General features: G+C 42.9%; 7 protein-coding genes across 17 annotated transcripts; 2 read left to right on the plus strand and 5 right to left on the minus strand.

Moving 5' to 3' along the window:
- Positions 1 to 25,506: 25,506 nt before the first annotated feature.
- Positions 25,507 to 51,676, minus strand: ZFX (zinc finger protein X-linked). Its single transcript, XM_053309025.1, is given in 9 exon segments — positions 25,507 to 28,127; positions 28,129 to 29,300; positions 37,840 to 37,980; positions 40,303 to 40,437; positions 40,521 to 40,664; positions 42,144 to 42,293; positions 45,570 to 46,139; positions 48,783 to 48,871; positions 50,487 to 51,676. Coding segments are annotated over 8 exon segments (2,535 nt in total). The 5' UTR covers positions 48,844 to 48,871; positions 50,487 to 51,676; the 3' UTR covers positions 25,507 to 27,965.
- An 8,664-nt stretch (positions 51,677 to 60,340) lies between these two features.
- EIF2S3 (eukaryotic translation initiation factor 2 subunit gamma) lies at positions 60,341 to 85,640 on the minus strand. Its single transcript, XM_053311289.1, has 12 exons — positions 85,331 to 85,640; positions 82,422 to 82,485; positions 78,513 to 78,640; positions 78,266 to 78,387; positions 76,711 to 76,805; positions 72,672 to 72,830; positions 69,150 to 69,284; positions 66,227 to 66,321; positions 64,899 to 65,043; positions 63,670 to 63,839; positions 63,367 to 63,539; positions 60,341 to 60,827 (listed from the first exon to the last, which is right to left on the minus strand). Exons 1-12 carry the CDS (start codon positions 85,397 to 85,399, stop codon positions 60,764 to 60,766), a joined length of 1,419 nt encoding a protein of 472 aa, XP_053167264.1. The 5' UTR covers positions 85,400 to 85,640; the 3' UTR covers positions 60,341 to 60,763.
- Positions 85,641 to 90,903: 5,263 nt separating this feature from the next.
- Positions 90,904 to 148,028, plus strand: KLHL15 (kelch like family member 15). 9 transcript variants are annotated; one of them, XR_008319306.1, is made up of 5 exons: positions 90,904 to 91,380; positions 118,346 to 119,057; positions 140,553 to 141,173; positions 141,846 to 142,000; positions 143,042 to 148,028. XR_008319306.1 is itself a non-coding variant. In XM_053308645.1 (4 exons), the coding sequence occupies exons 2-4, from the start codon at positions 118,353 to 118,355 to the stop codon at positions 141,894 to 141,896; spliced, it is 1,377 nt and encodes a 458-aa protein (XP_053164620.1). In that variant the 5' UTR covers positions 90,904 to 91,380; positions 118,346 to 118,352; the 3' UTR covers positions 141,897 to 148,028. The 9 variants fall into 9 exon arrangements, 5 of the variants coding, with proteins under 5 accessions (XP_053164620.1, XP_053164617.1, XP_053164616.1 ...); XR_008319304.1 differs by having other exon boundaries at positions 90,909 to 91,380; positions 140,553 to 142,000; positions 143,042 to 143,078; positions 145,652 to 148,028; XM_053308645.1 differs by having other exon boundaries at positions 141,846 to 148,028.
- Positions 110,721 to 112,827, minus strand: LOC128350389 (uncharacterized). Its single transcript, XM_053308647.1, has 2 exons — positions 112,741 to 112,827; positions 110,721 to 112,527 (listed from the first exon to the last, which is right to left on the minus strand). The coding sequence occupies exons 1-2, from the start codon at positions 112,811 to 112,813 to the stop codon at positions 111,284 to 111,286; spliced, it is 1,317 nt and encodes a 438-aa protein (XP_053164622.1). The 5' UTR covers positions 112,814 to 112,827; the 3' UTR covers positions 110,721 to 111,283.
- C3HXorf58 (chromosome 3 CXorf58 homolog) lies at positions 147,384 to 174,197 on the minus strand. Its single transcript, XM_053308648.1, has 8 exons — positions 173,955 to 174,197; positions 170,801 to 170,900; positions 167,348 to 167,442; positions 166,384 to 166,492; positions 160,732 to 160,863; positions 159,664 to 159,893; positions 149,686 to 149,830; positions 147,384 to 148,733 (listed from the first exon to the last, which is right to left on the minus strand). Exons 1-8 carry the CDS (start codon positions 174,017 to 174,019, stop codon positions 148,569 to 148,571), a joined length of 1,041 nt encoding a protein of 346 aa, XP_053164623.1. The 5' UTR covers positions 174,020 to 174,197; the 3' UTR covers positions 147,384 to 148,568.
- Positions 174,137 to 212,619, plus strand: APOO (apolipoprotein O). Its single transcript, XM_053308649.1, has 9 exons — positions 174,137 to 174,292; positions 184,999 to 185,109; positions 185,348 to 185,467; positions 194,518 to 194,572; positions 197,359 to 197,454; positions 199,005 to 199,096; positions 203,266 to 203,373; positions 207,459 to 207,554; positions 212,215 to 212,619. Exons 1-8 carry the CDS (start codon positions 174,221 to 174,223, stop codon positions 207,525 to 207,527), a joined length of 723 nt encoding a protein of 240 aa, XP_053164624.1. The 5' UTR covers positions 174,137 to 174,220; the 3' UTR covers positions 207,528 to 207,554; positions 212,215 to 212,619.
- Positions 212,620 to 225,818: 13,199 nt separating this feature from the next.
- On the minus strand, positions 225,819 to 239,373 carry SAT1 (spermidine/spermine N1-acetyltransferase 1). Of its 3 annotated transcripts, none has more exons than XM_053308652.1 (6): positions 239,294 to 239,373; positions 229,210 to 229,261; positions 229,027 to 229,110; positions 227,371 to 227,472; positions 227,248 to 227,288; positions 225,819 to 226,345 (listed from the first exon to the last, which is right to left on the minus strand). In XM_053308652.1, exons 1-6 carry the CDS (start codon positions 239,303 to 239,305, stop codon positions 226,175 to 226,177), a joined length of 462 nt encoding a protein of 153 aa, XP_053164627.1. In that variant the 5' UTR covers positions 239,306 to 239,373; the 3' UTR covers positions 225,819 to 226,174. The 3 variants fall into 3 exon arrangements, with proteins under 3 accessions (XP_053164627.1, XP_053164625.1, XP_053164626.1); XM_053308650.1 differs by lacking the exon at positions 239,294 to 239,373 and adding an exon at positions 230,986 to 231,263; XM_053308651.1 differs by lacking the exon at positions 239,294 to 239,373 and adding an exon at positions 229,359 to 229,415.
- Positions 239,374 to 239,611: the final 238 nt, after the last annotated feature.

Below are 239,611 nucleotides of genomic sequence, written 5' to 3' on the forward strand. Positions count from 1 at the left end.
TGGTGGAAGGAAGCCCCCCAAAATGCAGGGGGCCTCACAGTGTGTGTGCGGGGGGGGGGTTGCGGCAGGGTCAATCCAGGCACCAAAATTACCTAGGTGCACCACTGTGGTTAGGAATATTAGGAATTGTTTGCTTGTAGCCTATGTGCTTATCTATGTATATTTCTCCTGGCAGCTCTTAGCCTCACTATTATGTTTGTACTCTTAGATTCACTGTTATATTTTTATTAGGTAAATAGAAATCCTCTTTTATTCTATCTATCTATCTATCTATCTATCTATCTATCTATCTATCTATCTATTACACATTTGTATACCACCCAAAATGCAAGTCTCTGGGTGGCTATAAAAATACAAATGAAAAGGTTAAAACATTACAAAAATTTAAAATTTAAAATGTTAAAACTATTAAAAAAACAATTAAAACAGTATCTAATTAAAAGCCCGGGTGAACAAATGTGTCTTGACTGCCTTTTATTTATATTTGTTTGTTTGTTTGTTTGTTTGTTTGTTTGTTTGTTTGTTTGTTTGTTTAAAAACTTGTAAGAGATGGGGAGTCTCTTATTTAAGCAGGAAGTGTGTTCCAAAGCCTCAGGGCAACAACGGAGAAGGCCCGTTCCTGAGTAGCCACCAGACAAGCCGGTGGCAACTGCAGAAAGACCTCCCCTGATGATCTCAATGGGTGGTGGGGTTCATACAAAGAAGACATTCTCTTAAATACCCATGCCCCAAGCTGTTTAGGGCTTTATAGGTTATAACCAATACCTTGTATTTTGCCCGGAAACTTATCGGCAACCAGTGTAGATCTTTTAAGATAGGAGTGATATGGTCTCTCCGAGATGACCCAGAGACCAACCTGGCTGCCGCATTCTGGACTAACTGCAGTTTCCGGACTACATACAAAGGCAGCCCCACATAGAGAACATTGCAGCAATCAAGTCTGGAGGTGACTGTCATAACTCTGTCAGGCTAGCCAGACGAAGTGTAACAGAGGCAGAAGCAAAACAGCAAAATCTAACAGGAATAAATTCTCCAAACCAGATCCAGTCTGAGTCAATCCTATAAATCCAACAGAGTCCAAAGCGAAATCCACATCAAGGTCAACACAGTCCAGGGTCCAAACATTGTCAAGGTAATACATGAACACAGCCGATTAGCTAAACAGGAAACTGTTGTTGCTATCAGCAGGGTAGCTATGTTACAGGCGTCTTAAATAGGCTGACCACTGGTGCTGTTAATTAAGAGTTGCTGAGTCAGCAGCTTTGTCTGTTGTTCTACGCATGCGGCTCCTTAACTCTTGCTGTCTCTTGGAGCGGCACCTCTCCACAGCTGAGACCGGTCACGCCTCCTCCACAAGAGCTGCTTCACCCGCCTCTAACTCATCTTCGACTCCCTGTGTGTCAGACTCACTCTCTTTTACAACTTCTGGTCCTTACCCACCCTCCTCTGCTGTCAGCTCTGTCTCCACCTCCATCTCCTCCTCAGAGTCTTCCAGCATGCCCATGACAGTGACCAGCAGATGTACAACTGTTCTGATTTATCTCAAGAAATGGACACAGCTGGAGTATCAGCTTTTATCTCAAGAAATGGACACAGCTGGAGTATCAGCTGAAGCTGATAAAAGGCACCTCTGGCCACTGCCTCAACCTGGGACAGCAGGGAGAGGTTTGTGTCCAGAAGCACCCCCAGACTGTGTTCCTGTTCCTTCTGGGGAAGTGTGACCCCATCCAGAACTGGCAGATCAAAACCATCTCCCGAGTTCTTACCCCGCACAACAAGTACTTCTGTCTTATCTGGATTCAGCCTCAGCTTGATATGTAACATCCAGCCCATCACTGCCTCCAGGCAGGCATTTAGGGAGGTTATGCCTTCTGATGATGATGTTGATATGAATAAAAATATTTGGGTGTCATCAGCATACTGATAACACCCTGTACCAAATCTCCCATTGATCTCTCCCAGTGGTTTCATGTAGATGTTAAATAACATCTGAGACAATACGGAGCCCTGAGGAACACCATACCGAAATTCAGATTTTGAACAACAGTCCCCAAGGGACACCATCTGTAATCTGCCAGAGAGGAAAGAACAGAACCACAGCAAAGCAGTGCCTCCTATCCCTAGTCCCCTCATACACTCCAGAAGGATATTATGGTCCATAATATCGAAAGCAACTGAGAGGTCCAAAAGGACCAGCAGAGTCACACTTCCTTTGTCAATTCCCAATTGGAGATCATCCATCAGGCTGACCAAGGCAGTGTCCAGTCCACCCCATAGCCAACCTGAAAGCTGGTCTGAAACACATCTAGATAATCAGTTTCCTCCAAGACTATCTGGAGCTGGGAGGCCACCACCCTCTCAATTACCTTACCCAACCACAGAAGGTTGGAGACAGGGCTATAGTTGCTTAACTCTGAGGGATCCAATGCAGGCTTCTTCAAAAGCGATCTAATAATTGCCTCCTTAAGGCAAGGAGGCATCCTGCCCTCCCCCAGAGAAGCATTTATGATCTCTACTAGGCCTTCTACAACAATTTCCCTGCCAGATAGTATAAGCCGTGTCGGGCAAGGGTCAAGAGAACAGGTGGTAGGCCGCACCACTCCAAGCAGCTTGTCCACCTCCTCATGAGTCACAAACTGAAACTGATCCAGCCTGATCACATAAGAGGACACCTCTGATTCAGATACTGCAGTAATTGTGGGTTCTAAATCCAAGTTGGTCTGAATACGAGAGATTTTATCCACAAAAATCTAATTAATTATTACCTGCCATGTCATAGCAGGTAATAGATGGTTCCAAGTTCTGATTCAAGGGAGGAGGGGCACTTACAAACCCTCTCACAACCCTGAACAATTCCCCTGGACGTGAACTTGCAGACGCAATACGGGCTGAAAAGAATCGCTTCTTTGTCTCCCGTATTGCCAGAGCATAGATCTTCAAAAGTGCTCTATGTTGTAATCTGTTGGATTCAAGTAGAGTCTTCCTCCATTTGTGCTCCAGTCGTCTACCTCATCACTTCAGCCCCTGTAGTTCTTCCGTATACCAAGGGGCCGATTTTGAAGCGGGTTGGCGAGGACGCTTAGGAGTGATCATGTCTACTGCCCTGGTGAGTTTGCTGTTCCAATTCTCTACCAGGGCATCAACAGGATCACCAGCAGAGTCAACACTTCTTTTATAAAGTCGTTGTCTGTCTTTCTTTCTTTCCTGCCAAAAACGAAACCATTGACTCACATAAGAACAAGAGAGTCCTCCTGACGGCAGTGTTACCAAACTCCTCTTTGCTCCGGTGTATTTATCTGAGCACACACAGATTGCAAAAGTGATTTGGTACACAACACTATGTTAATTGTGAGTGTCCCCTAAAATGCACTCAAACTTTATTGTGGCTGTCTAGTGCAGGGGAAAACTGGTAATGATGGACAAGCTGCACTGATGGGCCAAACTAAGCTTCTTGAAGGGCCAAACTACACATTATGTTGTTTGAAGAGAATATCTTAAAATAGGAAGTAATCAGAAACTGCCTCTTTTTACAGCAAAAAGCAGCTGTGGAGGGTGGAATAATGATAGGATAGACACCTGGGAAAATGTGGATTGGGACCATGATGGTCCCCTGCACAATTTCCCACCAAAAATTACTTTGCAAGTGGTATGCCCTGAAAGTGGCTATTTACTATGAATAACCACTTTGGGGGCATATAGTTAGGGGTGTGCAATTCGGATTTTCGGGTGATTCGGCTCGGACCCGAGCCGAATCACCCCCGTTCTGTTTTGTGCCCGAATCTGGGTCACCCGAATCACCCTTGATTCGGTTCGGATTCGGATTTAATCCGAATCTGAATCCGAATTGATTCGGGGGGGTAAAAAGGGGCCCAGGGGCAAAATTTTGGGGTGGGGTGGTAGTGCCCAATGGGTAGAGTCTACCACCCCAATTTCAGGGGATTGGGCAAAGTCCTGATTTTTTGTGAATTTTTAAAGTTTTAGTGACTTTGGGGCAGTTTGGGGGCATAGCATGGGATTTGGGCAAAAGGAGTGGGGTGGGGTGGTAGTGCCTAATGGGTGCAGGCTACCACCCCAATTTCAGGGGGATTGGGCAAAGGGCTGATTTTTGGTAAATTTCTGAAAATTTCATGTCTTTGGGGCAGATTGGGGCATATTGGGGCAGAAAGTGGGGGCTGGGGCAGAATAGTGGGGTGGGGTGGTAGTGCCTCATGGGTGCAGGCTACCACCCCAATTTCAGGGGGTTTGGACAAAGGGGTGATTTTTTTGAGAATTTTTGAAGTTTTGGTGACTTTGGGGCAGTTTGGGGGCAGAAAGTGGATCTGCCCCAAAATAGTGGGGTGGGGTGGTAGTGCCTCATGGGTGGAGGCTACCACACCAATTTCAGGGGGATTGGGCAGAGGGCTGATTTTTTGAGAATTTTTGAAGTTTGGGTGTCTTTGGGGCAGATTGGGGGCAGAAAGTGGATCTGCCCCAAAGGAGTGGGGTGGGCTGGTAGATAGTGCCTGATGGCTGGAGGCTACCACCCATCCCCAATTTAAGAGTGATTGGGCAGAGGGGTGAATTATGGTGAATTTATTTGTATGAGGTTTGTCTTCATAAGGTGAAGTGTGCTAAATTGATTACTTCCTCATATTATTCATAGTAAAGGAAAGTGTGAAAAAGTGAAAGTGGGGTCATGAGAGTTGTTTAATTGAAAAAAATCTCATTTGCTATGATAGAATGAGAATTCACACCTCAGAAAAAACTTCTGAGGTGTGAATTCTCATTCTATCATAGCAAATGAGATTTTTTTCAATTAAACAACTCTCATGACCCCACTTTCACTTTTTCACACTTTCCTTTACTATGAATAATATGAGGAAGTAATCAATTTAGCACACTTCACCTTATGAAGACAAACCTCATACAAATAAATTCACCATAATTCACCCCTCTGCCCAATCACTCTTAAATTGGGGATGGGTGGTAGCCTCCAGCCATCAGGCACTATCTACCAGCCCACCCCACTCCTTTGGGGCAGATCCACTTTCTGCCCCCAATCTGCCCCAAAGACACCCAAACTTCAAAAATTCTCAAAAAATCAGCCCTCTGCCCAATCCCCCTGAAATTGGTGTGGTAGCCTCCACCCATGAGGCACTACCACCCCACCCCACTATTTTGGGGCAGATCCACTTTCTGCCCCCAAACTGCCCCAAAGTCACCAAAACTTCAAAAATTCTCAAAAAATCACCCCTTTGTCCAAACCCCCTGAAATTGGGGTGGTAGCCTGCACCCATGAGGCACTACCACCCCACCCCACTATTCTGCCCCAGCCCCCACTTTCTGCCCCAATATGCCCCAATCTGCCCCAAAGACATGAAATTTTCAGAAATTTACCAAAAATCAGCCCTTTGCCCAAACCCCCTGAAATTGGGGTGGTAGCCTGCACCCATTAGGCACTACCACCCCACCCCACTCCTTTTGCCCAAATCCCATGCTATGCCCCCAAACTGCCCCAAAGTCACTAAAACTTTAAAAAATCGCCAAAAATCAACCATGAACCGAATCACCCGAATTTTTTGTGCCCGAAATTCGGGTGATTCGGCTCGTGCCCGAAAAAATTCGGGGGGCATCGGGGGTGATTCGGTTCGGCCCCGAATCACCCGAAATTGTTCATTTCGGGCACAGATCGTTCTGTGCCCGAAATTTTTTGCACATCCCTACATATAGTCACTCCCAGAGGGATATTTTTCATGGAAAAATGACACATGTTAAAAAAAATTAACTCCTCTTCCTCATGTACCATGGTCCCAATCTGAACCAAGTCCCCACAGTTGCTTTTTGGCAAAAAAGAGGCACTCCCAGCATACTCCCTCTGTACTTCCTGCATACTCCCTGTTTTAAGCCCAACTCTTAATGATGGATTTAATATAATGAGAATCTTTAGCCTTAGTTAAATTCTTCTCATTAGACCAGTTTGGCTGATACTCTCAGATGTGAGAATGCATGGGAATACACGCAAGGAAATACATCAAGATACCAGCGCATGGTATACAAAATATCAAAATTATTGTAAAGAATACCAGTATTGGAAACTGAAATAGATGAGGAGAGATGTTGTTACTTATTAAGATGTGCAAGGGTATATAGATTAGATAGACAGCTAGATAATTATGTTCTTATCAACCTTTTTATCCGATGAGATAATAAAATGTATTATTGCATGTGTGCAGAAAGAGTATAGTCAAGATCTCAGTGATCAATACAAGGGTCAAGGAGAAAAGTTCCCTGTTGCATATAGAGTAATACATATGTTCACTTTTTGTGGGGAAGTGGGTTTTTTTGTTTCATCTTGAACAATCAAGTACTGAATCATTCGTTGTTGGAGGAAGCACACCACACTGAAAGCTCAATAGTCCAAAGCAATAACACAGAAACTTAACAGAAAACAATGTGCTTTGTTTAGTATAGTGTGATTTTAAAGTATGTTTAAAATGAACCAGCAATAAGTTATTTAAATTGTATAGGAGATGCCACATATCGGTAAATAGCAACTTCAACAACAACAACAACACAGTCCCATTCAGTGAGTACTGTATTTCAGAACAATATAGCTCTGTTCTGTATTAAGTATGGAATCCCTCAATTTAAGTTTCAGTCTAGCGGGAATCAAACCTCTTTATCTTTAAATGCTGGATAGGCATGCATAAGTAATAGAAGAAAATGAAACTATAACTGTAGGGCAAGAATTAGTCTAAGTTAAAGCACTCTACACATTTATTCCTATGCAAGAATTAAGCATGTTTTTAAATCCCTCCCACTGGAATCAACGGGGCTTCTTTCTATTTGCGATGTGTTATTGTAATTGCCTGAAATATAAATGTTAGCAGATTAGCTATTCTGGTGTAGCTAGCGACCTTTTCAAGTATGCAGCTTTTCCTGATTCTGTCTAGGTGATCAGCAGTGTTCGGTATATACCGTGTATGGTTGTAATTTCTACAGTAACAAATTACAGCACAACCTGGATAACATTTCAAACTTTTCGTGGACAGAAGACCACTTCAGACTGCAGGTGAGGAGTTACAGGTTTGAATGCTTCTTCAAAGGTTGGGGAGGTGGTCTTGCTTGTAGGAAATCAGTGTGTTGAAAACAAAGCCTAGCATTCTCCTGTTTGTCAGTGTGCAGGGCGTTTCCCCACACGCCACACCACTGGGATGCATTCCAACATGTAAATCCCCACCTCTAGCCTGAAACAGTACAGTTCTGGAGAAGCTTTATTATTTGATTCCGCAGCATCTTCCTGATTAGGGAAGTGCATGTGGAACAAAAAGTGAATCACCGTGGTCAAAACAAACCATTCTTTCCCTGGAATTAAACTTTTTAAACTGCTACTGTGAAGTATGTATTATGCTATTACATTAGGATACACACAGGAAGAAGAAATCCAGACCTTGCCATAGTGTTAATTGTTTTAGAAAGTGTAATTTTATTTTTGTACTTGTTATGTAGAAATCAGTTGGTGAAGCTTTGAGTTGGATGGAAATAACACACTAATTCTTGCAGATTAAACTGCTGTTAAAGGTCTAGCTTTAAGGGTCAGTTTGAAAGCCGGCAACAACCCTACCATGATCTGGAGAAAATTGATGCCAAAATCCATGTGGACTCAGACCAAACATAGCAAGCATGATAGTGAACTAAGCATATCCATGTAACTCACTATACTTGCAACCTTAATAGTATTTCTTTTAGAGTACAGGGTTAGAAAAATGTATTAAGTGATTCATCCTTTTAATGCTGCAAGACATTCACAATACATGTAACTAGGAGCTTAGAAGTAGAATTATATGAAATATTTTTTTCATTTATTTCAGCATTTTGGCTTCCAGGTGTAGATGGTGTAAATTTCTTGGATACACTTCCATGACCTTGATATGCGCTCCTGTTTCAATTTTATTTTCATTTTATACAACACAACAAAGCAATACTCCATTTCAAACAAAATTAGGTACCACCGGGGCACAAGCTATGCTCTCATGGACATTGTCAGCCCTGGGACATGTGCCCCAAATGTTTTGCTGGGTGCCCCAGTACTCCCCAGCTCTCCAGCACGCACATGCACACACAGTTCCCTGAGTTTGTACAAGGTGAAACTGTAGTTTATTCATACTAAAAGTAAAAGCTTTCCCTCTCCCTGTCCTCATTTTGAGTACTGAGATGGTGGTGGCTAGGAGTGTGTGTTGGGTGGAATTTTTAATTCCAGTTCAGTGGGCACTCCCTGTCACTGCCTGCTCTGTTTGGGTACTGTCCTCCTTTTTCGAAGTCCACACTGTAATGAAAAATTCAAGAGTTGAATGTAGTGCCTTCTCCCAATTTTCTCTTCAGCTCCAGGTGGCTTGGCAGGCAAGGTATGTTGTCCAGAGGTTATGTTAACATATTTAACATAATTAAATATGCAAATTGTATGCACATTTGTGCCTTCTTTTTAACTTATTTTTTTGGTGATGAACGGCCTCCTGGTCCTCTTTTTTGGTGATGATTGTCCTCTTTGTTTGGCAATGTATACTGGCCGATGGGAGTTAATGGGAATTGTAGTCCAACAACATCTGGGGACCCAAGGTTGGGAGCCTCTGGTCTATGATAGTGCGAACTGAGCAAAGAGGCACCTTCGCTCAGTGCCTCTTTAGTGGATATTTTCTTTATTTAGCAGGGGGAGAGCAACTGGCCCTATCAGTCTCCAGCACAGCATCCCTCCAGTGGCTGTTGCTGGTGTTTGTCTTATGTCTCTTTTTTAGACTGTGAGCCTTTTGGGGACAGGGAGCCCTTTTATTTATTTATTTTTATATCTATGCAAACCACTTTGGGAACTCTTGTTGAAAACCGGTATATAAATATTTGCCATATTAATTAGCCAAACCTAAAGAAGAGGCTCACACACGAGTGACACTGCTGTGAGCAGCAGAGCAGGGAGCTGGAGGAGGAAGTCCTCCTCTGGCATCCTTCAAGGCCCTGCACCAGGCGTGCAGTGCACGGAGGGATTCCCCTTCAGCTAGGCACTCTAGCTGCACAGCTCTGTGTGGGCCAGGCAGACAGAGCAGGCAGGCAGAGCACACATAGCCAGGGAGCCAGGGAGAAGGGTGCACTTGCACCCTTATGCCTCGGGAAAAGCCCGGGGGGGGGGACCCTTGGGCTACCCAGTGGGGTAGCGCCAAGATCAGCCCCAGCCCTGGCACTTCACCTCAGTAGGGCTGCACAAGCCCAGGTAGGGCTGCTTGTGTGGACAGCCTTCTAGTTCCCCACTACATGAATAAGCCTCTCCAAGCTATGGGTTCACATGTTCCCCCTTCCCTGCTCCTCTTTTGCAAACAAGAGTCGGAGAGGGAAAGCTTTTACTTGTAGTTTGAATAAACGACAGTTCCACGTCTTCTACAAACTCAGGGAACTGTAATTTTGTTAGGCAACAAACCAGAATCTGAAATCACAGTTTGACCCTGGTTTGTTTTTCCTCCGACTTTAAACCAGAGTTCCAAGTTTGTGTATAATGTGGAATTGTGGTTTACTTCAAACTGAAAGCAAAATCTACCTCTTCTCCTTTCACCTGTGAAGAGGGGAAAGCCAAGTCCAGAGCTTGCAGAGACTCATCCACATAACAGGAAACCATGTTCTCTTACATCTGCACTAAGTCAGAGTCTCGTGATTTAGCCAAACTGTGGTCTTGTGTTCTGTCTTAACCTAGTCATTGAGGACATTCATGAAAACAGCCCTATCCAGGCTTGAGTGCTTGGTAGTGCTTGCCCACCCTCCCCAGCTTCACACCATCAGGTCATGTGAACAACCTCAGTGTGTGTGTGTGTGTGTGTGTGTGTGCGCGCGCGCGCCCTGAACATCTACCAAGCTTGTTGGATGCATTTCATATGCATGTGTAGAAGTCTGGCCACAAACACTGAAGCCAGTCTGCCTGGTTGTCCTGTGTCAAACTTCCTTCCTAAATGACTTGTTGCTTCTTCATGCAGAAAACCATAGGGATGGCAGTAGTGTAGTTCCTGGAGCAGGAATCAGAGTATTTGCTATTGGCTCTGCTAGACTGGCAGAATATCTGAAATCCGAAGCTGGCAACTCTAGCAACATGGCATTATCACCTAATAATGTTTCACATAGTGTGAATGCCCTATGCTGTCTTCATGCCATAAAGCCCTATTGTGGGGACAAGATCACAATGATTTAAATGCCTCCCAGTTTCCCAGTTACTCTTGGCCTGTGTATATGTGCTTGCTCTCATTCACATAACATTGCTGGATTAAAGCCCATCTTCTATTACCTTTTCTTCTCAATTGAACCTAAAATAACCTCTTTGCTTCATCTATACCCTCTCAGTCATAAAGTTGTCCTTCTCCTACTTACTTGTTCTCCCATTACCACTGAATTTATATGCTATTTGATAAGTGCGGGTCTTTTCTTTTCTTTTTCTTTTTCTTTTTTTTAAGTTGGAAGCAGAAAGTGTTCCTAATTCTGTCAAGAAAATGACTTTCGATCCCCATCCCTTGCATATTATTCTTGCGAGGGTCATATGTGAATCGATTTCTGATGCTGCTTCCTTCATGGCTGCAAAGTGGTAAAATGTGGAGTGCTTTGAAGTTAGAAATGTAATTGTGGAGACATAACAATTGTATCCATAACCGTCACAGAGATATTTATCTCGAGATGACTGCCTCAGTGTCCTTCAGAGCAATAACTGCAACAACTGAGAACATAACAGAGGGAGCTGAAATGTTATGACTCATTTACTCCTAACAAGTCTAATACACTTCAGGGAGAGCCTATTGCACACGACATAAGGGACTCTCTGATATACTGAGAAAAGCTTCAAAGGCTATTAAAATAAAATACCAGCCATTACGACAGCTCAAACATTCTTCAGCGTCTAAATTAAGCCTCCAATATCAAAGATTGTAATTGCGTTCTTCTCTCTGTTGCTCAGAGAAATGTCTGTGTTTCACACACTCTTTGTCCTACAGGTGTGAGGAGGGAGATAAACCAGGCTGATAAAACTTGTTATTTTTATTGCAATGTATAACATTAGTGTTGCAATATCATTCAAGATGTTAAAATGCACACACTTGAATGCATAAAAGTCTCTGAAAGGGCTCTAAGTAGAGTAAAGGAATTCAGAAGCAGCTGTTCAGGACACAGTGCAGAAGACTGTGCAGCTAAGTCACCTGAAATTGGGGGATCCTTCATGGCACAATATATATGCAATAGATCCTACACTCACAGGTGCTCCCTAAACCACCATTCTGAAGGGGCCCAAACAGCAATACGGAACTCTGCCAGGAGGCTTTATACACAGGACTTCGACCCGAATCTCCTTCAGGAGAAAGTAGATGCATTCACACACCAGCCAAACTTACCCTGAGGTCCCTTCGAGATCCTTGGACCCACTCCACACATGTTGGGCTTTGTCTTGCGAATTCTAGATTATCTCGAGGTATTTCCGGGTTTTTAAAATGCTGATTTTAAGCTACTTTTCCTGAAAATGCCAGAGTAAATATTTATTTATTGTTTGTTTGTTTGTTTATACCCCCCAAACTTTATACCACCCTAAATAGGGAGAGGCACTGACATAGAATCATTAGCATGATAAGAAGGATACTCTCTTTACAAATGCAAATGTAGCTGAGAGTGAACAAGGACAAGCCAAGTTGCTGGAAAAACTGAGGTGATTGCAAAGGACACTGAGTTAGGGCCCAGTGTTAGACAGGTCAGTTTGGATGCGTTTTGATCACATTTCATTTACCTTATGCGCATTTGATTGCTGTTTTTGTACTAAGCTTTTCAAAGAAACTATTGGTTTAAACTCAACTATTATTAAAGTAAAATCTCTTGTTATATTTTAAAAAGTAATAGCTTCCATCTGTTTTCTCCACCCCACGCCTAAAGCCTTTTACCACTCTACCAAAACCCTTTTTGTTGTTGATACAACAAAGGTTTGGAAGTAGAGACGTACTAGCCATGGACCTTGAAGATCAGGTCCATGGCTTCCTGCCTCTGGGAGGGACTCCAAATGATCTGGGGGGCCTCCCCAGAGCTCCGCTGCTGCACCCCTCCCACCTCCCACCTCTTACCCCGCGCCCACCACTGCCCCACCGTGCCAATATTTGCCATCTTCACCGCTGGAGGGGGTGGGGGTATGAGTCGAGTGGAGTAGATCTCCACCTGAGGCAGCAGCGGCCACAGCGGCTGGTGGGCCGGTGTGGCAGGTGCACCTGCGCAGTGTGAATATGGAGCATCTCATGCCCATGGGCTTGCGATGCCATCGCTCCATATTCACACTGTGCAGGTGCACCCACCACACAGGCCCACCAGTTGCTGCAGCCGCTGCCACCACTCCCAGCGCCACCATGAGGGGAGGCCTACTCCACTCGGCTCACCCCCACCCCCGGCAGTGAAGATGGCAAATATTGGCACAGTTTGGCAGTGGTGGGGTGGGTGCAGGGCAGTAGCACAGTGGCGGGGCTCTGGGGAGGGGCCCCAGATCATTTGGATCCCACCACTCATTTGGAGAGTGGCCCCCCCTCCCCTGGAGAGTGATAGCTATTGTGCAGACAAAAGTGTCACCGAATGGTCTGGGCTTGTTAAAGAATCTGAGGGGCTGGGGAAAGGGGCTGGAAAAAATGAGAGCTTAGCTTTTAATTTTGGGGTACCTTTAAAAAAAGGTTTATCCCCCCAGCTCCCACCTTGGTGAGCTCCAGGGCTCCAGCAGACTGCACTCTCATGGGGTAGGGCACCTCAAAGAAGGGGCCCCCTCTTGTGTGAGGCCCCCATTCTCTCTGGTAAATAATAGAAATTGCACACCATGACCTCCTCCTCTCCAGGCAACTCTTTTATACTCCTAAGGAGTAGTGGCTGCTCCATGTGTCTGGGCAGTCCTGGGTGAGCAGACTAGGGGGCATAAACAAAATAGATACAGTACAACCCCATGTGCTTTAGCGTTCACATCCAGACTCAGCTCTGAGCAATCTGTGCTTGTTTGTTGAACTTCTACGACATATTTATGGCTTTAAATTCACTTCACTGCCACGGTCTGTCTCAAATAGCTCTTAGAATTACCTGGTAATGAGCTGTAGCATCCCCAAAGAACTACAGTTTCTAAAGTTGAAGCCCATATAGCTATTCGATTTTAAATCTGTAGTACTAACAAACCCTAAAATTAGATTGCCCTAGGTTTTGTCAGCTGTTCGTTAGTTTTGAATCCTCATTCTTGATTGACAGAAGTCCTCTTTAGATGTAATATTAAAAATGGATGCTGTACTCAGAAGCCACACTCTCATGGAGAGCCAGCGTGGTGTAGTGGTTAGAGTGCTGGACTAGGACTGGGGAGACTCGAGTTCAAATCCCCATTCAGCCATAGGACTTGCTGGGTGACTCTGGGCCAGTCACTTCTCTCTCAGCCTAGCCTACTTCACAGGGTTGTTGTGAGGAGAAACTTAAGTATGTAGTACACCGCTCTGGGCTCCTTGGAGGAAGAACAGGATATAAAATGTAAAAATAAAGAAAGAAAGAAAGAAAGAAAGTTGAACATGCTTACATTCAGAAAGATTATCTGGCCTCCTGAACTATTAGCCAGTGACCAGCCTAAGAACAGAGCTGGCCAGTTAGCATTCAGTGTCATACACTCACTACAACAGGAATCTTCCACATTCTGCCATGCAAAGTGACCAGAGCACGAAGTACCTCCCAATGCTTGCAGACCTTTTTCATCCCATTGAACATGTATTGATGTAGAAGAAAAAATAGCTCCCAATGGTAAGGTGATGGCTTTCTAAGACAGAGACAATATTAGCAAATATGGATGTTGCAGTATAACTGTGTTGAAAGATGAACAGGAAGTCACATTGATATGTAGAAAACTAATTTTTAAAAAGTGCAAAAAAAAAAAAAAGACAATGTTAAGGTTGTTGAGGTCCATTTATATGGTACTAGTAAAAGGCTTTGCATTTTGCAAACGTTCCTTGCATTCCATGAAATGACCATGCACTCTCCCTTCACTACTTGCTAGCTGATGACTGGAGAGCTGCTTTGTTTTGAGGATGTAATAGTGTTGCTACCAAGAACCTTGAAAAAGTACAAATTCTGTGAAACTGAATGAGAGAGACAATGCAATGTGAATTTTTTTGTGATTTTCCATTTCTGGAGTGAGTTTCATTGAAGTCCAACATGGATTGAAATACAGTGAAGGGAAACAATATAGCTTGTTTGTTTCTTCATCACTCTGTGAAAGTCCAGACTTCCTGTCTCTAAAAATACTCAAGAGAACTGCCGACGTTTGCTGGAATGCATCATTTCTTTGTTTTTCCAATGGGAGAGTTTCTCCACAATTTCCAGGAAGGTAATGCATTTTTCTGTAGGTTTTGATTTTCCTGGTAGTGTGGGCGAGGTCTCAAACTTACCTGTGAGAATGACATGTTTCTATATTTCGTGGTTTGGTCAGGGACACACACACACACACACACACACACACACACACACACACACACTCTCTATATATAATATCTTCCATGTAGTTTTTAGTATATAAATACTACCATTTGACTTAATTCAGTTTAATCATAGTAGGCTTTTACAGGAGTTGATTTGTTTGGTCACTTTTGGGCCCAGTATAACAGGACCAAAATGGATATATAAATGGAAGGATTGTACTTTATATTAACTGCAGAAATAATCAATTATGATTTTATACTGGGTTTGTATAAGTGATTATCCTTGGGTTTGAGGTGGTTTTCCCCTCTCCTTTTTAGTTCTTGTGTTGACAATTGTACCATTAAAATAAATTGTATTCCTCTATGAATAAAACAAATAAAAGAGAATGTATTTTGATGGATGAGAGGAAAATAAGACCACAGTCAATAAAAATAATTATGAATAAATAACATTTGTATTGTGTAAAGTGTAAAAATGTGTAAAGGAATTCATATATTTTTAATCATAATGCTCTTTTACAATTTGGTTGAAAAGAGGGAGCTTTCAGAAAGTCCTAGATGTTACAGCATGCACACACGCACACGCACACACATAAGTTTTAATCTGTTATAGTCATCATGGAAACTGTCACAGAGCTTAAAATGGGAAAGAACCCAATCAAGGTTCTATTCTTTGGCAGAAAGCTATACTGTAGTTTAAATTAGTGTGGTGAAGCTGAACCCTTATTTAAAATGTGTTCACATTGACATCAAAAGAAGAGAGTTTCTTTGTTTAATGGCCCTGTCAGAGCAGCACACTTTCTGCTGAAACCCATTGGAGTTAGACCTTTTAATAGAAGGTGACAATTTAAATTGCCATGACGGTGGCCTAAATGGTGCTATTACGAGCTGACGCTGCAGTTGGCTCCAGACCAGTTTGTTAAAGCTCAAGAAAAAGGTAGATGGGATAGGAAAATTAAGTGATGAATAATTAGTCATTCCTTTGTTCTTCACTATGATAGCATTAGCCGGGTACAATCATTTGACTGTACTGTTAATTCCATTGTGGTTCTGCACTAGTTAACTGTCAGTGCTAAATCATTGATCGGCACTCTGCACCCACCCACCCCTAATATAGTCTGCAGGGTTGATTTGTTTGTTTGTTGCACTTTCTTGACATATGAAATAGTAACCATTTGTGCAGTTTATCCCCTTGAGATCTGGTCTAAGCTGCTCTTAAAGGGCTTGTCTGCACTCCTGCTATTGTCCATTTGGTACAACGGGAAGTGGGGGAAATGGCCTCAAGGTGGTTCTATAACATGGAAAAGCAATGGTGCACCCTGGCATTGTTCGGTCCCCTTGCAGAGGGCAGTAAATGCAAACACACCAAAATGGTGCTGGCTGCCATTTGGCTCCTGGGCGACTGCACCAGCTCTAAGGTGGGATGTCTCATGGATCCCTGGAGCAGTTGCCAATATAATGTACACATATTCCAAGAAAATGGTGACATATGGGAAGTGCCCTAAACATTTTCCCCATGGAACATTCATCATGACTCTGATAACCTCTTTGACTACTTCATGAGGAGTGTCTTACCTGGTCAGACAAAGCACTGATTGCCATATTTGGCAATGTTCTCTCCTACTTCCTATATACCTATAATATAAGGCTGCACAGACTGATTGATTCACTGACGGACTGACATGAAACTCCCAGACCAAACAACAAAAGACAGAAACATGCAATTTTCCCAGGGAGGTTCCAGACCTTTCCCAGACTATCAAAAAAAATCCGAAACCCCAGGAAGATTACCTGGAAAATCCAGAATAACTCTCCCACTGGAAAGCATGGGGAATGATACGTCATAGAGATAGAAAAAGACTAGAGTCACAGAGAGATGCAATATTTATATGCTTGCAAACTGCAAGCCCTCACAGACTCACTCACTGAATAACAAGGAACTCCAGACCAACCACCAAAATACAGAAACATGCCATTTTTGCTGGTAGGTTCCAGACCTCACCCAAACTACAATCAATCAATCAAAAACCCCAGAAAAGTTCATTCATGTCCCAGAAAATGCAGAACAACTCTTCCATTGGTAAGAGTTCTTCCATTGGAAAGCCTGGGGAATGATACCTCATAGACAAAGAAAAAGATTAGGGGCACAGAGTGATAAGATATGCTTGTAGACAGCAGCCCTTTTACTGATATTGTTATAAAAAGCCAGGGATACCCTGGAAGCAGAATACAGGGACCAATTTCTTCACAGTTGTCAAGGTTCCTTACCATGTTGCCTTCATAATATCTATCAGCAAAAGTCCCCTTTGATAGGGTCATTTAGTTCAGTATCAGGTTTGCATTTATTTCATTGTTCTGAGGCTTCTCTAGACCAGAGATCTACAGGTACCCTTGCATACCATTAAGACTAATGGTGGGAAGGGGAGGAATGGAGCTTATTATTAGATCACCAGAAGGGTCAATAAGTGACTGTTTCATTCATTGAAGCCCTGCCCAACTCCATCTCAGATCATTTCAAACAATGCCTATCCAACTCCATCTCAGATCATTTCAAACAATGCCTGTATTTCCATGTCTTCCTATGTAACCATGAGTACTTAATACTTGCTTTTTGTAAAATAAGATGCTTAGTTCTGCAACAGATATCTAGGGATGTGAACAAAACTGGCTTTGTCATTTTGGTTCAAATCCGAACCTAGCCCAGATTTAAACCGGCCCAGGCCAGCTCAGTTTTGGTTCCAGTCGAACTAGACCTGGACCCGGTTTTGGTTCCAACCACCGAACTGGTTTGATTTGAACCAGTTCAGCACTCTGATGATAAAGGGAAATCCGGTGAAGATTCCCATGTACCAGTAAAGGGGCATGGGGTCTTTCCTAAGGGTATAGCGGGTGGGAGGGGAGTCATTTAGTACTTACAAGCTCCATTGGTGGTGGGGGTGGCTGCAGGGGGTGGTGGCAGGGGACCCCCCCCCCGCTGGCCTCCCCCAGAGCAGCCAGGGCTGGTGGTGGCTTGGTTCAGGCCTCCTCCAGCCCTGTTTGGGCCTCTGCACATGCGTGGAGGCCATTCTAGTGACCTCAACACATGTGCAGAGGCCATGTATATGACCATGCAACATGTGGTCAATGAAAGGGCCTCTGTGCATGCTCTGAGGTCACTAAAATAGCCTCCATGAATGTGCAGAGGCCCGAACCAGGCAGCTACTGGCCCTGTCTACTCTGGGGGAGGCTGGAGGGGTTGGGGTGGGGAGCCACTGCTGCCATGGGCCCCTGTGGCCCCACCAATGGGGCCTGTAAGTTCTAATGACTCCCCTCCTGCCCACTCTACCCTTAGGGAAGCCCCCCTTCCCCTCTACTGGTACTGGGCGTGAAAGGGATTATTAAGGAGGATAAGGAGATTGCAGAGAAGCTGAATGTGTTATTTGCCTCTGTCTTCACAGAAGAGAATATTGACCATATACACTCTCGGGAACTGAGCTTCTCAGGCTCTGAGGCTGAGGAACTGAGCCAATTTTAGGTGACAATGGAAGATGTTCTAAACTGTCTTGAAAAATACAGAAGTTAACAAATTGCCAGGGCCAATGGAATCCACTCGAGAGTTCTAAAGGAACTCAAATATAAAATTGCTGATTTCCTAGCAAAAATATGTCACCTGTCCCTACAATCAGGCTCTGTACCAAAGGACTGGAAAGTAGCTAATGTAACTCTGATTTTCAAGAAGGGATCCAGGCAGGATCTGGGAAATTACAAGCCGGTTAACTTCTGTGCTGGACAAATTGATGGAAAACATAATTAAGGACAAAATTGTTAAACACATAGAAGAACAGGCCTTACTGAAGGAGTACTAGCAAGGCTTCTGCAAGGGCAAGTCTTGCCTCTCTAACCTTTTGGAGTTCTTTATGTCAACAGGTATGTGGACAAAGGTAATCCAGTTGACATACCTGTAGTATACTTGGACTTCCAAAAAGCTTTTGACAAAGTTCCCCACCAAAGGCTCTTGTGTAAAATTAGCAGTCATGGGATAAGGGGACAGGTTCATGTGTGGACTGGGAACTGGTTGAAGGACAGGAAACAGAGGGACAGTTTTCACAATGGAGGGAAGTAATAAGTGGGGTCCCCCAATGATCTGTACTGGGACCAGTGCTCTTTAACTTCTTCATAAATGATTTAGAAGTTGGAGTAAGCAGCAAAATGGCCAAATTTGCAGATGACACTAAACGTCTTAGGGTAGTGAAATCCAAAGCAGATTGTGAGGTGCTCCAAAAACATCTCTCCAAACTGGGGGAGTGGGCAAAAAAAGGCAAATGCAGTTCAATGTAAGGAAGTGTAAAGTGATGCATATGGTGGGGGGTGGGACCCCAACTTCACAGATACACAGATGGGATCTGAGCTGTCGATGACTGACCAGGAGAGAGATCTTGGGGTCATGGTGGAAAGCTTGAAAGTGCCAAAGCAAAGCATGGCAGCTGTGAAAAAGGCAAATTCCATGCTAGGGATCATTAGGAAGGGGGTTGAAAATAAAAATGCTAGTGTTATAATGCCTTTACACAAATCTGTGGTATGGCCACATTTGGAGTACTGTGTTCAGTTCTGTTCACCATATCTTAAGAAGGACACTGTAGAACTGGAAACGGTGCAGAGGAGGGCAACCAAGATCAGGGACACGGAGCACCTTCTTTATGAGGCAAAGCTATGGCATCTGGGGCTTAGTTTAGAAAAGAGGCGACTACAGGGAGACGCTGTATAGAATTATGCATGGAGTAGAGAGAGAATTTTTTCTTCTTCTCTCACAACACTAGAACTAGGCGTCATCCCATTAAACTGAAAGTTAATAAATTTAGGACCAACAAAAAGAAGTACTTCTTCACACAGCACATAATTAATCTATGGAATTCTCTGCCACAGGATTTGGTGATGGCACTAGCTTGGATGGTTTTAAAAGGGGCTTAGACAAAGTCAAGGAGAACAGGTCTATCAATGGCTACTAGTCTGTTGGCTATAGGGCCACCTCCAGTCTCAGAGGCAAGATGCTGTTAACTACCATTTGCAGGAGAGCAACAGCAGGACAGAGGGCAAGTCTCCACGCCCTGCCTGTAGGCTTCTTGGAGGCATCTGATGGGCCACTATATAAAACAGGATGCTGGTCTAGATGGGCCTTGAGCCTGATCCAGAAGGGCTGTTCTTGTGTTCTTAAAGAGTGCTGTAAAGAGAGATGAGTGACACATAAGACAATACACGGAATGAATATTGATAAACTACCTATGGAACTCCCTTCCCAGAAAGGTTGGCTGACTTCCTCTTTTCTTGCCTTTTGGCAAATGATCAAGACCTTCTTGTTTTAGACAGAGTTCTACCCCACTGATTTACCATGTTGACTGTTGCTTCTGCTGTGGCTTTGTTATGTTTTATTGTTGTGGTGAATTTTGTAATCCATGTCATTATCTATAATAAAAAGCAGCAGGTAAATCTACATATAACAAGAACAGCTTAATCATACATTGCAAAATATGTTATTCATTCTCCCTATTTTGAACAATTCAAGCGCAATCTAGAAAGTATCCTAATGTATATTCTCCATGCAGTTTCCCATCCTATCTTCCTGAGATGTTGAACAGAAGAAAAGGTATAGAGCAGTTTGTGGACTGTGTGTGGAGGACTGTAGAAAGACGCCTTTTGCTTCATGTCTATATTGAAAGAGAAAAAAGAGACTGGGCTATGCAGTGAAGCAAGAGCAACCAGCTGACCGGAGGCTTGCAGTCAGCTCATCTTCCCATTACTCAAATTTCAAGCTACTTTCAGAAATGGCTGAAGTGACCTCTTACTGTGTGTCAAGAGCAATACCATGATCAGAAGCAGGTACAAAAGACATTGAGGGTTCTCAGTGCACAGTACTGTAAGTAAATTTATGGCACTCTGTCCACTAACATTAAAGGAAGATCATTTATTTTGAAAATAATTTGTTAGGAAGTAGAGCGAGCTCTTTAAAAAACGTCATAACATTTATGACGTTTTTTAAAGAGCTCTCTCTACTATATAGATAACTTTCCAGAAAAGACATTATAAAAGCTGGTGTCCTAGAGTGAACCTAGTGTTGAACACCAATTCTGAGATATTCCTAAAATACAGGAATATTAAATTATCTGTATTTTATGGCTAAGACTGTTGCCAAACTTCTTCTATCTGTAGTTATTGCCTAAGAAATAAGCAGTTAAGGTAAATTATAGTCTTATACATTATTGCCACCTATTGGTAATGGCTTCAGACCACAATGACCTAATGTAATGTACTTAAGGATTTGGACAAATATCTATATTATTAATTCTCCAAGACGGCCATGCGTGGGGATGCGGTAGAAAGGAGGCAATTGGCTGACAAGTTTGCAAGCAGAAGCACCTGATTGGGCAGTGGGGATTCCATATGAGATAGGGAGAAGGAGCCTGTGAGAGCAGCAGCACCATGGTGATTGGGCAGTGGGGATTCCTGATGCAGATAAGGAGGAGGAGCCTGTGATAGCTAAGGTCAGGTTGGAAGATGTTCTTGATTGTGGAGGAGAGAAATATATATACACACACACACACACACACACACACACACACAAGGATAGCAGGCAGGGGTCTACAAAAAGACGGGTCCTCAGGGAGGAAAGAGCCCCTTCAGGAGAAGGAGGATGCTGTTGTGTGAATTAAATGAGGAAACAAGATGAACAAAATCTGTTAACTCAGGGAGGGAGGGAGAGAAAAAACATGAAGCGAGGGGGAAGAAAGAGTGGGGAAGAGCGAGTGGAGGAGAGAGAAAGAGAAGACCAAGCCACAACCAAGAAGGGGTGAGGGGGATGGAAGCAAAGGGATGGAAGAGGAGCAGGAGTGCAGCTCAGGTGACAGTGAAGAGATCTCTGAGATTAGAGGAGCCCCGCTGGCCAGGAAGAGGAGGCGGTGGCTGGGAGAAATAATGGCGGTGGCGAGGAGGTGGGCAGACGGTGGGCAAAGCCCTACCAGCCGGGAGGAGGAGATGGGAGGCGGCAGTGGGATAGCCTGGCCCTGGCCGGCCCAATGGGGAGAGCTGTGGGGGGAGAGCGCGAGCGAGCGAGCTGCGGAGGGAGAGCGAGCTGCGATAGCGAGTGAGCTGCGGGGGGAGAGCGAGTGAGCTGCGGGGGGAGAGCGGGCGAGCTGCGGGGGGGAGAGAGGGCGAGCTGCGGGGGGAGAGCGGGCGAGCTGCGGGGGGAGAGCAAGTGAGCGGGAGCGCTGCGGGGGGAGAGCGAGCTGCGATAGCGAGTGAGCTGCGGGGGAGAGCGGGCGAGCTGCGGGAGGGAGAGCGGGCGAGCTGCGGGGGGAGAGAGGGCGAGCTGTGGGGGGAGAGAGGGCGAGCTGCGGGGGGGAGAGAGGGCGAGCTGCAGGGGGAGAGCGGGCGAGCTGCGGGGGGAGAGCAAGCGAGCGGGAGCGCTGCGGGGGGGAGAGCGAGCGAGCGGGAGCGCTGCGGGGTGGAGAGCGAGCGAGCGGGAGCGCTGCGGGGTGGAGAGCGAGCGAGAGCGCTGCAGGGGGAAGCAAGAGAGAGCGCTGCAGGGGGAAGCGAGTGAGAACGCTGTGGGGGGAAGCGAGTGAGAGTGCTGCGGGGGGAAGCGAGTGAGAGCGCGGCGGGGGGAAGCCACAGGCTCAGTGCACAACTGCACAGATGCTCTGTGCAGAGTCAGCTAGTCTATATACTTATTGTTTGTAGACGGGCCATGCGAGGCGACATGGTAGGAAGGAGGAGATTGGCTGAGTTTGCAAGCAGAAGCACCTGATTGGGCAGTGGGGATTCCATATGCAGAGTTTGCAAGCAGAAGCACCTGATTGGGCAGTGGGGATTCCCTATGCAGATAAAGAGGAGAGGCCTGTGATGGTTAAGGTCAGTTGGAATGCAGCTGTTACTGGTCGGAAGATGTTCTTGATATAAAAGGATAGCAGGCAGGGGTCTGCAAAAAGACAGGTGAGGGAGAAAAGAGCCCCTTCAGGAGAAGGAGGATGCAGTTGTGTAAATGAACAAGATCTGTTAACTCAGAAGGAGGAAGAAAAAACATGAAGAGAGTGGGAAGGAAGAGTGGAGAAGAGCGAGTGGAGGAGAGAGAAAGAGAAAAAGAAGGGGCGGAGGAAGAGAGACAGAAGGAAGGGCAAGGGACAGGCCTGAGCCTGTCAGCAGCCTGAGGGGAATGAGTGGCCATGGCGGCACTGGCAGCAAGGAAGGGCCCAGTCAACCACTGCTGCTGTTTGGGGCTACTGAGGCCATTGTAAGGAGGAGGCAGTCAGGCAAGGGATGGGCCTGGGTCTGTCAATGGCCTGAGGGGAACGAACGGCCATGGTGGTGGCAGCGGCAAGGAAGGGCCCGGTCAACCACTGCTGCTGCTCCTGGGGGGAGGGTGGGGAGGTCTCTGGGGATAGGGGGCTACAGCTTGGCCAATAGGCAGCAGCAATGCTGCAGCCATGACCAAGAAGGGTGAGGGGGATGGAAGCAACGGGTTGGAGGAGGATCAGGAGTGCAGACCAGGTGAGGGTGGGATGATCTCTGAGGTGTGGGGAGCAATCAAGTACTAACGCGCAGATGCTCTAGAGCATGCAAGAGTTCCAGCATTGAAGTGGAGAGAAATAATGGCGGCGGTCAGGATGCAGAGGTGGAGGACCTGCAGGTGAAGCCCCTCTGGCCAGAAGAGGTGGGTGGATGGCGGGTGAAGCCCCACTGGCCAGGAAGAGGAGGCGGTGGCGGGGAGAAATGATGGCAGTGGTGAGGAGGTGGACAGAGGGCAGGTAAAGCCCTACCAGCTGGGAGAAGAAGGTGGGAGGCGGTGGTGGGATGCGGTGGTGGGATGGCCTGGCCCTGGCCCGCCCAATGGGGAGAGCTGTGGGGGGTGAGCAAGCTGCAGGGGGAGAGCGAGCAAGCGAGCGAGCTGCGGGGGGAGAGCGAGCAAGCGAGCGAGCTGCGGGGGGAGAGCGAGCAAGCGAGCGAGCTGCGGGGGGAGAGCCAGCGAGTGAGCGAGCTGCGGGGGGAGAGCAAGCGAGCAAGCTGCGGGGGGGAGAGCAAGCGAGCGAGCTGTGGGGGGAGAGTGAGCAAGCGATCGAGCTGTGGGGGGAGAGTGAGCAAGCGAGCGAGCTGCGGGGGGAGAGTGAGCAAGCGAGCTGCGTGGGACGTCACTGACTCAGTGCACAACTGCACAGATGATCTGTGCGGGTTCAGCTAGTATTTTATTATTATCTTTTACTTGACAATAACTTATAGTTAACTTATAGTTACAGGATATAGTTCTATATCCTGTATCACATTAAAAAACATAGCTCAAAAGCATGCACTCAGTTTTATTAGCATTTGATGATCTAGTTTTGATTGATTATAAGTAAAGCATCAAAATGCCAATAAAACTGCGTGCCAAAGACAAAAGGTTTAGGGTTGGAACTGCCAGTGCAGACTTGTAAAGCAAACTAAAAACCAAACACAAATTTCCTTTGTTAGGAAAAAAAGGGCTACTAGAATTGTACATACAAATATTCAATTTGTTTTTAAAATGTTTGTGTATCTTTCCTTCCTCTATGAAGATGATTGTACACTTGAAAAAACTATTTTTTAATTCCCTCAACCTGAACAACTTGGGTTGGAAGCATCACACTGCAGTGATTCTACTTCTACAGGCAGATCCCAGATAGTGCTAGGGAACTGGTGCACTGCCCCAAGAGTTATTCTATGGATTCTGCAAGGTATGATCTTGTCCGCCATGCTTTTAGTTTTATAGGAAACCACTGGGACAGGTTATTAATATTCTGACAACACTCTGATTGACTTCTCTTCTTCACTGAGCCAGGTTATACAATGAATGCTCTGAATGGAAGTCTGAGGTCAGTGATAGAATTAAAGGTCAGTAGGCTACTGACTCAGTACAGACAAGACAAGACAAAGTGGAAGGCAAGTTATAGAGTTTTCTCAAAGGTAGTACCCTTTCTCTGGACCACCCTTCCAGGGCAGCTGGCTAGGCTAACTTCTTTTGGAAAGCAATTAAGATCTTATTCCAGCAGGCATCTGGAAGGTAAGGCAGATTATTATTTTGGCCAACCTGTTTCCCCCCAATACACTATTGTTGTATTTTGGTTCTGTAACCTTGAAAGTGCTTTGTGGGTTATTGTGGTGGAATATAAATTTAAATAAATAAAACCAACTCCCAGCCCATGCCTAACTAATGGGCTCTGCTCCAGGTGCTGACTATGAGGGAGGCTAGGTTGTCGTGCACTCAGGACTGGGCCTTCTCTGTTGCTGCCCCCAGACTCTGGAATGCTCTCCCGGTGGGTATCCGCTCCTCAGTCTCCATCAGTTTTTAGAAAGCATGGCAAATCATGGCTTTTTACGCAGGCTTTTATAGGATTGTCTCCACGGCTGCTTCTTGTATTTTGTATTGTTTTTATGCTTATGTTTTAATTTTTTTTAAATCAAGATTTGTTTTTATACTTTTTAGCTCAATATTTTAATGTGTCTTTTTTATATTCTTGTTTTTAAATGTTATTGTGAGCCACCTTGGGATTTTCTTAATGAAAGGCGGGGTATAAATTTAACAATAATAATAATAATAATAATAATTGATATTTTGTTCTGACACTCCTGAGACATTTGTGGTTTCACTGGGCATTACTCATATACTTTTAAGCATACCTTCACCTTGACAGATTAGAAACCTTTTAAAGAAATGGTAGACTGTTTCTTGGTAGACTGAATTTTGTACCCAGTAGCACATTTTGAGTCCTTTGCACTTGTGCAAAATAATGAAATACAATCTATTTAATACAGGGGAAGGAACTGGAGGAATCATATCAGGGTTTGTTTTCAGGGAAGGTGAATGAATTTCAACTTCATCACTAAGTCATTATTCACTTTAGAATATCCCAGTTTGTGTCTGGCATCTCCGCATGCCCTAGAGAAAGAAGATGCCAATAAGCACAAATAATTGTGCAGATACATTTAGCTTAACTGAGAATGTGAATTAGTAGTGACAATATGTTGGCAATATGTAAAACAGTAGCTAGTATCAAATAAATATTCATTTCCATTAACAGGAAAATAGTCTGATTTTTATTTTTTCACATTATCAAGTACACATTACAACGTCACACATCCCTATAAATGAGTACTGTAATTTGTTCTTTTTTCATTTTTACAAAGTGTACAGAGGGAGGGACATAGAGTATTTAATAAGCATCTTTACAGAACAATTATTTATATTATGTCCATGTTTTTAAAAAATGTACCTTTTGAAGCATGGAAATGAAATATCAATGTTATAGCATTTGCTAATCAAATAAAAGTAGCCTGTAACTAATACCAGTACATTAACAATAACTAGTTTTTATTTGCTCTTTATACAAACACATTGTACAAAAATTGACTTCACTAAACTCGTAATTGCTTTCTTTTTTAAAGGTTCCAAAATTATGCTTGTATTTTGATTTTAGATATTCAAGAAATAGTAAGTTGGTCAAGGATTATTATTATTATTTAATTATTATTCTTGGTGATTTTCAAGGAAGTAATTTTCCAATAGGATTAATACTTTTCAGGAATAGCCTGGGAAATTGAGGAGGTTTAACATTTTAATGGGCTTGAAAATCACTTGAGCATAAAGTTTATTTGGAAATTTGAGCAAGACTGCTGTGAAAAGAGGAGCACCTGCTGGATCCTGAAAATACTTGCATCAATGAGTGCATGTGCTTTTAGAAGCAGGTTTTAGGATCCTGATCTAGCAATAGAGTCACCAATCTCTACAGGATTCTGCATAACATCACAATCAGAGCTCATGAGTATGCCAATTCATGTCACACATTTCCCAGAAGACTGGTAAACATGCAACAGTATGGACATGTTGAAAGGTCAGAAAAACAGCTCCACATAAATCAGATCTAACAGAGAAAGCCTTAGGTTTGCTTACAACTAGATGTTCAAGTTAATTTCTTTGTTTACATATGGCTATCTGATACAATAATTCTAGTTTTCTATTAGCAAACCAGTTAACTAGAAATATTGGGATATCCAAAGGAACATATGAACATAATATTCTCCAGGGACATACCACAAAGTGAAACACAACTGATTCCTTTGGGTATCATGTGTATGATGAAAGGGAAAAGGAGGTGAGAAGTGGGAGAGGCATGGTGCAAAAACTGCTTATTTGGAACTTGCATCTCATTTTTATTATATTCGACCACTCCAGTTCGGGGACCAAAAGTAGTGGTAGGGACCAAGCAAGCAAACACACACGCACCAAGGTGTCCTAACACTTTCTTCTTTTTGGGCAACAAACATAGTATCTATACACCACCTGAAAGATGAAATTCTTTACAGCATGCTTTGAAATTCATACTTTAAAAACAACAACTGATCTTTGTACATTCATAGAGTACTTGTTTGCTACAAAGTAGACTACTGCAGCTTTGCCTCAACAATAGTTTTCAGGTAATAGGAGAACAGGTGGTAACTGCAACATCCAGAAGTTTATAAACTGCTAAGAAGAACTAGATACATTCTAGAAAATTACTGCTTAATAAACCACAGGTTTGAAGAACTACTCAATTCTTACTGAAATTATTCTGTTAAGAAAAATTCTGTGATCCTAAAAAAGTAATAAAGAAAACATAAGAGAAACTGCAGGAAAATAAATGCTTTATATTAAAAAAAATCCACATCTGATTCTATTCTTCACTCTCTCATGTTCTTCTAAATAGCATATAATCTTTGAAAATTCTTCAAAGCTGTTGGAGTGTAATTAAAATGTAATTGTACTAAATATTTCATATAGTTTCATGGAATCTTGTAATAAAATTGCATTTAATTTGGGGTAAACTTAACAATAGTCAATTGGGAAATCTATCCTGTCAACAACTGAAACAAACATATCTGTACTTACTATGAATCAGTAATACATTTCAAAACACAAATACACTTGCAATACAGAACCAAAAAGGTAGAGAAGCAGATAATTAATACTTATGAACAAGTGCCTCAAGTTTTCCTTTAAAATTCACACCTATTGAAAAGCAATGCTCCCAGCAACCAAAGTATTCCCTACTTCTTATGGAAGAATTAAGTGCTATGTAAAAAGAACCCCAAATAATAGAAAATAGTACTGATTTGGCGCCTAACTACTCAAATGAATATTCATGTGTCACAGGTTCCTTAATACCAAATGAGACAGTTAAGTGGGTCCTATGGTACAATTCTATCTTTTGACATTAATATTTCTTCCAAGTTATTTTATACAGATCTCTGTGTGACTTCTTTATAAGAGCAAATTAAAAAACTCTCTTTGAACCTATAACAAAACTGAGTTAGTACAGTCACTGAATATGAACCATGTTGGTAAGGTAAATATTTCAAAAGAACTATTGTGGTTGAAAAATTCAGTATGAGACAGGGTTTACTTTATTAAATGCAACTTTATTGTTGCCATCCTTACTCATGTATTAAACAAACGGAAGAGAATTCAGAACACACTAATGAACAAATGTATAAAAGTCAACTAGAAGCAATAATCTTATCTGTATACAGCACTAAATCAAATGCACAATATTTCGCTTGTGTGATCTGCTTTAAAATACAACTGCCTAGAAAGCAGTATCTTTTACATACTCCGTCCCCAAATTCATAAAATCTAGTAAAGTCCTCATGGTAACCCAATGTCCTTATGGTGCCGCATAATGTGTTGGTTCTTCTCTGAAGGCCTTCGGAAGCCTTTCTTGCAGAACTCACAACGGTGGGGGTAGTCTTTTGTATGAATAGATATAACATGCCGTTTGAAACCTGAGGCATCTGTAGTGCTATACTCACAGTATTCACACTGATAAACCTTTCTACCACTGTGCGTTTTCATGTGTTTTTTGAGTTCCATTTGCAGCTTGAACCCCTTCTTACATCTCTTACACCTGAACGGAAGATCTTTTGTGTGAACTGAGAGAATATGGCGACTTAGAACAAATGGGTCTGCAATCTTAAAGTCACAATGTCTGCACTGGTGCAGTTTTTTACCTTTGTGCACTGCAACATGTTTTTTCAGTTCCGATGGCCTATGAAAGCCTTTGTCGCACATGTCACACTTGTGGGGGTAGTCCTTTGTGTGAACGGAAATTATGTGTCGCTTTAAATCACTTGAATTGGAGCTTTTGTGGTCACAATGGAGACACTGATGTGTTTTGCTTTCTTGATGCATAAGGATGTGCTGTTGCAGCTCTTTGGTATCTGAAAATATCTGAAAACAAATGTCACACTTGAAGGGCATTTCCTTACTGTGTCTAGTTTTTACGTGAGTTTTCAGGTTGGAGGAGTCAGCAGACCTGTACTCACAGTATTGGCACTGATAGGGCTTTTCACCAGTGTGGATTCGCATGTGTTTTTTGAGCTCTGATGGGTGTCGAAATCCCTTACCACATTCCACACAAATATGAGGAAAGTTCTTGCTGTGTACAGCCAAAAGGTGACGATTCAGTAATCCCTGCTCTGCTGTCTCATACTCGCAGAATTTGCATTTGTGCATTTTATTTGCTGCCTTGTCCCTGTGCACCATCTTGTGTGTAAACAAAGCTCCTGCATGAGAGAAGCTTTTCCCACATTCATCACATTCAATTAGCTTCTCAGTCTTGGTGGTAAGCTTGTGGCTCTCTAGATGGTTATGCAAACTTAACTTTTTATTTGTAGTGTAATCGCAGTCAGTGCATCGGTATTTTTTCTTAGCAAGAAGGTGCTCTGGGTGATTTTTCATATGCCTTTTCAAGAAGCCTCTGGATTTAAATTTCTTCCCACAAATCATACAAGGGTAGACTGTCAAAGGATGGCCATCAGGCCCGATTATTATTGCTGCAGAATAAAAGTAAAACACAAAATAATGAGAATGGTACCAAATAAACTCAAAGGTAATCCACTACACACATGCAAAAAACAATGGACACAATTCAATTATGCACTTTGAAATGCCATTAATAACAATGGGAGGATTAAGCATGTGCTTAAATCACTCACACTGACATCCATAGGATTTAAATAATCTCAACACTGAGTAGATATACCCATTGCTAATTAAGACCCAAACAATCATTTATGATATTAACCACAATGATGTGTCTGGCTTGTCCCCAGAGAACTGAATCAAAATCATCCACCAGAAACAGAAAAAGACTTGCAGTGTTTCAGAATTTGGGAGCAATGCCAAGTGCTAACACTTCCTTTAATAAGACAAATTAAACCTGCAGAAAAGAATACCTTGATGTGCCAGTAATTGCAGAACCTACATTCTCTCCAAGGTCTTGTAATAACAATATTTCCAAGGGATGACTCATTTGTGGGTAAGCATTTCGAAGACAATATACAAAGAATTAATGCAATATATCCACCACTACAGGGATTTCTAATATATGGATTTTTAAATCAAAAGATAACTATAGCAAGATGATGTTTTGCACACTCCCAAAGTATATAATTAAACTACTAGAAAGGTGGCAAAATAGAGATGATCTGAAGTAATGGTTTCAAGCAAAGACTTTAAGGCAGGAATCATATTATTGTGCAATAAAAACAACTATAGAAAGCAAGCCAGTACAAGCACAGACTATCCAGAGGTTGATGAAATGTTCCAACTATCCAGGCTATGCCAGCAGAGAACAGAACTGCAAGAGCAACTTTACCTCCTACTCATGAAGCATGCACCATGCATTGCACAACTGCTGGAGTTGCCAGGAAGAAAGCGCTCACTGCTCTGGTACAAACCACACCTACAACAAGTCTGTGCTGGCAATAGGAACATAGGAAGCTGCCATATACTGAGTCAGACCATAGGTCCATCTAGCTCAGTATCGTCTACACAGACTGGCAGCAGCTTCTCTGATGTGAGCTCAACGACTACGTATATGTTCTCACACCATGTACATGGCCAGTAGTTGTGAGAGAATAAAAGTTGTTCAAGAACTTTCTTCCCTTCCAACCTTTTCCTTTGCTATCTCTTGGTCTTCTATCTTGTCCACAAATATTGACACTGGAATGCTAATTACTGCACTTTTTAATTTTGGCCCCTGGGAGGCAGTCTTGGATGGAAGCACTGGCTAGACCACCTGTGCATTTCTGAAAATGTACAGTGGCTTCTACATATCCTTACTTCCACTGTATATTATGTTGCATAACATGGCTTCTTGAGTATAAAAATGCTGTGAAGTATGTTTCTTCCCAACATGGTTGGGAAGGCTTCATAGCTTGCATAGAGATGTGCATACTTTTCAAGTCTTCAAATCCTCATTCTCATTTCTCTTCTATATCCCTAAGTCCACACACATCTTGAAATTCAGCTGAATTCTGCAAATGCACAAAGAATGTGTAGGGGTGCTGTGTCACCCCGTTGCCCATGTGGCCACATGGAATCTGGTGGGGCGCACGATGTCCCTTCTTTGGGGCTTGCTCTCTCCCTCGACAAGGATGCCAGAGAAGCAGACACGGGTCTTCCAAGTCTAGGCATAGATGAACAGGTGAGGCAAAGGGAGCTGTCCAGCACAACACTGGCTGGGCCACATTGGTGGGGGAAACAGGAAGTGAGACCTGCGAGGGGGCAGGGCTTTGAGTCCTGTCAGCGCTGCCCAGAAACATTTAAAGCTGAGGCAACCAATGATGAAGGCTGCTCTCGGGAAAGGGGGTCTAGAGTTCTCTCAGTGAGGGGCACAGCCAGGAGAAGCAAGCCAGGAGGACGACCAGAGTGACTGAGTAACCCCCTCCCCTGGACTACTCTGAGGCCGACTCTTGCTGTTGATACCCAAGACCTGAGCCTGGAAAAGGGACTAGACTGTGTACCCCCTCTCCTTATAATGCAATTTGAATGGATTAGTCTTATCATTTATACAAATTACCAAACTGGGTGCGGTGGGACACTGGGTGCATTTCTGGTGTATGCAAATTAGCAACAGAGAGAACACATGCACACTTGCTACTACTTCCCCAAGAGCATAATGCTGGCTGCATTTTATATATTATTTTTCTTACCAGGCACCTGACTCTCTAAATTATTTGTTTATTTTATTTAAAACATTTCTATTACGCCCCAAAATTACATCTCTGGGTGGTTTACAATTAAAATAATTTAAAACATTACATCAATTAACAATTAAAATCATTTAAAAGATTAAAAACATTTAAAACCCAATTAAATTTAAAAGCCTGGGTGAATAAATGTGTCTTCAGTGCCTTTTAAAAAGTTGCCAGAGATGGGGAGGCTCTTATTTCAACAGGGAGTGCATTCCAAAGTCCAGGGGCTGCAACGGAGAAGGCTCATTCCCGAGTAGCCGCCAGATGAGTTGGCGGGAGCCCCAGGTGAACCTCCCCAGATGATCTCAGCAGGCGGTGGGGCTCATGGCAAAGAAGATGTTCTCTTAAATACCCAGGGCCTAAGCTGTTTAGAGCTTTACCAGCACCTTGTATTTTGCCCAGAAACGTATCGGCAGCTAGTACAATTCCTTCAACACAGGAGTAATCTGGTCTCCCCTAGATGACCTGGAGACCAACCTGGTTGCCACATTCTGAAACAACTGCAGTTTCTGGGACTATGTACAAAGGCAGCCCCACATAGAGTAATCCAGCCTAGACATTGCCAGATGTACCACTGTTTTGAGGTCCTTCATCTCAAGAAACAGATGCAGCTGGGGTATCAGCCGAAGCTTACAGAAAGCACCTCTGGCCACTGCTGCAATCTGGGACATCAGGGAGAGGTTCGGATGTAGAAGCACCCCAGACTGTGTACCTGTTCTTTCCGGGGGAGCATGACCACATCCAGAACCGGCAGATCAAAATCTTCTCCCAAGTTCCGACCCCACACAATAAGTACCTTCGTCGTATCTGGATTCAGCCTCAGTTTTTTATCCCTTATCCAGCTCATTACTGCCTCCAGGCAGGCATTTAGGGAGCTTATGCCTTCTCCTGATGATGTTGACATGGAGAAATAGATTTGGGTGTCATCAGCATACTGATAACACCTTGCACCAAATCCCCTGATGATCTTTCCCAGCGGTTTCATGTAGATGTTAAACAACATCGGAGACAAAATGGAACCCTGAAGGAGCCCTTACGAAAGTTTAGATTTTGAAGAACTACAGTCTCTAAGAGACACCATCTGGAACCTGTCCATGATGTAGGAGTGGAACCACTGCAAAGCAGTGCCTCCCACCCCCTATCCTCTCAGACATTCCAGAAGGATACCATGGTCAATAGTATTGAAAGCCATCGAGAAGTCCAAAAGGACTAACAGAGTCACACTCCCTCTGTCAATTCTTAACTGGAGATCATCCATCAGGCCGACCAAGGCAGTCTCCACCCCATAGCCCACCAGGAAGCCAGTTTGAAAAGGGTCTAGATAATCAGTGTCCTCCAAGACTGTCTGGAGCTGGGAGGCCACCACCTTCTCAATAACCTTGCACAAATATGGAAGGTTGGAAACAGGCCTGTCCTTGCTCAACCCTGAGGGATCCTAGGTAGGCTTCTTCAGAAGTGGTCAAAGAATTGCCTCCTTAAGACAAGGAGGCATCCTGCCCTCCCTCAGAGAAGCATTTATAATCTCTACCAGGCCCTCTACCACAGCCTCTCTGCCAGACAGTATAAGCCATATCAGGCAAGGATCAAGAGGACAGGTGGCAGACCACACCATTCCAAGCAACTTGTCCACATACTCAGGAGTCATGAACTGAAAGTGACCCAGAGTCATCACATAAGAGGAGCTGCTGGACACCTCGGCATCAGACTCTGTAACAACTGTGGAGTTTGAATCCAAGTCAGCCCGTATATGAGAGATTTTGTCCACAAACAACTCATTTAAAATGTCACAGCGAGTAATTGTTGGTTCTAAGTACTAATTCAAGGGGGAAGGGGCACACATTAGCCCCTTCATGACTCTGAACAACTCCACTGAACGTGAACTTGCAGATGCGATATGGGAGGAAAAGAATCACTTCTTTGCCGCACGTATCGCCTGAACATAGATCTTCAAATGCTCTCTATGTAATAGTCTGTCGGATTCGAGTTGAGTCTTCCTCCACTTGCTCTCTAGTCGTCTACCTCACCACATCAGCCCCCGTAATTCTTCTGTATATCAAGGGGCCAGTTTCAAAGCAGGTCAGAGAGGACGCTTAGGAGCGATCGTGTCCACTGCCCTGGTGAGTTGATTATTCCAATTCTCCACCAGATTGTCGACAGGGTCACCAGCAGAATCAACACTAAATCCCTCCAAGGCTTCTTGGAATGCTACTGGATCCAGTAACCTTCTCAGGCGGACCATCCTAATGGGCCCTCTACCCCTATGAAGGTGGGACGTTGTTGTGAGTCCAACCTTAATCAGATGGTGGTCCGTCCATGACAATGGGTCAATCACAGGATTTCCCACCCACGGAACACCACTCTGTTCAAAGTGAAAGACCAGATCAAGCATATGAATAGCAATATCTGTAGGTCCCAGGACCACCTGGGATAGGCCCATAGTCGTCATGGCCGTTATGAACTCCTGAGCTGCCCCAGACAAACTGGTTCCAAAGTGAACATTGTACCACATGCCTGGGAGACTCCAGCGACAAGCCCAAGACCAAGTCCGTCAGCTCAATTAGGGACTCCGTTGGGTAGTGGAGCAAATGGTACACCAACAGAAGTCCCAGTCTATCCCTGTAGTGGTTAGAGTGCTGGACTAGGACCGGGGAGACCCGAGTTCAAATCCTCATTCAGCCATAATACTAGCTGGGTGACTCTGGGCCAGTCACTTCTCTCTCAGCCTAACCTACTTCACAGGGTTGTTGTGAAAGAGAAACTCAAGTATGTAGTACTCTGGGCTCCTTGGAGGAAGAGCGGGATATAAATGTAAAAATAAATAATAAAATAAATACATAAATAAATAAATAATAAATATGGTGGGCTAGAAGCACACCTAATTAATGAACGGGGAATGCATGTGCACACTTTTGCGTGTATATTTCTAAAGTGATGACAGCTGGTTTTCACCAGAATTGAAGATGTCCCCACACCTTGTTCCTAAAAATGTTGGCCAACGTCCAGATCAGCATTACGTCTCCATAATGCTGTACTGAGGGGCTGCTGTGCCCTTCAGAGGTAGTGCTGGAGCTGTGTAAATTGGGCAACTGCTGCTGCAGGTTTCTCCACTAGGGAAAAAAAGGAACATTTGCAGAAGCGCTGCTTATGCAACACCCCATTTGCACAACCCTGGTGTCATGAACCCCAAGTCTGACACGGAGGAGTCCCAGGATGAAGGGGTCATGACCTCTGAGCTGAACACCAGGGGCTCTCGAAGTGAAGTGGTCGTGACCCCTGAGCCTGACCGAAAGGACTCATAGGATGGGGCAAGCTTCAAAGGGCCTTCACCTCCACCAATGGAAATGCCAGCACCTGCAGACCCCCTCAACACAACTTTGCCGTGTCTAATCTTGGCTTTGTGCCCAGGCATTTATTTGATTCTCTGCTGCTGCTCTTTATAATCTTTATTGCTTTTATGATTTTTGTTTTAAATTTTTTAATCAGATTTGTTTAATATTTTCCCCCCACTTAATATTCTAATTGTGTCTTTTTTACCATCTTGTGTTAAATTTTTTTTTGCTGTAAACCGCCTTGAGATTGCTTTAATGAAAGGCGGTATATAAATTTAAAAACAAACAAACAAACAAACAAACAAACAGGAGGATGAACCAGAATCACCCCAATCCCCACTAGCAGCCAACCAGTTGCACTACAGCCAGCGCTGAAGACTTCACCTTGCCTGCTCCCACAGTGTACTTCCTGCCACACTTGACCTGCCCAGGTATGATACCTGATGCAGCCTCTGAAGGTGCATCAGCCCTGCAGTACAGCATTACAGAGAAGTGATGCTGTGCTGGATGTCAGCCACTGAATATGTTGCTTCAGTCTGACCATGCAGGCCATTCTGATAGGGTTTTCCTTTTGTTCCTGCCTTTCTTAACCAAGTCTATGTGCACTCCCCCGCCCAGCGCTTCCCCTTCTGGTGCTTTGTGCATAAATAGTCTGGTGGGGTGGAAGCATACCTCCTTGCTGTCCCATTGTTTCAGTGACCCGAAGTGCTATGCACACGTTGTGGGCACACTGCACGCATGCACCATTTGTGCGTGCCTGTGACGCATGCATGGCATTCCAGTCACTGTAACAACGGGGCGGCAAAGAGGTACACTGCCGCCCCTATGGACTATTTATACACAGAGCGCCAGAGGGGGAAGCGCCGGGGGTGGGTGGGGATGGAGTGCACCCTCCCCTGTCCTTAAAGCCACCCCCACCCCACCAGTGGCTTGAAGGGAGCCAGTTCCATGCACATCCCTATTCTGGATTTATAATACGGGGTGCAAAAAACGGGGGTACTACTCCTTTTATATGAAAGTAAGGAACAGTTGCCTCTAAACTCAGGCTTAAATGGTAGTCTTTGATTACAGCACTTTAAAAAAAACGTTCTGCCATGAGACAAAGCCGTTATGACAACTGTTCTTTCTTAAGGTGCGCGTGTGCACCCACCAACCCCCAGGCCCCCACACAGCAGTTTCTAACGGCATGCAGTCTCTGCTGTGCCTGGCACCCTGTTTCTCCTTTCCCCGGCTGGATTGCTGACGCTCTGAGACCTCCCTCCCTCCCTCCCCCTCTGGCTGGGCTGCCTCCTCTTCCTCCAGTTCTCATGAGACTTCTGGCAGACAGAGCCAGAGGAGGACAGGAGGTGGTGGCGGCGACAGCAGCTCCCTCTGGCAGCCCAAAGAGACCGGATCTGGGGGGAGAAGGATGGGACTGAGACTGGGGGTGGGAGGAATGTAAAAAAAAAATTTGCTGGCTGGGTAACACTTCTGAAGAAAGCAATGAGGAAGCAAGGGCCCATCTCAACATTTTTCCAGGGGGCACTCCAACCTTGCTACTCCCCTGGCTAGAACATTCCTTTATTTTCACTGTAAACAAAAGCTGAAGTTTTCCAGGTCCCTCACAGCCCATAGCTGGGGGGAATTTTTCCACACCATGCAATCTATGCTTTTCTGCAGACATATTTGTGTTCCATTCCCACCCTGTCCCCCATGTCCATACAGATTCTGCTTATGCTCAGAGGCACTGTGTCCTTAGGTGTGTTTTAGAAAACTGAAGCAGGTTCCCTTCACAAAGGAAAAATCCTTTATATATGCTCAGAGATGCACCCAGTCAGCAGTGTTACCAGGGATGCAGAGGAAGGGGGAAACTGCCCCAGAGCCCCACAAGACTAAAAGTTTTGTTGTGGGGTGTATGTGTGTGTATGTATGTATGTGCAGGAAGTGGGTCCCAAGACTGTTTTGCCTGAGGCCCTAGGTTACCTCTCTGTGGCCCTGGCCGTGCTAGCCAAAGCCAGTATGTGTGTTGCACTCTTGTGTGCCATAAGAAAACACTGGCATTGGCTATGCAGTGCCTTGGATATGCTGACTTGTAGGGGTTTCTGAAAACTTTCCCCAGATCCTGACTACTACAAAGATGGGCCAAGAATTCCCAAACACCTCTCTCCTTCTCAGAAATTTCTCAGACCAAAATAACTGAGTCACTCTTCTGCCCACAGAACCAGGATGTTGTCTTCCTTATGCCCACTGGTAGAGCTTGCTGTAGCCAACTCCTGTTTCATGTTACAGTATATATTAGGGACTGGAGCTGGGGGCCTGGGTGTTGGGAAGGTAAAAAAATAAATAATAAAAACAGAGTGTGTGTGTGTGAGAGAGAGAGAGAGTGTGTGAGTGAGTGTTAGTTATGTGTGCACACTGCCTTGATACTGCCACCTAGATCAAAACTCTTTCCATTCACTGATTATAAAAATTAGAGGGAAACACTGGTTATGACACTTTAAAAAACTATTTTAAAATTCATTAAAAATCAGCAAGTGAACTGACCCCCTCTTGAAAGGCAGTACACTTAATAGTGTCATCACGTAGGAACACTGTGTAAAGTTTCAGAGCTTCTTGCCCAGCCATCTGGGAATTATTAATCTTTCTGAGTTTTCCATTTCCTATGGGGAAATGATCTGATGGGGCTCATGTTCAGTTATTGCACATGGGCTCCTTCAGAACTTGCTATGCCTCTGCTTTAAAGCTCCTATATTCCCCCGACTGTTAACAGATTCTGCTCAATTTGGAACTTTTATTTTCAAATTCTTGTAAGCAGTATTTCAAAACCTCGTAGAAAATATAGACCAGAATTTACAAGCTAATAATACAGCTCAGATAAAGCAGCACTATAGAATGAATATATCTACACAGATGTGCTTTTCCTTTTTAAAATCCTTATGGAAAATGTTCATTCTCAAATGTTCTCATCCCATTCTCTCTTTCTTTAGAAGCAATTATCACATTCACTTGAGCAGCTGGATATTTACCTGTTTGGTATTGTCTGGATTCCAGCCTCCTCCTCTTCTTTGGTTTCTGTTTTGCTAGTCTTCCAAGTGCAGTAGACTCATCTATGTGCAAGAGGGCACTCGCAGTTCCATTCCGATTTTCAACTGCATCAGTGTTATTACCTAATGAAAATTCAAAGTTACATAGCATCAGCACTCTAAGGAATATTCAAAACATATAATCGGTTAAGTGGTTAAAAAAAGAAAGAGACAATCCATACTTTTTATATTCAGCTTGAACACTGAATGAAGTCCAGTTTATACAAAAAGACATTAGAGTCACTTCTACATTGTGTGATCCAGTGCCATTGGAGAACAAATTAACTCACACAACCACATGGATGGCTGATCCTTGACTATTTTCTTCCAAGAAAATAGGGTTTTCCCCAGAAAAACAGGAAAGTAACCCTTCCTGTATTCTACCAAAAGAAAACCACAGGGCTCTGTGGGTGCCAGGAGTCGAAATCGACATGACGCCACACTTTATCTTTACCACCAGCTATGAGGGAGGACAATCTTCTGAGTAGGAAAGATCTGTGTATTCACTCCTGACGTGTGTGTGTGTGTGTGTGCGTGCACACACACACGAGAGAAGGGGGAGGGAATCTGAGACAAAGGTCCCCCAACAATAAAAACTCCCCCAACAATAAAAAGGTGTCATAATTGTATTGTGTATATTTACTTATTTGTTAAATTTGTATACCACTTTTCATTAAAACAATCTCAAGGCGGTTCACACAGACAAATTAAAACACAATTAAAATATTAAGCAAGAACATAAAAACATAGATCTGACTGAAACTATTTAAAATACAAGCACAATATAGCCATACAAAACACAAAGTAGCAGTAGTAGAGACAATAATATAAAAGCCTGAGTAAAAAGCCAAGATTGCATACACTTTCTAAAAACTGATGAAGACTGAGGAGTGAATAACCACCAGGAGAGCATTCCAGAATCTGGGGGCAGCAACAGAGAAGGCCCTGTCCCGTGTATGTGTGTATATCTATACCTATATCTCTGTATATGCAAACTTATTGGAAAAGTTGTTCTTGTTTTCTCATTGTACTGACTCAATGTTTTGAGTAAAATTCTGCACCATCTTAATGCCAGAATTTACCTCTTTGTACATGGCTCTGTGGTCGCCAGGAGTCGACACTGACCTGACGGCACAATCTTTCCATTTTCCTACTCAGCTCTACTTCTTGTTTTGCTGCTTCTTTTTAAGGCAAGTAACTATCTCTGTCACTGTTTACCTGCCTTTTTTTGAGAAACAGTTTTGCAGGCAGAAGCTAGGACACACAACTGCTGTCTGTGGAAAGCAGATTCCTTATAAGGCTGGCTCTAAGGTTTTTGGTGCCATAGGTGAAGTTTGACTTTGGTGCACCCTTCCCAGCCGAGAAATGCAGAGCCCTGGCTTTAATGAGCAGTGCAGGCTACTCATTCACCAAGTCAAATGACCAGCAATACTGGTTTTGGGATACAGTGGGAGAGGCAAGAGTTGAAGAGCTGGAGCCTGCCCAATGCCCACTCTTCCTCTACTGGTGCCGCCTCCCTACTGTCCTCAGTGCAGGCCCTGCTATCCTCAGGGCCAACCACAGTCTTCCTGAGAAGAGGCTTTTAATGGCACTGCAAAGAGATTTCCTCCAAAACCAACCAGGCCTGACCACAGCCAAGCCAACCATTGTGTGCACCATTTACTCCCTGTTTTGAGTCTTGCACTTGAGAAATCAGGACGGAGGCTCCCACCTGAGCAGCCGCAGCAGTAACAGAGCAGAGCAAGACAGGGAGGGCCCGGGGACAGGGATAGAGACAGGGAGGGCCCGGGGACAGGGATAGAGTGGAAGAAAGCAAACCAGAGCCCAGCTAGGAGGCACAATTGACTTCTGCCCAGGAAGCTGAAGCACTCCCCAAGAATTGGTGCTCTAGGCGCCTCCTAGGTCTGCCAAGTGGACAGGTTGGTCCTGATGATCCCTTGTTTCCTGTTCTATAACTACAAATTGACAGCTGAGTCTTAGTGTGACCACTGTAATTTCCTTTTTATTTTTGTTCAATTTCAGAGTAAGTACGACAACTCATACTTACTCGGAGACATAATTTCTTTTGAACAGCATAAAGATGACCTATATGTATTCTTGTAGATACATTCTGACACAAAATACTGAAAACACCCTGTCAAATGAAGACTGCATTAGTCTTCCTAAAACAGATCTGGTATCAACATCCTCAATAAGCAGTTTTCAGATGGAAGCACATAATCTTACAAAACTTCCTTCAATAGATTTTAAAATGTTTAATACAATTCTATTCCTTATAATCGTATTAAACATTTTTAAATCTATTGTTCCAAAGGATGTTAGTTTCCATTGTCAGACCCATAATAGCAGGAATAGATTGCTTTTCATAATTAATTTTGTATTACTAGCTCTAATAATATAACCTACCATAAGCTGCTGCCCAAGCTATTGGCATAAAGCTTTTAATGTCATTGTCATCAAGTTGCTGCTCATGAGCGGCTGCTGCATCCTCCTCTCCAACAATCACTTCCATATAGACCTCATCAGCAATTTCTGCAACATCTGAGAAAGAATAAACCATATCTAACACATTTGTACAGCATTTTGATCAAATCCCTACCCCTAAGTAAAGGCCACATACTTACTTAAATCTTCATCTTCATGTTGAGAATCATTTACTGTCATATAAACCATTTTTTCTCTTGGAATACGAACACTGCTATTTTGATTAATCAATGTCTCCCCATGGTCATTCTCAGATTCACTTTCCACAATGTCTACAGTGCCTCCTAAATGAAAAAAAGAGTTAGCCAAAGTGTTTTGTAAGAACGCATTTCTACTCAATTATGCATTAAATGCAAAGGGAGGCGGCGGGGGGAATGGAAGGACAAACTATACAAACATTTAGAATCCATAACGTTTCCCCACAAAAAATTTGAACAAAGCCTGAATCAGAAAAATAAGGATACAGGTGGACCTTGTTATCCGCAAATTCGTGTATCTGTGGTCAAGAAAAAGACACCTGACCTCGGCTTACGCAGAAACCTCCGCTCAAAAAACCCCCCCCAAAACCCCATGCAGACCTCGTGTATCCACGGGTCGGAGGTGGCTGGAAATGACTACGGAGGTCATTTCCGGCTGCCATTTTCTTCCACAGAGTCACAAAATAGCTCCCATCTTTGTTAAAAAATTGAAAAGGGGTAAAAAAATCTGGGGCCACAGCACGACTCGGGGGAACAGCAGAGCAAGGTAAGAAGCTCCTTACTGTGAAATTCATCCAATTTTTGGCCATTTTCAGCCGACCAGGAACTTAACCCCTGCGATCCCATAGGTTCCCTTAACTCGATATTCACAGTTTTCATATCCGCAGCTGCAGCCCAGAACAGAATCCCCACAAATATCAAGGTTCACCTGTACTATGAAAGACTGAGACCTTGGTCAGCAACTAATTTGAAAATTGGGCCAGCACCTTAATCTCCACTTTTTTTGCCTGCCAGCAAGTTCTGTTGTCACATATGCTACTTTCTACATGTCCTTTTTGCTTCTAGTTTGGAAATGTGGGGGGCAGGGGCAGATTTGGTCTTGAGTTCTCCAATTGCTAGCCCATAGGTTACATTTTAAACAAGATGTTCTACTAAGAACTAATCTACCAACTTTCCTTTCACTATCCCTACAAATGTATCAAATTTGGTTCAAATAGGTTAGATGGTCCATAAGTTATCCCGATTGTGCTTCAAATATTTGTGTGTCTGCCATCTTGAATGGGGCAGATAAAATCATCACAGACTATGCCACTGAGGTGTCCCTATGTGTCCTCACAGCTGTAGAAAATTTGATTCAAATCAGTTAGGTGGTTCACAAGTTAGCCCACTTGTGCTTCAAATGTTTATGCATCTGCCATCTTGAATCAGGATGGATGACATCATCACAAACTACATCACTGAGGTGACCCTGTGTGTCATTTTACTACAACTGTACTTCATCATCAATTTGGTTGAAATCGTTTAGACAGTCCACAAGTTAGCCCACTTGCGCCTCAAAAGTTTATGTGTCCGCCATCTTGAACTGCAGTGGATGACATCATTACAAACTACGCCATTGAGGTGTCCGTGTGTCCCTACAACTGTACCTGATTTGGCTCATATTGGTCAGGCATTGCAAAGTTGATGTGGGGTGGGGGTGGACACACACAGACACACAAAATGTCGGGTGATCTCATAAGCCTACTGGAAAGTAGGCTAAAAATCAAAAGGTAAAGTATGCCTTACCTAAATCATCTTCTCCAGGATCAGCTTTGAAAATATAAACCTTGATGACTTCTGGGCATAGGCCATCCATTTTACAAGGATCACTTCCTGACTCAGCTTTTATAGTAATTTCATCAGAAATGTCACTTTCCGTCTTGACAGCATCATCCACTACAGTGTAAAACATTAATTTAACAATCAGTCCATCATAAACATTTAGCTGAAGTTTATCAGTTGAATTTTAAAAGAACGGGCACTTACAGTAAAACTAACTAGACATGGCAGTGAAAGAAACTTCCATATAATGAATTTTGCTAGTTATATGACCCCTAGCAAGAGACAGAAAAAGAAAAATCAAGGTACATTTTTAAAAAACTAAAACCAAAATACTCTAGGACAGGGGTTCCCAACTTGTGGTACTCCAGAAACTGATGAACTACAACTTCCATCATCGGATGGATGATGGAGTTGTAGTATGGGAGTTGTAGTTCAGTTGTAGTTCAGCAACATCTGGAGTACCACAGGTTGGGTTTTTGTTGTTGTTGCCGAAACCAAGATGCACATGTACTGGAGACAAGATAGAGTCACTCTCATTTTGCCTTAGCTTTAGTCCTCTGCACCCCGCCGTAGTTTGTCACATATTTCAATATATATTTCTCTAAGGCGTATCCGTCACTAATCCCATGTGTGGCAGCTCTCATGAGAGTTCACGAGCGAGCTGCCAACAGGGGGAGAGGAAAATGGCAGACAGGCTTGCGGGCGAGGGGGGAAAGAAAACGGTTGCGGAGAATGGGCAGGTGGGGAATGAAAACAGAGGGGCTAAGAACAGAGGGAAAACCGAGAGGGGGGAGAACTAGAGGCATGCTCTGTGCCCAGCCCAGCTAGTTTATTTTTAATCAGCAAAAAAAACAACAAAGAGCCAAATACATATATTTATAAAATATATGAATCATATAAGAGTAGAATCATGTAAGAGCGGAATATAAATGTAAAATAATAATAAATATAAAATGTGGAAATTTGAATTCAACACCATGGTTTCATTTCCCCCTGTATAGTAATTACAGCCTAGACTAGACTACATCAAATTAGGCACCAACCTTGTGAATTAATACTGGTAGAACTTGTTTTGGAAGCTTAAAGCAAAGTATGAAGTAATAGTGAAAGTTTAAGTTGGCATAAATTATAATGTGATGCTAAAGCATATACTAGAAAGGGTGTGGATTTATATTTTGTTACAATATTTTTTAAAAGTGTATGTTTAGACTGGAGTTATGGATTTAAAACAGATATATGGACAGTGCATCCAGCTCTGGAAGGATCTGCCTGTTACTTATGGGAATTAATCTGAGCAGCATCAGACTCCATCCTACAGCTAATTACTGCTGTGCTAACACACCAAGTTCCTCATGCTAAAACAGCTAAAGCTATTTGTACATCTTATGCCTGGGACACAAGCAAGCTTTTTTGTCCTATGTTGCCTGTCAGCCTAATTGTTTTTAAATGACTGCTCCTAAACATGCAGGTAATAGTAGCCCTGTTCAGGTATTGTACAAAGTGAGGACTCTGTACCCAGCTACAGAGCCCATTGGAGATAATTAACAGGCCCTGCCCTACATGCCAGATTGTTCCCATAGCCCCATCCCCACACTGTCCACTCAGAGACATGAGTTTTGAGAGATATAAAAATATGTTAAATAAATGAATGAATAAATAAATAAAATACAGCTTTTGTCTGAGAATATTAGTAGGAACCCAGCATACCTAATAATGTAGAGGATCTCTCCTAGTACAAACACTGCGGGGGTGGGGGGGGCTATAGAGCAAGTCAGAGTTGGGGGCAGAACATGCCAACATGCTCCTGTGAATGTTGTACTTGGGTACTGCATCTATGCTGTGCACAATGCCTGGACAGGGCTTCTTTTGTACTGACTGGTGGTTTGTGGTGGACAAAACCCAAGCATACCTCAATAATTCCCATTACATGTCTTCTCTGCCCAGTTCTATGATTCTTCATGGCTTTGAGGTGTGTTGTTATGCTGTTGCCAGCATAATAGTGCTAAGGATGCTGTGTTTTGTACTAACATGATGTACTGAATCAGCTCATGTTATACCATAGTACTCACTGAGTCCCATCATAAACTCTTCTGTGATAGTATAGGAAGTAATAGGCTTGGGGAGATTAGAAATGGATCACTTATTTGTTAATCAGAGTGTTGATAATTTTAGAAATTTATTTTTCAAAATTTATTTGTAACGTAGGCATACAAAAGTATTAGACCCATATGTTATATCATAAGCACTTAAAATATTAGTTCAGCTTTCAGGAAACAGCCGCTCTTCCCCTGCTCCACTAACCCTCCCGCCCCAACTTCCTTTGCTTGCTAACTGCTATCCATTGTTAGCTCTGCTATTGAGTGTGGTTGCTCTCTTACTCTGAGAGAAGAAGAAAAAAATCAAGACTTGCTTTGGCTGAGTTTCCCCAGCATTATGATGGCTGCCATCCTGGCTCTCCTCTCCTCTTTCTGCCAGCAATTACTTAAAACTGCATAAACATAACTGCATTTAGATTAAATCAGGACTGTAAAGTCAAATCAGGCCTCACCCTGGTATCTCAGGTGGAGGCTATAGCCAGGAGCGCTTTCCATCAGCTGATCCGACGGCTGTGTCCATTCCTTGAAGAGAACAATCTCAAAACAGTGGTGAATCTGCTGGTAATCACCAGGCTTGACTATTGTAATGCACTCTACGTGGGTCTGCCTTTGTACATAGTTCGGAAACTTCAGTTAGTTCAAAATGTGGCAGCCAGACTGGTCTCTGGGGCAACCCGGAGAGACCATATTATGCCTGTTTTAAAACGGTTGCATTGGCTACAGGTATGTTTCTGGGCAAAATACAAAGTGCTGGTTATTACCTTTAAAGCCCTGAATGGCTTGGGTCCAGGCTACCTTAGAGAGCACCTTCTTTCTGTATGATCCCCATTGCATGTTGAGGTCATCTGGAGAGGTCCATCTCCAGTTACCACTGGTATGTCTGGTAGTGACTCAGAGCTGGGCCTCCTCTGTAGCTGTTCCTGGCCTATGGAATGGACTCCCAGCAGATATCCGTAATTTAGGCTTGTTGCTGGCCCTTAAGAGATCCCTAAAGACTTACTTGTTTGGCCTGGCCTTCCAAGGTTTTTAAGTTGCTTTAAAGTATTTTAATTGGTTTTAAGTGGTTCTTAACTGTTTTAAAATTGTTTTTATATTATTTTAAGCAGTGTGTTTTAAATGGTGTTTGTTTTTATGTTTTTTAAACTTGTTGTGCACCACCCAGAGCTTTTGGATGGGGCGGTCTAGAAATGTAATAAATAAATAGATAAATGAATAGGATGTGTGGAAGTTCTCTGGATAGTGTCATTTGCAGATAAAAAAGTTGTTTAAAAAAATACTTTACCCAGACACTTACAGGAAATCATAAGGTAATCTTCACAGTTGCCCTTGTCATCATCTTGTTCCACAGGTATTCCACTGGCATCAATTACAGCTTCAGAGCCACAGTCTGCTACCAACACTTCTGAAACTACATCCTCTCCCAGAGAATCTGTGACAATTTCTGCTTCTACAACGTTATTATGATCATGAACGACATGTTCCATATGTCCAACATCAGGTACATGTATTGACTCACTTGTGAGTACATGCTCTGGTATTGACATTGCTGTCGCTGTGATCTCGGAGGATAAAACATCATCTGGAACAGTACAGTGTGCCAAAGACACTTCTTCCGTGACATTAGTGTCCAGCACTGGTTCAGATATAACAACAGTTTGAGATACATCTGTATCTTCTATGATATCTGGACACTGAACATCTTCTATAACAACGTCCTCAATGACATCTTGGATTACTACAGAATCTGGATCATCAGGGACAAAGTTATGAACAGTTATGTCAGAATCTTCCACATCTGATACATATACCGTTTCCTGTATTTCTACCACAAATTCATTTCCATTCAAATGTGTTCCATCAGTTCCTGAAATACATAAAATAAAATAAAATAAAAAATAATAATAGCAGCCAAAATCAATGTAACAATATAACCCCAGCTTTCATAAAAATCAGTGACAAGTACTTAAGACTACATAGATGGCCCTAATTTGTTTAACACACTGGGCACAATTAAAACCTGGGTGCTTCTGCCTTTTTCTGCCTACCACAGATGCAGATCCTTGGATCTCATGCAACACATTCCAAATACAGTGGGTATAGGAAAGAATCACCCCCTTTGATAGACCTTAAATTCTGGTTCCCTTACATCCTGAAATGAAAACACAAAGAAAATTCCCTTCACCAGCTGTACTTATCCAATGCAACCTATAACATCCAACTGAAAAACATCACAATTACAGTCCAGAAAAAGTGTCAGAAATAAAAAAACAAGAATGACTGAGATTGAAAAAGGATCAGCCCCCAATGTCAATATTTTGTTGAACCACCTTTTGCTTTAATAACAGCCTTGAGTCTGTTGGGATACTTCTCTATCAACCTTGCACATCTAGACGGAGCAATATTTGCCCACTCCTCCATATAGAACTGTTCAAGTTCGGTCACATTGGATGGTAGGTGTTGGTGGACTGCTATCCTCCCTGGATCCAGTCGGCCCTCCAAACTGGATGGAAGAGCAAGGTGGAAACTGGTAAGAGAGGTTACCAAGAGGCCAATGGCCACTCTGAAGGAGTTAAAGGACTTCATGGCAAAGAGTGGTTGTTCTGTGCATGTGACAACAATTTCACGAGCGCTCCACAGATGTGGCTTGTTCGGGAGGGTCGCAAGGAGAAAGCCACTTCTCAAGAAAGGCCACATTAAAGCTCGTTTGAGCTTTGCCAGAAGGCACCTTGAAGATTCTGATGCCAAATGGAAAAAGGTCTTATGGTCAGATGAGACCAAGATTGAACTATTTGGCCTCAACACCAAACAGTACACCTGGCGTAAATCCAACGCAGCTCACCATCCACAACACACCATACCTACAGTGAAGCATGGAGGTGGCAGCATCCTGTTGTGGGGGTGTTTCTCTGCCTCAGGGACTGGGGCTCTCGTTAGGGTAGAAGGAAAAATGGATGGGGCAAAATACCATCAGATTCTGGAAGAAAACCTGCTACCCTCTGCCAGACAGTTGAGGATGGGCAGAAGATTCACCTTTCAACATGACAACGATCCGAAGCACACAGCAAAATTGACCACACAGTGGCTGAAGGAGAAAAAAGTGAATGTCCTCATGTGGCCCAGTCAGAGCCCAGACCTAAATCCCATAGAAAATCTGTAGAGAGATTTGAAGATAGCAGTCCACCAACACCTACCATCCAATGTGACCGAACTTGAACAATTCTGTATGGAGGAGTGGGCAAATATTGCTCCGTCTAGATGTGCAAGGTTGATAGAGAAGTATCCCAACAGACTCAAGGCTGTTATTAAAGCAAAAGGTGGTTCAACAAAATATTGACATTGCGGGGGTGATCCTTTTTCAATCTCAGTCATTCTTGTTTTTTATTTCTGACACTTTCTCTGGACTGTAATTGTGATGTTTTTCAGTTGGATGTTATAGGTTGCATTGGATAAGTACAGCTGGTGAAGGGAATTTTCTTTGTGTTTTCATTTCAGGATGTAAGGGAACCAGAATTTAAGGTCTATCAAAGGGGGTGATTCTTTCCTATACCCACTGTATCTATCTATCTATCTGAGTTCTATACTGCCCTTCCAAAAATGGCTCAGGGCGGTTTATACAGAGAAATAATGAATAAGATGGATCCCTGTCCACAAAGGGCTCACAATCTAAAGGAAACATAAGATAGACACCAGCAACAGTCACTGGAGGTACTGTGCTGGGGGTGGATAGGGTCAGTTACTCTCCCCCTGCTACCAGTGTCTTATATTAATTTTAGCCCCCAAAAATGCACTAGGGCAATTAGCGGTACATCAGAAATTACTGCTAGGTCTTACTTTTGGGGTAGGTCTTACTTTCGGGGAAACAGGGTAAAGAGAATCACCACGTTAAAAGGTGCCTCTTTGCCAAGTTAGCAGGGGTTATAAGGTTTATATCCATCTTGCTAGCTTCTGCAGCCATTATTGTTCTTCTACAACCAACGACTTTGGGTGGGAGCAGATAAGACTTGAAGGCACTAGAATTGACTGAGGCAAGTGTCAGATGGCAATAGGGGAGGTGAAAAGGAAAGAAAAGGAATGGGAACCTAAGGTGGGCTAAGCTTTGTAAGGGGAACTGCTATCTCTAGGATTTCACTAGATTGCTCTTCCCTGGCATTCCATAACTTGCCTTCTTACACAAACTGTATAAACATCTAGGATGGCAACCATATAGGTATCTCAAGAAAATAAATTATCTTTTTTTTTAATATTAGCTTAACTCAAAGAAACAGTAAGCAGCCATATTGATACAGAAATATTTAGACTATTATACTGTGCTTAACAGATGGTACAATCTATTTTATGTTTTTATTCTCAAAACATTTCTCAAGTAACAACATAAATTGTAATTTGATATTCATATTTTATAGGGGGAATCACTGAATAATGTGATGTCATCCAGTAAAGGCTCAATAGACTCTCACCTGCCAACTGCATGTAAAGAAAGCAAATTATATGATGTTCCTTGGCATACCTGTAGGAGCAAAAAATGCATGTGGATCATGTGGCTGTAGTTCAAGTCCATCTTCATCCATGGCCTTTAACTCTCATCAGTCACAATGTCTATAAAATTAAAATAAACATACTACATTCATGTTCTACACATGCTGCACACACATTAAATTCATTGTGTTATCCTAGTTCAAAATCTTAAAAAGATTTTAAAGATTTACACAGAGCTGAGAAAAGAGACACTTTCTTGGGGCTTGAAATATTGCCATCTACTGCTGTTTGCTACAGCCAGTGGGTGAAGGAGAATACAGCTGTACTAAAGGAAGAGACTCCTGCCCCAGAGCAACAGCACTTCCCTCTTTGAGTACTGAAGAGCTTCATATCCTAGCGATGGTAAACATTTTCCACTCCAACATACATTTAAACAACCTGTAGGTAAAACTTGTGACTTACTCCAGGGCTGTTGTTAAGTCTAGAATATATTTTTATCATATTGTCCAAGGTATATTTCTTTGAACATCTCCCTCTGCTTCCAACTCACAAGCAGAGGTAAAAATAAGGACTAACTGTAAGATTTGTTCCTAACTGTGCATCTGAGAATGTGTGTGCAGAGATATTTATTCCAAGAGATCACATTTATAGTCCCAGCTCCGTAACATTGCGAGAAGAATGAATGTGTCACGTATACTTTATGGGAGTCTTTAATAACATTCTTTTTAGAAAGTTGCAGAATGCTAGTACTCCTTTTCCATTGGTCCTGAAACAGAAAGCTCTTATTTTTGTCGTTTACTTGGCTTTTCAGATGTCTGAGAACTGCATTTTATTCTTTTAGGCAAAAAACGATGTACTGATTTTTCAGTATTGGCATTCTGATGTACAGTAACCCAACCTGTTTACTTCACACGGTACAGTAAGAAATACAAGGAGCACAGGGCAGCCTATAACCAGGCATGTTGTCTGATATCCTAACAAGTGAATGTTAACAGTGGATTATCTAACCGTAGCTTTTCCCTAGAAGTACATATGCTCAGTGTCAAAACTTGAACATTTAATTATGGATTAATCCTGAATTCAATTCTAGTGGTCTGTCACCTCTGCCGTCTGAAAATGTCAAGCAATATCCAGTCCTTCTTAATGAAGGCAAGTGGTCCAGACCAATATCTTCCCGAACATCCCGAGTCACTGACAGAAATGTGTTCACTGATATGAAGTATGCTTTATCCTTGCCAAAAAAGAGAAGCCGTTTGAATAAACTCTGGCCCCAACATGGGGTCGCAAGCTGGCACCCTGTGGGTATAAACATCTGGGGATGGTTATGTGTATTGCTCGTGCCCTGCGGAGACGGGACATCGTTGAACCGCTCGGGACCGGAAGGCAGGAAAATAACAGGGCCAGAAAGCGCCTCTCAGTCCGCCGCCCGCCACAGCGATGGGGAAGAAGGCTGCGCGACTGCGGTGTAGCGAGCCCAGGAGGAGCCAAGCAGGACAACTGGCCTGGGCACAACACAGGAAAGGAGGGGAGGGGCGAGCCTCCCCCACCGGCGCCGTCTCCGCCCTGCCCTGTCCGTAATGGGGACTGTCTGGGGCTAGAAGCGATTAATTCAAGATGGCGGCTAACACCCTCCCTTGCCGCCGCCATCTTGTCGCCTCCTCAGACGCTTCCCCTCCGACTCGGGCCTTGTCCCGCGGCCCCCGAATCCCGTGCTCGATCCCTACTTCTCGTGCACCTGACAAGAGTCCGCTGCCTCATCCTGTTCTCGAAGCTGAGCGGCATCTCCCCAGCCCCCCCGAGCACGGCCTACGGCCCAGTCCTGCAGGACGGAGCCCTGGCGCGGCCTAGCTGCGGCCTTCTCGGGGCCTGTATCGCTGCGGGCGCCGAGGCCTGGTTCCGCGCGGGGGTGAAGGCCTAGCTCGGGCCTGTCCCGCGCTGCTTACCGGGCGGGGCGGCGATGGGCTCTGGGAGGCCTTTCTTCGTGTAGCAGGGCCGAGCTCGGTGGTAGTGTCGCTGCGGCGGGGCGGGCGGGAGCGGAGGGGAGGGAGGGGCCGAGCTCGGAGCTGAGTGGAAGCGGCCAAGCTCCCCGGGCCGGGCCGCCGTCAGCACGTCACGTCACTGCCCGAGAGAGACCCAGGGAAATGCGGAAGGGAGACGCCGGCGCTGCTGTTGCTTGAGCCGCCTGCTCCTCAGGCCACAAGCCGGTCTGGTCGGCGAGAGCGAACCGGGCCGAGGACGGGAGGCTGAAGAGGAAGGGCGGTGGGTCCCTGCCAGCCCCTCCCGCTGCAGCTGCCGCTTCTGCCGCCGCCTCCGTTCCAGCTCGGCCGTAAAATTCCGCTCCAGGCTCAGACTCGATCAACTCGGCGCCGGGGAGCGGAGAATTGTTTAGGCCTGGAAAATACCCAACATTTTGGGGTGGCTTCGCCACAGGCACTGCCGGGGGCACCCCCGCCTCCAAAATTCCAATGCAACCCTTGATTGCTGGAAAATCTTTCCGCTGCTTTGTTGAAAGTGTAAAGAGGTACCCTATGAAGTCAATTTTAAATTAAAATATTACAACACCCCCCCCCGGGGGGGGCACCTAACGACATTTTTTTTGGTGTAAAGCGGACTTTTATTCTTGGATTGATATCTACATAATGTATATAATGAACATCAGCCAAGAAGACGGAAGTATAAGCTGTAAAAGGGGGTGTTCTAAATATGGAAAACGTGCATAAAATCAATTTGCTAAAGAAATTTTTCTGGTTACAGTACCGCACACTGATTTTCCTAAAACCTCAGTATGCTGTTGTGGTGGTGGGCGGATCCTATGTTCAAAGAGCCGATATTGATAGAATATGAGATTGATTTGACTATAAGCCTTATAACATTAATATCGGACCCACCTCCCCACCCCCCATTCAAGTAAATGCAAGTTCAACCAGCAAATATAATCTGTGAGATAATTGTGCATTTTAGGCTTTGCTGTGGTTTTTGTGCAATTTTATTTATTGGGAATTTAATGTAGCAAAATTAAATATATACAGCGTTTTGTTGTTGTTTTTAGCTTGTGTATTCAAGCTTCCTGTCAAGCAGCTCTGCAATTCTGTTAAGTGGCATACTGTTTTAACATTAAAAATAAGTTACACATCTTGGGAAGCTTCTATGTGTTTTCAAACAAAGTTAACAAAATAATATGGGAGATTGCATGTTGGCACTGTAACAATACAGTAGAAACTTAGGTTAGCTTTCCTGCCACAATAGCAGTGGGTAGTGAGTTATGATAATACCATGTGTATAATTTTTCATATAAATTAGATTTGTTGCTTTAGCTTTCATTCTCTTTTGGAAAACATTTGGAAAATAATGTATAGAAATATGAGGTTGTAAAGTACCATAGTGTTTGTGGGTATTTGGTCTGCGCTTCTCCACATCAAACAGCTTTTATTTTCATTGCAGAAGCACACCATTCCTCTTCCATTCCAACGTCAATGCTATATTCAGCATTCATAAGGTTGTCAGAATTAATGGATTTACTTATTACTTTTTAAAACAATCATAACATTGCAAGTAATAAAGTACAAACTAACAATGGAAGGCATACAAGTAAGTGGTAAAATACTAAAAGACAGCTACTCAAAACCCATAGTATTTACACATAGCAAACAAAAGAGCCTCAGACTTTTAGAGGCATTATGACTAGGTGAATCTAGTTTTTAAAAAAATATTATTATTGTTATTATTATTTGCATTTTATATCCTGCTCTTCCTCCAAGGAGCCCAGAGCAGTGTACTACATACTTGCATTTCTCCTCACAACAACCCTGTGAAGTGGGTTAGGCTGAGAGAGAAGTGACTGGCCCAGAGTCACCCAGCATGCATCATGGCTGAATGGGGATTTGAACTCGGGTCTCCCTGGTCCTAGTCCAGCACTCTAACCACTACACCACAGTTCTCATGTCCCTTTAATAACCAGATCATCTGAAGAGCTGGATGATAATTAATGAGCCAAATGGTTATTCTTGATCTTCATTCATTCATTCATTCATTCATTCATTCATTCATTCAATTTCTATACTGCCCTTCCAAAAATGTCTCAGGGTGGTTTTTCACAGAGAATGAATGAATGAATGAATGAATGAATGAATGAATGAATAAGATAGATCCCTGTCCCCAAAGGGCTCACAATCTTAAAAGAAACATAAGATAGATTCCAGCAACAGTCACTGAAGGTACTGTGTTGGGGGTGGATAGGGCCAGTTACTCTCCCTCTGCTAAATAAAGAGAATCACCATGTTAAAAGGTGCCTCTTTGCCAAGTTAGCAGGGGTTCCCTATATGTTCCCTCTAGTTTACAGTAATGAAGGGCAACTTCTGTATTCTCAGAGTACAGGTACTACTCTGTTCTCCAGATCTCAGAGCTGGAAATGTGTTTTGCTGCACAAATGGTCAGGCTCCATAATCAAGTTGTTGTTATCTAACGGTTATAGAGGCTTCTCAGTTATGGAGCACATGCACTTAGGCAATACTAAATTCAAATATATTTCTGCTTTTTCCAGACTGAAAACGTTTCTCATTTCCTTGTGTGTGAAGTTGCGAGCAGACTTCTCATATAACCTGACTAAACGTTGGTAGAGCCGGACAGAATTATCTCAGGGAAAGAATTTGTTCTTTTGGTTGGCCATGGTTAGTTTAGAACACATGCCTTGTCAAAAAAGTACACATGTATATCTCTACCCTGTTTCTGAACTTGATAGGCTGTGTGTAGACATGATGTTAAGGTAATGACCAGCATCATTCAAACTGCTTTCTGCTGATAAGAAAACCGGAGGGAGGAGCAAATTAAAGTGTAATTGTAAGGAGGGGGCACTCTACTTGCTTGGGAAAGTGCAGGTGTGAAGGAGGCTGCTGTTAGGCTATACCAGGGCTCTTTCTTGGAACAATCCAAAGAGTGGTGTTTGAAGTGGGTGGAAAGGGAAGCCTGTATGATTGTAGACTAGTTTCAAAAATGGGAAACACAGCAGTCTGTTGTTCAGTGCATGGTGAGTGGGGGCATCCTGGGCTTTAGGCGTCAACAAGGTGAGCAGTAGTTTAGAATGTGACCTGCATAAAATAGAGAGATGTACATAGGCTTATTATCTTTACTCAACTGATGCAATCTTTGGGAATCCGTACGGCTTTTAGTAGAGAAGAAGGTGTGTTGTGTTGACAACACACCTTGAGTTTGGGACAGAGTTGTTAAGTTCCCAAAGGTATTTTGAAAGTTACAAGAGCTGTCATAAGGTGGTGAACCCTTTAAGGCATAGGAAGAGCAAGGCTCCTGTGCCTTTCTAGGGTGCATGGCAGGTGAAAGCTTTTCTTGGCATAGAAACAAAGTAATGGGAAAAGATTTCCTTGCTACATCTCTGCCTATCAGACACCTATTTAAAAAAGAGAGCCTCCCCCTCACCAGTGGAAATATTAGATTTATTCAGGACCTGTTAAAATACCCAATCCATTGTAGGTGCTAGATAAACAATAAATCAGGCAAGTTCCTGGCTCTCTAGATTGCAAATTGTAGCTAGAAAATGGCAAGAGCAAGTGAAGGTATCTTATATTAAGTTACAAATGTAAACTGTAAAAAAAACATTTTGAAAGGCAAAAGTATTAATAGATCCTCCCATTTGGCTGCTATGGCTAGTTCTGCTGCACTTGGGAGAGAACATCAGATTGTGTTAGTTAAAAGGCCTTTGCTGGATGGAAGGAGTGGATGGGGTTGTATTCAAAGGAATTACTCATAATTAGGTTCCACTTAAAGTAACAGGACTTAAATTAGTCATAAGTAACCTTTCCTGTTGATTTCAGTGGTGCTTAGTTGTAACAAATTTCTTTGGATACAATTTAAGACTGTTTTGTTTTTCATGCTATACAGAAATTCATTTAGCAGTGAAAGAACACCCAGAGATAAATGCAAACTTTTTCACAGGAAACAAAAGCAATATACATCTGACCCCACACATGTATTTCATACATGTATATGACACTTTTGAGTTAACATTTATTGATTTATTTAAAATATTTCTATACCAGATCTCTCTCTCTCGGGCAGATCACAGTATGAAAAAGTAAAAACAGTACAACATTTTTAAAAACTAAAACTGCAGATAAAACTAGCAGCACTACAGCAATCTCAACAGTTGTAGGAGGAGAAGATAAAACAAAATACATCAAAGTAGATGCCAGGTACCTCTGCCTGTAGAGGGAGTTCCATAAGTAGGGTGCTACCACTGAGAAGGCCATATCCTTAGTCAACACCCATCTCACTTGAAATGGCAGCGTCAATCAGAGGAGGATCTCCAAAGATAGCCACAGTGTTTGGGCAGGTTGATGGAGTGCATTCTTTCAGGTACTTGGATCTCAAACCCTGTAGGGATTTGAAGGTAGACACCAGCATTTTGTAATGTGCTTGGAAACAGACAAGGAACCAGTGGAAGTGTTCAAGCACTGATGAAGTATATTCTGAACAGCTAGTCCCAGATAAGTGTTATAGTCGTGTTTCTTATTGTGGATTCCAAGTTATCTTCAAAGACAGTTACATGTACCGTCATTGCAATAGTTTACACTGGAGGTTACTTGGGCATGGATAACTATGGCCAGGTGATTTTTCCAGGAGAGGCTGCAGTAGCCTGAGCTAGTGGGAGACAGACACTCTACCAATGGCATCCACAGTGGATCCAAGCTCAGACTACAAACTTGGGAGGAATTGCTGATGCATTCAGAATAGGTTGAGCATCACCTCTCTGAGCTGATGAACCACCTGCCAACAGTACTTTTCTTGTCAGGATGAAGTTTAGGGGTATTAAAGTAAAGGTAAAGGGTGCTATCAAATCGGTTTTGATTCCTGGCGACCAGAGCCCTGTGGTTGTCTTTGGTAGAATACAAGAGGGGTCTACCATTGCCATCTCCCATACAGAATGAGATGATGCTTTCCAGCATCTTGCTCTATCGCTGCTGCCCAATATAGGTGTTTCCCATAGTCTGGGAAACATACCAGTGGGGATTCAAACCAGCAACCTCTGGCTTGATAATCAAGTCATTTTCCTGCTGCACCATTAAGTGGCTTTAGGAGTATTAGCCCTAATTAATATTAGACTTTACTGATTCCAGACATTGATTTAGTGCTTCTACTATCTTGCCTGAATCAGGCAGTGAAAAGAAATAAGCCCTATGAAGACATTATACAAAGCTGTACTTGTGTAAAGATACAGGTGAAACTTGGAAAAATTAGAATATCGTGCAAAAGTCCATTAATTTCAGTAATGCAAATTAAAAGGTGAAACTGATATATGAGACAGACGCATTACATGCAAAGCGAGATAAGTTAAGCCTTAATTTGTTATAATTGTGATGATCATGGCGTACAGCTCATGAAAACCCCAAATCCACAATCTCAGAAAATTAGAATATTACATGGAACCAAGAAGACAAGGATTGAAGAATAGAACAATATCGGACCTCTGAAAAGTATAAGCATGCATATGTTTTCAGTACTTGGTTTGGGCCCCTTTTGCAGCAATTACTGCCTCAATGCGGCGTGGCATGGATGCTATCAGCCTGTGGCACTGATGAGGTATTATGGAAGACCAGGATGCTTCATTAGCGGCCTTCAGCAGTTCTGCATTGTTTGGTCTCATGTCTCTCATCCTTCTCTTGGCAATGCCCCATAGATTCTCTATGGGGTCAGGTCAGGCGAGCTTGCTGGCCAATCAAGCACAGTACACTGTATACTTTTCAGAGGTCCGATATTGTTCTATTCTACAATCCTTGTCTTCTTGGTTTCATGTAATATTCTAATTTTCTGAGATTGTGGATTTGGGGTTTTCATGAGCTGTACGCCATGATCATCACAATTATAACAAATTAAGGCTTGACTTATCTCGCTTTGCATGTAATGCATCTGTCTCATATATCAGTTTCACCTTTTGATTTGCATTACTGAAATTAATGGACTTTTGCACGATATTCTAATTTTCCGAGTTTCACCTGTAATGTGTACCAGCTGTGGTTGTCTTTGGTAGAATACAGGAGGGGTTTACCAGTGCCATCTCTTGCGCTGTATGAGATGATGTCTTTCAGCATCTTTCCTATATCGCTGCTGCCTGATAGAGGTGTTTCCCATAGTCTGGCAAACATACCATCGGGGATTCGAACTGGCAATCTCTGGCTTGCTAATCAAGTCTTTTCCCTGCTGCGCCATTAGATAATGTCCCTGAAAGTGTGGCAGAAGCCCTGCCCCTGCTGTGACATGGACTAAACCTCTTCCCGTTTACAATGTCTGAAGAGACAAATGTACTTGTGGAGATATCTTCCTCATGGTATGGATCACATGGCTGTGCAAAGATTCAGCTGTACATTGTCAGTGATCCTGGGGGGGAGGCAGTGGTTCCCAGCACGTAACTTCCTGCAGAGTGGTCCTGTCCACAGCACCATGGGGAGCTACTAAAGGGATTTGGAGCCCTGGGAAGCTTCACTGACATATTTGAAAGCGTGTAGAGATTGCTTCAAAAGCACTTTCCCCATAAAGCTCCACAGGGATAGAGCTAGGAAGGACTGCATTTCCCAGCACATGTGGCACACCTTCCAAGACATCGTGGGCTTCCTGCAGTTCGAGATGCCTTTAATAGTCTTCCCTGATGCCACTGCACATAGAAACATACTGCATGAACACTGGGAGCCATTGCCTCCCCAAGGTGCAAACGACAATCAATGTTCCTGCTAAGATGTGCATGTGCACACAAATTCTTTGATGTCCGCTGAGTTAATTTTAGATCATGCTCAGATTGAATCAGGAAGGTCCCAATCTGAATATGCGTGCGCGCACACTGCCTTGATACTGCTGCCCAGAATAAAACTCATTCCACATATAGATGAAAAAAATTAGAGAACAGTGCTGGCAATGTGTAGATTATTTGGCTTTGATGCTTCAAAGCCAAATATTTGCACAGCCCTCCTAATCATGGGGGGGATCTCTCCAGAAGTGCAGTGGTGGTCTTTTCAGATGCTGAGGGGGATGGGTTTCCAAGCATGCTCTTGGGGACACTGGGTGGGGTCCCTATGGAGTATAATGTTTGCACAGGGGTTATATCTGGAAGTGATCTTGTGCTGCTCATCCTGTTCATTTAAATACTTTATAGTACGAAAACGTGAGGCAAAAGTTTAGTTTTTCTGCCCTGAACTATTACTCTCCATCCACCAGGGCACTGTCTCCACAACATCAAGGCACATTCTGAATGAAATGAGGCTGTGACAAAGTTAGTACTAGTTAATAACTAATGAATGCCATGAACAGGCAAATCAGGGAAACTCTAGCAGCTATTTAATAAAATATTGAATGTTAAAACACCCATGTGTTAGATACTGAACAAACATAGTTTTTTGGACACATGGGAACTGGACACAGGAATCTAGTGACAGTGAGCTGATGTTCACTCCTAACTCAGTATCAGATATTTGTTTTGTCAGATAAAATGTTTTTGTAAGTTGGCCCTGAAACGGCATTGTCACTACACCAAAATAATTCCCGTTAAAAACTCTTACAGCGGCTCACATAGTTTGCAAGTCAATAATCTACTCATTACTGATGTCGAGATAACACACTGGAAGTTCAGTACTAGGCCCCAAGCACCTCCTTGAATAAACATGGTGCTGCAGAACTTCAAGAACCCTCCCAAGAGGTTACTCCTGCTATTCCTTCTGATTGAAGTACAGATGGATGCAAGTTAGCTGTGCAAATCGCTGATAGGCTTGACTATGCTTTTGATGGAATATGTAAATTATTTGTATCCTCAACTATTGCCACCAGAAAATCAATTAGATAAATTGAGTATGGGATAGAGTGGAGCTTTTTATTAGTTCTCTATACTATTATTTTGAATGTAGTCTGAAGGATATTGAGCGGTACTTCAATATCCATCAACTACATTTGTTTGAAAGTCCACAGGTTTCCTAAAATGGTGATCTTTGTTCAAGCAAATCTATTAGCCAGAGATGCAACTATGGTCCTAGCATGTTCTTGCAAGGATCTTGTGCTATACAGAGAATAATTTCATTATTTCTGGTTTAATTTCTGGATCTGCTTCATACAGAGTTGGGCCATTGGTCCATCTAACCCAGTATTGCCTAACAGAATAGCAGCAGGTCTCAGGCAGGCGTCTTTCCCATTACCTTATACCTGAGAGCATGGGAGTTCATGTGTGTAGTAAGATGCCAGCAATTAAACCTCGGACCTTGTGCATGCAAAGCTTGTGTTCTACCACTGAACTGTGATCCTCTCGATTGGCAGTTATATTTCAAATTACACAAACACTGCATCTAGTATAGCCTTTTTTGCTGCTGAGCACAGGAAGATAGATCAGGAGCTGCTGGTAATTTTCAGTAAAAAAGCAAGGGTTTAGCTCCCAGTTTGACAACAGCAATATCAAAAAGTCCTCCTGCCACACACCCCAAAGTAGGCTGCTGAAGTATATGAAAGGAAAGTGAGCTCACCTGCAATACTAAAATTATATATTCCTGAGCTGAGCTCAGGAGGCACCTTGTTTTAAGTGTATGACTGAGCCACTTTTGAGTCCAGTAGGTGGATCTTGGTGTTCTAGAAGAAAACAAAGTTGATCCTACAAGCCTGTAGTCTGTCCATTGCTGCTGTACAGGAGACGTACGTACGTGTGCATGTGTGTGAGAGAGACATTAAGTGCTGCATGATTAAGTGAATCAATTTCTAGGTCTCTAATTGATGGTGTGCTCAATATTCATGTTTCTCAACTTGTCGCATAAAATTGTCTTTTCTGATGTAGAAATGGCCTGATTACAGCTTTTAGAGTAAGAGTAGAGAAAGGTATCGGATGCCTTTGTGTACAGGTCAGTTTGTTCTTATTTCCCGTAATAAAACTTCCCAGACCTTGGAGGCATTTGTGCCTGCAAAACCAGGTCAGTCAGAATACATTTCCCTCCTTTGCTCTATGCACTGCCCACTTTGGCACTCCGTTCAGGAAACCAGAGTATTGTCAACATGCAACAGCACAGGCAGCCAATCCAGCCAGTTTTCAAGGGATTGTACCTGCTAGCTCTGCTCTACAATGTAGACTCAGACTGAAAAGGATGATTATGCTACTGATAGGTACATCCAATTCTAGCCACACCAATCTTTCCTAGTTGTACCACAAAACTCTTGTGCACTCCCAGTTTGGGATGAACCATGGAAGAGGGTAACTTATTTGCATGACCACACTGAACACTGATTTCAATAGGACATGAAGCATGGAAGGATGATACTAGCAACCACTTATCTTATCCAATAAGCCGGTAAAAACAGCAATTTGTTTCTGCTTTTTAAAGAATTCGTTTTTAAAAAATTTGACCACTACTCATAGCAAATAAGTTTTATGTAGTGTATACACTGTCCAGAGTTGCATTATAAAATACTTTATGTGCCTTTCAGGTTTTAATTGCATCTTACATGTCAAGTCAGTAACTTAGTAGCCTAATGTGTGTGTATGAAGAAAATTAGTGATTTGTAGAAAGAAATGTTTGCTTGAAGCCTAAACAAAACAAGGTATAGGGCAAGAAAGGGGACTGATCTTCCAAGGAGAGTTTATTTTCTTTTTAAATTCTTTCACTGGTTCAACAATATTTTTACTTCTCAAGGACTTGTAAGAATTAAATGAAAAAATAAGCAATTTTTTTTATTTCAAAACAGATTGTGGGGTATTGTTACATTGTTTAAAATTAGAAACGCCAGCCCCAAATAGAGTCTCAGACATAAACTGACATAAATTAAACATGAGACAAGTTTCATTTTCCTAAAAATGTGGATAATTAAACCCATCTTTGCCAATTTGTTTATACTGTTATTGCAGATCCTGACTAGAATTTTAATAAGAGGTTGGATTTTCAGCATAATGCAAGTAACTTCCACACCAAAAATGCATCTCCCTCCCACCCCCAATGTATGGAAATGTGCACTTCTTTTACAAAGTGAAGCACTACTTTCTGCTTTTCAGTCATCATCCACTGTGGGCTTGATTGTCACGCCTCTTCTAATCTGTCCCCAGCCAATTAAACTGTAAAACAGAAGGAAAAAATATCTGGAATCATTTGAAGTTGCACTTAAAATCAAAATAATCCAAAACACCATGGATACAATACATAATAAAAATTGTTTGGTTTGTGAAGGTGACAACATGAGGACAGCTGCTTGTGACAGACTATGTGAAGTGATATCAGTTGGCAGTGGGGTCAGTCCTATCTTATGTTTTGCCACTTTTTGCAACTCTTACATTAGCATATGACAGGATTTGGCGGCTTGTACTTTGCAAGTCTTCCATTGGTGATGGCAGTTTGGTGGTGGTGGGAAAGCGGCAAGGAAAAATACTTGTGGAAAATGTCGCTGCAGCTGGCACCCACCACCCTGGAGCAAGCCTAGGAGGCCACCCTGCCTCCACTGCCCAGTTGGCCTCCATGCATGTGCTGCGGCCATTTGAGTGGTTAGCATGGCAGTCAAGTGGTGTGCTACTCAAATGGCTGCGGCACATCCACAGAAGGCAGTTGAGCTGCAGGAGTGGGGTGGCCTCCCAGTGGGATATCGTCAGCCTCCTGGCCTTCTCCCAGGATCTTGGGTGCCAGTGGTGAACATTCACCCTTCTTAACAGATATTCCTACCCCACACACCCCAATCTTTCTTAGACATTAAACTCTGCCTTATTCAATAAGAAGTACTTCTAAGGGTATTCGTCTCCAGTAAGATCTCGATCACTGAGAACAACAACTTCCAACACACGTTTGCAATATCGTCACCCGGGGCAAATCAGATCCACCTACTACTGCACTGTAAAATAATTTGCTCTTTGTGGAGAGAAATAACTTTATACTTCAGCACCCCAAATTACCAGACGCTTTGATAGTTTTTGCTTTGTTACCCCTTCATTTTGATCTCAGGGAGTCAGAAACAATGGGATTATTAGAGCTTTATTAATAGCAAAAAGGCTTATTCTTCCATCGTGAGAAGGCACTATAGCCTCAAATATAGAAGAATGAACGATATGACAGCTCTGGTGGCTGTAGAAAGCAACAAGTTTAGGAAAACGGACAAACTAAGCAAGTCCAATAACATTTGGAAAGCTTTTGTTTAACTCTTCTCCAACTTAAATATGGAACAGTGATATCAGTAACTTGTGGTTGGTCCAGGCTTCAATGATAGTGGGTCCGTCCCCCCATTTTTTAGTTTCCCTTTCCTTCATCTGTATGAAGGGTCTGGAGTGGATTTACGAGGTTTCGTTATGTTGATTGTATAATCTCATTTAAACTTTAATAAAATGCTAATAAAAAGACACATTTTCTCCTACCATCGCCACATCCTGGAACCACCATGACCATGTGACTAGTCATTTCATAGCTTTATGAGTTCTCATTCACCATGCTTTCCAATGGGAGAGTTTCCCCACATTTTCTGGGAAAGTAATTGCCCGGTGAAGTTGGCTGTCATGCACGCAGGACAGGACCTTCTCGGTGATCTCCCCTTGATTATGGAATGCTCTCTCCGAGGAAGTTTACTCCCTCCCAGCCTTTTGTAAGCATCTGAAAACTGTTCTCTTTACTAACACAGTTAGATAATAGGATAAGGTCTTTTGGCCTGAATTATGGTATTTTTAGTTACTACTGGATATTATTAGTTGATTTCATTGTCTTGCTGGACTATTACTTTCATTTGGGTTTTTGTTCTGGTTGCTTTATTGTTATTTTATTATCTAATGTTGTATACCACCTTGGAACAGATTAGGAAAAAGTCATTTTATAAATAGGAATGAATGAATGAACTGGACTTGGGACTTTTGGAATGCACTCCCTGTTGAAATAAGACCCTCCCCATCTCTGGCAACTTTTAAAAAGGCACTGAAGACACACTTATTCACCCAGACTTTAAATTGGATTTATAGTTTCACACAATTTCAATATTGGGTTTTAAATGTTTTTAATTTTTAAAATGATTTTAAATGTTAATTGATTTAATGTTTTAAATGATTTCAATGGTAAACTGTCCAGAGACACAAGCTTTGGGCGGTATAGGAATATTTTAAATAAATAAATAAATTACAAGCCGGCCTACTACAATGCCTCTTGAAGTTTCTTTCTTTTTGGCTACCCAACACTCTTCTTCGAAACCGAATAACCATCATTTGAAAGAATGGGTGTGTGTGACAAAAGTGAAAAGCATGCCAAAGACCTTCTTCTGAATACAACTTAGGAATGGTAAGATGCTATGTGACTTAGCTTTAGGATACTCTCACAGAATAGGAAGAATTAGAAACTTGGCATTTTCTTTTACATTTAAACTGTCATTCTAAAAATAAAAAAGACCACTTGTCCACTTGCTCAGTTTTCTTAAGAGTTATACCTCCTATTTAGGTTGCTATCATCTGCAGGCAAATACCATGATCTACCAGCCATAAATAACGCCCACCTTGTCAAACCCTTCATGTATTTTATGGTATCGACTATTATTTGGGTTTTATCAAACCAGAGGCTCACATCTAAAAGAACTGAAAGCACAGTATGTCAAGAACTGCCAGTAAAATATCATCTTGTTATTTCACACCAACTTACCGCCAGTGCTTCTCAACTCTTCGACTAAGGGCAATTTTTTCTCCTACTTCTGTGCAAACAGGATTTGTTAGCACTATTTTCCCCAGATCAGCTTTCACTGCACTGACCCGTCCCCCAGTAGATAAGGATCCTATGTTTACCATCAGAACTTCATTCTTGGATAGCTTTTGCACCTGAAATAGATGGTAAAATTCTCAAAATCAGATACAGGTTTTACCACTTAGAAGCATACAAGCATCACTTTCTAATCCCAAGGATGAAAATAAAATGAAAACTGTAGTTAATGTGTAAAAGTTCACCAACCTTTGCAGCTTTCTTGTCTCCTTCAGTGCGGACACCTAAAAGTCGCCTTAGCAAGAAGTAGGAAATTTCAAGTTCTGTGAATATTTCAGGGAGTGCTCCAACTGCACCAAGAACTTGCCCCACCATTCGATCAGCTCTACACAAAGTTGGATCAATCTTGGTACCAACACCTAACAACAAGATGTTTCTGAGTATATCTGAACAATTCCACACATTTTCATACATTAGGATACATTTAAGTTATTGGCAATTAAGACTGCTTTAAGAATGGAGATCATTGTTATTCTGGAGTTTGCAGAACCCATAGACTCTTCTAATTTCTGGCATACCGGCAAGACTATGTATGATTATAGTCTTCTAGATGTTTCTTTAGAAAGTTGTTGTTTTATGCTTTTTGTAATGTTTCTAAGTTTTTGATATTTTATACATGATGTAAAATCCCCGGAATTCAAGATGACTCTGACGGACACCCAATTTGTCATACTTTAAACATGCTGCCCTCTGGGCCAAAAGAAGAGAGTGGCTAGCGACACAGCTGACAGTAAAACAGTGGTGTGTTTTACTGTCAGTTGTGTCCCTACAGACAGTCTCTGTAATCACCCACAAAGCAAACAAAGTGCTGTCACCGTGGTTTCTCACTATTACATGGAGCAGCACCATTTTTCTTTTCCATCGGCCAAGAAGCAGCACAATTTGTGGGTGGGCTGGAATGAAGCCAACCATCACCATCAATTTTCCTTTCCTGTCCAAAATTCTCCATTCTACCCGCCATATTGGACTTCACACTAACAGCACCTTTAAGTGCACATGACAGAAAAATTGAGAAGTCTGAATGTTGATGCTTATTGTATGCTATGAATGTATACAATTAACATAAGCAGTGGCCAACATCCAGGTTAAGAGCTGCATGAGAAGAATGATTCCACTCATGTCTGAAGGCATAGTGTCATTTTTCCCATATGTACAGGCGACTGCAGGGGGAAGGGGGGATTGCTGAAAATCGCCCTCCTGAACCACTCTCTAAGCACAACTCAATACTGCTGGCCAGTATTTGTTTTTTCAAAAACTGCTGTCACCTAACGAACACCCACTACTACACAAAGTGTAGTATTAAGAAATTCTTTTATTATTAAAGAAGTTAGGCAACTTCTTTGTTAGGCAATGTTCTCTTATTTCTGCAAACATCCTAGAGCTTTCTTTCAGATAGGCAGGGTATAAGGCTAACATACCAATAAGGCCTCCTGGAACAGCATATTGCAGATCATTATGTTCCGCAAAGAGGGAAACAATTTTGGAAAAGATAGGCTTGCACATTAGTTTTCCTTCACTGTCCTTTGAGACGATGCCAGGTCTCACCTCAAGCTCTTGGCCTACCTATCAACAGAAGATAAAAGAAAAGAAGGGCGGGGGGGAGGGAAGAGATGGTTAATTTCTAAAGAATATGCCGCTGATGATACAAATGATGAGATAGTACTGTGTAATGTACAGTGCAGAATTACAATACATTCTGTAATAGAAAGTAAAAATGCTGCAGATTGATAACATGATAGTTATATATTCAGAAACAATAAAATAAAAGTAAGTTACTTTATAAGCGCTACCAAAGTTTAGGCTTTATATCAATATCATCAGAAGTTCATCTTCGTTCTACTTTATATTTTAAAATGTATTAATGAAGAGAAATACTTGCAGGGTCAAATTCCTCATTAAAAAACCAGTCATGAATGTTTGCATTGTATAACCACAGGCAATAACTAAATGCCAACCTTGTCTTTATTTGTATTTAGTAGTACTTAGAAATAAGATTTAATCATACATTGGTAAATATTTAAGTAATTCCCACTTAAATGCAAGAGTGTGGTTCCTGCAAAAAACCCCGCTGGTTTATTTTCATTTTTCTATTTTATTTTGAACTGTGCCTACCCAAAGTAGATCAGAATTTGGAAATGTAAAATCATAGGTCTCAATTCAAAGAATCACACAATGAATTAAACCAGCCCTACATGCAACATGGCAAACAAAAGCATCTCATAAGCAGGCACGGATATAGCCAAGAGGTCTGCTGTCCAAAGTGGGGGAAAGGCAAACATGCCAGTGGGTGTGTCCAAGGTCTCCGACATCTACAGAAGCTCTCTGGATCCTGATCACAGGAGACCATTTTACAAATTTATGTTTTCCCCTTGCTTTGCCAGGGGTACACAGACACTACTGGGGATCCCATTGCCAGTTGGGGATGTACCTGTAGCAGAGATCTCACCAATGAACTAGTTTGCACAGTGCCATGGAGCCCTGCCTGAGCCACATCCCCTACCACAACAGGATCCCTGGCAGTGTGTGTGTTTTGAGCGATGTAATCCTTTTACCCCATTATCTTTCTCTGATTAAAATGACATCTATTCACCTTCCATGTACACACAGATATATGTGTGTGTGTGTGTGTGTCCTTCTCAGACCCAGGAAAAGAACCGTGCCCCTGGCACAACAACCCCTATCCTGTGCTTTTCTTTGCAGTATTCAAAAACTTCTTGGGAGGCAGCAATGAAAAGAGAGACATTACCTTTAATACACCTTTTAGAATACTACCACCAGCTACACCCCCCTTCAGGTCATCAACTTCACATCCGGGCTTGTTGACATCAAAAGATCTAATAACTGAGAAGAATATGCTTGATCAGATACACACACACTGCTCACACACACGGTAAGTTGTGCTTTGACACAACACATGCATGTTAAAACCAGCTTTACTCCAAAAATAAGTTTTTCTAGTTGAACTATAATTATTGCTGTGCCAAGTGTGATAAGCACACACAAAATGGCTATGTTTTACTTTTACAAGCCACAAAACTTCATAAATATCTTCAAAAACAAAAATGTTTATGAAGAAGTTACTCTATGCCAAATATCCTTGAATACCAGCCTATAATTATAACACTGTTCAAGTGCAAGTATAATGGACTGGAGCAAAAGAACTGTGAATGAATACATTTTAATACTGTTCTGTGCAAAAGCTAGCAGAAGATTTATTACACTGCTGTGTCACGGTGAGGGGATTACAATACAGTCCCAAGAAAACATGATGTATAAAGTAGATACGGGCCATGATATATAAAACATTAGCAGGCCATAAAGAGGTCTGGAAAACAGCTTGCACAAACAGATTAGCTTCTCAGGACTTGGGGTCATTTTTCTGACTCATTCTCTCGTTACACTGGAAACACCCTGTAAGTGGAAAAGTCTTTCTGCTAGCAGAAGGAAACCTAGATTCAAGCCATTTCCTTTCGGCTTATATAACTATCTCTATCTCTGCATACACAGATATCAAAAAGATGAAACTAATGAAAGCATCAGAGTTCTTCAAACAAAGCAAGACTTTTACACCAAATTTAGATATTTCAATTCCTAAACAATTATTAGAAAAGCCAAGTTGTATTTTCTGAACTAGGGAGAGAAAACAGTCTGAATTGAGAAGCTCAACCTTTACAAATCAAGAGTGAGATTGAAAACAATGATTAACCTATGGATACTGAAAGTACAGCTAGGTGGAAGTTCTTTACCAGGGATATGCACGGACCTGTTTGGAGGCCCTTTTGGGGCCTCTGAACTGGTTTGAATGACTGGCTGTTTGGCTGGTTAAAAGGCGGGGGGGGCATAGCTTTAAGGGCGGGGGAGAGTGCCCTTACCCCTCCCGCCACATTTCCTCCACCGGCGCTCCATTTTAAAATTATCTGTTGGGGCGGCAATGTACCTTCCTGCTACCCCATGTCCTTTTTGGCTGGAAATAACAGGAAGTATCCGGTGTGCACGTCACACTCCCAAGTTGGGCACACAAGGACAATGTGTACATGCATGGTGTGCCGGGTACTTCCTGTTACTTCTGGCCAAAGAAGACACAGGGGCTGCCCCGATGGACACTTTAAAAAATGGAGCGCCGGCAGGGGAAATGCTGGGGGAGGGATAAGGGCACCCTCCCCTGCCCTCAAAGGTATGCCCCCCCCACCTTCGAGCCACCACCACCCTGCCGGCAGTGCCATTCCGTGCACATCTCTAGTCTTTACTTGTTCTCACAATAGTATGTCAAATTTTGAGAAAGGAGTAACTACTTTTTATCACTATGGTTACTTTTTTATATAGTCATTGCATGATGCAGCAGGCAGAGCACCCCTCTTATAAATGTACACTTGATGCATGAAATTATGTGACTGAGGCAGAGATCCAAAGAACAGAGTAATTTCAGGAGTCCAAGGAGACCTCAGACTTTTGACTCTGAACAAAAGCCCCTATGCTGCATGACAAGCTTTTGCTTGAAACTGAGAGGAAGTTTCAAAAGAAGATTGTAAAATGGTATGGGGACAGCTGTCTAAAGAAAGAAAAGCAAGAATTAACAGGTTCCCCATGTCATCTTAAATAGCTATCTGGAACATGGCATGCGAATGTAATAATGTATTTTTAAAAAAATTCTACCCCAGTGCTCCTGTAAATGTAACTTAAACCTGCTACTGTGCAAACACTTTTAAAGTTGTACTTCTCTTGAATCTAGCAAAGCGAGAGCAAGAGTCCCTATTCAACCCAGCATCTACCTGTTGCCAGCGTCTCCTTAGTGTAACTTTCTTTTAGATTCGGAGCCCCTTTCGGACAGGTAACATTTTTCTCCTTTCCTTCACTATGTAAACTACTCTGCGAATTTGTTATTGTTGTAGAAAAGTTGTTTATAAATATTCTCAGCAGAAGCTAGTCATGACAAACCTGTATCATAGACGTAAATAGTACAGTACTTATGACAGTACTATTATGTTATTGGGTCTGGATGTTGCCCAATAACATTAGCAAAAACTTAACTACAAACAACTAAACCAATAAATGATATCCTCTACAGGTAACAGATGTACTTAACCCTCCTTGCAACCTACAATTAAGTTGCAATCTAAAACTCACTTATTAAGGATTGTCCTATTAAAATAAGTGGGACAATTCTCAGTAGATACACTCAGGATCCAAAATGCACTAGCAGGCAGAAGCCCCAACTGTGAGCAGAGCTCTGTTTGGAGAAGATGTTTCTGCCCGGTTTCAGGGGATTCTCCCCCTTTCCTGTAGCCACTTGTACTGCATCCCACTCTGTTTCTTAGAGTCCCTGGAAAGCCACAAGTGACTCAGGGAGCTGCACAAAGGAAGGGGGTGGGGCAAATGGCTTGTACTCATATCACTCTGGATCTTATCCTCTAAATTTAGTGTGAAGGCTAAATCATCTAGATATATAGCCTACTGGATTCCAATTATACTGAGGATCATGCTACAGAAAGACAACTTCATTTCTGAAGTCATAGAATAAAACAATAGTTTGAGGATGATCTTTAGTCAGCCAAATTAGTAATTTGGATTCATGTAAAATTGTACCATTCATTCAACTACCAATAGTACTTGAATACAACAGTGGTGCCAAGGGATGTAGATACAAGTAAACAAGACTCAGACTAACATACCAATAAGCCTTGGTTCTGATGTGAAGTCTCTTATGGGCACTGGAATTTTCTTTACTATGTACTCACAAACAACTTCGATGTTGTATTTCAGCTGTGCTGAGATTGGAATAATTGGAGCTCCTTCTGCAACAGTACCTATAATACATAATTATCTGTCAAAATATGTCAGTACAAGCACTAATTATTGTTTCTGACATGACATGTCTAACAAAAAGCAAGTGGTATCACAAAGACAATCTCTACTAATTTTAATTAACAACCTACTAAACAATGCACAACTTTTGGAAGCATGTAATCTCCCATTGCAAAAAGCAGAGATAACCCCCCCCCCCTCAGTATTTATATGCTTTAACTACATATTCAATAGCTATATGCATTAACCAACATACAGGTTTGAGTTTGTAGAGGCAGAGTGGTCCATCAAAGGGGGGCGGGGGGAAGGTTCAGGATAAACTAATAGTAATTGGCAATAAACTGCTTCTCTTCCAATCTTTGGAATCCAAATGTAGAAAAATAATGGCTAGAATTGTTATTTTTATAGCACCACTTATGTACATGGCACTTTACAAGGCATGAGAAGTTAGGCCCTTGTCCCAATGGGTTCACAGTACACATAAAAAAAAGAGACAAGAGAGATGTCAGAAGAAAGAGAAAAAGGTAGATGCAAAGATAAACTGGGGAAGAATAAATGGTTATTTCGTGTTCACCTACCTAATCTTAGCTACAGTAAATTCATTACAGTTACTCAAGCTTAGGATCCAAAGAAACTAGTGTCCAAGGAGGCTTTGCACTTGTGTTTCTTGAATAGACCCCTTACTCCAAACTACTTCTAAAATAAAAAATTGTTTCAGAAGCAGCTTGTGATATGCATGGGAGTCCAGCTGCTTCTTAGCAAAAACTGCATTAGGAGGGCCAAAGACAGCTCTCTGGATCCAGCTAACATATTTGCTGAGCATTGTTACACTACAATCTGGTGTGTGTGTGTGTGTGTGTGTGTGTGTGTGTGTGTATTAAACACCCTTGTAATTTGGTTTGTGCCAAAATACAATTTGAAGTGCAGTTTGTGATGGAGCCAAAGTAATCCTCACCCTATTTCAAGTTGGGCTGAGACAGTTTGAATTCAATCCAGTTCAAAATGGCGTTTGCCCCTGCTATTAGCCAGACCTCCCTGTCAACTCCCCCCCCCATACACACACCCCGCAGCACCCCACCCCCCACCAAGTCAACTTTGAGAAACGGGAGACAATTAGCAGTGGGAAGGACTTAACTGGAAGTGATGCTATTGAACACATTTATGAGAATAGTTTCCTCACAGGAAGCATGGGATGATAATTTCTCTGTTTCCTGAATTAAATCAGGATGCAGACAAACTATCATCCTATTTTCCCCTAGCAGAAAATGATGATTATCTAACAAGTCTTCCTTACTGCTGGTTACTTTTAAGAAGGGGCAGTGCAAGGTTTTTATTCGGCAAGGAAAAGGGAAATGCTTCAGCCACTTTTTAAACTTCTTCTCAAGAATATTCAGAAAGACCCTGGAATGTTTGAGTATTATAAAGCAAAGCTAAAAAACAAGTAGCCTTTCAAAATGAGCTGAGGTGACTTCACCCATTACTAGCTGGAATTAAACTATAAAAGCTTTACGGTCAACACGGTACAATGGAAGTTCAACTCTGCTTGAAAAGGTGTGAGCCTCATTAGATCTGTGCAGGTTGGTAAAATCGGAATTCCGACACTGGAATTCCCTGCCCCCAGGAGGCTTTAGATGAGTGGCCCAGATAGGGTCCTGGTGGTGGCCCTTTAATTCGCAGCCCAGAACTGGGGCAGGGTGGCTGGGCAGCACACAGTTACTCAGAAGTTCAGGGAGGGGCAGGAAGGGAGCATGGAATTGCTCCATGGGAAGGCTGCATGCTGCTGGGGAAATGCGCAGGCTTCCCAAGGAACAGTTCCATGCTCCCTGTCTGCCCCCACGCTGAACTCCCGAGTAATTCTGGGCCATCCAGCCACTCCCATGCCAGTGCTGGATAGTGAATTAAAGGGACGCTACCCGGGGCACTTGTCCCACAGTCTAAGGCCTCCGGGGCGGGGGGAGGGAATTCTGATGTTGGAATTCCAGTTTGAATGACACGCACAGGCCTAATGAGCAGGGCATATTTGCAGACAGAAACCCAAAATCTGGTTGACTCTTCCACAAATTGGAAAGTCTGAGAACTCAAAGAAAAATCTTTGTCTTGAAAATAGGTTCTTAATACAAATGAACGTTCAATTTTGGCACAATACAAGCATTTTTTAGACTTCCTGAAATAAACTGACCGAGTCAGATTATATATGAGAGTAGAAATTTTATGGCACAGTCAGAGAATTTAAGAAATAAGTGAGATGCAACTGTTTATGAGATTCTAGGAAATAAGCATAAACGAAAACACTGACCAGGACACAAAACCCCATGGTTGTAAAGGTATCTTCCACCTTCTGCACCAATACCACTTCATGTGTACAGACAGCAGTGCTACAATCAAGCTGGCCTGTTGTGTAGTTGCACAAAAGATGGAATTTGCAACAAGGCTCAATCACAGATGGGGTGACTGCATACTGGTACAATGGTGGACCAAAGACCCTTAGAAGTGCTCTCTGTTAGGGCTGTGCACTTTGGTAAAATTGGAGCTCCAACAAAAGAGCTCCCTTCCCCCACCACAAGGTGGCATCAGATTGCAGGGCAAGGGCCCTGAGGTAATGTGCTGCTGGTGGCGGCCCTTTAACTGGTGGGACAGCTGGGCAGCACAGCTATCATTGGGAGCTTGGGGGGGGGGGGACAAGCAGAGAGTGATGCGTGGCAGCCTGTGAAGCACGCGCAGCTTCTGGGAGGATGTGCGGGTTTCTGGGGATTGTAGTCCCACCCGGAACTTCTCCTGAGCAGAACTACAATCCCCAGAAGCTTGTGCATCCCCCAGCAGCCATGCAGACTTCCTAGGCTGCTGTGCATCACTCTCTGCCTGCTCCCCGCCAAGCTCCCAACGATCGCTGCACCTCCTAGCCACCCCAGTGCTGGGCAACCAGTTAAAGGGCTCCCACCACAAGCATGCTACCCAAGGGCACTTGCCGACGGTGCCTAGTGGTGGGGGAAGGAAGCTCTGATTTTACCCAAGTGCACAGTCCTACCGTCTGCACCTGTACAGCAACATAAGGCACTAAAAGCCCACGCATTTGAGTAGTTAGAGGTAAAGTCTATACCAAACTCTTTACTGTACCCATTACTTTGCACTAGAAGAATATCCTTTGCATCCCATCAGCTCAAGCCTGGGTCAAAGATCTTTCAGTGTTAATTCTCAAAAATCTATCACAGTTATAGTTAGAAATTAGCAATTTATCTAACAGGCATTTGAAAGATACATTTATTGCAGCAAACCATCATTTAAAACATGATTAACAGCTGAACTGAGGATTTTTTTTAATAAAGGAAAGCTTGTTTGCAAGGTACGAATAGACCTCTCAGCAATAACTGGTTTCTGTTCTGGAAACTCACCTTGCACAAATGCTAGAATTTGCTCATACTGCTCCTTGGCTTGACTCTCTTTTACCAAGTCAATCTTATTCTGTAGAATTAGAATGTGTTTCAGTTTCATAATTTCTATAGCAGCTAAATGTTCTGAGGTCTGGGGCTGAGGACATGACTCATTGCCAGCTGGAAAAACAGAAAAATAACTGATTACATACTGAGAATATGAGAACACTTGGATTCCCAAGGAAGGCCAAAAATGGAACATAGGAAGCTGCCATATACTGACAGACCTTGGTCTATGTAGCTCAGTATTGTCTTCACAGACAGGCAACAGCTTCTCTAAGATTACAGGCAGGAAGCTCTCTCACCCCTACCTTGGAGATGCTGCCAGGGAGGGAACTTGGAACCTTCTGCTCTTCCCAGAGCAGCTCCATCCCCTGAGGGGAATATCTAGCAGTGCTCACACATCAAGTCTCCCATTCATATGCAACCAGGGCGGACCCTGATGAACTAAGAAGGCAAGTCATGCTTGCTACCACAAGACCAGCTCTCCTCTCGCTATATATAAATGCACTATATATAAAAATGCACTATATTTATGGTACCATCATTCCAAGAGAAGAAAAACAACAACATTTGATTGATACTGAAACGTTACCAGTCTCTGAACTACTAGAGAGTAATCCTTGCTACTATTGAAGTTCAAATCAATTTGTGTTCTGATGCAATACTACTCACATAAACTCTGTGCACAAAGTAGGAATGTGCATGGAACTGGGTGGGGGAGGCTCAAAGGCAGGAGGGTTCCACTTTAAGAGCAGGAGAGGGTGCACTTACCCCTCCCTCCGCTTCCCCCCCCCCCCGGCACTCCTTGTTTTCAAAGTTCACTGGGGCAGCAACATACCTCCCTGCCACCCGTTGCCCCCTTTACTGGAAGTAGGTGGAAGTATCCGACACGTGTGCACACGCTGTGCCTATGCACAAGGTGTGTGCAGGCACGTCAGATACTTCTGCCTATTTCTGGTAAAGGGGGCAATGAGGTGGCAGGGAGGTACGCTGCCGCCCGGGTGAACTTTGAAAACACGGAGCGTTGGCAGGGAGAAAGCTGAGGGAGGGATGTGCACCCTCCCCTGCCCTTAAAGCAGAACTCCCCTGCTTGCGAAGCGGCAGAACCACCCGCCATTTGAACTGGTTCAGAAGCCAATAAAGGGCCTCCAAATCAGTTCTGTGCACATTCCTAGCACAAAGTATGTGTAAGCACAAGAAAACAAACTATGCTGATGCTTACAGCTGAAATGCCGTTTGAGCTGAATGTTGGTTTTTTTGCATTGAGCCACTTAGATATGCAACTGGTTTAAAATAAAAATGAGCCAATTATGTGTGTCACTGGCCTACTTTTTCACCCCGGCTAAGTAATCTTTTAGGGGCAGGAATGTTAACCTCCCAAGTTTCACCAGTAGCATCTACTGCTATTCTGTCAAATGTCTACAAAAGTGTCTAAGTGTTGGCTCAAATATGCTCCTAGATTTTTGTACGTTTTAACCAGGGTTGATCATTATTTATTTAACATATGTATATACCACCTAAAACTCACTTCCTGGGTGGCTTACAGTAAAACAGCATAAATGAAAACATTCAAACAATTAAAAATGTAAAACAATGTTAAAATCTATGAGTCTGATTAAAAGCCTGGGTGAACAAATGTGTCTTAACTGTCTTTTAAATAGTTATCAGAGATGGGGAGGCTCTTATTTCAACAGGAAGTGCATTCCAAAGTCCTGGGGCAGCAATGGAGAAGGCCTGTCCCTGAGTAGCCACCGGACAAGCTGGTGGCAACTGCAGATGGACTTCCCCAGATGATCTCAATAGGCTGCAGAGCTCATAACAAAGAAGGTGTTCTCTTATTAAACAGACCTAAGCTGTTTAGTGCTTTATAGGTTATAACCAGCACTTTGTATTTTCACCGGAAACACACTGGTAGCCAGTGCAGTTCTTTTAATATAGGTGTAACATGGTCTCTTCGAGATGACCCAGAGACCAACCTGGCTGCTGTATTTTTTGCCAATTGTCGTTTCCAGACTATGAACAGAAGCAGCCCCACATATAGGGCATTACAATAATCAAGTAAGGAAGTAGCTAGCATATGCACTACTGTTCTGAGGTCATTTCTCTCAAGAAATGGACACAGCTGGCATATCAGCCAAAGCTGATAGAAAACACCTCTGGCTAAATATAAAGTGTTCTTCACTTTTGCTCTTCTACACAGCTACAAGTGTGCATACACTTGCAGAACCCAACGTGTGCACCTGATAATCTTCAGAAAAATGTACTACTTGCTATCCCAGAAGAAGGGCAAACTTGAGATTCTAAGTGTGCTCTTCATCACAAACACAAATGCTGTGTTTATATAATGTCCATTATTGCTTCAGTCACTATTCTATACATTCTACGTATTAGGGCCATTCGGTCTTTCGTGGCAGAAAACCTCTGTCCAGGGAACAGAGAGGGGAGCATCCCAGTGTTTCAACTACTGGAGAATAAAAAAGGAAAACTGGTTTTTCACCACCTGGGCTGCAGCTCCCTGGCAAATGTACAATTTTGACTCCCTGATGTATGATACATTCTTTACAGATGTATGTTGGCAACATTCATACTTTTAGAACTGTGTGTGCAAAATATATTCAGTGGGGTTAGTTGTGTTCATCTGTTGCAGCAAAACCCACAACAAATCTTCTGGTACTTCAAAGACTAACAAGTATATTCTCGTATATGCTTTCACGGTCTACAGTCCACTTCATCAAATGCATGACAATGTTGTCGGTTGATAGGTGTATATATGGTCCAGGATAACAACATGCATTTGATGAAATGGCTTGTAGCAGACAAGGGCTTATGCTACAATGCATTTGTTAGTCTTTAAGGTGCCACAAGTTTCTTTGATGTTAAATACAGGCAAACCTTGTCAGCATTCCCAGTTTTGCACATCCACAGTCGAGGAGTAGGCACCAAACCTCGGCATATGTGCGTGCCGGAGGGACCTCACATATCTGTGGGTCGGCCACGGCCATACTCGTGAAGGGGAATCCGGCAAGGATTCCCTTTACAAGTAAAGGCCTTGGGTTATTGGGGGTCAAGGGGAAAGGAGGACCTTTAAAATCGCTACATCCCCAAAATGACGGAGGCAGCAATGGGGACTCCCCCCCCCTCCAAGCCTCTCAACCAACTGACCGCATGGGCCGGTCTGCATCCCACTTCTAAGCATGCACACATGTTCAGAGAGGCCAAAAATGGGCTCCAGACTGGCCCGTGTGGTCAGTTGGAAGAGAGGCTTGGAGGGAGGAGGAGTCCCCAATGCTGGCTGCACTGCAACTGCTGCTTCTCCATGTCAATTTGAAAAGGCACAATGCACCGCTGCCTCGTATGCAATCCCCGCTGTTGCAGCCGCCTCTGCTGTCATCTCCGGTGATTTTAGAAGGTAAAATGTGCCACCGCCTCCGCAGCAATTTTAAAGGGTACAATAAAATTTAATAGCCAATTTTGCTCGATTTTTGGCCGTTTCCCAACCAATTCCTAAAAAAAAAAAAAAATTACGATTTTTAGGCCATTCCCCTACCTTTAGGAACCTAACCCTCTTGGTCCCATAATACCCAGTATTCACGGTTTCAGTATTTGCAGCAGTTGCCGCGAACGGAACACCCGTGAATACCTTTATGTATATTTTAGTGTATATTTCCTTTATGTATATAAACCAGCCATTAAGATGCTACTGCGCTATACCAACACCAAACTGTGCCGTTGAGTCAGTGTCAACTCCTAGCAATCACATTCCATGTGGTCTTCTTGGTAGAATACAGGAATAGTTTACCAGTGCCTCCTCCCACGTAGTATGAGATGATGCCTTTCAGCACCTCCCTATATCGCTGCTGCCCAATACAAGTGACTACAAATGTATTTACTAGGTGCAGTCTGGGAAGCAGACCACCGGGGATTTGAACTAACAGCCTCTTGCACTCTAGGCAAGCTGCTTCCCCACTTACCTATTAATCCCACACCACATTATTACCTATTAACAGTAGAGCAGCATCCATGACCGCTGCTCCGTTCAACATAGTAGCCATCAAGATATCATGACCAGGACAATCCACAAAGGAGACATGCCTGTAATGAAAGGAAGCAAAAAATAAGAAGCTTACAGATAGGCAAAAACACACAATCCTCGTTAATACCATCTAATAATTCTACGAGCACTGCACGCTCTAAACGCATGCAATGAATTACACAGGGCATATGTGAAATAAGGTAGTTTTGATAATGTCTTATAACATGAGTTTCTGCCACTTCTTGCAAAGACTACAGAATTTAGAGTAGGCTTTGTAGAGAAAGATTGTCGTTTTTCAGCACAATCCTGTGCTTGGTTGCTTACTTTGAAATGAGTCCCATTATGTTCAGTGGGGCTTATTTGCACTCCCTAAGGAGTGTGCTAAGGAGTGCAGCTTATCAATGTTGATACCTGCAACATATTCCCAAATAAATCAAGCTTAGAAGTATTTACAAGCATGCTTTCTTGCGACTATAAGCAGCAGTCTCAATCTCTGCTGCATCCATTCTCTGTAAACAAGCATTTCTGGATGAATCATTGGAAGCATGACAAATACAGGTAAGCTATCAAGTAGATCCCCAAATTTTACTTACTTATTCACTTCTAGCTTTCAGCACTCATACTTGAAGCCAAGCTACATGTTGAATTGCTCACATTGCAAATAGTTCATCTCTGCGGAAGCTATCCCTACACACAGGGAATACTGGAGAGGTATGGTGTGCTTGCTTACTTTTTTTGCCATCCCTGCACTTTCAGGAAAGAAACAGCTGATATCAGACGCACCTCTGGCAGAGCAGCCCTTTGCTAGGAGGAGAAGGCTGCCTGCTGCCATTATGCTGTGTAGCTAATCTGCCCTACTCTCACCCTTCTGAAACTGCTAAAGCAAATAAGTCACACAGCTGTAACAACAGAAGGAGCAAACTCAGCAAGCCAACAGTTTCTTCTTTCTAGCAAAAAGCTGCTTTGTTAAGGCTCCCTCTCCCGAGAGTGAAGGGATGAGGAGGAGCAAGCAAGATGTCTGTGTCTCTCCAGCCTTCCTTGCCTGTTGGGAACATTTCAGGAATAAGGTTTCTGTGGAGTAGTGCTCCATCAGCAGAAGCTCCTTCTGTGAACTGAAGGAAAGTTCCATTTGTGCAAGAACCTCTTCTGCTCATGTAAATGCCCCTTGTGTGAATGCAACTCTCCTGCCATTCAAGAAAAGAGACTGTATTGACAAAGTGTCACTCTGCTAAAGGTGTGGATGCTGCTCAATGTTCCAAACTAGCTGAGCAGATTGCCACCTGAGCAGCAGGACATGTTTAGCTCCCAAGGATGCATACATACATACATACATACATACATACATACATACAAACAAAGAAATTCCATCTTCATTCAAGGCTGTAGACACAATCTTCCAAAACATAACATACATTATTTCTGTATATAAGTAACTGTGAACAATATTTAATAAGGACTGCACACAACTACCCACTGTACATAACTGCAGACAATACCCCTTAAAGTAATTCAAGGTCACCTGACTAGTTTAAAATTCCCTTTGGTCCCAGAAATATCTGTAGGGAATTCATCAGGAGTACTGCTTCCACAGGACCGATAACATTCTGGCCGAGAGCAGCTTGGATCATCAAGTTTGTAAATCTGCAGAGAAAGTTAAAATGGAAGTTCAGTATGCTGCTAAACTTTAAGTTCGAGAGTTTGCAGTAAAGTAAAAAGTTGACTCAAATCAAAATAGGAAATTTGCTAGATGTATGGCAGTGACAAACCTTAGCATTGGCATAGCCCAGCTTGATAGTAATATTTCTTTCCAGTTCATTTTTGAATCTGACAGTATGAACTCCAGAAATAGCTTTTACTACTGTTGACTTTCCATGAGCTACATGGCCAATTGTACCTAGATTTTAAAAAACAAAATGCTTGTCAAAGCAGAGTTTGATTTCAAAGAAATTATTTACAGTGTAAATACATGGTTTTCATCAAGCCTTCTGCATCCATCTTAATAGTTCATCAAACTCATACATGCAAACCAAGAGCTTCCTATATTTAAAAAGTAAACATTTAATAGATCACAGACTGTAACCAAGTTCCAGCCCCAAAGAGTTTCTGCACCAAGACTCTCCTTGCTACTCTAGACAAGGAATCAACAGCCAATCTAACCTGAGCAAATGTTCCTCTCCAAACTCAAATATGCTGATGAGTTAGATATTCGGTGTCAAAGAAAAGCCGTGATTCAGAAAATGTTCTTGGCACCACAGTATCAATGTACTCAAAATCTAGTTGTAGCAATATCTATAGAAACTCAAAATCTTACAAAGAACCACTCTGACTGATATTTTACATAAATAAATATTTATAGCCCACCCCTCCAGTGCACTACTGCTCAGGGCAGCTCACAACAATAAGATAGACACAGATACAATAAAAGTAATAAAATTAACCAATTTTTTAAAAAGTCAAATTAAAAACCACAATCATTATTAGGTTCAAATTAAAACTGAAAATTATAAAAAGCTAAAGAAGCTACCAGATATAACAAAATAATAATGGAGCATTTTATGATTTATGAGTGGGCACATACTCCTTGCACACTTATCCTATAGCTTCGGAGCTGGCTTTGCTCCTAAACATATTCTGATACCAGGTACTAGAAACCAGTGTCTCATATCTAGCACAAGTGCATTAAATGACCTAGTTTAAACCTACAAATTATTGCAACAACAGATGTCTTCCAGTGGGTAAATTGTTCTTGAAATAGTTCCATCTGGATGAGTTGTGTTTTCACAGAACACAACAATATCCACTGTTACAGCCACTTCTATTTTCAGTAAGGTTCTATGAAGTAATGAGTCTCGCCCCTACCATCCATGAACTTATCTTGCAGCAGACCTTTTAATATATAGACAGAAGGAGGAACTCCTGTGGATTAATCACTTTTTATATGCCCAGTAATACACTGAATAAAACTCTGCATTGTACTCATTACATGTTTAAAAAAGAAGATAATTTGCAATGGCAGGCATGAGGGCCGAAAATATTTTAGGTGACCTCCTGCCTACCTCATAGTGAGCTTCTTGACCACCTTGAAAGGGTCTACAGTACTCTGGGCTATCTCACAGATATGAACACTGAAAGTTAAGCTGGGATGCAATGACACAACTAGTCCAAATGAGGCTCTGGACCTGCACATTTCAAACATCATCATCACAAGCCACATAAACACACATCCAAAACCGATGAAACTTAAATTCATTTGTGATATAGTGGCAGAAGGTGGGGGCAATGTTTACTGCCCAAAGACTGGGGTGGGTGGGGGATCAAACATCCCAGTAGGCATGCTCTAATTCTTGGACATTCCTAAACTAGGTTATTGAATCACAGCCTATAAGAATCTCATTGCTATCTTCTCATCACTGTTCATAGCAGTCCTATTCTCAGTAATGCTCTCCAACACAGTGCACCAAACTCCTGGAAATGGGGACATGGAACGGAAATGGGTGCACAGGCCAACAAGAAACGCAAGCGAATTAGTCTAGGAAGCAAAATATACTTAAGTCTACATAATAAACTTGAACTAAAGACAAGAAGTTGCATCCAAATTAAGTTAGTAATGGCAAGTCCTATTGAAATTAATAGGACTTCAATAGGTCACAATTAACTTTTCTTGCTGATTTTAATGGTGCTTAGCTGTGACTTTCTTTGGATACAACCTAACCACTCCACCAAGAGTGGTAAAATAAGAACTAAGGTGATGCAAACAGGATGAGCACCAAACAAAGACTGCCTCCTGTGAACATGCAACTTAGAAAAGCTGTTCTCTATTTGTGCTATTCTGAAATGCCAGTTGGGAAAGATCTGAATCAGGTGACAGGGCTGTTAACTCAGTGGTAGTGCATCTGTGTTGTAGGGATGTGCACGGAACTGCGGAGGCGCAGTCCGGCAGTCTCTCTTTAAGGGTTGGAGGGGTTTGCACTTACCCCTCCCGCCGCTTTCCCCCCGCCGGTGCTCCGTTTTTTGGAAATAATTTTGGGGCGGGAGCATTCCACCCTGCCGCCCCTGCTTGCCAGAAATACCAGAAGTATCAATCGCGCGTGTGCTGAGCACTGCACATGCTCCCACCGCGCACTTTGTGTGCGTGACATTTCGACATTTCCGGTTCGAGCGTGTTGTGGTCCAGCGCTGGTGGGGGGTGGTTCTTTAAGGGCACGCAATCGAACCGGTCCGGAGGCGTCTATCATGGCCTCTGGACCGGTTCATGCACATCCCTACTGCTTTGCATGCAGAAAGATCCCAGGTTCAGTTCCTGGCATCAACAACTACAGTGGCACAATAGATTAGTGCAGTACTTTTACTCATCACAATCCCTGGCATCTCAAAGTAGGGCCAGGAAAGACTCCTGCTTGAAACCCTAGAGAGCAAGTCTCAGTCAGCACAGACAACGCTGAGTTAGATGGTCTGACTTCATATAAGGCACCTTCCAATGTAACTATTTTGGATGCCCCAAAGTCAAGCTGGCTAGCTGGCAAATTCAAAGAAATGAGACAAAACTGAATCCCAGCAGGGGCGTAACAAGGCTGGAGTGCGCCCAGAGACAAAATTTTAAAACAGGCCCCTCACTGATACACACACACGCTTCACATGTGACTTGCCTCTGAGGGGCCCCTCGAGGCGTGGGGGCCCCCAGAAAACCGCCTCCCCTTGCCTAATAGTAGTCATGCCCCTGAATCCCAGTCACTGTTCCCTCTAAGGCGTGTGCACGTGCGTGTGCTCACAAGTTTTCTGATGTCCACTCAGTTAATTTTAGATCCCACTCAGGTTGAATTAGGAAGGCCCATTCTGAATGCAGGTGTGCACACAGTGCCTTGATACTGCCGCCCAGAACAAAACTCATTCTGCACAGAGATAAAAAAAAATTAGAGTGACCACTGGGCCCGGTGTCTGTACATCCCAGAAGGATGGATTTCAGGAAAGCCTAACAGTAAAATTCCTAGTGAGAGACATGAGAATGCAGATCTATTTCCATTGTGCAAATTACAATGGGATAAAAGGTTAGTACTAGCCTGTGCAAAGATTTGGCTTCAAAGCCAACTCATTTACATATTGCCCCTGGTCTGGTGTGGCAGTGGCTGCTCACAGTGCTTACTTCCACACAGAGCAGTTCTTGGCCCAGCACCGGGAAAGACCCTTAAAGGGATGCAGAGCCAAGGAAAGCACCAGTGACATCATGGAAGCCCCATAGGAACAGCACACAAGGAACTTCCTAGAGTTCCTTGCACGCCATCCTGTGCGGCTTCCATTACATCACTAGGGTTTCCCTTTAAGGGCCATCCTGGATACTGCACAGAGGTCTGCTCTGCATGGAAGCAAGCAGTATGAGTGCTGCCGTCCCACAGGGCCAGATGCAAATGATTCAGTTTTGATGCCAAATTTTTGTACAGGCCCAGTTGGTATTTGTGACTTGGAAAAAAAGAATTAGGCCACAATCTAGTAGAACAAGCATAAACTTGTTCTACTAAAATCATTGAGTCTTAAGCACATCTAACTCTGTAGTCTGGAAGGACACCACACTTCTCATGGCCCTTTCTAAGAGAGCCTCAGTTCACACAGAAAGCCGTGGGCTCAAGTAGGTATGCAATTCATATACTTCAGCCTCTTCACGTTTAACTTTTGTAACTTACCTATATTAATTGTAGCTTGTCTGCTGATGACTTCTGGTGATAGAGGTGTCAACTTAGTAACATCCTGTAAGAAACACATCCTCAGTGACTTCCAAAGACCTAGCAAAGGACCATCTTACATATTAACCAAGTGCTGCAATTGTTTAGCCTCCCCCTCCCACACCCTCGCCCCATACTGAGGAGGGGAACCAGAGTGTGAAAGCAAACAGAAGAAGAATAAAATCTCAATTCACGGATGCTAAGTAACTCTTTTGATTAGTCTATATTTATTTCCTCTATTTATTAAAGAAGGTTGCTAGTTTCTTGAAGGCAGTTGAAGCTCTACTCTTACTGGGTGGAAGTGCAATCATAATACTGATTCTACATGGTATTTAATGCTTTATCCTTTTTAATACCCTGCAATTCCTGTCTTTGAAGCAGACATAAAAGTGAGTGGTACCAGTGACCTAAGATTGCAGATGTACAGTGAGAGCCTAAGAATGTTTATACAGAAGTAACTCTTATTGCACTGAATGAAATTTACTCTCTAGAAAACAGGTTTAGGATTGCAGCCATCTCCAAAGTGCTGGTTTGTTTAATTATTGCACTGCTTATAGTGAATTATAGGTTTTAAAGTAATGATGTGCATGCATGCAATGTGCTCCAATCCCAAATACTGACTCAGAAGCAAATTCCATTCTGTTCATCAAAATTTACTCCCAATAAAGTGTGCTTAGAATTGCCAACTGTGGTGCATCAATGGCAAAGAAATACACTATGATTAGTGAAAAGTAACTGTGTGTTGTGCCCCCTTTTTCTTCAAGGATGCAAATCAAAGATCCTTTAAGAAAGCAAAGTGCTGTGCTGAGCAGCCCAGCCCCAGTGTATCAAGTGTGTGTTTCCACTGCTGCATCCAGAATTTCCACCTCTTACAGGTTTTAGCAAAAGCTCAACAGTCCCTTTCTCAGCTAGGGCAAAGCATGTTTTCCCACCACTACACCCCAACTCATCCTACCTGCCTTCCCTCTCTTCAGCACTAATAGAGGTACTAGTGGTCAGGATCTGATAGTAAACAAGGAAAGCAGAGAGGAGAGTACTGGCAGCAACAGGATGGATAGCTGTAATATGAGTTAGTGGAAGCATCCTAGGCTGGAAGTGGGGAGAGAAGGGCTGTTGCCTGATCTTCTCCCTTCATTTTGTTCCCCAGCTCTCTCTTGCCTCTGTCATAGGAGGAAAGTAGGAAGGAGATTCCCCTCCCCTCTTTTTTTGTTTTAATTTTATTTATTGTTGAAAGAGCTGTAATTTTTACCCCCCAAAACCTGAAAAGATCTTTTCTGAGAGTATGCCAGCACTTTTGCAAAAAACAAAACCAAACCCCTTTTAATTTTTAAAAAGGCAGTTTCAATTTCAGGGAGGCAGCAGAGAAAACTGAGGTTTTAAAGACCTTTAGTGTAGGGGATTCCTTCCATTACATCACTAGCAAGTTGACCACACGGGACAGTCTAGCACTTCAATTCCATTCACAAATCAAACTATCACAAATCAGGTATGAAAAAGATGAGAGAATAATTCAGAAAAAAACAAGCTGGCAATGATGGCTGGATTCTCCATAAAAAGCGAATGAATGTAGTATGGCATTTTTGGACTCAACCGCTAGTATGGAATTAACTGAAGTCACATCTTGTCACACCAGACACCCTATTACATTTCATTTCTAACAAACAATTCTGCAGAAGATTATGACCTGGGATGTAGTATACACCTCACTTTAGCCCAAAGCACAACTCACAGTGATATAAACGGGTCTGGACTACATCCTGGAAGTAAATGAATCAATCTGGATTCTGAATGTTGCTGACAGTGAGATTTTTAAACATGACATTTTGTTCTACAATGCTTAAACATTTATGAACTATTAACAACTTGAATATCTCTTCCCTTTCTGTTTCATAAAACATATCATCATCTATATACAGCTTGTCTAGAGTACAAAGTGCTTTCAGGCTTTTTAATATTGCTTTAATGAGAACTTCATGGAGATTATTCCTATTTCATTAATGAGCAGTTAGTTGGAAAATGGTGATTTCCCAATTCTACTTAATAAGCCTACTTACATTACATAAGCTGAATGATACACTGTTCTGACAAGCCTCACAGTAGTCAAGTAGCACAATCTAAACCAGTGAATTGTCTAAACAATTCACAGCCAGACTTCTGACATGTCAGAGTACACAATATATCAAAACACATTCCTGCATATGCTTCTTGCCAGAGAAGACTACTGCCATCTTGCTTGCTTGCAACAGAAGCCCCTAAGCGTCAGATATCATGCACATGGCTACATGTCCAGTGGCAACACCTCCTCCTGCATAATAAAGTCTCTGTATCCCCTAACTTTATTTCTGCCACCTCCCCTTGTAGTCATGTTATGGCAAATGGGTTGCGGAGATGAGGGAAGAGGAGAAAGAAATATCTTAAAGCAGCAAGCTCTCGATACTGGCATGTCTAGGAGGCCACAACGACCTGGCCGTTGCAAGCTTGTGAACAGAGAGCATTTCAAAGCTTTATGGGTGAGCTTCCCATTCAGACCACACAGTGAAACGAAGTGATTTCTCAGGGAGAAAGAGAAAGCGTTTGGACCCATGACAGATTCCCCACCAGAAAAAGGATTAGACTGCCTCGACACCAAAGCATTTGGTACCCATTTTATTTTTTAAAAAAACCCAAAACCAAAAAACACACACCACCTCCCCGACCGGGCAATAGAGGAGAAGCAGCAGCCCATGAGCTTCCTTCTTCGAGACTCGCCGGATCCCACGAGCTTCCTTCAGGTCCCAAGCCGAGTCCACCACCCGAAGCTTGCCCTTGGCTAGCAAGCGAGCCCCCACGGCTTTCCCACCTTGCACCCCCTTCCCCGTGTCCCTCCTCACCAAGCTACTCAGGTCCTGTCGAGAGAGGTGCGGCTGCCCCAGAGTTACTCCCGCCTCATCACCCGCCATCTTGCCTGAAAGGAAGTAAGGAGGCCGCCGACCCTGCCTGACCCCTCGTTACACGGCACGGCTTTTTCGCAGGCACGAATTTCAGTCCCAGGCGGTGCACGAAAACGCCTATGATCGGAATGTCACCCTCCAGGCTCTTTCCACCTGAACACTGACTTCAGAGGAACTCAAGAGTTGGCTCAGGCAAGGAAAGGGCAACCCTCGAAGGACCCCGGGCCTGGCTGATGCAACCGGCGCTTGCAAGGAAAGGCGTGCCTGTGACAGGGCTTTCCTTCCGCCGCGTGCCCAAGCAGCAGGGGGGAAGGGGGTGGTGCTGAGCTCTGGGAAAGGGGCAGTCGTGCTGGGTGCGCCGCTGTGAGGTGGGGCTTAATTCAAGAATAAGAAACGAGGTTTGCTGCTTAGTTTTTCGGGCGGGGCTGTGTATATTTCGAGAGTGTCAGCATCTCTTCCTACACCATTGCAAATTATACTGCAATGAAGTCAAAGACACATGACAATATATGTTTGAGATGTTGAGATAACCTTTCAAGACTACTTTTAAAGTTATATAGTAATTATATTTTGCAGTTTAAGCATGTGAGATTACTATGAAAGTTGTGTCGAATAATACTGTGTGTTCATCAGTGCATTATCTGGTAGTGCTTAATAAATGTGTAATCAAACATCCAATCTCTTTTAAGTAATGCTGAGTTACACAATCCAGCCAACTGTGATATTGAACACTGTTTGGAAATAAATCCTATTTAACTCTTGCTGGAGATAAAACCTAGTTAACTCTTGCCAGACTTCTGAGTAAACTTGCATAGAATTGAACTGCATAAGTGCTAGATGTTTTATTTTATTTATTTATTTTATTTTACATTTTATATCCCGCTCTTCCTCCAAGGAGCCCAGAGCTACATACTTAGGTTCCTTCTCACAATAACCCTGTGAAGTAGGTTAGGCTGAGAGAGAAGTGACTGACCCAGAGTCACCCAGCTAGTTTTATTGCTGAATGGGGATTTGAACTTGGGTCTCCCCGGTCCTAGTCCAGCACTCTAGCCACCACACCACACTGGCTGTTGAGTGGCTAAATGCTTAATTTAAGCCTTGGGTCTCTTACATCTTTAGCTAGTTCTTAAAGATAGTTTGTCAGTGCAGTTCCATCAGGGGACTAGTTGTACCTGAGCAAATAGACACAAATGTCTCTGGGTCCCTGAGGGAGGGGAGCCTGCTCACTGGGCAACAATCTGCACTTTTCTTTCTCTTTCCAATCCAACACGGAAGCTAACACAGGAAGCTCACACAGAAATAGATATAGTGGGCATAAAAGAAACATGGTGGAACAGTGAGAACCAGTAGGACACTGTTATCCCTGGGTATAAACTCTATAGAAAGGACAGGGAGGCGCGCCTTGGAGGAGGGATAGCACTGTATGTTAAAGAAGGGATAGAATCTAACTAAGTAGAAAACCTAGGTGGACTCGAGTCCTCCACAGAAACCCTGTGGGTGACAATTCACAGCCTGAAAGGAAAAGTGCTACTGGGGACGTGCTATTTCCCTCCGGATCAAAACAGTGACTGGGAGTTGCAGGAGGAAATCAGGGAGGCTTCAAAAAGAAAAAGAGCAGTAATAATGGGTGACTTCAATTACCCACACATAGACTGAGTAAGTTCACAGTCAGGTAATGACAAAGAGGTCAAATTTCTAGATACGCTGAATGACTGTGCCCTAGAACAGTTGGTCTTGGAACCAACCAGAGAAAAGGCGACCTTGGACTTAATCCTGAGTGGCACCCAGGACCTGGTGCGTGATGTCAGTGTCATCGATCCTTTAGGGAACAGTGACCTTAGTGTGATCAAATTCAGCATACATGAGGGGAGAGAATCATCAAAGAAGTCTAACACAGACACTTTGAATTTCAGAAGAGGAAACCTCTCCAAAATGAGGAGTATGATGAAAAGAAAGCCGAAAGGGAAAATCAGGAGAGTCACTTTGCTCCAGAATGCATGGAGTTTACTCAAAACCACAATACTAGAAGCCCAGTTAGATTGTATACCTATAAGGAGGAAAGGTACCACTAAGTCCAGAAGGATGCCAGCATGGCTAACAGGTAACATCAAGGAAGCCATAAAAGGGAAGAAGACTTCCTTCTGCAATTGGAAGGCCTGTCCAAATGAAGAGAACAGAAAGGAACACAAACTCTGGCAAAAGAAATGCAAGGTGACAATAAGGGAGGCAAAAAGAGAGTTTGAGGAACATTTAGCTAAAAGCATCAAGGGAAATAACAAAAACTTCTTTAAATACATCAGATGCAGGAAACCTGCTAGGGAGGCGGTTGGACCTTTGGATAATGAGGGAGTGAAAGGGATTATTAAGGAGGATATAGAGGTTGCAGAGAAGCTGAATGAGTTCTTTGTGTCTGTCCTCACGACAGAGGATACTGAGCATATACCTGTTCCTGAACCAGGCTTTTAAGGGATGGAGGCTAAAGAACTGAGTCAGATAGAAGTGACAAGAGATGATGTTCTAAACTGTCTGGAAAAACGGAAAACTAACAAATCACCAGGGCCGGATGGCATCCACCCAAGAGTCCTCAAAGAACTCAAATATGAAATTGCCGACCTCCTTTCTAAAATATGTAACTTATCCCTGAAATTGGGCTCTGTACCAGAGGACTGGAGAGTAGCAAATGTAACACCGATTTTCAAAAAGGGATCCAGGGGTGTTCCAGGAAATTACAGGCCGGTTAGCTTAATGTCCGTTCCAGGCAAATTGATGGAAAGCATCCTCAAGGATAAAATTGTAAAGCACACAGAAGAACAGGCACTACTGGGAGTGAACCGGCATGGCTTCCGCAAAGGTAAATCTTGCCTCACCAACCTTTTGGAGTTCTTTAAGAGTGTCAACAAGTGTGTGGATCAAGGTGATCCAGTTGACATAGTATACCTGGACTTCCAAAAAGCTTTTGACAAAGCTCCTCATCAAAGACTCCTGAGGAAACTTAGCAGTCATGGGATAAGGGGACAAGTACGTGTGTGGACTGCTAACTGGCTGAAAGACAGGAAACAGGGTAGGGATAAATGGAAAGTTTTCACAATGGAGGGAAGTAAGAAGTGGGGTCCCCCAGGGATCTGTACTGGGACCGGTGCTTTTTAATTTATTCATAAATGATCTAGAAGCAGGAGTAAGCAGCGAGGTGGCCAAATTTGCAGATGATACCAAACTCTTTCGGGTAGTGAAATCCAAAATGGATTGTGAGGAGCTCCAAAAGGATCTCTCCAAACTGGAGGAGTGGGCGACAAAGTGGCAAATGTGGTTCAATGTTGGCAAGTGTAAAGTGATGCACATTGGGATGAAAAACCCCAACTTCAAGTATATGTTGATGGGATCTGAGGTGTCGGTGACTGTCCAGGAGAGGGATCTTGGGGTCGTGGTGGACAGCTCGTTGAAAGTGTCGATTCAATGTGCGGCAGCTGTGAAAAAGGCCAATTCCATGCTAGGGATCATTAGGCAGGGGATTGAAAGTAGAATGGCTAATATTATAATGCCCTTATACAAAACTGTGTTGTGACCACACTTGGAGTACTGCATAAAGTTCTGGTCACCACATCTAAAAAAGGACATTGTAGAACTGGAAAAGGTGCAGAAGAGGGCAACCAAGATGATCAGGGGCCTAGAGCACCTTTCTTATGAGGCAAGACTACAACACCTGGGGCTTTTTAGTTTAGAAAAAAGACGACTGCGGGGAGACATGTTAGAGGTCTATAAAATCATGCATGGTGTGGAGAAAGTGGATAGAGAGAAATTCTCTAAAGGAAGTACTTTTTCACACAACACATGATCCACTTGTGGAATTCTCTGCCATAAGATGCGGTGACAGCCAACAACCTGGATGGCTTTAAGAAGGGTTTGGATAACTTCATGGAGGAGAGGTCTATCAACAGCTACTAGCTGGAGGGCTGTGGGCCATCTTCAGCCTCAAAGACAGGATGCCTCTGAGTCCCAGTAGCAGGGGAGTTACAACAGGAGAGAGGGCATGCCCTCAACTACTGCCTGTAAGCTTCCAGCAGCATCTGGGGGGCCATTGTGCAAAACAGGATGCTGGACTAGATGGGCCTTGGGCCTGATCCAGCAGGGCTGTTCTTATGTTCTTAATGTACATAAGTCAGTGCAGCACTGGTTTTACTGGGCAAGACAGCAACTAAGAACTGATAAGTTTAAAAATAAGAAAAAACTAACCATAGGGAAATATTTTAGGAAACAAATGGCTCAAACATATTTACAAATCTGTAATGGATACTGAAGTCCATGAAACTATTACAAATATATTTGAAATATATTTACAGAAACTGAACCCAGATAAGGGTCATGCTGTGGGTATGTAGGCATATATGTGGAAGCCTTCCTCTGTGCTTCCCCATACATCTTTACTAGTGCAGGGCCATTTGGAGGCCAACTATATAATTAAGTCAAACTGAGACTGTATACAGTCCCAATCATGGTGAATGGGAAAATATAATACAGTGCAATAGACGAAGAGTGCCAGATGCATTTCTATTTCACATCTAAATACTAGCACAACCAAATGCTAGTGGTGTATATGACATCTGCTATGACCCTCTTAACGGCAAGTGCCTCTGAATATGATCTCTGGCCAACACCACATATACAATGTCCAATTATTTGACCTCACATTAACTATTCCGGAAGAACTAAATTGTGCTTACAATTGGGAATGTGGACTAGAATCCCTACTTTGCCCATCAATGTGCTTTGTAAGTCAGAAATTTTTCTGAAAATAGAAAATTTGCAGTTGTTTTGTTACTTTGATTGCGAACATCACAGGCAACCCCATGCATGTCTGCTCGTAAGTCCCACCGACTTACTGCCAGGTAAATGAGTGTAGCTTAAGGGACAACACATGTGATCTTAAGGGCACATCCACACAGCCTTACCGTTCTTAAGAGTTATTTCTTATACCCAGGATGGAAAGTGTCAATCTGTTACGAAAAGGGGTGATGGTGGTGGTGTAAGTGCTGGGCTCACATCGGGGATACTGAAGCTTAAATCGCCGTTTAGCCACCAAGCTCATCACATAACCCTGGACGCTTGACTCTCTCTTACCTCCCTGATGAGTGTTGAGAAGCTAAAATGGGAGGGGCGCGCGTATATGACACCCTTAATTTTTTGGAAGACGTGTGAGATAAAAATGCAGTAATAAAATAAATGTACAGCACTCTCCCCCATGCTCCCCAAACTACAGTTCCCAGAATTCTTTGAAGGGAGGAAGCCATGACAATTAAAACAGAAATAAAACTGTTCTTAAGTTTGAACTAGATCTCTCTAAAGAGGCACCTTTGAAAGAACCGTGAAGCCTCTCCTTTTCAAACATATACACGCTCCGTGAAGCAAAAAGGGCAGCTTCTTACGTGTTTTAATAATAGAAAATGGTTAAGAGATAGGGATGAAACCGAGGCCACGCAGTTCCGAAACCTGGAAGGCGGAGAGCGGGGAAGCCTCGCCGAAAGGCGACGGGAGGGAGGTTTTATCAGCCCAACCATACGTGGGCCGGTCGGCGAGAGACAGTGAGGGGAGCTGACATTATACCCATGATACCGGGCGTTGATTGAATGAGCAGAAGAGTCAGTGGCGGGCGGTGAATGAAACCGAGGTGGGTGGGAGGAGCAGGAGATGGTTCATTCATTGTACCGTGTGCCAGGCGAGAGGCGGGGCTAACGTTGCGTGCTGGGTTGGCGGCTTTTGTGAGGCAGCGGCAGCAGCAGCGAATGAGGCGGCCGGTGCGTGTGAAGTGGGCAGGTGGTGGCGACGGCGACTGTAACGACGGCTGAGACGGGGACGGCCTCGGTTTTTGAAGCGGCAGCAACTTCGTATTCATGGAGGTTCCTTCTCCCGCTTCTTCTCTATGTGTCCCTCTGCCTTCCTCACAGGTGGCGGCGGCGGCGGCGGCGGCGGCGACGACAGCGGCGGCGGAAGTGACGGTCAGTGTGGGGTGCTTGTCGTTGGGGGAAGATGGCGACTGTGGCTGTGCTAGGCAGTGAAGGAGGTAAACAACCGTGAGAGGGAAGGGAGAGGCAGGGAGCTCGGGGAGCGGGCGGCGAGGCGAGCCAGGGGCCAGGGAAGGCCGGTGCCCGGACAATGCCGCCAATAGAGGCCTCGCACACACGCAAGGTGAGGAGATGGGGGCCCAGGCGCGACACCTCCGTCACCGTATGCCCCCCTTCAGCCCCACTGTGAGGCTCTTCTCCTTCTCTGCCTTCATGTTACCCAGAGACACCCCCCCCTCCGCAGGGTCAGCGGGAAGAGCTGTTTCTTCAGTGCTACTGAGAGGTAGGTAAAGAGGAGACCAGCCCGCCTTCGTTCCCTCCTCTTCAATCTGTGTGCCCACTGCTCCTCTTCCATGCCTACCTAGATAGGCTCACCTTTCTCACTCCAAAGGTGTATCTTCCTTTTCTCCTTGTCTTCTCTTCTACCATGTATGGGGCTAAAACATGCACAAGAACCGAGCCTCTTCTCTTAAAACATGCACATGAACGGATCCTTTCCCAGTTTTTGAAGGAAGGCTGCTTTATTTTAAGAGAACATCTTAAGTGAGCCTTCTGGGAGAGTAAAAGCTGATGTGGCTATAGATTTGAAAATTTTGTGGTTCTGTAACTATATAATCTCCAATTTGGTGTGCTTGAGCTGTTTCTACAGTACATTGCTAACTAGGGAAGTTGTGTAATGTCTCTGATTTAAGCATCTTGTCCTTTCAGATATCATAGTTCTCAGAAGAGGGCAGTATGGTAAAGCTGTCCCTTCCCTCTTCCTAACTTTTCAGAAAAATTGCCTGTTATGACTAAAGTCAGGAAATAGTTAGGCTTTTAGTAAGGCATATGTATCCTAGCTCTCTCTGTATGAACATTCTTATGTCTTTTGTTCTTTTTATGTATTAGCTTTTATCATTTTTTTTAACCTAATACAAAACATAAAAGTACAGAGAAGCCAAACCCCAAGATTCACATTCTCAGGGCAGTTGTTACAGTGTGCACCATCTTTCTATATTCTAACTGAACCATTGTGTTCATTTGCAGTTCACTTTAGTTTATTACGATCATTAATCAAATACACAGTCCAAATCCAGATGATAAGGATCCTTAAAAGTGAATATCGATACAAATGTGTATATATAGGAACTATTACATAAAGTTGAAATAAAATAGAGTAGGTAGAAACAAACGAAAAACCTGAATTAACAATTTCTAACACTCCATGTTAATTGCAGCCAAACAGAATTTGGCCACCAGATGCGAAACATCGGTGTATTTATCAGAAAGAAATAAGTTCATATAAAACTGATCAGAGTTATTTGGGTATCTAAGAATAAGAGGAACAATGTATCTAAAACGCAAATCACGATAGAAGGAACAATATAAAAGCACATGGCCAACTGTCTCAACATCATCATTCCCACTAGGACACAGTCTCTCAGAATAGGAGACTCTCCTAAACCTACCCTCTAATACCACAGAGGGCAGCACATCGAGCCAAGCTAATGTAAGAGCTCTTCTGTATGTTGAATATGTCAGATTATACAGGTATTTAGCTGGTTTTTGCAAGAGATTAACAGCTCCAAGACACATGTAGTTTGAAGCCCGGCTTAGATCTCTCTTGTGTTCCATATCAATAATGCACTGCTTAAGGATCACCTTGACATGATCATAGCCCAGAGGGAGTAGATATTCCATTAACAGCCAATATAATTTTAACTTTTCACTGATTAAATGTGTCTAATCAGAGGGATATTCATTCTTAAAAATTAAGGGAGCTAAGCCAGAAAGAAAATAGATTAATTTCAACCACGAGTTTAAAATATAGATTCAGGCACAAGTTTCCAAGTTTAACAAGTCTGTTTCCAATCGCAGCTTAATATTTGACACACAGCAGGGGGTTGAGAATATAGCCCTGAGAAATTTAGACTGGACCCTTTCAAGTGGATGAAAATCACTATATATACAGATCTGTGAGCCATAAAGAAGCTGTGAAATTACTTTAGTTTGAAAGACCTTAATGGCAGCTGGAACATATCTGCTCCCCGTGGGGGAAAAGGAATCTCAGAATTGTAGCAGTTGACCTCTGAGCATTTGTTATGATGGAATTAGTTTGCTCTTTCCAGCTATCTGTCTCCTGAAAGATGACCCCCAAATATTTATATTGTAATGTCTGCACTACACTAACCCCATTAATTTGTCATTTATGCATAATGGGTTTCTTAGCCAACATTACGACCTTTGTCTTCTGATAATTGATAGAAAACAAGTTTTCATGACAGTAATCAGCCAGAGCTCTCAGCATTTTTCTCATCCCCACCAGAGACCATTACAGAAGCACAGCATCTGCATAAAGGAAGATGGCTAGATGTCTGCTGCTCAATTTTGGTGGGTGAAATTCCAGTTTAGATAGTCCATATCATTAATTTAGCAGTTAAACAGTAGTGGGGCTAATATGCAGCCCTGCCGGACCTCCCTCTCTGCTCTAATGGGGTTTAAGTGTCCCTACAGGTTGCAGCGCACTCTTAAGTGAGAGCCCCATAAAGATTTTTTATTAGCAGAAGTAACCGGTTGGTTGAAGAGTTTGATAATTTCCTCCATAATCTATCATGAGGGATGTGACCAAAGGCTGCCTTAAAGTCAACAAAGGTGGTATACATTGCACCCTTTGGTTTGTTATTTATTAGATGCCTGAGGACCAGGCCCTGGTCTAAGGTAGATTGTCCAGCTCTGAAACCTGACTGCTCATCTGCCAATACACTTCCTTGGTCAAACCATTCAAGGAGCTTCCGATATAAGTGTCTGGCATATGTTTACCAATTATGGAGAGGAGGCTAATTGGCCTATAATTAGCTGGATCAGTTTTGTTTCCTTAAAGATTTGGATAATTACAGATAGGTCCCAATTGCAAGGTATGCACTCAGTCTGATTAATAAATGTGAAGAGTGATGCTAATACTGGAACCCACCATGCCAAATTAGACTTTAGCAGTTCAGTGGAGACAAAATCACCACTGGATGCCTTCCCAGATATTTGTTGTCCAACCAATTTATTAATCTCCCCAGAAGTAACGGGGCCATTCTGGAATGGAAAAATAGAGACAAACTGGGGCAGCTGTAAAGTGAGCACAGAAATGGGGTTCCCATATTCCAGGTGGGATTAGGTAATAGTTTTGAACTGTTTGGGGGCTTATTCTTCTGACTAGCAACCAAAATCTAGAGGAATTCTTTAACCTAGAGGCTGATCAGCACCTGCCAGGACTCTTCCATGGCTAGTTTTTTTTCTTATGGTTAATGAGTCTTTTATACTGTTTTTTCAGGGCTGTCGCTGATTGAGAAGATGTCGATTGGGCCCCTGCTCTAAATAGATTAAATTCTTTAACCAGCTGTTTCTTAGCTAGTACACATTCATGGTCAAACCATGATCTAAATCTGTTATTGGATAAGAAACCTGGTTGCCTCTCAGTAGTGAGAGGGCCCTGCAGCTGCTGGATCAACATTTGGTAATGATCCAAAATTTCATTTATCGAACTGGCCATTAAAATGTTAGATCAAAGGTGCAACAATTCCTCCGACTCAAGTAGATTGCTCAGACCTTTGGCGATCTCACTGGTCCATCTGATACGAGAATGGGAGATAGTGTCAGCATTGACAGGAGTAGGTTCCTCCAAAGTAAAGATGTTACAATCTGGGGATCTCCTACACAGCATCAAGGGCATATTGTCACTTTCTACTCTAAAGTCAACATTCAGGAGTAAGATACAATCAAGCAAAATTCTAGAGGCTACAAAATAATTGTACTAGCTCCTTCCCGTATGTGAACTCCCCTACTAAATCTCCTTCCAATGACCCATTTAGTATAAACAAATCAAGCCTGCTAACAAGTTGCATCAGGCATGAGCCTGCATAGTTACTAATCAGATCCCTGGAGGAATGCTGCTCTAAAGGGGTATCTTCAATTTCCTATTGTATACAAGTAGGATATTCGGCCTATAAAGCCTCATTGTTGGAACCAATATGGGCATTCAAATCATCACCCAAGATTACTAAGGCTTCAAGAAAATAAAAGTTATCTCAACTACTCCTCAAATGCAGCTCAAAAAAGCTAAGTTCTTGTTTTCGCATCTGAGGGGGAGCATACACATTAATAACCAGCAATGAATAAGATCTTCATTCTATAAGACAAACCATAAAGGAGTAGGATGAGATGTCTAACTTAATACATTTATCTTGAAGTTTCATAGTAATAGTAGATAACCCCGCTTTCCACATCCGTCTCCCTCTTCCTTGGCCAGCTGTAGCATAAGTTGAAAAAGAGACATAACCATCTTATTCAATTTCTCCAAAGGCAAAGGTCTCCTGCAGAAGGATAATGTCAAATTTTTCTTAAGTATTCCATAATAGAATGATCATTTTCTTTGGCATGCCAACCTGCATATTCCGCATTGTTATTTGGATGTTTCAAAGTCTGTTACTCATTCTTGAGGCGGTTTGCCAAAGCCCCCCAAAGATGTTATATCCATACTGTGATGGCCAGCATCTGAAATGGGTACAAAGCCAGATGAAGCTGCAGGTGCTTAGGGATGTGCACAGATCGGTCCAGAGCCCATTCTAAAGGCCTCTGGACTGGTCCAGACCTGGGGCCGGTTTGGTAGTTCGACACCAGGGGGGGTAGATTTTGGGGGGTGGGGGAAGGTGTACTTACCCCTCTCGCTGCTTTCCCCCCTCCAGTGCTCCCTGCTTTGTAAGCATTTGGGGTGGCAAGGGTACCTTCCTGCTGCCCCACCCCCGTTCCTCGTCAAAAGGCTTCAAAAGCCTTACTGCACATGCGCACGTTATGCACGCCACCTCTGTGCGTCGCGTGCACAGTGCAGGATGTGATGTGCAAATTCACAGTGGGGCTTTTGAAGCTTTTTGATGACGAACGGGAGTAGGGGCGGCAGGAAGGTACCCTGCTGCCCCAAATGTTTACAAAGCGGGGAGCGCTGGAGGGGGGAAAGCAGCGGGAAGGGTAAGTACACCCTTCCCTGTGCCCTTAAAGAGCCCCCTTCCCCAGTGCTGGACCGCTTCCATGCACACCACTACAGGTGCTTTGTTTGATTCTGCTGTTTCAATTGTACTTGATTAAACTTGAAGAATTTCAGGTAAATTCCACACTGATATAGACTCTTTTTCACTCTGTGCAGTGGAAGAGTATGTTCTGGTTGTCACAGTATCCGTAATTAAATTTTGGCATAACTTGCTATAATTGGTTGAATACCCAGACACTGGTGTTGATTCAGACCTCAGGGTAGGACTTGGCAGCTGTTCCAGAGTTAGGAGGCCTTTTAACCCTTTAGTTAGAGTTATCCTGAAAAGTTCTAGTGATAAAAATGTGATAAGTTGCTAAATGACTGTGTATATGTAAAAGTTTAGATGGAACATGTCTAGTCTTTTATAAAAGTTAACATTCGACAGTCAGTAAAGAGATTGAATGCCAATTTGTGCTGGATTACAGCAAAGTAATTGGCTCAAAGACCTGCCTTTTTGCTGCACCAGCAGTTATAATTAATCTGAGAATGACCTAAAAATAGAGCAATTTGTTTTCTTTGTAGGCAATGAAAATTTCTTAAGTTTTTTAGAGTTTTTTCCAGCTAATAAACATTTTGAGTCACAAAATAAGGTGCTGGCTTTTGTCACTGCTACTGGAATACTTTGCTTACAGCCTGTACCCAGCTAGTATTTATGTAGATCTAAGATGTCTATTACTGTTTTCATCCCCCCATCTTCAAATGCAGTTGATGCAATTTTTCATAGAAATTTAGCAGCATTTCTGAAATGAGAAAAGTCTGCTGCGTAAGAATCTCTAAGTACCTGCTTTTTAAGGTTCCTCCAGATACCAAGGCAGCTCTTGGGGTATTCTCTGTTGTTAAGGAAGGAATGGTTGCTGTAGTTATGTTGTCTTAGTTCACCATCCTATTTGGCATGCTCTTGTTCCAAAACAGAATATCTGTTACTAACAGGGAAAGTCACCTTAATACTTTCGAGGTCCTTGCCCATTGAAAACTGATTCAGTCTTAGTTGTTTTCCTGTCTTTCCCGTTTGTTCTGGCGATGTAAGTGGGTGTTTTTTCAAACCCATCTTCCCCTTGTTTATAAACAGTTTCAGCTACCAGACAAATGGCAAAGCAAAACGTAAGATAAAATATAATTGAATTCTGGAGCTTCAGAAAATGCAGGGAAGGTTGGGGAGAGAAAATGATCAGACTGAAGAGCTCAGCACAGAGACTGCTGTTGCATCGCCATCTTGGCGGCAGTGCCATGTTCAGTTGCATAGAAGAGTACTATGTTTCACAACAGAGTCTGATGATGTTTGCCCAGTCTTGCTTAATGAGCCATATATTCTGTGGTGGTGGTCTCTCCTTATATGTTTCAGTAGCTCAGAAGCAGACTGACTTTATCTCTCATTTGGTTTTCCTTGCATTTCTCTTGTTGAAAATGAATCAGATATGCACACATTTGGACACTGAGTGAAAGTAGTTGCACAGCTGATGTCTTCACTATTGTTCAGACTCTCTTTAAGGTTCATTTTTTATTTATAAATACAAAAACAAATATTACACACACCAAATCCCAATACCTAATAACAAACTTTACAATTATATAAATGTAAGCAAAACAATTAAGGCAGACTTGAGAGGATAATATATGTTTCTTAATATACAAAGCCTTTTTACCTGTGTTGTGTTTGATGACTTTTTGGCTTATCTGTAACCTTAGTCCACATCAGTGTTCTCACTATTTTTTTCATCTCTGTGTGGAATGAGTTTTGTTCTGGGCAGCAGTATCAAGGCAGTGTGTGCGCATGTATGTTCAGAGTGGGACCTTACTAATTTAACCTTAGCAGGATCTAAAATTGACTGAGCGGACATCAAAAAACATGTGAGCACATGCACACTTTAGAGAAAAGACGTGTGTTCAGTATGGGACCTTCCTGATAAAATCTGAGCGGGATCAAAAATTAACTGAGTGGACATTAAAAAAAAAAGTGTGAGGCGTGTCTTTTTAAAAGTCAAGTTAGTGATGATTTCAGGAATGCAGCATACCAATGCAGTTCTTGATATAAAAATGTATGTGGCAGGCATAGAAATGTTATAGGCTACCCTTCCATGTATTTTTGCCCCAGTTTTGCTGCCAATTTGCGTGAAGCTCTTCCTTTCTAGTTTAGTTTCACTGTTGCTTCACTCTTTAAAAGGGACTATTGCACCACTGAGAGACCTTAAAGGCCAAGTTGAAGACAGATTATCCTGGAGAGAATCTACCTATGTGGTCGCTAAGAGTCGACACTGATTTGACAGCACTTAAACAATCAAAGCAGATCTTTGAATCAATAGCACAAAAGGGATTTTATTTAGTGAGTATTGTATTGTAGTAATTCTGTCTACTACTAAGTGCACTGGAGTTTTTAGTGTACAGGTCTTGTGCACAGAACATCTCTGCTTTGCTATAGAGACTTGATACATTTGAGGCCTGATATGTAGATTTCAATGACATTGTGTCACCTCCAGAACATTAGCTTTATCTTTGATCTCCGTAGTTTTGTAAAACAGGCCTTGACAAACTTTCTTTGGCTTTGGGAGCCAGCCCAAAAACTTAGGAGCCAGACTGCTCTCAACTTCATGAGAGGTGAGTGGTGGTGGACTCACTATTTGTGCCCAACAAGCTGCTTACTCCATGATGAGGTGGTGATCCTCATCTTGCTTGCTTCCTCTTCTTGGTTGTGTCCATCTGACTCAGGCAGGTGATAGACAAATGTGATCTGAATGGAGCAACGTATCCCGTCTTGCGTGTTCACTCCTTCTCCTGGTCACAGACATCCATTGCCTGGCCTAAGTGCCACATTTAAATTTCCAGGTGCCATGGTGAGCTGGTGTCTGAGAATTGTTGAGCCCTGATGTAAAATAGAATTAGGGCTGTCAGTCTGTGTGGTGCTGTGTGTTCTGCTCACCAGAGGGTTAGGGGCACTCGCCACTGGCAAATGGTTTTGCAGGTGCCCAGTTGCAGCTCTAATATAAATGCAGCCAGGAAGGCTATTTAGTAGCAATACAAGAAAAGTGCATGTATTTGTAGAATGTGGCTTGTAAGAATAGTAATAATTAGGAATGTGCATGGAACCGGTTCGGAGGCCCTTTATGGCTTTAAGGGAAGAGGAGGATGTATTTCCCCCTTCAGCGCTCGGTTTTTTAAATGTCCATTGGGGCAGCAGCATGCCTCCCTGCTGCCCCGTTCACTACGTTTTCCGGATGTACCCGGAAACATCAGGAAAACATAGCGAACGGGGCATCAGGGAGGTACACTGCCACCCCGATGGACGTTGAGAAAGCTGAGCGCTGGCGCAGGAAACGCGGCGGGGTGTGTGTGTAAGTACATCCTCCCCTGCCCTTAAAGCTGCACCCACTCCCCTGCCGTTAAGCTGGCCCCCACCGGTTCCGTTCACATCCCTAGTAATAATTTCTAGAGCTTGGTCCTCTGCTGAAAGCTGTGTAGGGATTTAAGTCTGGTTCTTTGGCCAAATCTAGTGCTCTGTTTGCTGTACTGTGTTTCTGGTCACTTAATACAAATACTAAAATCTATATTATTAATTCTCCTGGATGTGCTTTAGAATGTGAGTCCCGGCACCCAGCTGATTGGCTGGGTGGCGGAGGCGCCTGATTGGCTGAGGCGCACCCAGGAGGCAAGCGAGCGGCAGGCCCGGCAGCGGAGTTGGGCGGGGGGAGGAGGGAGGAAAAGAGAGAGGAGGGAGGGATGGAGGGCAAGAGAGTGAGGCAGGAGGGAGGGAAGAATAGCCGGCCCCAAAGAGCGCACAGGTGCTCTGTGCGGGTCAGCTAATAGATTATTATTGCTCAAAGGAAGCCTTTGAAGTTATTGCATTAAGTAGGTATAACTATGGAAGAAACAATTTAATTATGAAACAAATTAAATGTTTGTGATGAATAATTTATGTATAGCAGCTTGTAGAGCTGTTCAGAATGGTACTGCCTTCTGTCAGTATGCTTACTTAATGTAAATTGCAGGATTATCTTATACGATTCTTATTGTTGGATCAATTTGTATTCTTATATATTGTCATGATTAATGTCTTAATTGTAATAGCTGTCTTTACTAATAAATTGGCAATGTAAATACTAACACATTCATTTCATAGGAGAAGCATGAAGGCTGGCTCAAATGTGTGGTTTTTCAAACTAATCATTATGGGGTATACATCTAGCATCAATATTGGTACTGACTGGCAGTGGCACATTTTCCAAAATGGCTGGTTTTTAATAATTTGGAAGGGAATTTTCAAGAATGTGAATAAAATGAACAGTCCTAATATACTGTCGACTGCATAGGGATGTTCATGTATTTAGTATGTTGAGTTCTTCTTTGTATGAGTGCACTATTGTTGAATTCATGTGTAACTTCATCTGTAAGATTGACATGTACATGAACACAGATGTATACATTGCATTTTTTGTGACAAGAACAGTTTTTAGAATAGGTGATCTTGCATTAATAGTGAATCAATTCTAGGCAACAACCCTGAACTTGTAGAAGAGTAATCCAGTGTAGTTTTCATGTCCATGTCTACTTTGATGTCTAACCCGTGCTGATAGAGTTAGAAGTATCAGTGCTTTGTTTTTCAGTGATTGTTCCCAGACATGAGCAGTCTGCTAGATGATATGCTCTTGCGAGCCATCTCTGTGAAAGCACAACTTTCCTCTCTTCGTTCACTACACATGCAGTTATATGTAAATTGAGTGTACCATTCAGTTCCTAAATGAGCTGCTTGTCTTTGACACTGAAAGTGAGTTTCCAGCAAGTGATGATGTGATAAATAGTGACTGCATGAAAGAGAGCAGCAGTGCTTTGGTCACCTTCTTGCTAAGTTTTCTAGCACTATTATGAGCAAGTATATCTTTCTCTTCTCCTTGGTGTTTCATGTTCTGAGAAGCAAGTTCACCTCCAAAACAAACCTGAACTTTCTCCTCCTTGGTGCAAAAATGGGAGGTGGAAGAGGGAATTGGGGGAACTAGAAGATATGAGGAAGATAAGGAGCTTGAGTGGCAGCGTGGACATCCTTGCAGTCTCTGCCTCCTGAGTTGACTGCCTCAGTGAGGCTTGTGGAAGGGCCAGCCCTTTTTGGGGCCTTGTCTGTTTGGCAAATGATGAATAGTCCTGAGAACAGATTTTCGTGTCTCTTCACAACAGCACTTTGAGCTAACCATTGCCATGGAGGTGCTTCATGGCCATAAGCCATGTCTAATTTGATATTGTTTTAATTGTGTCTTAATAGTTTTAACATTTTAAATTTTAATTGTTGAAATGTGTTAATCTTTTTATTGGTTGTTTTTATTGTCTTGTAAACAGCCCAGAGGACTTGCATTTTGGGCGTTAAATAAATAAAAATAAAATAAATAATGGCCAGAAGCTTTCCATTTATGGATTGTGTTTGTGGCCCTGGAGCATCACTGTGGCAACAGTTAGGATATAATCCTATTTTTCTTTTTCAAATTGGCACACTCTTCCACTTTTCCAGATAGTGGGCCACACTTCTAGATCTAGATGGCAACTTCCTCTGACCAGTCAAGCAACCTTATTTGGTTGCCAAAGATTCCTCAACTGTCTGTCAAATCATAAGCATTGGTTGGTGGTGTTATAACATTGTGGTGTGTTATGATATCCTCTTCAAGAAACAGTTCTTCAGTGACTTCTAGGTTGTCCAACTCTGAAGGAAATAATTACTATTTTCACATGCAGATTCAGTTGTAAGAACAGGGACCTGCATATTTTGACTGCCTAGGTAGCCAAGTTAAACTTGTACAGTCAGCTCTTGCCAACTACAGTTTTACCCACCACAGTTTTGAGTATATGCAGATAGGAAATTGTGACAGGTCTTGCCAACCACGACCTGGGTATCTGCGGTTGGCAAGGTTTTTTAGTGATGGGGGGGGGGGCTTCAGTGATTTTGCGGAGTTCAGAGGTTCGATCTGCTCAATCATCTTGGTGATCCTTGCTGACCTTGATGTCCCTTGCCAATTTAAAATGCCTTTGAGTGATTTTTTTGGGGGGGCTCATTCTTCTTGGTGACTATTTTAAGGTCTTTTTGTGGTTGTGGTTCCCCTAACCCCCTGTTTCTCGTAGACTTCAATGCCTCACCAACCGTGAATTTGAAAATGGCGAGGTTTTGCCAGAATGGTACCCTAGTGGTTGGCGAGGGATGACTGTAGTTGCCGTGCCTCTTCTCTTTAGCATGCTTTTATACATGTTTATTTGGAAATGTCCCACTTTTTTCAGTGGCGCTTACTCCCTGTTTATCATGCATAAGATTGCAGTTATGTTCCTTTCAGTGCCAGAGGATGATGGGACACTTGCCATGACAATGGTAACGTGGAATTGTAGAACACTTATGTTGACTGGTGTCTCCCACTGTGGTTGGTCAACATCCCAGGTATCAATCAGATCCATTATTAGTAGTGAATAGTGAACATACTTGGGATCATGAGAGATTTTCACCCTGTTTTCTTTTAATTTCCTTTTTATTAGGTGTTTGATGTACATATAGGTAAATAGCTGGTTAAGTGACAACTCATAATTATCCTTTTAATGCTAAAAACTTACATCTGCCTACCTGGAAACAGAATGCAAGTCAATATTGCTTCAAGTGCTTCAGCACTGTCACTAGAAGCTCAAGTGGCCTCTGTGATTCAGAGCACCTTTTATCAGCTTCAGAGATAGCTTGGCCACAGTTAGTCATGCTGTGGTAACCTTCCACTTAGATTACTGCAATGCATTATATATATATGGGGCTGCCTTTGAAAATGTTTGGAAACTGCAGCTGGTACAAAACAGGGCTGCAAGATTATTAACTGGAACTGGACATATAAAGTATATTATGCCAGTGCTTTGTCAGCTGCACTGGCTCCCAGTCCATTTTCAGGCCCAATTGAAGGTGCTGGTTTTAAACTTTTAAAGCCCTAAATGGCTTGGGACCAGGTTATCTGAGAGAGCACCTTGCCCCATATGTCCCATCCCAGATCTTAAGCACTCCACTGGGTGGTGGGTGGCTACTAGGGAGAGGTTGGTGGTTGCACCCTGTTCATGGAATAGCCTCCCCAGTGAGGTTTGTTTGGCTTCATCACTTTTTTCTTCTAGACTCCAGGTAAAGACTTTTGTTCACGCAGGCCTTTTAAATTCTGGTTTTCAAATCTGATTTGATTTTTAATTAATTTTAAAATGAGTTTTTAAAGTGCTTTATATTGTATGTTGTGTTTTCTTTTCTCCCTTTATGTCTGTTATGATTTAATATGTTTTTCTTGTTTTGATCATGTGTTCTGAGCCACCCAGAGAACAATTTGTTATGGGGCAGCTAACAAAGTTTATTATTATTGTTTATTATTATTCAAGGTGATTCATATGTCCTCTTGACAAGAATATAGCTTTCAGTTTTTCCACCGTAATCGGAGCCCATCCTTTAGATAGGGTATTTTCTTCATGCTATCAGAATCAACAGGAAGTTATCACAGCAGAGTTTTCCTGGAGGCTAGGTTGATCGCTAATCCCCAGTTCCTTTCCTGTCAGCTTCAGGATCAGCAGCAGAGCGAGAGCTCTCCAAACTTTGCTTCTTTAGTTTCTTTGTTCTCTTTGTTTCTTTCTTTGGTCGATACCTGCTGGGTCGTTTTCAGTCTGTCGCTTTCAGTCTAAGCTCCCCCAGCCATTCTTTCTTCAGCTACTAAGCTTCTTTCCCTCTCAACTTTGAATCTTCTGCTCCTCCCCAATCTTATCTTCCTAAACTCAGCAATGGAGCACGCTCATGCCGCTGCCGCCATCATGACTTCAATATCGGAAGGGGAGACAAGAACCTCAAGCGCCACCCTTACAACGGGGGCGGTTTGGAGTGCGGGGCAACAGAGCATAGTTCAAAGTGCCACCCTTTTTATGGGGGCCGCCGCCATCATGACTTCAATGTTGGAAGGGGAGACAACGACCACAAGCGCCACCCTTACAACGGGGGTGGTTTGGAGTGCGGGGCAGCAGAGCATAGCTCAAAGTGCCACCCTTTCTACAGGGGCCGAGGCCGTGCAGAGGAAGAAGTCCCAAAAAGCCCTAAAGGCAAAGAAACGAGAGTGGGGGGAGGCAGAGCAGCTGAAGGCTGCTGGAAGCTGCCGGAAAACTACAAAGCCCCCGATTGTGAGGTGAGCGAACGCCTGCCTTTGTGGGCCGTCTGCAAGCAGCGGCAGCCCCAGTGGATTACTTCCCCAAGGCTACTGGACCACCAGGGAGTGGACCAGCTGGGGAAGGCGGCGGAAGCAGCGACGGGCACCACGATACTGCCCACGATCGCGCCTGTGGGAAACCAGGGCAAGGGAGCCCTGGAAGGAACCACAATGGCTGCTGCCACAGAAGCCTCACCTGCGGATGCCCAGGGGCCCAACTCGCCGTTACTTGTGAGTAATCCCCCGTTCGGGCAGAGCGATGTGGAACCACCCATATCAGAGGAGGTGGCCGCATGGCCGAGGGGTTCGATAGCCAGGGAGTTTTAAAACACCTTTCCCTGCCCTGGCTTTGGAAGCGGGGACGTCCCCACCCCCAGTTGGAGTGGGGCATAGGTATGATCCCTCGAGGCCGTTTTGAAAATCAGAAAGAGGAGGCAATACCGTTCTCCCTCAACCCCCTCCTCAGAGACTGAGGGTGCCTCTCCAAAGAAACCATCTAGAAAGCTCCCACCTATAGCGCCTACAATCCCAATCCCGCAGGGGCCAGGGGACAAACCATCCCCAACCCTGCAGGGACCAAGGGGCCACTCTGAGGTATCCCCCACCTCCCGGGAGGCCAGACACCCCGGACCACTCCTCTTCTGGGACTGAAGAAGGAGAGATATCCAAGGAGGGAGAGCCTACTCTCTCAGGCAGGCAGCAAGTTCAACCTGCTCTGATAGAGAACCCCTCTTTTCATTATAGAAGAGTGCACAGAGGCACAACACAGCAGACTTAGTTGGGCATGCGTGTATGCTGAGAGTAAAGTAACTTGGAGCCAGTTCATAGTTTCAAATCAATATTTAAGGCATTTATTAGAGAACTTCATTCTAGATAGGAAAGTGAGGAGTTGGGATTTCCCATCTGGCTGGCTGGCTGGATGCAGATGGATCCTGCATCTCTGCACACATGGTGCAGGGAAAAGAGCTTACTTCCATGTTGCAAGGTAGAGGAACAGGAAGAGAAGAGAGAGAGGAAGGAGGAAGTGTCCCTGAGATCAGCAACCTACATTCCCAAGGGATTGTGTCAGAGCAGTAGAGAAGGGATCACCAATGTCTTGACCCTCTAGCCCTCTGACTCACTAGTCTGTCCTCCTATGTTACGGAGACAAGAGACAGTGCAAAGCCCTTCACTTCCAACACCCCCTCTCAATGTCTAGATTCATTTTCTCTCTCAGCTTTTCGAAGCAGGGTCTTGGTAGTGGCTTAGTGAGTAGATCTGCAAGCATTTAATCTGTTGGGCAGTAGATCAGCCTGATTAGTCCATCCTTTTGCAGTTTTCTCACTAAATGATACTTCACTTCAATATGCTTGATACGCCTCCTTATGTCTGCTTGTCTGGAGAGTTAAATGCAGCTTTGGTTGGCTTCATACACTGGTATGGGCTATGGTACATCCATAACTAGATTTCTCAGTAGTTGACACAGCCATTGTCTCTTGTGACAGCCCTGTGCAGCTGATACATTTTCTGCTTCACTTTTTGATGAGGCTGTTATGTCTTGCTTGGTGCTTGACCAGCTTATGGCTCCATCTCCATAGAAAGTTATGTGACCGCTGGTGGATTTCCTTTCTGTTAGGTCTCCACCCCTGTCTGCATCTACATACCCTTCTAGTTTTTTGGTGAACTGTTAGCTGGTAGTTTGAGCTCAAAGTGTGCAGTACCCTTTAGGTGCCTAGCAAGTCTCTTAATTGCATTCCAGTCCTTGACTGTTGGTGATGCAGTTTTTTCTGAAAAGTAAGCCAACTGCTGTACTAAGATCTGGCCTAGTGAGCATACTAATGTATAAAAGCTTACCCAATGCTTTCACGATATCTGTGGTGGTCAGATAGTGGCTCAGTTTGAGCTTCTTGCCTTATGTAGTTCACTTTCATTGGAGTTGGTGGGATTCGCGTCTTCCAGTCTGAGCAGGTTTATTAAGTCTTTATGTTTTCTGTTCTTGGGTGATGAGGAAACTTCCATCTTTCTCTCTTTGTACTTGAATGCCCATGTACTGTGCAATGTTGCCAGGTTGCTTGACTTCCACATCTCTGTTCAGATGATGCTTTATTCCCTTGATATCATCTGGATTCTCATAGGCAAGAATCAAATCATCAACATACACCAAAAATGTAACTCCATTGCCATTTATGAATGTCGTGTACAGGCAGGGATCCACCTCACTTCTTTTGAAGTTTGCTTGAAGCAGCATATCATTTAGTTTTATGTTCCATGCTCTGGCAGCCTGTCATAAACCGTAAATACTCCTTTGCAGTTTGCATACATAGTCCTCTTTGCCTTTCTCCAAGACACCTGGTGGTTGTGGGATGTAAATGTCCTCTTCTTGTTTGCCAGGCAAGAAGGCAGTTTTACGGCTAGGTGTTACGGCTAGGTGTTCAACAACATGCATTCCTTTGCTAGCAGCAATACTTAACAGAGTCCTTACTGTGGTATGTTTAACCACTGGTGCAAAGGTTTCATCTTAAGCTTCTCCATTTTTCCGCAAATATCTTTTTGCTACTGATCTGACTTTGTAGCGCTGAATCTTGCCATCAGCATCATGTTTGAGTTTGAGGACCCATTTATGGTCCTCATAACTTTTCTCTCTTGAGGTAACTTAGTAAGAGTCCAGGTTTTTGTTTGTTCTCTGTAGAGCCTCAAGTTCTTCAGTTACAGCTTGTTTCTACTTCTGGGCTTCTGGTTGTGGTAGCCGGAATACTTTCTCCCATGATGAGGGTTCTGGTTGTTCCGCTGTTCTTGTGAAGTAAGACAATCTCGGGGCTGGAACATCTCTGGTCGCCTCACCTCACCCTCTGTGAGGGTTGGTCGCCTCACCTCACCCTCTGTGGTCTCTCCCATTACCTCAGGTGCATGGTTGGATCTGGATCTGCTGTCTCCTCCTCCTCAATTCTACTGAGATCAGGAAGCATAATCCAGTCATCAGGGTGTTTGGTCTGGTTGCTGGCTTCGCTGAAGAAGGAGCTCTTTCATTCTCATCAGAATACACCAATCTGCTTATGGCTATCTGGTTGGTGTCAGGAGCCAGAATTCTATAGCCTCTGGATTGCGTGGAGAGCCTACAAAAATCCCTTTTGTGGCCCTTTCTCCTTTGGGGTGTATGAGTGAGCCGTGCTTCCAAAGACACACAAATGTATCATGGACGGCTTATGACATAGATGGCTTATGACCATGCCAAAGTTCATATGGTGTTGTGCCTATAGGCTTTGTGTGCATTCTGTTTTGTATGTATGTAGCAGTCATGATGCCTTCCCCCAGAGTTTCCTGTGGGAGGTGCACGTCAGCAAGCATGCATTTTATCAGGTCCAGGAGGCTTCTGTTTTTTCTTCTGAGACTCCATTTTGGGACAGATTGTAAGCTACCGTGGTTTGATGCACGATTCCATGTTCTCTCAGGAACCGTGGGGTAGTGCTGGACATATACTCTTCTTCATTGTCTGTGCGCAGGATCTTTGGCTTCCATCCAGATTTATTGCTTGCCATGGCCACGTAGTCCTGGAGGTACTTGAGCATCTGTGATGTCTCCTTTTCCTGCATGTTCTGGATTGACTCATAGCTCCTGTGTCCCAGACGTCTATGCCACAGTTGTAAGCAGTTTTCATGCAGGCACGACTTAGCAAGGTTCACTTCATTGGACTGGTATGCCTCAGTGTTGAACCAGGCTGGTCTTTCTTTGGCTGTCTTTGATACAGGTTGCTTTCTGCACACTGTACAGGCCTTTGCATTCAGAGCCTACAAGGCAAACTTATCAATTCACAGGTTGCTTCTGCACACTGTACAGGCCTTTGCATTCAGAGCCTACAAGGCAAACTTATCCATTCTGGGTAACAACACATTGTCCATTTCTAATGTACAGCTCAAAGCCTTGTTTTCTCCAGCTTGGATGTTGAAAGCAAGGAGCCTGAGAAGTCAGGGATATACAAGACATCTCTCACAAAAAACTCATTAATTGATCCATCCTATGAATTGCAATACAAAATTCATTTGTCTCTCTTCCTTGCTTTAATTGTAGTATCATTGCCCAAATGAACAATCTCTTTGGGAATATCAAGCAATTCAGTATAGAAATCCACATTTTTTGAGAGATGAACTGAGGACCCACTGTCTAATATGAATCTTCCATTTCCTTGAAACAGTGAGGCACTAAGATTCTTATTGGAATTTGCACGCTTAAAGTTCTTAGTTAAATTCCTCTTAGTAAAATCGACTCTGCTTATCTGATTCTTGGGACAGCTCGCCACTTTGTGACCAAATTGGCTACACAGAAAACATCTAAAGGGCATTAGTCCCAGTTGCCCTCATTCCAGGAGCAGTCTCCCTGGTCATGTGACCTCTCTATCTGGATTGAGTATCCTTGGCATAAAACTCTACAAGATCTCAGCCTTCCATGGGGAGCAGGCGGCCTTCGAACGAACTGTCCTTCAGCAACTTGTCTAGCACACTTCTGCGACCCACCCAGGCATTGCTTACTGTTCATCCGGCTTGGGTATGTCCCTATCTAAAGGATGGGCTCAGATTACGGTGGAAAAAGGAACATTGGGTCTTACCTATGAAGGGTCCTTTTTCACCGTAATCGGAGCCCATCCGCCCTGACCCGCGGAAGCAGATTTAATATTGGATGATAATAAGCATAGTTGGGGCCAACACTGAAGCTGTGATCAGGTGACCGGGGCTAGTTCGTGCGTATATATGTGTACTATATAGAGGCATTGGTGTTACAATGGTTAGTAAATATTAGTAGATATTACCACTCACGTGGATGGGCAAGGCTAAACCTAATCCATTTCCAACCTTAGAAAAGATCATTCCTCTTTTGGCTAACCTCAAAACAGAGCTCTCTCTCCAGTAGTTGTTCACAGCATCCTTCAGCACGACAGTTGGAACTGGGGATTAGCGATCAACCTAGCCTCCAGGAAAACTCTGCTGTGATAACTTCCTGTCGATTCTGATAGCATGAAGGAAATACCCTATCTAAAGGATGGGCTCCGATTATGGTGAAAAAGGACCCTTCACAGGTAAGACCAATGTTCCTTTCTCATTCCCATTATGTGGAATGAATTCCTTAAGAAGGAATTGCTTAAATCAGTCTTGGCTTTCTTTGCATTAATTTTCTTTGCACTCAATTATTTCCCCATATTCAGTAACCTAGAATGCTATAATTGGCCACTGAATTGGCTTTGCAAAGGCACAAGCACTTGCCCAGTGCAATAATGAATTCTGGGCCTTAGCTATTACTTTTACAAAACAAGTTTCAAATTCTGACACTGAATGAATAGTATCTTCAAACATGGTTAGGAGACCAAGTTTGGATAAACAGGCTAATTCTGATAGTTATGAAATTTTGACCATGTTACCAGATAATCATCTTCAGATTTGTTCTTAGGCAGCAATGTTTCTATATTTTGGAAAAAGGAATCTGACCCATTGTCTGAAAAGTTCATTCCAGTGTATAATTCAGTGATCCTGCTATTTTTCAAGTGGCTGCCACTTTGGTAAACCTTCTTCAGAGCAAGCGAGCCAGTCTTCCCTCTAATTTTTTTCATCTTTACACAGAATGTGTTTTGTTCTGGCCGGCAGTATCATGGCAGTGTGTATTCAGAATGGGGCCTTCCTAGTGGTTAGAGTGTTGGACTAGGACCAGTAAGACCTGAGTTCAAATCCCCATTCAACCATGAAACTTACTGGGTGACTCTGGGCCAGTCGTGTATCTCTCAGCCTAATCTACCTCACAGGGTTGTTGTGAGGATAAAAAAATAACTATGTACACTGTTCTGAGCAGGGTGGATTTGATTTAAATCAAACTGATTTAATTCACGATTTAAATCACAATTTAAATCACTAGTCAGTAAGGCTTGATTTAAATCATAGTTTTCTACATAAAGACTAATTCTTGCTGGTATAACTTTAATATGCAAGTAGATGAAGATTTTTAGAATAACAACTTTTCATATTAGTTTTTTTTATCCCCAGTTTAATAGGTTAATCATTCATATTTGGACAACTTTTCTGTTGTACTTAGGAAGGAGAAAAATAATCATTACCTTAATAACAATTTAAATAGATTTATTCAACTGAAACAATAACATTACAGCATATGTTATTTGCTTAAACAAACATCCATGTTTGTTAACTAATTTGGCTAAACAAAATATATATATTTTAAGAAACTTAAACTGTCAGCCCAGCCTAGACATGAAAAACTTAAATACTGTCCTCTGTAGCTCACTCGTCATCTTCATCTTCTTCTTTGTTCATAATCTGGAAAAGAAAAACAAGCTTTCCTGCTTTATCGGGTCCCAAACGATTTCTCAATTTAGAATGAATGAGTCCAAAGGAAGAGAATATTCTTTCAACGCCTGCAGAAGAAGCTACTGCTGTTAAAAGTGAAATCATTACTTGAACAGTCTCTAAATCCAAATGCTTAAGTGACTTCCACCAGTTCACTGGTGTGACTTTCTTTAAAATATCTTCAGCAAACATATATTTCTTGAATGGTTCCCCCTTAGCTTTGAAGTTTATTATAGTTGGCATTACAGATGGATGATTGCTGGATACCCATGTCATAGCTAACTCCTCTTCCTCAGCACTTAAATTTTGACCCTGGTACTGGATATTGACAATATTTGCCAAAAAATGAGCTGGAGACAGTACTTGTCCCATTCTTTTTTTAATGCTTGTAATTTAATTCTGTCCATGTGTAGTTCTGTTTTTAAGTGTTCACTCAGTTCCTTCCAAATTTCAACAGCATCAGCAATAAAACAGCTATTTTTCTGTATTTTGTTTAAAGATTCAGAGATGGGTTTCAGGATGCTCAGCATATGTTCAACATTTCTCTTAAGCCCAATGTTGAGGATTTTGGCCGTGACAGTGCCATCTATTTTATCTCGATTTTGTTCACAAACTGTCATCAGAATAGGCCAGTTCTTGATATACTGCTCAAAACAGTCCACCACAGAGTTCCATCTAACATCTTGTGGGAGCGTTAGCTTGGTTCCACCCATCCTTTTCAGAGCTGCTGCAGCAAAGTGATTGTTACGGAAGTATTTAGCAATTTCAACAACATTAGTCTTTATTTCTGGAACACTTAAGTCTTTGGCTAAGAGGTGCAGCAAATGAGCACTGCAACCATATGTTATTAGCTTTGTATTCCCTTCCTGCTCTTCTAAATTTCTTCTCATCTTGGATACATTTGCAGCATTGTCTGTGACCAAACTGCATACTAGACATTTGAATTTTTGTTCACATGTTATTATAGCTTTTACTGCCACTTCTTGTAAGTATTCTGCTGTGTGTGCATTTCCTGACGTATCAATTGTTTGTGCAAGGAAGACTTTCCCTTCTTCTGTTGTTATACAAGCACGTACAATAGGATCATTGTGGACATTACTCCACCCATCAATACTTAGGTTAACAATTCTACCCTCCAGAGCTGTTGCACATTGCTCCATTTCTCTGTCATACACTTTATCCAGCAGTTTCCCTGCAACATCTGCTCTGCTGGGTGGACTGTATCCTGGTCTCAGTGACTGAACCATATTAATGAAATGTGGGTTCTCAGTCAGACGGAAAGAAGAGTTCGTTGCATAAACAAACTGGGCAATTTTTTCATCAATTAACTCTTTTTCTAATCTGCTAGTTTTTATCACAAACTTATCTATGGTGGTTCCAGGAGGGAAGGATTTTTTCTTTCTTTTAGGTGATAGTGATATGTGGCTGTGGGTGTCTGATGCTGCTGCTAATGAAGCACTATCCTGGATGGATAACTCTGAAACTGTAGAACAGGAGGATGGTGATCTTGAAGGTGGATAGTTTCCAGAATCCATGAATTCCCCTAAACAAAAAAGTCAATGCTGTTATTTTATTGTTTATACAATTTCTGCTTATTGTACACAGCACTGCCCCAAAAGGAATATTTGCTTTTTTTCATAACTGTACCAAATGACAGTAACATGCAGTAATAATAAGAAATATAATTTTGCTCAAACATGACAGTTCAAGGCAGTCTTTAGAAATATTATATGATTCAATAAAAATGTTTACCAACCTGAAGATCCTGCCTGTTCAAATGTGTTTCTTTGGTCATCTTCATCACAGCACTTCTCATGATGTTGCCTCATTCGGGCCACCAGGCCTTGCATTTCTTTGTTGCAGTGTTTGCATTTTGCACGCGTGCCTGCCTTACCGATAGGTAAAGGAACTTCATTAAAATATTGCCAAACTGGGTCTCTTTTACGGCCTGCTGCCATTATAGGTTTTTTCCTCCAAGGAAAGAATGTGATAAACCTCAGGTCATACACACAAAAAGTTCCAAAGACTTGTCTGTCTGTGGCTATGCAGTACAGTGGTCCCTCTACTTATGAAATTAATCCATTCCGAATGCACATTTGTAAGTCGAAAAGTTCATAAGTCGAAAAGCGGTTTCCCATAGGAATGCATTGGGAACGGATTAATGCGTTCCGGAGCCTAGAAAAAAGACCCAGACCCCCAGTAAGGCTTGCAAACTGCACAGGAACATTTCTTTTCAAGAATAAACAGGCAGTAAACAGGCAGGCAAGTCAAGGAAACCGCATGTAAAATTCGTAAGTCAAGGAAACCGCATGTAAAATTCGTAAGTCGAAAAAACCGCATCTAAAACCGGATCTAAAACTGCCGTTTGTAACTCGAAAAATACTTATGTCAAGTAGTTTGTAAGTCGAGGGACCACTGTATTGTGCTCAGAAAGTTTCACTTTCATTTTGTACTGCTTGTCTGCTTGCCCCTCCCTCCTCACACTTAGTTTCACTTTCTTCTTGTGCAGATCTATTCCACTCCAAACAATCAGAAAAATATTGTTTCTATTCTATTTCACTGAACTTCTTGAAACTTAGCACTGAAGGGGTTGATTCTGTATTCATAGGTTTGTAGAACAATAGGATTAAGGTCTTTTTCTCAGCTCTGTTCATGTCATAACATTTTTGCTGTGAAGAAGAGGCATGTGATCTCTGCTGAGTCAAATTCAGTTTTGAGAACTGCAAAAGTAAACCAAGCATCTGTGATAATATCTTGTAGGCAGAGAAACTGCCCAATAATCTTACAAAAACCTCTGGAAGAGCATGACATTGTGAATGGATTAATGGAATTTATTTACCAAAAAAATTAAACATATACAGCCTTATTCTACATAATTAAAAAACTAATCTTTATTTCATGATGGAATAACCTTTGGATGGTAATATATTTTCCTCAAAAAGCATTTTATTTAAAAAAATCTGATTTAAATTTAAAAAAATCTGATTTTTTTTATTTTTTAAAAAAAATCATTGATTTTTATCCGCCCTGGTTCTGAGCTCCTTGGAGGAAGAGCAGGCTATAAATATAAAATAAATAAATAAAATTAACTGAGCAGGCATCAAAAAATTGTGTGTGAACATGCCTTAGAGGCAACACTGAGAGCCATTTCCCACTGTGTAGACCTCCTCACAATGCTGTGCTTTTCTTAGTGCTAGGAAGGCCCTTTAAGAGAGACTGAGCCCTCTCAAGAGCTCTAGGAGGAAAGAACTGGGAAGGGTTACACTTCCCAGCACTCTGTACATGCCTTCCAAGGTGGTACAGTGGTGTCAGATCAGCTGGGCTGTGTTCAGTGGTACCTGGAGGCAAGTCCAGAATCCAGGACTGAGTGTGTCAGGAACACAGGGCTGGCCAAGTAGACGAATAAGGACCCTAAGTGTGGAGGCAGAAATCAGGAGCCAAGTACATGCCAGGTGTCTAGCCAGGTACTGTGCCAGAAACCAGAGCAGAGGACTGAGACAGGAGCCAAGGATCAGGAACATGCAGAAGATCAAAATTAGATAGCCACCAAACTGGAAGGTCAAGATAGAAACCAAGAGTCAGAGAAAAAATAAGTTATATGCTTTGGTTTTTGATAATTGTCACTTACATTTTTAGACTTAACTGTTGTTTGAGACTATTCTGATTCATCCAGATTCAGTGTCTTATTACAAGAATGAGTACTTGTATATTTTGTGATGTGCACTCTAATTCTGGATATATTTTGTGCTAGAATGTATTTAATTGGGAGGTGTTGTCACCTTTTGATTTCAACCGCTCTCTGCCTTTGCAAATGGAAATTATAGAAGAAATACAATAGTTTAAGCCCTGCAGATGTAATGTGGCCCATACTACTGAATAGTTTCAAGTTTGATAGTATAGATATTGTAGGAAGTCTTGGAGTCTGTGCCACATTGTGTTTTGTACAGTGTGCAACTACTGCTTTTCTGGAAGCCTGGTAATTTTGAAAGCTGATTTGCATTTCTTCTGTTGCTCTAAACCTTCTTTTCGTTTTACTGAGGGGTGCCTTTTCTGTATTGTAGGCTCCAGGGCATTCTATATGCAGTTTCACTGTCTTCTGCAGTCTGCTAGGTGCTTTTCCTCAAGCCATTCCCCCTAGAATAAGCGATGGAGGATTGGCAGACCAATCCCCCTCTTCTTGTTGGCAGCTGAATTTTTTTTAGGTCTCATCTGTGCCCTTTGGAAAACCCGAAGGTATTTGGACATTAATTATTTGCAGGACTTAAAAAACACCACGATTCTGGGACTTGTTTTCTGTTCTTGTTTTGGCATTAACTTAATCTCTAGTGCCTTCTTGTTCAATATCACCTACCACCTTTTAAGACATAACCAAATTTTTGAATGGCTTCTGTAGAGACATGGGCTTGGATGCTAAGTGGCTCTTGTGAATGGACGGCACTTCTGTTCCCAGAAGAAGGGATTTTTGCAGATCTTCTATTCTCCTTGCAGCCCTCTGTGCCCTTCCAGCTCTGTACTGCAGGGTCTCCCAACCTTCCAGAGTAGATTTTCTGGAGGCAGAAAAGTTCACTTGATGAGCTTTCGCTCATGCGGTTAGGATCCAACCTACAGTTTTTAGGAATGGCAGAGGCAAAGGTACAAGACCTTCATGTTGTGATAGGTAAACAGTTTCTTATCCTTTTTCCAGGTGTCTGGTTTTGCTATCTTGAAAAACTTAGGATCTAGTTCACCTTTAATTCAGCTGAAACACTTCTCTGATAAAATGTTGTCTCCTTGAAATCAGGCTAGGTGGGTGAGAGAAAGATCTAGTGATTCCAGAATAGGACTAATGTGATTTGTCAAAGAAGTAAATAACCCCACTAATCAGTTTAATAATGTAGGCTGAAAAGGGTGGCTGCATTCTTTCCTTCTGTATTCTAACTAGTTTAAATTTAGATGTACTGTGTATGAAATTGAGCTAGTTAGTGAAGAGGATACCTTTTGGCTTGTGGCAGTATGAAAACTCTCTGAGATAAAGTTCTTTGAATTTTTAAAATGTCTCCATTAAAAGCTCTCTAAGTGCAGTTGTAAGTCATTTGCATGGAAACCCATTAAAATGAAAGGGACGTGTTAACCCATCCTTGCAGATAAATCTACAACATATTTTACCAAGTCATCTGCCCATGTATGTCTATATTAGTCATTTTTATACTTTCATCTGGCTCTATTTGTTCCTAATAAATATATGCTGACTACTAGTAGTCTGCTTAATTTCCCTCTGTGGGTTAACAAATCTGTTGCCTTATTTGCTCTATCTTTCTACAGGTATAGGTAATCTCATGTGTCTTCCTTCTGTAAATGAAAAGTGCATGCCAACTTTCCTCCCACAAGTCCTCAAAATGCTATAGCCATTGGTACATACTTTGGAATGCCATCATAGCCCACTGACCATAATTATTTAGGTTGCTCAAGAATTCTTGTATATCTTTATATTTCTGTTCCCAAGATCTATGTTGTTTCACTTCTCTCTCTTTGAAAAAACTAAAGTACATTTCCTTCACAATAACACTGAAACAGTTGGAACCTGTTCTTCTATTCTAATATAGAAACATTATTATAAGAAATGTGAGGAACTTCAGAGACATATTTTGGTGATGTACAGTGAGCTTCAGAGGAAAGGGAAGATCAGTGAAAAATGCCCCTTCCTCCCCGCTCAAAAGATAGCATAGGAGTAGTCTGGAGCTCACACTGCTGCATTTGTGTAATTGTTTCATGAAATTTATTAGTAACAATGAATGGATAACGATGCAATATTAGGCAAGTTGAGCTATTTCAAAGTTATAGGTATGTATGTATTTAAAACATTTATATATTGCCCATAATGCAAGTCTCTGGGCGGTACACAATAAATCACTGTTTTTCCAGGTGATTTTTCCCTAGGAAGTGTGAGAGAGGGTACATATGATTTATTGATTTGTTGCGTGTCCCAATTTGAGAAAATATTTTTCACATGTAACAATGAAAGCACATGAAGTGTCTGCATTGACCCTCTATCAAATATTTAAGTTCAGCTACTTGAAAAAGATTTGAGATTCAATGTGGGAAATTAATATGATAGAGGTGTAATTGTTTTGAGGAAAAATATTGATGCAGATTGTATGCAAATAAGGGGCAAATTTTGCATGGGGAAAATGCCAGACAATTTTTCAATACAAAATTTTCTATAAAACCCAAATCTCTAGCAATTATATGTGATGGCGTCTCAAAGAGAATTAACCTTCATTATTTGAAATGTGAAATAGAACATTTTCTAGGATTGTCAGAATTGTCTTCAAAAATGGCTACTAGAGCCTCAACATTATCTTCATATTTTAATATTCAAAATTGACTCACCATTTTGTCAGTTGACCTAATAGACAAAGAATTGTGCTTATAAATACACCATAACCATTTAACAGAGGAAGAAGTGAAGAGGTATGGTATTGCTACTGAATTTTGGATTGTCCGCTACCCTTTCAAAATGTGATTCCTTGGTTACCTTCTTTAACTGATATAAATGATTTGCAAGGAAATCGTGCAAAAGAGAGGGCTGCTGAGAAGTAGGCTGTACTATGGTATACTGCCTATGACCTAGGGTGAACCAGTGTTGTTGGGTAGTGCTCTAGCTTTACCAGCTTATAGATGACTCCATTTAGTTCATCCACTTCTGGATCCTTTTGCTTGCAAAAACCTACACTTGTATGGCTGGTCTCCTCCACCAGGGTTCCCTACTAGGGGTGTGCATGGGCCATGTGTGGCAATTCAGACTGAACCACCACTCTGCGAACTGGTTCGTCAGACCAATCAGCTAGGCTGTTCAAACCAATTAACCAGCTTGAACTGGTTCAGAGCAGTTCACGATAGAATCGCCTGGTTCATGGTGGACCAGTCTGACCACGAACCAGTCTGTGTACATTCAGACTGAACCACTGCTCCACGAACTAGTTCGTCAGACCTACTGGCTAGGCTGACCGAGCTGACAAACTAGTGCAAACTGGTCTGTGTGCACCCCTGAAGCTGAACACTTAATCTGCTGTGCTGGTTCTCAGTTAATGTCTTACTTGAGAGCTTGAAGATTAAAAGAACTTAAAAGTTTTCTTTAAACTTGATAATATTTGGTTCAAGTTAAAGAAACTTGGTGTAAAAACAAAAATATTGGTGCAGCATGTGGTCCTAGGTGTCAAGGACTACCTGCTTGCCACACTCCCCTCCCCACAAAGCAAAACTTAAGCTACTGTTTTGCAAAATGTCACAGGATGTTACAGACAAAAAATGTACATGTTAAGCTATTTCTACATGATTCTAAAAAAGAAACTAACATTTTCTTTATTTACATTCTTTTTCAGGTGATTCATGGCAGGGGACGTGGAAGGATTTAGTTCCCCCATCCATGATACCAGCGTGTCTGCTGGATTCAGAACACTGTACGAGGAGGGATTGCTTCTTGACGTCACTCTTGTTATTGAAGATCACCAATTTCAGGCTCATAAAGCACTGCTTGCTACTCAGAGTGATTACTTCAGGATTATGTTCACTGCTGATATGAGGGAGCGAGATCAGGACAAAATCCACTTGAAAGGTCTGACTGCTACAGGTTTCAGCCATGTTCTCCAGTTCATGTACTATGGAACCATTGAACTGAGTATGAGCACTGTTCATGAGATCCTGCAAGCTGCCATGTATGTACAGCTTATTGAGGTGGTGAAGTTCTGCTGCTCCTTTCTCTTAGCAAAAATTTGCTTGGAAAACTGTGCAGAAATTATGAGACTCTTAGATGACTTTGGTGTCAACATCGAGGGAGTCAGAGAAAAGCTAGACTCCTTCTTGTTAGAGAACTTTGTGCCACTCATGGCTAGACCTGACTTCTTGTCCTATCTGAGCTTTGAAAAGCTTATGAATTACTTGGATAATGATCATCTGAGCAGGTTTCCTGAGATAGAGCTCTACGAAGCCGTTCAGGCTTGGCTGCGGCATGATAGAAGACGCTGGAGGCATACCGACACAATCATTCAGAACATCAGGTTTTGTTTGATGACACCATCCAGTGTTTTTGAAAAGGTTGGTTCTTTTGAAAGCAATAGATAGAATTCATCATTGCATTTAGGGCAGCATGCTGTTCATAAGTAAAATTCCCACAATTAGGAGGAGGGAAAAATAAGAAGCTACTTTTAGAAAATGGAACATTGAAGTCGTCAGTGTTTGAAACAAGTGCAACCTAGCTTTAAATCAAAAAATCCCCCAAATGCAAACTAGCAGGATGTACAGCCAGGAAACAGGTAGGTTTGCAGCTTTTTCTATTTGTCAGTGACAGGGAAAATTTCATAAACAAGTGCAGGAAAAGTAATTGACAAGCTGTGTGGCAGTCAGTGGCCCACATTTTCTGCTGCCTTAGGAGGAGCAAGAACATGCCTTTTCAGGGAGCCAGGACAGTAGGTGTGCTGAAGGTTTCATGTGCAGCTGAAGGTTTCATGTGCAGCCCCACACATGAGGAGAGCGATGTGGAAGCAATTTTTACTTTTCTTCCATCCCTGCAAAAGCCCTTTTTGCTGCCAGAAATATGTGTCTGAGGGTTGTCCAGTTCTCTAGAGTGCTAGAGGACCGGGGAGGACTGGGTTCAGATAGATAGATAGATAGATAAATCTTTATTGTCATTGTCCTGTGCAGAACAACGAGATTGAAAAGAATCTACAACCACTACTACGGGACCTAACAAAAACAATCTAAACATATACCCATACGCCCCCCTCCCATCAATCCACTAAAAACCCACTAAAAAACTCTAAAAACTAAATACAAAAAACCCCTCAGAAGCTGTGTTTTGCTGTGTTCAAAGCTGAGACCGCTTTTGGGTAGAAGCTACTCCTCAAGCGGCTGGTCCTGGTCTTTAAAGACCCTATACCTCCTTCTCGAAGGCAGAAGCTGAAAAAGATCATTTCCAGGGTGCGTGGGATCCTGCGCTATCTCTACAGCTTTATTATAACACCTGGTGGCATAAATTTGATCTAAGGTAGGAAGAGTACACCCAATTATTTTTTCCGCAGTCTTAACAACCTTGGATAGCAGTGTTCTTTCTCTGGCTGCACAACTCCCAAACCACACACAGATCACATAAGTCAACACACTCTCTATAGCACAGCGATAAAACACCAACAATAGATTACCTGAGAGATTAGTCCTCCGGAGAACTCTCAAGAAGTATAATCTCTGCTGTGCTCTCTTCACCAGATCTTCAGTGTTTGCTCCCCATGTCAGGTCATCTCTCAGCTCTATTCCCAGAAATCTAAACACCGAAACCCGTTCCACACAAATCCCTTCAATAATGAGTGGCTGGAAATCCAATTTGCATTTCCTGAAATCCACAATGATCTCCTTTGTTTTCTTTAAATTGAGGAATAAGTTATTCTCCCTACACCACTCTGTCAGCCTCTCCACCTCCTTCCTATAGGCCGACTCCCCTTCTCCAGCAGTAATCAGGCCAACCACAGTTGTGTCGTCTGCAAACTTAATAATCCTATTGCTGAGGTAATTGGGAACACAATCGTATGTGTAAAGCGTGTACAAAAGTGGACTCAAGACGCACCCCTGCAGCGTCCCTGTATTTATACTGAGATCCGTCGAGACATGAGAGCCCATCCTGACCCGTTGAGAACGATCTGATAGAAAATTCAGTATCCACCTGCATAATCCCCGTTCGGCCATGATACTTGCTGGGTGACTCGGGGCCAGTCACGTCTCTCTTAGCCTAACCTACTGGCAGTGGAAAGAGGCTTTTGTAGGGAGGGGAGAGAAGCAAACATTGCTTCCCCATGCCCTAGACTTCATGGCAGACCTTTTAATATAGCTAGTGCCCTGACTCCCTGTGAGGGTGGAGCAAGAACTCTTCTCTCATAACACTGTGGGGAATGTAGACCAGTGACTTTAAAAATGAGTTGTCTTTTGTGTTAATACAGCATAGCTGTGAAAATCTTACATTTAAAAGTAAAAGACAACATTACTTAGTCTAAAGGTTTGTAGATGCAAACATGTACTGAGAAATAATTGTCATATTTGGTTCCAGATTTTTTAGTTTGCCCTTGACCTTTTTATTTCACTAGAACTGCCTTCTTCCATCAATGGATGATCTAGGCTATAATATCTAAAAATATATATTTCTCAAATTTAGAATAATGTAAGATCTGGTACGGGATCCGTTGATATGCATTAGAATGGGTTCTGAGCCTGCACGGAAGCCTCTCGGTGTCGAATTTATACAGCTCCTTTTATGCGCCTGCGCCCCGCCCCACGTGACTACGTGGCTATTTAAGGCGGGAGAGAGCGCAGGCTGCTCAGTTCTTTTGCGACCGCCGTGGAAATCACTTGGTTTCTGCGGCTCCTTCGCGCTTGTTTCCTTGGCTACTTTCATTTTTGGCTTCATTGGATTTGACTACGGACTGTTTTTGGACTACTCTTACGGTTTCCTTGATTACTTCGTTTGACTCGGACTGTATTTGGCTTGTCTAATCCCTCTAACTTGGTGAAAGATCGGACTGTTTCTCTGGCTACTGACCTCGGATAGTGAGTAACATGGATGCCCCAGTGGGAAAACAGAACTTTAAACATTGCACTGAGTGCAAGGCTAAATTACCTTCCCAAGATCATCACAACTTATGTTTGTTGTGCCTGGGGGAAGCCCATAAGACTTCTGCTTGTAAAATTTGTCAGTCCTTTTCAAAGCAGACCAGATGGAATCGTGAGCTCCGTTTGCGTTCTGCCTTGTATGATGATGTTCTGGCGGGGCCGTCCTCGAAATCTCCTCAAGAGCATGGCTCAAAGGACCTGGGTCATGCCCAGTCTAAAACTTCGAGCCCCCCGGGAAGTCCCCTAAGTCCTCCAAAAGGCCAGGCGAGAAAATGGCCGCCGCGGGTGTTCCCGCCAAAAAGGCACGGCATTGAACTCAGTCGGAGTCAACGCCCTCTCCGGGCACTGCCCAAGACGTGGTCTTCGTTTTGGCATCAAGAGCGCCAGTTCCAGAAGACTCGACTGCGTCCTCAATACCGACGCACCCTCCGGAATCGAGGGCTCCGCCTCGATCTTTATCGACACCGAAGCCTCCTTCTAACTCGGCATCGACGACCTCCGTGACGACAGTCTTGATGCCGACCGAAGTTGTAGAGACTCGTTCGACGCCGGAAGCCTCGACACCAACACAGGTCGTTGCAGCATCGATGCCGACGGACACTTTGGACGAACCTTGGCATGCACCGGTCTCGGCATCGACGGTGCTGCCAGCTGCTTTTTCGATATCGGCCACCAGGGATCTGGTGCCGGCTCCAACTCCGATCCGCTCACCGTCCACCTCGAGAGATGGGGACCGTATGTCCACACTGAATACACCAACGAATGTTACGGCTGTGACCCCACGCTTTCGAGCTCCAATGACTTTCGCTATGGATGCAGAAGAAGCGGGGGACGACCCACCTCATCTAGATCCTCTACTGAGACTGCTAGACTCCAATACCAATACGCCATCTACTTTCAGAGGTTTTCCGCGTTCTGAAGAGGATACTTCCACCTCTAACCTGCGTATGCTCACTGCTGGACAACTGGCAACTCCGACACCTTGGCACACTTGTGGTTTTAGCCATCGAGCATCGCCTTCTGCGGAGACTGCCTTACCGGGAACCGCATCCCCTGGTGCGGGATATGACTTTCAAGAGCACCGTGCTTGGCAGGGTGGCTTAGCCTCGAGACGGACTCCTGCTTTAGCAACGGGTACTGCTCTACCTTCCCGAGACAGGCTGTTCACTAGTGTGAGCACCCAAACAAAGACTCAATACATTTCGGCTCAGACGATTGCGAGACGTTACGCTAACACCAGCTCACAGACTGACCCTTTACCGTCTCCATTAGAGCGGAGGGAGAGGTCTCCTAGGCTTCCAACGCACCAATCCATTTTGGATCCGGATTCGGAAGAAAGTCACCATGGGTCGTCAGATTTCGAATCAGAGACAGAGACTGTGGAATTGGACCTGTCTCCAGATGTGGCAACGCCTTCCCATGTGTCGCCGACAGAGGAATTAAAGGCTTACCATTCCCATGTGAAACGCATGGCCAATGTGTTAGGTCTGGATCTTACGTCACAACTTAAGACTATAGACGATCCTGTCTATAATTTTATGCAAAGGTCACAATCGGCACAGCCTGTGGCACTTCCTCTCTTACCGATCATTTCCAATGCTGCTCAGTGCGCTTGGGAGGTTCCCCATACTTCGACACCAACATCTAAAAGACTGGAAGGTCTGTAACGGGTTCAAGAACAGGATAATACCTACCTGTTTAAACACACTGTCCCGAATTCTTTAGTTATCGATTGTGTCATCTCCTCCAAGTCTAGTCGACGCCACATGATGCCTGCTGACAAAGAAGGAAGAAAATTGGATGTTATGGGGAGAAAGTTGTATTCTACCTCCTGTCTATCGGTGAAAGTTGCGAATTACTTGGCCTGTATGGCTAAGTATAGTTACTGTATTTGGGAGGAACTGGAAAAAGTCATGGATATGTTGTCCCCTGAAGAAATTAAACTGCGATTTCGAAAGACTTTGCAACAGGCTGGTGACCTTACGTGTCAACAATTGAGCACAGCAAAGCATTTGGCGGAGTCTGAGTCCCGCTCCATCACGACGGCAGTCACTCTACGTCGTCATGCCTGGCTACGTTCAGCCAACCTGCAGCAGGACATGAAAGACAAGATTGAGGGCCTACCGTTTGATGGTAAGGATCTCTTCTCAGAAGAGACTGATGCCACAATGGAAAAATTGAAGAAATCTAAGTTTACCGCTAAGACTTTCACTTCAGCGGCCTCCCCTGCTACATCTTATGGGGGAAGACAACGTACCTCTTATCGTCCCAGGTCTATGTACCAACAGCAAGAACGGAGATACTTCTGTAAACCTTACTACCCGTTCACAAAACGAGGAAACCAACAGAAGGGGAAATTCTCCTTGGGTCAGCGCACCAAACAGGCTGACGGAAATAAACAGCGTCTTTGAAGTGCGGAGCAGCCCATCGCTCCCACATGGTACTTCCCACTTCTACTCCCAAAACACCAGGGAGCTTTTGGGGCCGGTCAACAACATCACACAACCGGACCCACTAGCCACCACCACCATCAGGTTGGCGAGTCATGCGGACGCATGGTGCAACATAACATCAGATCAGTGGGTTTTGAAAATTGTGCAGTTGGGTTACGCGATAGAGTTCAAGACCCGACTGAAATTCAGGGGCCTACGCTTCACAAAGGCTACACCAACCCTTCTCCAAAAAGTTCGGGAGCTCCTGCTCAAGAAAGCGATAGTACCAGTGCGATGGGCAAATCGACGGGAAGGTTTCTACTCCTGTTATTTCCAAATTCCAAAGAAGGATGGCGGAATTCGACCTATCATGGACTTGAGACATCTAAACAAGTTCATCCGTGTGAAAAGGTATCATATGACGACGTTACAGGACATCCTGCCTCTTCTCCATCAAGAGAGGTGGCTTGTGACGTTAGATTTAAAGGATGCCTATTTTCATATAGGAATCCGACCCTCCTCTCAGAAGTATTTACGGTTCACGGTCAGGACCACTCTATACCAGTATCAGGTGCTTCCCTTTGGCCTATGCACAGCTCCCCGAGTATTTACCAAGTGCATGGCGGTGGTAGTCGCCCACCTGAGGACGAAGGGACTGAAGCTGTATCCGTATCTAGACGATTGGCTTCTGTCCTCAACAAACAGAGAAGAGTTACTTTCGCAGATAAAGTATATGTTGCAACTTCTCTAGGACTTAAGCATACAAGTGAATTGGAAAAAGTCAAACCTAACGCCGGTTACGACCATATCATACATTGGAGCTCAACTCAATGCTACTCTGGGGAGGGTGTTCTTACCAGAGGACCGTTTTCAGGCCATAACTTCGCTGGTTCGAACGTTTCAGGCTGCACCATCGCAAACAGCGTGGCATGTCCAACGTCTATTGGGTCTGATGGCCTCTTGCAGGACGACCATACGATATACACGCCTGAAGATGAGGAAACTGCAGTTGTGGTTCCTGTCCTCTTTCAATCTACTCAGGGACAGCCCCAAGAAATTGCTGACGGTACCACTTCTAATTCTGTGGTCGCTCTCCTGGTGGACACAACGCTCCAATCTGCTCAGGGGAGTTCCTTTCCAAGCCCAACTTCCGTTGGTTTGGGTCACGACGGATGCCTCTCTTCGGGGCTGGGGTGGACACTGCAATGCCGCCACAACTCAGGGCCTCTGGACTCGCAAGCAAAGTCTCCTACACATAAACTTCCTGGAGCTGTTAGCTGTTTTTCAGGCCATGAAAGCCTTCCTACCCATGCTACGTGGAAGGGTGGTCCACTTGCAGTTGGACAACACCATTGCCATAGCCTACCTCAACAGGCAGGGGGGAACAGTCTCCAGATCGCTCTGTGCACTCAGTATTCAGATTTGGCACTGGTGCATCAAGAACAGCATAACGCCTATAGCAATACACATAAAGGGATCGGACAACGTGTTGGCAGATGGCCTCAGCCGATCGTTCTCCGGAAACCATCACGAGTGGGAGCTGAACGACCTCTACCTTCGGAGGATCTTCGACCTGTGGGGTCATCTGGAAATAGATCTGTTCGCCACGACACACAATGCAAAATGCATACAGTTCTGCTCCAGGGCAGGCCACGACCCGCATTCTGTGGGCGATGCGTTCCAGATCGACTGGTCGTTTCACCGCTCTTATATGTTCCCTCCCTTGCCGCTTGTGGGGAGGGTGGTAGCTCGTCTCCTGCAAATACCGACAAGATGCATCCTGATTGCCCCGTGGTGGCCACGACAACCGTGGTTTCCACATTTACTCAAACTGACCTCACGGACTTACCAGAAACTTCCAAACCGTCCAGACCTGCTAATTCAGGACGAAGGAAGAGTGTTACACCCGGAGGTTCTCACGTTACAGCTGACAGCATGGCTAATAGACAAATAAAATCCTGCTCAATGAACGTAAACCATCTACTAGGCGAAACTATGCAAGCAAATGGAAGAGATTTGCATCCTACGCGGTTGCGCATGGGTTCCGTCCGAAGCGTGCTACCATATGGGAAGTCCTGCTTTATTTGACAAATCTTAAGACATCCGGCCTTTCTAATGTGTCCATAAGAGTGCATCTGGCGGCCCTGACGTCTAAGCACCCGGGATGGGATGGCAAGACTCTGTTTTCTCACCCAGCCTGTAAAAGTTTCCTAAGAGGACTCATGAATCTCTGTTCTCCTGTACGCAAACCAGTTGTACTGTGGAGCATCTCTCTGGTTCTTTCCACGCTATCAGAACCGCCATTTGAACCCATGAGTACGGCTTCTCTTCGGCATGTTTCCTTGAAAACAGCCTTTTTAGTGGCTATCACCACTGCCCGCCGGGTGAGTGAACTGACGGCTCTCCGTATGAACATACCTTACACCCGCTTTTATGCTGATAAAGTTCTCCTGCGTCCAGACATCAGGTTCACACCGAAGGTGGTCTCAGACTTCCATGTCAATCAAGACATAGTCTTACCAACCTTTTTCAGTGCTCCGTCCACTCCCTTAGAGAAAGCTCTCCACTCTTTAGACGTCTGCAGAGCACTTCTCTATTACCTGTCCAGGACCAAACTGTTCTGGAAATCCAAGAAGTTACTAATATCGTACAAAGGATCTTCTCGGGGCCAGGCTCTGTCTAGACAACGCTTGTCACATTGGCTAGTCGAAGCAATTCGCCTTACCTACTCAATCCAGGGAGTGCCGGCGCCGAAGACTATTAAGGCGCACTCCACCAGAGCATATGGAACTTTTGCAGTGTTTTTGTCAGGGGTGTCCTTTCCAGACATCTGCAAGGCTGCTACTTGGTCCTCTGAGGAACCTTTTATAAAGCACTATGCTATTGACCTACGGTCCGCTGCGGAGGCAAACTTTGGGAGAGGCGTTCTTAAAAGGGTGTTGCAATAGCACTGCTCCCTCCTCCTTCTGGAGCTAACTAAACACCCATTCTAATGCATATCAACGGATCCCGTACCAGATAAATAGGTTGCTCACCTGTAACTGATGATCTGGTAGAGATCCATTGATATCCATTAGACCCTCCCAACCTCCCCTCTGCAGTGCACCGTGGGTTTTTAAGGTACTATAAGCCATGTCTTCGACTGTCTCGGCGGTCTCCAAGGAACTGAGCAGCCTGCGCTCTCTCCCGCCTTAAATAGCCACGTAGTCACATGGGGCGGGGCGCAGGCGCCTAAAAGGAGCTGTATAAACTCGACACCGAGAGGCTTCCGCGCAGGCGCAGAACCCATTCTAATGGATATCAACGGATCTCTACCATATCATCAGTTACAGGTGAGCAACCTGTTTATACTTCCGTATGAAGCTTAAATTTATGAGGTCTTTTGAGAAGTGCAAGTCAGCTTTGTTATCGTTTTGAAACTTTAAAAAGCTGTTTGCTTTTGTGTGGACAGAACTTGGAGCAAATGAAAGGGGCCTGATCTTGCCAGGGACTTTGGTAGCACTCTGCTTCCTCTCTACTTATCCTTTCTTCGTGCAGAAGGAGGTGGGGAAGGGTGCTGAACACTGGCCATAAGTGGACTTTTTATCTCACAGCAACAGACGGGAGCAAGGTGGCCAAGTTAACATCCTGCTTGGGAGGTAACAGTATAATGCCCCCCCCCCATTTCAATCTTCTCCAAAAGAACAGAAATTGGGGAAAGTAGTCATTATGTGCTGGGTTAAGATTGATGTTTGTAATAGAAGGGTTGCCAGAGGGAATATAAGATCTGGATTGTGTTCCATTGTACCCATAAGGAATGGGTTCTGCGCCTGCGCAGGGACCTCACAGGCTGATAGATTAGCTGCTCTCGACGCCCCTTCCGCCTGCACGTGCTGTGCAGAGTTCGTTAAGATTGGCGGTTGGGACGTTCCCTTCTCAGTTTCTCTTTGACTGCCTTAACGATCATACCTCATAGCTGTTGCTCCTCGTTAGAGAAATACCTTATATCTGTTAAATTACTTGGCTTTGAATTTGGAATTGGACACGGATTACTCTTTATTCTCAACGGACGAATTTGTTAAAAAGATCGGTAGCCCCTTTCCTTTGACCTTGGAATGGGCTTTGGACTGAGTTTGCTTAACGGGCTTTCTAATTTGGTGAAGAGATGGTTTACTGTGTTTACAATCGAAATGGAGGCGAAAAAAACCTTTAAAAGATGTATGAAATGCCGAGCTAAACTGCCGTCGACTGATTATCATGACTCGTGCTTGATGTGTCTGGGGGAAGAGCACAATACGGCAGCTTGTAAAATTTGTTGCTCGTTTTCAAAGCAAATAAGGCAGAATAGAGTGTTGCGCCTTCGGGCGGCTTTGTATGATGAGGCCCTTCGCCCACCAACACCACAGCCAAGCACCTCAAACGGCTCCCCTTCATTGTTGAGTGCTCGGAAGAGTGCCTCTACGGGCTCCCCTTCGATGTCAGGCAAACGGTGAGCATCGAGCTCCCCGGAGTCGAGCAGCAGCGGAACTTCACGAAAGCAGTCTAAAACTGCGCTGTCAGCTGCTAGCAAGAACGCAAATGCTGTTTTCAAAAAGCCCAAGGATGTGTCAGAAAAGGAGAGAGACAGAGATCGGGACCACCATCAGAAAGGAGCTACTAAGGGCTTGGAAGCGCTGAAGTTAAAGGCACATCGTACCCCTTCCCCTGCTTCAGTGCAGGCTTTTGAGGGCGACTCGGATGAGTCTGCCTCTACCTCGACATTGAATGCTGCATCGAGAGCTTGTTTTCCGGCGACAGCATCGACCTCGGTGTTGACAGTGGCATCGGCTTCAACAGTGACCACAGCATCGACAGATCAGATGCAGGATTCAGCTACTACCTCGACATTGATGGTACACCGCCCTCATTCAACATCGACGACGGTGTTGAGCTCAATGTCGACATTAACATCACAACATGCTTTTCCAGTGCCAGCGGCGACGTTGGCAGTATCTGCTCAAGCTAATGGCGGATCTATTTCGGCAGTAGTGCCTGCAGGGGTAAGACTGTCTCATCTGTTGTCTCCAGTGCAAACCCCCTTTCAATCCCCTTCTACACCTAGGACACCAGGCTTTGGTGGGCAAGATGGGGTACATTGTGCAGGACTCCATGATTTACTTGATTCAGCATCAAGTACCCCTTCAGGATCTACCTTTCGAGGGTTCCTGAGTACTGGGCTAGAAGATGAACGTGAGGAGGAAGGGCCAGTTAGGCTGCTGAAGACTCCATCCTACACTCCACTGCAGATTCAGGACTCAGGGATGTGTGCACCGGCACCAACCTTGTGTCAAGGAGTACCCGCTATTTCAGTGCACCAAAGTGTGCCTGCAAGTCAACCTACCCACAGCTGTGGATTCCAACATAATTTACCAGGGGACTATGCAGATTACCTGCGCTGGAAATCCCTGCAAGGATCTCCTGCTCCACAGCTGGTGTTGCCATCTCAAGGACCTGCTGTCCAGATACTACCAGAAGCTGTGCCGCAGCTACCGGTACTGCAACTTCAACCTTCAGTCATGTAGCCCCAGCCTCCAGCTGCACAACCGCCACAGATTCAACCACAGGGAATGCAAATTCCAGAGAAACCTAGTGGCAAGAGGAAGCAAAAGTCTACACCTCCGCCCTCAGAACCACCGTCTTCCCCGGGTGATGCTAGCACGGGGGATGACTCTGGGACTAGCTTAGAGTCTGACAATGTTAGTCTGAGATCGGATCCCCCCTTGGATGTTCCGCTAAGACTCTCTACTTTGCCAATTGAGGAATTGAAGGCGTATCACGCCCTGATAAGAGATATAGCGGAAGCACTGGGAATGGATCTAAAATCTCCTGATGCAGATATTGTAGACCCAATGTACAACATGATGGGGAAATCTAGAACTTCCCACCCAGTTGCACTCACTATGATTCCGGTGATCAACAAAGCAGCCAAGACGGCATGGGAGGTCATGCAGGTCACATCCCCGACTTCTAAACGTTTGGAAAAATCTGTACAGAATCAGTGAGGAAAATAATTCTTAACTGCTGCACCATCCACTACCCAACTCGTTGGTTGTAGACTGTGCGTCAACGTCTAAGGGTGGGCGCCGCCAAACTACACCTGTGGATAAGGAAGGAAGGAAGATAGATGTCATGGGGAGAAAAGTATATAGTACAGCTAGTCTAGCAATTTGAATTGCCAATTATGCGGCCTGCATGGCCCGGTATAACCATCTCTTGTGGGATGCCTTATTGCAGGACTCCACATCAATGACACCGGAAGAGTTCCAGTGGAAGTTTAATGAGACCTATGAAAGGACCACCGCAGTGACAAGGCAGCAATTGAGTGCCTTCAAGCATCTCGCGGAAACAGAGTCGTACAATGGTCACCGCAGTAACCATGCGCAGGCATGCGTGGCTCCGTTCCACTACTCTCCAACCGGAAATGAAAGACAGGGTAGAGTCCCTGTCATTTGATGGACAGGGTCTTTTCCATGAGGAAACGGACACATCTATGGAGACTTTCAAGAAATGGAAATTTACAGCTCGTACTTTTATGGCATCCTCGGGGGTGGGGGGGCAGTTCTACATCTAAGGGCCGATTGTATTCTTGGCCAAAACACAATAGATTTCAGGACAGAAAGGATTACAGGAGACAATACCGGCCCTATCAGCAGAATAGGGGGTATAACCAGAAGGCAAAGGGGAAGGCGACACGACTGCAGGATAAGGACGTCTCCAAACAGAGCTTTTGATGGGACTGTTCGTTCACTGCACCACCTTGCAAAACCTTGCAACCAAATCATTGGCCCAATTCCACCTCCACCGGCCAATCTATCCGGGACCCACACCATCGGTCCTGTAGTTGCCAAAAATACCATCAAACTGGCAAGCCATGCCCAAGCATGGCACAATATAACATCAGATCGGTGGGTCTTGTGTATAGTGCAGACAGGATATGCGTTGGAATTTGTGACCAAGCCTCCATTTTTGGGACTGACATACACGCCGGCCACGGAAATACTTCAGGAGGAGGTCAGGGTGTTGCTAGAGAAGCAAGCAATTACACCTGTGCAGTGGGTGAACAGACTGACGGGTTATTGTTCCCGTTATTTCCAGATCCCGAAAAGAGATGGTGGGATCCGAGCTATAATGGATTTGAGGGGTCTCAACTGCTACATTCAGACCAAAAAATTCAGAATGATCACTCTACAGTCTATCCTGCCCCTTTTGGTTCGCAGGGCATGGGCAGTGACATTAGATTTGAAGGATGCCAACTTCCATGTCGGCATCTAGGAGGACCACCGCAAGTTTCTCAGGTTTATGGTGGGGAACCAGGTATATCAATATATGGTACTTCCATTCGGCCTATCAACAGCTCCAAGAGTTTTTACGAAGGTGATGGCAGTCGTGGTAGCCTACTTGACAACGCAGGGGTTGATGGTCTATCCGTATTTAGACGATTGGCTCTTGGTCAGCCACAGCAGGGATTGATCTCTTGACACAGCAAATACAACAAGTGGAGCACCTGTTGAGAGACCTCGGAATCAACATCAACTGGAAGAAGTCGCATCTCGACCCGATGACTCGAGTGAGCTTCATCGGAGCAATACTAGATATGAAATTGGAAAGAGCGTTCTTACCACTGGAGTGCGTTTGCCAGATACAGGCACTCATCCAGCAATTCATAGAAACCCCTCAGCAACCAGTGGTGTGGATTCAGAAGCTGCTAGGTCTAATGGCGTCGTGTACCACAACTGTGCTATATACACGGTTACACATGCGCACACTGCAGCTGTGGTACCTCCGCAACTTTCGCCCCAATGTGGACAATCAGAACATGCGCTTGACAATGCCAATGGTTGTTTTACAGAGTTTACGTTGGTGGATGGAGAAGCGCAATTTGATTCAAGGTGTCGGATTCACGGCGCGCATTCCCACGTGTCAGGTGACGACAGAGGTGTCCTTGATGGGATGGGGGGCGCATTGCTTAGGCCACTGCATCCAGGGGACTTGTACGTAACCGCAGACCTGAAAACACATCAACTACTTGGAGTTGATGGCAGTATTTCTAGCTCTCAAAGCATTCAAACCATTGCTTGCAGGGAAGACGGTGCAACTGCAACTAGACAATACGACGGCAATTGCCTATATCAATCACCAAGGAGGAACAGTCTCCTTGACTTTGTGCCTGCTTGCTCAAAGGATATGGGAGTGGTGCATACTACACTCAGTCTACCCAATGGCAGTCCACATAAGAGGGGTGGGCAACTGCTTGGCCGACAACCTCAGCAGGATCACCGACTATGGCCAGAGGTACGAGTGGGAGATAAAGACCATATATCTCAAACAGGTGTTCGAGGACTGGGGGGTTCCCTCAATAGACTTGTTTGCAACTCTTGCCAACAAAAAGTGTGTCAACTACTGCTCTCGTGCGTGCATAGGACAGGGCTCCATAGGGGACGCGTTTCAACACACCTGGAATGTGGGTCTACTATATCTATTTCCACCGCTACCTCTGATAGGGCGGACGGTGGCACGAGTGATAAGAGACAAGGCGAACTGCATTTCGCTGACCCCCTGGTGGCCGCGCCAGTCATGGTTTGCCCCACTCCTACAGTTGTCGAAGGGGAGTTTCCGCAAGTTACCACACAGAGCGGACCTGTTGCAAAGAGAGCAAGGGAGAGTGCTACATCCCGAGGTTCAGGCGTTAAAGATGACTGCCTGGAGAATCGAGTTTTGAAGGATATCCTGCTGAATAGCAGATGTGAGACTACAAGGCGCAATTACGCATGCAAGTGGAAGCGCTATTGAACCTATATGAGAGAAAGGGGGGTCAAACCCTTGCGCACAACACCACATGAGGTTTTGAGGTACCTGACTTCGCTTAAGCTAAAGGGCTTATCCAATGTCTCTGTTAAGCTTCATTTGGCTGCCATTTCTGCAAAGCATAAGGGCTGGGATGGTTCATCTGTGTTTTCCCACCCAGAGTGTAAGCGTTTCCTGAAAGGCCTAAACAACGTGTATCTACCTGTACATCGCCCAATGGAGCAGTGGAGCTTGTCTTTGGTGTTGTCAGCTCTTACGGAGAAGCCTTTTGAGCCTTTGGCAACGGTGCCCATTAAGCTTCTGTCGTTGAAGACTGCTTTCCTGATAGCTATTACGTCAGAGAAACGTGTAAGCGAATTGACAGCTCTACGTATGGATAAGCCTTACATGCAGTTCTATCTGCACAAAGTTGTGATGCGGTTCGATCCACGCTTCTGTACAAAGGTGGTGACTGAATTTCATTTGAATCAGGAAATAATCCTGCCTACCTTCTTCCAAAATGCGGAGACGGACTTGGAAAGGGCACTCCACACACTAGGTGTACGAAGGGCTCTCCTATATTATTTGGATCGGACCCATGACTTCCAAAGGAGTAAAAAACTTTTCATCTCATACAAGGGACGTTGTAAGGGCCGTCCGATATCTCGTCAACGCCTTGCGCATTGGCTAGTAGAGCTTATCTTCCAAGCCTATAAGTGTCAAAAGGTGACACCGCCCAAGACGGTGCGTGCCCACTCTGCGAGAGCATATGCAACGTCAGCAGCCCATCTATTAGGCATCAAAATGTCGGATATCTGTATGGCAGCCACGTGGTCTTTTCAGCTACCATTCGTCAAGCATTATGCAATAGATTTGAGGATGGCACGAGAAGCGACTTTTGGAAGAACTGTTCTTGAGGGTATTAGCATAGGCTACGGGTCTTCTGCACCCACCTCCATATGGGGGTAAGCTTGCTAATCACCCATTCCCTATGGGTACAATGGAACACAATCCAGATAAACAGGTTGCTTACCTGTAACATATGATCTGGATGTGATCCATTGTATCCATAAGTCCCGCCCAAGCCATCCCCGCTGCAGGATCAGTTGGTGGAAAGGAATTAATTGTCTTGTGGATCGTCCCTATGGGCGGTCTGCAAGAAACTGAGAAGGGAACGCCCCAACCACCAATCTTAACGAACTCTGCACAGCACGTGCAGGCGGAAGGGGCGTCGAGAGGAGCTAATCAATCAGCCCGTGAGGTCCCTGCACAGGCGCAGAACCCATTTCTTATGGATACAATGGATCACATCCAGATCATATGTTACAGGTAAGCAACCTGTTTTTTGTTTTTGTTTTGTTTTTTTGGAAGAGCAGGTTCTTAGAGTAGAGTAGTGTTTGGGGGCCAGTTAAGAACAAAGGTCCTGATCCAGGCAGACCAGCCAAGCAGAGGCAACTCACTTTTGGGTCTAGATAAAATATTTAAAAAGTTAGGCAAAACTTGATTCTGACAAATCAGACTAAATGGAAAGAATTGGACCAGGCATAAAGCAGCAATGTTACTGAAGCAGAACGAAGCAAACGTTTTGGTTGGAAAGGAGCAAGGAGTTATGCAAGGTCCAAGAGTAATGTGCATGGTGTGCTTGTGTGGCACAAACAGACTGAAGGTTAGAAAGAGGAAATTATATGAGGGCAAAGGTGAACTTCATCTTCTCATGCTGAAGGATGGATAGACAAGGGAAGTGGCTATTGTGGTTTATTGTATCCAGCAATCATACAGCATATAAGCGGGGTAGTAACTGAATGAACAGGGATCTTGTCTTCTCCCCTCCCACATGCCCACCAAACCTTCTCACAAGTAAGAGTTCTTGTAATGAAACAAGTGCATTTAGGGTCTAGATGTAAAACTGGAAAATAGAAATTCAGACTTATTCTAGCAAGTTTAACTCAGTGTTACACAGACATGTCTTTTTGAAAACCTTTTGTAAATAGGGGAAACTTTTGTGTGTCTGTCTTGCAACTAGAACTAAATAAAGGTCAATTATGTTACAAAGCTGAGTTTTTAAAAAAAATCTCCCTCACAAGAAAGCAAATACCTTCTCAATTATATTTTCCTCTGGTGGCTTCACACAATCTATTCTATCTTGTACACAGAGCTCTCTATTAATCAGATGTTAATTTAAAGCATCTGTACCTTTGTGTAATCAAACATAATTCTACACTTACTATTTAACTGCCAAAATTAGGAAGCTAGGATTGTATAAGATTCTGTAACAGTACTGTGGTAAAGCTGACATTCACAATTAGTGTCTCTAGGATCCAGCTGTTGAAAAGAATATACAAGCATTTAAGTCCATGTTCTTATTGATAAAAGATGTGCATTGGAAAAAACGTCAATTATGTCATTGATTTTAAAATTAGATCTCCAAAGGCAAATGTATATTTTTGTGCTAATCTGCTTTAAAAAATAGTTTCTGTGTTGTGATCTACTAGAACTTTTAAAAGGCCTCTCAGAGACCAAGCTAGGGTAACAAATATATTTTCTACCACATATTTCTAATGCCACATTTCTTGAAATTATCAAATAAATGTGTTGTATTCTTACTGTTGTGTACTGTAGTCATTGGTTGCAAACATTTGATTTTATGTATCTTTTAAATTTCTTCTGCTTTACATACATGATACTGTTTTTGTGTGGTTGTCCTCACTTTTTGTGTGATCAATATGTTTTACATCTCTCATCTTTATTTTCTGTTTCCATTTATATCATTTTTGGGGTCTTATATATAATCTGTGTCAAAACAGAAATGTTTTGGCATTGATCCACGCATTAAAAGCTTAACAAGGACCACATGTACAGATCCTTCTGTGCCTGTACAGGCTTCCAGAAGAAGAAGGGGCTCAACTGGCAACCTTTGTTTGCTTTAAAGCAGGGGTGTCAAACAGTGGCCCTCCAGCTGTTGGCCTACAACTCCCATCATTCTTAGTCACAGTGGCCAGTAGCCGGGGATGATGGGAATTGTAGGCCAGACACAGCTGGATGGCCACAGTTTGACACCCTTGCTTTAAAGTGCTGCTAGAGCGTTGCTGCTCCTCACTTAGTGACCTGCTGCTTTCGCACATCATCTTAGTTTCTAGTAGCTTTTAGCCACATATCTAGCCCTTGTCATCTTCCCCAAAATACTTTGGTTGCCCTGGCATAATCTGTTTTCTCTTGATAATTCTTAGGAATGTAGATATTGCTTGAGGGTGGTGGGGTTAGATACTACTGCTAGAAGCTGGGTTGCACTGAGGCATAGTGGGTTCCTAAGTGAGGAATGGCAGAGATGCAAGAAGGTCTATGATTCTCAAATCTGCATTGGTGTCTAGGAAAAAGGAGACACCCCTCCCTTTTGAAGGGTGGGATTTGTACATGGCTATGCAAGACTTTATTAAAAGGCTATCATGTGAACTGACCCCTAGCTTACGACTTCGTTCTAATTCTATCTTTTATATTTAGCACTGGTACACTGATCCAGAAAGAGCAGCATGTGCATAGAATGCATTTTTGTGCTCCTACTGCCTTCTGGATCATGTCAAGCATGCAAAGTCAGGTGTTGTCTGAGATGAAAAACCTGCATCCATCATCAAATGTTTGCGCAGTGATCCAAGCTGGGTTGGGTCCATGCATGTAAACCCTAATAGATGGTCGGCACAATCAGGTTTGAAAATACTGATCATTTGTGGGGAACTGAATTCCCCACTACACTGGGCCTGCACAGATTGTGTCCAGGAGATGTGTATGTATAGATCTCCCACTCAGCCTGTTGCTATGCTTTGGGGGTCTGTGAATCAAAATTCTAGGTTTAGTGAATACCTGCCGGCTGTAGGACTAAACCAACTAGTCAAACTCCCAATGCATGGGTAGCTGGCAGGGAAGAAGTCTGGAATGGTATTAATTGGTGGTTGCCTTATTGAAAAGTTCCTTTCATCTTATTGGTGGTTATTAAAGGATACTTCCATATCTCATATATCCCAAAATATTTTAATTTGGAAGTATTGTTTTTTAAAATGGTGATGTAGAAGGCTTAGCTATAGAGGTGGTTATATCTACTATCAGGTTTTCAGTTGCGAAGGATGAAGACTTGAGGATCTATATTTGCAGTTGAACCAGTCCTATTAGGGTTGTGTGAAGATTTCAACTCTGAAGAGTTAAAGCTGAATTATCTGCACATTGTCCCTGGGCTGGCCCTGTGAGGAGACAATGCTGACTCGCAGCACTTGCCTCTGCAGAGTAGTACAAAGCACAGCACCAGACTTAAAGTGATTTGGAGCTGTGGGAATCCGCAGTGATGTCTTGGAAGGCATGTGGCAAGGTGCATGGGGAGTGCTGGGAAATGTAGTTCTTCCCAGTGCTTTCCCCATACAACTGGGAAGGACTATATTTTCCAGCACTCCCTATCGCTTTACAAAATGTCAGTAGAGCTTCCTGTGGCCCTTTATCAGCCCTCCACAGTGCCATGCACAGAAACATGCTCTGTGCATAAATAAGCACTAGAAATCACCACCTCCCTGTGGGGCCAGGAATGAGGTACAGATGACTGGGCTTCAGCAGCTTGAAGCTGGAGCTTTGTACAGCCCTAGCTTCTGTCCTAAGCACTTGTGCTGTCACATATGGGTGCAATGCCTTCTCTTTTGTTGCTATGATTCCACAGCAGTTGGTATGCTTCATCTCAATGACTTATTTGCTAGGGTTTTCATCTGTTTGACTCAAGTTAAGCTTAAAATTGGGTACATTAATAGCTGTTATGAAATTAAGATAATGTACTGAATCAGCAGTAGTTTTAGAGTGGAAGGTGTGTTGTTCAGAATTCAGTACCAAATCATTCTAGGTACAAAATGCTTTGTGAAATTATTGTCAAATGAAATCAAAGAAGCTGCCTTGATGCTGTCTTTCAGACGATTCAGTTTTCTGTTTTTTTGCATCAAGCTGTAGATGCATACAGGTTGTAGCTGTGTCTGTTTCATTTTGATGTGTTTTAATTAAAATTATGGTTGTTTGTGTCTAATTTGTTCACTGCCTTGGTGGTCTTAGGATGAAGGACAGTATAAAGATGTTTTTTAAAAGATAATAGGGTACAATATTCTAACATGTTGGGTAAGTTCAGATGTAACTAAACCATTGGTTTAGCATTGCTAGCATGAATCTTGGGCTTGCACTCTTCCCCTTTGTGCACGAGGGAAAGACTTCATGGCTTAAAACAAACTGCAATTTGTACCCAACTCTATCAAATTGGGGTTCTAATCACAATTTTGAACAAGCTGGAGTTTGATTCTTGTTTGCAAACTGCAGTTAGAACAAACCTCAATTGGTTATCGGTTGGTCTGTTGGTGGTCATGGCTTGGTATATGGTCAGTTAGTAGAATTATGGGACTGAGATACTTTTTTTTTGCCTGTGCAGGGTTTTTTGATCTTCTACACACCATTCTGAGGGCTGGCAGCTTCTTGAGTAGCATTGTTAAGTGGCAGTAAATAAGAGAACTAGAGAAACACAATAGAGAGCCAAAGATTTGAAATAGGTCCTTCCTCTGTTCTGTGTATATGTACTTTGATTTTGGGGGGAAATTGCAAGTTTACCTGCCAAAGTGTCACCAAATAGATATTTAATGCTTTGAGAACTCCTAAAAGAATACAACAGAAGTGCATACTTGATGTTAAGGCTATTCTTTCCCCCCCTGTTCTTTGTCATTCATTTGCATAAAGTCCATTTGAATGCCATGTGGTCATACTTCTGCACCACGATTTTTGGTCCAACCATAATATGTCTGATTTGATAATATACTATTTAGTTTCCAAATTACTTTGTTTGGTGGGAGGAACAGATTCTACTTGCTCAATATTTTAACTAGAAACAAATATGCTTTATTGGACTAGAAAGCACAATGAAGTCGTTCAGTTGTTTAGTAGTGTAATTTCCGTGTGTGTGTGTGTGTGTGTGTGTGTGTGTGTGTGTGTGTTAATGTGCAGATAAGTAATACTGAAATTTCTAAATGTGGATTTTCAACTTGAAAATAGATCAGCAAACAGTTGGATAATAAACGAACACCCCACCCCAAACTACAGTCCCTTTTTATTTTTGGTTTGGTCTAAGTACTGGAAGCAATTCTAATTTGTCTGTATGAATGCCAAATTCCACTGGCAAATCCATTCATTCTAATCTGGTAACTAGAATTCTCAACACTGAGAGAAGGAAAAACGCAACACAGATGTTAAATATTTCTGTAATCATGGATATATATGGAGACTGATCCAAACATATTTAAGCCAAAAAAGGAGAAAATAACGGTATCACTTCATTCTTTTTCCCCTAATGAAGAGCTTTGATTTTATTGGAAATTTTTATTGGAAATATTTTTGCACCAGCAGACCTGCTCTTAAGTGTGGCTAAAATGCATGGTTGACTTTTATATAACTCTATCACAGCAGTATACAGGGCAAACCTCGTTACTCATGGGGTTCCTTTCCTTGCCTCCTACCATGAGTAACAAGGCATTATGCCTATGGGAAAAGGGGAGTTAGGTTCCAGAATGGACCAAAAAGGTGGAAAAAAGTGGAAAAGGTGGAAATAATATACTGTTACTATACCATGATTCCATGTGCTCAGAATGCTCCCCAATCTGCAGAATGCCCCCCAAACTCTGAAAAATCTTGGGGAAATGTGCTTTAAAAAAAAAATAATAATAAGCTACAAAATGGTGGCCAGAAGTGATCTCCACGGTCACTTCTAGTCCTCTAGGAACCACAGGTACATGGGTTAATATTAACCCTTTCATGTCCGCAGATAATGAAACCAGGTGTCAATTAGTCACCTGCGAATACGTGGATCTAGAGTCCACATATAATGAGATTTGCCTGCACTCTGTGTGGCTGTACTATGTACCTTCCTTTTGAAAATGGAAGCCTGGTTGCAATAGTGAAAGGTGGTAACTAGCAGCTTTGTACTAGCGCAGGGCCACTTAGGAGCAATCCTATATCACATTTATATTTTCTGGTCAGAGAGTGGGATCAGGGCCATCTTACCTTGTAAAGGTAGGAAAGGAAATCTGTCCTTTTCTGCTAAGATTTTGATCTGTACTAGGAAGGCATTGTTTGAAAGCCTTCAGTGTAAATATACTGGCTGACATCCAGATTAATGCTGTGCAAACCAAAAAATGTTCAACGTGTGCAATATGGGAGGGCTGGTGCTTGGTGCTCTCCCCTTCCCTTTGCAGTGACAAAAATATGCCTTCCAAAAATATGTCCCAAAGTGAGCTGCAGAGAGAAGGGGAATGGCCTTCTCTGGTTCACGCAGAACATTTCAGATCATGCAAGTTAAAGTTAGTTGTTGAAAAGTGCTGTTGGAGCAGCCAGTTAGATGCAATCCCATGATAGTGACCAAAGGTTCATGGATTTCCAATTTCAGTCATTAAGTTCTGTTGAAGATAAACAGAGCAAATAGATAGAATGGAGAGACTGAGAGAAGGCTGGATTGTGTAGAAGACTTGCAAAATGGAACCTGACTACTGAATTTATCGAATTTGGGCTACTAAGTTGTCTTTTATGTAACACGATCATGACTTTTCTCAGGTTTTGATAGAGTAAAACTAGGCATATTGTTTGAGAGAGATTTCTCCTCCATACAGTTTTCCTTGGTCAACACACACTTTTTTTACTCTATCCATAGGTGAAAACATCGGAATTTTATCGTTACTCTCGGCAGCTGCGACATGAGGTGGAGCAAGCTATGAATTACTTCCATAGTGTTCACCAGCAGCCCTTGATGGAAATGAAATCCAATCGCATTCGTTCTGCCAAACCCCAGACTGCTGTATTTAGAGGAATGATAGGACACAGCATGGTAAATAGTAAAATTCTCCTCCTGCACAAGCCAAGGGTCTGGTGGGAGCTAGAAGGCCCACAAGTACCTTTACGACCAGACTGCCTTGCTATTGTTAATAACTTTGTGTTCTTATTGGGTGGAGAAGAGCTGGGGCCAGATGGCGAATTTCATGCTTCTTCTAAAGTGTTCCGATATGATCCAAGACAGAACTCTTGGTTGCGAATGGCAGACATGTCTGTACCACGCTCAGAATTTGCTGTTGGTGTTATTGGAAGATACATCTACGCGGTGGCTGGGAGGACAAGGGATGAGACATTTTATTCCACGGAGCGATATGATATCACAGAAGATAAGTGGGAATTTGTGGATCCCTATCCAGTCAATAAATATGGGCATGAAGGAACTGTTCTTGGTAACAAATTGTACATCACTGGTGGAATAACCTCCTCATCCACGTCTAAGCAGGTGTGTGTGTTTGACCCCAGTAAAGAGGGGACTGTTGAACAGCGAACAAGGAGGACTCAAGTGGTCACTAATTGTTGGGAAAACAAATGTAAAATGAATTATGCAAGATGCTTTCACAAAATGATTTCTTATAATGGCAAGCTTTATGTTTTTGGAGGTGTCTGTGTAATCCTGAGGGCCTCTTTTGAATCTCAAGGATGTCCTTCCACAGAGGTTTATGACCCAGATACTGACCAATGGACTATTTTGGCTTCTATGCCAATTGGCAGAAGTGGCCATGGTGTAGCTGTATTGGACAAACAAATAATGGTTCTTGGAGGCCTTTGTTATAATGGTCACTACAGTGATTCAATCCTCACTTTTGATCCTGAAGATAATAAATGGAAAGAAGACGAATACCCAAGAATGCCCTGCAAGCTAGATGGCTTACAAGTTTGTAGCCTACACTTTCCTGAATATGTGCTGGAGCACGTTAGACGTTGCAGCTAAAAGATAAGAAACTATAATTTGGCAGAGTGGGGGTGAGGAAGAGGAAATAAATATTTAAGCCCACTGAAGACATTGTCCTGTGTAATTCACTTCTTAAATTAATAGAGAGAGAGAGTGTACAGGGAATGCATCTACCAAGTTTATTAGGAATGCCAATAACTGTGGTTTTGTATTGTACTTCAGGTTTTATTTTTACATGCTATTACTGCATGTTTTGAGAGAGGAGAAAAATAGAATCTGTTCTTCCACTCCATGCGTGTTAACGCTTAATATGTTCTTGCTGTGTGAGTTATGACAACACATGCTTCAGGAACATTGGAATATCCTTTTTTTGCAAGGTGGGTCGAAAGCATATGTATTGTGTATTTTAACTTTTTTTGTGTCAGAATAAAATTCAGCAGCCTTACTAGGAGAGAGCCTAACTTTAATGTAGCAGTGAAAGAGGCCTTTGTTTTTCTGTACATTGCTTGTTAGTTCTTTAAATATATATTTAAAAATGTTTTTCCACTTTTAAGTCTCCTGATCAGGTTTGACATTTCTCATTTTAATAACACTGACAACAAAATTGTGTTCTGTTTTTTTGCATGACCTTTCCCTTAATTTTGTATAGTAGTTCCAGTAAGTCTGCTGAAATTTTTTTAAATTGAGTTTTCTACTAAAATAAATTCTAGGCTGCTTTGTCTGCATTGTGGTTTGTGAATAAAATATATCTCCATGTACATACATGCATACACTGTATGATCAAGATAAAATGCATCTTTTTATGTGCAGCTATAAAAGTCTTAATTTTAATTAGCACACAGATATTGGGCATATCTGAATTTTAACCATAATAATACCCTCTCATGTATTTAAACTTATTGGGTAACTGGAAGTCTCATATCTATCCATATAGCCATCTTTGGTATATACTGATTGATTCAGTACCATTTGAATTTTTCTTGCTAATGGTAGCATCTTTCTTTCTAAGCCAGGGAACCTAGTCCGTCATCTCTGTACTTGATTCTTGAAATATAAATCAGAACTCACCAATTCCACCCCATGTTAAGGTTGGTTGCTGTGGGTCATCTCCTGCCTCAGAGGTACGATGCCTTTCAATACCAGTTGCAGGGGAGCAACAGCAGGAGAGATGGCATGCACCTGTGGGCTCCTCAGAGGCATTTGGTGGGCCACTGTGTGAAACAGGATGCTGGACTAGATGAGCCTTGTGTCTGATCCAGCATGGATCAACTGCTTCTTAAGAGCACTCTTGTAGACATTGTTTGGTCTGTAGATGTGTAATATCACTAAAAATCTGAACAGAATTCTGAGTTGAAATAATAACATTGTGGTGTCTTTCTTTTTAAAATGGTGTGGAAATTGACAAAATCCTGCTTTAGCAATTTAAGGCATGCTGATGCTGGGCAAACTACTGAGGTAAGACTTCACAAGAGATACAATTGCTCCTGTAAAATATGGAGGCATAAACTGTGTACAAGTTGACCTCATTATTCGCGGGGGTTCCGTTCCTGCAGATTACCACGGGTAACGAAATCGCAGGTAATGAGTCACTGAAGTCTATGGGATAGCGGGGGTTATGTTCCCAGGCTTCAAAAATTTGCTGGAAAATCACCTTTAAAATGTGAAAATGGGCCAAATAAAGTGCCCTACCATGTTCTGCAGATCTCTTAGCATCCAGCAATACCTCACAAAAGTCCTATGGGTGGGAGGTAGATCTTCATCCTTTTTTCAATTTTTCTTATGAAATGAGCCACGAAATGGCTCTTGCAGACAACGTAATGGCCAGAAATGACCTCCATGGTCAAACTGATCTTTATTACTGTCATAGACAATTGTCATTTCCAGCCTTCCAGGAACTGTGGACACGTGGGTTTTAACCCTTTCATATCTGTGGATAATGAAATAGGGTGACATTTTGTGGACCATGAAACTGCAATTAGCAGAACTGTGTACAGAGAGGTCCACCTGTACAACTTTCAGCATTTTCCAGCTTGAAATCACTGTAGAACAAATGTAGCCTGGGAGTTCAAAATTGTCCATGCCAGAAGGACCAAAAACTCCAAATTGTGCTGTTAAATGTTTACAAGTTGACTAAAGTAAATAAATGAGCAACTGAAACATTATAATTGTGCCCTTTACAGTCCATTTTCATTGGATATCAGTTCTGCCCTTTCAACTTGTGGATATACAGAATTGTATGTAGTAATACAGAAAAGATGAAGACTACCATGCAAAATGAGTACAATTGTGATTAGTGATGGAAATGTGCACTATGTTAAGTGAGGTAATATTGTATTATCATTAATTGCTAGACCAAACTTGCACACTATCTTCCAAAATAAAACAACATTTGCCAATCAGATATTGACGATTATTACCCAGTATTTGTGTGCTCAGAAATATAGGGTGACATACAGTTTCCCTTACTCAAGCGGTCTTACCAGTGCTTCGTGAGAAGTGCTGGTGCTGCATGGGTGCTGGTGCTGACTTCCAAAATAATGCAGTGTTGGTGCTCATGGGAAAGGAGATTTTTGCCCTTCCCCCCGAAGCACTATGCAACCTTGAAGCCATCCATAGGGACCTACTTCTGGGTTGCAAAGAGCACTTCTGGGTATAAGGGAGGTCTGCAAAAATCACCCCAATGCATGAACAGTGAATCTGTGTTATCTGCAGAGAATAGCACCAGCATTTCTTATGAAGCACTGGGGCTTCATTAGTCTGCATGACAGCCACTCTGTTCCCCAAACAGCAGCATCTAGAACCTTTGTGGCAGAAACCCAAAAGTGCACACTGGCCCTGAAGTGGTGGTAATATAAAACAATGTTTTCATCCGGATTTGCTTTGTTACTTTGCCACCTTAGGGCAAATGATTGAGAGCCAAGCTACTTGATATCATGTGATGTAACTCCCTGTTAACAGAAGATCAGCTTGTTGAGGGAAAAGTTACAGCTTAGTCCTCTTCTCCAATCCTGTAGATCAGGGACATGTAGGATTGGGCCCGTACTAATTGGCATATGCCATCATGATTGAATAAAAGGGTTCTAAATAGCAAAACCTGGGCAGAACTGAATTTAAAATTACCATGGTATTTGTGCCTATCCATCAATATTAGTTCTAAAAAGTAATAGTTTGGGCACAGGAATGACCAAGAGCAGCTATTATCAGACAATGTGAAACCCTTACAACAATCTACACAATGTAAAAACCCATTCATTTCAGTAGTTTTTATATGTGGTAGTTCTTGGTAGAGCAAGATTAAATTCCTCAGCCTCGCTAGCTCATGTTGACAGATATGCGTGATCTCCACAGACCATCATGTTTTGTGATGACATTCTGGCATACCTGTTAATGTACTTACTAAAAACCGATGTTCTAGCAAAGCAAACCTTAACTCTGATACACTCCATGACTGCTTGAAATTTTGCTCACCATGAGTATCTGCCCATTTTGAGCTACTTTGTAATCATTTGCAGTGGCATGCTGAAATTGGCAGGTTGTTGTAGTTAGCATGCAGGAGGGGCTCACTGTATGGAGCAGCCTCCATGTATTTAGTTATTCAAGCAACCATGATGCAGCTCTTTGTTTTCTGTGAATGGAACCTGTGGCATAGTACTTGGGAATGTATTGCTCCTAATGTACCAGTTGGGATTGAGTCTGAATGTGTTATAATGTTCCTGGAAAAGCAAAGCTAGTATGTTGGTGAGAAGACTTCTAGCCTAGTCTTTTCCTGAATGTGCTAACTGTACACATGCAGGGAGTCTTTATTGTAGGTGTGCTTTCAAACATGAAACTTCCATGTACATATATGAAATAGAACAGACCTGTACATGTGTTCTTCCCAACATCTCATTTGGCTCAGGAGTCAGATTTGGTTTGTATTTTGTTAAGGATTTAGCACCTAAACTATCAAATGGTTAGAAGTCAGTGATTTAAATGCGTATGACACTTCTGACGTTAACAAAGTATTTGGTTTTTTATGTTGCTTTCAGCATTTTAGAAGACTTATCTGAAATGATGCACTAGATTGGAGCATTAAGGATGACAACCTGAGAGAGGAATTCTAGGAAATGTAAAACTATTTTAACCTGTTATGTAGAATTCTACAGGGCTTGTTATTACTTAACCCTGTTCTCCACTCCATTGTAATGCAATTATTGAAAGACTTGTAGCTCAATCAGATTCATGTCTAATTGAAGTAAGTCCCAAAGAATTAAGTGGGGCTTACTCTCAATGTCTGCATGGGACTGCAAGCCTGTTTTATTAAAGTCCCCTTTGATGTACACTGGATTTTTGTTTGTTTTAAACTGTGTGTGTGCTGCTATTATCTCTGTCCCAGGTAGCGGGGGTGGGGTGGGGGGAAATCAAATGTCTAAAGAAACATATTACTGCTCCTTTATGTTGGATGTGGTTAAGAAACTATTAATTTTTTATGGCGTTTATCATTATTTTCCGTCCTTTACCCTGTTTTTGTTCATGATAACAGAAACACTAGCTTCAATTGTATGTTCTCAACATCTATGCATTGCCTGAATATGTTTGCTTAATGTAAAAGAGAAAAGGGTGGAGAGGAGATCTGATGGTAGCAAGTTCATCATTTCCCCCCCACCTCCCTTAAAATTGTAGTGTTCTGGCATTAGATCCTTTTTTCCCTATTTTTTATTATTATCTGCAGCTGCATTACCTCTATCATGAACAAGATTGTCAAGTACTAGGTTCTCTACAAAAGGCTCTACACTTGATTCAAGCTCTATGGTTTCCATTTGCACTGATGCGTTAGCTGCAATTTTAAGTAGTGCCAAAATAAAGCATCAGGAGACTATGAAAGCTCAGTACCGATAGTGCCCACAATCCTGAGCACATTATAAAGCCAACTTATTTGAACTGGCTTCAGAACATTACATGGGCTTATGGCCCGTGTAGGAAGGGTTTCAACTGGAGTATATCAGTTATAATTAAATGGTGGTTGACAGTGCAGGAAGATGGCTACTATTTAATGCTGTTCTAAGGGACCAAGTGTCTTGTCACTAGCCAAGTTGCAAGACACTACTTTATACATACATGCTTTATACCAGTGGAAAAGCTGACACCTGTATTTTAGTGGCACAAACCAGTCATTTACTAACAAAGAGGTTTTGCTGTCATCAGCAGCCTAGATAAAGCCCATTCTTAGAATGTTACTCTAGACTTGTTTATGTTGACACGGATCATATATAGAGTTTTTCCTGGGTGCTAGGAGAGGAAAATATAAAGCTAGAATGGGAGGGATACAGCATGCCAAAAAAACCCAAAAACAAAATCAAGACACCAAATAAAAACATAGCATGTTTAGTATGACATTTCTTATGTCAAGTTAGTCACTGCTAGAAATAATGTTTTTATACTTTAGGGGTGATTTAGGAACCACTTCAATGGAATCACACTATTAAAAAACATTGGGATACCACAGAGTTTCATTATCACTTGTCTTTATGCTTGTTTCGTTGACAAAAATTAAGTGGGGAAATGCTATTTTAATTGTTTACAGAAATTAACTTTAGAGGTTTACAAAATCAGAAGGATTTTATTCTGAATAGTAGTTAATTATAATCTGAATTCCAAAATGCACAAGTGCTTGTGTAGCTTCAACAAGATTACCCATAAACTTTAAAAGCCAGTACAGAGTGAGCTTATGCTTGTGTAAAACTGAATTTTTGCACCAAAAAAAGTCAAGGCTGAAAAAGATTAGTTTTCTGATGTATGGTGTTTTATTAATGGCAGTTTTTGTTCAAATAATGTAAGGAGGGCAAGAGAAGCGAATTAATAATCTTTCATAGTTTGGGCAGGCTCCTTAAAAATCAATAGCTTAGCTTAGTTAGGATCAAATTCCAGTAATAACTTTAACTGAGATTTCCAGTAATGTTGAAAATCAGTAGTAGAAACTGAATAAATTGTAGTGAGCAAAAAGTTATCAGGAACACCAATGACAGGGACAATTATCAAGGCATAATCAAATGTTGCTTTCCAGCATACACTGAACAAAATGACAAGTTGCTCAAATGTTATTAGCAAGTTAACTTTTTCCAGTTATCCTTATCTTCATTCTGTGCTGTAGCAAATCAAAATTTGAATACATAGATTCATATGTGCATATTGGGATATTATTTCTAACTTTCCCAGAGCTGCTATGAAATTCTAAGATCTAAGGTTTGTCTCTTTTTAACTTTTTTAAAGGAAATTTTCTTCCCACTTTGTTTTGCAGAAGTTAATTTCTCCCATGCTGTGAATGTATTATGTTCAGATGTGCATATGTGTTCTATTTTGTTTTTAAACAAAGGTGTACAAATTGTATAATAAAGAAAAGTGTAAATAAAATATTTTTAATCTTTATGTTTGCCCTATATATATTTTGTTTCAAGTTCTTTCCTGTGGACAAGCATGTTGGTTTAATTTGAAAAGTATTGTTAAAATATTCATTTGACATGCTACCATATAGTTTGTGTACACTGTGTTTTGGGACAATCTATCATGTTCAAGTCCCATTGGTTTTAATGGGAGCAGTTTAAATATGTGCTCTATTTACCTCCCTTGGCTCTATATTTTATTTCCAGTTGCTTTTGAAGTCATGGCTGCCACTAAAAGATTCCTGGATGACCCTTCCTCCTTCCTTATAGCTTTATTTTCCTATGTTCTAGTGCTACATATTCTCTCTCTTTAAAAATCCTATTGTCACATACTTTAGCTCACAATGGTTTGCTTAATTATGATTCTCCTAAACAATTGTTCATATGGGATTTATATTCTGCCAGGGCTTGTTTTTGTGTTAAATGCACAGCAGAACTGGAGAGACGTATACATGGAGAACAACTTTATCTGCTTTTAAAATGTGCGATTCAACTGGACAAGTACTGAGATGACATGTATCATAGGTTAGTCTTTCCCAATATCTTCAGCTTTTAGTGATCTGCTCCAGTCATATAGCTTTACTGCCTCTTGCTCCCAGTCTTCATCTGAAAATAGAGAGAGGTTGCTGGGTCCTTCATGCAATGAAAGTGCAGCTTGTGAATGATTACTTGCAATATCCTTTTTCTGCTCCTGAATAACAAAGTACAAAATATGTCAGGAAGAAATTACAATTTTGGAGTTTGTTTAGCCTTGTACCTATTCTCCGTTATCTTATCAAAATCCCTGTGTTTTCTCTTGCATTGTTAGTGAGTGAGCCCCAAGAATACATTTAACTGAATCAGTTTGATGAAGCTATGTGCTTTTTCAAGCTGTGTGAACACCTCCCTAAACCACCAGAAAACAAACTTTATTTTGAGGCAGTGTGGTACACTAGGTGTACTCTTGAATCCAGGGAGACCTGACTTGATTTGCCAGCTTGCCCATGGAATATGAGCAATCTGCCTCAAGTTCAATCTTAGATCCTCAATCTCACAATACTAAAGGAGACAGAAGACTGGTCCTGTACCACTGCTCGATTCATTGAGATCATGCACATGACCAAGTCTGCTGTGGTGGGGAGGCAGGCTCCACACACAATCCTGCCCTGTACTACCCACTGCATGAATGGCTACAATTGCAAACATGCAGGAGCAATACAGAATGTACCAAGGTAAGATAGGACAGTTGTCTCCCTCTTGGTCCAGGAAAAAACAATGCTATTCTTATGAGCAGCCTAACCCGGGGTGGGTGGGAATGCCAGAGGTATCTGTTATAACAATTCCTATACCACCTTTATTAGGAACAAACCAGGCTTCATGCTGCAGCCCAATTCTTTCTTGGGGGGAAAATGCATAGTGCTAACCTATTGCATGAGTTGTGCATGATGGTCACCTATTGTCTTCAATCTTTCTGAGGAGGCTGTCTTTATAGAACAAGTATACTATCCCTACTTAATAGTTGAAAGTGTTCCAACAGAATTTTCAATTTAAGAAATGTCTATTTGAACACAACTCTTTAAAATATGTTGGTAGAACTAAAACTGATGAAATCTCAGGCTTGATCTGAAAACTTAGAACATTTCTCATGTTGTATACATTCTTACCACTTTTTCTTTCTCATCTTTATAAGCCTTCTTCATTTTTGCAATCTTCTGTCTAGCTTGGTAAGAGCGACGTTCAGTAGGTCTGTGCACTTGTTTTTGGACTAATCTTGAGAAGGAGGCTGTTGTGAGACATGGAGTAGGAGCTCTGGAAGAGAGCCAAAATTTTGAAAGCTTGCCCATAAAACCCTCCCAAATTCAAAGGCTAATGATTTTAGTAGGAAAATGAGGGGTCTCCTGCTTTGTTTGTCTTGCTGCTGCAACTTCATTTTGTATCCAAAGGAAGTTTGGAAAGGGAGTTCTTTTTTACAAGAAATGTTCATCATTCTTACAGCTTGCCCTTTCATGAGATTCCCAGTTTTCTCATACAACTTATTTCTTCCCCACATCAATTTCAGCATTAGGTTCTCCCAGATTATACACGAGGACAGAATGAAGTATAACATGAAGCCTAAAATTTCAAGTTGTATTATGTATGAGCTGTAGGAGGGAAGCTGCTCCTGTGCTTTAGGGCTCAGTCTCTCTCTTCTCTCTAGATTTTTATGTCAGGAAGCATAATAGACACATTGGTATTGAATTTTCTTTTACTTATTCATTTGGCTGAAAAGATGCTGAGTAAACTTTTAGAGCATCTTTTCACTACTTTCTTATTAATTATAGGCAGCACCTGTCACTTGAGGGCAAGCTAAATAGTATGATTAAAGTGTATGCTGATAGTGGTTAAAATTATGTTCTGTTGTGATGTGTTTGGCCTGCTTATGGCAGTATCATATCGGTTTCTAATAACGCACTAGGTAGTTAAGCAATGCTAATATTACCAGTACCACCCAAAGCAAACAAACAAATAGGGCTGGGTAATGGTTTTGTGGCACTCTTTCAGAAAATTTCCATCCATTAAAAGCTTAGAAAGCTTCAGAGATGGACACTACTATCCTATGGTCCAGTTAAGATGGATGCTGCAACCAGCTGGAATCACCACCCCAGCAGCACTGTGGATAGCACAGTAGTATAAAGAAAAAAGCCAGTATCAGAATGGTAGTCACTCATGCACAGGCCCTAGAAACTACATTGTCACCTGCGATTCAGGCAAAGAAGACAGCAGTCAGCATGCCATGATAGTATGAATGCTGAACCCACTCTATTGCCCCTTTGCCCATGTAATGTACAGACACACTGCCAGGGAAAACCAAGAGTGCCTCCTTTTAACAGGACCTTCCATAGCTCAGTATCTAGAGAAGGTCTGTACATGGAACTCCTACTCCACAGGCTTTCCCAGAAAATGTATCAAGAGTTACTGTAATGCTAATTATTGCACACAGTGATCGACAGCCAGTGCAGTGTTACGTGTCTATAACTTGAAGCTGCGCAAAATGAAAGCAGCAACGAGGTAGTGCAGATTTCCCAGAAGTGTTGCTTATGCAACCACCCACTTTGTGTAGCCCTGATGCTGCTTTTGAAGGGTGCAGCAGTCTCGTGGCACAGAGTTAAAGACACATAATGCTGCACTGGATGTCAGCCAGTGTTTATATACTCTGTACACACTGGTGTCAGAGATTATAATCTTTGCAAAAGATAGGAGAGTTATCCACTTCGACAAGAGAGAATGGACACATGAACAACATATTCTCAAGACACCACAACATGAGCTGACGGCTGAGTTGGCAAGAGCAGTAACATGGATAACATTAAATGTGTGTGTGAGCTGAGATGGCAACAGTAATTTTGGAAGGAGAAGGGGCAGGGACTACAATTCAGGACTGCTATTCTGAAGACCAGCACTTCAACCACCCATCCAGAGACAGATGTATAATTTATAATGGCGAGTTACATAATGGCTTGAGCCCTAGGATGAAACATCAGAGAGAGATATCAATGGTGGAGTGAGTTCTGACAGCAGCATACATAGATAGGGTTGCCAGGTCTCTTTTTGTTCTTGCACAGTTCCTGTACCTTTTTGAAAGAAGTATAGGTACAGCCTGCCTCATTGCTTCATTTTCAGGCTGGATTTAACAGCTGTAATACGTCCTGTGACAGGATGTTTCTGGGGGGGTTGGCAAGTGCACATTTGAGAGAGTGTATTGAATGAATACACTTAAGTATTCATTCTGCATGCCCAGTTTCACCACCTCGATTGGCAGCCACCCAGATGTCTATATTTGGGGATTCATTTGTTGGGGAAGACAATGCAGTAACTAACAAACAATATCCATCCATTAACTGAAAGGAGGTACTTTGGAACACAGTCAGCAGGTTGCTTGTTCCATTGCCATGTGCCTTGTCTTGTGCATAGAGGAAAACATTATGAGTCTTTGGCCTGCAGTGGAGTAGGTAAAATGCCTAGTGAGAAAGGTGGCTGTACTTTGCATTGCCTTCACTGCTGCATAGTGGAGGCCTACCTGCATTGGGGATTCTCGTCACCCTTTCTACAACCAGCATTCTAGCTCAATTTTCCCTGTATGGAAAAAAGGTTGCTTACCAGTAACTGATGATCTGGTAGTGATCAGTTGCCATCCATAAGTAATGAATTCTGCGCCTGCGCAGACACTTCCTAGCCCAATGCTAAAGCTCCTCGTGGTACCCATGCTCTGCCCCATGCCATTGGCATGGTTGATATTTAAGGCGAGCAGGACGCCATCTCCTTCAGATCCTGGATGACCGCTGGAATTGACAATCATCCCTCAAGGTACAACTATGGTGAGTTCTTTTCCTGTATACATAGCTTGCAGACTACTGCAGCGGGGAGGTTATTTGGGAGGGTCTTATGGATGCCAACAGATCACCACCAGATCATAAATTATAGGTAAGCAACCTGTTTATCTGGATCATTATCTGTTGCCAGCCATAAGTAATGGGTGTTTAGCTGGCTCCTCCAGGAGAAGGGCACAGTAGTCATTGCAACACCCTTTTAAGTACACTTTCCCGAAGTGGCCCTCTGCCGTGAAAGCATAGGTTGATGGCATAGTGCTTGATGAAAAGAAGCTGTCAACCAAGTAGCATTTTGCAGATGTCTTTGAATGTGATCCCTGACAAAAGTGCTGTGGGGGAAGCATAACCATATGTGGAGTATGTTTTTATTATTCTTGGAGGATGAACCTTTTGTACTTTATAAGCTAGAGGAATAAGCTCTACTAGCCAGTGAGAGAAGTGTTGTCTAGATATTCACTGTCATTTTGAAGACCCTTTGTAAGTGATGAAGAGACACTTTATTAATCTGAAATCTTGTGCGTGGTCCAGGTAATGTAGGAGGGACCCACAAACATCTAAGGAGTGCATGGCCTTCTCCAGAGTGCAGCTTGGCTTTCTGAAGAATGTTGGAAAAACAATGTCCTGATTTAGGTGAAAATTATGATCCGTGCATCAGCACCTTATCTGTGTAGAATCTCATAAACGGTGCATCTTATGTGCAGTGCCGTTAGCTCACTTACCCTACTTTGTACTGGTATACTGCATTGCCCACAGTGAATCACAGGTACTTCCTTTGATCCTTTCTGATGCCTATGTGAAAATCAACATCCTTTAAATCCAGAGCTGCAAGCCACTGTTTCTGGTTCAGAAGTAGTAGTATGTCTTGCAAAGCCATCATTTAAAATTTTTCTGCATAGACAAACTTGTTGAGGTGACACAGGTCCATAATGGTACAAATCCCTCCATCTCTCTTCGGGATTTTGAAATAATAGGAATAGAAACCTTCCTGTCTCTTCATCCACCAAACGGGAAATGACTCCCTTTTCCCAACAGTTCTCTTATTTCTTCCATCAGCGCTGGAGATGCCTGAGTAACATGTATACTCAAGAAAACTGGCAGAATCTTGAATTCAATGGCATACCCCACAGGCACAATTTTGAGGACCCAGCGGCTCGATGTTATGTGGTGCCATTCAGGAGCATGACTTGCCAGTCTGATGGTATTGGCAATTGATGGTATTAACTGTGGTGCAGCCGTTGGAAGTTGCAGCAACATGGCTTGCCATTAAGATGGTTTTGGCATTGGGTTGGCTGTGCACAGACAATGGACAACAATGTGCAATAGACATTTAAAAAATCAAAATTCGTGACTAATCCAAAACCAATGTCAAGACTGCAGGGATTTTAGAAAATGTTATCAGCCATATAGAAAATGCCCCTATGCAAATAAGAACAAGGGGAACCAGGACCAACAAACCAAGCTAGCTAGGAAGAAGGGCCTCCTGGTGGTTTTGGGGGTTTAAAAGCCTGTGGATCTCTTGTGGGTGCTGAGGATTTTGACTGCTCATGGTGTGCAGTTCTCGGCATCTGTACTGACTCCGATGTTGAGGGTGTAAGCCCATCTGGAGTCAAAAGACTCAGTATGTCATCACAGAGACTGGCGCACAACTTGAAGGAGCAATTCCTCATGGTTTGTTTAGAGAAGGATAAACATATCTTAAAGTTTGTGGTGTTGTGCCGTTTCTTCAGGCAAATTAAACAGAAGTCGTGGCGGTCCTGGGAAGGCAATTTAGCTCCACAGTCAGAGCACTGCTTGAAAGATTTCTTTCCTTATTTCAAAATCATAAGAACAGCCCTGCTGAATCAGGCCCAAGGCCTATCTAGTCCAGCATCCTGTTTCACACAGTGGCTCACCAGATGCCTCCGGGGAGCCCACAGGCAAGAGGAGAGGGCATGCCCTCTCTCCTACTGTTGCTCCTCTGCAACTGGTATTTAAATTTAAATGTTACAGTTAAGGTAACTCGCCCCATTCCACCCAAAGAACAGCACACAGCCACAATCAATATATTATTATTGTTGTTGTTGTTTACACTGTCAGACAGGTGTTATTGACTGGCTTGTTTTATCCAGACATCGAGTCCTTCCCAAGGACCTGGGATGCCAGAATTTTATTATCAGTAGTGTTGCTGTTATTATAATAGATATTGTCGCAGAATATAGGCTGTTCCCAGTAAAGCTTTTTGTAATTGGCTGATGGTGATTTCTGTGGCCCCTATGGTGTTGAGGTGCTCTTCAAGGTCTTTTGGAATTGCACCTAGGGCGCCAATTACCACTGGGATTATTTTGGTCTTCTTCTGTCACAGCCTTTCAATTTCAATTTGTAGATCTTTGTATTTTGTTGTTTTTTCTATTTCTTTTTCTTCTATTCTGCTATCCCCTGGTATTGCTATGTTGATTATTTTAACTTGTTCTTCTTTCATCTCGACTACAGTGATATCTGGTGTATTGTGTGGCAGATGTTTGTCTGTTTGTAGTCGGAAGTCCCATAATATTTTATATCTTCATGTTCTTCAACTTTTTCAATTGTATGGTCCCACCAATTTTTGGCTACAGGTAGCTTGTATTTTTTGCAGATGTTCCAGTGTATCATCCCTGCTATCTTATCATGCCTTTGTTTGTAGTCAGTCTGTGCAATATTTTTACAACGGCTGATTAGGTGGTCCACTGTTTCATCCGCTTCTTGATAAAGGCGGCACTTGCTGTTTGTTGCTGATTTTTCAACTTTTGCTCTTATTGCATTTGTTCTTAGTGCCTGTTCTTGTGCAGCCAGTATTAAACACTCTGTTTCTTTCTTCAAGTTGCCATTCTTAAGCCATTGCCAGGTCTTGGTGATGTTTGACCTTCCAGTTATATTGTGCAAATATTGACTATGCAGTGACTTATTTTTCCATTTTTCTGCTCGGTTCTTGACTTGTTCTTTCTTGTAGGCCTGCTTTGTTTCATTGGTGTTGAATAGTTTCGCATTATTGACCATTTGAAGTGCATCTTCTTCACTGTCCTTGATATATTCTTCAAGGCCTCTTTTCTCCTCCTCTACTGTTTGATGGACTTGCAGCATTCCTCTTCCACCTGAGCTGCGAGGGAGGTAGAGCCTATCGACATCACTGCGGGGGTGCAGAGCATGATTGATGGTCATGATTTTCCTGGTCTTACGATCTAGCGTCTCTAGCTCTGCCTAGGTCCAGTCTATTATTCCTGCAGTGTATCTGATAATAGGTATAGCCCAGGTGTTTATGGCTTGTATGGTGTTCCCGCCATTGAGTTTGGACTTGAGGGTCTTTCTAACTCTCCTGATGTATTCACTTCCCATTTTTCTTTTAACTTCAGCGTGTGCGATATTATCAGCCTGGAGAATGCCCAAGTATTTGCAATGTTCTTTCTCTTCCAAGTTCTTGATGTTGCTTCCATTGGGCAGTTCTATTCTTTCTGTTTTTGTTATTTTTCCTCTGTTCATTATTAATGCAGCACACTTGTCTAGTTCAAACTCCATTGCTATATCGCTACTGAATATACGGATAGTGTTTAGCAGTGATTCGATTTCTGATTGGGACTTTCCATACAACTTTAGATCATCCATGTACAGCAGATAGTTTATTTTACTTGATGATTTAGATGTTAGGTATCCAAGGCCTGTTTTGTTTAGAATTTGTGAAAGTAGAGTCATGGCGATTACAAAGAACAGAGGGAATAGTGAGTCCCCTTGGAAAATACCTCTTCTAATGCTAACCTGTCCAAGTGTCTCACCATTGATTGTTAACTGTGTACTCCACATGCTCATTGCTTTTTAAAATAAATATCTGAATGTTTTTGCTGACACCAGTTGTTTCTAAACATTTTAGTATCCATGTGTGAGGCAATGAATCGAAGGCCTTCTTGTAGTCAATCCATGCAACACTTAGATTTGTTTTCCTTCTCTTGCAATTTTCTAAAATCATTTTGTCAATCAACAGCTGGTCTTCTGTGCCTCTGGTGTTCGGGCAATTTCCTTTCTGTTCAACTGGAAGCTGCTTATTAGTTAATAAGTGTTGCATCACTTCATCTGCTATTATTCCAGTTAATAATTTCAACATGGTTGGCAGGCAGGTTATCGGTCATAATTACTTGGAAGTGCACCTTTTGCTGGGTCTTTCATTATGAGATGAGTTTTCCCAGTTGTTAGCCATTGTTCAATATCACCTCCTTGCAAAATGTGATTGAACTGTTTTGATAGTTGTTTATGAAGGCTTGTTAGGTGTTTAAGCCCAAAGCCATGCAGCTCATCGTCGCCTGGTGCAGTCCAATGTTTAATTTTCTTTGCTCTTTCACTTATTAATTCTGGTGTTATTATTAGATCTTGCATTTGTTGGTTACATTTTTCGACCTCTTTTACTCAGCCTGCTTTTTTATTATAATCTATTGGATTGTCCCATAATTTCCCCCAGAATTGCACTCTTTCTTCCTTATTTAGTGTTTCTGTGTTTCTTGCAGTTTCTCCTTTTGGTATGCTTTGGTAGAAACGTCTCTGATTCGACTGGAATTGGAGATTCTGCCTGTGTTGTGTAATTCTGGCTTCGTATCTGCTAATCTTCTTTGACATTGCTGTTATTTGCTGCTTTATTATTTCCAGGACTTCTCTAATTTTCCTTGAATCTAGATGATATTTTTGGATCAGATACTGTTTGGTGTTTTCATTTGTCAGCTTCTTGTCTTTCATATCTTTCAATTTACTAGCATCTGATCTAAGCCTGGCGATTTTATTTTCTAATCTAATCTTCCATTTAGGTGATGTACTACTTATTTTTTTTACAGGTCCAGTGATCTTATATCCCAGCTCTTGTGTTGTTGTTGTTGCTGCACTGTACATTAGTTGGTTTGTTTCTTGCAAATTATTGGTTGTTATTTCTGCAAGTGCAGCATTGACATCTTTTAATGCCTGAGCAAGTTGTTTTTTTGTAACTGTTTTTAGAGCTGGAAGTCGAACACTGGTGGTTGTTTGGTTCATGTGCTCAGTTGTTTTTTGCTTTGGTTCTTGTTGCTTTTCTGTTAAATGGCATTGGGGTTTTTGAGGTGAAGGCAAAGGGGAGGTTGCCTGGTTTTGATTTTGAAATAGTTCAGCAATAGTGGCATCCTCTATTTCCAACACCTCCTCTACCTGCGCCTGAGCAACTTCTTCAGTTGGTGGTAATTCTTCTTCCATATCTTGAGCCTGTGTTGCTCTTTGCAGTTCTTCCAGCTCAACTCCTGTGAATACTTTAATTCTTATTATGAATCTTCTCTGGTCTGCTAGCCTTTGTTCTGTTATTTCTGTATCTGGATGCTTCTCTTTCCAAATTTGGTACATTCTTTTTAAATAACCTCTTCTAGTTGGACTAGACTTGTAATGGCAGATCATTATTTCCTTGTTGGCATTTTTTGTATATTTTTTCCGGTTAAGTGACTTTTCTTCCAGTAATCCTGCAGTCTCTAGCCCTGGCTGCTCATTTGAAGATCTTGAGTCCTGTAGCCCACTTGCCACCAGATGTCCAGGGACTCCAGCACCTGGCATGGTCCTTGTTGACCTGGGCAATGACTGATCCGGTATCGATTTAGTAAAGATGTCTCACCATATTGGACACCATATGGGAGAGGCACTCTTCGTCTATCTCCTCTGGTGAGACCTGTCCAGTATGGTTGGACCTCTGGAATAGCTCTCACCTTCCTCAGAGCCTCACAACCATGCCAAGGTAGTGCTGGGGGATGATGATGATGATGATATTAATTTATTTATTTATTAACAACAAGGGAGTTACTAAAGGCTCCCCTAACCAAGATTACCCTACGCCCACCCACAACCAAACACTACTAATTTTATTAATATTTACATACGGTTTTTGAACAAAAACAGAGGGAGAGGAGAAAAGGAGGAAGCTGGTAGAGGAGGGTACAGAGAGGACTCTGGAGTGGATGAGGGTGCAATGGAGGATTCTGGAGGAGACACAGGAGCAATGGACAGGAGCAGAGAGCTCAATCCAGCATATAGCTGAGTCTCTGCTAAGTACCATCTGGGATTCTTCGAAGTACTGACAGTGGTACATGTACCACTGGTTGGGAACCCCTACTGTAGACCAATGCTGTGTGTCATGATATGCAAGATCTGTTTTCCCTGATTGGGCTTTATATATTCCTAGCAGTATGCTACAAATTGGCTGCTATCAACATCCTAAGTAACACTGAAGTTGTGGGGGCAGAGAGGAAGGTATGGAGGAACAGTCTTCAGTATGGAGGGGCTCTTCACTGACTTCAATGGGAGTATTTTAACATAAGTCATCTGTTCTGCAGGTGTGATGATATATCACTACTACTATCACTACGATTATTTATATATCACTTTTCAACCAACGTTTTCAGAACAATTTACAAATAAAAATAATAATACATAAATAAGATGGTCCCCTGTCCCCAAAAGTCTCACAATCTAAAAAGAAAGATAAGGCAGATATCAGCAACAACCACTGGAGGGGATGGATTGGGCCAGAATGAGCCTTCAGTGACTACATAATTCCTCCTAAGCTTGTTGTTCCCTTACTGCATTCCCAAATCTGCCCCATTTTCTTTGCCTGGTGATGCTCTGCCAGGATAATAGTTCTAAAGGCAGTAGCATCCTGTCAGTGCAAGGCTTACCATTACAGCTTAAATGTTTTCTGCCTATGTCAGTTACAAAACTGGGGTCTGTAGATCTATGAGGTTCACTTCCCCTGTGGCTTTGGCTGAGACTGTCTTGCTACTTACTCCACCACTGTGTTCTCTCATGTGTGGCAACACAGGCTTGCTGAAAATGGGTTACTGTAAAAAGTAAGTAGGTCATAGGCTTGGAAGAAAACAAAAAATAATTATGAAAACCCCACATTTCCCAAATAGATAGTCATATAATGACACAACTTGTCCCTTTGAAAATGTGCAAATAAAGGAGGAGGCTGACATACCATGCAGCCTCCCAGACGCGTGTATTTCCAATGCTGTGCGATCATGCAACTCTCTTGCATGATGTCAGTGTTTCTGCAAGTATGCATTTTTGAAACTGCCATTAGGAAGACACAACAGTGCCCCACATGTAGGAAGCTGCACAGGATGTCAGCCAGCATTCTCTGCCTTATATTCAATTGGCTGGCCTAGGGCTGATTTTTTTTCTATATCAGTGATTCTCATCACATCAGAATGCATTTTCTTTTGGAGAAACTGTGAAGTAAGCAAATGAATGGGACAACTGATATGCTTTTACCTGATTTCACAAACAGCCATGAGTTGAGCATGACATGTTTCTTCATTCTGTGGCCTCAGCAGCAGAAATGGCAGTTCCTCCCTTAGTCTGGAGGACAGCTTTCCAGACTGTGCATAATCCATAATATCATAAATTATCATTGTCCTGGGAAAGTTTTCCAAAGACAGCTTTCTCCAGTAGTTATGCTTGCCACCAAAGTATGCTGGAGTCTCATCCAAGTGACTTGTATACTAGAGTCATAAAACACTTATGAGAATCTAAGTTAATCATATTACAATTCTGATATCTTTTGCAAACCTCTTCCGTTCCTGCAAATGAGCAATTTAATTAACCTCAGGAAGTGAATCTAAGACTGCAATCCTATGCATACTTACCAAGAGTAATCCCCATTGAACATGTTGTGATTCACTTTCAAGTAAACATGCACAGGATTGAGCTGTAAATGGCTGAACTAAAAAAATTACCTTTCCTGGAGAATCTCTTGTCTGGATTCACACATTTAATTGAATTCTAAAATACACATTGATTTGCCATGTAATCACAAACTTTGTGCTAATATCTAGTCCTGCCCTTGGAATCATGAATGTTGTATTTGAGCTGGCTTTGGGGTTGTTCACATGCTACATCTTCCTCTGAATCTCTTCTCACTGTGTAATGGAGAGCAGGTCTTGCACTTATACATCCACTTCTCCAACCCTTAGGAACATAAGAAGGTGCCATATACTGAGTCAGACCATTGGTCGGTCTAGCTCAGTATTGTCTACACAGACTAGCAACAGCTTCTCCAAGGTTGTAGGCAGGAATCTCTCTCAGCCCTATCTTGGAGAAGCCAGGGAGGGAACTTGAAACCTTCTGCTCTTCCCAGAGCAGCTCCATCCCCTGAGGGGAATATCTTACAGTGCTCACATGTGGTCTCCCATTTACATGCAACCACGGTGGACATGATTAGCTAAGGGGGCAAGCCATGCTTGCTGCCACAAGACCAGCTCTCCTTCTTCACATTGATTGAATTTTTAATTATGCTATCTAATCCCACGGTGGGGGGACCCACATTTAAGCATTGCTTACTTGCACATAGTCTTTTATTGTAGCAACATCCATCTCATCTGTTATTCTATATTTCTTATAATTAAGTTCATCTATCAGCATCTGATTATAATACTTCCGATATCCCATTAACTTGCAAGCATCAACAGCTGCCTATCAAAAAACAGAAAAATATACAATGAAATAGCCTGAACCTCACTGCATCTACATCCCAAACCACCACCTCTGAAATCATAATGCTTGACACATTTACAAGAAAATCCAATTGGGTTAAATCACTATAATGGAGAAAAGTGCAGCTACTATATATGAAAAGCTAAAGACTCTGTAGATTCTCTAAGGCCCAGAAGGAAGCCAGCCAAAGGCTCTTTTTTTGCTAGTACAGCCAGTGATGTGTTTAAAGCAGGCATCCATGCCAGATCTACTGGACACAGGGTGACAAAGATGATGTGGGTGGATGTTGCCCTCAAAACCCTATCTGAAGGTCACTTTCAGGGTTGCAAATAATTGCCCAATATGAGTTAGACTTATTTTGGAAAAACTGTCACATTTTGGCTGCTGTCCATCCTGAACATATCATTGCCTGGAAGGAGGAGCAAGGTATCTTATCAGTTGTCTGAGAACAAGGTTGCCTTCTGGGTCCATTGCGTTTCTGAAATTAACAACATGTGGATGCAAAAACAGAGCAAAATGCACCTATCAAAAATGGTTGAAATGTACTGCTGCCTCTTACTGAGGTGCATCAACTATTCCAGTCTTGTTGCTTACACAGATTTCCATATGTGCTTCAAGAAAATGACAATCAGATGCTGAATTATTGTGTAAACTTTGTACCTTCACATAACTGAACATGACTGTATACAGTTCATATTTCTGTGTGTCCATTTGTATCTACATGCTACATATAAACAAGTGTTTTATCCTGCATTTGCTTTAGGAGACATGGCTGTCTCTCTAATTTATGGTACTGACTTGGCAATAAGAAACTTAGCCACATGGCATGAGTTATCTCTGACCCTAAAAACCACCAAATTAATGTTTGAGGGAAGCATACACTCATCTTATTTTTGTTATCCTATGTACAATAGATCTGGCATGGGTGCCTGCTTTTAAGCCACCAACACCAGTAACTACTTTTCTTAGGCACTTTTTGGATGCTGACTGGTCTCTTACAGGGAAGCAATCCTATTCCCCTTCTATCCATCAAAACCCTAATGTAATATGGACAGTTCATGCACAGGACCATACTCCGTAAGCCTGATTCATGCAATCTCTTCCTTCCACCACTTTTTGAGGGGAAAGAAGTCTATATAGATTAGCCCCCACCCCATGAAGCACCTTAATTACATGTTACAGTTGATGAGTGGTAGACAGAGGTAGACACCCCTGACCCTTCATCACTTCCCAGTATGCATATGGCCCAAGTCTAACACCTGGACTGAAAAACATAAATTACTATTTTCTCCATGAGTTCCCCTTTCAGCAGTTCCTACATAAAAATCTGTATGCTGTTTTTAGTTCTCAGGAGAGTTTTAACTTCAAGAGTTTAAAACGCAATTTGTCAGTTCTGTGGGGAAAGTGCCAAGAGGGAAACTTTCAGAAAACTCTGGTAAATATGTGGATACAAATATGTGGATACGATGCACGTATGCTACTTGATTGCAACCATGATAACTAACCCTTATTTTTAAAATGCCTTATTTGCTAGGCAATTTCTTGCTATTTTACAGACCAGGCCTGCACAACCTGTAGCCCACAAACTCCAATGCATGGCTCAACAAACATGAATTATGACCGTCCGGGCCCTTGGCCACAACTTTTTTACAGTCCCAGGTGTAGTATAAAAGGTTAATACCTTATCTAGGGGATGGGCTTGACGATGTCATCAGAAAGGCTCCAGGTTTTTTGTTTTAGTTGAAATAAAGCTCTTGGAAAATACAAGCTTGCCTCAGCTCTTTCAATATAATACATGGTGCCAGAAGTGGCTGAATCAAGTGCTCACAAAAATACTCAGTGCTCACAAAAAAATACTAGATTCTATTAGTTAACAGCTCTAAAAGCACCAGCAAACATTCCTGGACTCTCAAGACAGACTGAGAAGCTTAGATCGCTCGGCTGTAAACCCTGAGACCTACTGCCTGTGGAACTGTCAGGGCCCAGCACGGTCATGAATGACTCAGGAGCAGAAGATCCTGCTTCAGCTGCACAAGGCCCTCCAGCCTTATCCATGATGGAATTTTTCAGGATTGCACCCCAGAACAGTTTTGATTCCCACTCTCCTGATCTATGGCCAAAGTGGATCAGGCACTTCAAGAGATTCAGAGATGTTGCTGGCAAAGCCTGAACCCTACCAAGTGAGTTCTATGATCTATTCTATGGGGGGGAATCAAGCTGGTGAAATACTGATGTCTCTGCCAATCCCTGAAGGCCAAAAAACTGAGTACAGTGCAGTAGTCCAAGCTTTAACAGACCATTTTATAGGGAGGAAAAAATGTGATATGAGAGCAAGATTTAACCTCTGCAGTCAAGGGCCCTGAGAACACGTGGGCAGTTTTATCCTGGCTTTGCATACATTAGCAGAAATTTGTGATTATGGTACACTGAAAGAGGAACTTATCAGGGACTTCCTTGTTGTAGCCACTGTGTTTCCTTTGGGCTTGGAGGAGTCTTACACCAATGTCAAGATTAAAGGCAATGGGTTCTTATTGCCTTCATCTCAAGAGCACTCACACCAGCAGAAATAAGATATCTAGAGAGCTTTGGCTCTAACCTGGACATGTGAATGCCTCAGAACGTACCTTGTTGGTTTGACATGCAAACAGATCATAAGCTTCCTATATCACTATTAGGGGATAAACCTCACAATGAACACTCCTCCCCGCCCCCCGCTCCAAAGTTTTCATCTCCAGATGACACTTATAAGATCAAACATGTCCCGAGATAAGGAATTACTGATGGCAGACACTGTCTCCCGGACGCCATTACAAACATCACTGTCTCCAGAGGAACTCCATCAAGAACAGGAAGTAGCTAGTTATATGGATTTTATTGCAGATGGAATACCCATCTCAGGATCCTTATAGGCATGGATTCCGGAAGCACAGAAAGCTGACACTCTGTGTACAAAAATAAAAAATATTGCCCAGATGTCTGGACACAAACTAAATTTTGCAACTCAGAACTGGCTAAATATCAATGTGAGCAATTCAACATTCTTGTAGTCAATGATCCACTCATGTAGCAAACCAGTGGTGATCCCGCCAGCCTTACAGCAGGAACTTTTGGGGAAGATATGTCAGGCTTATCAAGGCACCATCAAATGTCGAGCCTGATAGTCTAGTGGTCCTCTATTAATAAGGACATTCAGTCCTGAGCCAATAGCTGCCAGGTTTGCAGTCATCACCACCCAGTACCTATTGAATCCCTTCTCTTCACAGAATTGCCAAATTGTTCATGGCAGCTGATTTGTTCAGCTAGAAAGAATATGTTTATCTTGTTGGCGTTGACTATCATTCCTGCTATGTAGAATTAGCAAAGCTACAGGCTACTACAGCTGATAGAGCGGTTACTGTACTTGAGTATTTTTGCTCATCATGGCATATCTTCCGTTCTCAGAATAGGCAATGAACCGCAGTTTACTGGGGCAGCATTTGAATGTTTTGCAGCTGACTTTGATTTCCAGCATGTCACCAGTAGACCACATTTCTCTCAGTGAGGCGGAACATGCAGTTTACTCTGTGAAAGGTCCATTCAAGAAAAATGAAGACATACAAACGGCCCTCTTGATGTATTGCTCAATTCCCTTGGAACATGGATGGAGTTCAGCAGAACTACTTATGAGTTGATGGCTCCATACAGCTCTGCCAATGTCAGAAGCAGACCGGGCTTCTAAATTTGTAGACAGACAAGGGTTTCACCAGATAGACAAACTAATATAAAATATTGCCAGAGGTGCAAAACCCAGCATGCCAGCAGAACTGTTCCACCCCTTACCCATTAGCAGGATGTGTGGGTTCCAGATGTGGGTGTGCAAGGCAAAGTTCAGGCTCTTATGAGATAAAGACACAAAAAGGACTCTCTCCGTGAAATCGGGAACATCTTTGAGTTATTCCTCCAGTCTACCATACCAGATCTGGGCATGCTTCATTTCAACCAGAGAGATTATATCTGTAATGTTTCCAGTCCTTGGAGAAACATATCCATGACAGAAGTATGGGATCTTTTAAATAATTGTTCTGTAAAGTTTCCAGTTCTTGAAGAAACATGGTAATGTTAGAAGTGTTGATTACCATCATTTTAAGTCTGGATCTTTTCTAGAGAAAGGGGGATGTAGTATAAAGTGTTAATCCCCTATTTAGGGGAAGGGCTTAATAATGTCATCAGACTCCAGGCCTGTTGCAGTTGAAATGAAGCTCTTGAAAAAAACACAAGCTTATCTCGGCTCTCTCAGTATAATAAACCAGGCAGGAAGCAAAAATCAAGTGGTTTATGAAGTTCCTAGTAGATGACCATAGAGATGGGCTGCATTAAGCTTTTGGAGTCACAAGTTGTGCAGGCCTGAACAACTCTAGCCCCTACGACAGTTAGTCATTGTTATTCTATTGAAAGCAATGAGATTTAAGTTACTGCAATTAACCTGTCCTATTGGTTTCAGTGGGGCTTAGTCATGATGACTAGACTGGAGCTTCTTAATACACAAATTGTTTTAGAGAAGTATAATAATTAATAGACTTGGGTTTGATTACTGTGAAATGGACCGGACACTAAGTTTTTACCCTGAGCTTATGCCTGGTCAGAATCTAGAATTTGACAAAAAGCTAATGTCCCTATACTGTATAGTCCATTGGTATTTCCTTAATGGAACATGTATATGGAAACTGGAGAAGCAATCAAAGGGGCTCATCCTCCCTCTTCCAGCTGAGAATATCCATCCATCTGTATGTGTACACGGACACATGTGTGCTTCAGTGGCAGCGGGAGTGGAAAACAAGTCGTTGCTTCCACACTTCTTGCTCTGCCTGAGCTGCCTCTCTCTCCCTCACCTAACCCTGCCATTGTTTTAACTCCATGTGTGTGTGCTGGTCATTCATTAGTTTGAGGAACCAGGTGAATGACCAGCCTGCATACCTGGGGTTAACAGAGCAGCAGGGAAGAGGAGAATGAGGTAGCTGGCATAGAGCAAGAAGAGCTTTTGTGGGGGCCCTGCCCCACCCAGATGGGCTACCACTGGTACACGTTTGTAAGACAGACTCAGACTGGAGTGGGAAAGAGAGTTGACAGCTCTGTGGCTTTATTGGCTGCAATCTGATATGATTCATTGCTAAGTTGTAGGTGTGCACGGCTGTTTGCTTCCAGCTGATGCTCAACTTGTACATGTGTAAATAAACCAAATATTATAACGACACCATAAGCTTCTAGTGATTTCCTTCAAAGGAAGTCAAAGTAATATTTGCCCTGGAACTTCTTACTGCTCAGGGAAGTGGGCATGTAACAATAGTATGAGAAGAGAAATGGCATCCTGGTTTCAAAGTAATGAATGGTTTAATATGAAGAAGCAACATACTACAGTAAACTGTGAGATCACTCCAACTGAAGTAACAGACGATAAAGATATTACGGATTGTCAAATAAACTTAAATTGAAAAGGATGGAGACAAACACTTAGTAGATCACCTCACTTGATGTTATAACCCTTTTCCCACTGATGTACTGGTTGCCTTGGCCTCTCGAGTTGCAAAATATCTTAAACACAATGAAAGGGGGGAAATCGGATCCAGCAAATCTGGAGGGGAAAAAATTCCAACAGTTTATTATGCACTATTATGAAGAGCTAATGTTTATATTATGCAATGAAAGCAACCTCTTAAACTTCAGTTCTAATCTGAATAACATGATTAGTAACTGTTTCAAATGTTCTCCTGCAGTCTTAAATCCAGAATGAAAACCAAAAGGATTATACCTGATCCCAAACAAGATATACAAGTATGTTCCATTTAAATAAATGGGATTGAGTTTCACATCATAGCCCAATGCAGCACAGGTAATCAATGTGCAGAACCCTTTCTGTAATTAGGTCCTGTGCATATAAAAATTTATCTGCAATGTATACAGCTTCCTCTGCTGCATCTCTATATTCAGCTCCTGCATACTGAGCACACATTTCTCCTTGCTGGACTGGAAATGTATGTATATGCTGAACATACAGCGGACTGTAAACCGTTAAAGTGACAATCAACTATTTATTGAGGGGAGTTGATTCTAGACCTCTTAGTTTACTCTTACTAATAGCAGGTGGTCAATACTGACAGGCCAACCTTCTTTTTGTGCACTGAGATCCTGCAGACTATTGAATGTACCTAAGGCAGCAATCTTCAGAATATTTATCACTTGGTCCTGGAATGTACAACCACTGTAGCATCTGTCCTGGACTGTACTACTTCAACATGGTAAAACAAAGTAAATAACTGTTAATCACTACACCTTCTCAAGTATTCTTCTGTGGAGGAAATATTCTTTGTTAGAATCAGCCCATGAGTTAATATAGCAGAAATCAAGTTAATACAGAAACAGTTAATCGTTGAGAGTGGAGGAAGTGTTGAACAAAAGAAATCTTATACACTGAACACATTAATTTTACCTGAATCTGACTTTGCCCTGTATAGTAGGTTCTTTAAGAAGTTCAGCCTCCAAAGGACTCACTCTTTTCAAAATATCATAGCTAATGCAATACTCCTGAAAGAAATGTTTTTAATGCAATTAACTTGCAAAATGTTTTTTTATAATCAGAATCACCAAAGAATCCAAACCAACAATTGTCTAATGAATAATAAATAAGAACATATTATCAATTTCAAAGGAATGCACAAAAACAAATAAAATATACAGTAATTGTTAAAACGTATCTAAACTCAGTTCAAAAATTGCTTGAAAACTCATAGTTCAATCCACAGGAATAAGTGTCCCAAATCACAAGATGGATAGGATGAAACAAGCCCCAAAAGTGCTATGGATGTTCTTGGAGATCAAAATCAAGCAAATGTAAGTTTCCAAAAAGAAGACAATCAAGGAATCAAATGAAGCCAGATGCATTTCCACCCAAAGAGGGTCTTCTTCAGTGGCATCAATGAGACTGTTTATCTCCTTCTAATAAGGCATATAAATATTGATATCTATTTAAAAATTCAAAGGACAAGATTAAGTAAACAGAATAAACCCATCATTCTTACACTCATAAATACATATAGTTTTCACCCACTATATAACAGCCGCATCCAATCAAAAATATTTTTGCCATACCATAAATTCTTTCAAACCAGAACAATGCTAGCCAAATTATGAAATAAAAAATCATTCCAAGATGTAAAGATTACTTTGTAAATTGCTAGCAAAGCTGAACAAAAGTATATTGGACTTACTCTGTCCTAGAGACTACAATTGAATCCAAAGTATATAAATAAATAAATAAATAAATAAATAAATAAATAAATATATATATATATATATATATATTTATTTATTTATTTATTTATTTATTTATATATTATATAAATAAGATCCTCGCTTATTATAACAAGCTAGTATAACTGAGTTCAGTTGTTAGTACTTTTTAAAGGCTGTATGCACCCTTCAACACATGGAGTCACGAATCTTACAATGCAAGATAGTTACAAACTATATTCAAATGTCAACACTAGTTTTAAAAGAGCAACAATGGCTAGAAAAATGTAAATCAAGTGCCAGGCAACCAGTTTACTTTTTCTTTCATACCCCAAGGTGTCATTGCTTTAAGGGTGAAAATCCAAAACAGTTCCCTTTTGAAGGGAATGTATGTTAGTTTTTACCATCTCAGTACACGAGCACAGATGTTAGTTTTGACCATCTCAATCCACCAGCACTGAAGTTCTTTGGCTTTATTTATTTATTTTTTTAAGTGCTTGACCAAGAGTGCCTGTATCCTTCCTTTTTGAATACAGCTTTTATTTTTAATGGGCCTGGTTATTTTTTTTAATAATTACCATAATATGAACTTTTGCTTGAGGGTAGGGTAATATTATATCAATAAATAAAACGATCTCCACACTATTCACTCTGATAAAGAACAACCCCCCTTCAGCAACTAAGGGCACAATCCTAATGTTCAGATACATAAACTGGCTTTAGGATTTGGCCGCTGGTGGAAGCCCCCTATGCTGGCAACTTGAAATAAACTTCTAGCAGAGGCCTTACATCAGTGGAATGCTATGGATATGTGGATAGACTATTTACACTGGTGGCATATCCAATCTACCAGTACTACTCCACTGGCAAAGGGCCCCAGAAGGCAATGATTGGGCATATGAGGTGAGATGCAGGTGGTGTGTACTGATGCTGAATCCTATACCCCTCCAACCCTGCTTCTGGTCCATTCACTGGCATATCATTATGTTGACTCATTCAAAGAATGCATTTCTTTGCCAGCGTGGTGTAGTGGTTAGAGTGCTGGACTAGGACCGGGGAGACCTGAGTTCAAATCCCCATTCAGCCATGATACTAGCTGGGTGACTCTGGGCCAGTCACTTCTCTCTCAGCCTAACCTACTTCACAGGGTTGTTGTGAAAGAGAAACTCAAGTATGTAGTACACTGCTCTGGGCTCCTTGGAGGAAGAGCAGGATATAAATGTAAAAAAAATTAAAATTAAAAAAAATAATAATAATATCGTCCTTCAGAAAGAGCCAATGCACTTCAACAGCCATTCTCTGCCATTTGTTTTATGTTCCCTGATGTAGCTTGTTTAGACTTGTAGAAGCTGTTAGACGTAATAATCCTTGGATCTGTCCCTTTATCTCTGGGTGCTGGGATATCATTTGTGATTAAATGATGCAACTTCTGTGCACTGTTAACACTTAAGAGTGTTAAGTACAATATTTCTGTATGCTGATCACAATATCCTAAAGTCAGTGGCATTTGCATTAGAAAGCTCTAAGCCCTTTTCATATGCATTGTTGGGAAAGGCTGGGGACAGCAGAGCATATTGCACTCTGGTGTCTCTTGTCAGTGAAAGATAAAATTAAAATTCAAGAAAATAAAGGGCACACTGTATTTGATTATGAATTATGTTTTGGGGTAGCTGCCTTTTAATTATATATTTAATTTCCCACAGATCACTGGAACCTATCCCATGGACCTTGAGGGGGCCTACTAACTCCAGTTTAAGAACCCTGCTTTTCTAAATAAATAAATGTTCTAAATAAAAAAAGATGAAAATAAAACAATCAAGTTAGAGAGCCAGTCTTGCAGTAGCAAGCATGAACTGTCCTCTTTACTAAGCAAGGTTCACCCTGGTATGTATTTGGGTAGGTGGCTACATGTGAGCACTGTCTGTCTTAGGGGATGAAGCCATAACTGTGTGGTAAAGCATCTGAAGGCCCCAGGTTCAATCCCTGGCATCTCCAGGTAGGGCTCGGAAAGTCTCCTGCCTGAAACCTTGGAGAGCCACTGCCAGTCAGTGTAGACAAATGGACCAATGGTTTGACTCACTATAAGGCAGCTTACTCTGTTCCTATGATAATAAACATATGGCATAAGAAAAAAGAAGCAATCGGCAGAAATATTTCATGATTAGGGCTAAAGTTACATTGAGGAGGCAATAGTAAGTCAATGCAAAACAGCTCAGTATTGTCTATATCAGGCCTGCTCAACTTTGCCCCCACAAGCTGTTTCTGGACAACTCCCATTATCCCCAGCCACAGTTGGCCAATAGACAGGGATTATTGTAGTTGTAGGCCACATCTGCAACAGGGCTGAAGTTGAGCAGCCTTGGTCTACATTGACTGGAAGCAGCTCTCCAGGGTTCCAGACAGAGATCTCTGCCATTCCTATCTGGAGGTGCCAGAGACTGAACCTGGGACTCACAATTTCCTTGCATACTTTAAGGGGTCTCCATGGTATACTAGAAATTCTCACTAGCCTGTTCCTTCTAATTTTCTCACATATGTCTCTGCATATGGGAGATCCATTTTGAAAACAAGAAGAGTTATATGAACAAGTGTAAGAGAAAAATTAAACTACAGGACTGAATCTGACCAGATATCATTAATTACAAGAACATACCGCTGCACGAATGGTATGTTTCAGAAGTTTAAACAGTCTTTTCCTTAGGTGAGTCCACCACATCCTCTGAATAAGTTTAACTGCTTTTTCTTTTCGTGCCCTGGTGGAAGAAAGTACAAGTCATTAGCTGTGTGGTCACTGGGAAAATTCTGAATTTAAATGAAATGAAAAATTATTTGAGAAAAAGTGTGAACAGAAATATAAAGCACCAGAAGCTAGCAGACTGTAGTAGACATCAAAGGGTTGACAACATTTTAGCAAATGGCTGGGGATGTCTATATGTGCACTGAAAGCAAATAAAAATCAGCATAGCAAATTCCAACCCTAATTCTGTGAGAGCCAGTTGCATAATGCTGTGAGAGCCAGTTGCACTAAAGATTTCAATCTTACACTCGCATAATAGGAAGTAAGTCCGATTAAACTTAGCAAAGAAACCTAGGATAACATTTAATATCCCATTTTAAATGAGCAGTTTAGTACCATGAATTTCAGTAGAACTTAGGTGCACGAGTTGGAGATAGGAAAATATATCCCAACTCCCATTTTCTTTTCAGTGAAGAGTCAATCATGTGTTGTACTAGACTCAGAGAATGAAAGAATCAATCCAAAACCATCCCCTTGAAAATCAGAATCTGAGATAAGAAGTATCTCATCTTACCAGATAACAAAGGTAAATCATTGGTTGCATTTGACAGTGTCATATTCAGAATGTTGTCAAAGAAATGCAGAATTCAAAAAGAGAACTTTCAGAATTGAAAATAAAGTAACATCAGCAAGATCACTCATCTGATAATAATAATCCTTAGGAGCAAGAAGATAAATGAAAACATCACCATAGCCATATCATCCATTTGATGTCGATTTAAAATGTTGATTGTCCCACATTATCTTCAACAGTTCCTACTGGGTATTTAGAGTAGTTGATCTAAAGCACAATAAGTCCTTCCAAAAGATCAATGTGCTGATGCAATCCTTCAGTCAGGATATTATATATGCACTAGTCTTTGCCTAACAGAAACACTTGTTACTCCCCTATTTATTTATTTAACATATTTGTATACCGCTCAAAACGCAAGTCTCTGGCCTATGCGGTAGTGATATTGACCGGCAATGTTGAAATAATCCAAACTAGCTGGACTGGGTGCAGAGCATCTGTGATCACTGAAACTGAGGAGCTAGCAGATGGTGGTGGTGATGAGCTGACAAAAACTACTGAAACCATGAGCCTTGGGCCTGATCCAGCAAGATGGGCCTTGGGCCTGATCCAGCAGGGCCGTTCTTATGTTCATACCAGAATGCATAGAAGAAGCAAGGGTTGATTGGGAAAAAAGTGGTCTGGCTAGTTGCAAGGCAGGCAGACATAGTGAAACAGAAAATACCAGTTAGACAGGGTTTAACATCAGTCCTAAGGACTCGGTGTCAACGGCTAGCTACTTACTACCACCAGTGGACTGGCTGGTGAGTTAATAACAGTGTCTGAAATGCTGAACCAGTCAGAACTCAGAATACACTATAAATATAGAGCATAGTTATGATCATGGATCAAGCTTTGCTTGCCAAAGCAGCAGAAATTGACTGGAAGCATAAAGAAATGTACACCAACATAATCTTTTGATTGGTCACATTTCACACCCTGTCAATCCTTGGAAAACAGTTTCAGGAGGCTAGCCTTCATGACCTTTGCATTGAAGGAAGAATCATTGCAGAAAGCTCAGCAACTGGAGTTACTGAAGGCAAAATGTACAATTAAGTAGCTAAAATGCTTATGCGCATTTAGTTTAGTTAAGACTGGTCTGGATGGAGTTTATGTTCTGGGTATGGTCAGCATTTTGGATGTTATATGCAGACATGAATGAAGGTATCTTGCTGACCTTGCTGCATGCTGCTCAAGAAGACAACTAGCAGTTGTTCCTTTTCGCTAGCTCATGATTCCCTGATGTTTTACTTATGACAATGTGAACTATGATAAGTACTTGCCAGCCTACTATGTGCCCTGATAACACTTGCAGTGCACTAGAGCTTCATGTACCAGTGCTTTTCATTTCAACTATCTGGAACTATTGGATGCTTTTAGATATTCCTATTGACCAAACCATTGAGGAGACAGTAAACACAGATAGCAGGAGGTGCATCAAGATTCATCCTAAAAGCAGGTACTGTGAAGATATATTGCATCAGAGCAGAACAAAGAGTTCAGGATCCAAATTTGAAAAGTTGCAAAGCCATTTCAGAGCCAGGACACCAGTGTTCACTCTAAGATGTGTACACATGCCTGTGCTCACAATTTTTTTTAAATGTCTGCTCTGTTAATTTTAGAGCCCACTCAGGTTTAATCAGGAAGGCCCCATTCTGAATGCATGCACACACTGCTTTGATATTCCTGCCCAGAACAAAACTGGTTCTGCACACAGATGAGGAAAACATAGAGAGAACTCTGCAGGACACATGACCTCACATTATTATTTCCACAGGGCAAGCAGTTCCTCAGCAAATAGCCTATGATGTAATGAAGGCATAAGAAACAGGAGAGCAAATTATGCCAAGTTCAGAACTGAGAAATTTTCAAGCAACCCACCAGAGATTATTTTCCATGATGCCATGAAATTGAATAAACTGAAAACCTTATATGCAAGGAGGAGGTGAAAAACAACAGGAGGCCAATCAAAGCAAACACCACACCCTTTGGTCACATCATTGTGATATCCCTGCTGGAACCTCCACAGGGCAGATATTGCCAAAGGCTATGACATGTTCTATGAGTTTTCTCTCAACAGTCTAACATGTGGGACAACAGCTCCCTCCCATACATTTTGCTCCCTTCTGCACTCAACCAATTTTGGTTTTCCTGGTCCTACCACTGGGCTTGCCACTTTTTTCCTTTCTTTCTGCAAGGGTTCTAGTTCCATTAACAGGTAAACGAGGCAGAGATCCAACAGGTGACTCTTTCCTCGTTGCAGCATCTTCACGCTGTGGAAAGCTGCAGTTGTTGAAGTTCTGCCTCACACGCAGATGTTAAGTCTAAGAAAGAAGGTGGCAACTCGCTGGAGCATTTTATTTCTTCTGTCCCCATAAGCCCGCAAGGGAATTAGAAAGGAGAAGCGCAGATACTCTCCCCAAGCTCAGCTCCGGGCACAATGGCAAGCAACACTTTTACCTCCGCTTTGTTTTTTCAGAGCCGTGCCTATCAGACAACGTCGAATGAAAACTCGGCAGCATCATGGCGAGCCCCGAGGTCCCCCCCTGCCCGCAGGCTCCTCAGGAGCGCCTTTCTGCCGTTGCCTAGAAACCAGGACGCATTACTTTGCAGGAAATGGCGTCAGGCCCCGCCCATTCTCTCATGCATCTCCTCTCTATGGTCTTTGACGTGTTTCATGCACGGCTCACCAAGGCTACGACAGTTTGAACTGCCTCGGCACCTGTATGCGGCGCAGAAAGTGTGTCATCACTACCGCGCCATCCCTCAAGAGCGGTGTTGTCCCCGCTATGTTCAAGGTGAGAAAGTTTCATTGGCAGTTCTGGGAAGGGAGCTCCAATTGTGGCAGTTTAGTGGTCCCCACTCGCCGTTTGCTGGTGGCGCGTGAGTTTCCAAGCATACACTGTGCGCCCCCTCACCCCCCCCATGTGTTGTTTGGACAAGTTGCATACTTGGGTCTCCTGCTGTTCCCATGGAGACACGTGGGTGGCTGCATCACCACATCTCTGATCGAAGCTCTTCCTCCTGGAGCTTCCTCCCCGCCCCAGTATCTTTCATAATGTTGTCAAGGCATTAAAATATTCAAGGTTGCTTTCATGGTCTTCAGGGGATTGATGCCCATTCCTGGAGCTTCGGCAGCCCTCACCACAGCCAGAAGGAAGACGAGCGCCAGCACTTCTAGCCTCGCTCACTTAGAAGACCGCTAGGCTTGTCGTGGGTCGTACGTCGTAGTCGGGGATGAGAAAGCGAAAAGGGGGCGAGATCAGGGTCTCCTGCTGCAGGAGGTCTCCTCCTTGTCGTGGAGGTGGCCTCAAGGATTGCGGCTGCATAGAAGTCCCGCGGCCAGGATATAGTGGGCCTCTGCCCCCTACCACCTTCTTCAAAGAGGCATGGGGTGGGAGAGCATTGAGCAAACTAACACCCAGCTGGTGGGCTCCCCTCCTTCGGAGGCCCAGGGACATTTGTCCCTCGTTGAATTGGAGGTATACCTGCCTGTGGTTTCTGGCTTGGCTGAGAACAGAAACATCAACGGCCGCGTTGCTTGTGTGGAGCTCTTGTTGCCACCTCCCGCCATGGGCTGGTCAATAGGTTCACCATGGGCCTCGATACCAGAGGTGCACCTAGGTAATGTTAGAGCCTGGACCTAAACACCTTTGTAATACCCCCTCCCCCCCCCCACACACCGTGAGACACGCAGTATTTTAAACACGTGTGTTCTTGAGGACACAAACAGCAACTTAACTCACAAGAATGTAAGAATATAAAACAGGTATATTTATGCAATATGCATTAGCAGAAACATTTTAACACACAACCTAATATATTCCCATCCCACATATTTCTTTCCTCCCTCTGTCTGTAAAGCATAGGTCATGCTCAGTAGCCCATTAAAAGGAGAACTTTGAGGTCCCTGGGGTGTGGAAGCCCTGGACTTTGGCCTGGAAGTCCAGGGGTATTATTTATTACATTTCTAGTCCACCCCATCCAAAGGCTCTGGGAGGCACACAAGTTTAAAAACATAAAAACAAACACCGTCTAAAACACTTTGCTTAAAACAATATTAAAAACAATTTAAAAACAATCCAGAAGCATTTAAAAACAATTTTAAAACCTTGGAAGGTTAGGCCAAACAAATAAGTTTCCAGGGCTCTCTTAAAGGCCAACAACGAGTCTAAATTATGGATATCTGCTGGGAGTGCATTCCATAGGCCTGGAGCAGCTACAGAGAAGGCCCAGTTCTGAGTCACCACCAGATGTACTGGTGATAACTGGGGATGGACCTCTCCAGATGACCTCAACATGTGATGAGGATCATGCAGAAGAAAGCTCTCTCTAAGGTAGTCCCAAGCCATTCAGGGCTTTAAAGGTAATAACCAGCACTTTGTATTTTGCCCCGAAACATATTGGTAAGAGCGCCTCTGCTCAAAACCAGAAGTCTTGGCTTCATATCGCATTTCAGTGGTAATGTCAGTGGATCCTCCTTCCTTTCAAACCCATCTTATTTTTTCTCCCTGTAGAAAGGAGATTGAGACCTATTCTGACAGAACACTTGCCTATTCATGGTGCAATAATGTCCGTAAATCCCACAATTTAGGTCACATGCATACTTTTGCTGCTTTGCAAGAGGGATTGGTAAAGCACCAGCTTTGCATGTAGAAGGTTCTAAGTTCAATACTTGGCATCTTTAGGCAGGGCTGGGAAAGACCCCTGAGCCGGAAATTCTGTTGAGTTGCTGCACAGAGTAGATAGTGCTGACGTAGATGGGCTAGTGGTCGTATAATACAGCTTATACTAAGTTTAGTATAAGGCAGTGTTATACATAGACAAATGGTTGTTTTAAAAGTGCAAAAACATGTCTCCATCTGAGGCTGATCAGGTTACAGTAAAAGTGCTAAATCAATGTAGAATTGTTTTGGAATTCATGGTGTGTACACACTTCACTGAGTTTGCCTCTGTTATGTAGAATCATAAGTGAAATTGTTGCAATCAGTTGTGGAAACTACTTCCTCTTATTGCTTCATAAGAGTGCCAAGTATTGGTTTGCGTGTTTTGCTAAAAGCATTTCTAATCTGCATTTTTGTGTGCTTGATACAGATGAGCACATTTGGTACTCTTCTGCTGCTGTTATACCTTCTGTGTTTCTACAGAGGGAGCTATAGGATAAAGCTTTATGAAACAGAAAAGTGCTTTGTATCCTAACTAGCAATATAAATCCTGAAAGGAATTTCCTAATAGCAATTGATGCAATTCAGATTTCTAGCCGGTTAACTTGTGAAAGAATATGCATGTACTTCTGATAGTTGGATTGGCAGATATATAAAGAGACTAGCTTAGAGATTCCATGTTGGATGTTTACTGGATAGCCTCAGGTACATTAATTGTACCATCCATTCCTGTAAAATGGGGGATATTAAGTAATTCATAATGTCTACTATAGAAGTACATGGTAAAGCTTTATGCTCAAAAAAATACAATAAATTTAGCCCATTTTCAATACTGATAATTTACAGCTTACAGAAATCTTTAGAACACTCTAAAATTGTTTGTTTACTCTTTTTAGGGGAAATGATGGTTTGGTTCACAAACATGTTTTGGTTTAACATGTTATCTCTCTGATGTTTCTGGAAGTTAGCTTATCAGTGAGTTCCACCGTTATGCTTGCAGTTAATCAATTTAATTTCTAGTGGCAGCATATCAAGTGGTCTTGGGACCAACACATGATGCTGGACACATACTTGATTTGGACTTTTGCTCTGATCATGGTGTTGTTACATGGGTGGGGACTCCTTTTATTTTCTCGTTGTCATGAACGGACTACTGTGTGGTTAAGGTAGGATTTGCAGTCACAACCCACTTCTGCAGGGGTGAAGAAGCTATTACACTGGTCTGCCCGAGAAGGTTATAAGATCCAGTAGTATTCCAAGAAGCCTTGAGACGATTTCAAGTTGGCTCTGCAGTTGATTCTGTCGATGCTCTGGTGCAAACATGGAATATTGAACTCACTAGAGTAGTTGACACAATCACCCCTTAAATATCCTCTCCGACCTGCTTCAAAATCAGCACCATGGTTTTCGGAAGAATTACGGGAGCTGAAGCAGCAAGCTAGACAACTAGAGTGCGAGAGGAGAAAGGCTATGTGTATCAGATAGATTAAACAGGGATCTTCAACGTTGGGCCCCCAGATGTTATTGGACTTCAGCTCCCATAATCCCCAACCAAAGGCCACTGGGGCTTGGGATTATGGGAATTGAAGTCCACTAACATCTGGGGGCCCAACATTGAGGATCCCTGGATTACAAGATCTCTACTCTGGCAATGCAGGTAGCAAATATGTGATTCTTTTCTGCTCGCATTGCTTTCGCAAGTTCACATCTAGCAGAATTGTCTAGGGTTGTGAGAGGGATAGTATGTGCCCCCTCACCCTTAAACTCAAATTTGGAACTTTTGATCACCCACTGTGATGTTTTTAATGACTACTTTGTGGCTAATATCTCTTGTATTTGGGCCAAACTGGATCCCACATTTATTGCAGAGTCTCCTAGACAGGTGTCCAGCAACAATCTGATCTCTTATGGGATCAGATTGTATCACTTTCAGTTTGTGACTCCTGAGGAGGTAGACAACTGCTTCGGACTGTGTGTCCTACCACCTTTTCTCTTGACCCTTGCCCAACTTGACTCATTTCATCTGCAAATTGTATTATTGGAGAGGGTCTGGTATATATTATAAATGCTTCTGAGGGAGGGCAGGATGCCTCCTTGCCTTAACAAGGCTATTATTAGACCTTACTTGAATAAACCTGCACAGAATCCCTCAGGTTGCCACTTATAGACCTTCCATGGTTGGGCAAGGTGATTGAGAGGGAGGTGACCTCTCAGCTCCATGCAGTCTTGGAGGAAACGGATTATGTAGACCCATTTCTTTTGGGTGGGCTGTGGGGTTGAGACTGCCTTGGTCGGCCTGATGGATGATCTTCAAATGGATATTGGCAGAGGGAGTGTGACTCTGTTGATCCTTTTGAATCTATCTGTGGCTTTCGATACTTTGGTATCCTTCTGGGTCGCCTGAGGGAGTTGGGATTGGTGGCACTATTTTACAGTGGTTCTGTTCCTGTCTCTCTGGCGGATTCCACATGGTGCTGCTTGTTTCTCTGTAAACGAGAGAGAGAGCCTAGTGTTAGGTCAATCGCTCAAACAGTTGGTGACCCCAAAGTACAGAGACCAACTGAAGCACACTGCTTCAAGAAACCAGGGTCATTTATAGCCCTAAATGTGCCCTGGGGCAAAATACTGGTCACTCCTTCCTCCTGAGGAGGGAAATTCTTTATTGGGAGTGCTAGAGTATAACACAATGGCATGAATGGTTAAGAACAACCTGTATGTAAATGGACAGAACAGACGTGCAAGCACAGTAAATGTCAGGTCGGAAGGATCCATTAAACCAATCAGTATTTTTAATGAATGCATCTCCTGAGTTCTTATTTCCCATTAGCTCTTTTGTGATGGGGAAAGGAGTAGGGTTCACAGTGCCTTATCTGCTTTCCTGCTGAGGTGATTAGTTTTAGCTTGTTTGAGGCAACTGCAGAGGAGGGAGAAGTAAAAGGGTCAATCTTTGGACAGAGAGACCTTTGGAACACCCTCCCTGAAGAGCTTCGCCATGCTCCCTCCCTCAGTGTTTTTAAAAAACATCTCAAAATGCACTTTTTAAAGGAGGCTCTTTAATGCTCCATTATTGTTTTGTTATATCTGGTAGGTTCTTTAGCTTTTTATAATTTTCAGTTTTAATTTGAACCTAATAATTGTGCTTTTAATCTGACTTTTAAAAAACAATTTAGTTAATTTTATTACTTTTATTGTATCTGTGTCTGTCTTATTGTTGTGAGCCGCCCTGAGCAGTAGTGCACTGGAGGGGTTGGGTATACATATTTTAAACCAGGGATTCTCAAACTTGGGTCCTCAGGTGTTATTGGACTTCCACTCCCATAATCCCCAGCCTCAGTGGCCTTTGGTTGGGGATTATGGGAGTTGAAGTCCAATAACACTTGAGGACCCAAGTTTGAGAATCACTGTTTTAAACAAACAAACATACATAAGGAAAGGCATGAGGTTAATGCCCTTTCAATTTGCTTGGTAGCTGGTGAACCTGGGGGTGATGGCCACACTGCCTGCTAAGTGACCTGTTGCCATATGCCAACAGACGAAACCATGAGGCTCCTGAGCATGTTAAGAGTGGGAACTAAAGCCTGTAGTCCTAGACATAAGTACAGTGGCTTCTGGGAGCCCGAACAGCAGTGCTGGCAACACTGCATCCAGGAGGGCATTTAGGTAGGTTATGCCTTCTGGTGATGTTGACATGGAAAAGGATTTGGGTGTCATCAGCACACTGATAACATCCTGCACCAAATCTCCTGATGATCTCCCAGTGGTTTCATGTAGATGTTAGAGCGTTGGAGAGAGTATGTTGTCCTAGGGGACACCATGTAAAAGTTCATGTCTTAAACCCTGGTGGTGCAGTGGTAAAACTGCCGCCCTGTAACCAGAAGGTTACAAGTTCGATCCTGACCAGGGGCTCAAGGTTGACTCAGCCTTCCATCCTTCTGAGGTCGGTAAAATGAGTACCCAGAATGTTGGGGGCAATATGCTAAATCATTGTAAACCACTTAGAGAGCTCTGGCTATAGAGCGGTATATAAATGTAAGTGCTATTGCTATTGCTATTAAACAACAGAAACACCATCTGTAATCTGCCCGAGAAGCAGGAGTGGAATCAGTGTTACCTCTAAGAGAGATTCCCAGATGTTGTTGACAACTCCCAGAATCCCCAAGCAAAAGCTGTTGCAGCTGGGGATTCTGGGAGTTGTAGTCAACAACATCTGGGAATCCCTCTTAGAGGGAACACTTAGTGGAACCACTGCAAAGCAGTGCCTTCCACTCCCAACCCCCTCAGACGGTCCAGAAGGATACAATGGTTGATAAATTCAAAAGCCTCCGAGAGATCCAAAGGACTAACAGAGTCAAATCTGTCTTTTTTTATGGTGTCTGACCAGCATAGACCAACAGTCGCACTCCCTCTGTAAATTCTCTGTTGGAGATCATCCATCAGACTGACCAAAGCAGAGTCTACCCCATAGCCACCTGAAAACCCATTTTAAATGGGTAGATAATCAGTTTCCTCCAAGACTTCCTGGAGCTGGGAGGCCACCACACTTGTCCAACCATGGAAGGCTGGAGATAGGCCTATAGTTGCTTAACTCTGAGGGATCCGATGCAGGTTTCTTCAGAAGAGGTCTAATCATTGCCTCCTTAAGGCAGGAAGGCATCATGCCCTCTCTCAGATAACAACCCCCTCACCTGACATATAGTATAAGCCATGTTGGACAAGGGCCAGGAAAACAGGTGGTAGGCTGCACCATTCCAATCAGCTTATCCACATCATTGGGAGTCACAAACTGAAACTGCCCCAGCCTAACCACATAAGGAGTTGTTGGTCACTTCCACATTAGACTCTGCAATAATTATGGGATCTGAGTATAAGTCGGCCCTAATACGAGAGATTTTATCCACAAAGAACTCATTAAAAGCATCACAACAGGTAATTGATGGTTCCAAATTATGATTCAAGGTAGGAGGGGCATGTACTAGCCCTTACAACCCTAAACAATCACCGGCAGAGCCAACACTAAATCCTTCCAAGGCTTCTTGGAATCCTATTGGATCCAATAGCCTTCTCGGGCAGACCATCCTAATAGGGCTCCACCCCTGCGGAGGTGGGACGTGATTTTGAGTCCAACCTTAACCAGATGGTGGTCTATCCATGACAATGGGGAAATCACAGGAGTCCCCACCCATGGAACACCACCCTGATCAGAGTAAAAGAACAGTTCAAGTGTGTGTCCAACAACATGCATCAGTCCCGAGACCACTTGGGATACACCCATAGTTGTCAGGGCCGCTATAAACTCCTGAACTGCCTGGAGGGAGAAGCTGGGACCAGACTGGCCCCACAGCCTCCCCCAGCCAAGTCTCTGTGATACATACCAGATCAGATCATGGATGATTTCTTAATTATTTTGGACCGACCTGGCAAGGAGCAGGGTAAGACTCTGTGAGTAGTTGGCACTGCTTCCCAAGGTCAAAGAACTGGCAGGGCAGCCAGAAGAGGAAACAGTTATTAAATTTCTGATTTTCCTTCCCCTGAAATGGCCTGCTGATTTGTCAGCATTATTTCTTCTATTCCTCACTGGAATAGCTGCCCCATAATCAAATGGACTCACCTCCTGTCTCCTCATCTCCAGACAAGCCTAGACGCCTTGTAGACTTATCTCACTCAAGATGTGAACAGAAGCTATTTAAACAACAGCTGCAGCTTCTAAAACAGCCATTAAAGGACATACTTTGCCCCAGCCCTCAGTCCCACGCCAAAGGTCAGCCCCCTTTGGCAGCTTCGTACAGGCTGGCCACATGCTGCCAGCTGCACCTCTGGCATGCTTCCTTCCTTATAAGCCCAGAAACCCAGAGCCTCCTCTCTCACGAGAGACTGCAACACTTGGCTGCTGGTAATTAATGCCTGCAGGTGCATTATAATGATAATCAGGCAATCTGGAAAGGAAGGCCACAACTCCAACAAAGACAGCTGAACAAGAGCAGAGCAAATTTTCATCACATTTACAGTGAGGGAAATAAGTATTTGATCCCCTGCTGATTTTGTCCGTTTGCCCTCTGACACAGAAATGACCAGGCTATAATTGGAATGGTAGGTTTATTGTAGCTGTGAGAGATAGAACAACAACAAACAAACCCTCAAAAGCCCAGTGCCCAAAAGTCAGCGATGGATTTGCATCGTAGTGAGGGAAATAAGTATTCGATCCCTTCACAAAAGGGATTTTCTATGGGATTAAGGTCTGGAGACTGGCTGGGCCACTCCAGGACCTTCATGTGCTTCTTCTTGAGGCACTCCTTTGTTGCCTTGGCTGTGTGTTTTGGGTCATTGTCATGCTGGAATACCCATCCACGACCCATTCTCAATGCCCTGGCTGAGGGAAGGAGGTGCTCACCCAAGGTCTGACGGTACATGGTCCTGTCCATCGTCCCTTCGATGCGGTGAAGGTGTCCTGTCCCCTTAGCAGAAAAACACCCCCAAAGCATAATGTGTCCACCTCCATGTTTGACGGTGGGGATGGTGTTCTTGGGCTCATAGGCAGCATTCCTCCTCCTCCTCCACACACGGCGAGTTGAGTTGATGCCAAAGAGCTCGATTTTGGTCTCATCTGACCACAACACTTTCGCCCAGTTCTCCTCTGGATCATTCAGATGTGCATTGGCAAACTGCAGACGGGCCTGTACATGTGCTGCCTTGAGCAGGGGGACCTTGCGGGCACTGCAAGATTTCAGTCCTTCACGGTGTAGTGTGTTACCAATTGTTTTCTTGGTGACTATGGTTCCAGCTGCCCTGAGATCATTGACAAGTTCCCCCCGTGTAGTTCTGGGCTGCTTTGTCACCATTCTCATGATCATTGCAACTCCACGAGGTGAGATCTTGCATGGAGCCCCAGACCGAGGGAGATTGACAGTTGTTTTGTGTTTCTTCCATTTGCGAGTTATCGTGCCAACTGTAGTCACCTTCTCACCAAGCTGCTTGGCGATAGTCTTGTAGCCCAGTCCAGCCTTGTGCAGGTCTACAACCTTGTCCCTGACATCCTTCGACAGCTCTTTGGTCTTGGGCATGGTGGTGAGTTTGGAAGCTGAGTGATTGCTTGCTTCTATGGACAGGTGTCTTTTATACAGGTACTGTAACAAGCTGGGATTAGGAGCACTCCCTTACAGAGGGTGTTCCTCATCTCAGCTCGTTACCTGCATATAGTGAAAAGACACCTGGGAGCCTGAAATCTTGCTGGTTGATAGGGGATCGAATACTTATTTCCCTCACTACAATGCAAATCCATCGCTGACTTGTGGGCACTGGGCTTTTGAGGGTTTGTTTGTTGTTATTCTGTCTCTCCCAGCTACAATAAACCTACCATTCCAATTATAGCCTGGTCATTTCTGTGTCAGAGGGCAAACGGACAAAATCAGCAGGGGATCATATACTTATTTCCCTCACTGTATATCCGCTTTTCTTCTGTGGAACTCAAGACAGTAGACAGAGTTCCTAAGCGGTTTCCATTTAGGCACTGACTAGACAAGATCTTTGTTTCAGCAAGATTAATTGACTAGACAAGATCTTTGTTTCAGCAAGATTGCTGCATCATATGCTTTCAGACCATCATTCTGGTCTTCACAACTATTTCATTTATAGGTAGTAAGGATGGTTTAATCTGACAGTTCTCCCACCCCCTTGTGACTCTCTGCAGTAATTCTATGTTGGATAACCACATGGAGCCCAGTCTTTTAAAGGTGTCAAAATGCAGTGTTGGTTTTTAGTCAAGCTTCCACCAAACCACATTGAACCATTCACAGATTTGGCTTCCGCTTTACTATAGTTATCCTAATAAGTGATACATGATCCATATATAATCATTTGTGCTAATAAGGAAGGGTCAGTCTTGTTGGTATTCATGCATATGGTTTTGGAAGCAAATTGCTAAGCAAAGTGCTTTATGTGGTGTTTAAAAACTGTGTGAAATATGTGCAATTATTTCTTTTTTTTTCAGATTATTAAGCATCTTTATATTCAGGGGAGACAGGGCTTCTACTCCAGATCATGCTGCCTTATCTGGGTACCACACACACCAGTGCTGGAGGTTGTTAGTGAAATGTAATCCTTCACTTTCATTAGTGCTGCTTTTGCTACTCAGCTCTAATATGTAACATAGTGAAGAGTGCCTACTGGATAGTGCCTGTGACATCACTCATGGCAAAAGACATAGCCACTAACTAAATTTTGACTTTTGTTTTGAACCTCTAACTTTGTTTTGTTTTGTTAGTATTTTCTAGGATGAGAGTTTTGTATTAGGCTTCCAAAAGAGCATTGCTCTCATTTATACTCCTGAATGAAAGTGAACTCTTGATATGAAAGAAACAGTGTTCCATTTGTTCATTTTTGGCATTTGGGTTATCTTGTTTAAGAGCAAGTGATGCTTTTTTGGAACACTGAAAAGATTTATATTGGTCAAATTCCATTTGAGGAAGGAAGGAAATGCACTGTCTAAATCCACCCCGGATATTGTTGACAGTGTTTCCATATTCAGCACTCCATTTTGACTTGTGTTCTAAGTTCCTGTGAAATGATTTCTTTCCACTAATGCAGGTTTAAAAGTATAACTTAAAAGAGGAATTTGAATTTTTGCAGTAATGTAGATCAACAGTGAAAGAATACAAAGAGCTTTCATATAGAGACTCAAAGATGTGCATTTCTGGGTTTGGGGCACATTTTCACTTTCTTTCCATGTATTAACTTTGAATATTTCCAGTGGACAACCTCCCTTTGTGACTTCAGTGTATGTTTGGTGAACAGAACATGATTATTTATCTGAGAATATAAAATATACATGTTTTCATTATTTTTAGGTAGTTCAGTTGGTGGCTGCTCCTGCTAGCTTGAGCTTGCTCACTGTTCGGGTATATGCTGCTGTTCCTGAGAATGAAACTGTCAAAAAGAACTTACTCAAAGTTGATCAAGTAAGATCTTCTTTTCTCTCTAACTGTTGTATTGGATTAGCCATCACCCAGTTTCAATATGCAGATTAACAATTAGAAGGTGTCTATTCCTGGCATGTAATTATTCTGTTTACACAGAGTTCTCTTGTGGTAGTACTGTATGACTTATACTTCATTTTATAAAGGGACATGATATGCAGATTACCAAAATACTTGTTTGATGATAAAACTGTAAGTAACCTTGTGTTGTTGTTCACAGCTGTCACTCTATACCAGTCCAGCACCAAAATCAAAGTATGTAGAAGATCCGCAAACACAGTTGGAGGAAGGAATCTGTCATCTGCGACAGACTTTGAAGCCATATACAACCTGGTTTCAGGTACCAGCAATTTTGTATTATTAAGAGAATGAGAGTCCCAATAACTGCAGAATACATATCATGATGAAGATAATAAAATTCCTATTATGAGTAGTAGTATTATGTTTATTGCTGTCACAGACCAAATTAACATTCCTATGAGCAGATCCAGCTCTTCTTGCATATCGAACTGTTAAAGTATTCAATCCTAGTGTTATTTCCTAAAACAATCTTGAAAAAAATATTCTGTTTTATTCTAAAAACAGATGTGGTTTATTTAGCTGGCCACCTAACACAGTTTTTGTTTGGTTCAGACAAAAATTATGTGCCTTCATGTTGCTCGGAGAGTGGCAATTTTGTGATTGGAAATGGTGGTTCTTTGTAGGAGGTTGTTTTATTAATGTAGTTTTCTGATTGTAAACTGATGTGTGCAGACAAAAATAACCTTCCAATATAAATATATAGTGGGACATAACTGGCCATTGTATAGGCTGTGAAAAGCAAGTACAGGAATTCCAGACAGGCCACAATCCAGATGAGCCAGTGGCATATACGTTTAGCCCCCAGTGTTGTTACCAAAGCTCCTAGTTCTAACCAGAAGACCTTCTTAAGAACTAGGGATGTGTCTGAATCATAGGAACATAGGAAACTGCCATATACTGAGTCAGACCATTAGTCTATCTAGCTCAGTATTGTCTTCACAGACTGGCAGAGGCTTCTCCAAGGTTGCAGGCAGGAATCTCTCTCAGCCCTATCTTGGAGAAGCCAGGGAGGAAACTTGAAACCTTCTGCTCTTCCCAGAGTGGCTTCATCCCCTGAGGGGAAGATCTTGCAGTGCTCACAGATCAAGTCTCTCATACATATGCAACTAGGGCAGACCCTGCTTAGCTATGGGGACAAGTCATGCTTGCTACCACAAGACCAGCTCTCCTCTCATGTTGGCGCCTTGATAGAGAGGCATCAAAATGTGGGGGCAGCGGCAAACGGTAGTTTTAAAAGGAGGCACGCAGGTCTCTACCTGCTCCTCTGCTACTCCCCACCACGGCACTGTCCATTCCATCCTTTCTAAAAAGCCCCATGCTATGCAGCTGCTCCCCTGTTCTCAGCAGCATGTGTGGGGGTGTTGGCATGCACATGTTACCTACGCATGTACAGAGACCATGTGGTGCCGATGCCCATGTGTGCTGCTGGGAACAGGGAAGCAGCTGTGCAGCAGGGGCTTTTTAGAAAGGGTTAAAAGGACAGCGCCGCAGCAGGGGGCAGTAGAGGAGCAGGTAGGGAGTCCCTGCGTGGGACCTCCGTGCCTCGTTTTAAAGCTACCACTCTCCACCACTCTATGAAACGCTTCAGACACATCCCTAATAAGAAATGCCTTTGTAGTCCCATACTAGGAGCTGCTGCCATGAAACTAGATCTAAGAATCTGAGTGATTCACACATATGGGTGTGTCTTGAGATTCTAGCCTTTTTATTTTTTATTTTTTGGAATGAGAGTGTTTCAAACTTAAGGTGTCTCCGAATTTGGTGCAGAAGGAAAATCTTCGTACTCCTTCCAACATTACTTTGGTTAAGTGGGAACTGCTGCAGCATGCCTCCGACATGCTGGTAACAACATTAAACATCTGAGATAACATAAAAACAACTGTGAATGTAGCTATGTCCCATATTGCTGTTGCGCATCTCAGGGTGCTTGAGCAATGATGGTATAGGAAGGGCTGCATTAGGGACTCCTGTGTGAGCCCAGAGCTTTCAACGCAGTTTGAAAGGTCACCAGAGGGACTAATTTATTTATTTATTTATTTAACATATTTTCATATTGCCAAAAACTCACGTCTCTGGGCATTTTACAACACAGCAAACAAACAAACAGAAAAAGTTAAAACATTCGTTAAAATAAAGGACAACAAAAATTAAAATAAAAACAAATTAGTTAAAACAAAATAAATGAAACAATAAAAGTTAAAACATTACAACAATTTAAATTTTCAAACAACATTTAAAACAATGTTAAAACTATCAACACAGTAATTAATTAAAAGCCTGGGTGAATAGGTGAAAAGTCTTTAAAGACTATTAAAAAGTTGTCAGAGATGGGGAGGCTCTTATTTCAGCAGGTAGCATGTTCCAAAGCTTTGGGGCTGCAGTGGAGAAGGCTAGTTGCCGAGTAGCCACCAAACGAGCCGGTGGCAACTGCAGACAGACCTCTCCTAATGATCTCAATGGGCGGTGGGGTTCATAACGAAGATGATACCCTTAAATATCTAGGGCCCAAGCCATTTAGGGCTTTATAGGTTATAACCGGCACCTTGCATTTTGTCCAGAAATTTATTGGCAGCCAGTGTAGATCTTTCAATACAGGAGTAATATGGCCACTCCAAGATGACCCAGAGACCAGCTTGGCTGCCGCATTCTGTACCAATTGTAATTTACGGACTACACACAAGGGCAGCCCCACATAAAGCACATTGCAGTAATCCAGTCTGGAGGTTACCAGCATATGTACCACTGTTCTGAGGTCGTTTATCTCAAACGGCTATGGCAGCTGCACGAGCCATTTGTGCACATACCTACCTCATGTAGTTCTGACGTATCGGCTTAAGCTGATAGAAGGCACTTCTGGCCACTGCCTCAACCTGGGACACCAGGGAGAGGCTTGGATCCAGAAGCACCCCCAGACTGCATACCTGTTACTTCCAGGAAGTGTGAACCTATCCAGAACAGGCAGATCAAACTCATCTCCAAAGTTTCGACCCCACACAATGAGGATTCAGTCTCAGTTTGTTATCTGGATTCAGTCTCAGTTTGTTATCCCTCATCCAGGCCATTACCTCCTCCAGACAGGCATTTAGGGAGGTTATGCCCCCTCCCGATGATGTTGACATGGAGAAGTAGATTTGGGTGTCATCAGGATACTGATAGCACCCTGTACCAAATCTCCTGATGATCTCTCCCAGCAGTTTCATGTAGATGTTAAACAACATTGGAGACAATACGCAGCCCTGAGAGACACCCTACAAAAGTTCAGATTTCGAAGAACAACAGTCTCTAAGGGACACCATCTGGAACCTGCCCATGAGGTAGGAGCAGAACCACCGCAAAGCAGTGCCTCCCACTCCCAACCCCCTCAGACACTCCAGAAGGATACTATGGTCGATAGTATCAAAAGCCACCAAGAGAGTCTCAGTTTCTCTCAGTTCCCAATTGGAGATCATCTGTGAGGCCGACCAAGGCAGTCTCCACCCCATAGCCCGCCTGGAAGCCAGTTTGAAACGGGTCAAGATAATCAGTTTCATCCAAGACTGTCTGGAGCTGGGAGGCCACCACCCTCTCAATTACCTTGCCTAGACATGGAAGGTTGGAAACAGGCCTGTAGTTGATCAACTCTGAGAGATCCAAGGTAGGCTTCTTCAGAAACGGTCTAATAATTGCCTCCTTAAGACAAGGAGGCATCCTGGCTTTCCTCAGAGAAGCATTTATAATCTCTACCAGGCCTTCCACAACAACCCCCTGCCAGATAGTATAAGCCATGTCGGGCAAGGGTTAGGAGAACAGATGGTAGGCCGCACCATTCCAGTCAGCTCGTCCACATCCTCAGGAGTCACAAACTGTAACTGATCCAGCCTAACCACACAAGAGGAGTCGCTGGATACCTCCACATCAGACATTGAAGTAATTGTGGACACTGAGTCTAAGCCAACCCGAATATGAGATATTTTCCCCATGAAAAATTCATTAAACATGTCACAGCAGGTAGTCAATGGTTCTAGATTCTGATTCAAGGGACAAGGGGCACATTCGAGCCTTCTCACAACCGTGAAGAACTCCACCAGACGTGAACTTGTAGATGCAATACGGGCAGAAAAGAATCGCTTCTTTGCCACGCGTATCGCCTGAGCATAGATTTTCAAATGCACTCTATGTTGCAATCTGTTGGATTCGAGCCGAGTCTTTCTCCACTTGCGCTCCAGTCGTCTACCTCACTGCTTCAGCCCCCATAGTTCTTCCATCTACCAAGGGGCCAATTTTGAAGCGGGTCAGAGAGGATGCTTAGGAGCTAACATGTCTACTGCCCTGGTGAGTTTGCTATTCCAGTTCTACACCAGGGCATCAACAGGATCGCTGACAGAGCCAACACTAAATCCCTCCAAGGCTTTTTGAAATCCTATTGGATCCAATAACCTTCTCGGGCAGACCATCCTAATAGGTCCCTCACCCCTGCAAAGGTGGGAAGTGATTGTGAGTCCAACCTTAACCAGATGGTGGTCTGTCCATGACAATGGGGAAATTACAGGAGTCCCCTTCCATGGAACACTACCCTGATCAGAGTGAAAGATCAGATCAAGCATGTGACCAGCAATGTGTGTCGGTCCCGGGACCACTTGGGATAGACCTATAGTAGTCATGGCCGCTATGAGCTCCTGAGCCGCCCCGGACAAATGGGTCCAGAAATTAATATTGAAGTCCCCCCACACCACAAGCGGACAAATGGGTCCAGAAATTAACATTGAAGTCCCCCACCACCACAAGCTTGGTGGCTCCCACCACCAAGCCCGAGACCAAGTCTGTCAGCTCAGTTAGTGACTCCGTTGAGCAGTGAGGCGATCGGTACACCAACAGATGTTCCAGTCTATCCCTGGTCCCCAAACTTAAGTACACACATGGTCTGACACTTCCAACAGGGATCCTGGTAAGGGAGATGTTATTCTTATAGACCACAGCTACTCCATCTCCCCACCCACGGTCCCTCACCCGCTCCTCAACAGAGTACTCTGGAGGGAGAAGCTGGGAACAGACTGCACTACCAACCTCCCCCAACCAGGTCTCTGTAATATGTACCAGTTCGGTGCCTTGATCCAGAATCAGATCATGGATGGCTTTAACTTATGCTCTGTTACTTTGGCCTGAGTGGGAGGTCTCTCCAGATATCTTCCATGCATGTTCATCTTCGCAAGTGGCATTTGATACCTGATCTAAGTAAGATTCCCTATACCTTCTTGATGGATATTGGTAAAAACCTAAGAGACAATTAGAAATTAAACAAAATATGGTATTTCAAATGGCTGTTGAACTGACTGAATTTCCCTATACCTATTTTATGCCTTAGATAAATTATGTAAAGAGAATTTACAACTAATTCAAAGACATTTCAACTACTATTTGAAAGCTGTAAAATATGCTGTATGTTGGACTCATGCTTTTGTTGAATCTATAATTACAACTTTAGACCTTGTTCCTTTGTACTAGCTGAGTATATACGAGTACACAAGCTGTTTTGATAAGCCTGTTTTATGGTCCCACGCTGTGGCTTAGTTTCCTCCAGAATGGAGTTAATGATTCAAGGAGGGGCTTTGGATGGCAGGAGCAAGGCAGTACTGCTTTTGTTAGTTTCTTTTTTTCCCCTAAACTGCAAAGATAATCTCTCATATTGTGAAATCTAGAGGGTCTGAGCATTGTTTGAACATACAGCAAAACTTACATTTTCTTTAAGGTAATTCTGGAACACACACCCTGACATGTTGCTTGGTTCTCTTCCAGTTGTCCACCTGAAAACAAAAGTATAGAGGGATTGGGTGCTGTAAATCAGACTTTCTAGCAGGATCTTTTGAGGGTAGAAGTTGGGGCCTTAGCCAGTCATCTCATACCACCTTCTCAAATTGGCAAACCTAGTTGCTGACTCAGGGGCCTCTGTGTACCTCAGATGTTTGTTATATTTAGGGAATTGGCCATATGCCAGCTTGGGGCTGATCTGTAGATCAGGTGTTTGTATTATAAGTAATTACTTAGTAATTACCTTTGCCCAGTCTTTGAAACTGCTGTGCTGGTGTGAACCCTACTGAAATTAAAGGGGTTTGTACTGTTGAAGGACAGCAACCAGTCTGTGTTGGACTACATGCATTTCTTCCATTCATTTAGGTTATTTTGGTTGCCTTTTTGTGACATACTAGAATACCTTACTGGGTTGGTATGACAGGAGCCAGACTGTGGAACATAGTGTAGGTGCATAGGAATGAGAAGTGGATTGGCTCATGCAGTCCTGGCCACATTATGGTGCAAGCAGACTACAATGATAGAGGCTCATCTTGCTTGCAGAGTTGGTTGTTCTTCAGTGTCTCCTCTGTGGAGCTCCACACATAAGATTATGACTATGGACACAACAGTTGGGATCATTTAGACTGCTTTAGATGGTTCGAAATGCTGCCCCCCAACACAGACAGTTCTTTTCATGGTGGGCAGGATCTAGGCACAGCTAATAGTATTCTACTCACACTGTAGAAACCTCATGTATACATTTCTATCAGAACTCTGGCCCATATACAGTGCAGCGTAATATGGGGAGTTCAGCACTGCCTGTGCCACTGCATGTGTCTTAACTATCACTCATGGTGTTGGAGAACAGGACTGTTACATTCCGACTCAAAATTGTACAACTCCATCATTTCCAGTGGAGGCAGCATCATGCAACTGTGGTTGAGCAATTCGGTGTGGGGCAGCTCTCTTCCATTGTGGTGGTTTAGACATATGCAGCACGCAGGTGGTGCTGAACTGCCCATGTTACGCTGCACTGTATCAATTAATGAATCATCTTTATTACGGTCCAAGACCAGCATAAGATAGAGCAGTAGAGCATGTTTTAAACAAATTATGAAACCATAAAACTATGTTTTAAATTTCTACACTAATGCTATAAAGCTAAAATATAATACTAAAAGGCTACTACCCTAAAAAGAGGGGATAGCTATCAAATTATTAAAAACTCTAAGCATATAAAAAGTAGAATATATAGAATGCCCCAAACAGTGGCTAAAACAGAGTATCTAAAATAAAACATCTAACTAAAAACATTAAAGATATAGTATAAACAGCAGTTAGAAACTATGCAGAGCTGATGCAGGGAAATGGTCTGGCAGTCGCAACCCAGCAGATCCTACACACTGCCATGCAGAACTTGGCAGTGTTACTTGAAGACCAGATCTTCATCTGAGAGCAGCAACCAGATATCGTCATGATTTGAGTGGCAAGGGTACTTGTGAAATAGCGGAAATATAAACTTTGTCTGAATGTCTCTGTAAAAGGGGCAAAAAAGGAGTACATGTTCTGTAGTTTTTACCTCCCTAGTGTCACAGAGACAGTCTCTCTGCAATTGGGATCTTTCTGTATTTGCCTTCCAGTACTGCAGAGACAAGTGCATGACAATAGGCAAGGGTATAAGCCTTTCTGTGGCTTGGGATTTCTAGTTGTGACGGGTGCGTGACGGGGGAGGCAGAATATCTGAGCTTTTCCGAGGACAGGAAGTATGGCACCCTGCCCAGGTCACCCTAGCACTCAGTGTGCATTCGCCTCTGTTTGATGACTGTTTTTGACTGGTCATGGCCCATAGCAAGTGGGAGGTGAGTAAGGCCCAGGAGCGACCACTTAGTCCACATGGCCCTTTTCCAGGAAGATTGAAAATTGTCCAGTAGGGTCAGAGGGCCAAACCCCAAGGGTTGAGGGATAGTTTAAGTGAAAGGTTAAGAAAGGACAGCCATACTCTGGCCTCAGCATTTATCATGCCTGTTTCCAAGCATAGATCGGCATTTGTCATGGCCCAGACCTCTGAGTCAGAAGAGTCAGAGGAGGAGCGGGAGGTTTTGGTTGGGAGAGCAGGCTCAGAAGCACATCAGGAAGATTTGGCTGTGAGAACAGACTCTGAAGCTGAGGTGGAACGGCAGTAGACAGGGGAATCTGAACAGCTGACAGAGATGAGGGCTGAGGAGACTGATCAGGAGGAAGCTGGAATTTCACCTGTGTTAAGAATACGTCTCGAGAGAAAGGTTCAGTGGGAGACACGCAGGCGTAAGATCTTGCGGGAGAGGGAATAGAAATGCTGCTGGTTATCTTGAGCCCTATATCAAGCAAACGCTGTTCCTGAGACAATACTATCAGCAACATTGCCTACCGCAGACAGTGTTCCTCGTGCTTATAATTGTTAAACCTTTTCTTGTTTCAGCCTGTCCTTGTTCTGTTCCTTCCTTGCTCCTTTATTTCAGTTATTGCTCAGATATTGTAGAGGGGGCTATCTAGTTTAGTTTCAAGTGGACTTTATTTTGTTTCTATTACTTTATCTTTGAGAGTCATCCTTCGCTTTTGTCTGTGCAGCTAAGCTGCTACTTTCTTATCTACAGAATTTCTATCTTGACTCACAGAAGTGGAGCTGGAGTGACCATAAATCCTGTCGGGTCAGCCGGGCCAACATATTTACAACAGCATTTGAGACACAGTGAGGCACTTGGAGGGCTGCGCTTAGGAATTTGGACTTCATCAGCTCCGAGGGAGCAAGATTGGAGGGGGCCCCCGATTGGGCACCATAGAGGAGTTGCGCCAACTTTTTGGCCTCAAATAGTTTGAGCTCTGTGGGAATGTTCTGGCCCCCTCTAGTCCATAGAAATTTTAGAATGGTGGCGGAGCTCCTTTGAGCAGTGAGGGCAACGAGATAGCGCAGGATCCCACGCACCCTGGAAATTATCTCTTTCAGCTTCTGCCTTCGAGAAGGAGGTATAGGGTCTTAAAGACGAGGACCAGCCGCTTGAGAAGTAGCTTCTATCCAAAAGTGGTCTCAGCTTTGAACGCAGCAAAACACAGCTTCTGAGGGGTTTTTTTGTATTTAGTTTTTAGAGTTTTTTAGTGGGTTTTTAGTGGGTTGATGGGAGGGGGGCGTATGGGTATATGTTTAGATTATTCTTGTTAGGTCCTGTGGTAGTGGTTGTAGATTCTTTTCAATCTCGTTGTTCTGCACAGGACAATGACAATAAAGATGTATCTATCTATCTATCTATGAATGCAGTGGGCCTTTCCTTACCCTGGGGGGAGGCAACCCCCTGGAAGGCATGCCCAGTAGGGTATGGGAAGCCCAGGATAGGGAAGGAGCTTGAGAGCTGAGTTGTTAACTGGTCGCCATCTTTGCTACGCTTCCTCCACTTCACTGTATGTAGGCCCCTGGCTTTAAATGTATTGGAATGCATGTAATTCTGTTAGATGCTTTCAACATAGTTAACTGTTTCTCCATTATTTCTCCCCTCTTTCCCCCCGCTCCAGGGCTTTTATGACAAAGCCATGCCAAAGGCAGAAAAAGCCGTTGAATATGGTGGAGGTAAGATCAGCTGATGGTTCTTAAATGACTCTTGTGGTAAACTACACTATCATAATACAATTTTTCTGTGTTTTGTTAAATTGCAACTACATTGAACTTGTTCTGCAAACTTATCCATGGTTTATGAATCTTTGTTTTATATTTTGGAACCTAGTCATATGTTTTCTTTCAAATATTTGGCAAAAGCACAAGGATCACATGGACTCTTCATATAATTGTATTCTTCAGACAATTGGGTTCTATCTTATTGTAGGCATTTCAGCTGGAACTAATCAGAATGTGTTGTATCAATCTGTGGGTGTTTTCATAATGTTTAATCTTGAGTTTTGAAATGTTTAACTCTCCTAATGACATACAGAGGTTAATTCTCAAGATTCAAAACTAGTTTTGTTCTGTTATTTGATATGGCAATCCTGTTTTTAAAAGAATTGGTTTTTCAGTACTGTATCTTTTTGATTTGGATTACTTGGAGTGCTCTAGCCACATCTTAATTTTGGTGTGACAGTTCTAGCAAATCTGATCCTGAATGAATAGCGAGTATTCTGTCAGAGAGAGAGAGAGAGAGAGAGAGTGTTAGAGCCATGCTATTTCTGCCCCCACACTGAGGCTGGATGAGCACTCTGCCATTAGCACTGCACTGCAGATGGGTCAGTGCTTTCTTTGCACAACCACCAGGAAAACAAATCCCCACCCCCCACCTCACCCAGTAAACTTTATGAAAAGCCCGGCAGTGCAGGGACAATGGCTGCCTTGCTGCTCTTTATAGCTTTTAAAAATGGGAGGAAGTAAGGCTCCAGCACTGGATGGGTATTCTGGCAACAGCAGGATGAAACATATTCCCTCAAAGAATTTTTTTTAAATTAAAGATTTTACAAAATAATGTGAATATGTTTATGATGTATTTGATGTAAAGAGTACATGAGACATGCACAATCACAGTAGCAATGAAGGGAGAGTAACCAAATACAAATTATGATACATCAGTGTTCTGGGAAAAGTGCTTTCTTGATGACAACTGGCTAAAGTGCAGATATATGTCCCATATTCACCAAAGCACACTTGTTGCACTATAAATTGATGTTGTGGGAATACCATGAGTTGTTTAAGCAATTTTATCTCTGTGTGTTATGCATGTTGTGATCTGCATGATATAAATGTTACCATACTCTATGTCCTATACATTTGTGTCTGTGGCTCAGGACACCAGCTAGCTTTGGAAACTAATTTCAGTGACTCGATGTTCCACAGATTTGTCTACTAATACATCTTTACTGTTGTTATGTACACCATCTAGAGATATCTATATCGAGTGGTATATAAATATGATAAATAAATCAGCCAGTCAGTTTGGTCACTTGTCCATATTCACCTCTCTCACAACAGTAAGATCAATACCTGTGACTATTTCCCTGTGGCAGCAATACGTCCCAGCTGCCAAAAACATTACTGATTTCCAGTCATCTTACAACACCACCTTTTCAGATAGCTTAGCTATGTTACTTTGGGAGTACAGGTAACATCATAATCAAATAATATCCCTTATTTTCCCAAAAGATTTCATTAAGATTTTCCCTTAATGATTAGGCATTGCTAAAATATATTAAGCAGATCTTTACGGAGCACCTGAATTCACACTGGCAGAACTGAGGGCTATTCTAGAAGCTTAGGAAAATAATGTAGTAGAGACCTTATGGACAGTATCACTTCAGAATGCAAATGGAAGACTTAAGCTTTTTAAAGTGTGTTCCTGGAGAACAAAAACAACACAGCATATAGGAAACAAACATATTAGACAGAAGCTTTAGCTTAGCCTTCTTGCTCATATTAGTTCTCTTTATGCAGATAACTTTTTTTTTTTAAGAGAGGGGAATTTTTTTTTTTAAATGTAGTCTTGTTCCCACCCGTGCCACAGTTTGAAATGGTACAGTCCATAAAGAATTTTGCTTCTTGACTTTATTAACAAAATTACAGCCTATGTGTAATCCTTTCAGTGCTGTTTTAACAGAGGTGATCTAAATAGCATTGATTAATGTTACAACTTTTAAGAGTGATAACCTTTCCTCCCTTTAGTGACCTCCTCCTCCTCCTCCAAATATTTATATACTGCCTTTAAACAAAAGTTTCCAAAGCGGTTTACATAGAGAAATAATAAATAAATATGATTGCTCCCTGTCCCCAAATGGCTCACAATCTAAAAAGAAACATAAGACAGACACCAGCAACAGTCACTGGAAGTAATGTGCTGGGGGTGGATAGGGTCAGTTACTCTCCCCCTGCTAAATAAAGAGAATCACCACGTTAAAAAGGTGCCTCTTTGCCCAGTTAGCAGGGGAGCTAACATACTAGTATATGTGTTAGTATTGCACTAGTATGATACAAGATACATGCCTCTGATTGCATGATGTTGCACAAACACAAGCAGAAGACCTTCTCCAGAACTCACATAATTTTGTCCAACATGTCAGCGACTTCAGCGAGCGCAAGACCAATTCTGGAACAGAGCTTCCTTCTTTTGTACAATGTCATTACACTCTGTCCTTGTGCTAGTGCAACTCTGTATGCAGACCAGTGGTTTTGTGGCCTGCTACAAGAGTAAACGAAAGCATCTGCATTATGGAGGAGAATAAGGAGATCACCAAAAGGAGAATTGTAATTGCTTTTTGTAATTGTTTTGGTAACGGTCAGTTGTTTGGAATAGGAAAGTGAAATTATTATACATATTGCTTCTAACTTAATTGAAATAGTGCAAAATGTATATGCAGTGATATTTTTGTTTAACCTTTTAGAATGCTATGAATTTCTCAAATGTCCACCTCCAGGATTTTACCCAAGGCTTGGTGTCATCAGCTTTGCTGGTGTTGTTGGATTGTTCCTGGCTAAAGGTACATGATGATTTATACCAAATGACAGATATTGAAAACTAACTTTTTCAATTTACATTATTCTTAAACTATAGAGTAGACCCAGTTGTTCTTCTAAATGCCTCTTCTAGGGAGGCATAAATTTGTAAATTAGTGTTCATTGTTACTGACTTTGAAATGTATTAAAAGAAAAGTTCATTTAAAAAGTCAGTGTTATGGATCTTAGAGTACTATGGTTCACCTCGATATAGAAAAATTACTAAATTATTCATAAGCTAGGTTCACTTACCAAAGCAAACAATACTTACTTGAGATACATCACATTGACTTACGTATATGTGAGCATCATGACTTGGTGGATGCAAGGGCAGATTAGCAATTCTTGGGGAGGACCCGCCCCTGAAGAATTCTCTTTACCCACTACTTAACATCTAAGGTGGGTGCGGGGGGGGGTGTAGCCATAAGACTGCATGTATTATGTTTCTATTAAGATTGATATTTTAGTTTGGCAAAAAAATCTAGAGGCTCACACTCACTGGAATCCATTAAATAAAACAATCCCCTTATTTAGGAAGGATCAGTCTTTCCAAATAAAATTGGAAGACTGATCTCATCTTGAAGCCTGACTCTGATTGCCATATTTATGTAGAAAATCAAGACATCTGAAGAACAATATTTCATTTTGATACAAAATTTGATGACTTTTTTTGACTCCTAGAATTCTTTGCTTTCGCTTTGAAAAGTGTCTAGCCTTTTGAATAGGGATGTGCATGGAACCAGTTCAGAGGTCCTTTATGGGCCTTCAAACTGGTTTGATTGGCTGCCGGTTCCACCAGTTCGAAGGTGGGGGGTGGCATAGCTTTAAGGGCGGAGGAGGGTGCACTTACCCCTCCCTCCACTTTCCCCCTGCTGGCGCTCCATTTGTAAAGTCTCTGTCAGGGCAGCAGCGTACCTTCCTGCTGCCCCGTGCCCTCTTTGGCCAGAAGTGCTGGGTGCACATGCGCATGCCGAGCATGTGCACATGCACACGCCTGGCATGCGCATGCGCACCCAGCACTTCCAGCCAAAGGGGGCATGGGGAGTCAGGGAGGCATGCTGCCGCCCTGATGGGGACTTTACAAATGGAGCGCTGGTGGGGGGAAAGTGGAGGGAGGGGTAAGTGCACCCTCCTCTGCCCTTAAAGCTATGCCCCTCCCCTCCGCCTTCAAACTGACCCCTGCCGGTTCCATGCACATCCCTGCCTTTGAATGCAGAAAATAATCTGGGAACAAGTGGGCAGCATCTGCCAGTGGCTCAGAAACTAGACTAGAATGTGTTTGGTGATATGGGCAGGTACTTCTTAATTCAATATAGCTTTGTTTTTGTCCTCTTGTCTTCAAATGCCACACCAATGCCATTTTGATACACTCTCATCCCATCCTGTTCCCTGTCAAAACAACTCTCTAACAAAATTGTGTATATTTGCTTTATTTAATCTGGCTAAAGCATATGTGTATACACATTAGTGCATATTGCTTTATTCAGTACATTTAGTGAATACTGTGTAAATTAATTTTTCTTTTATGGAGTAGGCTCCAAAATAAAGAAGCTCGTCTACCCAGTAAGTTTCATGGGAATTGGTGCCTCCCTGTACTATCCACAGCAAGCCATTGCCATTGCCAAGGTCAGTAGCTTGTGGGAAATAACATTTTATTCCTATTTCTGTAGATTTTAATATGGCTTTCAGTGTGGCAGATGCTGTTAACTGCCATTGTGCTTGGTTTTCAAAAATAAAACTGCACAACCTTTCTTCCAAATAGTTTGTGCTACAATAACATGCAGCTTAAAATGTTAGAATTATACAATGTTTAGTAGAGTGCTCTGTTTCTTGTAGTGTATCCTATTGTCACACCAGTGTACCAGCTAGGCAGCCTGTAAGGTTTTGTGGCTCTGATATGATAGGAACATAGAAAGCTGCCTTCTACCAAGTCAAACCATTGGTCCATCTAGCTCAGTATTGTCTACACAGACTGTCAGTGGCTTCTCCAAGGTTACATAATGACTCTCAGCCCTATCTGGAGATGCCAAGAGCAAAGAGGCGCCTTTTTAAAATGGTGATTCTTTTTATTTAGCAGCGGGAGAGCAACTGGCCCTATCCATCCCCAGCACAGAATCCCTCCAGTGGTTATTGCTGGTGTCTGTCTTATGTTCCTTTTTTAGATTGTGAGCCATTTGGGGACAAGGAGCCATTTTTATTTGTTTATTTATATCTATGTAAACAGCTTTGAATATTTTAAAATATTAATCGTATTCATCGTATGCCAGGGAGGAAACTTGGAACCTTGTGCATGCAAGCATGCAGATGCTCAGGAAAAGCAGCCCCATCCTATAGGGGATATCTTACAGTGCTCACATGTAGACTCCCATTCAAATGCAAACCAGGATGGACCCTGCTTAGCAAAGGGGACAATTCCTGCTTGCTACCACAAGATCAGCTCTCCTCCCATACAAAGGTATGTGTATATGATGAAAAGCCCATGTAGGATTGTTTCAGGCGCGTAACAACGATCGGGCAAGGGGAGACAGTTGTCTGGGGGCCCCACTGCCTGGAGGGGCCCCCCAGAGGCACCTCACGTGACTCCCCATTGACCCCTGCCCAGCCCCAAGGCCCTCAGCCACTTGCCCTGTTTGCTGTCTCTCCAGCTTCTTCTCCTGGCCGGCAATCCAGGCAGCAGGCAAGCTGCAAAGAGCTCCTTTTCTCCCGCCTCTCAGCTGATCAGCAGGTGGGCGGGGCTTCCACGGAGGCCTCGTGTAGGCCTCTGTGAAGCCTGAACTCGAGTAGGGCACAAGCCAGCCAGGAAGGAGGAGGCAGCCAGAGTGGCCACCACTGTTCTCTGCAGCAGAAGACCCCTTGCTGCCAGGTAGAGTGTGAACTCCTTTTTGTGGTTACCTTTCCCCCCCTCCCCCCAGATATATAGGCATCTGCTTGCCATAGGGCTTTGATATGGGGGGGAGGGACTGAGAAGTCTCTGAATATTTATTTTTAAACAGCTTGGAAAATTTGCTGGCTTAAAAAAAACTGTCTAAAAAGTCCTATAAGTGGCTTGTTTCATGGCAGAAAATTACAAAAACTTCTGGAAGAAACAGTATTATATTTCATTCATTCATTCATTCATTCATTCATTTATAAATGCACTTATGTTCAAGTTGTTTTGCAGCCCAGAAGGTCTGAGTGAGAACTGTGAAGCATGTCTTGTGCTTTTATTTTATTTTATTTTATTCTTGTGTGTGAACTGCTCTCCAATAACTTGCAGGGACTTCAGGGTAAATCTGGCCAACATGTGAATGCAGCACCTCTGTTCCAGAGGAGATGTGTGTTAAAGGGCTTTAAAAGCCTGGTGTGAAAAGACTCCTGGAATCGAACTTGACTGAATTTGTTCAGAATTCTGAGAAAACAAACATAGGCTCACCCTGCATGGTTGAAAGTCTCCTTTGCTAATCTGCAGCAAGCGGTCCATTTTAATCATTCATCTTTCTAGTGTGTTCTAGGCATTAAAAGTAAAACAAATGTATAGTACTCAATGTATATCACTATATATTGTGACGTGTGCGTGTGTGTATTCAGTGAAATGTATTTCCAGGCAGCATACTTATTTTGGAATATCAGACTTAAATCCTTGGGGGCCTGGGGTGTGCGGAGGCCCTGGACTTTGCGGGGGGGGGCATTTTAAAATCTTGTCTCTGGGCCCATTCCAACCTTGCTACGCCCCTGGATTGTTTTCCCTTTTTGTATCCAACCTAGGTTTTTGTTAGATTTCATGTGTGGGGAGATTTCTTGTGACACAGTTTTATATAGTCCTCTTTCTGAAGAATCTTCTTGTGTGATTGATATTTCTCTGTTTCCCTGTGGCTTCTTGTCTGAATAATGATGATCTCTCTGGTCCTACTTGAAATGGAAAGATTTGTCATGTCTTATCACAGTTAATGCTGAAGAAGCAGCTATTTTAGAGAGACTTTTCCTTAACTGATATTTACTCTAGAACATCTGAAGCAGCAGCCTTATAGTAGCATCTGTATCAGAATACAAATGTTAGATTGCTAAGTTAGGGTAGGAAGGGGCTATATAGGATCTTTTTTTGAGACAGTGCCTATTTAAACTAGATGTCAGCAACCTAAACCAGGTAACCAGTCACAGAAAAACCAGCATGCATATTGATTGTATAAACCCATCCTTAGAGTATAACTTGAAATATTATCCATTATATGCTCAACATGTTAATGTGTTGGAACAACAAGCATCATACTGAATTGCTCTTAAAAGTAATATTCATTTGCATTGCATTGCAAAGATGATGAGTACAGATACAGCACCATCTGTTTGTAAGATGGTGGCTCTCATTCTAAGTTAATGATTAATCAGGGCTCCTGTTTTGCAATTGAAGTTTTGAACTTCTGTAACTGAATTCTTTGAACTGCTCCTGTAAAAGGATAGGCCAAAGAATGGAAAAAAAGCAGCTCAAAATGAGCTTTAATTTTCCTTTCTCAACCCATCTTATGCTCTGTTAAGCATCTTTTCAACCAACTTCTGTTTCTCTGTTTTTACTTTTTATCAGGCTGGATTTCTTATACACGTTTGCATGGGTTGTATTAAACAGCTTTTTTGTTTGAAATAATGCAGGACAGTTAAGAACACCACTGTTACTGATGCAGCAGTTTTGCTAAGCTCAAGAGGTGCTGAAGTGAATCAGTACTGCCCATATGACTTTCTTCCTACATTACATGGGGCAAAGCAGATATGTAGAACGGCCAAAGACTGGCAAAAGGGTAATGGGGTCGGGAGGGGGGGTGTCTTCAAAAGCATAGAGAGTAACCAATTCGGAAGGGTGGCATGATTGGCAGTGAGGGAAGAGATTTGCATAGCAGAGGCATTACAAATGAAGGCAGGAAATATGACAGAGGAATGACTAGCAAGGAGAAGCTACAGTAACCTACTGGATGCTTGTCCAGATCAGGAGTGAAAGAGGAAGGGGTTTGGGAGTGTCTTGTAGATGATTGGAAGGAATGTGCCAGGGTTTGGCAATGCCTTGAATGTTGAAGATGGTTTCTTCTCTGACAAAGACAGAAATGTGGGAGGATTTGATCCCATGTGTGGGGAAAGTGGCTTTGTCCACTGGCACTCATTTTGAGGCATCTAGGAAAGCAGGATTACAGTTTGTGAAGCATTTAGGATACAGAAAAGTGCTGCATAAATAGTATATAATTAAAAACAAGTTTCCTTGAAATTTCAAAACATTGTATGAAGGCCAACTCTGTTTGTTTGCTCAGTGTTGGCCTAGTCTTATTTCTGCATGTCCTGTTACGGCCATTATTATTGAGATTTTTAAATATTTGCTAGATCAGCTCTGTTGATCTAGTAGTTAATAGTGGCACTGGCTAAGATGATGATGTGTTGTGGTGTCCATTGTATGATTTTGTGAAATTTCTCTCTCCTTGTGCATAAGCTGGTCTATGACTGCTATTAGCAGCTTCACACACACACACACACACACACACACCCATGTATAGAGTAACCGTTTTTGAGGTGGCAACAATTGTATAGATGATTCTATGGTCTAAAGTTTTACTCTGTAATGTATTAAATAATCCTCATCAGCATCATTAGACAGGATACATATTTTGTTATAAGGATTGATGGGTAAATACAATAAAAATGACCAGACTAGTGACTCTGGTAAAACTTCTTGATGGATATTGATAAAAACCTAAGAGACAATTAGAAATTTTTAAAAATATGGTTTTTCAAATGGCTGTTGAACTGACGACTGAATTTGTTATATCTCTGATTTTTAAAAGGTAACTGGTTCTCAGTTGTATGAATGGAGTCTGCAAGCATACATAAATATAGAATCTCTCTGGAAGGATAGTCCAAAAAAGAAAAAATCTGCAAAAGCAAGTGACAAGGTATAAAACTGCAGAGGTTGTTTTTTCAAAATATATAGTTATGTCTCCATTAGATGTTTCTGCTGAAGTTCTTGGCATTCTGTCTATCATATTTCTCTACTGCCTGACATGAGCATCCCTAGGTCATGTACATAAATTAAAATTCAAATAAAAACAGAATAAAATGATTAAAACAATTGACATAAATCCAAATAAAATTAATTAAAAGCCTAAGAAAACATGTGTGTCTTAAAGGTATTTTAAAAAAACAGCCAAGGATGGAGAACTTCTGGTTTTAACAGGGAGTGCATTCCAGAGTACTGGGGCAGCCACAGAGAAGGCCGAGTCCCGAATCTTCATTTGCTTGTGATTTGGTATCCTTCATGGTTTCTGTGCAAAGAGCTGAGTCAGGATAAACCAAATCAGTCATATGCAATCAAAAGCCATACTTCTCCTTACTTTAAAGTAAGTTTTCTCATAATTAGGAAAGGAAATATACTTTTAGAAATGGCATGTTGCTATAGCTTTGGGATGAAAGCAGTGTGCTACTGCTGCTCTTATACTGTAAGTTTTTCTTGACTAAATGCAGTGTAAGATGCCATTTCGATCCTTACTGCTACTAATTAGCCAATGTGCAGTGCTTGCTGTGCTTTATATTAATTTTTCATACAAACTGATTATAATTGTTTTAATTCTTGTTTTCTGGTTTTATAACTGCCATTTTAAGATGCTGTTTTCTTGGAAGTGCTTAGTTGCCTTGCAGACTTCATTGTGGAGTTGAAAGGCAGGATAGAAATATCTTTATAAACGGATAAAATTCCATTGTCATTATCAAAATTATATCTGAATTTTATTTTACTTGGAAGAACAATGTGAAGACTCAGTGGCACACTGCCATCTAATCCGTAGCTTCGTACTTGTCTTTATTGAATGTATCTAGACATAGGGCATTCTATTGTAAATGGTGATTGATATGTTCTTGTGTGGGAAAGGCAGACATTGTGCTTTCTGTCAAGAGATAGAAAAATAGTGTCTGTATAAAGGGTGACATCTCAGTCTTCCTATCAACATAACAACTACTGTCTCTGTACATGACTTCTAAGATGTAGAGGTGACAGAAGGACAACCTGCTTTAGGAAGGTGAGCGATTACACATGAGGGTAAAGTCTCCACAGCAAACATGGATTGCCTGCTCTAAACCAGTTAGTATTTGCTCTCTTAAAAGCAGTGGTAATGAAAAATAACTGTTTGTCAAGTGAAATGGGCCATATTACAGTAATTACTGCAAGGTTGGGGAAACAATGTCTGAAATAATTAGAACTCCAAATATTTTGTGTTTTCCATTACACTTCACTTTTCCATAGTTGATTACTCAGAAACATTTATGCCAAAGCATAACTTGTTTATTGTATGAAACATTGAGCCTAGGTATTGGACCAGGGATTGCGGCCACTGAAGTCCCTCAAGTTTGCTATTAGCCTAGGACAGGGTTTCTCAACATGTGGGTCCCCAGATGTTATTGGACTTCAACTCCCATAATCCCCAGCCTCAGTGGCCTTTGGTTGAGAATTATGGGAGTTGAAGTCTAATTACATCTGGGGACCCACACGTTGAGAATCCCTGGCCTAGGACATATCCTGGTTTTGATTAGGAACCCCTTCTAGCTAGCTGGCTGGCTGGCTAACTCAAATAGTTTGGCATGTTAGCCATTCAGATCAGTTCAGCACATGAACCACCCAGCACCACAAATGCAGTTTAGCGCCTTAAATCAGAAATTACTTAAGGAAAATGAATCCATCTGAATCAATGTACAGGTGAAACTCGAAAAATTAGAATATCGTGCAAAAGTTCATTAATTTCAGTAATGCAAATTAAAAGGTGAAACTGATATATGAGATAGACGCATTACATGCAAAGCAAGATAAGTCAAGCCTTAATTTGTTATAATTGTGATGATCATGGCCTACAGCTCATGAGAACCCCAAATCCACAATCCCAGAAAATTAGAATACTATGAAAAGGTTCAACAGTCTAGGCTCCAGGTGTCCCACTCCAATCAGCTAATCAATCCATAACACCTGCAAAGGGTTCCTGAGCCTTTAAATGGTCTCTCAGTCTGGTTCATTAGGAATCACAATCATGGGAAAGACTGCTGACTTGACAGTTGTGCAGAAAACCATCATTGACACCCTCCATAAGGAGGGAAAGCCTCAAAGGGTAATTGCAAAAGAAGTTGGATGTTCCCAAAGTGCTGTATCAAAGCACATCAATAGAAAGTTATGTGGAAGGGAAAAGTGTGGAAGAAAAAGGTGCACAAGCAGCAGGGATGACTGCAGCCTGGAGAGGATTGTCAGGAAAAGACCATTCAAAAGTGTTGGGGACTTTCACAAGGAGTGGACTGAGGCTGGAGTTAGTGCATCAAGAGCCACCACACACAGATGGATCCTGGACATGGGCTTCAAATGTCGTATTCCTCTTGTCAAGCCGCTCCTGAACAACAAACAACGTCAGAAGTGTCTTACCTGGGCTCAAGAAAAAAAGAACTGGTCTGTTGCTCAGTGGTCCAAAGTCCTCTTTTCTGATGAGAGCAACTTTTGCATCTCATTTGGAAACCAAGGACCCAGAGTCTGGAGGAAGAATGGAGAGGCACACAATGCAAGATGCTTGAAGTCCAGTGTGAAGTTTCCACAGTCTGTGTTGATTTGGGGAGCCATGTCATCTGCTGGTGTTGGTCCGCTGTGCTTCATTAAGTCCAGGGTCAACGGAGCCGTCTATCAGGAGATTTTGGAGCACTTCATGCTTCCTTCCGCAGACGAGCTCTATGGGGATGCTGACTTCATTTTCCAGCAGGACTTGGCACCTGCCCACACTGCCAAAAGTACCAAAACCTGGTTCAATGACCATGGGATTACTGTGCTTGATTGGCCAGCAAACTCGCCTGACCTGAACCCCATAGAGAATCTATGGGGCATTGCCAAGAGAAGGATGAAAGACATGAGACCAAACAATGCAGAAGAGCTGAAGGCCGCTATTGAAGCATCCTGGTCTTCCATAACACCTCACCAGTGCCACAGGCTGATAGCATCCATGCCACGCTGCATTGAGGCAGTAATTGCTGCAAAAGGGGCCCAAACCAAGTACTGAATACATATGCATGCTTATACTTTTCAGAGGTCCGATATTGTTCTATTTACAATCCTTGTTTTATTGGTTTCATGTAATATTCTAATTTTCTGGGATGGTGGATTTGGGGTTCTCATGATCTGTACGCCATGATCATCACAATTATAACAAATTAAGGCTTGACTTATCTCCCTTTGCATGTAATGCGTCTATCTCATATATCAGTTTCACCTTTTAATTTGCATTACTGAAATTAATGAACTTTTGCACGATATTCTAATTTTTTGAGTTTCACCTGTAAGTGATCGTAAAAATTTTAGATATTCATTCTCTCTCAACAGAACAGTACACCCTAGATACAAAAAAGCCTAGGTACAATAACAAGCTTAGTTCACTTTCTGCTCCTAGTATCTGAATCACTCTAAACTTGTATCATTAGATCACTTAAGAGTGAGCTCTTTTGTCCAAAGGATCGGCTAAGAAATAGCAATAGCAATAGCACTTACATTTATATACCGCTCTATAGCCGGAGCTCTCTAAGCGGTTTACAATGATTTTTAGCATATTGCCCCCAACATTCTGGGTACTCATTTTACCGACCTCGGAAGGATGGAAGGCTGAGTCAACCTTGAGCCCCTGGTCAGGATCGAACTTGTAACCTTCTGGTTACAGGGTGGCAGTTTTACCACTGCACCACCAGGGGCTCCCATACATTCTGTTTGATCTGTAAAATAGTGTTTCTCTGAAAATCCAGAATTATGTATTATGCAATTAGGCTGTAGTCCTAACTCTGAAGAGAAGTGAAAATTCACTTTGGAATGATGTAAGCTTGTAATTTAGGATTATGGAAAGTGATGCACCACATACTTTTATTTCACAGAAACTTAAAATGTTAGGTTTTTTAAATAATCTCTCTGCTTGTTGAGATATCTGCCGGTCGGATTTCTGCTTCAGTGTAACTTCACTCTGTGTTGTTTTTCAAGGGTGATGCAGAAAGTTACAAGTCAGTAAAAGTGCAAGAAGGTTCTGGTGAAGTAAGAACAATAAAATAAAAGTCTTCACAGCTTCTCATCGAACAGGTAGGGCACAGTACTTGCCCATGATTCTTATGAAAAAGAATGCATTATTATCCAAAGCAGTATTTATTTAAAATTGTCCTTGTCTTAAGGAGTATAGATGGCAAAGAAAGGTCAAAGAAGATCCATTCCATTCCATCGGGATTTCTGGATCAGTGGCTTGATTTGGTTGTGGAATATAAAGTCTTCCTTATAGTAAATACTGCTGAATTTTGCATCAAGTCTAATAGTGTAAATACTATAATTACGTTTGAAAAACAAAATTAACTTGTTTTCCCATGTAGCTGTGTTTTCTACTATTTCTAAATCAAATGTGCACATTTAACAAAATCATAGGTGTCTTCTGGAGCCAAGTTTACAAAATCCAAGTTTAGCACTCTAAGTTAGCACTCTAACTTATCAACAAACCTAGGCTTTGTTGTTGTTGTTCCTGCAGCTCTGCACAGTTACTCAGTTAGAACAGAACATTTCTGAAGTGCCACACTTAAAACCATTAGCTGCATTTTATTAGTCTTGTTATCTCCCTTGATTATTCCAAAGGTATAGTGATGTGCACCATACTTTAACTACAGCAATAAAATGCTTTATAAAGCTTAAAGCTTTAGAAAAGTTTAACTTCTTAAACAGGAACATAAAGCCACCAGCAGAACTTGTATTCTTTCCAGAGCACTATTTTCTACTGCCTGCAATTGTGATATAGCTCAGTGGGAAGAGCATATGCTTTGCAATCCCCAAACAAAAGCATATTAAGCAGAAAGGCTGGGAAACACCTGCCTAGGACCTGAAAAAGCTGCTGGCCATCCAAGAAGCTTGTACTGTGTAAGACTGACAAATGGCCTGATTCAATATACATGGATTTCACACATGCCCTTCTACCCCTCCAAAGCTCTTGCTGTACCAAGGATTTGGAAAGAACCACAACTACCCACTGTGGTCTCGGGTTATGAGATGTCACTTCCCAGGCTATTGAATATGGCAACATGTGCCTCTGTTCAAGCGTGGGTTGGGGCTGAGATAATTAGTACTTGCACCACTCTACAGCTATGACTCCTGCTCTCTTTTTCTCCCATAATGAGAAGAACCTCAGTAGCTCCTCCTAGGTACTTTTCTCCTAGAAGGCTGGAGAAGCTTTTCAAAGGCCTCAATTTTTTTAAATTTTTGGACAAGAAGTCTTTTCCCTAACCCACAAAAAGATGCAATGTGGAAGTGAAGATGATCTAATATTATTTGCATTTTTCTTCTTCTAGAAGAAGAACAAAAATAAACGTTGGGACCAGTAGAGAGCTGTCCTTCCTGCAGCAATGAGAACAAATCTCATTCTGTTCCCCACCACCACTTATAAAATAAACCTTGCTTTGGAAGGGATATATTAAAGATATCCCATTTGTCCTGAAAAGCTTAGGTCACCAACTAAATATCATCTTTCCTTTTTCCTGTGAATACAAGGAGCAAAAATAAAAATCTCTTCCATCCTGCCCCAGTCAAAGTTTTCCTTGTGAATTCCTGCATGCAAGATAAATCATGTTTTGATCTATGCAAAGTATTTTTCAGTTAGTATTTGGATATATTAGATAACAAAAACTTCTGTACACTGTTTCTCAACAAAGTTGAATGAGTTCTTTGCATCTGTCTTCATGGAGGATACTGACCATATACCCTCTCTGTAACTGAGCTTCTCAGGTTTAGAGGCGACAAGGGAAGATGTTCAAAACATCTTTGAAAAACTAAAAATTAACAAATTGACAGGGCCAGAAGGCATATCCACCCAAGGATTCTGAAGGAACTTAGATGTGAAATTGTTGATCTCCTAGCAAAAAATGTAACTAGTCCCTACAATAAGACCAGAGGACTAGAAAGTAGTGAATGTAATTCTGATTTTCAAAAAGGGGTCCAGGGGGAGATCTGGGAAATTACAGGTCAGTTAGTTTGACTTCAGTGCTGGGTAAATTGTCGGAAAGCATACTTAAAGACAAAATGGTTAAACATATAGAAGAAAAGGCCTTGCTGAAGAAGAACCAGCATGGCTTCTGCAAGGGAAAGTCTTGCCTCACTAACCTTTTGGAGTTCTTGAGTGTCAATAGGCATGTGGATAAAGGTGATCCAATTGACATAGTATACTTCGACTCCAAAAAGCTTTTGACAAAGTTCCCCACCAAAGGCTCTTGAGTAGATTTAGCAGTCATGGGATAAGGGGACAGGCTCATGTGGATAGGTAACTGGTTGAAGGACAGGAAATGGAGGGTAGGAATAAATGGACAGTTTTCACAATGGAGAGAAGTAAGAAGTGAGGTCCCCCAGGAATCTGAACTGGAACCAGTGCTCTTTAATTTGTTTATAAATGATCTAGAAGTTGGGGTAAGTAGCAAAGTGGCCAAATTTGCAGGTGGCACTAAGCTGTTTAGGGTAGTGAAATCCACAAAAGATTGTGAGGAGCTCCAAAAAGATCTCCAAACTGGGAGAAGTGGATGACAAAATGGCAAATGTGATTCAGTGTAAGCAAGTGCAAAGTGATGCATATTGGGTTAAAATACCCCAACTTCACATATATGCTGATGGGATCTGAGCTGTTGGTGACTGACCCAGGAGAGAGATCTTGGGGTTGTGATGGACAGCTCATTGAAAATGTTGACAGTGCGCTGCAGCTGTGGAAAAAGGCCAATTTCATGCTAGCGATCATTAGGAAAAGGATTGAAAATAAAAATGCTGATATTATAATCCCTTATACAAATCTATGGTGCAGCCACATCTGGAATACTGCATACAGTTTTGGTCACTGTATCTTAAGAAGGATATTGTAGAACTGGAAAAGGTGCAGAAGAGGGCAACCGAGATGACCAGGGGCCTGGAGCACCTTCCTTATGAGGCTAGGCTACAACATCTGGGGCTCTTTACCTTGGGAAAGAGGTGACTAAGGGGAGACATAATTGAGATGTATACAGTTATGCAAGTAGTGGAGAGAGTGGACAGAGAGAAATGTTTATCCCTCTCTCACAACACTAGAACCAGGGGTCATCCCATGAAACTGAAGGTTGGAAAATTTAAGACTAACAATAGGAAGTACTTTTTCACACAGTGCATAATTAATTTGTGGAATTCTTTGCCATGGCATGTAGAGATGGCCAACAGCTTGGATGGCTTTAAAAGGGGCTTAGACAAATTCATGGAAGGACACTAGTGGCTACTAGTCTGGTAGCTGTGGGCCACCTCCAGCCTCAGAGGCACGATGCATCTAAATACCAGTCATAGGAGAGCAACAGCAGGAGAGAGAGCATGCATATACCTCTTGCCTGTGGGCTTCCCAGAGGCATCTGGTGGGCCACTGTGTGAAACAGGATGCTGGACTAGATAGGCCTTGGGCTTATGTTCTAACATGCCCGCCCTGATGTTGCTAGCAAATGTCCTGATGCTCCCTTTGATCATATGAGAGGAGCATTCATCTGAATCGCCCCTCTGCGTGTACTCCAAAACCATGTTTAAACAGGGTTTTGAAGCATGTGTAGAGGGACGATTCAGATGTAACACCCACACACAGACACAAAATTAATGGATACCCTGAGATTGCTTTGGGATGTCTGTTAGAAACATCTGGACATCCTCAAAGTTCCTGACATGTCCTCAACATTATTGTGTGTTGCAACAGCTGTGTTACCTGAACCGGCCTAGTCACATTCTGATAAGAGAATACTTTTAACTTGTGTAAAAAAATAAAAATAAAAATGAAGGAATGGCAGCCTTTTAGGGCTATTGTTTTATAGCAGAGGTTCTCAACCCAGATGATGATGGACTACAACTCTCATCATTCCTAGCCATAATAGTTGAAGGCTGTTTTATAAGCTAGGTCTTAAAGAATTGATCCAATTTCTCACTGGAATCTTCTCTTTGCCCTCCTGTGTGCATTGCTCTCTGTGTGTCTTCTGTCTCCCTTTTTTGGGAGTTAGCACTGTGTGTGTATGCAGAGGATGGTCTAGATCTATACCATCATTTTAACCTGCTACATTCCCTATGACATGTAAATACCAGATGGAAGAAAGCCTAGAAAGTTTTTTGAGGAGCTCTTCAAGCCAAGGAGCTTGCTTGAAGATCAGGAGATCTTTCTAAATTTAACAGCCATTATGTGAGTGTATTATCTGGCTATTTTTTTCTAGCCAGATAACCAATCATCTGGTTGGAATTTGTAGGTAAGAAACTACAATTCACCATCTTCTTCTTCTTTTTTTTAGATGCTTCCAGTGGTATCCATAAAGCTATTCATTTAGTATAATTTAAGCCTCATTTAAGCCTGAACCATATTGATTTCTAGATTTATCTGTGGCATGGATATTTCAGGTTGCTGACACATGAGGACATGTCCTGCACTTTCTCCCAGATAGTACTGCCAATAGCTTTTTTTAAAAAATGAAGGCTGCAGAATCAAGCAACCTTTAGCCCTGAAATTAACCAGAAAGAGTGGGTTGGAGTACCACAAGATTGCTGTGGTTAGCTTGGATGTAATATTTTGGCCAATATCTTAAAATTTACTATTGAGTTGTATTGAGGTAAAGCTTAAACTCTGTCAAACTAGTTTAAAAATTGGTGAGCTGGCTACAAATCAGTGGTAATTTTGAATGTACTTGATTGCAAATTAGTAGTAAAAACCTAACTTAAATCCTCATTTTGAATATAGATGGATGGAAAGCGTACAGAAGATCAATGCTTTTCTAGAAGAGAAGATAACCACAGAATCTGTGTTGAAAACGAGTACAGTTTGCCTGTTTGACCTCAGAAAAAGCCTGGCCTTGCAATTTGTCTTTAAAAACACCATGTTTGGATGTGAAGGAACACAGCCTTTGTCTTCTGCCAGCTTTGGGCTTTAGGTCGGAGTTTGGTATGAAGATTCATGGGCTGCTTCAGGACCTGGGTCTGTGTCTGCAATCCTGAATGCTGCTTACAAGGAAGTATGTCCTATTTACCTCAACAGGACTTAATTCTAAGTAAACGTTTAGGATTGGGCTGCAAATTAGTGAGTCTCAAAACTCCTCAATATCTCGTTAGTATTTATAGGCTTAATTAAAAGGAAGATTAAAAAATGGCTTGTCTGTTTCCTTTCGTATGTTTAGACTTTCTAACCGGGTGCATAAATATGTGTTGACAAAGGAGAATGAATTGCATTTTTAGTACAAACTAACAAAGCTTATTTGTGTTATGAGGGGAAGCTAAGCTTAACAAATCAGCTCTATAGCTGTGTATAGCAGTAGGCTAGCAAATTTGACAACAGGGACACAAATACAATGACCTTGTCTCTTGTCTGAGGCTTTCCCCCTCCCTCCACGAAGGTCAGTGGGAAGGGTATAATGGAGCGTCTGTGAGCTCGCCTCTATAGATGGATGGGAACAGAATTGTTTGTTTTTTCTTTAGGGTTTTTTTTTGTTGTTGTTCCCCCCACCTCCCGCCTGAGTGCACAGCTCAGTAAAGGTCAGAATGCTGTGGTGGTGGGAACTAACTATAGCATAGCTAACGATTTATTCTCAGCCAGCCAGAAAGGAGAACTATAGAACAAGCGAATGCAAACATTTTGCGTGGGGCTGGACAAAACAGATAAAGCTTTCATTACTTAGAACATTTGCATCCATAATTTCTAAAGTGAAAATTGCCTTGCATAATGATAAAATACTGGCAGATTGCCTGTTTAATCTCAAACGTAAAAGTTTGCAATTGAATTTCAACTGTGCAGGCAAAATGTCACAAAGTATGGAGCATCCTAAAGATATTGGACAATCAAAATAGACAGCTTTGGTTTGGACATCTTTTTTCCTCACCTCAATAAAGTTCAGAGTTTATTTCATGATATTTTTATTTTTGATTATTAGTATAGCATGTCCTTACCATTTAGGAAGAGGTTAGGAAATCCTGTAGTAATATAAGCTCTGTGTTCCATTAATAAGAGTGATTGCATGCTGGCCATATGAAGGACACCTATCTCTCTCTCTTGTTTTAATATTTTATTAAATATTAAAATATTTATATTTTACTACATAGTACAATAAAGTATTTTACTAAATAACTAGTAAATGAATAACTAAGTATTATTAATATAAATATATTATTATTTTACTCCACAATAAAACTTTAGTCTTACCAAACTGAGTAATGTAGTGGTGCTTTGAATGCAGGTCTTAAAGTACGCATGACCATGTACCTGCTGCTCTCATTTATTATTATTATTTTAATTTTTTTTACATTTTATATCCCGCTCTTCCAACAAGGAGCCCAGAGTGGTGTACTACATACTGACGTTTCTGCTCACAACAACCCTGTGAAGTAGGTTAGGCTGAGAGAGAAGTGATTGGCCCAGAGTCACCCAGCAAGTATCACAGCTGAATGGGGATTTGAACTCAGGTCTCCCTGTTTCTTCATGCATGCCACTTCTCTGCTAATATACATTCCTCTTCGTTAGTTTAGCTGTTTACAAAACAAACATTTGCTGTGAAATATAGTTCTTTTAGCTTTATTAAGCCACCCACAACTCTGAATTAAATCCTATGAGTTAAATAGGCTTATTCCCTAGTAAATCCCTGCTAACTTGGCAAAGAGGTACCTTTTAACTTAGTGATTCTCTTTATTTAGCAGGGGGAGAGAAACTGGCCCTATCCACCCCCAGCACAGAACCTCCAGTGACTATTGCTGGTGTCTATCTTGTGTTTCTTTTAGATTGTGAGCCCTTTGGGGACAGGGATCCATCTTATTCATTTATTACTTTTCTGTGTAAACCGCCCTGAGCCGTTTTTGGAAGGGTGGTATAGAAATCAAATTATTATTATTTCTTGTTTACACAGTCAGACAGGTGTTATTGACTGATTTGTTTTATCCAGACATCGAGTCCTTCCCAAGGACCTGGGATGCCAGAATTTTATTGTCAATGCTTATAGATATCGTCGCAGAATATAGGCTGTTCCCAGTAAAGCTGCTTTTTGTAATTGGCTGATGGTGATTTCTGTGGCCCCTATGGTGTTGAGGTGCTCTTCAAGGTCTTTTGGAACTGCACCCAGGGCGCCAATTACCACTGGGATGATTTTGGTCTTTTTCTGCCACAGCCTTTCCATTTCAATTTGTAGATCTTTGTATTTGGTGATTTTTTTCTATTTCTTTTTCTTCTATTCTGCTATCCCCTGGTATTGCTGTGTCGATTATTTTGACTTGTTTTTCTTTCTTCTCGACGACAGTGATATCTGGTGTATTGTGTGGCAGATGTTTGTCTGTTTGTAGTCGGAAGTCCCATAATATTTTTATATCTTCATTTTCTTCAACTTTTTCAATTTTATGGTCCCACCAATTTTTGGCTACAGGTAGCTTGTATTTTTTGCAGATGTTCCAGTGTATCATCCCTGCTACCTTGTCATGCCTTTGTTTGTAGTCAGTCTGTGCGATCTTCTTACAACAGCTGATTAGGTGGTCCACTGTTTCATCTGCTTCTTTACAAAGGCAGCACTTGCTATTTGTTGTGGATTTTTCGACTTTTGCTCTTATTGCATTTGTTCTTAGTGCCTGTTCTTGTGCAGCCAGTATTAAACCCTCTGTTTCTTTCTTCAAGTTGCCATTCTTAAGCCATTGCCAGGTCTTGGTGATGTCTGATTTTCCACTTATATTCTGTAAATATTGACCATGCAGGGACTTATTCCTCCATTTTTCTGCTCGGTTCTTGACTTGTTCTTTCTTGTAGGCCTGTTTTGTTTCATTGGTGTTGAATAGTTTCTCGTTCTTGACCATTTGAAGTGCATCTTCTTCACTGTCCCTTATATATTCTTCAAGGCCTCTTTTCTCCTCCTCTACTGTTTGATGGACTTGCAGCATTCCGCTTCCACCTGAGCTGCGAGGGAGGTAGAGCCTATCTACATCACTGCGGGGGTGCAGAGCATGATGGATGGTCATGATTTTCCTGGTCTTACGATCTAGTGTCTCTAGCTCTGCCTGGGTCCAGTCTATTATTCCTGCAGTGTATCTAATAACAGGTATAGCCCAGGTGTTTATGGCTTGTATGATGTTCCCGCCATTGAGTTTGGACTTGAGGATTTTTCTGACTCTCCTGATGTATTCACTTCCAATTTTTCTTTTAACTTCACTGTGTGCGATGTTATCAGCCTGGAGAATGCCCAAGTATTTGTAACATTCTTTCTCTTCCAGGTTCTTGATCTTGCTTCCATTGGGCAGTTCTATTCCTTCTGTTTTTCTTATTTTCCCTCTGTTCATTATTAATGCAGCACACTTGTCTAGTCCAAACTCCATTGCTATATCGCTACTGAATATACGGACAGTGTTTAGCAGTGATTCAATTTCTGACTGGGACTTTCCATACAACTTCAGATCGTCCATGTACAGCAGATGGTTGATTTTACTGGATGTTTTAGATGTTTGGTATCCGAGGCTTGTTTTGTTTATTATTATTATTATTATTATTATTATTATTATTATTATTAACAACAACAACAACAACAACAACAACAACATTGATAATAAAATTCAGCCATCCCAGGTCTTTGGGAAGGACTCGATGTCTGTATAAAACAAACCAGTCAATAACACCTGTCTGTGTAAATAAATAATAATAAATGTGTTTAGGATTGCAGCACAAAATATGTTAGCTCTGGCATTAAGTGACAACCAGACAAAACATTTACAACACTCATGAGAGCCAGCGTGGTGTAGTGGTTAGAGTGCTGGACTAGGACCGGGGAGACCCGAGTTCAAATCCCCATTCAGACATGATACTAGCTGGGTGACTCTGGGCCAGTCACTTCTCTCTCAGCCTAACCTACTTCACAGGGTTGTTGTGAGAAGAAACTCAAGTATGTAGTACACCGCTCTGGGCTCCTTAGAGGAAGAGCGGGATATAAATGTAATAAATAAATAATGAATAATAAACAAACACTTTTACAAAAGTCTCTGGTTCTGACTTACAGTACATAGGTGTCCAGTGGAAGAGAGTTCCACACTTTCATGGCAGTCACTGAGAATGCATGCCTACATGCTCTTGCTATTTGGATTGATGGTATGGATAGCTTAGTCATGAGGGTGCTCTGCTGGAGTAACAGTGGCCATGCACAGTCTAAAATGTAAATATGGAAGGCAAGCCTGAAAAGATTTGCCTGAACCAGACCAATTCAGGCTGCAGGTGGACTGCATGCTATTTAGGGTGCCGCCAGTGGCTTCAGCCCCCAAGAACCCGGCAGGAGAGGAGGAGGAACATCTGCCCCCAGGCAGACCCCAGGGTGAGGGACTGGGTGCCTGCCTGCCTGCTTCTGCCCCTCCTGCTTACTATCTGCCTCCCAGGACATGCTGCTGGACTGTTGTGAGGCTTTGCAGGACTGGGGTCCACAGGAGCTGACTTGGCAGTTTCCTGGTTTTCATCTGGCTCCCACGGAGGCGAGCCCCATCAGCGGCCAGGTGAATAGCGGAAGCGATTCCCCGCCGCGGGGGCTGGGCAGCACGGAGCACTGGCTCCGTTTACACTTAAAGAAGCCGCCCGCTGCCCCCGCAGAGGTGCGTTCACGGCCCGCGCTTGGGTGCCTGCCTGTCTTCTTCTGCCCCCCAGCAGCTTACTATCTGCCCCCTAGGACAGGCTGCTGGACTGAAATGAGGCTTTGCAGGACTGGGGCCCACAGGGGGTGACTTGGCAGGTTCCTGGCTTCCATCTGCCTAGAGCAGTGATTCTCAAACTTGGGTCCTCAGGTGTTATTGGACTTCAACTCCCACAATCCCCAACCAAAGGCCACTGAGGCTGGGGATTATGGGAGTTGAAGTCCAATAACACCTGAGGACCCATGTTTGAGAATCCCTGGCCTTGAGCATGCATTCTCAACCTTGGGTCCCCAGATGTTGTTGGCCTTCAACTCCCATAATCCCCAACCAAAGGCCATTGGGGCTGGGAATTATGGGAGCTGAAGTCCAGTAACAGCTGGGGACCCAAGGTTGACAATCCTTGGCCTAGAGCTTGCTTCTCAGGGTTATTTAGGGTGCTGCCAGTGGCAGTGGGGCCACCACCAGCAGGGTCACTGCTGAAGGGGTGACACCAAAGGGGGTTGCTCCTTTGGGGGACAGCAAGGGCAATGGCCTATTTGTATGGGGGAGCATCTAATAGTGGGGCTTCTGTTTTAATTAGTCCTGGGTGTGGTTGTTTTAGAATGTGTCTGGACTTATCTGGAGATGGGGAGACGGGGCATGTCCACTGACTGTGGAGCAGCAATTCTGGTGGTGGTGGGGAACAGAAGAAGTAATGTTGGCAGGTCATCGGGCCATTACAGGGGAAGGGGACTTGGAAATCTAATAGCTGTTTCCCCTTCCGGCTGTCCTGCCAGCTCTTTGACCTTGGAGAGCAGTGCCGACCACCCTTGGAACCTCACCTTGCTCCTCTGTAATGCCAGGTCGGTCCAGAACAAATTGGAAACCATCCATGATTTGATTCTGGATGAAGGTGCAGACCTGGTATGTATTACAGAGACCTGGTTGGGGGAGGCTGGGTTCAGTGTGGTCCCAGCTTCTCCTTCCAGGGTACTCTGTTGAGGAATGGGTGAGGGACCGTGGGCGGGGAGGTGGAGTGGCTGTGGTCTATAAGAATAATATCTCCCATACCAGGATCCCTGTTGAGGTGTCGGAACATATCGAATGTGTGTACTTAAGTTTGGGAACCAGGGATAGACTGGGATTTCTGTTGGTGTACCGATTGCCCCGCTGCTCAACAGAGTCCCTAACTGAGCTGACGGACTTGGTCTCGGACTTGGTGTTGGAGTCCCCCAGGCTTGTGGTGGTGGAGGACTTCAGTGTTCATTTCGGGACCAAATTGTTAGGGGCGGCTCAGGAGTTCGTAGCAGCCATGACGACTATGGGCCTATCCCAAGTGGTCTCAGAACCGACGCACATTGCTGGTCATATGATTGATTTGGTCTTTCACTCTGTGGTGTTCTGTGGGTGGGGAATCCTGTGATTTCCACATTGTCATGGGCGGACCACCATCTGGTGAAGATTGGACTAACAGTCACTTCCCACCTTTGCAGGGGTGAGGGACTTATTAGGATGGTCTGCCCGAGAAGGTTATTGGATCCAATAGGATTTCAAAAAGCCTTGGAGGGATTTAGTATTGGCTCTAGCGGTGATCCTGTTGATGCCCTGGTGGAAAACTGGAACAGCAAACTCACCGGGACAGTAGACATGATCACTCCTAGGCATCCTCTCCGACTCGCTTCAAAATTGGCCCCTTGGTATACAGAAGAACTACAGGGGCTGAAGTGGCGAGGTAGACAACTGGAGCGCAAGTGGAGAAAGACTCGACTCAAATCCAACAGATTACAACATAGAGTGCATTTGAAGATGTATGCTCAGGTGATATGTGTGGCAAAGAAGTTATTCTTTTCTGCCCGTATTGCGTCCACAAGTTTATGTCCAGCCGAGCTGTTTAGGGTTGTGAGAGGGCTCATATGTGCCCCTCCTCCCTTGAATCAGAATCTGGAATCATCTGTTGCCTGCTGTGACGTGTTTAATGAATTCTTTGTGGGGAAAATATCTCTTATTTGGGCTGGTTTAGATTCTTTCTCCACAATTACTTCAGTGTCTGATGTGGAGGTGTCCAGCGACTCCTCTTGTGTGGTTAGGTTGGATCAGTTCCCGTTTATGACTCCTGAGGATGTGGACGAGCTGATTGGAACGGTGCGACCTACCACCTGTTCTCTCGACCCTTGCCCGACATGGCTTATACTTTCTGGCAGGGCGGTTGTTGTAGAAGGCCTGGTAGAGATTCTAAATGCTTCTCTGAGGGAAGGCAGGATGCCTCCTTGTCTTGAGGCAATTATTAGACCGCTTCTGAAGAAGCCTACCTAGGATCCCTCAGGGTTGAGCAACTACAGGCCTGTTTCCAACCTTCTGTGGCTGGGTAAGATAATTGAGAGGGTGGTGGCCTCCCAGCTCCAGACAGTCTTGGATGAAACTGATTATCTAGACCCGTTTCAAACTGGCTTTCAAGCGGGCTATAGGGTGGAGACTACTTTGGACGGCCTCATGGCTGATCTCCAATTTGGAATTGACAGAGGAAGTGTGACACTGTTGGTCCTTTTGGACCTCTTCGTGGCTTTCGATACTATCAACCATAGTATCCTTCTGAAGCATCTGAGGGGGATGGGAGTGGGAGGCACTGCTTTATGATGGTTCCGCTCCTACCTCACGGGCAGGTTCCAGATGTTGTCCCTTGGAGACTGTTCTTCAACATTTGAACTTTTATATGGTGTCCCTCGGGGCTGCGTCTCTGATGTTGTTTAACATCTATACAAAACCGCTGGGAGAGATCATCAAGAGATTTGGTGCAGGGTGCTATCAGTATGCTGATGATACCCAAATCTACTTCTCCATGAAGTAGAGAGAAGTAGATTTGGGTGTCTTCTCCATCATCAGGAGGGGGCATAACCTCCCTAAATGCCTGTCTGGAGGAGGTAATGGGATGGATTCAGATTAACAAACTGAGACTGAATCCAGATAAGACGGAGGTACTCATTGTGCAGGGTCGAAACTCAGGAGATGAGTTTGATCTGCCTGTTCTGGATGGGGTCATACTTCCCCAGAAGGAACAGGTATGCAGTCTGGAGGTGCTTCTGGATCCAAGCCTCTCCCTTGTCTCCCAGGTTGTGGTGGTAGCCAGAGGTGCCTTCTATCAGCTTCGGCTGATACACCAGCTGTGTCCGTTTCTTGAGATAAACTACCTCAGAACAGTGGTATATATGCTGGTAACCTCCAGATTTGATTACAGCAACACGCTCTATGTTGGGCTGCCCTTGTGTGTAGTCCGGAACTAGAACTGGTTCAAAATGTGGCAGCCAGGTTGGTCTCTGGGTCACCTCGGAGAGACTATATTACTCCTGTATTGAACGATCTACACTGGCTGCTGATAAGTTTCCGGGCAAAATACAAGGTGCTGTTTATAACCTATAGAGCCCTAAATGGCTTGGGCCCCAGGCTATTTAACAGAACATCTTTTTCGTTATGAACCCCACCACCCTTTGAGATCATCAGGAGAGGTCCGTCTGCACTTGCCACCAGCTCATTTGGTGGCTACTCGGGGACGGGCCTTCTCGCTGTCTCCCCAAAGCTTTGGAACATGCTCCCTGCTGAAATAAGAGCTTCCTCATCTCTGACAACTTTTAAAAAGTCTTTAAAGACACACCTTTTCACCCAGGCTTTTAATTAAATATTGTTTTTAACAGTTTTATCATCGTTTTGAAATGTTTTTAAATTTTAAATTGTTGTAATGTTTTAACTTTTACTGTCATTTATTTTGTGTTTTAAGCTTCTTTGGTGTCATTTATTTTAACTAATGTTTAACTTTTTGTTTGCTTCTTGTAAACCTCCAAGAGATGTGAGTTTTGGGTGGTATAGAAATGTTAAACAAACAAACAAACAAACAAACAAACAAACAAACAAACAAGTTTGGAAGCTCCCTCATAAAGGAGGGGAGTACTTGCACATAGCAAACTGGCATGGTTGGTTCTGTTGGATGTTTAAGCTAGACCTTGTGTAAGAAAAATACTCCATCCACACTTTATATTTACTTAATTTAAAAATTGAGTATGCTAGGCTATCAGTAAGGTCTCATTTCCTCTTTCAGTAAAGCCACAGAAGCAGAATTTCCTGTTTGATGAAGCACTGTGGTCTGTAACCTGTACTTTCCACTTTATGGCAAGAATAACAGAAGACAGGTCGCAACGGTCTGACTGAGATCCAGCACATTAGGAGAGCAAAACTCACTCCCCACTCTCCCTGCGTGTGTGCTCTGCTGCTCAACAAGCCTTCAGCTGAGTATAGAGCAGCCCTTGCTGCAAAGGCTCAGCTCCTGCTCTGTCTTATAGTGTGCAGGATGTCAGCCACTGTTCTTTTGTGACCTGTAGTATGTACACTGTTGTGTTGCATAATTTCACTTGGCTCATGAGACTCATTTTTCCATTCAACTTCCCACTTGTCAAATTACAGGGGCTAATAAGATGTCTTAAAAAGCAAAGTTTGCTAATGGGATTATCTGCATTCTTACTCTGCTGAAGAAATCTTGCTACAGCCATAGACTTGTGGATCACATAAAATGTGGAGCTAGAAGCCCTATAAACTATTTCTTTGTCATTTTCCTTCTTTAATGTTGCCTGAAATGTGTATATATGTCTTCTGAGAAAACAAGAGCCACTGCCATCTTCGTGAGCAATTGAACAACTCATATGTATTTAGGAGGAAAAGGACATGTTTATGGGAAATAGTTGAATATAGATACTAATTTTTCTCCAGTTGACATCTGGCATTGAGACTTCACATGTACAGGAGAACCTCATTAATCTTGGACTCCATATCTGTGGTTTTGCATATCTGCAGTCAGGGAATTGGCACCCAGCCTCAGTGTGTGTGTGTGTGTGTGTGTGTGTGTGTATGTATGTGTAGGAGGCAACTAACGGGTTCATTTTTGTGTTTGCATGGGTCGGGGGTGGCCTCAGAGGTAATTTCCGGCTGCCATTTTGAGATTGGGATATTTCCTTTGCTTTTGCATAAGAGAGGACAATTGCTGCTGTGGTAATGAGAGACAGAGGGGCTATTCTCACGATCTGCAAAAATTGGGCTTGTTGAGCCTAGCCCGATTTTTGCAGATCGTAAGAACCACTGGGCTCGGCTGCGTAACCCGCAGGGTAACCCGCTCAAGAACTCCTGCCCTAAAACCAGGTTTGAGGAGCGAGCGCTCCGCAAACCTGGTTTTGTAGATTGTGAGTAGCTGCAGCGCAGCTTTGTGCCGCGCCTACTCATGAGGAGACCCCCGGAGGGGCGGTGAAAAGCCGCCTCCCAGCTCTGGGGGTCTTGCCAGCATGCCCTGTGCGCTGGAGCTTGCGGGGCCCAATTGGCCCCAGCTCCCCCCCGCCCCCGCCACGGAGCCGGTAATCGTGTGGGCAGCCGATCCGGCCACCCAGTGCTCCCTCCCCGCTTGTGTGCGAGGAAAGCGGGCTTAGCTTGCTCTCCCCGCGCACTTGAAGAAACCGGGTCTCACTGATCGTGAGACCAGGTCCAGAGTGTAACAAATAGTGCAGGAGTAGGGAACACAGGGGAACTTGGAAAAGAAATTAAACTTGAAGTAGGCTTTCCTTTTTAGATAACTTTCACAACCCTTAAAAGCAGATGTGTACTGCCTTGTTCTGCTTTATCTTGCTCCTTCCCACTCGCCACTCAACAGCCAGATAGCAGGATGTGCAACTCCATTTTGTGAGATCTTCAGAGAAGTTACCCCAACCTTCTTTAGGTAAAGCTGAATAATCTTTGAAAGGACAAAAGGCTCTCTTGTCACTTACAAAGCCAGCCTTACAAATTATAAAGTTCATCCTTGTCTAGCAGAGGAGTTAATCATGACACTTGGTTGGGGCAGGCTTCCTTCCCAAAAGGGGCAGGCTTCTTTCCAGAGTATAATTTGTGAGAAATGTCTGTCCAACCCCAGCCGTTTTTATTAAGCTCAGTGGAATGGACAAATGATGTATTCACAGTCCAATAGAAATGTAAAACACAGTGAAGCCAAAAAGCCCATGTAAATTGTGTACAACACTTGTATAAGTTCCGTTGGCTACAGACAACATGGGGATTTCTTTACTAAATGTTGCTTATGGTCTGTCTAGTCCCAGTATTTGGCCTTTGGTGCATCAGGAGACCTGAGTTTTGTGACTGAATGCAATAGTATGTCACAGAATAGAATCACATCTGTTGATGGGCTTAATTTTCCATTTTCAGTGAATGTGCCTTTTGTACATATTCTGAAACTCCAGGAAAATGAATATCTTGTGAGCATTTGCTATTTTTTGGTGATTTTACAATGTGCCTTTTATTAGTCATCCAGCCCCAGAAAAGTCCTATCCCCACTTGTGTTTATGTACTTGACTAGACCTTGCTTGAACCCTGTTTTTAAGAAGCATCTGACTATGACCAGGATTCTGGAAGAGAGTGAAGCATAATGTTACAGAACAGTACTTCTGTTCTGTATATTATGAATATAGAAGAATCTACCATTATTGTAGATCCTTCTATATTTTGCAATCAGTTATCCATTTTAATCTACTTTCTTGTCTTTCTTTGATGGGTAGCTACAAGCACAGAGAGCTTCACTTAACTGTCCATACCAAGGCTTGTGCCTCCTTGTTTTGAGATTTCCTGTAGAACCCTTTAAAATGCTTAATCCAGACTTTTATATACTGCTTTAATTTCTTCTTCCATTAACTGTGCTAGTTCCCTAATATGCTAAGTCTCTTGCATTCTGCTCTGTACTGTAATTTACATTCTCAAACCATCATTTACTTTCTGTTGAATTGTCTAGAGAATTCAATGGGACATGTGTATCCAAATACATCTTGTAAACAGAGGGGTTTCCTGTGCCCCTGCTTAGATTCTGTAGTGTACAACTAGAGGTGTGAAAGCTTCTTCAAGAAAGGAGTATCCTTTTCATCCTACCTGTACCCTTTTAAGGGACAGGAAGCTAGCCATAGCCATGTGGCTTACAGTGTACAGTTCTTGTCACCAGGACTGGTCTGAAGCAAGAGCTGGTCTTGTGGTAGTAAGCATGACTTGTCCCCTTAGCTAAGAAGGATCTGCCTTGGTTGCATATGAAAGGGAGACTTGATGTGTGAGCACCACAAGATATTCCCTTTAGGGGATGGAGCTGTTCTGGGAAGAGCATCTAGGTTCCATGTTCCTTCCCTGGCATCTTCAAGACAGGGCTGAGAGAGACTCCTGCCTGCAACCTTGGAGAAGCCGCTGCCAGTCTGTGTAGACAATACTGAGCTAGACCGACCAATGGTCTGACTCAGTATATGGCACCTTCCTATGTTCCTAAGGGTTGGAGAAGTGGATGTATAAGTGCAAGACCTGCTCTCCATTTCACAGTGAGAAGCAGATCTGAGATCTAGAAGAGACAATGGTAACAAGGAGGAATGGTCCAAGTACTTTGGTATGCCTAGGAAGCAAGGAGAGGGGACTGCAACAATGTACTACATGGCATTGATTGGTCTTCCCTTTGGCTCCTGCTCCCCAGCTACAATGCAGTTGAAGCAATGGTGGAGAAACCATTTTCCTCCCAGCCCCCTCACCACTTTTTCTGTATTGCCAGACTTGAAGATCCTTTTATGCACAGGGGAGAAACAAAATTGAAACGGGGTCTCTGGGACAAGAAATTAAGATGGGGCCCTTGGCCATCTTCTCCCTTCACACCCTGCCATACTTTTGCTGCAGAACTATTTAGAGATGGTGAAAAACAATGTTCTAGGAACCTGCCTTATATTGAGTCAGACCATTGGTCTACCTAGCTCAGTAGTATTGTCTACACAGACTGGCAGCAGCCAGTTTCAGGCAGGAGTCTTTCCCAGTTTCATCTGGAGATGCCAGGCATTGAAACTGGGACCTTCTGCATGTAAAGCAGGTGCTCTGTCACTGATCTAGAGCCCCATCCCCAAAGGTATTCTGCATGGCTCTCCCATCCAGGCACTGACCACATCAAAAGCTGCTTAGCTTCAGCAAGGTAGCTGTATCATGTGCCCTTAGACCATGCTGTGGGTCCTCCATGTCCTTTCTCTTGCTGCTATGCCAGTATTACCAGACACTCCCCCTACTCCAAGCAGGAGCCAACAGCTTGCCAATGAGTCAAGAGAGGCAGAAGGGGAGATCAGACTATTCCCAGCCAGAAAGTCCCTCTCAAGGGCTCAGGGACACTCATCCCCCCCCCCCGATCAGTTATAGCTACACCCAGGGACAAGGAGTAAAGATGGGTCCTGGAACTTGTCACCTTTTCTCCCCCTCACCTGTGCTTGCACTGTAGAACTGTATGGACATGATGAAATACTAAACCTTCACATTCCCTCTCCCTCCCTCTTATGCTTTTGACCAGGAGCCAGCAGCTTACCATTGAGTCAGGAGGGGAGCGCAAAGAGCAGATTGTTTCCAAGCCAGTGTGCCAGCCCCACCCCTGCCCATTCACTTATAGCTACACCCCTGTTCATGGAGTTGGTTTAGTCCCTCTAGGGCTACATTATCTCACCATGAAATTGGATGCTGTAAGCCTCTGACATTATCCTGAAAGCTCAACTGGGCAGCAGAGTGGGGGTGATAATTCAAATGGCTTTCAAAAGGGAAAATGGACTGGAACAACCAGAGTCCTTCCCCTAAACCTGTCCCCACACTAAGGTTCTATGGGCATATTAGTAAGCTATAGGCAGGAAAAGGTACAGCAGAACAAACATGCACAGTACACTATAGTCACAACCATGAAAAAGTTTATTTTATGTAAATATAATTAAAACAAAACCCCTACCAGTGTGTACATTGTACACAATTGAATGACACTTACAAGAATGAAGTTACTACAATATACATTTTAGGATCACAAGTGTACTGGTTGGAAGGTGGAGACGGGCAAATAAATCTGACTCCACAGCTGTCACTGCCTGCAGTACTAAGGTTGCAGAACTCCAGAGCACAATCATTTATGCCACAATGCCACTGGTAACAAAGCCTTTGAAATAGGGTCCATTCTAATTATTTCAGAAGCAAGATAGAACACATTCAAAGAGAGGCTATTGTATGAATTTAGCTACTGGTCAAGACAAGACTCCTCATTCTTCAGCTGCCATCTTCATCAAGTTCTCCTTATCTATTTTGAAGAGTCTCCATCCTTCCTCTGATGACAGGTCAGAAGCTCCCCGTCTCTTGTAGAAACTGATGGAAGGCTCATTCCACTCTGCCACCAAGAAGTGCATACTGCTACAACGGCATTTGGCAGCCACCTAGATAGAGCAAGCAGGCCATGAATAATGGAGGTTGTGGCCGATATGATGCACAGCTATTATGAACAGTCTACCGTTTCTGTAACTGTCTGCCCCAAGGCTTCTACGGATTTCAAAAAGGCTGCTATTTTGAAGCAGCCATTGTGGAACTTGACTTTCTGGAAATTTCCCCATGTATGACAATGGGCCAATATTTTTGTGTGCTGGCACATGGTTCAACTTATTAGATATCCTAGGTAGAGCGTTCCCAGAAATGGCAGTAGTTATGTTGCTTCACTGAATCCCTGCTCTGCTCCCCAGTGCATAAGAAATGAGATTGCAACAGTTGTAGGAAATGTTTGTTTATACAACAGAGGTGGTCTTCAGGGGCAAGTTTTACAGTGTCAGTATCGCACCCATGCAAAATATTCTGTTGAAACATCTTGAGTGTTCTCTCTCTCTCATGACCACCCATCACTCTGTATACTGCACTTACGACAGATTTATCAGACGACTCCTTGTTCATAGGTACTGCAGGAACCTGGACTGAATAGCTGACCAGTCACATGGGCTAGTTGTGCAACTTTAAGCAGTCTTTGGTGGCTGTGCAAGAAGATGCAGGTGATTGGAGCACCACCCATGCTGCTGCATCTGTATCAATATCACCAACAGTGTTGTGGAACACTCTGGCATAAACACTGAACAAGCACAGTTGTGGAACACAACACAATTTCCAATGGGAGTTATGTTGTTCAATTGCATCTGCACAACTTTATAACAGAGCAGAATGGCACTGTTCTCCAACACTCCTGGAGGTGTTTACATTGATGCAGAAGTGTGGGCAGTACAGCAACTGTATCTGCATTTCTTGAACAGTATGTCAATGTTCTCTTTATGATTTAAAGATGCTATTAGCTACTTACCTGACTAAGTTTTTTGAGAATTTCAGAACCAATGCCGAAACCTAGGGAGAAAAAGGCAGTTATATTAGGCATAATTTTAGAAGACTAATTGAACACAGTTTTAAGATATTCTTTAAAATGTACCTCTGAACTCTTTCATCACAAAGAAGTCTTCAAGATACAGCAGTTTTCCTATCCATGGATCATAAGTGAAGTAATACATGGCAAAACCCACAATACTGTATCCTGTAACAAAAGATTTGTTTCTTTACACACACACACACAAACAAAAGATTTTTTAACAAAAGCAGCACGTTAGTATAATTCAAGTCTTACATGCATGTGTCAAAATAGTGTTTCCGGACATGCAAAATTAATCTGTTATGCTGCAGGTTTAGGAATTGATCTGTCATAAAATAGCACTCAATTAGGGTAGAGATTTAATCAAATAACTATCTTAGAATACTCTAAAACTTTCAAAACCAGCATATTTACAGTGCACAATTAAATGAACGTTGCTCCGGTGTGTTCTGAGGGGTTGAGCCATGGCAGTACTTGGCAAGTTGTGTCAGTTGTCCTTACACCACATTTACAGATAGAGGCACTATACATACCCTAATGATGGGGTTGAGCCATGGCAGTACTTGGCAAGTTGTGTCAGTTGTCCTTACACCACATTTACAGATAGAGGCACTATACATACCCTAATGATGGGGTTGAGCCATGGCAGTACTTGGCAAGTTGTGTCAGTTGTCATTACACCACATTTACAGATAGAGGCACTATACATACCCTAATGATTTATAGCGCAGCCACTCTGGAATACAATGCAGACTCTTACAATTTACACGGCAGATCAGAATATTTTGGCACTTAACTCTGCTTCCATTTAAGCACTGGAACAGCTCCAAAACAAAAGCCCCTGATGTTTGCCTAAGTTAATTTATGGCCAGTTGCTCACAATGCAGCCACTCTTTGGAAGAGGCTAACACAATGCCTCATCTCTGGCAGTCAAGAGCAAAACAGCAGCCTCATTCTTCAGTCTGGGCACTATGTGGTATTTGTGATTACACTGAAGGTTCACACTGCTCTACATGTCCACTTGCAAAGAGAACAAGTCCTCACTGCAATGGATAATCCTTTTCCTACTACATTCCAGTCAACATGAACATTTAGAACACTAAGTCTGATTTGATACTCATCTAGTGCTTTACATGTGTTCTTAGGAACAGAGTTACATATTTTATTTCTGATCTACCGAGTTTTTATTTTTTTATGTATATGCGCTTCTCTTTTTTTCCTCGTTTTGGAGGCAAATGTTTGGGAACAGTATTTGTCCCTGGAGACCTTACCTCATATATCATGATCATCTACTTTATTGTGTAACGGATCTTTTAGTTACCTCCCCGCCCATCCATGTACACGGAAGGGCCATGTACATGGCGAAGCTAGAGACTGTAACCTGAAGATTGGGGACAAATTAAAAAAAACATGTGATTCAACAGGATTACATATTGATAAATTAGGGTCAAACAAGAATAACCATGTAATGAAGTGGAATTACAGTTTGTTTGTTTTTAACCATTATACCTGGTTCTTCAGGGTCTTCAGGATAACTGAACAATTCAGAAAAAGAGAACCCAGTCATGCAATTCCTATCTCAATAAATGTAACCATTTACCCTTGCTATAGTTTCATAGCTAGAGTTTTGGGTATAATCCGTAGGCAATATATATGAAGTGCTGCTTACATACTGTTTTTATTTAATAAAAGAAAACCTGACAATAGTATAAGTTTCACCTTCAGGTGTTGTGTGTTCTTTTGGTACTTCTGCAACAAGACAGTGGTAGAAAGGGTGTTCTCCAAAGCCATCCTCAAGCAGATCTAAAAAGGAAGACAGTAATGGATTAAGGAGACACTGTTTTCTTTATATCCTGGCTGAATTGTTACAAAGCTCCCCAACAGGTTAATTTAGAATATTACCTTTTTCAGTCAGTACTACTTGATCCTCCATTTCTTCATATTTAGCAAGCTCCTGTCCAAAATAAAGTATTTTTAATCAATATTGTGATTTGTTTCTGATGGTGTTTTGTATCTCTTGGGTTTTTTGGTTTTTGTTTACAGTTGCCTACATAGGAAAACTTTATTGCATAAGTTATGCCTTTTCTCCCCATAGAGAAGTATCATGTCTGCAGTTCTTCTGAGAAACAGGAAAACAACTGCACAGCGGAAGGAAGATCTGTAAGGTGGAAGAATTGGAACTATCAAAAGAAAATAGCTACACCACAATCCTAAGCACACTTTTACTATGAGAGCATGCTTCATCCAACACGGTCAATATACATAGGATTGTGCTGCAAGACTACCATCCCAGGCACCCTTACTCAAGAGAAAGTAGTACTCAACACAGTTGAACTTACTTCCAAGTAAAGATGTACAGAACTGGGTTGCACAGATCTGTTAACATGTTTCAAATGGTTGAGATGTCAGAAAGAAGAGAGTGAACCAGCAAATATAATTTTAAGGAAAATGAAGTATTTATTACTATATAAAATATTTATTTCCTATATAAAAGAGTGGTTGCTCAGCTATAAAAGCTTAAAAGGATCTCTTCCACCAGTGTTTATAAAGGAGAGGCTGACTATGCATTTGCTTTTAGAACAATAGGATAAGGAAGTTAGATGAATTGGTGAATCTTTCCCAATATTCAGACACCACCCTTTCTGCGCTTCTTTTCAGTAGTCATTTCCTTCTGTAGAAGGTGGAAACTATACAGTCTGTTGCATAAGAGCAGGGAGGGGATGTTTAGTCAATTCAGTAGGGCAAAGGTGTCTGTATCCAGAAAAGAAAGATTGTTTCAGTGCAAAACAAACATCCCCACCCTGAGCAATCCTACTTTTGCCTTGAACTGCATGTCAGGGGTGCAGCTCCCCCCCAACCATCATTTGAGGAGTTCCCTCATTTTACTGAGCTCTCTCCACCAAACCTAATTACCCATATTTCCCTCACCCAAGTGTCTTTCCTCCCCGCAGTTTCCCTCTATCTGTACCTCTAGCATATGCTGTAATATACGAAGTGAGAAGCTCGGGAAAGATCAAAGATCTCTCTTAAAGCTTCTAAAACGAATGACGACATTTCCGCGTGGGCAGCAGGGGATTGATTGCCCACTGCGGCTAGACTGAGCAGACGTCACCACCGCTCTACTGCACGAACTCCTGCCAAAGCAAACAGGTGCAGGCTTAGATAGCGGGGAAGGACGCACGCACGCGCGAACGCTATGTTCTAGTTGCGGGGTTTAAAAAACAAAACAAAAACAGGAGTGAGCTGGTATATCCGGTGGCAGAGCCAATTCCAGCAGCTCTTTCTTTCTTATTTATTTATTGTTGCATTTATATACCGCTTTTCGTTAAAAGACAACCCCAAGGCGGTTTACAAAAGTTAAAACATACAATAAATGTATTTTGCGTAGTCAACCAGTCAGATAAGCTTGGAGCGCACACACCGTCGACACTCGGCTTCCACCCACCCTCTTTTCAGGGATGACTTTTAAGATGAAGGACCTCCGGACAGTCTTCTAGTTCCCTCTCCCTCCCCTCGAAGCGCCGACCCGTCCTCTCCCTCCCAGGAGACCTAAGAAGACACAGCACTGGAGCGGCTGCGCTGTATCTTTATTGACGATGTGCAAATAAATAAATAAATAAATAAAGTTTCAGCACTTGGTCGCCGGTGTGGCTCCCCGAAGGGCACCAGGCGAGATACCTTTATGAGGCGCAGCAGGTCGGCGCAGTCCTCGGACCGCGCGGCTCGGAGATGGAATGGGGCCATTTTCGACGTCGTTTCCCTCTGCGTCCACTCCCTCGCGTGAGTCCCCGATAGTTGAAGAGCAGGAGAAGCAGTTTCTTCATTCGTGTCCCGGGCGCGGCGTCGACGACGGCTGCGGCACAGGCACAGTCAGGCGCCAAGCATCCCCCGGCAGCACGGAGAAAGAAACCCGCAGACAATGTCGGTGGTCGCTGATGATGTCCGGGCCCGTCGCCGAACAGCCTGTATTTATAGAAGGCCGCCGTCCTGTCAGTCCGTCCTCCCAGCCAATCAGAAGCTAACACCCGACCTCTCCCTCCTGCCTCTCGCCCCGCCCCCGATATATTACCTCATCTTTCTAGGAAATGCTGTTCGGCGGAGCCGTATGACTCGTCCAGGCCGGAGCCGAAAGGCAGGGCTCGGCTGTGGTGAGGTCGCCGCCTGATGGAGAGATGCAGATGTGCTGCTGCAGGAAGAACAACCACCCCCACACCTTGCAAGCAGCATTCCTCAGCAATGAGTCTGAGCCAGGCCTGCACAACTCAAATGACCTGGCGGGCCGTAACCAACCGTGACTTGGTTCATGGGGGCCGAGGTCAATTCTTAGGGTGCTGATTATTAGAGTAACACTTAATATCAGTCAATCGATCAACCAAATTAAAGTGAAATGAATTAAAAATAATTTAATCAATATTTAACTTTTGATGTTCTGGCAGGCCAAGATTGATTAAATTAATATGAAATAAGTTGAATTAAAATTCATTCTAATAATATAAATATTATACAATCTGTACAAAATACATAATAAAATGCATTGTTCTTCCTTTCCACCTCTGCCAAATCATCACACATAACATGGAACACTTTTAAGGAAACAAATATGAGAAGCTCTTCTCATAATTTTGGAAAAGAAGGAAGAAGGGGAAAGAGATGGAAAGGATGCAGCAGGAGGCTTGGCTTGAGAGAGAGAGAGAGAGAGAATGGAGCAGTCTTGGTGGGAGAGAGAGAGAGAGAGAGAGAGAGAGAGAGAGAATGGAGCAGTCGTGTGTGAGAGAGAGAGAGCAGAGATAGAAAAGGGACACTCAGCTGGCTCAGCAGCAGGAAGGGACCCTCTTGCCAAGCAGTCGTGTGTGTGTGAGAGAGAGAGAGAATGGAGCAGTGTGCGTGAAATTACGGCAGTGTCGTCCGCATAAAAGTTCCATCTCCCATCCTGATTTATAATTGTCAGCTATAGGGCCAGACTGGGGGCACTGAGAAGGTGGTGGAATGTATGTGGGGAGGGCGCCGGTTTTGAGCAGAATGTGTAACTAAGGGTGGGAGTATTCACTGCTGCCGAGTGCGCAAAGGTGCCCCGCGGATAGGGCACACCGGGAATATGCCCTGTTGCCCTGTGGGCCAGTCCGAGCCTGATCAGCGAGCACCAGAGGGGCCAAACCCACAAGATACAATTTGAGCTTCAGCCAATAGTTGCCCATCAGTTTCCATGCCCTTGCCTCCACTCTTAGAATCCCTGTCTCCAACCTCAAACTTACATTGGACGTGCATCTAGGCGCGCCAAGAATTGCACTAAAGAATTTAGTTTGGACAGTCTCCATCTCCTTATGCTTGATATAAATTCTTAGTTGTGCACCATATAACATTTAGGCTAACGACTTGAACTCAAACAGCTTCAGGGCAGATGGTACCAATTCCCCTTCTTTGTCATAAAATAATCTTCATATAGCTGTGGAGTTCCTCTGAGCTGACTGCACGGCACTGCTGATGTGGGCAGAGAGCCCAAAGCACTAAGATATACCTCCAGATATCTAAAGCTCCGCACCTGTTCAATTTTGTTACCCCCAACTGACCAATTGATAGTCTGACATCCTTTGGTAAATATCATAACTTTCATTTTCTGGTAATTAATCTCCAGCTGATTTTCCAAACAATACTGTGAGACGCTCCCAAGAGCTCTTTTCAGGCCAATTAGTGTGCACAGAATTACGGCAGTGTCATCCGCATAAAACAAAAGGGTACCTGGATATCTGTCAATATTGTCAGAACCTGGATATCTGTCAATATTGGAGCATGAAACCCGGGCTTATCTAGGCTAGTGGCCAACGAGGAAATATAAAAATTGAAAAGAGAGGGGGCCAGAATACATCCCTGTCTGACTCCCTTCTTCACAGATATTGCATTTGATAACAACCCCTGCAGGGGCGTAGCAAGGTTGGAGTGGGCCCAGAGACAAGATTTTAAAATGCCCCTCCCCTCACTGAAGCTCAGCTCATGAAGTAAAGAAATCTTAAATGAGGCTGAATAGTGGTAACAAAAAGCATATATAATATAATCCATGTGCCACAATAGAACGTCATTCTAAATTATTTTTGAGAAGGTTTTGTAAATTGTGGACGATGCAAGTCATTTAATGGTACTAGAGAAAGACATGCTGTTCTGGTCTTAACATTCACATCAATTTCGGAGGATGAATACAACTGAAGGAAGCCTGGGCGGGTGCGCGGCTGGGGGAGTCAGTCATGTGACTTGCCTCTGGGGCCCCCCCAAGGCAGTGGGCCCCCAGACAACTGTATCCCCTTGCCCTATTATAGTTACGCCCCTGAACCCCTGTGGGTTACATCTTACTCGTAATGAGTTATTAGAGTATAGCTTTTGAATAAGTAAAAGCAAACGCCTGTCTATATTGGTTGCTTTATTTCCCCCCCATAAAATCAACCTCAAAATTGAATCAAACGTGAACCTAAAGTCCACGAATGCCATATAAAGAGTGGACTTGGATCTCCCAGAATACTTTGCCACTAAATGCTGCAGCACCAAACCTGATCAACTGTAGATCAACTTCCCTAAAGCCAGCTTGTACACTGCCAAGAAAATCCTCTGTTTCTAACCACTTCTGAAATTTCCAGTGGAAGTGTCTTGTGTACAATTTGCAGACTATGCTTAGCAGACTGACTGGGTGATAATTGGCTGGGTTATCCTTGTTACCACTCTTGTATAGAGGGACTATGACCGCAATCCCCTAACTTTTTGGGGACATGTGCTGTGCGGTTGATGTGGGTGAATAAAGAAGCCAGGACTGGAATCCACCACTCTGAATTTGCCTTTATTGCCTCTGGCCTCGGCGGGGGGGTGGGGTGGTGGTGGTGGGGGGGTGGGGAGAAAGTTGTGGGTGGTCACAAAAACAGGTGAACAGGTGGGCGGGATAGTGGCAGCAGCTTGCCAGGCAGAGAGAGAAAATTGTGGGAAGACAGTACGAGCAAAGCTGTCCTCCTCATAAGGAGACCGGTTGAGTAGGTTGCAGAGAGGGTGGTGCAGCGTCCCTCTCCAGGCCTGCCAGCCAGCCAAATGACAGGTCAGGCCGCACCGGGGCTGAATGAAGCTTCTCTGTGCCTGCTCAGAGAGACGAGGAGACAGCCGAGTAGGTGGCAGAGAGGGCAGCGCAGCCTCCTTTTCCTTTTCTAGGCCTGCCTGTTGGCCAAATGGCAGGTTGAATGGACCGCAGTACAACCCAGACTCATAGCTGCTGGGCGAGTGGGTGTGGGGGATGAACGGCCAAGCAGCGGTGGTGGTGGGGGAGAACGGCCGAGTGGTAAGTGGGTGGGGGGAGATGAACGACTGAGCTGCAAGCAAGTGGGGCGGAGGAATGGGCTAGAGAGTGGAGGGGAGGAACAGGCGAGCAGCAAGCAGGTAGGGGGAGGAACAGGCAAGCTTCAAGCAGGTGAGGGGAGGAATGGGCAAGCTTTGAGTGGGTGAGGGGCTGAGTGCACTAGCGCACAGATGCTCTGTGAGGGGTCAGCTAGTGTGTGAGTGAGTGTGTGTGTGTGTATGTGTATATATATTTCAACTGCTTACAGTTAGCTCCACTTTCACTAGGTGTAAAGTATTCTATGGATAGAGAGAACTCTTTCTGGCAGCTTTATTGCAATAGGGAAAATTATTAAAAATCAATGAATTGACCAATCTGCTTTGTATTAAATACACAGAGTTCTCCCACCCTGCCCTACATCTGTGCTCAATATCAATCAAAGCCCTATGCCAAGCCATTCCAGGAGATCTAAAGTGTGTGGCAAATGGGATGCTTTACCTTTTTTTATGAAGGCAAAGGGCAGATTCTTCCACATGGGGATGGAATGATGGCAGGCTTCAGTTCCATACAGTTTTGTAATTTTCTGCCATGAAACAAGTCACTTATAGGACGTTTTAAAAATGTTTTTATAAAAAATTCAAGATATTATTAAAAAAATGTTTAAAATCAACATATTATCCAGTCCACTACAAAATAAATGTACAGAGCACTCCTACCCTGCCCTACATCTGTGCCTGATATCAAAGCCCTATAGCAAGCCATTTCATAAAAATACATGGGGGGGGGGTATAACCACAAAAGGGAAATCCCCTGCCTTCCATTGCTGGCTTTGAGGAGGAGGAAGGCACAAGCTCAGCACATGGTGACAGGGCAGGGCAGAAGGTGTGCACAGTACTTTTGTGGGCAGCTAGCACTGGCCACTTTACCTCCTTTCTTCTCTGCTGCCTGCAGGCATCCTAACAGCGCCCACAGGAGAGCTTCAGGGAGGCCAGCAGGGAGGCCAGCACAGAGGCCTCTGAAAGCCTCGCCAGCCCTCCAAACAGCTGATAGTCGGGTACAGGGGCAGAGCTAACACTGTGTGAACAGGTTCAAAGAACCCAGGCTGCCAATGGGAAGCGCCGCCGAAGCCCGCAGGAGGGCGTGGCTCGGGCTCTGTAAAAGCCCCAAGTAAACTCCCGCCACCCACTGCCCGGGGCCCAGTGAGCCCCGAGCCAGCTCTGCCCTGTCATTTCAGGCACCCTAACCCACAGGGGGCATGGCCTCGAGCTCCGGAGAGCCCTCGGAGGCTCTGCACTGTCATTTTAGGCAGCACTTGCTGCCTAGAAGCAACTATTTCCTTTTCTCTCCCTCAATGTATCAGCTGCCGAGAGCCTTTCAATAGCAGACAAGCCTCCTGATTCTAGCCAGCCCCATGCCGTTGGTGCGTGGGGCGCAGAGGAGGCATCTCAGCCTGCACTGGCTGCTGGGCATGGAGGCAGGTGCGGGGTCTGCAGGAGCGTGGGGCTGGGGGCGATCACCCTGCCTTAAGGACTGCCCTGCCCTCCTCCAACCATAACTTTTCCCCGTCTATCTTGTCCCCTAGAGGTTCTTCAGCACTGACCTTGCTGGGGCTAATAACAGGCACAATACAGCAGCTTGTAGTGGGGTGGGGGAAGCATGGCATGAAAGGAAAGGTTACACACACACACACACACACACACACACACACACACACACACACACACCAGTTCCATTTTAGTTAACAAATAATAATCTGTTGGAAATTTCAAGTATGATATTGTGTGTCACTGCAGTTTGGCCTGCAAGCACCAAGAATCTCAGCCACGGTGATTCAGCAATTACATTAGTCAATGTGGTCTCTGTTTTTTACACTTCTGGGCTCTGTGCCTGTGCAGAGACTACGTTGGAGCTTTCCAAGCTTCCTTCTCCTCTTTTTGGTGGAAACCCTGCCCACTCTTCATTTATGCAGCTGCATGGCTCCTTATCCACTCAGTCTTTTGTTGTCCTCATTCAGTAGAGTATTCGCGGGATACTCTCCGAGCTTCTTAAGATTTTCTATATCTGTCTATCTCCTCCTCTTCCTTGTTTTATTCTATTTCTGTTATTCTTCCCCACATAGTTTCTGCTTTAGTCTTTTTGGGGGGGAGGGCATTCTTACTACTTTGCCCCCCCCCCGTCCCCCGCCTTTTTTAATTGTTCCTCTCCCCACTCCCGGCTGGGATGGAGAGGATTCCACTGCTGGACTCCATTGCCTGGTGAGCAAGTTTGTCTTTAACAAGTGATCTGGTGCGCAGTTAATCCTTCCTTGGACAGCCACAGAAAGTGTTTGTTCTGCCTCAGGGAGGCCATGTAATTGATTCTTGCCTGCATTATTTGACCTTCACTAAACAGGCAAGAAAAAATAGAGCCTCCAAACTTCATTCTGCCCTTTGGGAACTAGCTCTCCAGTTGTCCCATTCTATTTCGGGACAAAAAGAAGTGAAAATGTCTGCTGAGACTCCTACCTCCACAGTAGTTGATGAGCAGACCCAGGTGACTTCTCACTCCCCAAAGGGCACCTCAGCACTGAACACCCCGGTACGGGAGGGAGTCACGGATCCTGTGCTGGAAACAGACCTGATACCATATCAGCCTGTTTGATACCGGTCATCCAACAGAAGTTACTGCCCCTAATGCTACTGGTAAATTGAAATTGCCCCTAATGCTACTGGCACTTTGAAAAATAAGAGAATAAAGACAGCAGCAATACCACTAACCATTTTGCTGGCAGGACAGCATTTGATGAAAATTCCAAAGATACGGAAAGCTCCAACATCCATTGAGGCTTCAGTGAAACCCAGGGGGAAAAGGAGATACAACCCCTGGGTTCCATGCAGGCAAACACCGGATCCTTTACCTCCCACACGAGTCACACTCTTGCTCCATTGGACCTGACAGCATGTGTGCCTCAAGATCTTTTGCTTTCGCCAGAATACTGACCAACCTGCCCTTGCTGTCGGACCAGAGGGAGCACTTCAACCCCAAAGATGTGGATAATGCACTGCCTCCCTCTTCGCATCTGCGTTCACCCCACTGCAATCAAAACTGAGATTACTCATACTCTCCCAATAGGATAAAGAGAGGCATCGCTATTACACCCCACCCCCCGACTGCTGCTGTTCAAGGGAAGATCCAAACCAGCACAGCAAGGACATATATGATATTTCATCCATGGACTCTTGATACTCAGATCATAATGAGACCGATTGGTACAGAGAGAGAAGCCTATGTTTGTATTCAACACAGAATGGATTCTCAGTACCATCATGACGATACATACTAGGCATATTGATCCAAAGACGGGGATAGACTCCATAGACATTCTTATCCCAGCAGTTCTGATCGGGTCTGTGAACAGTCTGTTTTTGAACCCGGATATAGATCACACCAATCAGCTTCGGGGGTCTAGATCCTGCTCTCCTCTGGACCATAATCCTCTGGCATCAAAGGGCCAATGGACACACCTCCCTCTTAGACCACAAAGGGAAAAGCCACCCATTCCCACAAGTTCTGCAGCCAGGCAGCAGCCACTTCCTTTAGCACCAGTGCCTATATCATCTGCGCGAGCACCATCCACATCTGGCAACACAGCTTTACCTTTTTTCACCAGTAGCCCCTCCAACTCTGCAGCTACTAGATTCCCCTGAACTGTCGGATGGTGCAAATGATGACAATTCCAATCAAGACCGAGAGGGAGATGTAGTAGATGACGATGCCCACTCAGAACTGGCATCATCAGGTTCTTTCCTCAGTGATCTCTTGTGGGGCATCAAGCCTACCTCCCCTTCAGAAGACCTCAAACTTTATTCTGGCTATATCTCCAGGATGAAACCAAAACAAAAGCAAGGGCGATCACGAGAATACAACCAAGCAAAACAAAGAGGAAAGAACCCACCCATGACTAAGACGGAGATGTATAAAAGTCATATATTGCAAAAAACAATTAGAAATATGTATTGATAATCAGTAGGACAATAGTAAGGTAATTTCTTATTTCTGACAATGGTAAGAAAATTAGTAATTAACAATTCAAAATGAAACATGAATAATAACATGTATAATAATGGTCAAGACATCTAGAGGAGATATTCCTGAAACACGGCAAAAGGGGCTGCTCAAGACCTGAATGAAGTAGGCAGGGCTCTCAGCTGGCTGTCCCTAACTGGCTAACATAAACACAGCCTCAAACCAGTAAACATGGGGGGGAAACCAACAACCCAGGTAACCAAGCAAATACAAAAATGACATAACAAGGAACAATAAATGCCAGTATAAAGGGACAAAAAGAAGATGATGGCTGAAACACAGCTGCCAGAAGATATCGTAGATGATGTAGTCTCAATACAAACCATGCAGGAGTTAAAAGGTTTTAGGTTCTAAAGATAAGTCCAGCCGAGTGTAGCCTCAGTAGAATGTAGGTATCATCAGTCACAGACAATGCCCCCACATGCCATAATAGATGAATGCAAAGTTCATATAGCAAAACTTCATATGTCATACGGCTCTTCTGGATATAAGCCATTTCACGAAGATAGCTTCATCAGCCTAATTGAATGTGAAGCATGAATGCAGTCAGCCAAGGGTAAGTACCAACAAACAAAATGCTACAAGGAAACATATCACATTCCAAAAATGCAAACAAACCTCCTCTACCATCAGTAATACCAATACCACACTCCTCAGGCTAGATAGAGCCTCTCAGTGTTGTTCGGCATGTGTACTAGTAAAAGCTTCTCAAATTTATACCTATCTGAAAGAGACTGCCTACAGGTGCATACAAAGTCATCAACATCAAAGTCAGACATGTGTGCAAACAAGTAACTGACTCAGCAGAAAATACATTAGAACATGTTGACGGAATAGAAATCATTAAAGACAAAGAGTCCTCAAAAATAAACTGCAAAGAGCTGAAGCAGTACTGCACTGGTATCATAAGACCATCAATCCTGTCTAATTAAGCCG

Source organism: Hemicordylus capensis, chromosome 3 (assembly GCF_027244095.1).
Source record: "Hemicordylus capensis ecotype Gifberg chromosome 3, rHemCap1.1.pri, whole genome shotgun sequence".
Taxonomy (NCBI): Eukaryota; Metazoa; Chordata; class Lepidosauria; order Squamata; family Cordylidae; genus Hemicordylus; species Hemicordylus capensis.

What these genes read in the sequence shown, in the direction of transcription:
- EIF2S3 (XM_053311289.1), bottom strand. Translation starts at nt 85,399, where the DNA reads ATGGCGGGTGATGAGGCGGGAGTAACTCTGGGGCAGCCGCACCTCTCT. An exon ending in GACAGGACCTGAGTAGCTTG is followed by an intron (nt 82,486 to 85,330) that starts GTGAGGAGGGAC and finishes TGTTTCTTACAG; the next exon opens with GATGTTACTAAGTTGACACC. An exon ending in ATCAGAACCAAGGCTTATTG is followed by an intron (nt 66,322 to 69,149) that starts GTATGTTAGTCT and finishes TATTCTTCTCAG; the next exon opens with TTATTAGATCTTTTGATGTC.
- LOC128350389 (XM_053308647.1), bottom strand. Translation starts at nt 112,813, where the DNA reads ATGAGGCAACATCATGAGAAGTGCTGTGATGAAGATGACCAAAGAAAC. An exon ending in TGAACAGGCAGGATCTTCAG is followed by an intron (nt 112,528 to 112,740) that starts GTTGGTAAACAT and finishes TTTTTTGTTTAG; the next exon opens with GGGAATTCATGGATTCTGGA.
- KLHL15 (XM_053308642.1), top strand. Translation starts at nt 118,353, where the DNA reads ATGGCAGGGGACGTGGAAGGATTTAGTTCCCCCATCCATGATACCAGC. An exon ending in CATCCAGTGTTTTTGAAAAG is followed by an intron (nt 119,058 to 140,552) that starts GTTGGTTCTTTT and finishes CTCTATCCATAG; the next exon opens with GTGAAAACATCGGAATTTTA.
- C3HXorf58 (XM_053308648.1), bottom strand. Translation starts at nt 174,019, where the DNA reads ATGATGCTGCCGAGTTTTCATTCGACGTTGTCTGATAGGCACGGCTCT. An exon ending in ATGGCTGTTTGTGAAATCAG is followed by an intron (nt 149,831 to 159,663) that starts GTAAAAGCATAT and finishes GCTCTCTTCCAG; the next exon opens with AGCTCCTACTCCATGTCTCA. An exon ending in AAGATGAGAAAGAAAAAGTG is followed by an intron (nt 148,734 to 149,685) that starts GTAAGAATGTAT and finishes TTTGTTATTCAG; the next exon opens with GAGCAGAAAAAGGATATTGC.
- APOO (XM_053308649.1), top strand. Translation starts at nt 174,221, where the DNA reads ATGCGGCGCAGAAAGTGTGTCATCACTACCGCGCCATCCCTCAAGAGC. An exon ending in AGCCGTTGAATATGGTGGAG is followed by an intron (nt 194,573 to 197,358) that starts GTAAGATCAGCT and finishes TTAACCTTTTAG; the next exon opens with AATGCTATGAATTTCTCAAA. An exon ending in AAGCCATTGCCATTGCCAAG is followed by an intron (nt 199,097 to 203,265) that starts GTCAGTAGCTTG and finishes GATTTTTAAAAG; the next exon opens with GTAACTGGTTCTCAGTTGTA.
- SAT1 (XM_053308650.1), bottom strand. Translation starts at nt 231,051, where the DNA reads ATGGCCCCATTCCATCTCCGAGCCGCGCGGTCCGAGGACTGCGCCGAC. An exon ending in AGTAGTACTGACTGAAAAAG is followed by an intron (nt 229,111 to 229,209) that starts GTAATATTCTAA and finishes CTTCCTTTTTAG; the next exon opens with ATCTGCTTGAGGATGGCTTT. An exon ending in TGTGATGAAAGAGTTCAGAG is followed by an intron (nt 227,289 to 227,370) that starts GTACATTTTAAA and finishes TTTTCTCCCTAG; the next exon opens with GTTTCGGCATTGGTTCTGAA.